Consider the following 288,358-nt stretch of genomic DNA (forward strand, 5'->3'; position numbering starts at 1 on the left):
AAACAATATTCAAAAGGGTTGGTAGATCAAGCATGCGATTACTATTCAAAAGGCAAACCAACTAAAATAGAAAGAGAAGAAAAACCAGACCATTTCATGAGATTCATCACCACCTTCAATTTCAAATACAAAAAAATGGAAAACATTTTAAAGAAACACCGGAACATCCTGCAGGAGGACCCCCTCCTCAAAACCATTCTTCCATCAGTACCTAAAATTACTTACCGTAAAGCTCCCTCTCTTAAAAACAAAATCGCTCCAAGCAAACTCCCTACTGATCAAACCACTACTAACTCCACCACCCTCATACCCTTGGTGGGCATGTACCAATGCAAAAAGACCCGTTGCAAAACCTGTACGTTTGTCCAGCATGGTAAAAAATCCCTATATTCTAAGGGCAAAACATACCCACTAGATCGCTTCTACAACTGCTCATCTGCGTTTGTTGTATATGGCCTTATGTGCCCTTGTGGGTTGATTTATGTTGGGCGAACCATCTGCCCTTTAAGGCAGTGGTTCTCAACTCCTTTCATTGGGACCCACTAATAGGTCAGGTTTGCAAGATAACTGAAATACATCACAGGTGATATCATTTGCTGCTCAGTGATTGCAGTATTCTAGTCTGCATCTCTCCAATGTAATACTTAAATTCTGGCTTGTTAGTGGGTCCTGAGGACCGGAGTTGAGAACCACTGCTTTAAGGCAACGATTCGACCAGCATCGACGACTTATTGAAGGCGCCAAAGATATGCATAGTGTCCCTCGGCACTTAGCCGAGCACCATAATAAATCTACCATTGGTCTTGAAGTTTGGGTCATTGAGCAAATTCCCAAATCAACGACCGAGGCAGAATGTTCCAAAAAACTGTGCGCGAGAGAGACATTTTGGATATATTGTCTTGATGTTCTCTCACCTGGTGGCCTCACTGAAGGGATAGAGATAGCTACAGTACTATACTTTTTTAATGCTCTACAGTATATCTTGTTAATATTATGAACTCTAATGATATCATTATTATTTACCCATTTATATTTACATATACCTTTGTCATTTTTATCACAGGTCTCTTTACTTTTTATCTCTCTTTTTAATATGGGGGTGGCGGGTTTGCTTTTCGTGTTCTCAGTAAGTATTGGTAACCCTGGAGGCAGCGTGACGCCACGACTAGTCCCGAAGATTCTACTGTATTTCCCCTTACCCCTCCCCCCCTCTTGCCTCCCCCCCCTCTCCCTACCCCCCTTCCTCCTTCCCCACCCTGTGTTTCCCCCCCCCTTTGAGATTTTCTGTCCCCCCCCCCCACCACCACCACCCTTCACCCCTGGCTGCCTGATATGTGTGTGTGTGTGTGTGTGTGTATATATATAAATATATATATATATATATATATATATATATATATATATATATACATATCTTTCCAGTAAATCTCATCAGAAATCCACGGTCCTAATTAGCTTATCCCATTTTATTTAATATTGGCTAGTCCCTCTCTCCCCCCTTCTTAACCTATAGTGTTTTTTTCCATCCCTTATATGTTTAAAAATAAACCTAATCTTTTTACATTATATCGGTCCCTTTTACAAAGTTTTTCTTACTTAATCCATGTGCTATTTTTTTATTTATTTTTGATTGTCTAATCTGATTAATTAATTCTAATTTTATTTATTTTCAATGATAATGATCCATTTCCCTCTTTGTTATCTGTAACAGTTGCATAGTGACTTATGTCTGCTAAATTAATTTGCATTGCTTCTTATTGATTAATCGCATTGATTTTATGTGTATCTCTTTTCACTATGTATTAACTCCCCTAGCATTGTGTCTGTCTAACATTGTCTTTCTTTATAGCGCTGCTGGCTCCCTTTTTCCCCCTCCCCAGTTTTTTTTGTACGCCCTGGCCCCTCCCCTTGTCTGCCTATAAAAGTTCTCCCTTGTGCTTGTATACTTTATGCGTGAGAAAGGAATGCGGCTATTTCCTCCACCTATAGCCAGCCAGTTCTGAAACGCGTTGCATGTGAATGACGTCACGGCTTGGCGCCATCCTGTGTTTGCTCCCCAAGCCTCGTTTTCGATTCGGATACACGGCCGCACAGGTGGAACGAACGCTGTGGAGACACAGCGCGGCTCAGCCATCCATCCTGACGTCCATCCTCCCCTCATTTGAACACCTATCTCCATCAGATGGATTTTTTCATTCCACCAGACTGTGATAGGAATTTTAGCTGGGAGCACTAGAGGAGATTGCATTGCGCTGTGCTCAGCCATTTCCACCCCTTCCTGCCTGGATCTGATGGAGTGCCAGCCATACAGAATCTGCTGTGACCTTCAATCCTACACTATCTCCTCAGCCCAGATTATGAACCCGAATGCAACTCCTCTTTCTTTCATGTGAGTGGATACTATTGTTTAAATAAATTGTTTGATGATACATACTCAGAGGCTCCCTTTTTCCTTGTTCTTATCCTAGCTTATTGGAACCCGCTTTTGGTTTCTTGGTGGCTGCCCTAACTGACCGACTGACATCTGCATATACTAGTGTATATATATGTACATATTAGGTAGGGTTGTCCCGATACCACTTTTTTAGGACCGAGTACAAGTACCGATACTTTTTTTCAAGTACTCGCCGATACGGAATACCAATACTTTTTTTTTTATGTCACGTGACAGTGTTTTTTTTTTTTTTTAACAGTGCTTTTTTTTTTGGGGGGGGGGGGGGGGGGTGAACGGTGTATGTGTGTGTGTTTTGTTTTTTTTTAATTTACAATTTTTATTTTTTACAATAATTTTTTTTATTCTTTATTGCAATATGTGTTTTTTTTTTTTTTTTTTTAATCAGCCCTGTTGGGGGGCTTTGGTGAGATATCAGGGGTCTTAACAGACCTCTGATATCTCCCCTTTGAGACAGAGAAAGAGACCGAGGATAGAGATTCCCCAGTCCCTTTCTCTGCAGCCTCAGCTGCACTGAGAATGAATGGAGAGAAGACAGCGGCTCCTCTCCATTCATAAACTTAGACATCGTAATCACAGGAGGTTACAATGTTTCAGTTATGTGAATGGACAGAGTCAGCTGACTCTGTCCATTCACAAAGGAAGGAGGAGGAGGACGGCGGAACGGAGGGGGACAGAGAAGGAGAGGGGAATGGAGGGGACAGCGGAGAGGCACAGCAGAACGGAGGGGACAGCGGAGGGGGACAGAAAAGGAGAGAGTAACGGAGGGGACAGCGGAGAGGCACAGAGAAGGAGAGAGGAACGGAGGGGACAGCGGAGAGGCACAGAAAAGGAGAGAGGAACGGAGGGGACAGCGGAGAGGCACAGAAAAGGAGAGAGGAACGGAGGGGACAGCGGAGGGGGACAGAGAAGGAGAGAGGAACGGAGGGGACAGCGGAGAGGCACAGAAAAGAAGAGAGGAACGGAGGGGACAGCGGAGAGGCACAGAGAAGGAGAAAGGAACGGAGGGGACAGCGGAGGGGGACAGAGAAGGAGAGAGGAACGGAAGGGGACAGCGGAGGGGGACAGAGGAACGGAGGGGGCATGGAGGAGGATGCAGTGACAGTCAGCGGTGACCGATCACTGCTGTATGTCACTAAAGCAGCTGAAAGCCGCTGGGGGAGATTCTTGTAACTCCCCCACGCGCCGATCACAGCTGTCTTCCAGGTATCGGGGGAAGCATTGGGAGCATTTGCCCGAGTACAAGTACTTGGGCAAATGCTCGGTATCGGTGCTGATACCGATACTAGTATCGGTATCGGGACAACCCTAATATTAGGGGGCTGAAATTAATCGTTGCATCGATGCATCGCGATTCGGGTGTCCCCAATGCGGCATCGATGCATAAGGACCGGAAAATCGATGTCTGGTGACGTCATGACTAGCCCCGCCCCTCGCTCGGAGCGTATTTTTTAAATGACTTTCTTTTAATAAATTTGTGCTACTATGGATGATGTGCCCCCGCTGTATGTGCTTTTAAAAAAAACTATGTCACCTAATACCGAATTTCCCCGAAAGCTCTCCGCTTTCCGCTTTCCTCTTCCGTTTCCTGAGTCCCGACGTCAGCGGGGAATTCACAGTCCCGCCCGCCTCTCTTCTGATACAATAACTATAGTCAGCTGGGAGGGACTGAGAATTCCCCGCTGACGTCAGGACTCAGGAGACACGTGAGAGGAGAGCGGAGAGGGGCGGGATGGGACGGGACTCACATGAGTGTATCCTACTACGGGGAAATTTGGTATGAAGTGAAATAGTTTTTTAAAAAGCACGTACAGTGGGGGCACATCATCCATAGTAGCATAACATTTATTAAACGAAAGTAAATTTAAAAACAGTAAAATTACACCTCTGGCTCCATGCTGACAGCTCCCTGGCTATCCTGTGCACATTCCACTGTTAACTCCTAGTGTGCTGGAAGGTGCAAATAGGAATGCCAAGGAACTGTCAGCACCAGTGGTGGCCCATGCATTGTGGTGGTGGTGGGGGGGGGTGGTTAGAAATGGCTGCATTTAATGGGCACAGGTGGCTGCGTTTGACGGGCACAGGTGGCTGCGTTTGATGGGCACAGGTGGCTGCGTTTGACGGGCACAGGTGGCTGCGTTTGATGGGCACAGGTGGCTGCGTTTGACGGGCACAGATGGCTGCATTTGACGGGCACAAAAAAGTGCATCTTCTGACTTTTAATAAAAAGACACTCACCTGTCCCACAATCCAGCGACGTGGCCACCCAAACCCTCCCTTCTCTCCCCCGCCTGTCCACAGCGCTGGCAATACTACTGTGGGCATCCGGCTGTGACAGCTTGCAGCTTCACAGCCAGGTGCGCATGTCTCACTGCGCTGTCCTGCATAGCCGGGCAATCTTTTGGGAACTGTGATGTGTCCCAGAAGATTGCAGGGTGGAAGGGCCGCCTAGGCGGCCCAAGCGGAAGTGGGAGCTCGTCAGTAATCGTAATGCATCGTGATGCATCGCAGAATCGAATCGAATCATTGACTAGATAATCATAATCTAATCGAATCGTGAGACCAGTGAAGATGCGCACCCCTAGTACATATATACATCGCTCTATCTTTGCCCTTGGACCATTGGGCATTACATTCTGAGGTATCTGCACATTGCGCCTTTTTACTTGTTCAATGCCACTGTGTAGAGACTGTGATATCCTACAAAATTCTGTATCTTTAACATAACAAAGAAAACACTGATTTAATTAGGGCGAGTCACATGACTAGGCTCTCCTTCCCATTTTTTTTTAATGTTTACACCCATTCCCTGTAATAGCACTCAAAGTCCCAATTTCACCGCTGTGCTTTATAAATGTCATTTTTATTAAAGTAGCGCTATTGCCACAGTAAAGACAAACTGCTGCTTTCTAAATGCATCCCTTAGAATACATGTTATTATTATTATTATTATTATTATACAATATTTATATAGCGCCAACAGTTTACGTAGCGCTTTACAACTTGAGGGTAGACAGTACAAATACAATACAATTTGATACAGTAGGAATCAGAGGGCCCTGCTCACTTAGAGCTTACAATCTAAGAGGGAAGGTTAAGAGATACAAGAGGTAATAGCTGTGGGTGATGTGCTGATTGAGAAGATAAATGTACAGTTGTTAGGTGGGGGCCAGATAGGCTTCTCTGAAGAGATGAGTTTTCAGGGATCGTCTGAAAGTGGATAAGGTAGGAGAAAATCGGACGGATTGGGGAAGAGCATTCCAGAGGATGGGGGAGGCTCTGGAGAAGTCCTGAAGGCGAGCATGGGATGAGGTGACAAGGGAGTTTGAGAGCAGGAGGTCTTGGGAGGAGCGAAGAGAACGATTAGGTTGGTATTTTGTGACTAGGTTAGAGATGTAGCTAGGGGCCAGGTTGTGGATGGCTTTGTAAGTTATAGTTAGTATCTTGAATTTAATTCGGTGACTGAGTGGCAGCCAATGGAGGGATTGGCAGAGGGGTGTAGCAGACGCTGAGCGGTTTGTGTGGTGGATGAGCCTGGCCGCAGCGTTCATGATGGACTGAAGTGGGGATAGCCTATTTAGAGGTAAACCAATGAGGAGGGAGTTGCAGTAGTCAAGGCGGGAGATGACCAGGGAGTGGATTAGAAGCTTTGTGGTGTCATTGGTTAGGAAGGGGCGTATCTTGGAGATGTTGCGAAGACAGAGGCGGCAAGCTTTGGATAGTGATAGAATGTGGGGTCGAAAGGTTAGTTCAGAGTCCAGGAGTACACCTAGGACCTTGGCGTGGGGAGATGGGTTGATAGTTGAGCCGTTGATCTTGACAGGGAGATCAGGGGAAGTGGCACCTGAGGGAGGAAATATCATGAGCTCGGTTTTGGATAGGTTGAGTTTGAGAAAGTGATGTGACATCCAGGCTGATATGTCTGCTAATAAGTTGGTAATGCGTGAGGAGACAGATGGAGAGAGCTGGGGGGTGGAGAGATAGATTTGGGTGTCATCAGCGTAGAGATGATATTTAAAGCCGTGGGAGGCAATCAAATGTTCAATGAATATATATTATTATTTCCCCTATAAAATGAATGTCAGTTTGTAGGAACTAAGTAACTGATGTCTCTTCTCTGATTGGCAGGTTATAAACGGCGACTTCTACCAGTTTGAACCCGACTGGTTTTCAATGCGCTTTGTGATATACATGATGGCTACAGGCACTGTGCCATTCTGTAACCATACCATGCAGGTATACAGGAAGGCTGTGAGTTTTGAAAATCCTGTTTACTCCCCGGACATGGATCCACACCTAAAAGACTTCATAGAAGGAGTAAGTACAAGACATTTTCTAATTCTGAAGAGGCACAGGGAAGGTTTCTAGGCCTACTGCTGCTGCTTTAGGGGTATAATGTAGGGGTGTTGCCAAGTCTGGTTGTCAGCTGGACTGTTGAGTAATTTGGCTTCCTCATCCCACGGTGAAGATCCAATGGGAATATTTCATCCTGGGGCTGAGGGCTCAGAAGATGATGCCACATGGGGTCAATCACTGATGTGCACATTGTATGAGGTTATTAAAGCAGAACTCCTACCCATTTACTATTGTTTTGAACATAGTGGGGAGGATTAGATCACCTCCCGTCATTTTAATCATGTCTGTGTCCCTGTTGCGGACATTTTGTTTCATATCCTGTCCTGGGGACACGGAAATCTCACGAAGGGGGGGACACAGAAAGCAACCATAACCTAACAGAGAGGTTCTAACCCTTTCCAACTCCATTCATCAAACTGCTTTTATCGCCCTGTGCTGATAAATTATGTTAATGAGAAGAAAAAAAGATCTTTAAAAAAAATCGAATTGCCTCCTTTTTTTTTGTGGCTATAATTCTACTTTAAGTGAACTTACTTGGCAATATATGTGTGTCTTCACATGCTATGATCCTCCAATGGGTAAAAGGACTGCCCAGGAGGAGACGCAGTGTAGTCAAAGTTTTTTTTTCTTTTCTAAAAAGTGCAAAATGAACTCAAAATAACTCTTAATTTCTCTTTTATAGCTGCTATGCAAATGTCCGCACAAGAGGCTTGGAGTCGGCAGAGATATAAGACAGCATTTATTCATGAGGCTCATCAATTGGAAGTCGCTGGAACAAGGAAAAGGACGGCCCCCTTTCTCAGTAGGCCCAGTAAGTACACAAATCTTTATAGGATGAGGATTCAAACAGAAGACTGTTACACACTGTAAGGAGCATTGCTGTGTCCTTACAGCTAATGTAGGGGCACAGACATATCCCAGCCTGCAGGAAAACCTCACAGATTAATCATTCGATATTTCATTTTCCATGGGAGCGGGAAATAAGAATGAAACTTTCTATGCATTAGACACAATGGAGTTGATTTACTAAAACTGGAAAAAGCAAAATCTGGTGCAGCTGTGCATGGCAGCCAATCAGTTTCTAACTTTCAGCTTGTTTGATAAAGCTTTGACAAAAAAAATGGCAGCTGATTGGTTTCCATGCAGAGCTGCACCAGATTTTGCACTCTCCAGATGTAGTGAATAAACCCCAATGGCGCACAGCTGGAGGTGAGGAGCGCAATGTACATAATACAATCTCTGGGAAGTCTAGAACATGTGAATTCAGCCATCATTATGTGGTAGAAGGCATGGGACGAGACATGTAGTTTGCTTCTAGATTTGTATCCTATCTGTTCTCCCACTGCATGGAAAGAGGAAGAAGGTTCTAGGTTGTATTCAAGAAGTTATTTGATGTTAAAGCCCAACTAAAAAAAAAAAAAAATCTTACAGTAGGCAACCACCACCCCCACCCCACTCTGCGCTCTAATGGTTTATTGCTTGTTAACTCGCGGGGCAGAGAAAGATGATGATGAAGAGTTCTCATATTTGGACAATACTTCTTGATGTGACATAATACCTGGATTGGACCTATAGACTGATATATTCATGAGAAATTTGGAGAGGACAGTTCATCTGTAAAGACATTGATATCATCTTCAGAAGATCCAGATGAACAAAGATTCCTCATTTTTTGGACTTTACTTCTTGATATTCATCAAACAAGCAGTTTTAAACTGAAAACCATCAAAAGATATTGTGATGTCCACCCACAGATGTATAATCCAGAGAGTAATCCGATCGCCTTTGGGGGTCAGGAAGGAATTTTTTCCCTGTTGGAGCAAATTACACCATGCTTCATTAGGGTTTTTTTCGCCTTCCTCTACATCAAATGTGGGGTCTGGATAATCATTCAAAAAAAAAAACTGCACTGTACAGAGGAGCCTTGACGAGGCAGTGCAGCTTCCACATACATTTGCAAATGTGTGCAATGTGACTGCCTGCAGGGGGATGTACGGAGCGCCTGTACCAACACGGGGTATGGATTCCTTTGGACCTCACTTTACAGAGGAGCCTTGGCGAAAAAGTGCAACTTCCCCATTTGCAAATGTGTGCAACTAAGACCTCTGTTTTAATGTTAATTTTTAGATTGTGCCATTTTGTTTTATTTGCAGGCTAGCTGGTAAGTGTGTTGGGAAACCTGCAGTAACTGTCCTGTTTTTGTACAAAACTTTAAGGCTTCATTCCCACAAGGCAGATCCGCTGGCCGGCGGATGACAGGTCCCTCTCTGCTCACTGAGGGGCTTGTTGAGCGCCGCTGGTTGCTATGGAGAGATCAGACGAAAACGGATCCAATACGCCAGGGACGGATGTGAATGTAGGGCCATCCATCTGATTTTAGCGGATCGGACCGGGTCGGATGTCAGCAGACATGTCACCGCTAACGTCCGTCGCTCCATGGACTAACATGGAGCGCCCGTTCAGGTCCACCGACAAAACTGATAGGCGGACCTGAACGGTCCGACAGTGTGAAAGGGGCCTAATAAAAACTACAATTATAAAAAAAAAAAACTGGGGTAGTTCTGTTTTGTATACTGTTTTTAGATGACACTTTAAAATAAATACTGTAGCGCTGGTAGATTTTTAATCTACTGCTGATAGGTAGGTTTAGTGGGTTATCTGTTCATACATAGTCAGATTTGCCTATGTTCCAGCTCGGCTGCGTTGTATGTAATTTCACACTGTTCCTGTGGGTGTCGTTGTTACTATGGGCCAGTGTTGGAAAGGCAACACGTTGAAGTGTAAATAAGTGCTCCTTTGTCCCGGAGATAACTCGGTGGAGGTGGTCCTCCGAGTTGCATTCTGGGAGAGGGTATTTATGGGACAGGCGCCATGTTTCAGGGTCTTTTTTCCATCCACCTGCTGGCCCTCCTGGCTGACAGGTATGCGCTAAGAGTACTACCTCGTGGTCCTCCGATCGGAAAGGCCAGCGGCGTGTGGGTGGGCCCAGAGGCTTGTCTGGGGCCTACCACAGTGGCAGAGGAATGGTCCTGAGCTGTCTGTCCTATGTGAAGAAGCTGGACAACTGAGAAGATCCCAGCGGAGGACCCGTCACGGAAGGATCATGCAGAGTGCTGGTCTGGAGAGGGGCCTGGTGACTCAGTTGGAGGACGTATCCTAAAGTAATCCAACCGCATAGCACTGCCGGGTTGGCTTAAAGGTCCTGGTGCTGTGTTCTCTGTTCAACAAGAACCAATACATCCTGTGGCAGAGGATCGTACGGGTTTTGTTTCAATCAAGTCTGTGGCAGAGACTTTTGTTCGTGCTATGTACTGGCTGCTAGGTTAGTGAGAGAAACCTATCCAGGCGGGCAAAGATTCAACTCTACAGAGAGAGAGTATATTCAGCTACAAGTTTCAATCTCTAATGCTACACAAAGAACACTAAGAAAAGGTATTTGAGCTTCCCTGCCACTTTCCTTCTACCTCTTTCCTGCTACTTTTTTCAATTTACGTTTATTAAAGCATTGGAAAAGATACTCAAGTGTCCGGTGCCTACATTGTCTGGTATTAAACTCAACAGGACCCTAGACCCGGTTCCGGTGAAATAGAGGTAACGAAGGTGACAGCAACAGCCCGCTTAAACCAGCAGCTCCACCGTGAGTTATTGCTACACTACAATCATAAAAAAATAACTGGGGTAGTTGTCCTGTTTTGTATACTGTTTTTAGATAAAACATTAATAAAAACTACAAATTATATAAAAAAAAAACCTGGGGTAGTATACTGTTTTTACACAAAACTTTACCAAAAACTACAAATTATAAATTGACACATCCTCAATACCAAAAAATGTGCCTAGATGTTTTACGAATAACCACCTGGTATAAACCCATTAACGATGCATTAATACAGCAATACATTGAAGAATTCTGGAGCCTTTGCATTGGAGCATTCTGGGAGGGCTTGAGACTTTATCAATACAAAAAACCCACAAATGCCTACCTTCTATACACTCCCCAAAACCCATAAAAACATTCAATCTCCACCAGGGAGACTAATAGTTTCGGGAATTGGCGCTGTAACAGAAAATGCCAGCAAATTCCTGATGCCCCATGTTCTTAGCCTACCCTCATACATCCGTGACACAACAGATCTGCTCAAGCACATCGAGGGTGTCCAGATCCCTCTGGGCTATTAGCTCATGGCTATTGACATCAAGGCATTGTACTCTAGCATTCCCCACAAGCAGGGTGTCTGAATGGCTGGTACCTTCTTGATGGAGCAAGACAAGAAAACACTTGGCCTCTAAACATCTTCATTTTGAAATTATTGGAATTCATTTTGACTAAAAATTACTTTATCTATATGAATCAAATGTATCTGCAAACACAGGGTGTAGCTATGGGCACATCATGGGCACATCCTGTGCACCCTCCTATGCCAACCTCTTCTTAGGGGGGTGGGAGAGAACAGTGTTTGTAGATGAATCACTCCAACCCTTCTTGAACCAGGTCCTTTGCTGGCACAGATTCATTGATGACCTGTTCCTAATCTGGACAGGATCAGAAACATCTCTGATTTAATTTATTGAGTTACTGAATATAAATGATTTTAACCTTTGCTTTACCCTCAGTTATGATCACAGCAGTGTCCCATTCCTTGATTTGAAAATTATTAAAGCTCCGAACAGTCAGATTCAAACAGATTTATATAGTAAGCCCACATCCGGGAACACTTTACCCTACGCCCAACACCTTAGACCTTAGGTTGCGTCGTAACTGCACAGAGGACGAGGAGTTCTATACCCAGGCCTCTGCCTTACGTGAACGACTGCTAGTAAGAGGTTATACCCGAACCTCAGAAAAGCTTATAACAAAACCCTAGCATGGACCAGATCCTCGTTCTTATATGGCCCTCCCCGCACTAAACAACCGGAAACAGTAATGCCCCGTACACACGGTCGGACTTTCCGACGTAAAATGTGCGATCAGAGCTTGTTGTTGAAAATTCCGACTGTGTGTAGGCTCCATCGGACAGTTTCCATCGGAATTTCGGTTGCACAAGATTTGAGATCTGGTTCTCAAATTTTCCAACAACAAAATCCATTTGCGCAAATTCCGATTGTGTGTACACATTTCCGACGCACAAAGTGCCACGCATGCTCAGAATTAAGCAGAAGAGCAGCACTGGCTATTAAACTTAATATTTATTTGCTCGTCGTACTTGTTGTACGTCACCGTGTTCTTGACTTTCGGAATTTCTGACCAACTTTGTATGACCGTGTGTATGCAAGACAAGTTTAAGCCAACATCCGTTGGAATTAATCCATGGATTTTGTTGTCGGAATGTCCGATCAATGTCCGATCATGTGTACGGGGCATTAGCGTCATTACTATATTCTCTGCTCATCACAATCAACTATGAACTCTATTATCTAAACACTGCCATTTTCTAACTGATCATTGTGTCCTCAAGAAATACGTCAGACCCACTCTGGAGGTGGTATTTCGTAGGGCAACCTCATTAGAAGATAAACTTCTGGGTAGTCATTATCAGGAGGGACCATCCAGCCCTAGGAATCCTCGTGGTATATTCCACTGTGGTCAATGTACACGATGTCCTTGGATAAATGAGAATTATTTATACCCTCTTTCCACGCTAACTGTAGTACAAAAGGAGTTATATACCTTATTATCTGCACATGTAACGCCTTCTATGTGGGAAAGACCATCAGAGAACTCCAACAGAGAATAGGAGACCATTTATATTATTCCTCTAATGGGAAACTCACAACAGTAGGCCGTCACATAAGCTTGGGGTGCTAGAGGTAATCCCTCAAGATCGGCGGGAAGGCGACAGGGATCGCTTGATCCCTCAATGAGAAACGATATGGATCGAGTGACTTAACGCCAATATACACCCTGGCTTAAATTAAGCACATACAGTATCTCACAAAAGTGAGTACACCCCTCACATTTTTGTAAATATGTTATTGTATCTTTTCATGTGACAACACTGAAGAAATGACACTTTGCTACAATGTAAAGTAGTGAGTGTACAGTTTGTATAACGGTGTAAATTTGCTTTCCCCTCAAAATACCTCAACACACAGCCATTAATGTGTAAACTGTCTGGCAGCAAAAGTGAGTACACCCCTAAGTGAAAATGTCCAAATTGGGCCCAATTAGCCATTTTCCCTCCCTGGTGTCATGTGACTCGTTAGTGTTCGGTTGCTTTGGGTGAAAAACTCTAAATGTATTGACGCTAAAGATAGCCAGACAACTTAAATAATGTAAATTAAGTTACATACTTCAGCCCCCCCCCTTGGGTGCCCCCCCATCCATGCGTCTGGCCCCCTAATTTAAATGCGGGGTGCTGGACGCATGGATTTCTCTCACTTCCTGTTTGGCTATGGGACAGGAAGTGAAGGGAAATCTCCACAATGGGACAAAGATGGCAAAAGTAAAGCTTACAGAGGTTATAACCCTCCCTTACTCTATCCAAAATAAAATGAAACGTTTTGCCTATAGTTCTATTTTAAGGTTAGGGCACACAAACACAATATATGACCCATTTTTTTTAGAAAAAGCTAAAGAATGAGGTTGTGCAGAGTAGATTGATAGCCCACATGTCAAGCCCTAAAATTGGGTGTTCCGTGAAATGGCGACAAACTTTGGTACCCTATATTTTCCATAGGCAACAATTTAATCAATGCTGTATCAATGCTTTTATGCACAGGTGCCTCTGACATGTGTTTATGTTTGTATGTGCATGTATGTGGAGTTGGGGGTGTCAAAAATTTTTGGAGGGCATATTTTAAGTGCTTTAAGTAACTTTATTTTTAAAAACTTTTTTTTCACTGAACACTATTTTTTTATCACAGAGGACAAAAAAATCTCATATGTGTTATTTTTGTGACTGGTCCTCTGTAATGAGACATCAGGGTCTTTTATCCAAACTCCAGGATTAAATCACCTCAATACCAGCATGTTTCTTCATTGCCAAAAAAGTGGCAACAAATTAGATTAGGTTGGGGTGTCTACTTTACAAAAAAAGGTGTCATTTTAGGGGTGTTCGTACAGTCCCGGCATTTTTATTCGATAGGTTTTATAACAGAATGTAAAGCAGTAGTCTCCAAACTGCAGCCCGTAGGCCCAATGTGGCCCTTTGCTTGCCTGTATCCAGCCCTTGGGGCACAATTCTATCCATTGCCAATAATGATGGAGAACCATTCCTCCCACTGACACAAATAACGGAGAACCATTCCTCCCACTGGCACCAATGATGGGGCATTATTCCTCCCACTGACACAAATGATGGAGAACCATTCCTCCCACTGACACCAATGATGGGGCACTATTCTTCCCACTGACATTAATGATGAAGAACCATTCCTCCCGCTGGCACCAATGATGGGGCATTATTCCTCCCACTGACACAAATGATGGAGAACCATTCCTCCCACTGACACCAATGATAGAGAACCATTCCTCCCACTGACAACAATGATGGAGAACCATTCCTCCCACTGGCACCAATGATGGGGCACTATTCCTCCCACTGACACCAGTGATGGAGAACCATTCCTCCCACTGGCACCAATGATGGGGCACTATTCCTCCCACTGACACCAGTGATGGAGAACCATTCCTCCCACTGGCACCAATAATGGGGCACTATTCCTCCCACTGACACCAATGATGGAGAACCATTCCTCCCACTGGCACCAATGACGGGGCACTATTCTTCCCACTGACATTAATGATGAAGAACCATTCCTCCCGCTGGCACCAATTATGGGGCACTATTCTTCCCACCAACACCAATGATGGAAAACCATTCCTCCCACGGAAACCAATGATGGAGAACCATTCCTCCCACTGGCACCAATGACGGGGCGCTATTCTTCCCACCGACACCAATGATGGAGAACCATTCCTCCCACTGACACCAATGATGGAGAACCATTCCTCCCACTGACACCAATGATGGAGTACCATTCCTCTCACTGACACCAATGATGGAAAACCATTCCTCCCTCTGGCACCAATGATGGGGCACTATTCCTCCCACTGACATCAAAAGTGAAAATAAAAGAAAATCCCAAATTTTGGGTTGACACCACAGCAGTAATAGAGGGGAACAGTTCTGGTGACACACCAGGATTCACTAACTTTGAAGGGATTTCTGCTCACTGTTTGGCTATGAGACAGGAAATCTCTGCAATGGGACACAAATGGAAAAAAAATAAACTGATAGGATATAACCCTACTTTACTCTATCCAAAATAAAACTAAAAAGTTTTTTTTTTTTTTTTTTTTTAAATACTTTATTTATTTGAAATTTTTCACATACAAAACCAAACCTCTCAATGCACAGGTAAATACAAATTCCATTAACAATTACCTCATGCTACCCACCGTCCCCCCCTCCCCGGCCCCCCCACCCCTGTTCCCGCAGAAGGATCCCATGGAAACTATTAATGCCTCCATGTGTATCTAACAATTTCCGTCCCGTCCACCCTTTATGTGGTGTTTATTACCTCCTCCACGAAACTCCAAGTCTTTTTGTATTTTTGCCAACCTTCCCATTTGCCCTCCCGTACCACCCCCTCCTCTGGTGAGATGCCCTTGCTATCCAGACTTTCTATATTATATGTCTCATTTATGCAAAGGAGCCAATCCCGTATACTTGGGCTGGCTGGGTCTAACCATCTTATAGCTATCTGCTTCTTAGCTGCCTCCAGCAATATGGGGACAATAGAGGATAGGTAGCTCTTCTTCGTCTTAACTGTACCGTGGAAGAGACACACCCATGGATCTTCGGCGATATCTTCTCCTGATATTTCCCTGGACAATAGTATGATTTTTCCCCAGAAGGGTTTAATACCGGGGCACTCCCACCACATGTGGGCCATGGTACCCAAGCTACCACACCCCCTCCAGCATAGATTAGATTTGGTTTTATCTATTTTGCTTAATTTGTCTGGGGTGGCGTACCATCTAGATAGGCATTTAAAGTGACATTCGACTCTCCTGGTATCAAGTGCTACCGAGTGTACCAAATTTAATATCTTCTCCAACGTGGATTTACTACACTGTGACCCCAGCTCCCCTTCCCACTTTTTGACATATGGGGGCACCTCCAGCTCCAGACTCTCTCCCAAAATCCTATATATCTGTGATATAACACCTTTTGATTGTTCCTTCACACATAGTCGCTCGAGTGGTCTATATTCCTCCTCACTTCTGAGTGGTCTTGGTAATTTGTCTATAAAGTGCGAGAGCTGGAGATACCTCCACTCATCTATAAACCCCAACCCCGGTTCTGACCTTAAATCTGATAATGTGCGTAATCTCCCCTTGTGTAGAAATTTTTTTAATTGGATTCCCTCCCCTTTTACCCAATTCCCTCCCACCTCCCTCCTCCCCGGCTCAAAAAACAGATTATCTTTCATGTAAATCAAAGGTGAATTGTGTGTCCACTTATTCTAAATGTGTAACAAATCCCAGTGTTTTAAGGTGTTAAATGTCAATACCGCTGTGTTTGTACCCAGTGCTCTATACTTGGGGGGGTTCCAAATAATCCTTCCCAAGTCAGTGTTGCTCATATAGTGTTCTACGCTCACCCACCTCTTCTCTGAGTCCCTTCTGGACCATTCAATAACCCTAGATAATATAACTGCTAGATAATACCTCCTAAGGTCGGGTAAGGCTAACCCCCCTGTTTTTTTTCCCCTACTCAAGACTGCGTAGGAGATACGTGGTTTTTTGCCACCCCAGACAAATTTTACTATCAAACTCCTTAGAGCTCTAAGGTAATATTGAGGGAGTGGTATAGGCAGCATCTGAAATATAAATAATATTTTTGGGGTCAGTATCATCTTGACCGCATTCACCCGACCAATCCATGAAAGCGGTCTCGAGGATAATCTTCTAGTTTCTTGCCTGATCACGTCCAGCATCGGTATATAATTCTTAAGGTATAATTCTTTAAGTGTGTTGGAAAGTTTTATCCCCAAGTATTTAATTTCGTTTCTCCAAGGAAATGGAAAAACCTGTGATAAATGGGCTACCTCTTGTTTTCCTACACTAATATTCAGGATCTCCGACTTCTTCAGATTTATTTTGAAGTTTGATATTTCGCCGTATGTTCTAAGGATTCGGAGTAAATTCGGGAGGGTGATTCGAGGATTAGTAATAAAAAAAATTACATCGTCAGCAAATGCTGCTAGCTTATGTTCGTCTATTCCTACCTTCACCCCATTGCAATCTGGATTGTTGCGAATAGTGGCCAGCAGAGGTTCTAGGGACAGTACGAACAAAAGAGGAGATAAGGGGCACCCCTGCCTGGTGCCATTTTCCATCTTAAAAGGTTTTGATAGGACCCCGTTGACCCTGACTGAGGCCATAGGGTTACTGTAAAGGGCCTTAACCCACGAAATATACCTGGGGCCCAACCCCATTACTTCTAACGTTTTCATCATGAACCCCCAGTCTACCCTGTCGAACGCTTTTTCAGCGTCTACCGACAGGAATAGCGCTGGGGGTCCCTCCCGTTTACTTAGTTCCAACAAGAGCGTTGCTCGTACCCCATTATCCCTAGTTTGTCTCCCGGGCACAAACCCTGCCTGGTCTGCATGTACAAGAGATGTCATTTTGTCCTTTAACCTGCTCGCCAACACCTTTGAGTATAGTTTGACATCTGCATTCAGCAGCGAGATGGGCCTATAACTGGAACATAGCTTGTCATTTTTCCCTTCTTTTAATATTAAGGTGATTGACGCTGTCAACGCCTCTTTACCTATTTCACAGTTAGGGCCCAGCTCGTTCCAAAAATGACAGAGTCTAGGCACTAGGATATGTTTCAATTTATCCAGGTAAAGTGTAGTGAACCCATCAGGTCCAGGGCTCTTGCCCTTAGGAGACGCTTTTAGAGCTGTCAGAATTTCTTCCTCTCCTATCGGTCTATCAAGGGCCGTTCTCTCTTCCTCTGTAAGCACTGGAACCCCTGCCCCTCTCAGAAATTCCTCGACCATCTCCAAATGCGATATGTTACCCCTTCCATTTTGCCCAATAGAGTACAGCGCCTCGTAAAACTTTTTAAACTCGTTTGCTATCCCTTTACTAGTCCCAATTACCTCCCCTTTTTTATTATGTATTTTCTCAATATAATTCCTATCTCTTTTCTTTCTTAATATTCTGGCCAGATGTTTACTTGACTTATTTGCCCACAGGTAATTGTCCTTTGTTATCCTATTTAAAGTTCGCTTACAGTCCTGTTCCATAATGTCCTTTAACTCCTCTCTTTTTACTACTAGTTGATGGAATACCTCCTGACTTGCCCCCCTCTGCTTTTTATGGGTCTGTTCCAATACAAAGATTTCCTCTATCATCCTCTCCCTTACTTCCTTTCTCTTCTTTTTAATTCCCGCTCCTATTGAGATGAAAACCCCTCTAATGTATGCCTTGTGCGCTTCCCATAGCGTGGAGGGGGGGACTTCTCCTGTGTCATTGACTTTGAAGTAAAAATCAACCTCCTCCTGTATCTTTTCCATTACTTTTGCATCCTTCAGAAGAAATTCATCCAACTTCCAAGAAATAGTCCTCTCCACCCTATCAGGGAGCCTCATCCTCATAGTAACCGGAGAGTGGTCTGAGATAGTAGCAATTTCTATTCCAGTCTCCTCCACCCATTCCAAGAGACTATGTTCTACAAAGATGTGGTCTAATCTCGAATACGTCCCGTGCACAGGGGAGAAGAAGGTAAAATCTCTGTCTTTGGCATGTTGCAGCCGCCATGCATCAACCAGGCGGCAACTGAAGAGTCGCCGCCCGATTGCACCAGTTGAGACCCTCCCTGCCCCCCCTGCCCGGGACGTACTGTCGAGTACAGGGTCAAAACAAAAATTAAGATCTCCTGCCAACACCACCTCCCCCTCCTTGAATTTCATCAGCTCACTCAGAACTTGCCCAAAAAAAGATGTTGGGTTTTTATTTGGGCAATACACATTCGCCAAAGTAAATGCTCTATTTCCAATATTACCCTTAAGAAATATATACCGTCCCTCTGGATCCGACATTCTGTCTATCAGGGAGAAGTTTAGATTCTTCGAAAAGCCTATTGCCACCCCCTTGGCTCTCCTAATCGGGGAGTCACCATAGTACCATTTCAGCAAACCTGGGGAAAAGAGTCTTATCCTGGACTCCAACACCAGGTGAGTCTCCTGTAAGAAGACAATATCAGCACCGTAGTGTTGGAGCTCCTTCAGTATTTTGTGTCTTTTGGTGGGTGAGTTGAGACCTTTTACATTGTATGTTAGAAACTTAAGGTCGATCATTGCTCAAGATCTAACCCTTCTCACCTTCCCACTGCATTCCCCAGATCCACCCCGCAGGAACCCCCTCCCACACCCCCCCTCCCCCCCCACTCACCCCTCCCCTCCCCCACCCACCACCTCCCCTCCTCTGCCCCCCCCCCCCCCTCCCCCCCCCCCTGGCTGTATCCCAGCCCAAAGCCCGCATGTAGGGGATACTCCTGATCCCATACTGCGCGCTACCATTCCAGGGGTGGAGCTCCAATGGCAGCACTTAAAAGCCCTCTCCGAGGGGAAAAAAAAAAAAAAAGGACCCTCGGAGGAGATATATGAGGGCTAGATACCAGCCGCACCTCGACCAAGGGGACTCCCCCCACCCACCCGCAGCCTCCTCTTTATATAATGTTCCCAATGTCCAGCAGCCAGAGTCGCGCTTTACTGTAAACCCCACGTGTCCCCTGGGAGTGGGGAGGAGAGAGAGAGGGAGAGAGAAAGAGAGAGAAGAGAAAAAAAAAAAAAACAACCCTCTCCCCCCCACCCCCCAGGAGACCAAGGTTCGCCTCACACTCTGACAAAACATATTTTAGAGTTCATTGCCAGTCCCTTCTCTATCCCTCAGGCATTGGAATCCCCAGACCAGCACAAAAGTCCCGCATCTCTTCAGGGAATCTCATCCTGTGAGATCTCCCCTCTTTAACAACTATCAGTGATGCTGGAAACCCCCAACTGTACTTCAGGTTGGCCCCCCGCAGTTGGTCTAGCAGTGGTCTCAACCGTCTTCTCCTTGCCAGTGTGCCCGCTGAAATGTCTGCGAATATCTGTAAGTTTTTATTTTCAAAACAAACTGGGGGTGCCCCCCTAAGATTCCTCCATATTTTTTCTTTATCCGTGTAAGAATGAAACTTAACGATTACATCTCTGGGGATATCATGGTTTAAATTAGGGGGTTTCCTCACCCTATGGACCCGATCTATTCTCAGCTCCTCCTCCTCCCTTCTGCCTAAAATAGGGTTGAATATCTTTCTCATTATGACCCCCAAGTCCTCGTTTAAATGTTCCGGAATGGATCTAATGCGCAAATTTTGTCGCCTGCTCTGGTTCTCCTGCTCTTCTATTTTAAATTCCATCATGCGATTTTCAATTTGCATCTTGCTTATTTGCTCTTTAAGGTCCAAAATCTCTTTAGCATGTTTTTCTGACACTTCCTCCACCTCTTCTACTCTGTGCAGTAACTGGCCCATGTCTATGCGCACGCTCATGATTTCCGATTTTATAACATTTTCGAGTTTTGCGAACATTTCCAGCATTTCCATTCTACTCAAGCCGGGCTCCATATTTCTTAGCTCTTCCGGGGGACAGCCCACTCCAGCTCCTTCCAGGTCTAATTCCTCATTGTTCCTATCCCCCTGTCCCCCCTTCTGTTTCTGCTGATCTTTTTTTTTTTCCTTTGTTCCTGCTTGTTTCATTTCCAGGCCAGGACTTTTTAAATTTGCTTCTTTGAGATACCTTTGAATAGAGCTAGAATTGAGACTATCTCTTGAATTTTTAGTCTCTGTAGTTCTTTGGGACCGCCCTCTCATAGTTCAGCTGCTGCCAGCCGTACCTGCAGACAAGACTTTACGATTATCAGCGCTTCACCTCCGCCTCTGACTATATTGCACGCCCCCACACTCCAATGCGTCCCCGCTGTGTGAATAGTACAACAAAGTCCATACGCATAACCTCCTCACCCTCCTCGTCTCTTAATGCCTTTATTGCCCACCTTTATTCTGTTTCGACTTTAAGCTCTTGTATCTTGTTGTTTTGCACATATACTGCCCAACAGCTAGGGTCACGCTTATTATCTTAATAGTCTCTTGCAGTGCACCTCGTCAGTAGCAGGGGACCAGACCAAGGGGAGAAATAGTCTCGCTAACCCCCCTTTTTTTTTTTTTTTTTTTTGAAGTCTATACACCGGGGCACACTGCCAGTCCTTATACGGCTTTATGTTTATGAAAGGAAATTCTCATACCTTTGCTTCTGCTGACTTTCCATCCTACAGTAATGCATCTCTCATGCTACCTTGTTTTCCATCCTCAATCCATGTCCATGATACCAATGCTGGTGCAGAGAGAGGAGGGTAGAGGACAGACTGGTGGGACCGATGAAAGAAGCGACAAGCCAGGACTGCTCAGCAAGATCAGGGCTGCTAGATGGAACCTTTTCACTGCTCTGGACTCCAACTCCTCACTCCTCACCTCCTCCGTTACTGCGGCTCCACTTTCCTTGGTTTGTCGTCTTGACAACTCTGGTCTCCTGGTCTGCTGGCGTACTGGCTCTACAGCTGACCGAGGGCGGGGCGGTACTTATCTCCGACTGCCGCTTATGGCTGCTTGTGGCTGCAGGGCGCGGGAGGGGGATACCGCCTCACGGGAGATACTATGTCTCGGCTCCAGATCCGACACGCTGCGGTCTCTCACCCCGCTCGTGTCGTTCACCTTCCCGTGGCGGCTCGCATCGTACCCTCACCTCAGCGCTGCCCTCAGGCCCCTCCCCCTATACGGACGTCCTGCGTCACGTCCTCATCACCCCCGCCAAACAGCTTCTAACCTAAAAAGTTTTGCCTTTAGTTACGCTTAACTGGTTTGCTTGTTGATATGCTTTTAACACCTTCCCACCCGCCTTACATTAGATTGACGGTCGGGCGGTGGCTTAAATGTTCTGATTGGACTTTATATGACATCCTTCAGAACAAGCCGCTTGTGTGCGCCCCCGTGGACACTCAGCTTGGCGATCAGTGTTCATCACCGATCATGATAAAGAGCCTATGACACGGCTCTTTACCATGTGATCAGCTGTGCCCAATCACAGCTGATCACAGTGTAAATAGGAAATGCGGGTTATCGGCATCCCTTTCCTTGCGCTGACAGCGCATGAGGAGAGACAATAATCGGCTTTCCTACGTGGGGACATCTGCACTGATTTTCACTGCAATGAGTATCAGTGCAGCCCCATCAGTGATGCCTGTCAGTGCCCACCAGTGATGCCAATCAGTGTCTCCTCAACAGTGTCACCTATCAGTGCCATCTATCAGTGCCCATCAGTGCTGCCTATGAGTGTCCATTAGTGAAGCCTATCAGTGCTGCATATTAGTGCCTCTCCATCAGTGCCACCTCCCAGTACTGCCTCATCAGTGCAGCCTATCAGTGCCCATCAGTGCAGCCTCATTAGCACACATCAGTTGAAGGAGAAACACTACTTATTTACAAAATTTTATAACAGAAAACTTTTTTTTCTTCTAAATTTTTGGTCTTTTTTAGCAAAGGAAAAAAAGACAGTGGTGATTAAATACCATCAAAAGAAAGCTCTATCTGTCTCAAAATGTGGGTACAGTGTTGTATGACCGCGCAATTGTCATTCAAAGTGTGACAGCGATGAAAGCTGAAAATTGGCCTGGGCAAGAATTGTGCCCGGTATTGAAGTGGTTAATTTATTAAAGACGTGGTCTTGTGCTTTACAACACAAGCGGTTATACCCTTTTCAGACCCTTTCTTACCTTTGATGGTACTTTTTGTGTTACTTTTTTTCCTTTGATTCTCAACAGTCACAGGCAATGGCAAATTGCAGCTGTCATTTTGTTCTGTATGAGGGGGACATCTCTTGTTTTTCCCATGTAAACTTACAGTGTCTACACACTGTCAACAGGAATTACAATGTAACTTTAATAAAAACTATGTTTATAAAACAAAAAACAGGTAGTTGTGTGGTTTTGTATACTTTTTAAAATAAAACTTTAATAAAAATGACAAATTATAAAAACTTGTCCTGTTTTGTATACTGTTTTTGGATGAAATTTTAATACAAACTAGAATTATATAAACCATCTTAATGCATTATATCGATATTATACATATACAATCTTTCTATTGTCAATAAACATCAAATAGATGACAAGAAAAAAAAATGATCTTCCCGAGTACTATAGGTTATCTAAAGAGGCCGACAGCACAGCAGGCAAAGCCTGAATTTGGGAAGATTTGTGTGACTGAATCCTCGGAGGAGAGCCACACAATGGAGGAGCAGAAACAGCTGGCCCCGCCCCCCTCTGACGCACGGGGACTTTCCTATGGCTTTCCTGGGGCGTCAGAGGGGGGCGGGGCCACCCGGTTACGTACATTTGTACCCTGTTACCATTTCACACAGGGGGGAGGCCGGGATCTTGGGGTCCCCTTGTTAAAGGGGGCTTTCAGATTCCAATAAGCCCCCCGCCCGCAGACCCCCACAACCACCGAGCAAGGGTTTTGGGGATGAGGCCATTGTCCCCATCAACATGGGGACAAGGTGCTTTGGGGGGCTACCCCAAAGCACCCTCCCCATGTTGAGGGCATGTGGCCTGGTACGGTTCAGGAGGGGGGGCGCTCTCTCATCCCCCCTCTTTTCCTGTGGCCTGCCAGGTTGTGTGATCGGATAAGGGTCTGGTATGGATTTTTGGGGGGACCCGCACGCCATTTTTAAAAAAATTTTGTCGCGGGGTTCCGCTTAATATCCGTACCAGACCTGAAGGGCCTGGTATGGAATTTGGGGGGACTGCCACGCAATTTTTTTTTTTTTATTTTGATTTGGGGTTCCCTTTAATATTCATACCAGACCCAAAGGGACTGGTAATGGGCTGGGGGGATCCCATTCCGTTTTTTTCAATGACTTCTTTAATCTGTAGTGCCGGGACCAACCATTCATTATAGCCGCAAGTAATTTTAAATGACTTTTTTTTCCTTTAGAAATGTCATATTGTGCAAGGACTGTTCTAAACACGGGAAACATGCTCCACTTTACAGGCATACTATAGACACCCCCCAGGTACGAAATTTAAAGGAATATTTCACTTTTATTGTTTCACTTTAAGCATTATTAAAATCACTGCTCCCGAAAAAACGACCGTTTTTAAAACTTTTTTTTGCATGTCCCTTGGGGCAGGACCCAGGTCCACAAACACTTTTTATGACAATAACTTGCATATAAGCCTTTAAAATTAGCACTTTTGATTATTCATATTCGTGTCCCATAGACTTTAATGGTGTTCGCGTGTTCGAACAAATTTTTTGCCTGTTCGCATGTTCTGCTGCGAATCTAACCGGGGGGTGTTCGGCTCATCCCTATTTAGGACACAGATGGAAAAGCTGAGCCTTGTAATCCCCCCCAGTTGCAGAGCATTAGGCCCTGATTTCAAGAGGAGGATTACTGAGACCTGTAGTCCCCCCAGTTGTAGTATAGTGGGTCCTAGTAAGGACAGAAGGGGAATGCTGGGACCTGTAGTCCCGCCAGTTGTAGTGTTGAAAGCCTTGGTTAGGACAGAGGGAATTCTGGGACCTGTAGTCCCACAGTAGCAGTGTAGTAGGCCCTTTTAAGGACAGAGAAGGAATGCTGGGCCTTGTAGTCCCTCCAGTTGCAGTGTAGAAGGCCTTAGTAAGGACAGAAGATGAATGCTGGGACCTGTAGTCCCCCCAGTTGCACTGTGGAAGGCCTTGGTTAGGACAGAGGGGATGAAAAAAAGGGCATCCCCACTGGGTGGTACTGTGAATGCTAAGAGGGTGCCACGTCCTCAATAGTAGACAAAATTCAAGCAAGTAGACTCTAAATTGACTTTTTAGGCACCACAACACATATAATCGTCTAAAAGTAAGTATTTTATTTATGCAAACAGGTTAAAATGACAAGTTAGGTGAAGTTAAAAAAAATTTGTAGCACCATATGCTAATAAAACTACCACAGAAACATCACCATAACTAGACATAGGCCAAACTGTAACTCAGCATGAGATTTATACAGATGCAGTCATCAATGTTGAGGTAGGCCTAGTGTAGGTTGATGTGGAGGGAAGAAACATTCGGAGCTCTACTTGTTTCACACTGATGCGCTTCTTCAGGAAGTTGAAGTAAATATTCTATGTAGGTAGAGTAAAAAGTATACAATGAAATACAAATAATTACATATAGCAAATGTGTTATACTAAAGGTGTGTGACAGGAAAAAGTAGCTCAAGATACCAACTAGAAGCATAAGTCTGGCCAGTATAAGGATAGAAAAGTAATGCTGGACCTTGTAGTCTCCCCAGTTGTAGTGTAGTAGGCCCTAGTAAAGACAGAAGAGGAATGCTGGGACCTGTAGTCCCCCCAGTGGCAGTGTGGAAGGCCTTTGTTAGGACAGAGGAAATGCTGGGACCTGTAGTTCCCCAGTTGCAGTGTAGTAGGCCCTGGTAAGGACAAAAAAGGAATGCTGGGCCTTGTAGTCCCCCAGTTGCAGTGTAGCAGGCCCTAGTCAGGAGAGCAGGATGCTGGAACCTGTGCCCTCCCCCCCAGTTGTAGTTTGGCAGGACCTGGTGAGGACAGAGAGGGATGCTGGGCCTTGTAGTCCCCTCAGTTGTAGTGTAGCAGGACCAGATTAGGACATAGGGAAGGCTAAGCCTTGTAGCCCCCCCCAGTTATAGTGTAGCAGGCCCTGATGAGAAGGAATTCTGGGACCTTTAGTTCCCCCAGATGTAGTGTAGCAGGCCCCGGTGAGTAGAAATGCTGGGCCTTGTAGTGCCCGACTTACCAAGAAGCAGAGCTGCAGCCAGTTGTGGATGAAGTAGGGCTCAGACAGTTCCCGACTCCCGAGTGATGAGCCTCATGATGGCGAGCGTTTAGCACTCGGACTCATCCCGAATGCCATGCATGGTTAAGGCGGAGGGCAGGGCCTCCTCGAGCAGTCCATTGGGGGTGGCGGTACATGGCCCTGTTGGGGGGGCAGTTTTCTTTGCAGGCTCTTGAGTAAGGTGACCAGATTTTTAAAATGAAATCCGGAGACATTTTTTTTTTTTACTTGTAATGGCAGCAATCGATGACTCTTCGCCCGTCTCCGCCGCCGCCGCCCGCCTCACAGCCTGTCAAGTCTAAAGCCCCATACACACTATCAGATTTTCTGCTGATTTTTTCCTTCAGATTTACCAAAACCATATAATATGAGGTCAAACCTTAGGAGTTTCAATTTGTATGCAATCAGGCAGGCCCTTGCACTACATGGTTTTGGTAAATCTGAAGACAAAAATCAGCAGAAAATCTGATAGTGTGTATGGGGCTTTACTCTTCGGGCCCCGGCTACTACTGGGTGGGGAGCAGAGGAAGATCACTCCACCGGGGAAGGCAAGGAGATAAGCAGGCAGGCGGCTGGCCGGGACTTGAGCCAAGGCAGAAGAACATACGAGTGGAGCTGAATGGGCATGCGCCCGAAACTGAAGAAATAGTCCCTCTGCTCCGACCAGCACATGATCATCAGAAAGGGGCACAGATAATGGAAAAAAATAAACCCCCATAAGCTAGTAGGAGCGGCAGAGGAGGGAGGGGGTGCAATTCAGATTTTTTCTTTTTATTCTGCACGGGCTGTCTTTGAAATTGCCCCAGCCCCTGTTCAAATCCAATCAGGGGACAAAACTGGGGACAGACTTGGTCCGGGGACAGTGTCCTCAATCCGGGGACTGTCCCCAGAAACCGGGGATGTCTGGTCACTCTACTCTTGAGGTCAGGCCCAATGAGCTGGTGGTGAGGTCAGTGTGTCATCCTGACCTTCTTTCTCTTTGCCGTTCTCCCCCTCCTGCTCCCCCGGTCGGGCCAGGCCAGCCCTGGGGTAATGAGAGAGCACTCTGGGCCCAGTCAGTCGGCCGTGCCCTTGCAAGATTGTGTCTGCTGCTGGCAGGTGTCCGTTCTGCAGGTACCCTTCCTGTCGCATGGTGTCCAGAGAGGACGGCCAGCCGTGCCCCAAGAGGTAAGAGGCCCTGGCAGCCTGGCGGCCCCTGACAGCATTCTGAGGGCACTAATGTGTCCCGCCTGTCAGGATTTTATTGCTGTTTGTGTCCCCATTAGGTAGATTCACCCTCTCTATTCATCCTGTTTACGAATATCACTGAAAGAAAATCCCAAATTTTGGGCGTGTCACAGGAATAGAAGGGATTTCTTCCAGTGGGGACACTAGCTCTGGTGACAACTAAGGATCCCCTTACTGTTTTGGCTATGGGACAGGAAGTGAAGGGAAATTTCAATGGGACACATATGGTCAAAAATAAAATGGACAGGGGTTATATCCCTCCTTTACTCTATCCAAAATAGGGGGAAAATTTTTTTTGCCTTCTACTTCAAATGTAGTACAACCCTTACTCAAAATTGAACTATATGATCTAGGTGGAGAGGACTTTACCATTTTTGCAATTTATGAAAACAGATAATGTGAAGTCAATGCACAGTTTATTGTCCAACACTTTTATATTCAAATGCAACCTTCCAAAAAGAAAAAGTAGATTTATTTCCCAGCTATATTAATTCCACCCCATAAAAAGTAAATTTATACATATAACGGATAAATATTACTGATAATATTAGCACAGCTGTAATTCTAGCAATAAAATGCTTTGAGAAACAGCTGCTGTATATGGAACTATTGGACTTGTACCAAATCTAATTAAATTACCAATTTATTCTTTTGCCTTTATATAATGAAAATCAGGTAGGGGACAATATTATAAGGGAGTAACACTGTGATATAATGGGGGTTATTTACTAAAGGAAAATCCACTTTGCACTGCAAGTGCACTTGGAAGTAAAGTCGCTGTAGATCCGAGAGGGACATGCAAGAAAAATAAAAAACAGCATTTTAGCTTGCACATGGTTAGATAATAAAATCAGCAGAGCTTCCCCTCATTTCAGATCTACCCCTTAGATTTAGAGCGACTGCACTTTCAAGTGCACTTGCAGTGCAAAGTGGATTTGCCTTTCGTAAATAACCCCCAATGACACCTAGAGATGCCAACAATGTATTTTCAATGAACCTCAGCGGTTTACCTAGTTGCAAATTACAATTCTATCACTCTAGTCTTGCTTACTGCTTTTTCCCAGAAGGCCGCAGCTAGATATCAAATCTAATGCCGCGTACACACGGTCGGACTTTTCGGCTACAAAAGTCCGACAGCCTGTCCAACAGACTTTCGACGGACTTTTGGCGGACTTGCGGCAGACTTTCTAACGAACGGACTTGCCTACATACGATCACACAAAAGTCCGATGGATTCATATGTGATGACGTACACCTGACTAAAATAAGGAAGTTGATAGCCAGTAGCCAATAGCTGCCCTAGCGTGGGTTTTTGTCCGTCAGACTAGCACACAGACGAGCGGATTTCTGGGTCCGGCGTAGTTAAGACGTAAAGATTTGAAGCATGTTTCAAATCTAAAGTCCGTCAGATTTGCGGCTGGAAAAGTCCGCTGAAAGTCCGGGGAAGCCCACACACGATCGGATTGTCAGCCAGCTTTAGTCCGTCGGCGTCCGTCGGACTTTTGTAGACGAAAAGTCCGACCGTGTGTACGCGGCATAAGGCATCCCCTGCAGGAGTTTTATCTACTAGATACTCTCCAAGAGCCCTTTCACACCGAGCCGCGGGGTAGTGTCGGTGGTAAAGCGGAGCTATTTTTACCGCCGTTTTAGCGGCGCTATTCGGCCGCTAGCAGGGAGGCCGAAAAGGGGTTAAATCTGCCCGCAAAACGCAGCCGGAGCGCGTTTTGCCAGTGGTATCGCAGCGCTGCCCCATTGATTTCAATGGGGAGCAGCGGTGGAGGAGATGTGAGTTCACCGCTCCTTCACCGCTCCAAAGAAGCTGCTGGCAGGACTTTTTGTGACGCTCTGCCAGAGCACCGCTCCAGTGTGAAGGCCCTCGGGCTTTCACACTGGAGTGAAAGGAGCCACTTTTTTCAGGCGCTATACAGGCATTATTTTTAACGATGTGGCGCCTGAAAAACTCTGGCAGTGTGAAAGGGGTCTAAGGCTGATCCTTTACGAAAGAGATGCAAATGCTGCAGCTTTTCTCATTACTTCACTGATATTTTCCCAGTCGGTTACAATGTGTCCCATTCAAGATTGTATTAAAAATGACATCGTAAAACAGAAATTTCTTCCAATAAAGAACAGATAAGAATCTACGAACAACTCTGGAAATCCTTACAAAATATTTTCTTTTTTTTTCTTAACAAAATTGGCTGAAATACAGTCAAAACGTGTTACCAGGACAGGAAGAGAGTGGAAATCTTTCCAATGGGTACACGTAAGGTCTTCCTAAAACCATCACACATCCCAAAATGAGAGGATTATTACCCATTTCAGGGCAGTGGGTGGAGCCATGCAAAATATTACTTTGTCCAGCTGGCCAGTTGTACATACAGAACTGCTCTTGCATAGCCTAATATTATAGAGCCATGTTACAGGCTGTTGGGCCATCATCAGTGCAGTGTATGGAAACCATAACTTCTATGAAGTAGGACTTGGTACCCAACAGGACAGTGTAAGCATACATTTTATGGTGAGATCGGTTTTAGGCATTCACAATGCCCTTCAGCCAAATCAGTGTGTTGGCACTGATTTGGCTGAAGGACATTGTCCCAGTTTAGGTTTACCTAAAGCAAAAGGTATTCACATATCTCATTCCGTCACATAGCTCAGCTGACCACCTATTTGAAGGCCTTAAGCTGGCCATACATTTCTCAGTCCATACACACACAAGGTGCATGGAGGAATCCCCCTCGCCAGGACATTGTAGTCTGACTGTAGCTCCTGCCGCTCTCAGAATACAATGATCGGCGGCTGCAGCTGCTAATCGTGAAACATTTTCCAACACGTCCCTTCAACAGAAGTCGATCAAACAATCACCTTCTGTTGAGCAGCGATGACCACACACACACACACTGAATGAAAATTGCCCAGGCCGTGCTTAACCACCTGAATTTCAATCAGTGTATGGCCAGCTTTGGCAAGTTTATGCACAGATTGGAGAGTAAGCTTTTTGGATGCTCAATTGGTACACAGCAATGAAAATCTTAGAGGTTCTACTCCTTCCCCAGGCCCTCCAAAACTAGTTTAAAAAAGTATGTTTTGGCTTTTACCATGTTGTAGGAAAAATGAGTATCTTGCATACCAGAGTACATTAAGGCTGGGTTCACACTGTCTTCGGGCGCGGCTTGGGTCTGGTACATCCCTGTTCTCTGTTTCAGGGACAAATCAGGCCCAAATTTTTGCCTAAATTCGGACCTGAAACAGAGTCAAAGACACACAGGACCCTTGTGCAATCTGCTCCACGGCCGCCCCGGAGTTGTGTGAACTGGCTCCTGTCATGCAAATTGGATGTGGGGAAACCGGCATCCAATTCGCAATAGTGTGAACCCAGCCTCAAGGATAAGTTCACTTTAAAAAAGAGCAAAAACAGGTAGGAATCTGTTACAAAAAGTTTGTTAAAGAGGAGTTCCACCCAGGGGGGCCGTCAAAAAAAAAAAAAAATTAAAAGTCAGCAGCTACAAATACTGCAGCTGCTGACTTTTAATTGGGCACTCACCTGTCCCAGGGTCCAGCGATGCGGGGGATCGAAGCCCCGCTCGTCCCCCCCCTCCGCTCGTTGGCGCCGGCATTTCAACTGTGGGTGCCGGGCTGTGCCTTCACAGCCCGGCACCCACTGCGCATGCGCGTGATTGGCCGCTCAATCACCTGGGACCTGTAATGGGTCCCAGATGATTGACAGGAGGGAGGGAGCAGAGCGGAGCCCTTCCTGTACCTGGGGGGGGAAGTGATGTCACCAGCCCAGGCAAAGGAACAGGCAGACTACGAGGGACCACACTACGAGAACCTGTCGTGGTCGGAGGTAGAGGGGAAGCTGTCGCCACTAAGGGACCATCCACCTTATTACCAGGGATGACGCAAGTACCCGTGCAGTATTCTCACCAGGTTGAATAAAGACAACAGTCCACCCTGAGTGAGTGTGCATGTCTACAATTGTCCCTATCCCTGTAAACTGCGTCTCATTAAGATGCTCATCTATTATATTATTATTTATTTAGGGTACCCATATAGCGCCATCAATTTACACATACATTGCACACTCACATCAGTCCCTACCCTCAAGGAGCCCACAATCCAAGGTCCCCAACTCACATACTAGGGACAATTTTGGACAGAAGCCAATTAACCTACCAGCATGTCTTTGGAGTGTGGGAGGAAACCCACGCAGGCACAGGGAGATCATGCAAACTCCAGGCAGGTAGTGTCATGGTTGGGATTCAAACCAGCGACCCTTTTTACTGCTAGGTGAGAGTGCTATCCACTACACTACTGTGCCACCCAGATTGGGAAACTTCAGCAGGTGTCAAGCCAGGGACCCAGCCAGCGGAGTTGACGCTTGCAGGGCAGCCTTGTGTGTCAAGCCAGGGACCGAGCAGACCAGTGGGGTGAAGCTTGAGAAGTATCTGAAGCCAAGCTAGGGACCCAGCAGAGGAGCGGGGGTGACACTTGAGGAAGATACTAAAGTGAAGATTGGAAGAGCTCAAGAGAACAGTGGCAGTGAATCATCTAGTCTAGTGAGGGAGACTGGAAGCTCAGTGGGTTGGGAACCTGCAAGAAGTGATTGTAGAAAAAGTAAAGGAGTTCATTACAATTTGTGTTAGGAACTGTTCTAAGACTGTTGCCATAGGAGACAGCATTCCTACACATGCAGAAGTGGCGTCTTGCTGGATGCCTTTCCCTGCATGGCTGTCTACCTGTAGAAGTCTCGGAGTCTGCCAATTACGATTGCAACTACTTAAGGGTGTCCTGGCACTAAACCTCTCTCCCACAGTTCTGTTCAAGATAAATAAAATCTCTTTGCATCTGGTGCCCATAAATCTATCTTGCATTACACCCACTATGCCTTACAACCCACTCTATACAGAAGGATGTCAGCAGCTCTTGGCCCTGGAGGTTCTCATTAGGCCAAAGGAGGCCTGGGATTTTGCTACATTAACAAAAGGGAAGTTACTCTTAAAAGTTATTGTAATAAAGGAAGCAGAAAAAGTTTGAATATCACCACATTTATTGGGGAGGTTGCCAAGACCAGGGGCAGAAATGGGAAATGTAAAGAGTGGGTAGGGGAGACAGGAGCTGTAGGGTTGTATTATTAAAGTCCAATACACTCCCTGCAGTAGATTATATGAGAAGTTCACTTGTGATCTGTATAAAAGCACACAACCTGCCATCTTCAGCTTTATACATTCACTGCAATTAGGGTTGCCACCTCATCCCTTTAAACCCGAACACATATGAATTACACAGGTTCCGAGGCTAATTTAATGCAGATAAGGCACCAAGTGAGTTGAATTATAACCTTAAAGCGGAGTTCCACACAAAAATGGAACTTCCGCTTTTCGGAACCCTCCCCCCCTCCGGTGTCACATTTGGCACCTTTCAGGGGGGAGGGGGGTGCAGATACCTGTCTAAGACAGGTATTTGCACCCACTTCCGGCATAGACTCCCATGGGAGTCTATGCCTCTTCCCGTCCCCACCGCGCTGTCTGATGGGAACACACAGCTCCTAGGAGAGAGCGGGGACCACTAGGGACGCGCAGCGCGACTTGAGCATGCGCAGTAGGGAACCGGGAAGTGAAGCCGCAACGCTTCACTTCCTGATTCCCTCACCTAGGATGGCGGCGGCAGCTGCCGAGAACGGAGCGGGTTCTCGGCGTCCCCTGCCGACATCGCTGGACCCTGGGACAGGTAAGTGGCCATGTATTAAAAGTCAGCAGCTGCAGTATTTGTAGCTGCTGGCTTTTAATATTTTTTTTTTTGGCAGTGTGGGTGGACCCCCGCTTTAATCATCCACAGAACCTGTGTAATTCATATGTGTTCGGGTTTAAAGGGATGAGGTGGCAACCCTAGTGCCAAGCAGTTAGCATTTTTTGATCTAAGAGCTAAGAAATGACAGCACACATTCCTCACAAATGTGCTGTAAATAAAACTTATCACAACAAATATAGAGAACACCACTGATCCTCAATTTAAAAACAACACTACTTGCCTTGTCATACTGGTCTTTGAAAGTGGAGCAATGGGCAAAATAAAAGGCCATTAAAAGACCTATGTTTATATACAAAAGGACCCTCACATGTAATCTCTAAACTATATTCCAGTATATGTGTGTGTGTGTTTGTGAGGCCCTGGTTTGTTTTTTGTGCTAATGTAGTGAGGAGTGTGTAGTTGTATATGGCAATGCATGAAATGCTTATAGGAAAAATGTAAAGGTAGGTTGGGATGACAGTGACAGATGTCTCCAAAATGCTGCATATAATTTTTAATAAATGTATTGCTACAGAAAAACTGTCACAGACTGAAGACTTACTATAGGAAATGGTCAGAGATTGTTCTACTGGAGTAGTTGCAGACTGAAGTCATGCTATAGGAGACTGTCAGACTAGAGATATGTTGCATGAAACTGCTGGACTTTACTACAGTCAGTGGCGGCGTGTCCATAAGGGCGCATGGGCGCCGCCCCCTCTCTCCAGCCACCCCCTCTATCACCAATAGATAGATTCATTGCATGAATCTATCCATGGGCACCACTGCCCCCCCATTCAGGCGCCCAGCCCCTTTTCGGGCGCCTGAATTACAGCGGCGGGGGGGGGGGGTGTTTTTGAAGCACCTAATTAGAGCCATAGGCTGTAAAAGGCGTCAAAAAAGGTAAACAGCCAGCACCATGCTATACAGTTCACCCAGCTGTGTTAGAAAAGCGAATTAACATTCGCTTTCCTAACACTGAACCGCCTCTCCGCCAATCAGGTGCTCAGGTCTGTTACCCGTCACCTGATTGGCTGAAACGATAGGCACAGTGAGTGGACACCTATCAGGCATCCAATCATAGGAGAGGACGGGAGAAGAAGACATCGAGAAAATTGCCCGCTGCCCCACTGAGACAAGTAAGTGGCGGGTGGGGGGCACAGTGGCAGCATTTGATGGGCACAGTGGCAGCATTTGATGACACAGTGGGAGCATTTGATGGGGCACAGTGGGAGTGTTTCATGGGCACAGTGGCTGCGTTTGATTGGCACAGTGAGGCTGCAATTGGTGTTTTTTTTTTTTTTAAGAAATTTTTCAGCTTAATTGCGCCCCCCCCCCCCCAACAATTTTGAGCACAAGTCGCCACTGACTACAATTAAGGGACACTTTACAAAGCAATGTTCCCTCTCCTGACTGCTTGAGCATAAGGGCCACACTTCAAACACACTGACTACTGGAGCCCTTGGGCTGCAAGTTGAACAGCAGGGGGTTAGAATATACAGCTTCTAGGAAAGTTCTGTACTAAAATTGCAGGTTTTGATAAATCCAGATAATTCCAAACATAAGGGCCACAATTATTTAAAACATAATCTTTTCTGTGGGCGTGCTTTGGACCATCTATTGGGGGGGGGGTTGGAGGCCGGTAGCCCCCTCTGCATGTGTGCGTTGGACTGGCTATGGAGGGAGGTTGGAGACTGCTAGTCTCTTCTGCATGCATGTGTTGGACTGGCTATGGGGGGAGGTTGGAGGCCGGTAGTCTTTTTTTTGTAGGCGTGCCTTGGCCCGGTTGTGGGGGGAGGTTGGAGGCTCTTATTCTCTTTTGCAGGCATACGCTGGACCGGCTATGAGGGGAGGTTGGAGGTCGGAATTTTTTTCTTGCAAGCATTGATTGGACCGGCTGTTTTTCCAGCTATAAGGGAAGGTGATTTCACATATGATTGCAAATATATGCAACCAAAACCTCTGTATTTTAAATAATTTTTTTAACTAGTTTAGACTTTCAATGTATTTCTTTGGAGACGACATTAGAGTAGAGTTAGGGACTGCACTTTGCAGAGGTCCCTTGACGTGGCAGTGCGGCTTCACATATATTTGCAAATGTATCCAACTGAACAAAAAGGGGGCGATTTACTACAACTGGTGCACGCATCTGGTGCAGCTGTGTATGGTAGCCAATCAGCTTCTAACTTCAGCTTGTTCAATTAGGCTTTGACAATAAAACCTGGAAGCTGATTGGTTTCTGTGCAGAGCTGCACCAGATTTTGCACTCTGGTTTTAGTAAATTTCCCCCAAACTGTTCAAACAATTTAGACATTTTTATTTTGCTGGCTAGCTGGTAAGTGTCCTGGAGGACTCTGTGTATTGTATTGTTCTGTGAACTGCCATGCTTAAAGCGGAGTTCCACACAAAAATGGAACTTCCGCTTTTCAGAATCCTCCCCCCCTCCGGTGTCACATTTGGCACCTTTCAGGGGGGAGGGGGGTGCAGATACCTGTCTAAGATAGGTATTTGCACCCACTTCCGGCATAGACTCCCACGGGAGTCTATGCCTCTTCCTGTCCCTCCGCGCTGTCTCCTGGGAAACACACAGGTCCCAGGAGATAGCGGGGACCAGTTATGACAGGCAGCGCGACTCGCACATGCGCAGTAGGGAACCGGGAAGTGAAGCCGCAACGCTTCACTTCCTGATTCCCTCACCTAGGATGGCGGCGGCAGCTGCCGAGAGTCGAGCGAGTGATCGGCGTCGGCTGCCGACATTGCTGGACCCTGGGACAGGTAAGTGGCCATTTATTAAAAGTCAGCAGCTGCAGTATTTGTAGCTGCTGGCTTTTAATATTTTTTTTTTAGGTGGACTCCCTCTTTAACCCCTTCCCGACCATGCCAATGGTCCCAAAAATGTGTCAAAAGTGTCCGATCTGTCCGTCATAATGTTGCAGTCCCGATTAAAAATTGCTTTTCACCGCCATTACTAGTAAAAAAAAAAAAATAATAATAAAAATGCCATAAATCTTTCCCTTATTTTGTAGACACTATAACTTTTTCACAAACCAATCAATATATGCTTATTGCTATTTTTATTATCAAAAATATGTAGCAGAATACATATCGGCCTAAACTGAGGAAAAAATTAGCTTTTTTTAACAAAAAAAAAAATTGGGGATATTTATTATAGCAAAAATATTGTTTTTTTTTTTAAAAATTGTCTGTCTTTTTTTTGTTTATAGCGCAAAAACTAAAAAGCGCAGAGATGATCAAATACAACCAAAAGAAAGCTCTATTTGTGGGAAAAAAGGACATCAATTTTGTTTGGGTACAGTGTCACACGACCGCGCAATTGTCAGTTAAAGCGTTGCAGTGCCGTATCGTAAAAAAAATGGCCTGGTCATTGAGCAGCCAAATCTTCCAGGGCTGAAGTGGTTAAGCACCGAATCCCACTTTAGCAGTTGCACAATTAATTCCTAAGGCCTTTTTCACTCGAAGGGTCTGATCAGGCTTGCCCATCAATTTTTCAGGCGGACCCTCTATTCTCCCCTATGGATCAGCGGGTGTAAACGGACTTGTGTCTGTTTACACCCGCCTACCTCCAAACCGGTTCACTAAAGTAAATTGGAAGGGGATCCTCCATCTAGGTGGATCAGAAGGCAGTTGGGTGTAAACAGACAGCAAAATCTGTTTATACCCAGCCATCCATAGAGCAGAGTGGGCTCTGTCCACGTCTGCATAAACTGACCTGTCATCCGGACCTGGTATCTGCTCAGTGTGAAAGGGGCCTAATGGATGGCACGTTCACGCATCAGCAGACTGTCCACGTTTTCGTGTGTGCCAAACCCCAATTCTGCGCAGAATGGTTTAAAATAAAAAAAAAACCTGCAACATGAAAGATTTTTCAAGTAAGCTTATATTGGATTTCAATCATAACAGTTGTATGTATTGCTATTACAATGCTGATGGTATAAAATGAAAGTGTATGCTGTAACCATAGATACCCTTTTAGGCTCGATTCACACTAATGCGTTTTTTGATGCATTTTGTATTTTGCAGAAATGCATGGAAATTTTTTAACATGGGTTCCTATGGAACATGTTCACATCAATGCATTTTTGTGCTTCTGCGTTTTTGGAAAGGGTCGGGAACTTTTTTTCATGCAAAATGCAGCGTTTTGCATGTAATAGAATTCAATGGACCCGCATCCAAAACGCAAGTACCGCATTTTTACCACGTTTTTAGCGCGTTTTTGCCGCAATTTGCATTTTTTGTTTTTTATAATCTTTTATTTTTTTACACTGTATATAGCTGGTTGCTAAGCAACCACAGTGTAAAAAAAAACACTAAAAAAAATTAAAAATTGCAGAACGCGGTAAAAAAGCATGTTCAAAAACGCGGCAAGCACCGCAAAAAGCACTGCTGAAACGCTCAAAAGCAACATGCATAGATGTGAAGCGAGCCTTAGGCCTTATTCACACCTATGCATTTTTCCTGCATTTTGCAGATTTGCAATACAGTACGTGTTCCATAGGAAACCATGTTAACTGGACTGTAATGCAAATCTGAAAAATGTGAAAAGCACTAAAAATGCATAGGTGTGAATCAAGCCTAAGAGTAAGTGGTTTGATCACTCCAGAGGTCAGATGCTTAGACCTGGTTCACACCTATGCATTTTTTAGTGCGTTTTCAGTTTTGCAAAAACACACTACAGTCCATTCAATATGGATTAATATGGGTCACGTTCACATCTGTGCATTTTGTGGAAAGGGCCAGGGACCAGCAAGTTGTGTTTTTGGTTCCATAGACTTCAATGGATCAAAAATGTGTGTTTGAAAAACACAAAATGCACCTGGAATATGCATCAACTGCAACCTGCATAGGTGTGAACCAGGCCTTAATAATTACAGCTCACTTGTTTTCAAACTTTTTTTTTTAGTGATGTCAGCTTCAGTGCGAAGGTAATTATCCATTTTGTGGCTCCCAATTACAATCCTTTAAAAGTGATTCTCAATTGTGACCACTAGGTGTCAGCAGCAACATACTAACTAAGCTGACAATCAAGTAATCGTTCATTTTTGAAATCTTCAGTCCAGAGGATAACCATCAGGCTGGCTTCACACTATTGCGAATTGGATACTTGGTTGTCCCACCACCATGCTTGACTGTAGGCGAGACATGCTTGTCTTTGTACTCCTCACCTGGTTGCCGCCACACACGCTTGACACCATCTGAACCAAATAAGTTTATTTTGGTCTCATCAGACCACAGGACATGGTTCCAATAATCCATGTCCTTAGTCTGCTTGTCTTCAGCAAACTGTTTGTGGGCTTTCTTGTGCATCATCTTTAGAAGAGGCTTCCTTCTGGGACGACAGCCATGCAGACCAATTTGATGTAGTGTGCGGCGTATGGTCTGAGCACTGACAGGCTGACCCCCCACCCTATCAACCTCTGCAGCAATGCTGGCAGCACTCATATGTCTATTTCCAAAGACAACCTCTAAATATGATGCTGAGCACGTGCACTCAACTTCTTTGGTTGACCATGGCGAGGCCTGTGCTGAGTGGAACCTGTCCTGTTAAACCGCTGTATGGTCTTGACCCCCGTGCTGCAGCTCAGTTTCAGGGTCTTGGCAATCTTCTTTTAGCCTAGGACATCTTTATGTAGAGCAACATTTCTTTTTTTCAGATCCTCAGAGAGTTCTTTGCCATGAGGTGCCATGTTGAACTTCCAGTGACCAGTATGAGAGAGTGAGAGTGATAACACCAAATTTAAAGCACCTGCTCCCAATTCACACCTGAGACCTTGTAACACTAACGAGTTACATGACACCGGAGAGGGAAAATGGCTAATTAGGCCCAATTTGGACATTTTCACTCACTTTTGTTGCCAGCGGTTTAGACATTAATGGCTGTGTGTTGAGTTATTTATTTTGAGGGGACATGAAATTTACACTGTTATACAAGCTGTACACTCACTACTTTACATTGTAACAAAGTGTAATTTCTTCAGTGTTGTCACATGAAAAGATAGAGTAAAATATTTACAAAAATGTGAGGGGTGTACTCACTTTTGTGAGATACTGTGTGTGTGTGTGTGTGTGTGTATATATATATATATATATATATATATATATATATATATATATCCCCATCCCAGCCAAGCTTTCACAGGCATTGTCGTCCAGCTAGTTTAAAGTGGATGTAAAGTCAAACCCTAACTAACTCTAAACCTGCTCCCAGCAACATTCTAAGCCTAATCTATCTAGCCCAGTGAAACAAAAATCTCTATACTTACCTGTTATGTTGCCGCTATGGTCCGGTCTCCAGTGTTGGTCTTCTATGTGTAGGAGAGAACCGACATGGGCTGGGAAATGCCTGGAAGGGCTTCAGTTGTCAGCTGCCTCTCCTGCACACTCCTCCACAATGAATCCGGCACTGACAGTTGATGCCTGGACCAGACCAGACTATAGCAGCTGCAGAACAGGTACGTATAGCGATTTTTTTTGCTTTACAGTGCTACATAGATTAGGCTTAGAATGTGGCTTAGAGTAGGCTTAGAGTTAGTTAGGTTTTTATCCTACTTCCACTTTAAGTCCACGTTCCTTCAAGACTCTCAGCCCAGCACATGCTGAGGCCTAATAGCTCTTCTGTAACATGCAGGCTGCCTCCCAGGGGCATAGGTCCCAGAGGAACTGCTCTGAACAGACCCTCCCAAACATTTATCTTCTCCCCAGCCATGCCTTCTCCCAGGGGTTAGCTGAGGTCAGATAAGTATTCATAGCCCAAAGATTGATCCTTCTATTCTAGGCAGGAAGGAGTGATCAACGCCCAGGTTTATAGACCTGACCAGACCAACAAAAAAAATAGCTGAAAACTAAATTTATCCAGCCTAGGGCAGGGTGCTACAGGCATTATTTTCAAAATTTTGAAATCTGCAATTTCTAATACCTGAAGCTCCTTGTTCAGCCACCTCCTGGTATAGGGTGACAGAGCTTTGTTGCTGTCTTCCAACTGTGCTCCTGTCACATGGGTTTTGTAATTCAGACTCCTAGTGGTTATTTAAAACATATTAGGCAGGTATGGTCGACTGTTGTTATTGGACGTTATTCAACCTGGAAGAGGACCAGCACTGGACGAGAGACAGGAGAGTCTTCAAGGGATAGTGCTAAGTAGAAGGTTAGTATTGCAGCATAAGCTGCAGTTTTTTATTTATTAAAGTGCTTGGCAAGGTTAAAGTATAACTAAAGGCACAACTTTTTTTTTAGTTTTGAAAAGAGTGGAGAGGGATTATAACACCTGTCAGGTTTTTATTGCCATCTGTGCCCCCCAATTCATACTCTGTATTTGTTCTGTTTCCTGTTATTACCAATAGTGAAAGTGAAAGAAAATCCCAAATTTTGGACTGACACAAAAACAGGGATAAAGGGGAAATAGTCCAAGGGGACACTAGTCCTGGTGACCCTGATCCCTCACTTTGATGAGATCTCTGCTCATTTCCCGTTTTGGGGCAGGAAGTGAGGGAAAATATCCCAAATGGCCTAAGGCGACGGGAACGGAAGTGGAAGCGGGTACTTGTCAAAATCGGGTACCCCTTCTACCTAAAAGCTCAGTTTCATAAACAAGAGCTGGAAAGGAGGCCTTAAAGTGGAACTTCCCCTTTTGGGTGGAGCTTCGCTTTAATACTGGAATGGAACTTTACAGAAGAGGTCTCATCAAAGGTTTTCTTAGTTCTTCCTGTTTCCCAGGGAACAAGGTGCACATAGCCTTTTGTCTAATCTTTCTAGGTGGTCCATATTCTGAGCTAGCGTGGTCCACAGTATGTCCCTGCTCACAAAGAGACAAATATTTAATTACAGTGCCTTGAAAAAGTATTCATACCCCTTGAAATTGTTCACGTTTTGTCATGTTATAACCTAAAACGTAAATGTATTTTATTGTGATTTTATGTGATCGACCAACACAAAGTGGCACATACGGTAATTGTGAAGTGGAAGGTAAATTATAAATGGTTTTCAAATTTTTTTACAAATGAATATCTGAAAAGTGTGGCGTGCATTTGTATTCAGCCCCCTTTACTCTGATGCCCCTAACTAAGATCTAGTGTAACCAATTGCCTTCAGAAGTCGTCTAAGTAGTAAATAGAGTCTACCTGTGTGTAATTTAATCTCAGTATAAATATAGCTGTTATGTGACGCCCTCAAAGGTTTGTTAGAGAACCTTAGTGAACAAAAGGCATCCTGAAGGCCAAGGAACATACCAGACAGGTCAGGGATAAAGTTGTGGAAAAGTTTAAAGCAGGGTTAGGTTATAAAAAGAAACATCCCAAGCTTTGAACATCTCACGGAACACTGTTTAAACCATCATCTGAAAATGGAAAGAATATGGTACAACTGCAAACCTACCAAGATATGGCCGTCCACCTAAACTGACAGGCCGGGCAAGGAGAGCATTAATCAGAGAAGCAGCCAAGAGGCCCATGGTAACTCTGGAGGAGCTGCAGAGATCCGCAGCTCAGGTGGGAGTATCTGTCCACAAGACAACTATTAGTCATGCACTCCACAAATCCGGCCTTTATGGAAGAGTGGCAAGAAGAAAGCCACAAGAAGTCCTGTTTGCAGTTTGCGAGAAGCCATGCGGGGGACACAGCCTACATGTGGAAGAACGTGCTCTGGTCAGATGAGACCAAAATTGAACTTTTTGGCCTAAGAGCAAAATGTTATGTGTGGCGGAAAACGAACACTGCACATCACCCTGAACACACCATCCCCACTGTGAAACATGGTGGTGGCAGCATCATGTTGTGTGGACGCTTTTCTTCAGCAGTGACGGGGAAGCTGGTCAGAGTTGATGGGAAGATGGATGGAGCCAAATACAGGGCAATCTTAGAAGAAAACCTGTTAGAGTCTGCAAAAGACTTGAGACTGGGGTGGAGGTTCACCTTCCAGCAGGACAACGACCCTAAACATACAGCCAGAGCTACAATGGAATGGTTTAGATCAAAGCATATTCATGTGTTAGAATGGCCCGTCAAAGTCCAGACCTAGATCCAATTGAGAATCGGTGGCAAGATTTGAAAATTGCTGTTCACAGACGCTCTCCATCCAATCTGACAGAGCTTAAGCTAGTTTGTAAGGAAGAATGGGCAAATATTTCACTCTCTAGATGGGCAAAGCTGGTAGAGACATCCTCAAAAAGACTTGCAGCAGTAATTGCAGCGAAAGGTGGTTCTAAGTATTGACTCAGGGGGGCTGAATACAAACGCATGCCACACTTTTCACATATTTATCTGTCAAATATTTTGAAAACCATTCATCATTTTCCTTCCACTTCACAATTATGTACCACTTTGTATTGATCTATCACATAACATTCCAATAAAGTACATTTACGTTTTTGGTTGTAATATGACAAAATGTGGACAATTTCAAGAGGTATGAATACTTTTTCAAGGCGCTGTAGCGCTGCGTGGCGGTGCTGGTCTCAGGCAACAGGGGTGCAACCAAAACAAGTGCTGGGAGAATATCAAGGAGAAGGAGTGAAGGGGTATGAGATTGGCAGCAAGAGGTGGGGGGGGGGGGGCTACAAAGTAAAAACTCACTGATTTGAGAGGCGAGGAAGGCACAGGTGAAGCCTACAGCCCGCTGTCAGCAGCCTGTCAAAATCAATGACAGGTTGTAAAACTTGACAGTTGTACCCAGTTGGTTGCATAGTTCTTGCATTTGGGGCATATGTCTCTGAATGCACATGGTCCCGTGGGAATAACATTTGGAACAGCATCCAGCTTTCATGTATTTTAGCCTGTCATTGATTTTGACAGTCTGCTGGCAGTAGGCTGTATGCTGCACTTGTGTCTCTCTTGCACCCAAAAAGGCTGGGTTTTTCATTTGTTGTACGAGCCAAACCACCCATGCGCCTGACCCTTTAAGCTTTACTTAAGCAGAGGATAAATGTAACAGTCATTCCATTGATGAATGGAAATGTTTCCAGTAAAACAAGGTTCACTTAAGGCAAACAATCTCGTACTTTCAGGGTAACTCTGGTGCTCAGTTAGTCCCTTTTGTAGAGAATACTCCTGTCTCCCCCAAGTAAATATTTCTCCCATGTGGAGGACATGTTCTCCTACAAGGTAGCTCATGGAGCATTGCACCATCCCTTTTCCTTGACCATCTTAATGGGGAAACCATCTCCGTTAACTCCACAGGCCAAACATTCTGGCCCTTACTTCACCCACCTGTCTATTTAAAACCTATCCTAAAGGGTCTAAAGTGACAAGCCCGACAACCAAAAGGTGGGACCCCCACTAAAAGGGTCCTACAGGCTTTTTCGAGAGGGCTGCATCCAGTGCATTTGTTGGGTTTGAGCTCTCCTATAAGGATGCTAAAAAATTGGTCCAAGTCCATCCCTGGTGGTGTGGGACAGTGCTGTTGGGGTTGATTTACTAAAGGCAAATAGGTGGTTCACTTTACAAAGGAAGTTGCACTTAAGAATTTTCCTCAGAGCTTAGTGAGTGTGGTGAATATTCTCGTTGCCAAGAACAGCCAATCACATGCAAGGAAAAAAAAAACAGCATTTTTGCTGGCACATAAGTGGATGATGGAAGTAAACAGAGCTTATTCATTCATCTTGACGAAGGTTATCTTGCAAAGTGCAACTTTCCTTGCAAAGTGTACTGGCTATTTGCCTTTAGGAAATCAATCCCCCTGTCTCTTGCAGTGTAGTATTCATGATAAGGGTCCTTGCATGCAGTACTGGTGTAGGAAAAAAACACAATCTCCCCAAGGATTCTGGTTATTTATCACCTCCCAGACCACCTTCTGGGCACACCTCCATAGGGTTTGGCCAGGTCATAGTAAATATTCAGGCCAGTCCTTTGGCTTTCCTGCCCTTAGTTCTGGAAACAATCAAACTCCCAGCCTGTGAAACCATGAGCAGACCAAGGCAAATGATCACTGCTCCTCTAATTGCAGAGCAAGCCGAAAACTTAATATTTCTAGCATCCTATACTGGGAGGGTACTATGTGTGAAATACTGGCCAGAAACACATATTTTTGTTTTTGGTTTATTGATTGAAATGTAACATTATTTTACTGATATTTACATGTCTGTGTGTACAGGTCTATTGAAAGCAATGAGCTGCATTCAGATCAGTAAAAAAGAAATGCCTGAACACCCAAAACATGGTGTTTTTGGCACCCATGTGCTAAAGCCCTAGTCTATGTTATCTTGCTCCACAGACACCCATTGACATGTAAAATCACATTACACTATTTCTTTTATCCAGGGCTTCTTTTCAGCATGAACGCAGTGTCGGGCACCTCCAGTACTGAATGTATATACTAGCAAGGGGTGTGGGTTGTGCTGTGGGATCTACTGTCATTGGTGGAGATCTATTTTTATGTGAGGGTCTATTGTTGCTTGTGGGGGGTTTATTATTGCTGGGGGGGGTCTTATGTTGCTGGGAGAGGTTTATTGTTGCTGGCTGCTTGGAGATCTGTTGTTGCTGCTGGAGGGTCTATTGATGCTGGCTGCTTAGAGATGTTGTTGCTGCTGGGGGTCTAATGTTGCTGGGGTGGGTCCTTTGTTGCTGGGGGTGGTATTTTGTTGGGGGTGGCCCATTGTTGCTGTGTGGGGGGGGCGGGTCTATTATTGTGTGGGGGAACTATGTTGCTGAGTTGGGTCTATTGTTTCTGGGGGCGATCTATTGTTGATGGCTCCAGGAGATCTATTTTACTTCTTTTCTTGTTATTAGAGAAGAACAAATTCCATACAAATTTTTTAGCACCACAAAATAATACTTGGGGCAGTACTGAAGGGTAGGTCGTGGGTGGAACCAAGGTATGGTACTCGGAGGAGGGTAGGGGGTGGAGACAATGGAGGACTCAGAAGGTGGGAGTTCCCGCACCTATTCTCTGTTTTTATCACAGTAAGCGGCAACTCAAGACATTTTAATTTTATTGGGAAATGTACAGCAATTAAAAAAAACAGGATTTCTTAAAAAACATAATAAATATAACATTTCTTGCTATAATACATATACTCAACTTTTTTTTAATTTTATTTCAAACATTCAGAGAGACAACCTCTTTTAGTGCCATAGAGGTTACAACACAAATTCTCATATAAAATAATAGACAATTAGCATAGAACATCTTACCAAATTGTATAAAACCCACTATGGATTCAACATACAGACCTGTCTGTATATTATTATTATTATTTTTTATATATAAATTTTATTAACATTTTATGCCCACCTGCTATCTATCTTTCTTAAGTCGGGGCAAAATATGATTTCATATAGAACTATCTTCAAGGTACAGGTTTGGCACCATTTGAAGAAAATACGGTTTTATTAGGTTGATCATTTTGTCACATTGATGTAACTGTTGTATTTATTTCAAGTGGACCAGAGTTCCAGTCAAAATAAAAAAAAACAGCAAATGTGCATCATGTAATGTTATGAATATTTTGCTGTTTTCTTTTCTTTTTTTTCCCCTGAATAAAGCTTCAGCAGTACCTGCACTGAAGGTCTTATGTCAGTTCCCTGCAGTTGAAGGCAAGTGTCTAATCATGGTGTTTGGCACATTAGAAAAGAGGTTGCTGTTGTATAGAAATATATTGGGATTGCTTTTTCTCATATCTGGCTTTATTCTAGGCATTGCAGCAATGCATGGTAAAACAGCTGTTATCGTAATGCAAGGGTATAGTGTAGCGCATTCTAACTGGCATGCCAATACACATATGTAGATGAAGTTCATGTACCTGTGCTGCTCCCACCACATTGCAATGTGCTGCATTGACAAAATATTGAAAGCATGTTTTTGGCTGTGTTGAGGTGGGTTGCCAGCCCAGTCAAAATGCATTCAATGGGGACAAATTATTGCATTAAAGCACATGCAGAATGAAATGCTCATGTGTGAATGGGCGCTTAAGCAATATACTTATCATTTAGAACAGTACAGTGGAACCTTGGATTACGAGCATAATCCGTTCCAGGAGAATGCTTGTAATCCAAAGCACTCGCATATCAAAGCGAGTTTCCCCATAGAAGTCAAATGAAGATAATTCGTTCCACATTGACTTCTATTGAGTGCAGTACCGCATTTGGCCAGAGGTGGAGGGGCGCCGGAGAGACTTGGAAATACTCGGAGAGGTTCGGGAATGGAATATTTCCGAGTGCATCCGAAAGGCTCCGAGTGTCACCGGCGCCCCCCCCCCCCCCCACTTCTGGCCAAATGCGGTACTGCACACTGCAGAGGCTTGAATCCTGCTTGTTTTGCGAGACAACACTCACAAACTGAGTCAGGATTTTTTTTTAATAGCTCGTATTGCGAAATGCTCGTTAACCGCGTTACTCGCAATCCGAGGTATTACTGTAAACCTGTATTCGCTAATCTAGTCATTGCAAAGAGTATTTATGTATATAGAATTTAGCCACTAGATGGTACTAAATATTATAGGAAATTCCTATAATACTGGAGGCTGGTACACACAGGCCGAATATTGACTGGTATCATCTGGTTCAACAGAAAACAGCCGACATTCGACCTGTGTGTACAGCAGCCTGTCTGACAGAAGCAGTGAGCGCTGATCAGTGTGTACTGGAAGGGAGACAGTCCCGCTTTCAGCATACAATAGCTTAACTGGGGTGATTTCTGCACCAACATGTACTAATTAGTACAATGACCTACCAGTTTTTTGTTTTTTTTCGTTGAATGAAAAAAACCACCCCATATTTACCTAGCATTAGCACCATCAATAGTGGCCAAATCTGTTTAAAATTAAAGAGGTATTAAACCCAAAACCAAAAATGTAATATATTACAGCTTAACAATCATCAGATGTGGTGGCTGTATTTGTTTCCTTTTTTTTAGGCTGTTCCCCCCTCTGTTTTCACCTGGTGATCTGGCCAGTAACACACCTCCTGTATTAGATTGCCTCCACTCTGGATGAAGGAGCACAGGGGGCAGCTTTGGACAGCAGCATTCTCAGTCTGGAGGAAGGAGAGTATTAGTTGTACTAGCAGATTTAAATACACTAACAAATTAAAGGCAAATTCCAGCTAATATCTTATAAGCAGTTACAGCAAACCGTTTCTTCCATCTGGGATAAAGGTTTTACATAAATGAATAAAAGCTGATCATTGTAAACACCCCTGCCAGTGTTAAATGGTTTGTCTCATCTCTGTAACTTATACATCTTGCAAGAGAGCTTGTTCTTTTGTAAGACAACAGACTTACTGGCTGGATCACCAGATGAAAATAGAAGAAAGAAAGCCTAAAAAAAAGAAAATGAATGCAGCCATCACATCTAAGAATTGGTACGCTGCAATTGATTAAATGTTTGCTTTTGGGTTTAATACCGCTTTAATGAAAAACATTTGATGAGTATAGGAAAGAGCCTAAAAACATTCAGTTGTTGTTTTTTTTTTGCACCTTATATGAACAGAACAAATGTACATTTTTTTAGGTATTATATATCAACTACCTGTTGGTCTGTCAGTTCCCTGTTATGTATCTGATTTCCCATGTCAGGCCAGCAAAACTATGCAGCTGCCATTCAAGCCAATAATCCCCCTGGCATGGCCAGCACCTGAAAGCTCTCCCAGCTTCATTATGTATGTACACTGAGTTGGCTCCGCGGACGCTATCTCCACCGCACATGCGCACAGGCTCACATGGGACACACAAGCCCACTGATACCCTCCACCCACCATCTGCAGAAGAAGGCGTATAACAAAGAGGATTAGGGCCACGTGACTTCCAGCAAAAGCATTTAAAAAAATGGTCTTGTGATTAAGTATTTTACTTAATATGCTACTAGGCTGTTCTTCAAGTGCTCTGGGTTCATTCAGTGTACAGTGGAACCTTGGATTACGAGCATAATCTGTTCCAGGAGAATGCTTGTAATCCAAAGCACTCGCATATCAAAGCAAGTTTCCCCATAGAAGTCAATGGAAACGAAGATAATTAGTTCCGCATTGACTTCTATTACATGCAATTCCGCATGTGGCCAGAGGTGGGGGGGCGCCAGAGAGCCTCGGAAATACTCGGGGGCAGGTCGGCTGAACTCGGAAAGCCTCGGAAACACTTGGCTTTCTGAGTTCAGCCGAGCTTTCCCTGAGTATTTCCGGTGAGTCATTTTCGAGTCATTCTGAGTATTTCCGAACAGCTACGAACCGTTCGGAGTGTCCCCGGCGCCCCCGCACCTCTGGTCAAATGTGGTACTGCACCGCCCATTAGCTTGAATTCTGCTCGTTTTGCGAGACAACACTTGCAAACCGAGTCAGAATTAAAAAAAAAAAAAGTTGCTCGTCTTTCAAAAAGCTTGTTAACCGCGTTCCTCGTAAACCAAGGTTCCACTGTATATTGCCTTGCCATATTCTTTAAAAAAAATATGTTATTTTTACTTTAAGATCACACTTGTGATGTGCCTCCAGCATATCTGAATGAAATCCAGAAAGATTTTTGTATTAAGGCAGGCCATAGATGTTGCGATTTTCTTTCCTGTGACCTTGGGCTACAGAAAAGAAAATTGCTGGATTCCCCCATCAACACAGTCAGTATTGATGGGGGAATCCCTCCCACGGAGCTACTGTGTTCCCCCCCCATGAGGAGCTCTCCCTACCAGAACACAGTGATTATTGCTGCTGCCAATAATTGAATGTTAAAATCCAGCCTACTAGTTGTTGTACCCAAGTCAATTGATGGATCAGCCTGCCCATAGATGTTTTGAATCTCGGCCAGTCATTCGAACCATCTATGGCCGGCTTTACAGCTGTACTTCAAGGTGGTGGAATATATTTCAAAGGTTGGATGATACTCAGAAAAAGATTACCGTAGTTAATATTTGCTAAACAGCAATTGTATTAAAGGGACTTTAAATGGCAGCTCAGAAACATATCAGCCACATATGTAAAAACTCTATTTTATTAGTCACAACTTGTATATTCACTTCATCAGGACCAACGGTGAAAGAGGTTATGCAACATCCAAAGAGTTTACAATGGTGGCTGGAGATGAACATCTTTGGTGTGCGGCTCGTTGTTTGATTGGTGAACTACAGTGGAGCAAGGAATGGACTCTAAAGCTTTAAGCTTGGTTGATTGCAGGGAATGAAAGGGGCTATAGGCTGACCTGTGAGCGGTAAAAGGGGTTCATCTAACAGTTTACAATGGTTTACCAATAGTGCTTTCATTGCCTACTGCTACCTGGAGGAGGAGGATGGGGAGAATGCTTCTGTAATTTGCACCTTCTTATGACAGGACACTCGGAAGGCCTGAATTTCTCCACCTTCTCAGTTCCATATAAGCGTAACTACTTTGTTTATTAAGCAGTTGTAGTATCTAATGTCTTATATTAAAGATGAACTACACTGCATTTGAGCATCACAAACCAAAAACACTATTTTAATTCTTTTTAACCACTTCAGCCCCGGAAGGATTTACCCCCTTCCTGACCAGAGCACTTTTTACAAATTGGCACTGCGTCGCTTTAACTGCTAATTGCGCGGTCATGCAATGCTGTAACCAAACGAAATTTGCGTCCTTTTCTTCCCACAAATAGAGCTTTCTTTTGATGGTATTTGATCACCTCTGCCGTTTTTATTTTTTGCGCTATACACGGAAAAAGACCGAAAATTTTGAAAAAAAATGATATTTTCTACTTTTTGTTCTAAAAAAAATCCAATAAACTCAATTTTAGTCATACATTTAGGCCAAAATGTATTTGGCCACATGTCTTTGGTAAAAAAAATGTCAATAAGTGTATATTTATTGGTTTGCGCAAAAGTTATAGCGCCTACAATCTAGGGTACATTTTCTGGAATTTACACAGCCTTTAATTTATGACTGCCTATGTCGTTTCTTGAGGTGCTAAAATGGCAGGGCAGTACAAAACCCCCACAAATGACCCCATTTTGGAAAGTAGACACCCCAAGGAAATTGCTGATAGGCATGTTGAGCCCATTGAATATTCATTTTTTTTGTCCCAAGTGATTGAATAATGACAAAAAAAAAAAAAAAAAAATTACAAAAAGTTGTCACTAAATGATATATTGCTCACACAGGCCATGGGCATATGTGGAATTGCACCCCAAAATACATTTAGCTGCTTCTCCTGAGTATGGGGATACCACATGTGTGGGACTTTTTGGGAGCCTAGCCGCATACGGGGCCCCGAAAACCAATCACCGCCTTCAGGATTTCTAAGGGCGTACATTTTTGATTTTACTCCTCACTACCTATCACAGTTTTGAAGGCCATAAAATGCCCAGATGGCACAAACCCCCCCCAAATGACCCCATTTTGGAAAGTAGACACCCCAAGCTATTTGCTGAGAGGCATGTTGAGTCCATGGAATATTTTATATTTTGACACAAGTTGCGGGAAAGTGACAATTTATTTATTTATTTTTTTTTTTTTGCACAAAGTTGTCACTAAATGATATATTGCTCACACAGGTCATGGGCATATGTGGAATTGCACCCCAAAATACATTCTGCTGCTTCTCCTGAGTATGGGGATACCACATGTGTGGGACTTTTTAGGAGCCTAGCCGCGTACGGGACCCCGAAAACCAATCACCGCCTTCAGGATTTCTAAGGGTGTACATTTTTGATTTCACTCTTCACTGCCTATCACAGTTTCGGAGGTCATGGAATGCCCAGGTGGCACAAACCCCCCCCAAATGACCCCATTTTGGAAAGTAGACACCCCAAGCTATTTGCTGAGAGGCATGGTGAGTATTTTGCAGCTCTCATTTGTTTTTGAAAATGAAGAAAGACAAAAAAAAAAATTTTTTTTTTCTTTTTTTAATTTTCAAAACTTTGTGACAAAAAGTGAGGTCTGCAAAATACTCACTATACCGCTCAGCAAATAGCTTTGGGTGTCTACTTTCCAAAATGGGGTCATTTGGGGGGGGTTTGTGCCACCTGGGCATTCCATGGCCTCCGAGACTGTGATAGGCAGTGAAGAGTGAAATCAAAAATTTACGCCCTTAGAAAGCCTGAAGGCGGTGCTTGGTTTTCGGGGTCCCATACGCGGCTAGGCTCCCAAAAAGTCTCACACATGTGGTATCCCCGTACTCAGGAGAAGCAGCAGAATGTATTTTGGGGTGTAATTTCACATATTCCCATGGCATGTTTGAGCAATATACAATTTAGTGACAACTTTGTGCAAAAAAAAAAAAAAAAAAAAAAATTTGTCTCTTTCCCGCAACTTGTGTCACAATATAAAATATTCCATGGACTCGACATGCCTCTCAGCAAATAGCTTGGGGTGTCTACTTTCCAAAATGGGGTCATTTGGGGGGGGTTTGAACTGTCCTGGCATTTTATGCACAACATTTAGAAGCTTATGTCACACATCACCCACTCTTCTAACCACTTGAAGACAATGCCCTTTCTGACACTTTTTGATTACATGAAAAAATTATTTTTTTTTGCAAGAAAATTACTTTGAACCCCCACACATTATATATTTTTTTAAAGCAAATGCCCTACAGATTAAAATGGTGGGTGTTTAATTTTTTTTTTTCACACAGTATTTGCGCAGCGATTTTTCAAACGCATTTTTTGGGGAAAAAACACACTTTTTTACATTTTAATGCACTAAAACACACTATATTGCCCAAATGTTTGATGAAATAAAAAAGATGATCTTAGGCCGAGTACATGGATACCAAACATGACATGCTTTACAATTGCGCACAAACGTGCAGTGGCAACAAAATAAATACATTTTTAAAAGCCTTTAAAAGCCTTTACAGGTTACCACTTTAGATTTACAGAGGAGGTCTACTGCTAAAATTACTGCCCTCGATCTAACCGTCGCGGTGATACCTCACATGCATGGTGCAATTGCTGTTTACATTTGACGCCAGACCGACGCTTGCGTTCGCCTTAGCGCGAGAGCAGGGGGGACAGGGGTGCTTTTTTTTTTTTTTTTTTTTTTTTTCTTTATTATTTTTTTGCTTTTTTATCTTATTTTAAAACTGTTCCTTTCATTTTTTTTTTTTTTAATCATTTTTACTGTTATCTCAGGGAATGTAAATATCCCCTATGATAGCAATAGGTAGTGACAGGTACTCTTTTTTGAAAAAATTGGGGTCTATTAGACCCTAGATTTCTCCTCTGCCCTCAAAGCATCTGACCACACCAAGATCGGTGTGATAAAATGCTTCCCCAATTTCCCAATGGCGCTATTTACATCCGGCGAAATCTAAGTCATAAAATGCTCGTAGCTTCCGGTTTCTTAGGCCATAGAGATGTTTGGAGCCACTCTGGTCTCTGATCAGCTCTATGGTCAGCTGGCTGAATCACCGGCTGCATTCTCAGGTTCCCTGTTGAGACAGGAGAGCCAGAGAAAAACACGGAAGACGATGGGGGGGGGGGCATTCTCTCCCACTGCTTGTAAAAGCAGTCTAGAGGCTAATTAGCCGCTAGGATTGCTTTTACATGAAAGCCGACCGCTGGCTGAAAAGAATGATACCAAGATGATACCTAAACCTGCAAGCATCATTTTGGTATAACCACTCAAAGTCGTGAATGCTGTACCTGAAGACAAAAATATGGCTAACAATAAAGCACAGTAAATGGTAAAGTATAAAAAATTGCATACCTGAAAAGCAAACATGATAAAACATAATAACAATAAAACATTGCAGAATAGAATACAGTAAAAAAGAGCAGAACAATAGAGAGAATAGAGAGAGAGAGAATAGAGAGAGAACAATAAAACGACAACTATTACTTTTTATTTTATATTTTTGTTTGTGTTTTTTTTTTTTTTTTTTACACTTTTTTTGTAACTGTAACTTTTATAACTGTAACCGGTTCCAGGTTCGGGTCTCTCAAAATGCGATGGCATCTTGGGAGACCCTGTGAAAGTGTGTCCTAGTCTGTGCAATGCTGTACCCTACGCTAATACTCAGCTAGTGAATGGTAGCATTCAAAACATTCACCAATGCAAAGACCAGGATTGTCAGGACAGGAGGGACAATAATAGCGGGTGTCACGCCTATATCCGCGCTTACTGCAGACACGACATCTTTTTTGGGGGAGTTCGTTGGGTAGGGGTACTAGGGGGAGGACATAAAGAAAATGCCTCTCATGCAGCCGACTGCATTTGGTTGGGGATGTGAATGGGGGAAGTACGGGCGCTGCAGAAGCGGTGGGTTCCCAATTAGGATTGGCGAATGCAGCAGGAAGGGCACTATGGGCACGACGGGCCTGTGTTTGTCTTCTTTGTGGCAGCGGGACACTACTTGTGCTTGCCACCTCACCAGCTTGAACTGCACTTATGGGACTCGCCACGTCACCAAGTGTTACTGCAGTGCTGGTTTGACTATGACCGGGGTGTACTAGGCCGCTGGCGCTTGCCAGTTCACCAAAACGCTACCAAAAAAACTGTTAACGATCGCAGGGATCAGGCCTGACTCTGCGAACGCTGCAGTTATGCGTTTAGTGTTTTGTAAGTGACAGTGATCGATCGATACTGCACTTGGGTGGGCTGGGCTGGGCCGGGCGGAGGGGCAAAACGCAGGTGCTAGCAGGTATCTGGGCTGATCCCACTAACACTGCGTTTTTGGGAACCCTAAACTGCTGGGGATGCCAGTATAGATCTGATTGGATCAGATCAGATATTGATCAGTTCAGATACTATACCACTAAGGGAGGTGTACGGTGCGTGCGTGGGTGTTAGCGCTACTGGCACTAACCTGACGCTGCCTGGGGCTGGTGCTTGCCAGTTCACCAAAACGCTACCAAAAAAACTGTTAGCGATCGCAGGGATCAGGCCTGACTCTGCGAACGCTGCAGTTATGCGTTTAGTGTTTTGTAAGTGACAGTGATCGATCGATACTGCACTTGGGTGGGCTGGGCTGGGCCGGGCGGAGGGGCAAAACGCAGGTGCTAGCAGGTATCTGGGCTGATCTCGCTAACACTGCGTTTTTGGGAATCCTAAACTGTTGGGGACGCTAGTATAGATCTGATCGGATCAGATATTGATGCGTTCAGATACTATACCACTAAGGGAGGTGTACGGTGCGTGCGTGGGTGTTAGCGCTACTGGCACTAACCTGACGCTGCCTGGGGCTGGTGCTTGCCATTTCACCAAAACGCTACCAAAAAAACTGTTAGCGATCGCAGGGATCAGGCCTGACTCTGCGAACGCTGCAGTTATGCGTTTAGTGTTTTGTAAGTGACCGTGATCGATCGATACTGCACTTGGGTGGGCTGGGCCGAGCCGGGCGGAGGGGCAAAACGCAGGTGCTAGCGGGTATCTGGGCTGATCCCGCTAACACTGTGTTTTTGGGAACCCTAAACTGCTGGGGACGCTAGTATAGATCTGATCAGATCAGATATTGATCCGTACAGATACTATACCACTAAGGGAGGCGTATGCTGCGTGCGTGGGTGTTAGCGTTACTGGCGCTAATCTGACGCTGCCTGGGGCGACGCATATCACCGCCGGGCGATCAGGGGGCTAAATCTTTATTCGGCGGGTGCCCTGACACTATAAAAAATAAACAAACTAACCAGCGTCACCCGTAACGGTTATACAGTGATCAGTGGTGAAAGGGTTAACTAGGGGGCAATCAAGGGGTTAAAACATTTATTAGGTAGTATATGGGGGTCCCTGTCGCTATAAAACGCTGACGGCGAACCTAAATATTTACCTCACTAACTAGCGTCACCAGCGACACTAATACAGCGATCAGAAAAATGATCGCTTAGCGACACTGGTGACGGGGGGTGATCAAGGGGTTAAAACTTTATTAGGGGGGGTTAGGGGGGTACCCTAGACCTACAGGGGGGTAATACTAACTGTCCTACCACTGCTAACTGTCACAAACTGACACCAATACAGTAATCAGAAAAAAAAAAAAAAAAAAACCTGCTGGTGTCAGTTTGTGACAGGGGGGGGGGGGGTGATTGGGGGGGGATCGGGGTGTTTTGTGTGCCTGGCATGTTCTACTGTATGTGTGTGTGTTGTGCACTCACATTGCAGTCTTCTCTCCTCGGCCCGGAACGGAAAATACCGAGCCGAGGAGAGATGACATCATTTCCTCTGCCTCTGTGTACAATACAGAGGCAGGGAAATGATCCCATTGGCTGAGAGCGATCGCGAGGGGGGGGCCACGAATGGATGGCCTCCCCCTCACCTCCGATCGCCGGGGGAGATTTGCCGACCGCCGCTGGCACCGGGGGGGGGGGTCCAATCGGACCCCCCACCCGCGGGCAGGCAAGGACGTACATGTAAGTCCTTTTGCCTGCCCGTGCCATTCTGCCGACGTATATAGTCGTGCGGCGGTCGGCAAGTGGTTAATATTCAAAGAAAACTCCCCCTATCCATCCATCCATGTCTCCATGCTTTATTTTGTTGAGAAATCACTTTGAAATACACCCCCCCCCCCCCCCCACCTAGCATCTCTGGTCATCTTGAGTTAGGGCAAATTATTCATGAAGCATGACTTTTTTGGAATCCGTCTGCCCTTAGCTCAGGCATGCAGACAGGAGAGGTTGTGCTCAGCTGAGAAAACTCCTCTTGGCGACTCCTGGGATATATGACATCATTTGCCTAGGCCTGGAAACCATTGTTAATTTTGACATCAAATTAGTTGTAATCATAGCCTTTTGACTAATATGCCATTTTAGTTTTTGTCATATTTTAGTCATCTGAATTGTTTTAGCTTTAGTTGACTAAAATCTCCAGTACATTTTAACCGACTAAAATCGAATGGTTTAATTAACCGCTTGCCAACCAGCCGCCGTCATTATACTGCGGCAGGTCGGCACGATCCTGCGAACCGTCGTAGCTATACATCGGTACCTTTAAGTGGGATAGCAGGTGCGCGCCCGCTTCACTGCGGGGGTGCCGATGTGCGATGGCGATGACAGCCGGCCACGCGCGATCACGGGCACGAGAAGCAGAACAGGGACGTGTGTGTGTAAACACACAAATCCCTGTTCTGTTCTGTGAGGAGTGACAGATTGTGAGTTCCTAATAGCTAGGAACCACAATCTGTCATCTCCTATAGTCAGTCCCCTCCCACACAGAACACACACTAGGGAATACAGTTAACCCCTTCCCTGCCGGTGACATTTACACAGTAATCAGGGCATTTTTATAGCACTGATCGCTGTATAATTGTCAATGGTCCCAAAAATGTGTCAAAAGTGTCCGATGTGTGCGCCATAATGTCGCAGTACCGATAAAAATTGCAGATCGCCGCCATTACTAGAAAAAAAAAAAATAATAATAAAAATGCCATAAATCTTTCCCCTATTTTGTAGATGCTATAACTTTTGTGCAAAGCAATCAATATATGCTTATTGTGATTTTTATTAACAAAAATATGTAGAAGAATACATATTGGCCTAAACTGAGGAAAAAAAATTAGCTTTTTTTAAAAAAATTGGGGATATTTATTATTATTTAAGCATTTCTTTAGAATTTCTAAACTCATGAAGTAAAAATCTAATAACATGTTAATATTTATGGCATTAAAGTGAAAAACTTAAGACTAATCTATCTAACCCTGTAAAGTTAAAATACCTTTTTTGAAGGCGATCCAGTCTGGTCTCCAGAGGATGCTGTGTGCAGGAGACAGCCGACAATGGCTGGGAAAACCACCCATAGAATTATTGTGGGGCTCCCGTTGTCGGCTGCCTCTTCTGCACACGCCTACACAGAGAAGCCGCCGCCGACAGCTCAGTTTGGGACCAGAACGGCTGCAGAAAACGTATATATAACGATTTTTGTTTCACAGGGCTAGATAGGTTCGTTTTAGAATGTGGCTGCCAGTAGATTTAGAGTTAGTTAACCTCTTGCTTACAGGGCACTTAAACCCCCCTCCTATCCAGACCAATTTTCAGCTTTCAGCGCTGACGCACTTTGAATGACAATTGCGCGGTCATACAACACTGTACCCAAATGAAATTTTTATCATTTTTTTCACCACAAATAGAGCTTTCTTTTGGTGGTATTTGATCACCTCTGCAGTTTTTACTTTTTGTTAAAAAAATGTAAAAAACTGAATTTTTTTTTTAATTTTTGTGTTTTTTTTTAATATTTTGTCATTTTTCTCCTTCATTGATGTACGCTGATGAGGCAGCAGTGATGGGCACTGATAGGCGGCAGTGATGGGCACTGATGGGTGGCAGTGATGGGCAGCACTGCCAGGTGGCACTGATTGGCACTACAGGTGGGCATTGATAGGTGGCACTTGTGGGCATTGATAGGTGGCACTTGTTGGCATTGATAGGTGGCACTTGTTGGCATTGATAGGTGGCACTTGTGGGCACTGTTAGGTGGCACTGTGGGCACTGTTAGGTGGCACTGTGAGCACTGGTAGGTAGCACTGTGAGCACTGTTATATGGCACTATTAGGTGGCACTGATGAGGCAGATGTGCCTCTTCCACTTGGGGACCGATGTCCCTCACATCCGAGCCGGTGATCGGCTTTTTTTTCTACTCACGCTGTCAGCATAAGTAGAAAAAAAAACGATTACCGATTTTTTGTTTACCTCGTGTGATCAGCTGTCATCGGCTGACAGCTGATCACATGGTAAGGGGCCTGTGCGCGCAGGGAGCGTGCACAGGGGAGGCCGTCGTATGACGGCCTCCCGGGAATTCAGGTCCACGCTGTGGCCGTCATTCGGCCATAGCGCGGATGTATAGTGGTTAATTTTGGGCTGAACCTCTACCTTAAGGTGCCAACATACACTACAGACGCAGATTTAACCGTTGTGATATATAACCAGTGTTTTTTACGTCAAATTTCGATTTATTTTTAATCATAATCACTTTTGACTAAAATGCCATTTTAGCTTTAGTCGTATTTTGTCATCTGAAATATTTGATAATATAAAAATATTATGCTCAACTAAATTAACACTGCTGGAAACCAGGAAGTAACTAAAGAAATAAAGTAAAAAAAATACGTTTGAAACAAGAAAATATGATCTACTTTCCTATCTATTTACCAATGGTAGCAGCATAAGGATTACAAATAGTTGTTGAATGAGAGGGTGAAGGGTGCGGTTGTTATTAACATGTCTATGTTGATCATTATCCTTCCTTACACAAGCTGTTACTAATAAAATATAATTTCTTTTATATATGTGGCTGATTTGTATTGTATTCTAGGAGCTGCCTTTTAAAGTCCCTTTATTATGAAGAGTTGTCAAATAATTCCAGCTGTATAGTTTCTTCTATATTCACCTTTTTATGTGTCTGCAGACAAGCATGGGAACTAATGAAACTTTAAACAGTCCAAATTTGGGGCAAAGCATAATCATCGTACTTATAAGAACCATTAAGGAAGAGTTCCCCTTTAAGTCATTAACCTGGGCATCAATCAAAGCACTGTGATATACAAGAGTAATTCAATGTATTGTTGTGGCTCAAATCCTATACACACAGACCAGCCTACAGTAATAAAAAAAATGTGCTTTTTGATTTGTCTTACATGGTCACTGGAACTCACCGCGGTCTAGAATTAGTGCCGAGTTAAGTAATCAGAGGCTTCAAAGTTACTTTTTTTTGCTGCAACTAAATTGGACCTTAGGTATGTAGGATAACTGGTAGGATTAAATGGAGTTCCATAAATATACTCCTCATTGCCACGCCTCATAAAATTATAGTAGCACGTAGCCATGTCTGAGGCCTGCTGGGTTTGGCAGTAGCATTAGCTTTCTTTATTCCTTTGTAAGGAAATTTAAATAGCCACAATTATTATTATTTTTACACTCATGTCCTATTTTTTACCCTTTCTTCTGAGGCCATGTTAAATTGGTTCTAATTGCCCTCTTCTTTGCCAACACACACCAGTTTGCTGAGATAACGTAACAGCAAAGATGGGACTAGACTGCAGTCTTAAGGGAAACAGAAGGTCTCTATATGTACAATTAAAATGTATCCCTAAACAATTTATTTTGGTTTGGATAGAGCCTAGAAAGGTTGATGCCTCTGTTTTATTTTTTGCTGGCTTTGGCCCTGCTAGGGAGCTTTTCCCTAATAATATTATCATTATATCATCTGCCACCTTTATTACCCTATTGACCCCTCAGCACCATTGAAGTGAGACTATCCTAACATAACATAGGCTAAACATACAGGCAGAGATCTAAGCAGCCATGACCACTTATTACATTGTTTTCTAAAATGTTCATAAGGTAACCTGTAGAGCACATGTGTCAAACACTAGGCCTGTGGGCTGAACCAGGCCCACCAGGCCATTTCATGTGGCCCTTGCTCCTCTCCTGTTGCACCCCTTCAGCAGTTGGCAGCAAAGAGAAGGACAGAACTACTAAGGCAGAACTTCTGCTTCTCCATGCGACCACAGAGAGGCTTGCTTCTGACCCCCCCCCCCCCCTCCCCGTCTCAGAAGTCAGCAGCAGAGAGAAGAACAGGACTCCTCCTACAGATCCTGCTCCTCCCTGTGTGACCACAGCACCCCCTGTCTCTGCCTCCCCTGATCTCAGCATTTAGCTGACTCCAGCCCTCCTCCAGATTCTACACTTTCTGCTTCCCTGCTCTGCCCCCAACTTCTTCCCAGCAGCAGCACAAGGAAGAGGGCTGCACTGTGAGGTAAGGGAGGGTGGGGCACTCTTGACTTCTGATGTAAGGGTGGGGTGCTCTGGACATCTAGTCTTACAGATACAACCGACACTTTGAGGGCAACCATAATGCTGATGCGGCCTGCAATTAAATTAAGTTTGAAACCCCTGCTGTAGAGGATTCATATTTACTAGTCTAAGATAAAACAGAAATCTTGGTTGTATATCTACTGCACATGAGTCTACAAAGCTAGATAGAGCAAAACATTTCTTTCATTACCCACATCTGGGTCTTCAGAACATTATTATTGATATGTTTTTTTACTGCTTGGAGCCCAGCGATAGGATGAAGGTGAACATAACATGTTTCCCCAGTTGCCCTGACACGTAACCTATTTCTAATCCCTAACACGAGGCTAGCATTTGACCTGACAATGAGTTGCAGAAACACATAGTAACTTATTTTACCATGTGTTGTCAGAACCCATAAAAGGAAATGGGCTCTAACCCTTAAAATTAACCTTTAAACACTTACACTAACCCTAACCCCTCAATCTAACCCTAGCACTTAAAAATTCCCTTGACACTTAACATTAACCTTAACCTCTTGTAAAGTTTTCTTGAAACCCTTAATCCAGCGCCTTAGCCATTGACCCTAACACTAACCCTTGTCTGACCCTTAACAAAATCTGCTGTTAGCTTGACCCCACATAAGAACCATATTTACTCAATCAGTTGCCTGAATTAATGATGCAATACGATACCTGTCCTTTGAAAGATCTCACAGTGCCAAGACTTTGGCACCAAAAATAAATCATCCATGTTATGAATAGTCCTATATTGTATCTGTCTGAATTACACTGAAAGATCCAAAGAATAAACAAGCTGCGTGCATTCTGATCCTAGACTGACAGACTGCTGTACCATATGTGATTCAGCTATTTCCACAGAATGCAGAGTCTTCCTGCATAGAAAAGAGTGGAGCTGTGCTGCAACCTAGAAGCCAACGTCAGATGGAAGCAGACAAGCGAGTGCCAGACCCCACAACTGTTGAAACTTGAACCCATACAAATAGATTGGCAACTCCAGAAAGCTGCAGGTAAAATCTGAATTTCTAAGCGTTTCTGCCCAACAGGGCCTTAGTCATTAGTTATGACTAAGGCCCTGTTGGGCAGAAATGCATCAACTTGTCTGTGAGCTTTATTCCTGTGGATGGTTTAATAAAAGTAAGATTCTAACTGCAGATTTCTGGTGTTGCATATCAATGTCTATGAATTCAAGAGTCTTCCTGCAATCTTGCCTTCTTTACTCCATAATTGTGTTGCATTGTGTAATTGCCAACAATGAGGTATGCAAGATATAATCCCAGTGATTGACAAGTATGGTGAGCTGTGGAAATAATGTAAAGTAGGGAACTAAAAATGTTAAACACACATCTCTGGCTACAAGTACAACTTTTAACAATCTCCTAGTCGCAGTTTTATATTTTGCATAAACCTCCAGTTTAAGGTACACCTGCATGAACACATTTTAAAATGGGAAGACAATAAAATGCAAACATCTGTTAGGGCCTGTACACCTTTAAAGGGTCTTCCTGCCCTGGTTCACTCTTATGAAAATTTCAAGACTTTCCTGCATTGTTGAAGATCTACCCGCCCCTTCCTTTTGGTGGGATTTTCAGCATTACTACTAAACAAATGGTCAGAAAGTGATTTATAGGAAATAAATAGAAAATCACCTTACTTTTCCAGCAGTAAGGTGGAAAGCACCATGGATAGATTATGATCATATTAATACTTTACATTGTCCAGGTCAAATAGCATTGACCAACAGTCTCCATGACGTAAGCACCAGAGCAGGACCATTGTTATGATCCGACTTTATAATGATGAGAAACTGTAGTAGAATGCATAAAGCTAGATCCTTAAGTCTAGAATTTAAAGTAACTGAAGATACAATCAATATGAATAACTGAAGGCTAAGTTTTGGTGGATGTTTATAGCTTTAAAAAGTTCACCACTGGGGCCATCCTTTTGGTCCACTGATTAAACGGCCCTCTGTGTACGGACTCATACTGGTCACTTTTATGGCTTGAAATACATATTTGTAGGATATAGTTCACAAGAGTTTCATCTCAGCTCTTGTCCATTCCTTAATAAATATGCACACCTATTCAGTGTTGCATGTGCAGCTATTCTTTCCTTTTTTTACATAATATTTATTTTTCCTACCAGAAGCCTTCCAGTAGTATTCAAGTCTTGGACTGTTGTTTTTTAATCAAAGAAATCCTTTAAAAAGCAGTTTCTCAGTAACAAAATTGAGGTGCACGTTTCCTCTATGAGAAATAATCGGTGGTCATATTTTTCCATTAATGGGGTCCAGATATCATTTCTTAAGGACAGATCCAAAGCTGCAAACACTGTGTCCCATATAATATGGGGCTAAAAAATCCCTGTATTGTTAATGAAAGAGCACCAGTTTAACAGTGTGGTCATGAAGGACCTCCCGTAAGGACATCAACAAAGATGCGCACATTTAACTTCTTGGCATATCGGTTGATGGCAGTTTCGGTTTCATAAAAGCATCTTAGAAAGCAGTTTAATATTCTTGTTGCTTAAAACAATGTTTGCCTCATAAAATGTGTCTGTAAACTCCATGTTGGCAAAAAGGAAGCATCAAATGGACTTTTAAATGCTCTTTCAGTACACAATGTCCTCTTAGCGTACCTTTGGGTGGCCATACTAATAATTCCTAAATCCTAGTAAGTATGCTGTGTAATATCATGCTTCTCATAACTTTTGTGGTAGCAAACTCCATGGTGGAAGACAAAGGAGTACAGAGGGACACAGTCTATTCATGATCACAGTTCTGTATAGACAATAATTAGGCATACATGTCCTCTTGTCGTACTTGTGGTTGGTCAGAATTGATGTTCATCTCCAAATCCATTTTGTAGTATATATACTGCTGCATAGTTTTATATTATTTATGGTTGCATACTCAATACTGAAGAACAGTGGAGCACCAAGTGATATAGTCCACACTAGATGTATCTACTGCTGCAACTTTCCATACTCCTCCATGTAAAAGTAAGTCATTTTATTTCTATCCTGAAGCCACCTTGTGTAATTACTTTGCAGTATGAGTTGAGTTGTTATTATTCATGGAATGCAGCTATGGCTACACTTCAGTCAATTTAAAATCTGATTATCTAGAAGTTCTCGGTGCTTCAGGAGTTCTAGCTGGAGGATCAAACGACAGTTTGCTGATGATTAACTTCTTTCACTTTATGAATTTGTTTCACAAGATTTTATACAAATTTGCCCTTCGTTGGGAGATCAGCCAGTATCACCAAAGTGCTTCTTCCTGGTGCATGACTTACAGCACTGCTTCCCATAGAATTTGTGGTTGCAGACTCCGTGCTGGGGCACTAGGGAGCACCAGCTGAAATAGTCCAAGCAAGATGGATCTTCTGTAAAACAAGACAATGTGCCCAGTTAGTGCAAACATTGCTTTTCACAAGTAAAAAAAAGCTATACAAAATATAGCTATGCAAAGAAAATCACATGTTGCTGTCCTTTCTAGTAGAAGAATAGTGAGGGTGTCACTCCTCTGAATCATTCAGGACTCTGTTTACTATGCTTACTTCTCTGATTTCAGATCCAATGCTGGCTGCAGTGTGCATTATGCAGTAATCACAGGTGTGAATATAATCAAGAAACTATACAATATTCCATTAAAGCTAGCAAAGGACATTAAAGAGCAGCTCAAGCCTCCCCCCCAAAAAATAAAAGCCAGCAGCTACAAATACTGTAACTGCTGACTTTTAATAAAAAGACACTTACCTATCCAGAGATCGAGCGATGTCCTCACCCAAGCAATCAATTGGCTTTGGGAAAAGGCGCCAGCATCTTAGGTAAAGGAAACTGGCAGTGAAGCCTTGTGGCTTCACAGTTTCCTACTGCGCATGCATGAGCCGTGTTACGATTTCTGAATAGTCCTACAGTCTTCTGGCACCTGTGATGTGTTCCAGAAGGCTTCAGGGGGAAAGAGTGGCCAAACTTTCGCACAGATGCGGAGATATAACTGGAAGTGGGAGCGGGTGCTTGTCAAAACCAGGTATCTGTTCCCCCTCAAAAAGTGCCAAATGTGGCAGTGGATGGGGGTATGATGCAAACAAGCAGAACTTCCCCTTCTGGGCGAGGTTTCACTTTAATGGGTACGCCAACATGTAGATATCTGAATGCTTGAAGATTGTTTATTGACCATGTAAGTACATGTAACTAAAGAAAGGAGCAGGAAGCATGCCAGGGCATTTTAGGTGCTCGCTTATTTTGGGGAATATAAAAAAGCAATCAGAAAAAGTTACCTTGTTTATGGCCAACTTTAGGGTCTATGTCGATGGGCTTTTGTTTGCTTCAGAACTGCTTCTTTCAATATACAATGTTATGGGAATACAATACCAGCTTTACTCAGGTCAAATGCCAGTTTATAAGAGGTCAGGTGTAGGTTGAATGCACCTGCTAAATGAGATGTTTGAAATGCCTCAAACGCAAAATTGCAAAAGTAATACTGTGGAAATAGAGAAAGGTTTGGGACTTTATATGAGGCCTGGGTAGGAGCCTCCATCCCTATATCGAATACATTGAGCCCGGTTTCACACATGTGCGGTGCGAATTGAAGCTCAGGTTTCACTGGGGAGATAAAAATCTCCTGTTCAAAGGAATCACTGCGTTTTAGCTCAGGATCAGTGAGCAGGGAGAGGGGGAGGGAGAGGGGGGGGGGGAGAGGGGGAGGTATAGTGAGGAGAAGTAGAAAATCCATGTTCAGAACGCAATGCATCTGCGAAGCAGATGCGTTCCCATAGAAGATAAGGGGCTCGTAATTCGCACCGCAATGCCCAGAAAACGCACAAGTTTTTTGTGCAATGCACAGTGCGAATGCAACGCACATATGTGAACCAGATGCATTCATATGAATGTATTTTAAAATGTCCTGCGAATTAGATGCGGTGTAACTCGCATAGGTGTGAACCCGGGCTAAAGGAGAATTGTTACTTTAAATGAAGCGGTTGAAATGCGGACATGGTGATAGAAAATAGTTTTATTCATATCAAAATAGAGTAATTTCATATATATACATATAAGCACAAGGTATAGACATAGCGGTACAAGGTATATAGAAATAAACAATAAATAAGAATATAATCATAATGATCAATTGATGATATATACAACAGTAATATGGCCTGCAAATGTCAAAAACAGCATGCCCGACACCTGTGTTCGCATGGTACAAGTCTAAGGGTATTATGATCCTAGTACCCTTAGAATTATACCATGCGAACACAGGTGCTGGGCATGCTTTTTTTGACATTTGCAGGCCATATTGCTGTTGTATATATCATCAATTTATCATTATGATTATATTCTTACTCCGCATTTCAACCGCTTCATTTAAAGTCCCAATTCCCCTTTTAATGTAATTGCAAAAGTAAGCTCATTGTCACAGCCCAAAGCCCATCAACATAGACCTTCAGGCTCTCACATTTCCAGCCAATCATTTCAAAGTAACTTCATCTTGGTAGGTGATTGGATAACTACAACTATGCCTGTATTAAAAATAAAGGCTTTGGGCGGATAGGCCAGGTTCTCAGTATACTGTGCATATTAAAGCTGAATGTCAGCTTCTCACAGTGTGCATTGGAAACCAGAACAAATCAGATAGGACCAGCTACATTTCCTGGCTGAAGTGCATCCAGCATTATCTAGAACTTTCCTCCTCAGCCTTACTGTCCCTGGCCCAGTCCTTGGATTTCAGTTCTTTCAATTATGGCCGATCAGCATCACATAGGGGTGTTATTTAGGACAGTCTGCATGTGAATGAAACCTCCCTAGGAGCATCCACTCCACCAGACTGCCATCCACCCATCAATGCATTTTAATATTTGCATAACTCCTCTCAAGAGCCAGCCCATTGCTTGTAACAAGGCTGAGGGCTCTTGAGAGGGGTACCGAGGCAGGGTGCTCTGATGTTTTTAGGGCGCTATGTACAGCACCCCATTGGCAACTCCAAACAGCCATGCCCTGCCTGCATTGCATGGAGAAGCTCAGAGGCCTGCTGAAGAACACCCAGTGAGATATTTAATGAAAAAAAGAAATGTTTTATTTAAACATTTTATTAGCGTGTTCATGGGGGGCAGGGGATCAGGAAAGGCAAAGCACAAGCATATTTAACTTCAGCTTGTGATAAACATCAGATTTGATACCCTGTACCTTCAATGGTTCAAAGAGTCTCCAAAATTATAATAAGGACAGCCAGCCTGTGCATCACACACTGTTGAATACTTACCATGAACTCCTGTAGAAGGGCAGAAGTGCATGTTGCAGGCTTGGGATGTTGGTGGCTTCTGATTAGGTAAACAGCCCACAGCAGGTCTACCTTGATGAAGGCACTGGACATTTCTGATCTGAACTCCTCCACCACAAGTCACAGTACACTATATGGAGACAGGTGACAAAGATTTCATCTACCACTGACAACACTTGGATTGGCATGATGTTGATATTTAAATATATATATATATATATATATATATATATATATATATATATATATATATATATATATATATATATATATATATATTACTAAATAATAAGTTAAAATATAGGCGATTTAAAAAAAGGCATTTAATAAAAATATACATACTCAGCCAGGTAGCTGCAGCACTGATCCCAGCTGCAGCTGTCCCCCGCCGCCTCTATAGGCTGGTACACACTGGCCGAATATCGTCCGGTATCAGCTGGTTCAACAAAAACCAGCCGACATTTGGCCAGCATGTACAGCAGTCTGTCTGGCTTCTGTCGGACGGCATCCTGGAAAACCAGCAGCCGATCATCTTCTGATCGGCGCTTGCAACCAATGGCTGCGAACACTGACCGATGTGTTCTGGTGGGGAGGCGGTCCCCCTGTCAGAACACAATAGCTCTGTGGGTAGATCGCTGTACTAACATTGCATAGTAAATACAACAAGCTCCTCCCAAGCTCTTCCAGTTTGTTTTCGCTCATCCGACTGGGTTGAGTGAAAAAAAAAAACTAATAGTGTGTACCAGGCTTAAGACTGAGAACTGAGCGATCAAAGACTGCTGATCGCTCAGTTTTCAACATGTAGTGAGCTGGTGACTGTCAGTCACCGACTCTCTGCTCTGCCCCTCCAGCGCACACCGGAATGCTGGGCTGTGGAGGGGTCGAGCAGTTGGCTCAGACTCCCATCTTGTAAATAAATTAACTTCCCACCACTAAGATTTTCTAAAATTATCAACACAAAATTAAAATGTCCCTTCTTTGCAATACAGCAAACTGCAGGTGTACATTGTATGTGTACAGAGGTCCACCAGAAGTTTACTGCTTGTCTGATTGGCTCACTGCTTTTTTGGGAAGTCTCCACATAGCTGCAGGGTAAAATACAACTAGGTCCTGCTCCATTGGCCTGATGCACACTGGGGGTTTAGCTGCCAGTAGCTTATAAAAGTCTATGTGAAGCTGGCGATTGCTGCGGATGGCACGGTCTGAACAGTGCATTGAGCATTACTTATATTTCGTGCATTATGTTCCCAGGAACAGCTGCCCAGAATGCAAGCAGTCAGTGCTCTGGCATTTGTCCTTGAGTGCATACTGCACTAAACATGAGTAAAGCTTGGTCCACCATACTGTCCCATCCTACAGAAAATGTAAGCCTCTCATAGACTTCTACAGGCTACCAGCAGTGGGGCTGTATGGTGCGCCTCTACATCCCTCCTGCACCTAAATGCTGGAGTTTACAGTGTGCACAAGGCCAAAGGAGTTTCCAGTTTGTTTAAATGCTGCTCCTTGGCTAAAAAGTCACAGACAGTGCAGCATACAACACTGATGTTGATCAATTGGGGATAACAAAAGGTATCAGAAATCCCACTCAGAAATCAAATTGAGAAAGGACATAGTACAGCAAATATGAGTTACTTCAGAACCAAGAAAAGGTATTAATCTTCAAAAACTTTTGCGAAAAGTTTTCTTTAGCTCATTGGAAATTATTATTTACACTTTAAAGCAGGATTTCCTAGTAAAATATAGGAAAGGCGCACAAACATTTTGAAATTATGACAAGCATACGTTGGTAGGGGGAGATTTACTAAAACTGGTGCACACAGATTCTGGTTTAGCTGCGCATGGTAACCAATCAACTTCCAACTTCGGCTTGTTCAAATATACATTGACAATAAAAGCTAGAAGTTGATTGGTTACTACTAAAGATGGGCTTGGGCGTGTTTGCAACTCGACATGCCTGCGCCCGCCAGGAGGCTTATGCCCCGTACACACGGTTGGATTTTCCGATGGAAAATGTGTGATAGGACCTTGTTGTCGGAAATTCCGACCGTGTGTAGGCTCCATCACACATTTTCCATCGGATTTTCCGACACACAAAGTTTGAGAGCAGGCTATAAAATTTTCCGACCACAAAATCCGACAACTTTGTGTGACCGTGTGTATGCAAGACAAGTTTGAGCCAACATCCGTCAGAAAAAATCCTAGGATTTTGTTGTCGGAATGTCTGATCAATGTCCGACCGTGTGTACGGGGCATTACACTGCACAGCGCTAATCACAGGCAGTGAGATCTGTGCTCGGGCATGTGGAGATGCGAACACGCCTGAGCCCATCCTTAGTTACTATGCACATCTGCACCAGATTCTGTGTGCACCAGTTTTCGTAAATCCACACCATTGTGTACATTATTCTGTATCTACATATTTAATTCCATGGTGGACCCTAGTAACTTGATTTATTAATGACTTCTGTATAACTCAGTATGTTAATATATGAAGTTTCCTCCTAATACCCCAAGTACAAGTAAAGCAAGAACAAAATGGTTGGAGGTAAGACTTTGCATGTGGCGTGTTACTCTGAATATTTACCGGTTGCCACGGAGATGCATGCCACCCATTATAAACAGTGTATGGTGTTTGCACAGGGCATGGCTTGTTATTGCATGGCTGTTCCAGAGGTACGGTGACTTTTCGGACACTTCGACACCTTCTTTGTGGAACAGTCACAATTTTACCATGAATGTCCTTCTCGCCACATTTCAGTTCACGCTTCCTCACACCGGGGCCACAGGTCGTTGAACACTGCACAAAGGGAAACATATTAATTAAATAACAGAAATACATGTATGTGTGCCTGTCACTTACAACTTTCAACACACTAAAGTTCTCAAAACAAAAATAAAGTAAGTCATTTTTAGTTTAAAGGTCAACTTCACCAAAGTGGGATCACATGCTCTCTTTATACATTTCTTAGGAATTATTGTGTCACAACATTGCCAACCAGCTCATTCCCCACCCTTTTGTACCACCTGCCCCACCCTATTAGATTGTAAGCTCTTCTGAGCAGGGTCCTCTTAATCCTATTGTATTGTATTGTATTATAACTGTATTGTCTCCCTTTTATATTGTGAAGCGCTGCGTAAACTGTTGGCGCTATATAAATCCTGTATAATAATAATAATAATAACAGTATCTGTAATAGTGTCGCTACTCTATGACAGTGTGTTGCCCTGCCACTGTGGAAATGTAGGAGAAAATTTACACGGAATTGGCTTCTAATGTGAGGTTTTAGATTGAGCAGAGAAAGTTGTTTTTGGCTTTTTCTGGATTTTGTAAACCTGGATTGGGGCCTGGAGCTTGAAAGTTCCAAAGTGTCTTGGGTGGGACAGAACCTTCAATCCTGTGTCTGAATTTTACTGGATTCCGGCAGTCTGTGTGAGTACACAGGTGTCCAGGGTCATTATATACTTAAGCCTGAGGATAGCTCAGGGCTCCCAGTTTGGAGACAGCTCCCAGGTCCCATTCAGGTGTCAGAGGGGCCCAAGTCAGGACACAGGAGGTCTCAACCAGGGGTCAGAGGTGCCCCACCCAGAAGTGGGCTGCCATGCCCAAAAATACAGTTTGGACTGATGCAACTCATTGGGAAAAAGCATCTACCACATCAGTATAATCACCGCAACACCATACCACTTTTGGATTCTTCATAATGCTGAACTATTGCAAGTGTGCTTATTCATTTAGAGGTACAAAGGTTTATTTATATACTATAAACTTGTTTATAGCACATTTAGATCTTCTACATTTTTCTTACTCAGCACCACTACCACAGTGGTGTCCCTGCAAATAGCACTGCCTCCCTCGATCACCAAGTTAACTGCATTGATCTACCTAACATCCTTGTACCTCCAGCCATGGAGGTGTCAGGGAAGGCTTTGCCATAGTACAGATGGAGTTCTGAGGTGAATACATATGCACATGCGCCAGCCGGGAACTGGCTGAGCAGCTGTGCACAATCATGCACACGCCTGTCACCTCGTGTATGTTCCCGATTCCTGTGCATGACCTCTGATCTTGACCCAGCTTGCTCCTGACTATCCTTGTCTGCTACCTGCCCTGACCTCAGCTCATTCCTAGATTCTGCCTCTGCCTTCTGCTCTTACCTGATCCGTGCACCGTTGCCGATATTGGCCTGTGACCCGACCATTCTCCTGTCTGCTGTCTATGTCAGATCTGCCTGCCCGTTACTGACCCAGCTTGTCTGACCCTGCATCCAGCTCTTCCAGTCTGCTACAGATTCATCAGTCCAGCACATCAGCTTATGGCTCTTGCTTCCTGCTGAACATCTACCACCCGTCTGCTTCCAGCCTGCTCTGCTGTCACATCTGTCACATCTGCCTACTGTCAGCTGTTCCGTCTTCTGGCATCTCTCAGCAAAGTTTGGCAACAACTACTATGCAGACTACTGGACTGATAATAGGCACTCTTACTTTGTTGTGCTCTCACAGTTACTGTTCCACTATCAGTGACTCCCGAGCCGGAGCTGCACAAGAGGCCTTCCTCTGCATTTTAGGCTCTTTAACCAGGTATGTGACAGGAGGTTTCACTGTCTCTGAGCGGTAAAGTGAACTTGGAAATATCATTCCATTTCATCCTCGAACCTTGTAGTTCTTCTGCAAATACCACTGCTACTCCATTACACCTTGCAAGTTCAGTAGTGGAGATACTCTACAAATATTCCCTCTCCATCCTAGTTTGGCTCTCCCAGGGCTTACACCATGGTATAATCTCTAGAGTTTAGCTACAGCTGCAATTTTAATCTCATGCTATTGGCATTTACCTTATTAGGCTACACAGATTTTTTTTTGCAGCTCATTATTTCCACTAAAATTATTTATAAATAGTTGTCAGGAGTAGCGAGTAGCTACCTAAGTAGCATGCAGTAGCATCTTGGAGCATCGTTCATGATTGAAGAACTGTTAGATCATGGGAGACTGATTGCTACTACTGCTACTTGTGAAATTTACTCCATATGGAGCCACTTTTTCCATCTATTTAGCGATCAATCGCTGCTCTTAGCAATTATTCATTAGCGTTTGTAGCAGCACAAATAAAAATGTCATGTGTATCTCCAGCCTAATCGGGTGACTGTGTGCAAGCATTGAAATCTCTCAGTAGCAAGAGATTAAAATTGCCTGTGTGGCTTTCCCTTATGGGACTTTCACTTCCTGCAGAAGGGAGGAACTACCTGATGGGTTTGAAAAAAACTAGAAATTGCAAAGATGGACTTTGTAGGCACACACATAAGATAAAAACTATTTGAAATTTTAATTAAAGTTAAAAAGATTATGTACATACTTTTTTTTAACTTTATCGAATTAAAATTTCAAATAATTTTTTTTTTTTTTTTTTTTTACAAGAAATCAAATAATTTTTACCTTATCTGTGTGCCTACAAAGTCCATCTTTGCAATTTCTATTTTTTTCATATAATACCGGGATGTTGGCATACTTTTATTAGTGCATCCACAGTGTCACTCTGTGAGGATACACGGTAAATTCCGTTTTTTTGACATACCTGATGGGTTTTGTTCAGTAAGGCAGTGCGGAGCAACGATATACGGTAGTAACCTATAGTACTTCAAAAACAAATAGTTTATTGACTGACTTTTAAACCAGTAAATTGGAATCTGGTTGGCTGCTATTTAAACAAAAGTATTGGGACGCCTGCCTTTACACGCACATAAACTTTAATGACATCCCAGTCTTATGCCCCGTACACACGGTCGGACATTGATCGGACATTCCGACAACAAAATCCTAGGATTTTTTCCGAGGGATGTTGGCTCAAACTTGTCTTGCATACACACGGTCACACAATGTTGTCGGAAAATCCGATCATTCTGAACGCGGTGGCGTAAAACACATATGTCGGGACTATAAAAGGGACAGTAGCCAATAGTTTTCATCTCTTTATTTATTCTGAGCATGCGTGGCACTTTGTGCGTCGGATTTAGGTGCACACGATCGGAAATTCCGACAACGGATTTTGTTGTCGGAAAATTTTATAGCAAGCTCTCAAACTTTGTGTGTCGGAAAATCCAATGGAAAATGTGTGATGGAGCCTACATACGGTCGGAATTTCCGACAACAAGGTCCTATCACACATTTTCCGTCGGAAAATCCGACCGTGTGTACGGGGCATTAGTCCATAGGGTTCAATATTGAGTTGGCCCATCCTTTGCAGCTATAACAGCTTCAGCTCTTCTAGGAATTGCTCATCCATGGCTTTATGGACCTTGTTTGTGCACTGGTGCGCAGTCATGTTGGAACAGGAGGAGGTCATCCCCAAACTGTTTCCACAAGGTTGGGAGCATGAAATTGTCTTGGTATGCCAATGTCTTGGTATGCTGACGCCTTAAGTGTTCCTTACACTGGAACTAAGGGGCCAACCCCAACCCCTGAAAAACGCCAAAATCCCCCCTCCACCAAATGATTTGGACCAGTGCACAAAGCAAGGTCCATAAAGATATGGATGAGCGAGTTTGGGGTGGAGAAACTTGACTGGCCTGCACAGAGTCATGATCTCAACCCGATAGAACACCTTTGGGATGAATTAGAGTGGAGACTGCGAGCCAGGCCTTCTCGTCCAACATCAGTGCCTGACCTCACAAATGCGCTTCTAGAAGAATGGTCAAACTTTGCCATAGACACACTCCTAAACCTTGTGGACAGCCTTCCCAGAAGAGTTGAAGCTGTTATAGCTGCAAAGGGTTGGCCAACTCAATATTGAACGCTACAGACTAAGACTCGGGTGCCATTAAAGTTCATGTGCATGTAAAGGCGAGTGTCCAAATACTTTAGGTATTATAGTGTATCTATACATTTGTGCACTAAAATAATCATTTTGGATGCACTAATATTAAAAAATATATATTTTTAACCACCACAAATAATGCTACAGGTGCAGCTTGGTTGGCTGAGTTAGCCCCTGACTTCGTCTATATCTTGAAAGCTACAATAGTAAGATCTCCCTATCATAATTCCCAACTTTATTCCATCTGAGATTCTGGCTAATTGTGGCAAGATCTGATGCATTCCCTATATTATACAATAAATTCCAAACCAGACATAGGGACTTTCCCATAATGGCCTCAACAAACATGCAAACTCAAGAGCCAAGATCTCACCAATAGAGTCTCTGAGGAAATGGTAGGCTGGTTCCAACGCCCAGCACCTTTCAAAAATGTCAATTTTGGTTGGACTGACCCTTTAAAATGAAGGCAATTCCCTTAAGCAGTAAATTTGATTAAAACAGAACAAATCAAAACACATTTTCAGTCTTTCTTTAGATGTGAAGGTTACCTCAGTCCATGCAGATATCACCCACTGCAGTTTGTCATTTTTCTGGCAGCGGGTAAGCATGCAGCTCTCAGTGGACTCTGGCTTGGAGCTTGCTGGACACAGGTCTGCTGGAAGGATTTTATACTTCTCCAAGTTGACACTTCTGCAATAAACCTCTCGTTTCCTAATTCCCTTACCGCAGGATCGGGAGCACTAGACCAGACAAGGAATGCAAGCTGTCAGACAGAGCTCATGTAGAATGCTTATATCAATATGACATGTATAGTGCTCACTTACATATATACATATACCAGAAGAGCTTGCGCTTAGTCCTTTGGGCTAGTAATGGGCCAAGGCTGCATTTTTTTTGGATTAATATTTCTCCTCATTTTGCCTCTCAATCTACAAATTAGACATTTTGGCTGATACATCAGTACTTATTTAGTGACAGACATATGATCTGGCTTGTTACAAGACCAAAGGGACCAGCAATTTTGTTGTCATGTGTATAATATGAATTTAATAGGGTCCATTGTTCCACTGTAATAGGCTGCTGTGGAAATTGTAACTTACAGTATGCTAAGGGAGAACTTTACAGAGACACATAAAACTTTTTTTTTTAAGTGGAACCCCAGGCAAAATGTGTTCTTTGCTTGTTTAAGTTAGAGTGAGGAAGGGTTAATAGAAGTGAAAAACCGAAAAGCCTGGATGGCCGCACTTCCGTGGAAAAAGCACCTTTATTGTAACAAAAATAGGCCACATGAAAGCAGATAACGCAGGACAACTGCTAGCTAACACATTTCACATCAAATGATGCTTACTCATAGCTAAAAATTTTACTTTTTTAGCTATGAGTAAGCATCGTTGGATGAGGCACAGTGAGGCTGCATTTGATGGGGCACAGTGGCTGCATAAGATGGGCACAGTGGCTGTATTTGATGGGGAACAGTGGCAGAATTTGATGGCACAGTGGCAGCGATTGATATGGCACAGTGGCTGCGTTTGATGGGCACAGTGGCGGCAATTGATGGGCACAGTGGCGGCAATTGATAGGCACAGTGGCTGCGTTTGATGGGCACAGTGGCTGCGATTGATGGGGTTTTTTTCAGAACTTTTCAGTTTGTTTGCGCCCCACCAAAAATTTTGAGCACCAGCCGCCACTGGCTCAAAGGGCTGCACTATCAGTGTCAAACAGCCGCGGGTTGGGCACTAGGTTTTACTTCTGTCTCAGTAGGTCCGTATTTGTATCTTACTGAGACAGAAGTAACCCACTCTTCACTATCTCTATCCACTGGCCCAGTTAACATGGAATGTATGTATTTCAAATGTCCAAAAGTGATTTATAGGTCCAGAACAGCAAAAAGAAATGTTGGTATTTCCGGAGCACTCCTCTCTAAAAGATTCAGTTACATATACAATATACATAATTAAAATGAAACTTCACTCCCTCAGTCAACATTGACTATTTTTAATCCTTCTGTTGCTAACAATGTTAAATAGATATAATATACTTTTCTATTTACTATAAAACTTAAACTTAACTTAACTTAAACTTAAACTTAAAACTTAAACTTTTATTATTTTTTTACATTTCTTCAGTCATTTCCTGGTTTCCATGCCTAGGCAATTGGTGTCATACATCCGAGGAGGAAAGGAGGGGTTTTCTCTGCTAAGCACACCCTCCTGGCTGCATGCCTAAGCTGAGGGCAGATGGATTCCAGTTAGTAAATGCTACATTAATCATCTGCCCTTACTTAAGAGAAGTAAAGGATTTTTTTTATCCCCAATTATACTTACCTAGGTGGATGCAGCATCAGTCCGATGCTGCATCTGTCCCCCTCTGGACTTCAGTCCACTCTCTGCTGAAAACGGGTCACAGGAGTGCAAAATGTATTGCACTCCTGTGCTCCATAGGAAAAGTACAAAACGAGCTTTGGCTGAACTTGTCCTTTAAGATGGCCAATGCCAGAAATGCTAGGGGTGGTTTTCAAAGTGATTTCTCAGCAAAATAAAGCATGGAGACATGGATGGGTGGGGGAGTTTGCTTTGAATATTTCAAATGCATTAAATAGTGTTTTTGATTTGTGGTGCTCAGATGCAGTGTAGTTCTGCTTTAATAAAACTGGATTTTTTTTTATGGCGGACTGTTCTGGAAGTACATATGTTTCTTTGGCATTTTACTTAGAGGGAATAGAGAGACAACCAACTATTGCCATACCATTGATGAAGCAGCTGTCCCCAAACAACTACTCAGCCATGCAGTGCAAAATGGATAGGGGAAAGTATACCCCAAAAGGAAGGTAGTTGGATACTAGCTCTCACATTGGGGTTGATTTACTAAAACTGGAGAGTGCAAAATCTGGTGCAGCAGTGCATGGTAGCCAATCAGCTTCTAAATTCAGCTTGTTCAGTTAAGCTTTGACTAAAAACCTGGAAGCAAAGTGGTTTCTGTGCAGAGCTGCACTAGATTTTGCACTCTCCAGTTTTAGTAAATCAACCCCAATGTATCACGAAAGGGGAAGATGAGAGAACACCACGCCTGCAAAGGGATAGGTTATACAGTGGAACCTTGCATTATCTGTTCCAAGAGAATGCTTGTAATCCAAAGCACTCGCATATCAAAGCGAGTTTCCCCATAGAAGTCAATGGAAACGAAGATAATTTGTTCCGCATTGACGTTAATTGCATGCAATACCACATGTGGCCAGAGGTGGGGGGCGTCGGAGAGCCTCAGAAATACTCGGGGACAGCTCGACTGAATTCGAAAACCCTCGGAAAGGCTCTGGAACGGAGTATTTCCGAGTGGTTTAGAGTATTTCCGAATGGCTCCGAACTGTTCCGAGTGTCACCGGCGTCCCCGCCAAATGCGGTACTGCACACCCCATTAGCTTGAATTCTGCTCATTTTGCGAGACAACACTCACAAACTGAGTCAGGATTTTTTTAAAAAGTTGCTCATCTTTTAAAACGCTCATTAACCGCGTTACTTGTTAACCAATGTTCCACTGTACTTCTTCCCTTAAATAAAGAAAAAAGCAGCATTTAGATCAGTCTAGTAGTGTTATCACAGCGCTTCATGCATTTTTAGATTTACTTTATGTAGAACATTGTTTCTAGCTTTTGTTTGCAGAAGGCTTCTTCCACTTTTCCAAAAATAATGGGTGTGCTTTTGACCCTGGCTTGGTATGAAAACGAAATCCAAAAATCAAAGAGATTGACTTATTCCATGGATACATGTTATTATATTCTTTATAACTCTGTTGGCTGTTTGATCTGAATACAAGATATTATTTAAATTGTAAAAGTGTTCCGATATAGTGACAAAGCCAACCTGTAGTTCAGAAGGCCAGTTAATACCTGTGACCAGGGCCCTGTGCTCCATTCAGCTGGACAGTCCTGGATATGGCACTTTTGGACTTGAATGGGAGTGCTTACTGGACAGTGTGAATGCCCCACCAGCTCTTCACCTTGTGCTGTCCTCTGTACACACAGCACTGACCGAGTCTGTTCACCTCCACCGCAAGACGCGCTGCATGCACTCCAATCACTGGCAATCCAACTGTTGGCAGAAAACAACCTTTATAGCATATGAAACGCTTCATGATATAAGACCCTAATAATGAGCATATTCACATATTTACAGCCTTAATAAATCAGAGCAATGATGCACAATGGTCCTTAGCAATCAGATTTATAGGAGAAGCCCATTCAGGATACAAAGCACCCTTAAAGTTCAATTGATGTTACAGAAATAGATTTGCAGCCAGATAGACATTGTACCGGCAGCCTCCATTTTTATCCACTTTCCCATTAAAGCAGTTGTACGAGGTGTCTAAATATGCCTATGCAGTCTTCACCAGAAAATAACTTCCCACAGATACTGTCAGAGAAGCCTCCTCCTTTTCTTTGCAGTACAATGCATTGTAAGGATGCTTGAGCTGAGGGGTGTGGCTGTTACTCAGCTCTGCCAGCACAGACCACTTTAGAGAAAGGCAGGAACCACCAGAGAAAAGAATATTGTAGAACAGGAATCCTCAAACTACGGCCCTCCAGCTGTTGCGGAACTACACATCCCATGAGGCATTGTAAAACTCTGACATTCACAGACATGACTAGGCATGATGGGAATTGTAGTACTTGAACAACTGGAGGGCCATAGTTTGAAGACCCCTGTTGTAGAACATTTCTAAGCAAAAAAAAAAAACAACAGTCATAAATCACAACATGTTGGAGCACAGGACTATAAAGAAAAGGGGGATTAGCGACTTCAACTGAGCTTTAAATGACAGAACATGGATTGTGTACATGTAATGTGTCTCAATCTGACTTAGAGCTGTAGTAGTAACTATTGCAAAGGTCTTGACCACATCTCAAAGCAACATGTAAGAGGAAGAATAAAGAGAAACGTGGATTTATAATGTGTCTAATGGCTGCTAGGCTGTTGGGAAGCCACAGGAGAAGGATAACATTGTCTGAGGCTTCATTTCCTACTACAGGCCCAACAATTTATGGAACTTTTTTTATTTTTTTTTATTTTCACCACTTCATGATATGGTAGATATGTAAATCCACAAATCTAACCTTTCAAAAACCTAAGCAATAAAACTGAGCTTGTGATGAAAGAATGCATAAGCAGACGTCACACCTTGAGTCTCCAGATTGTACCTTTAGTGATCTTTATTATGACTAATAGAGGGTCTCAGAGGTTGAAGGAGACATAGTCAAACTTGTCTTTTTACAACAAAATCGTGATTTATCTAAAAGATTTAATCACCTACTATGTATCTCTGGTTCTACTGATAATTGTGGCATGCAGTTTCTCCTGAAGGTAACCTTCACTTATTCATAGTACTATCATATACTCAGTTTATACACTATATTGTCAAAAGTATTGGGTTGCCTGGCTTTACACACACATGAACTTTAATGGCATCCGAGTCTTATGCCCCGTACACACAGTCGGACATTGATCGGACATTCCGACAACAAAATCCATGGATTTTTTCCGACGGATGTTGGCTCAAACTTGTCTTGCATACACACGGTCACACAAAGTTGTCGGAAAACCCGATCGTTCCGAACGCGGTGATGTAAAACAGGTGCATCGGGACTATAAACGGGCCAGTAGCCAAAAGCTTTGGTCTCTTAATTTATTCTGAGCATGGCACTTTGTGCGTCGGATTTGTGTACACACAATCGGGATTTCCGACAACGGATTTTGTTGTCGGAAAATTTTATAGCCTGCTCTCAAACTTTGTGTGTCAGAAATTCCTATGGAAAATGTGTGATGGAGCCCATACACGGTCGGAATTTCCGACAACAAGGTCCTATCACACATTTTCCATCGGAAAATCCTATCGTGTGTACAGGGCATAAGTCCGTAGGGGTTCACTATTGAGTTGGCCCACTGAACTCTTCGGGGAAGGCTTTCCACAAGGTTTAGGAGTGTGTCTATGGGAATGTTTGAGAGGGATTATTTACTAAAACTGGAGAGTGCAAAATCTGGTTCAACTCTGCATAGCAACCAATCAGCTTCAAGGTTTTATTGCCAAAGCTTATTTGAAAAAGCTGAAGTTAGAAGCCAATTGGATTCTATGCACAGCTGCAACAGATTCTGAGGGCACAAGTTTTAGTAAATCTCCCCCTGTGTTCCTTACATGGAATGTGGATTCATCTACCTGACTGTGCTGTGTTATGAGGCTGTCTAAATCTCATGACTGGATGGACAGTGATTCAAATCCTGTGGCTGGTATAATTGCTCCTTTATGTATTTTATCTGTGTATTTAGCTATGTGCTTGGAGTTCAGCTTTAAATAAGAATGGACTGCAAGACTAAATGTTAACAATAACAGTGGTAAAGTATAAGGCAGTTTATGTTAAAGAGATACTTTTTTAAAGTGTTACTAAATCCAGGACCCTGAATTCACTATACAGTAAAACCCTGGATTGCGAGCATAATTTGTTCCGGAAGCATGCTTGTAATCCAAAGCACTTGTATATCAAAGCAAATTTCCCCAAAGGAAATAATGGAAACTCAGATGATTCGTTCCACAACCATTTATTCATATGTTCTTCAGTTTATAGCCTATATAAAAAGATTATAGTAATGTAATAAGTTGTGTAACAATAAAATGTCCATCCACAAATGGAAGCCTCCACAAGGGGATTAGAAGCAAAATCCAGCAGGAGCTACAGAGTATAAAAGAGAAGAGAGGCGCCTCCAAGTGTAGCAATATGGTTACATTTAATGAAGGTACAACATTTAGCAACTCACATGGTTGATGATTAAAAGAGGCACATCTAAGTATGCAGGCCTCCGGGGTAAAGCTGTCCACATAGACCATCCCCTGTACCGCCGGCTCTCACCACTGTCAGTCTGCAATCATGACCCAGACTACCCTGCAGTAGAGCGATTTGAAAGCGAGGCTTGAAGCGTTCGTGGAAGGGATGACGTCGATGGTGGTGTGGAGGATGGTCTATGTGGACAGCTTTACTCAGGATGCCTGCATACTTAGATGTGCCCCTTTAAATCATCAACCATGTGAGTTGCTAAATGTTGTACCTTCATTAAATGTAACCCTATTGCTACACTTAGAGTTGCCTCTGTTTTGTTTTATACTCAATTGTGACTTGACGCTACTTGTATATCAAGACATCGCTTTTAAACCAAGTTACTCTCAAACCAAGGTTTTACTGTATCTGGTCTCCCATAGTACACAGAACATGGAAATGCAATTATTTTAGTAAATATAAACTGCTAAATACCTTTTCTCATCAGCAGTATATAGCAGTCTTGTGACTATCAATGTCTGGCTGAGCACTGATTAAAGCTTGAAGGAGGAGTTTTCATTCTCCTCTGACTGTCCTATGAGGCTGCATGACCCCTGACTTTCTGTCTAAATAGTACTGATTGGCCATGTGCTGATCACATGCACCCTCCCAAAAACAAAACAAAAAAACTCTATAGCAATACACACCAAAAGGAGCATGTGCAGAGTGCTTCCAAGGCTCTGTTCTATCAGCAGATGGATTGGGGACAGTAAAAGAAGGGGAGGGTCAGAGAAGAGAGGATCAAACAGCCTTCTTACGCAATGCAGAGGATTAACCCCTTAGTTTCCACAGTTGGTATAACAAGCATGCTTTACTGCATATACAGACTGATTTTACTGTTGTAGGTTTAGCTACACTTTAATAACCATACATAAATATGCAAACATATAAGGAGTCCCTCAGAAAGTAATAAAATAAACATGGAGGGGACAATAGTTTATCAAACAAATGACTTCTGGTCCAGTCATCCTACGAATAAATACTGTTAAAGGACAGATGCACCTTTAAAGCTTTGGTACAAAATAAACGGAGAAGCCCGTTGTCTAGTGTTTTCAGTGTCTACCAAGCACCCCCGCTCCAGGTCTTAAAACTACATATAGATGTGTGCCTACCTAACTTTATATGCAATATCAGTTCATACCTAACCATGCCCATAAATAGTCCTCCAGTGTGCACTCTCCGAGGAGAAAGAAAGAAGCGCTGACCCAACAGAGGCTGAAACAACATGGTGCTGGATGTGATGCACCTACCATCCATGTACCCAAGATACCCTAATACATATCACTGGATTTCACCCATCTTGCACTCTGCCAGATGGGTGGAATCCATTTCTAAATTAAATTATAAATTAAACTCTTACTTCTCTGACTCTCTTAAAGACAAGTTTACAATCCCTAGGCTCCCTAGAGTCAATTCAGCATTCCTTTTCTTTGGCACTTTTAGCCTGCTTTGAAATTCAAAGAGGGATCTGGCCATAAGGAGTACTGGCCTCCATCTCTAGCCTGGTGACTGCTCCTGGAGCAACCATTATTTCTAGACCCACCACATGTTTTATTTTTTTAAATTAGACGGAGAGTGCCAGAAGACAGCAGCACTGTGCTGGCTGTGAACAGCGGAGGCAATGTATATTTTACTTTGTGAAAATCACAGATATGTTGTTCGGTTTAAAGGTGGTGCTGAGTGCACTGAGCAGTATGAGCAGGAAAAGTTGGGATTTTCATATAACGGTCTATATCTGCAAATCACTTGTGACATGTGGTTGTCCCAAAAGGTAACCTTTGCTTATGAACTTTTAACTGATACCTTCAGTTTTAGCCTGGGTTCACACTATTGTGAACACAGACATCGCATGTGTTTCGCACCCGCACTTGTGTGCCAATCACATGCGATGTCCGTGCAATGCGAGTTCAGCCATACAGTTGTATGGCTGAATTCGCACTGGATTCGCATAAAAAAAGTGCAGGTGCTTTTTTTTTTCCGCACTGGAATCGGATCGCATGGGTGTATACACCCATGTGATCTGATTCCTGTCTGAATCCACAGTTTGCACTGCAATCTGTGAACCGATCTAGGGGTGTCATTACCATTGTATTGACACCCGCAGCGGTTCGCAGAGGGCAGTGTGACCTTCCTGCGGGAGAGATGCGATGCGGGAACCGGCATTGGAATCGCCCTGGTTCCCGCATTGCTATAGTGTTAACCCAGGCTCACTTGCCAAATATTGTGACAGATTTACTTTAAACCTCATATGTAGACATTTGGGGCCAATCAAACATTTAATCTGGTCATTCAAGTCCCTACCTTCATTGGTAGCCTGAGGATATGCTTCAGTGTATTGTTAGAGAAGCAAAACAATTGGAGATACTTACTAGGCTGGACAAGGTTGGGTATTGCATGGTTTTTGCTCAGGGGAAGGCTTGTTTAATGAACTGCACAAGCTGGAGTTTACTTGAATCTGAAGGTCTTGAAGGCATACAAACTTCACAGTCATAAAACCTAATAGGGAAATCATAAGATTGTTCAAAATGTATATTAAAAAAAATATATATACAATACACATTTATTAAAGAGTAAAACTTGGGAGTGACTAATCCCCCCGAAGACATCATTCTCTGATGAAACGCGCGTCGGGTGTGGCCTATACGTGACGTCATTACACTATCAGCTTCAAAGCAATTTTATCATGGAGAATATGTAAGTGTACTTCTGTTATTAAAGACATGGATTTTGAAACATATTGCGCTATGAGATATTGTTTCTTTGTTTTACATTTCATTGCTGGGTGAGCTTGTAGCAAAGGGATGACAAGTGACAGGAGGATATCCTGATACACTGTTGACTTTTTTATTACGGTCCCCATTGTCTGGTAAGAAGCCAATTTAATCTTTTGCACAGAGAGATATCACATTAGTGATTAGCACTGAATGCACCTTCTTTTGGATTGCTTACACCTACCAAGCTTCTTATGACCTCTATATTTAGACAAGAACTTTTCTCATTTGCACTTGGATGTGGGATTATACACTTTTCATTATGTTGGACATTGCACATGAATTATGAAATTTTATCTGTTCACTTCATGAAGTAGGAATTTTGTTTTTAGCTTGTATTTATTGCACTTCATATGATCTTTGAGGATTGGGTTATTGTTTTTTTATTTACACTAGATATGTGATTATATCATTTCATCATGCTGGAGATTACATATGAATTTTGAACTTTTATCTACTGTAACTTTTTCACTTCATGAATTGAGAATTTTAGTTTCATGCACATTCAGTTTTGTGGATTTTCTATTATGATCTATTGATTTAGCGCCACACTATTTGATTGGTTTAAATACGCATTCATTAGTAACATAACACAGGCCTGTTACGACATCTTGAAAAGCTAAGGGATGTTTAAAGCCCAACAGCAGCCAAACTTTTTATTTCATTTTTAAACAGAATGGGTTAAAACCTCTGTCTGGCTTTCACTGCCACCTGTGTCCTTATTGGGTAAACCCTATTTGGTAAATTTTTCCTCACTTCCTGTCAGGATCAGAAATAATAGGAAATCTTTCCATGTATTTGAGGAGAGCTTAAAGTATAACTAAAGGCAAAACATTTTTTTTTGTTTTGGACAGATTGGAGAGGGATTAGAGCCCCTGTCAATTTTTATTGCTGTCTGTGCCCCCATTAAGGAGGTTCCCCCTCTCTATTTGTCCTGCTTACTATTATAATTGAAAGTGAAAGTAAAACCCAAATTTTGGGTTGTCCCCAGAAAAGTATAAGAGGGGAAATCTTCCAATGGGGACACTAGTTCTGATGGCCTGGGGGTCCCCAACAAATTCCTTTAATTTGCAGGGATTTCCTCTTACTTCTTGTTTGGCTATGGGACAGGAAGTGAAGGGAAATCTATGCAATGGGACAGAGATGGCGAAAAAAAAAATGGACTGGGGTTATAACCCTCCCTTGCTCTATCCAAAATGAAAAAAAAACATTTTGCCCATAGTTCTACTTTTTATTGCTGTCCTTGCCCTTCTATCCCGGTAACAACCTAACGTTGTATGACTCTCACAAAGGCAGTGGGTAAGAGATATCTCTCCAAACAGAAATAAAAACCTGGCAGAAGTTATATTATCCTCTCTATCCAAAACTAAAAAAAAACAAATGGAGTTGGACTTTATCATTATTTCCTTTATAAGTAAATGTGTAACTAAAGCCACTGGGACCTGGAAGCATAGGGAGGAAAAGAGTGTGTGGCTAAATAGTGATTTATGCAGGTAGAAAAAGTGTTTGGAAAATACATCTGGATAAAAGGAATGTATATATAATCTGGTAACCTCTTAATACTCTAAGGAAGCCATTAGTATTCTGTATAAATAGATGAATTCATTTTTGGATAGAAAAAAAAAAAAAGATAGATGGGGGACAAAAAGTGGGCAGGGGGAGAGAAGTACAACAATTCTAGTGTAGCATGTAAAGCAGAATTTTAATAGAAAATATAAAAAAGCACTCACAAAGATAAAATATAGCTCAGCATGACAGTTAGATAGCCTCTGGGACAGAGATCAGACACGCAGCCAGGATGCCTTGCCTTGGCCACTGTCGAGGAAATGGAGATGAAATGGAAGCAGGGAGCCGCTCACTGGAAAGCCAAAGCCATAGATGGAACACAGGGCCCAGGGTATGAAGCCACATTATGTAGTAGGAAAATGCTGGCGCTGGAACCCAAACACGTTTCAAAGCAACCTTGCTTCTTCAGGCGGATTTTCTTACAACATAAGGTGGCATCATACCCTGGGCACTTGGTTTCATCCATGGCTTTGGCTTTCCGGCATCCTGGTTGCGTGTCTGATCAACACACTTCATTCAAGACTTTTGTGCTAGGATGAAAACATACCACTGCTTAAGACTTCTCCTGATCTTTATCCTGACTACTCCAAGCAAAGATGTCTGTTGCAATTGTATGGAAGGCAACAGCATTGATAATTTTCAGGTGGATTGGAATTTATTGTCAGATTTTATGTTCATTTGATTAAACGAGTGAATATTGTACAGCAAGGTCACCTAGCATGTGCTAAATTGTGGATGCATATAAAAGGAAAATAAAGTAGTCTTTGATTTATTCTTTATATTTTTTTAGTCACCTTGTTTATTTATATTAGATTAAAGCTGAACTCTGGATGCAGGTTCACAAGACTCTGTATTAATAAATTGTTAAATTTTTCCAAATGCAACTAGCATATGCACTGCAACAAAATGGTGGCTGTTTGGACACCGACTTCCTGTTGCATAAATGTGAATGAGATCGATAAAAAATGACTTCAGCTCTTGTTCTCTACCTGTAAAAAACTCCCCAGACATGTTTCTCTTTTTGCTTAAACGTAGCCCCAAAAAAGGGTACAGCAGAACCCAGACTGGGAGAGAAAGGAGCAGGACTGGAAGTCAATCAGGTATGCTTTATGCATATGTGTTAACAAGAAACTTACTTTTAGGAGGAGATAGAAGAATGTACAGAGGAATGAACTCATCAGTCTACTACTGCTCGTTTACTGCGTAGTCAACAGGCTGGTAGTATAAACAGAGAACCACTGTATTTCCTAAATGTAAGTAACGTCATCCACCTGGCTGTGCTGTATGGAAGGGCTTTGTAAATCGATTTTGGCGGACAATAATACAAATCCTTTCTGTGTGTTTAGCTGATTGCCTGGAGTTTCACTTTAAAATCTGAATCCATAAACATTTTAAAAGGATTGCTTTACGTTCTTTCATCTCTTTCTGAAAGTTCTTTTTCAGACTGTTGGTCTTCCTGAATTGTGACAATTCCCATTCCTGGCAGTACAATAATTGCAATGGGTGTAGTTTAGTTCATATTCAATGATGGGAGGTCACCGGGGTATTGTAGGTATAGTCAAATTGGCTAAGGTCTGTATATACAGTTAAAGTAAAAAACAAGTCATAAATCAGCCATTTTAATAAAAAAAAAAAAAGAAAAGTGTTCAACTCACCACCGCCACACGTGACAGAGCAATCTGTATAGACAGGAACCCAGGAATAGCTTGTCTTTTTTACAGGGTTCTCGTCAATAAGAGAATATTGCAATGTATACTCCCATGTAAATCCTCCATTCTTTCCTTGATAAAGTATCTGAATAAAGACATATATACAAGTATTACAGACAATCTATCATAATTATTTTATTATTATTAGGATTTTTCCCTGAATAGTTTAGCCTTTTCCAGTTAGAAAAACACACATCTGCCCCCCATGTAGTTTGAGAGATACACATTTCCTACATAGGATACCCAATAGTCACTAGTCACTTTAGACTTAACCTACTTGTAAAAAAAAAACTCAGTTAATATCAGCTCAGAAATCTAATGTGCCGTGCCTATTTAAAGAAGAACTGCAGTTTTGTTTTAAAAATAATATTGTATTGAGCCTAATGCACTTGATAAAATAGCAATACAAATGATAGCATGATAGATTTTGGTGTAAATAAATTAAATCTTTTGCTAAAATCTTCCAAAATGGTGGCCACTTACATCATCACTAACTGACCCCTTGGGCTCTTGTGTAGGAACAAGTACAAAGGAAGTACCCTCCTGTGCTCTGCAAGTTCACTTATTCAATGTACCTAAGGAAACTCTCTCCTGCCCTCTTCCCTCTGTATGGCCCCTTTGGCCTGCCCATCTGTTAGCCTATTTAGTTGGCTCAGTATGAGGTTTTAAAAAGAAAGAGAAAGTCTGAAAGAAAACAGCTCTTTCTCAAGTGCTTTGTGAATGTGGAGTCAAGGGTGAAATACACAAGAATGGCAGCTCTCGATCATCCGGACTATCAGAGCTGGATTACAAAATGCTCGGACTGGGGGAACAGCACACCCAACAGGTGCTAGACTAAGACTTTCTAGCCGAAAGGTGTAAGCCTGCCCTTCAATTGTATTTTATCATGCAGCCAATAAAGTATCTACACTTTTGAATTGTACAGAGTAGCTTATTTATTTCTTTTATATAAAGCCAAGGGTGCATCCTGTAATAAATGTGTATTTGTTAAAAAACAATATTTTATATAAACGTTGAACAAAACTATTCAAGAACAGAGTCTTAAAAACTCTTCAAACCTAGTTTGTTCTAATAGTTTAATAAACAAAATCAAACTATTGTTCAAACACCTGTACTAGAGGACCACCATGAGCCCAATATAACGCATAAAAAATATGTCAAAGCTATACAGTAAGGCTTGGTTCACACGGGGGCAACACAACTCTGGCCGCGACTTTGCGAGGCGACCTGGACACGACCTGAGCGCGCATCACAGCGCGACTTGGGCCAACTTACAAGGTGACTTCAAGGTCGCCTCCAGGACAGGCGACTTTCCAGTGGCCAATCAAACCACAATCAGCTCTGTGGGAGGGAGGGGGGAGGGAGGGGTTTGCCTGAGAAAACAATTTTATCTTCCTGTATTGTTGCTTCAGTTAAGACACAATCCGACTTTGCAGGCGACTTCCATTGAAATCAATGGGTACAAGTCGCCTAGAAGTCGGATTGAAGTAGTACAGTAACCTTTTCTGAAGTCGGAGCGACTTCAGTAGTGTAAATTAAGACGGCTCCTCTCGTTAACTTGAATGCAATTTCTGATGTCAAGCGACTTGGGGCGACTTGAGGTCTGACAAGTCGGATCCCAAGTCGTGGTAGTGTGAACCGAGCCTAAGGGTGTCCAACCGCATGTGGGCCAAGATGGCTATAAATTAGCCACACTAAATTGTAACCTTGCTTAAAGCGGGATTCCGGACAGCTAAAAAAATGTTTTTAAGTCAGCAGCTACAAACACTGTAGCTGCTGACTTTAAATAAGTTGACTTACCTGTCCTGGGTGCCCGTGATGTCGGCCGCCCGAGGCCGACCCGTCCCTCGGCTCTCGGGTCCCGGCACCGCCATCCTAGGTAAGGGAAACAGGCAGCGGCGCGGCAATCTGTGAATGGCCCCGTGGTTTCCTGGGAACACAAACAGTTCCCAGAAGGCAACGGGGCCGCTCAGCTAGGAGCAGAACACACCGCAGAATAGGAACAGGCAGATTAGGAAGACTGCCTAGCAACAAGGGTTCAGGTAAGTATAAAAAAATTTTTTTTTCAAATTTTTATTTTTTTATTTTTTTAGGATTTTTGGTGTAATTTTTTTTCAGGGTGGCCCTCCACTTTAATTTTTTTTTTTTTTAAATGCATTTACACTTAGCGAACACATGGCCAAAGAAAAATCTGACAGTGTCTCTTTACTGGACTTTTATAGGTTTTATGTTCCCAAAGAAAAAAATCTAGCTCTTCACAATCACGTTTTATTCATGTCATCAGTTTTTGGCAGCACCTATATTTGTGAGTAACCATTTTCAAGGATGAAGCACACAAAGGGCAAAATTAGAACCAAATTATCTGATGAGCACCTTGAGAATTGCTACTACATCCATTAAACCAGATACTGAAACGTTAGTTTACCAAAAACAGTGTGAAATATAGCACTACTTTTATGTTGCCCCCTCTCACTTTTATAATAGAAACCATACCATAAAAATGTATTACTCAAATAGGTAAATCATCTATATCAGTGAACGTTAACATGTGATCTGCTCGACTTTTTATGCTCATCAGCTATCCTTATTGTTAATGTATTTTATGTGTGGCCCAAGACAATTCCTCTTCTTCCAATGTGGCCCAGGAAGGTCAAAAGGTTGGACATCCCTGCTATACAGAAAAACTATGCAACTATATATATAGATATCTATATCTATATAGATATCTATATAGATATAGATAGATATATACAGTACGGGATGAAGACAAAGACTGTTTTTACATAAATCTTTCCACAACTCTTTGTATAGCTTTGACATATTTTTATGCACTTTATTAGGTTTGTGGTAATCCTCTAGCACAGGTGAATGAAAAAATTGGAACAAAACAAATATAAAAATAAAATATAATTAACTATCAGAAAAATCATCTGAGACTGTGGACAGTTACTCTGTATTGCTCTTGTTTAGGAAGTAACAGAAATCCCACTGGAGCCCGCTGAGGCAGCCTAAGGCTTCGAACCAGGCCAAAATTGTATGCTTACATCTTTTTATGATTGGGAAAATGAAATAAAACCTGTTTAATTAACCCAAGTGGGATTGCAGGAATGCAAAAATGTGTCTGATGGACAGTAAAAAGCTTTCATATGCACTGCTGCAGGAAAAAAAAAAAAGGATCTTTTAATTCGATGTTTATGTCAAGGTCACTAACGCGGTGTTACAGGAATTACATTTCACAATTTTCTCTTCTAAACATGAACATTGTTTCTTTTTCATGTTTGTATTGATGACAATAGGAAAGTATTTCGGTAGGCACACTCCCAGGTTTAGCATACATTATTTACAATCTTTTGGCATAAGGATGAAAACATTCAATTTTTTGGGAAACTGGCTGCAGACTGAGAGGTGTGTCCTAGCTTAGTGTGTAGATGGAGCATCTCTTGAGGATGAGGTGGAATAACTTGAGAAGTGCACAAGGCCAATTGCCTTAGGCCACAAAAAAAAGGGAGGAAATGTAGATCAGGGGGCTCCTTAGCAATATTTTGGCGGGGGGCCTCCCAGCAACTTCTCTCTGTGGCACTTGACAATGTCAGCTGTGACAATATTGTCAATGAAGATAAAGTAAGATTGAAATAAGGACAGCAGATGGATAGCAGTCAACAAAGTAAATACACTACTAGGGACCAGTATAGGGGATATAATTTGTCATGGAACAGCAGGAAATTCACTTTAAACCTTAATTTTACTCTTTCCTCAGTAGTTCACCAATAATTTTAATATCAGACCTACATCAGGGTTTAAAGTATAAGTTCACATTTTCAGAAAAAAATTAAAAACCGACTGTATGGCTCTGAGGAAGGAAGTATACCCTTTGAAATGCGTAAGCCAGATAGGATCCAGGTGGTAAGCTCCCATGTTAAGGAGCACATGGAGTGGAGCAAGCAATATTGATCTCGATGCTTACTCCTTTGTTTATCACAGTGTTTGCAAGTACCGTATATACTCGAGTATAAGCCGAGTTTTTCAGCAAATTTTTTGTGCTGAAAATGCCCCCCTCGGCTTAAACTCGAGCTTAAACTGAACTTGGGGCCCCGTATCTCGGGGCCACTTGGTGCTAGGAACCCCAAATGTGGTGAGCAAACCCAGTGGAACTAACACTACAACATATCCAAAGCTGGCATTCCTAGCACCAAGTGGCCCAGAGATACGGGGCCCCAAATTCGGTTCTGAAAATGTCATTCTCTGCTGCAGAAAAGTGCTTGACATTTTCTGAACCAACTTTGGGGCCCCGTATCTCGGGGCTACTTAGTGCTAGGAACTCCAAATTTGATGTGCAAACTCAGTGGAACAAGTACTACAACATGTCCAAAGCTAGTGTTCCTAGATCTAAGTGGTCCTGAGAAACGGGGCCACAAAATCAGTTCGGAAAATGTCACTTTCTGCTGCAGAAAAGTGCTCGACATTTTAACAAACCGTATATCGGGGCCACTTGGTTCTAGGAACCCCAGCTTTGGATATGTTGTAGTGCTAGTACCACTGGGTTTGCACACCAAATTTAGGGTTCCTAGCACCAAGTAGCCTCGGGATACGGGGCCCCAAAATCGGTCAACTGTGTCCATCTGCAGCAATGTCATTTCGGGACCCTTTGAGTCCAGAGACCCCAAATTTTGGCTGCAGCCAGGGGGCATCTAGGAACCCTTAACTACCGAGTTTGAAGTTCGGGGGACCTATGTCTGCAAATGGGCACAGTGAGGCTACAAATGGGCATTGTTGACCTTCTTTTCCACTTACAGTAGCTGCGCATTTCTAGGCTTATACTCGAGTCAATACGTTTTCCCAGTTTTTTGTGGTAAAATTAGGTGCCTTGGCTTATATTGGGGTCGGCTTATACTCGAGTATATACGGTATATTTATTTGGGGTTTTCAAGAAATGATCTATTGTGATAATGCGCTAGGCTCGTTCACCCTCTCCCTGTTTTCTGTATCTTATAGCAAAATTTCCAATACTAAATGCCATTTTCGTTCGCAAAGTCCATTCACTCCAAAGTCTAATGTAAAAGCAAACAAAATTTTGAACTACTTTTGACTGACATTCGCCAAACCGTCTTAAATTTTCATACAAATTTTCAGTTGAAAAGTTGTATAGCCAGCTTAAGGAAGACTATTGTAGGTAAACATGGTTAATTCCACTCCTGGGTAAGGATTACAGCGATAAGACAGCTGAACACGTGGTCGTGCGGCGCTGCACCCAAACAAAATTGACGTCCTTTTTTCCCACAAATAGAGCTTTCTTTTGGTGGTATTTGATCATCTCTGCGTTTTTTATATTTTGCGCTATAAACAAAAAAAAAAGCAAAATTTTGAAAAAAAACACAATATTTTGAACTTTTTGCTATAATAAATATCCCCATTTTTTAAAAAAACAAAAAAAAAGCGAATTTTTTCTCAGTTTAGGTCGATATGTATTCTACATATCTTTGGTAATAAAAATCGCAATAAGCGGTATATTGATTAGTTTGCGCAAAAGTTATAGCGTCTACAAAATAGGGGATAGATTTATAGCATTTTTATTTTTTTATTTTTTTTTACTAGTAATGGTAGCGATTTTTATCAGGACTGCGACATTATGGCGGACACATCGGATACTTTTGACACATTTTTGGGACCATTGGCATTTATACAGCGATCAGTGCTATAAAAATGCACTGATTACTGTAAAAATGTCACTGGCAGGGAAGGGGTTAACACTAGGGGCGATCAAGGGGTTAACTGTGTTCCCTGTGTGTGTTTCTAACTGTGGGGGGAGGGGACTGACTTAGAGGAAATGACAGATCGTGATTCCTAGCTATTAGGAACTCACGATCTGTCTCTCCTCACAGAACAGAACAGGGATTTGTGTGTTTACGCACATATGTTCCTGTTCTGCCTCTCGTGCCCGCGATCGCTCATGGCCGGCAGTCATCGCGACCATTGGTCATGAGCATCAGCACCTCCGCAGTGTAGCGGCGCGCATGCGCCTGATATCCCACTTAAAGGAGCCGATGTATAGCTACGATGGCTCGCAGGATTGTGCCGACCTGCCACAGTATAATGGCAGGGGCTGGTCAGCAAGCGGTTAAATAATAAGTCAGAAACACACACAGAAAATATTTTCCTTTAATGACTCATATTCCACTAAAACCCCATACATATTATTTCTGATAATGTAAATGAGCTTTAGTCATGTCATATCTGATTCTGGGTGACCGTTCTGGACCTTTAGGTAGAACTACCATTTCCACAAGAAGAAATGAGACTGGATTGGGACTGGGGTCAATCAATCTGTTAAGGAGTTTTATTATTATTATTATACAGGATTTATATAGCGCCAACAGTTTGCGTAGCACTTTACAACATGGGGCAGACAGTACACTTACAATACAAATCAATACAGAGGGATCAGAGGGCCCTGCTCGTTAGAGCTTACAATCTAGAAGGGAGGGTAGATTAAACTAAACCTACAATTAAAAGACCTTAAAGAAAAAATGGTGAAACTAAGTGCAGCAAGACTATATTTATAGTGTAAGTAAGGATAAAATTACACTCACAAGGATAGTAGTAAACCAAGCTCCTAAATCCAAACCAGTAATGCTGGTATAGGGCTCTCCTGTCTCGGCTCCTCTCTGGACCTTCCTACTGATGACCAGCAGTCAAAAGGGGAGCAGAATTACAGGCAAGATGACCGCTGCACTTTCGTGAACCAGCGCAGAAAGCTGAAATTCTGCCTGTTATCCCAAATTGCAGGCTTTTGAGTGCCATTATTCATTAAATGCATGTTAAAAGTGATGCAATTCTGCTATGATCTTTGCATCACACGAGTTTTAAAAACGTGCCATGCTTGTCACCCAAAAATGAGCAGGAGCTCCACGCATAGGACAGCCCATGAAGTGAATGAGCTGCCCTATGTATGACCCGTGAATTGCGTGCAAATTACCCAACAGAATTGCAAGTGAGGACGCTTGTTCCCTCTACACGAAAGTGTGAATGCAGCCTAAATCACATATGAAATGCAATTAACTTTTGACTTTACAATCTAAGCAATCTGTAGTTTGCTACAACTAAACACATATTCAAGAAGAGTGGTGCAATTTGCCATCAGAAACTACTGAAACGATTCTATTTTTAAGGCTGAAATGGAATATTTCCAGCAGCAATTTTAACATTTCCTAAATAATAAATGAAGCTATTTTCTAACAACTCCACATTAAAAGCCTGGATGCAGAGCAAGTAATTTAAACCCTTCAAGTTGGAAGGACCTCCAGGGCTACAGCCTACTTATCTGGCTTGGATCCAGGACCTATTCAGCCAAGTGGAAATAAGTTTTAGATTTAAAGTTGGTAAAGGAGCTCAAAGAACGCCCAGGCTCAGAATAGAGTTTTTAGGTCTACCGCGTACAAATACGCCACCTGACTTTAAAGACACTGCTCTCGGCAAGCCTGACCACAGGGCAAAGACTCATAAAATTTACAGTTAGTTCATTTCAAAACCACAGACTCCAAGCCTAGGATTTGCCAGAGTCACTAAAATTAACCATAAAGTTTGGTTATTCAAGCAGTGGCAAACCTAATTCTCTCTATTGTGTAAACTATTGTCACTGTGGCCTCTAAAATAAATGCTGAATTGTTGATGAGGGCATAAAGTAGCAGCAAACTGAAATAGATACACTATGTTTGTTAAAAAAGAATGCAAACGTATGTTAAATATGTAAAGAAATAAGCCTGGTCTAAATAATCCTATCAATATTCAGCAATGTTTATTAACCCCTAAGAGTAAAACAAATGTCAATGCCTAAACACAATTTTGCAACTTTGACGTGTTAGTTAAACTGTACATATCTTCACAACTACTTTGTGTATCCAGGTGGATTATAGATTTTTTTTTTTCAGGAACATTTTTGCTTTCTTTTTGTGGTAAATTGTTAGGTTTTTCTTGATTTTTTTTTTTTTTTAGTATCAAAAGAAAACTTTATTCATTGCTAATACCATAATTTACCAACGAAAAAGAACAACCCAAAATAAATTCTCCTGCTCCTGACGATCTCAGCGATATCACATATGTGTATGTTAGTTGTTTGTATCCGTAGGGCCCAGAAACAATGGTGCACATTTAGCATTTTTTTTTATTCTGTCTAAAACACACTGAACTAACTGACATTGATACTACTTTAAAAACAAAAATACCCAAAATATTTTGACCCTGACCTTTGACCCACACCTACCCTGGCAAACTTTGATCTTGTTATTGTTCCTTTTTTTTTCTCTTTATTTTTATTCTTCATATCAATTTTAAAAGTATTTATTTTTTACACACACTTGTCTGTGTATATCATGGGTGCTCAACCTGTGGCCCTCCAGCTGTTGCTGAACTACAATTCCCATCATGCCTTTGCTTTTGGGAATCAAGATTGTATCTGTCATCAGTTTGCAATGCCTCGTGGGACTTATAGTTCTGCAACAGCTGGAGGGCCACAGGTTGAGCACCCATGGTGTATATCTTCCTCTCCTGCAAGAAGAGAAAGATATAATATAATATATCTTCCTCTTCATTCAGAAGAGGAAGTAAACACAGAGGCGGGCTCACAGTGACTAATCACTGTGATAGCCAATCAGAGGCTATCAAAGCGATCAGGTGACCCGGAACTGGGAGTCCTGGATCCCAATCGTTAGTGTGAGGCCCAGGGCTCCCGGGGAGAGCCTGGTCTTTGTGGTGCGCTCCAAGTACAAGGAGAGATACACATATATGCAGCCCACAGAAAAAAAGGCTGCCTACATGTGCACAGTAGGCAGGAAGAGGTTAAAAAAGTGTGAAAGTGAAGAGATAACTCCTGCGCTGTTAGAGAAACCCTATACTAAAGGACACTGCTGCAACACCTGTGTGACTGATCCAAAACAGACAAAATTAGCATAAATAAAAATAGGTGGTGGTTGTGCTGTGACAAAGGGAAAAAGGAGGGGGTGGAAGTGGAAGGGACTAAATAAAGTGCATAGAGAGGTGAAAAAAATGGCCGAGATAAATAAGCAAAGCACACATAAACCTCATAAAAACTAGATGAATGAAAGTGCTAACATAGATGACAGAGACTGCAAAAATTTAACAAAATAAACATATATAACAATAAAAATCAATTAATAAGTCCAAGTGGGTGTGGGCTAGTATTACACTAGCACTTATTTTATATTTATTATTTTGCACTATCTTGTGTATGTTATTTCCAGCACATCCATACCTATGGCAATATGCTTTAGTGGGTTATTTCAATCATGTCACTGTTTTAGGGATTACGTTTTTTGTTTGCTCTATGCTGACTTTATTTATGGCCACCAATACCCCTTTTAATGTTGATCTGTCTGTGAGACTCTGGTAAAAGGCCAACAGTCTTGCGCGGTATTTGAGTGACTTATCTTAGGGGCGGGCTTCGGGGAAATGGCCGCCGGGCGCCCATCACTACAATGGTGGGCTTCGGGAAAATGGCCACTGAGGGCCCATTACATAGGGACTATATAAAAGCATTGGCTCTTCACCCCGTGTTATCCTCTGAAGAAGTCACGTGACGTGACGATACGCGTTAGGATTGGAGCACGGGACACTGTCACAGACTAATAGTAGGAGACGAGCTTGGCGCTCGTGGATGTTTCATACTATAGCCGTTTTTTAAATGTGAGTTTATTATATTGTTTTACTTAATAAATTTACTTTTTATATGGGATCACGCTATGTGCGCTTTCTCCTTACACATCTTATATACTTACTCCACCTGACGAGCATTGATGCGCTGGGAGCGGGGACAGATTGAAGATACCTATTGAGGCATACGAGCTCGGCGCTCGTGGATTGATGCCCACACTCGTTTTCAAAAAGTGAGTGCTTCCCCCTTCTGTGTCTTGTTCCCTTCCCACTTTGGCCATCACGGAGTCGCACTATATATTGTCTATTTTTGTCTTTTTTATATTTCGCCCTGCATATCTACTACCACCATTACCTGTGTAACTGGATGGGATTTCCATGCCTGCTAGCTACTTGCAACACAAGCTGTATGCCTTACAGCAGTAAGGTAAGCGGCTTGCGAACACGGAGGTGTCCCTAATGAAGATCGCCCCCCTATCATTGGAACTGTTTTTTATCTGGGAGTTTTTTATTATTTGGTGGTGGGGCTGACAGCTACTCACCCCTGTGGATTTGTCACTTACAGCTCGTTTGAGTTGCCACTTATGTGCTAGTGTGATACTAGCTTACACCCACTTGGACTTATTAATTGATTTTTATTGTTATATATGTTTATTTTGTTACATTTTTGCAGTCTCTGTCACCTATGTTAGCACTTTCATTCATCTGGTTTTTATGAGGTTTATGTGTGCTTGGCTTATTTATCTCGGCCATTTTTTTCACCTCTCTATGCACTTTATTTAGTTCCTTCCACTCCCACCCCCTCCTTTTTCCCTTTGTCACAGAACAACCACCACCTATTTTTATTTAGAAAAGTGTGTTTTGTAATTATATAGTTACATAGGGGCAGACATACTTAAATATTATACATACAGTTTCTGCTTCATGCTTTGCAGTGCTACATGGTGGTTTTGCTTTACTGCTCTTATTTTCACAATGAAAACCTGGAGGGCATATATAGATACTCGGGACACTAAAGCACACCCCTAGGAGGTACCATTTTATTAGAGTGCGGGAGTATGGAACCCTTCTTTATACTTCAATTGCACAAAGGACCAAAAGACATCAACATTACTAATACTAACTGCTGTATTAAATTGAACCTGCTATATGTGATACATATATTATGTAGACCACTGAGATCGTTATGTTTTAACTTACCTCTTTTGACAATTATACCTACATGCAATGTAACATGTGCTTTTCTATTAATAAAGTTGGTTTTTCCAAGTTAAAAAAAAAAAACCTGTAGGAGATCTTGCGGCTTCACAGCCAGCTTTTCACTGCGCATACGTGAGCAGTGCTGCGCTTTGCAAATGGTTCCTCAGCCTTCTGGGACCTGTGACATGTTCCAAAAAGCTGTGGGCAAAGAGAGAAGGGCCAAACGCCCCCCGACCCCTAAAAAAAGTATCCAAAAGTGGGAGCAGCAGGGTGGTTTTGGGTGACGTTCCGCCTTAAGTACCTATGTAAGTTATTTAGCACAGGGCTACTGGCATTGCCTGCAAAATTCCATTGCATTACATTTAATCATATGGGCTCTTTTGTCGCCACTGAGTTTTGCGCAAAGGAGAAGATTAAACACATCAGAGTTCTATTGAAAGTTTGCATACATCAGTGAGAAGCTGTTAACAACACAACTCATTCATTAAACATTTCCCTAGTGGGACTCGGTCAGTCCAGATTATAATTAAGTGTTTATATAAGGTCAGATCCTTCTGGCTTGTTGTGCTTGGAACTTTGATCAAAATCAAACCACACATCGTCCTAACCAGATGGATTAAAGATATCTTGTACTTGACGCAGTGACTCACATTTTCAACATGTACAGCTCGCCCTTCAAGGATCCCGAGACCAATGTGTTCTGAACCTCAAATTAATAGCATGGCTAACTGTATTTTTAGTCATGAACATGCTGATTATGACCCTTAGAGAATGGCTTATCTCAGACAAGCATGGACTTCGGAAAGTCCCCCATTGGTTAGATAGTCTTGCTGCGTTATATGTATATATTACACCCCTTCATACAGGCACCACCATTATCCTTCAAGCATGTTATGCAATTACTACAAGTGCAAACAGAGCAATTCAATTTCCACTGGAAAATTATACATGCTATCAGTTTCGCTAAAGGAAGCTAACATGGAGCACACCGTGCTGAGCAACAATTGCCCTATTTCTACTCTGCCGTTCTTGGCAAAAATCATGGAGCGAGCTGCGGTATAGCAATTTCAACCTTACTTGGAGTCTAATAAAATCTTTGATGACTTCCAGTCAGAATTTCGTCCTGGGAGGTGTTTGGAAACAGCCCTGGTAAAAGTCCAGGACGACCTACTCTGGGCCTTGGATGAGAATGAAGCTTCGGCCTTGGTACTTCTGGATCTGCTGGCAGCTTTTGATATCATCAACCACTCTATACCTGTGGATAGGTTGAAGATGGTGACGGGAATGGATGGTATGGCTCTGGCATGGGTAGCCTCGTTCCTGCGAGACAGGGTTCAGAGGGTAAAGTTGGGACCATTTTATTCCTTTGATAGTTCCCTGTCTTACTGGGTCCCACAAGGATTGGCTTTATCTCCGATCTTTTTTAACATCTATATGAGGCCGCTGCTGTACATCATTCGCCGTCACAATCTCCCGTTCCATGTCTGTGCTGACGACACCCAAATCTACTTCAAATTATCCAAGAAAGGGGAGGATCAGGTCATGCTGGCCACCTGTCTGGAGAAAATCCAATACTGGATGGGTGCCAATTATCTCAAACTGAATGGTACCAAAACGGAATGTATCATCTTCAGTAACCTGGTGTATTCCAACCTGTTTCCGTCCTGGCCGGAATCTTTCAAACCTTTTCCGATTCCGGCCACTCAGGTCAGGGACCTGGGCGTCATCTTTGACTCTAGGTTGAACCTGCGCCCTCAGGTAAATCAGGTGGTGAGTTCATGCCACTTCTACCTGAGACTCCTGAGGTCGACTTTTCGCTATATCGCAGACTCTGACAAGATCGCCATGGTCAATGCCATTATCACCATTCGATTGGACTACTGTAATGCCCTGTATTTGGGTCTGCCTGCTTGTACCATCTACCATCTACAAGCTCCAGTTGATTCAGAATGTCGCAGCAAGGTTACTGACAGGTGTTGGTCGTCATTACCACATCACTCCATCCCTTAGAGCCCTGCATTGGCTGCCCGTGAAAGAATGAGTTCTGTTCAAAACTGGATGTCTTGTTCATATGGCATTGCATGGACGTGGCCCAGAGTAAAGGAAAAATTTGTCAAGTATGTGCCTACCCAATCCTTGAGATCGGCGAATTTGGCCATTCCGAAGATTCCAAAATTTAAAACGAAAACATGCGGAGGGAGAACGAGTGAAGTACAGTGAGCTGAATTTTGGAACTTCTTGCTTCTGAAACTGAGACTTGAGAATGACGTTTTCAAATTCCGAAAGAGAAAAGAGAAACTGTACTTTTTATATAAGCTTTTGGAGTCACCTAATTTTAATTGGGGTATGACGGACAGACTCCCTGGCTTTTAATTTGTATGTTGTCATGCTGGTATGTTGGTTCTCTTAAGGTTTTTTAATGTCAATGTCTTTCTGTTTTGCGCATGGATGGGTAAAACTGCGTAGGTTAAGCATTTTAATAAATAAATAAAGTTTTACCTGCCAAATTATTTAAAATTCTGGTCAGCAGCTCTTGTTATTTACACATACACTGTATTGTCAAAAGTATTTGGACACCTGCCTTTACACACAGATGAACTTTAATGGCATCCCAGTCTTAGTCTGTATGGTTCAATATTGAGTTGGCCCACTCTTTGTAGCTACAACTCTTCTGGGAAGGTTGTCCACAAGGTTTCGGAGTGTGTCTATGGGATTGTTCGACCATTCTTCCAAGAAGTGCATTTGTGAGGTCAGGTACTGATGTGGACAAGAAGGCCTGGCTCGCAGTCTCTGCTCTAATTCATCCCAAAGGTGTTCTAACTGGTTGAGGGGAGGACTCTGAGCAGGCCAGTCAAATTCCTCCACCCCGAACTCGCTCACCCATGTCTTTATGGACTTTTTTTTGTGCACTGGTCCAAATCATCTGGTGGAGGGGGGATTATGGTGTGGGGTTGTTTTCCTGGGGTTGGGCTTGGCCCTTTAATTCCAGTGAAGATCTAAGGGGGTCGCATACCAAGACATTTTGGACAATTTCATGCTCCCAACTTTGTGAGAACAGTTTGGGGATGGCCCCTTCCTGTTCCAACATGACTGCCCACCAGTGCACAAAGCAAGGTCCATAAAGACATGGATGAGTGAGTTTGGTATAGGCAAGTAAAGGCGCAAAATTGCTAGGCATTCCTATGTACCCATTATGTGAATAACAGGAGGTGATGATTGATAAAATCCGTAAAAAGTCTGTATGGGAAAAAAGAAGGGGACTCAATACAACGTTCTGAAAAGTTTTCAAAGTCCACACAAATGGCTGCCTTCCTGGAAGAGCTGAACCTAAGCCCCAACAATCTGCAGAAAGAACACAAGGAGAGGAGGCGCCTCTAAGTGCAGTATTAAAACCAGATTTATTAAAAAAACTCTGTGCAAAACACTCACATTTTGTAGAATAACATTAGGCATGTAATGTGGCTAAAAGTCCAGGAGGAGAGGGGTCCGTCAGATCCGTCACAACTAGCGCTGGGTCCTGCTGTGCGTGCGGCTGTGCCTGAACACCGCTGAAGCCGGCCGCGGTGATGGAGTTCCAGAGCGAGGCCTGGGACGCTGATGGAAGGCAGGCGCGGAGCTGTGACGTCACTGGAATGCGACGCGTTTCGTGAGCGTGCGGGCTACGATGGCACGGTAGCCGCGCTCCTTCATCAAAGCTCAGCTTTGATGAAGGAGCGCGGCTACCGTGCCATCGTAGCCCGCACGCTCACGAAACGCGTCGCATTCCAGTGACGTCACAGCTCCGCGCCTGCCTTCCATCAGCGTCCCAGGCCTGCTCTGGAACTCCATCACCGCGGCCGGCTTCAGCGGTGTTCAGGCACAGCCGCACGCACAGCAGGACCCAGCGCTAGTTGTGACGGATCTGACGGACCCCTCTCCTCCTGGACTTTTAGCCACATTACATGCCTAATGTTATTCTACAAAATGTGAGTGTTTTGCACAGAGTTTTTTTAATAAATCTGGTTTTAATACTGCACTTAGAGGCGCCTCCTCTCCTTGTGTTCTTTCTGCATGAGTGAGTTTGGGGTGGAGGAACTTAACTGACCTGCAGAGAGTTCTGACCTCAACCCAACAGAACACCTTTGGGATAAATTAGAGCGGAGACTGCGACCCAGGCCTTCTTGTCCAACCTCACAAATGTGCTTCTGGCAGAATGGTCAAACATTCACATAGATACACTCCCAAACCTTGTGGACAGCCTTCCCAGAAGAGATGAAGCTTTTATAGCTACAAAGAGTGGACCAATTCAATAGTTAACCCTACGGACTGAGTAGGATGCCATTAAAGTTCATGTGCATGTAAAGGCAGATGTCACAATACCTTTGACAATATAGTGTACCTGACACATGTTTTAGCTAGAAAGTGATACCACTACCATTAAGTGATACCAGGGCCTGGTTTTCCAATAGGCATGTGCTTACAAGCGCCCTTCCTAGAGAGGCACCTGTCTGTATGAGTTTTCTTTTCTTTTTCTTTTTTTTGCTGCCAGATCCGTAAGCCAGCAGGATTGTGTGTAAAACTGACAGGCAGACTCCTGCCTGCCAGGTGGAAGCATTCAGGCGTATGGGATGAACAAAAAATTAAGCAAAAAATTACATATATATATTTTTTGGGAAAAAATTGTAGTTGCACCCAAGCACATAAATCCCCCCCCCCCCAATATTTTTTTTTGGAGACCCCCCCCCCCATATACGCACGTATGAATGTGAATGCAAGTGTCAGGGCGCCTACAAGTGAACAGGTTGATTGCGATACACATGGTACATACCGCCGCATACGCTAGAGTGAGAGCAATAATTCTAGCACAAGACCTTCTCTGTAACACTAAACTGATGACCTAAAGTGAAGTGTCGCCTAAAGAAAATATAGGGTACTGAAGTATATCTCAGAGTGGCGGCTGGTGGTTTTTGCTGGGGGGGGGGCCGCAAGCAACCCCCCCCCCCCACGGCACCTTAAACCCCCCTTACCCGATCGGCAGGCACGTCGGGGATCATTGGCGGGCACATTGGGCAGGGGGACAGGCATCTTGCAGCATCTTTCATGTCCTTCTGAGATCGTGGTGGCTTCCGACGTGCGTCTCCTCCCCTCCCCCTAGGCGTCCAATAGGATCGCCTAACCTTTCAGCCAATCGGGAAACGGGTAACAGACCTGCTCTTCCTGATTGGCAGAGAGGCAATTCAATGTTAAAAAGCAAATATTAATTTGCTTTTCTAACACATCTGGGTGGACTCTGAGCACAATGCTCTGCGCTCCGAGTCCGCCCTGTTTTGAAGCCTATTAGAACCTATGGCTCTAATCAAGTGCTTCATAAAAACACCCCTGCCACTGTAATTCAGGCGCCGTCGTCCGAAAAGGGGCCGGATGCCTGAATAGGGTGTGGCCGCGACAGCCATGGAAAGATTCATGCAATGCATGAATCTAGCCATTATGCATATAGCGGAGTGGCGAGGATATAGGGGGCAGCACCCCGTGTGCCCTTAATGCACGGGCCGCCCCTGATGTTACCATTTCACAGGTGCACACATATTTAGGGTTTGACATGTTGGATATATATTTACTCGGTGCAACCTTGTCATTTCTTCAGAATTCTCCGTCTATAGGCTCCAGAGATGAAAATCCAGGCCCTGTTTGGAGTCTGTAGCCTTTCAACTTCTGCTGCACTTCCATGTAGGCATCCTACTTGGACTATGCATAAACATCAGCAGATTTTTGAGTTTGTTCCTATTCTATCCCCTCCTGCAAGCTTCCGGCTCCCTGCATCCTCTGGAACCTGAAACGTGTTAGGATACCAGCATTCTATAGTTCAACATGGCCTGTTTAGCTTGGGGCCTATTCAGACGTGTGCATTATAGCAACACACATTGCAAAGACACATTATAATGTGCACTATTGCAATGCACATCAACGCATCTGTTTAAGTGTGGTATGTTGATGTGGCATTTATTGTGAATAGCACCCCAACACACTGTATGATAGCAACCAGCACTCATGCCACGCATTGTGGTATACAGGTTTGTAAAAAAGAATGGTCATGTGCATTGTTGCGTCTGTTGCCGTGCATCATTAAGAATGGGCTACTTTAACACAATGTTACCATGCATGTATTAATGCACCGCAATGGCACTGCAATGGACTGCTTAGGTGTGAACAAGCTATAAATGTTTGGCTCTTCACACTTGAGTGTGAACATCATGCAATTTCTGGTGCAGGGGATTATGTGGAGGTAATACACCATGATTCAGGTGACTGCACTTGCAGTTTGAAACACAAAAATACATTTAATAATTTATGCTTTGTTCCATTAAGGTATTTTGTATGACTTATGTACCTGTAAAGGCATTTCAGGGTTCCACCATAATTTCAAGGAAGTGCAGGCACTAGGAGCAGTCATTCCCCCTGATTTTGTCTTCTACGACGAAATGCGCTGGGCAGGGCTCGTGTGATGTCATCATGCATGCTTTACCAGAAGTAAGAAGGAATTGGTACCAATCAGATGCATGTACTTGCAGTATTGCTGAATTCTATCTCATGTAATGCAAGTGCACACTTTTACTATTTTAATGAACTTGGGGTTTTAACTGTACTACCCTATGAGAGCTGCTTTCTCTTTTATATGTTACATATGGTATATGGGTATACAAGTTAAATGGTGGATGCCTCAGAGGATATGCTGAAATTGTCATTTTGAAGTATGAGGATATAGGGTTACTATATGCACGGTTTTAACCATCGATGACATAGTCGTCTAATCTTTTTGGTACGGATCCTGTGTGAACACTATGGGGAGCACCAACTTACTGGGTGTTTTCTTATGTTCCTGCACTTTCACTGTGGAGTGAATTGTTTGTAATGATATTTGATCCTTTGAGTATTGTAGATATTGGATACTTTTAGATTTGAGACACTATTATATGCATTTGGACATTATTATTTATTTGTGGAGTGACACGTTGTTTTGATATTTATTGCATTTTATTGTATGATATAACTTCATTTTGTTTTAGTATAGCGCTGCACTTTATTTATCATTATTGGCTTAAAATTTTGGTACCACAAATTTTTGTTGCCAACAGCTTACAGGCTCATTCATTCATTAAAGGCCCGTCATTTCATGAATGTCTTACAGGACAACTTCATGTCTCAGTTGGAGGATTTCCCGACTAGAAAGAATGCCCTGCTAGATCTATTAATTACGAACAATCCAAGTCTGATCTCATGTGGCAATACGGGACAACTTGGGATCTAGTGATCACATTTAGCGTAAATCATAGGTAAATGAGGCACGAGGGTAGCACAAGGACACTAAATTTCAAACAAGCAAACTTTTCGGAACTGTGCTCAATACTACATGACATCAACTGGGACCAAATTCTAGAAATATTGGACACGGAAGAAAAAACGGCAATGCTTTAGAAACATAAAAATGCAAGGTATCACACGGTGCATTCCAATGGACAATAAATATAGAAGAGCAAAGGTTAAGCCTGGGTGGCTAAACTGTAAAGTAAAACATCTTAAAGAGAAAAAAGGACCTTTAAAAAAATATAAAGAGGAGGGGTCATTGTCAGCATTCCAACACTACAATGAATGCAATAAGAGGTGTAAGAACAAAATCAGGACAGCTAAAAAAGACTACGAGAGACACATAGCAGAGGAGAGTAAAAAAAATCCCAAGGAATTTTTTAGATATATTAATAGTAAAAAAGCAGGAAGAGACTACATTGCCAGATAAAAGACGATGGGAGGGTGGTTACAGATGACACAGAGAATGAAATTGGTTATAGGTGCAAAGACAAACACACAAACTAAAGTCCAAAATAATCTGGGTCCATACACGTGTGTCAGTTTGGATTCCAGAGCGTAGCTCACTCTGTATATAACAGACAAAGAGGAAAGAAGAAAGTGCCACTAAGTGTAGTAGAATATAAACAGTTTAATGATGACACAGAGAAGGCTCCTGTACTAAATGCTTTCTTCTCCCCAGCTTTTACACAGGAAAAGGAGGGGTATACCAACCACGATAGTATTGTTAGTAGCACATCACAGGACGTACCCTTGTGGCTAACAGAGGCCAGAGTCAAGAAAAGACTAGATAAGCTTAACACAAATTAATCAACAGGTCCAGATGGCGTACACCCGAGAGTCCTCAAATAACTTAGTCAGGTTAATGCCAGACTGCTATTCCTAATCTTTTTGGACTGCATACTGAAAGGAATTGTACCAACTGATTGGAGAAAAGCCAATGTGGTACCAATATTCAAAAAAGGTCGGAGACATTCCTAGAAACTACAGGCCAGTCAGCCTAACATTAATAGCAGGTAAATTATTGGAGGGGATGATATGGGACTATATTCAAGAATTTATGGTGGATTGTTCCTGCCAGACCAATCTGCTAACATTCTATGAGGAAGTGAGCTGCCACCTAGATAGGGGGAGGCCTATGGATGTGGTGTATCTGAATTTTGCAAAAGCATTTGATACCGTTCCCCATAAAATGCTTAATCTACAAGCTGAGGTCTGCAGGCATGGACCTTAAGGTTTGTTCTTTGATAGAAAACTGGTTTTCATGGGCATCTCCAATGGGTGGTGATAAATAATGTGTACTCAGACTGGTCTGGAGTGGTAAGTGGGGTACCCCAAGGCTCTGTATTGGGACCAATTCTGTTTAATTTATTCATAAATGATATAAAAGAATAGCTCAACCTCAGTTTTTGCGGATGAGACAAAAATAAGCAGGGCAATAACTTCACATCAGGATATAGAAATTTTACAGGAAGACCTGAACAAAATAATGGAGTGGGCAACTACATGGCAAATGAGGTTTAATGTGGAGAAATGTAGGGTAATGCACTTGGGGCTAAAAACAAACGCAAACTACTCACTAGGGGGAGAACCTCTGGGGGAATCAAGTATGGCGAAAGATCTGGGGGTCCTAGTAGATGACATACTGATAAATAGCATGCAATGTCAAGCTGCAGCTACCAAGGCTGGCAGAATTTTAGCATGCAAGAAAAGGGAACATACTCAAGAGATAAAACTATAACCCTGGCACTTTTTAAAACTCTGGTCAGGCCACATCTGGAGTATTCCATCCAGTTCTGGTCACCAGTCCTCAGAAAGGATGTGCTGGAGCTGGAGAGAGCCCAAAGAAGGGCAACAAAATTGATAAAGGGACTGGAGGACCTTAATTACGAGGAACAATTGCAAACACTAAATGTATTCTCGCTGGAGAAAAGACGCATGAGAGGGGACATGATAGCGATTTACAAATACCTCAATGGTGATTCCAGCATAGGAAAAAAAATATTCCGTCCCAGATAGTGTAAGAGGACACGGGGCCACACAATGAGATTGGAGTAGAAGCAGCAAATACTGTAGCTGCTGAATTTTAATATTAGGACACTTACCTGTCCAGGGAGCCCGCGATGTCGGCACCCCAGCCTATCTTCGGATTGGCTGTCGGGTGCTGCCGCCGCCATCTTCACTAAGGGAAACCATCAGTGAAGCCTTTCGGCTTCACTGACGGTTCCCTACTGCGCATTCGCGAAGCGCACTGCACTTTCTAATTGGCCCGGTGGTGGAGGAAGGAGGAGGGGGGCTGAACCTTCCGAGGTATGGCGCCGCAACGCCGTTTTCCTGGAAGTGAGGACAGGGACCTGTCAAAAACAGGTACCGTGTCCCACCTCCCCCTGAAAGGTGCCAAATGTGGCACCAGTGTTGGGAGGAAGCAAATAAGCGGAAGTTCCACTTTTATGTGGAACTCTGCTTTAAGCTGCGCAGGGGGTTTTTCATTGTCAGGGCGATAAGGATGTGGAACAATTGGTGGTGTCAGCGGGGAGTATTGATATTTTTAAAAGACTCTTGGATGTGCATCCTAAAGGACACAACATACAGGGATATGGGAAATAATTATAGACACTGACACATGTACACCTACACATGTTGAACTGGGTGGACTATTGTCTTTATTCAACCTTACTTACTATGGAACACAAGTTTACTTACTCGGCTGCAGTTCCTTATCTAGGTATTGCTGTGGAGCACCAATCCACCCAATTTTGTCAGCAAAGCACTCTTTTCCTCACCTGTTAATTAATACGGAGAGGTACTCCAAAACACACATACTATAGTTTCCTTTCCTTCTTACAAGCCTCAAATTTACATAGAAAATTTGTACCTGATTGGTGATGCATTATTCTAAATAGAATGTGGAAGCACAGATTTAGAAAATAGTCCTACTGCACAAGTGGGGAGTTCTATGAAATTTTATCACAATGGATTACATTGAAACCCTATGAAAGTAAATCTGATAAAATTGTAACGTTACCACAGTCGTAGAGTTTAGAGCAGCCTTTCCCAACCTTTTCAACACAAAGGAACCCTTGAAATCACCTTTCAGTTTCAGGAAACCCCTGATAAAAATTACTATTTATACAATTCATGATACATTAGAGTGATGGTCAGTGGGAAGAATGCTCCTTATGCTTGTGGTCATTGGGAAGAATTACCCCCTTACAGAAAGATCAGTGGTGTCAATGGGGACATATCTGAGAGGCAGAAATTGCTCATTGCTAAAGGAACCCCTAGCAACCTCTGGAGGAACCCTGATTGAGAAACCCTGTTTTAGAGAATAGCATTAACAGATCACTGTTAGGTTTCACTTGTCTTCTAAATGTTGCTGATCTAATTCTAAGTAATAACTGTTAGATGAGATACCTGGTGAGATCTAAGAAACCTAATTGCATGTTTCAGATGTTATTTAAAATGAAAATTGATATTAAATATAAACTCTTACTTCCAAAACCAGTGTTTCATTTGTTGGTCCAGGTGCATAAAGGCTTTCAGTCTGCTGAAAAGGTCTTTGGTAGTTGAAAACAGTCCCAGCAAATGAAAACTTCCCAGGCCAGTCGATGGTCCAGTCTCCAGTTAAATAATACTTCTTGTTTAGGTTTTTTACGGCGAGGTAGCTGGTTGAGACTTCCATCTCTTGAAAATGTATACTTCTGGCACCTGCCGGTATGGTCACCACTGTGTAATAATCTGAACAATAATGAGGACTGATGAGTATATGCTAAGTTCATTTCTTGAACACATGTGCTAAATCAAGAGGATAAGAGTCAAAATGTATATGCTTCATATCTGGACAGGCCAGTGCTAAACAGTACAGATAGACTGTCTACATATTAAACCAATTGTTTGATAAGATCATTTTGATAACCTAAGTAAATTAACTAATATTGAATCCAAGTGTTGTCATCAGCACACAGAAGGTACATTTGGTCCTTCACCCTTCAATCCTAGAGCTACACATATGATGTACATGCTTCATCTATGGAAAGACCAGTGGTAGGCAGTACACATAGGTTGGCTATAAACCTTTTCAACCAATCATTTGATACTAAGATAATTTTGATAATCCAACTGCATCTATCTATTATTGAAACAAAGATTAAATAATCTGGGTGACTTCAAAAATTTTTGTAATGTAGGAAGCAATCAACTGATTCTCAAGAGATTGCCTTCGGACTGTGCCTATTTTTTCCTACAAACCATTCACTTTGAACGTGACTAGATTGAAGCAGGCCAAAATACAATTTTTGTTGCCCTAGTAAGTTCCTTTAGATACTCATTTAATCAACAAAATAAGTATCAAAGGGTCATTTATATGAAAAATCAATGTGTGTATCCCTAGGATTGTCTGGGATTAATGAGCTGTTTCCCACCTGCTGTGTAAGGAAAGGCCTTCTGTGCACAGACTAAAACATGGTCCCTTTTGTGCTTGCAAGAATTGGGCACTGGCTAATGCATATGCACATGTGCATGTGCATACTCGCGCGCACACACAAGCCATCGCACATTCTCGTGTGCGTCGGCACTTGCGTGCACCTGTGACAGATGCTGGTACCAAATGGGCTATTTGAACTCGACCAGTGCTCAGGATCAGTGCTGCTTTGTCTTGAGCCTCCTGTGTAACCTGTGACTCTGTGAATCTGTATCCTGCTTCCACTTGCTGATCCAGCTTGTCTTGACCATTTTCTGAACTCCACCTGCATCGACCTTCGCTTGTCCCCTGACCTCCGCTTCTGTCTGCTCCTTTGGCTCTTGCTTTACTGAGAGGTTCCAGACCTGGCTTGTTTCCTGACCACGCTCCTGCCTGTGCCCTGTACCCGATTCATCCTGTGTGTGTATGACCCGGCCTGCCTGACTCTGCTACTCTGCCTGCTGTCACCAGTACCAGCTACCCGCCTGCTTGCTGGGGCCATCTGAAGACTTCTCCTGCCCAAAGTGGACATCTGCCCTGCTGCTAGCAAGTCATACAGGCACTTGTGCCGCTCTGTACTCCTGCCTACACTATCAGGGTCCCCTGTAAGAGAAGCCTTCCTCATCATATCAGGCTCTGCTACCAGGTACATGATAAGCTATGTGGAAAGGTGAAGGGCCAAAGCTACCTCATTTGTGCTTCTTTGAGCATTGGGTAGAGACTGCTCTTGATCTATTTTTAGCATTCTTCCTTTTCTGCATTTTGTAAATCCTTCTTTGTCCTTTTTATGTTTGGAGGTCAACAAGAATGGACTAGGGATCTACTCGTTGCAAAAAACTACACAATGTAAATGTTATAAGGGGTCCAAAGGAACTCAGTGGGTAAGTGACCCTACAAAGCAAATTGCGGGTTTCGATTGGTCAGCGTGCCAGAGGAGGGACTCACATTTTGACAACTTGGCTCAGCTTCTGAAGTTGAAGGTCTGCTTAAGGCTCCATTAACACCTGAGCGTAGCAATTTACTGGCATTTTTTAAAAGTGTTTTTGCAGCTTTTTACAAGCGTTTTATAAGAATGTTACAGGCGTTATACAGCTTCAGGCATTTTTGTTTAGCCAACAGAAAGCACTAGAGGGAGGAGAGGCAGAGGGCATTAGGGGTGGAGAGCTGCTTTTTAACTGAAAGATTTTAGTTTGTTGTCCAACTGTGTTGTACAGTTTATAGGTCACATCAAATGTGGAAAAAGTTCTGAAATGTATCTTTGTCTCATTTTTTTATATCACAGAAACCTGAGATTTTAACAGGGGTGTGTAGACTTTTTATATCCACTGTGTGTATATATATATATATATATATATATATAAGTTATTCTGTGCCAATGCCAGCCTCTGTCATTGGCATCCATGTCTTGTTGAAGAAGAAGGCCATGCTCAAATAGTTTTAAAATAATTTACAGAGAGAAATATGTTAGCATCCATCTTCTTTACAGCTTAAAGTGTATGTATAGCCCAAACTCTTTTTTGGATAGATTAAAGGAGAATCAGACCACTGCCATTTTTTTAGTTTTTGCTCTGCCCTTGGTAGCAAGATTCACCCTGTTTATTTGTCTTGTGATCTCTGAAATTAATTGGAAGTACAAAATTGTAGAGTTGTCACCAGATGAGGTGAGGGAAAATCTTGCAATGGAGACATCTGTTTCTGTGACAACAAACACATGGACAGCCCTTACACACCCACTCAATATTTGCCCCTCACGTCTGCCATAGGGGAATATTGGCATCATTGCTGTCTTGGCCCTGGTCCTTGTGTTCAGCCTTATTGATTTTATTAATTACTGTTCCTCCTGAAGAAGCAGAAGATTTCTGCGAAACATGTAGAGGATGGACACTCGCTGAGGACTTACTATATCTCCTATGTTCCATTGTGGATTATATCTAGCATCAGTGTAACATGTATAGTCACACCATATGTTTTTGTTTATATTTTTAAAATGCATGTCTTAGTTTGTATTTGGATTGCCTGCTTTTTAGTCTATTTTTCTTCCTGAATAAAAATATATATTTTTTAAGCAACTTGTGATCTGTCCGGGGTATTGAAATAGTCCATTCTTTTCTTTTTTATCTTGGAGACTCTTAAGGGGAATTGTCTCCTTGTATCTATATCTTTATTAACAGACAAGTGGAATTCCCCTCACATTTATCAGAGATTTGCTCTCACTTCCTACTCAATCTTTGGGACAGGAGATGAAGAGAAGCCTCCCCAGGAAGACAAAGACAGCAAAAAATAAACTCACAGGGGTTTGAACACGTCCCTACTTTATTATTTAAAAAAAATGATTCAGCTATACATACACTTTACCTCCAGACAAATACCTATATACACAACTGAAATGCATATATGTGAACTCTTATTTGCTGAAGGATATGTAATTCAATGTAACCACTTTTGTTATTCAAAAAGCTCTGGCAGGCAGCACAACCAGAGAACACAGTCAAATAAAGTAAAGAAATAAATAGTCATCTTCCCATCCACAGACTTCTTATTGGAGCAGAAAAATACCAATAGGTTGTCAACTCTGCAAACTCTGCTATGTATCTATAGCCTGTTAGCGTGTTGCCTCTGATCACATGTGTATGCAGCAAAGTGCAATTGGCCCCTAGTGCTGCTTCTCCCTTTTCCAGACTGAGTGCTACTATGGCAGGAAACAGATATTAGAAAGATATAGGTACTTACACAAATTGTATTTAATAGCACACTATTTTAAAAGTAATACACAATAGCAAAAAATTTCATTTTTCTACATATGTCTAGAGTTTGACTTTAAGTTTACTACATTGCATTGGGTCTACCATAAATGGAGTTTCCACAGGAACGGCTGTGTGTTTGCTGAAATTACAATGAGGTTAGGTTATGTAGATAGCTTAGATGTAAATGATGCTTAGCGGAGAACAATTAGGTACATTTTCTAACACCGGTTTGGTGGCAACGTTCCCCCAAAGCATTGATTCTACTTGCTGTCTGGAAGCTGTTAAACTATTTCTGCATAGAAGGATCATTTGATATGCTAGACTGATTTATAATGTTCTGCCATATGTCATAATGGATCTAAAATGCCCCTGATAACAGAAAATCTATGGTGAGCTAAGGGAAACATTACACAGAACAAATCCATGTTCCACTTCATTGACATCTCCTTACCGTTAGTTTTGTGATGGCTCAGATACTGTCCACGGTAAAACTTGCATGTTGAATTATCACCTTTACAAACCCCGCAGGCATCCAGAGCTGCTTTTGATCCAAGAACATAATCACAGCCTACAAGCTGGCACCGGAATTACAGAAATGAAATATGCATTAGAGGAGTGTGACTGTCGGAAGGTATCACATCACAGGATGCTGACTCTAAGCCAAGCTGAAATGAAAATCCTCTTTCTCACTTTTATTGTACATTCAAGAAGATATTTTACACCTGGGAGATAATAGAATTTTGAATGCGACCAATTAATTAAGGAGTTGGTTAAGAAATGTTCTAAGGTTAGCATGAATTAGCGGTAATTGTTTTCTGATGGATTACAATGGTTTTGTGTTTTCCTGCTGGATAAACTTCACTGTGAACTTTGGTGGAAGTTATGACAAGGCTGAGAAACTTCTATACACAGTTGGCTTATTTGATAAGGCAGTGCAAAGAGCAATCATAAAAATTAGTGTAGCGCTAAATAATGTGACCATATAAGTAAAACATTTAAACATGTGACTAAAAGAAAAAAAAAACATGAAAAGAAAAACTGGTGACTGAAAGCAACCAGTACACATAAATAATAATAGATAAGTGTAGGCACAGTCAAACACATAGATTGAATGTGTACAATTTTGAAAAATGTAACACAGCTTGTATCGGTGAAACACGATGTGATATCACAAATAATATACTTAAAAGTCCAACCAGTATATGAAGATAGAAGAAGTTTTTTTCTCTCCCCAGTTTCCAGACAGAATTTTAACATATGATCCGGATAGACTGGTATAGATGCCTGTGGATATTTCAATGGGATTCACAGATAAGAAGTTGGGTACCCTTACCAGATATGATGGACACACATGCCATATGGCAGTGAGTCAAACGAGCTTAAAATCCTAGGATCCTGGTGATGCGAAGATGTCCCGCTGAGTGCGATGGTCAATTTGTGACTCCAGACCGCATAGCCAGAGAGCAATGGACACCCCACAGCCAAGCAAATCCAAGGAATGATGGTATAGCAGAATAGTCACCAGTGCCCAGATATAGGGTGAAAAAGAAAAAATGGGCTCCATATGGTGCAGGTCAACCAAAAAAAGGTTTATTAAATTAAAATAACCATACAACGAAATGCAGGATATCAATAAAAGTGATCACAAAAATAGAAATATAAAAGCAATGTGGGAAGCAAAGAGGTGCTGGTCCGACGCATTTTGACTCAATAGGTCTTCCACTATATTATTTGTGATATCACATTGTGTTTCACCGATACAGGCTGTGTTACATTTTTCACAATTGTACACATTCAATCTATGTGTTTGACTGTGCCTACACTTATCTATTATTATTTATGTGTACTGGTTGCTTTCAGTCATCAGCTTTTCTTTTCATGTGTTTTTTTCTTTTAGTCACATGTTTAGATGTTTTACTTATATGGTCACATTATTTAGCGCTACACTAATTTTTATATACTGTTTTGGACTTTGAGTGTTAGCAGCTACTATCTTTTCACTTTTTGGTTTAGCGTAGTATTTTCCCTCCTTTGCCAAAGAGCAATCATGATCAGCAAATTGAGGCATCTCATATGATTTTATGTTACTTAGTCTGGGAAAGATGAGTTTGAGTTACATATTTACATTTTATTCTTTACGTTATTCAGTGGTCAGGCCACCAAAAGCAGATACATTAGTTATCAGTGGCTGCTAGTGAACTAAGCGACTCACTGGCTTTCTGTATCTTGCAAGAACTTACTGCTGGAGTTTTCAATTATGTCCTCCTTTGCCGTTAAGGATCACTCTATTAAAACCTCATCTAGAATATGCAGTTCAGTTTCGGACACCAGTTCAAAAAAGGATATTAAGGAACTGGAGAGTGTGCAGAGAAATGCAACCAAACTGATAAGAGGCATGGAGATAGAAAGATTAGCTGAACGAAATTTTTTTCTCTCTTGAGACGAGGAGATTAAGGGGGGATATGATCAACATGTATAAATACATACAGTTGTGCTCATAAGTTTACATACCCTGGCAGAATTTATGATTTCTTGGCCATTTTTCAGAGAACATGAATGATAACACAAAAACTTTTCCTTTCACTCATGGTTAGTGTTTGACTGAAGCCATTTATTATCAATCAACTGTGTTTACTCTTTTTAAAACATAATCACAACATAAACTACCCAAATTACCTTGATCAAAAGTTTACATACCCTTGTGATTTTGGCCTGATAACATGCACACAAGTTGACACAAAGGGGTTTGAATGGCTATTAAAGGTAATCATCCTCACCTGTGATCTGTTTTCTTGTAATTAGTGTGTGTATATAAAAGGTTAATGAGTTTCTGGACTCCTAACAGACCTTTGAATCTTTTATCCAGTGCTGCACTGACGTTTCTAGATTCTGAGTCATATAGAAAGCAAAAGAATTGTCAAAGGATCTGCGGGAAAAGGTAGTTGAACTGTATAAAACAGGAAAGGGATATAAAAAGATATCCAAAGAATTGAGAATGCCAATCATCAGTGTTCAAACTCTAATCAAGAAGTAGAAAATTAGGGGTTCTGTTAAAACCAAACCATGGTCAGGTAGACCAACTAAAATTTCAGCCACAACTGCCAGGAAAATTGTTCGGGATGCAAAGAAAAACCCACAAATAAATTCAGATGAAATACAGGACTCTATGAAAACATGTGGTGTGGCCGTCTCAAGATGCACAATAAGGAGGCACTGGAAGAAAGATGGGCTGCATGGTTGAGTCGCCAGAAGAAAGCCATTACTACACAAATGCCACAAAGTATCCCGCTTACAATACGCCAAACAACACAGAGACAAGCCTCAAACATTCTGGCACAAAGTCATTTGGAGTGATGAAACCAAAATTGAGCTTTTTGGCCACAACTATAAATGCTTCATTTGGAGAGGAGTCAACAAGGCCTATGATGAAAGGTGAACCATTCCTACTGTGAAACACGGAGGTGGATCGCTGATGTTTTGGGGATGTGTGAGCTACAAAGGCACAGGAAATTTGGTCAAAATTGATGAAAAGATGAAAGCAGTATGTTATCAAAAAATACTGGAGGAACATTTGCATTCATCAGACAGGAAACTGCGCATGGGACGTACTTGGACATTCCAACATGACAATGATCCAAAACACAAGGCCAAGTTGACCTGTCATTGGCTACAGCAGAATAAAATGAAGGTTCTGGAGTGGCCATCTCAGTCTCCTGACCTCAATATCATTGAGCCACTCTGGGAAGATCTCAAATGTGCAGTTCATGCAAGACAGCCCAAGAATTTACAGGAACTGGAGGCTTTTTGCCAAGAGGAATGGGCAGCTTTACCATCTAAGAAGAGAAAGAGCCTCATCCACAAATACCACAAAAGACTTCAAGCTGTCATTGATGTTAAAGGGGGGCAATACACGGTATTAAAAAAATGGGGTATGTAAACTTTTGATCGGGGTCATTTGGGTAGTTTCTGTTGCGATTATGATTTAAAAAGAGTAAACACAGTTGATTGATAATAAATTGGCTTCAGCCAAACACTAACCATGAGTGCAAAAAAAGTTTTTGTGTTATCATTCATCTCTGAAAAATGGGCAAGAAATCATTCTGCCAGGGTATGTAAACTTATGAGCACAATTGTAAGTGAGCCATATAGTGAACTTGGTGTAGAGTTTATCCACTGTAAGGTCATCACAGAGGACAAGAGGGCACTCTTTACATCTGGAGGAAAAGCGATTTAATCTCCAAATATGGGAAGGCTTCTTCACAAAAGGAGCTGTGAAAATGTGGAATAGACTCCCTCAATAGCTGGTTCTGCCCAGCTCAGTAGATTGTTTTAAAAAAGGCCTGGAAAGATTCTTTCCTAAATACACATAATGTAAAAGGATACTAATATTTTCAAGTAAAGGTGATCCAGGAAATATCCGATTGCCTCTTGGGGGGTCAGGAAAGAATTTTGTTCCCCAACTGGATCATGCTATATTGTTTTTTTTCTTGATCTGGATCAACTGTGAATATAGGATAGGATAGTGTATATGGAGGTTTTCTATTTGCGTGTGTCTGCGTTTTTGTTTTTTTTTTGGATTGAACTGGATGGACTTGTGTCTTTTTTTATCCAGATTTGCTATGTAACTATAGTGGGACCTACACTGCAGTGCATGGACAGTCTACTCCAAAAGAATAGACTGCCTTAACGCAACTCAAGCTAATGGACCACAACAATGTGAATCCATCCTAAGGAATTATTCAAATTAAAATTGATATTTCAGTTTTTGGTAGATGCTGTAGAGATAAACCACTGTGGAGAGGCGACCCCAGGTCACGGTGTGTATTAGCACCTTCAGCCTGGTTTTTGCAAAGACAGGCATCATGATTGTACACCTGTGGGCTGGGTTTATATTCCCCTCAAGAAGAGAGCTCAGGGCTCACACTTGGGAACAGCTCCACCCTACAGGCAGGTGGCCTGGTGTAGAAGTCAGGAGGGCTTTCAGGTGGAGACGGCTCCACGAAAGAGAAACAGGCGGTCTCTAGGAGTCTGAGCGTGTATGTCTGCAGGAGGCAGATGTGGCCCGCGACCAAGCAGCACGCAGCTGAGCAAGTAAGCTCCAGGAGGGATGTGAGTGATGTGAGTATGTGTGAGTGAGCCAGGAGGCTGAAGTTTTTCTGTTATACAATGATGGTGGAACCCCCATGCGAGGGAAGACTTTCTGTGAAGTTTGTTTTGTTTAAATTTAATTGGCCTGCCACGCCCTTAAAAAATACAGTCTAAACTGACCGGTGTTCCTGAAAAGGCATACACCATTTGAGCATAATCACCCCAGATCGTTACACCTCCTAATATTTCATTTTTTCTCTTCAAGATTCTATTGGTGGATCTTGAGCTCAAAAAGGTGGGCAGAACACCTAAAACTCCCAGGTAGACAGAAGCAGATTATGGAATTATGGAAAGGAGGTCTTACTGTTGGAGTTTCCGAGACATACAAGAAGCCTACTGGGCACTGCCAATAACTAAAGTATAACTTCTGTGGGAAATTGACCCTTAATATGAATTAATCTCATATTCATCATAGCAGTTATTACCTCACAGCTTCCATCAATACAAACATCGTATCCACTAGCAGAACATGGTGTTCCATCTTTCACTTTGTTGGACAGTGCAAAGAAAAAATCAAAATCCTCAGCAGTGCAGTATAACTTGCATATATTCTCCTCTGAAACACAAACATGAAAATCAATACATAGTTAACAGCTAGTCTCTGTATTAATATAAACTGAAAGTAATGACAATTTACTGTATATATAAAAAAAAAAAATAGACAAAATTAAAGTAATCAACAGTCACCAGAACAAATAGAAAGGGTCAATCACCACAGGAAAGAAAGACGGCAACAAAAACTTCAGAACTAGGTTGGTGGAGCCAAACAACTTTACTGAGTGAGCTTCAAACTACACTCTATATAGAAATCCAGGCTTAACCAACTGTCCAGATTACTCTCACACTATAATTTCAAGTCCTGATGAAGTGGAATAATAATCCCCAAAATGCGTTGGCTGTCATCTCTTAACGGACCCTTTTATTGTGACAATTTAAAATTTAATTCCAAGGTTTGGTGCTTTCATCCTTTCTCCCCATACATGCAAAAAATTTGACAAAGGGTCTATCTATCCCCACTTTATGAAATAGCAGAAAAATAAGATTTTTATTCAGATCATAAAATCCGTATCTTGGAGTGCAGTGAGGGACACAAAATGTCTAAAACCTTCAGGTTATACTGCCACCTACAAGAGGCTTATACACTGACAAATGTAAAACTGTAGGCAATCCAAGTACCTGTCACCAGCCTATCAGAGTACCCGAGTACCCGAGTACATGTCACCAGCCCACTGAAAAAAATGAACAGTTCAAAAGACTCAGTATGCCTCCTAGATTATACGTTGGGGTGTTTGCTTTCCAAAATGGGGTCATGGTGCTCCAGGGCCTTCAAAAGTGTAATAGGTGGTTGAGAAATGAGATGTGTCATTTATGCTCGTAGAACGCCTGAAGGTGCTACTTCAATGTTGGGCCTCTGTATGTGGCCAGGCTGTGTAAACGTCTCACACATGTGGTATCGCCATACTCGGGAAGAGTAGCAGAATGTATTTTGGGGTGCAATTTGTTGTATGCATATGCTGTGTGTGAGAAATAACCTGATAATATGACAATTTTGTAAAATAAATAAATAAATAAAAAATCTTCATTTTGCAAAGAATTGTGGGAAAAAATTACAACTTAAAAAAACTCACCATGCTACTTACTTAATACCTTGGAATGTCTACTTTCTAAAAAGGGGTCATTTGGGGAGTATTTGTACAGGCAGCTCAGGTTTGGATGGACAGAGGTGACCTAAGTCACTGTAGGTGGGCAGTAGGAACAGGTCAAAGACCAAAGCTCTATGTAGCACCTATTATACAAAAGCAGAAGGTGGTGGATGCTTCCTCAACACTCTGCACGGGAAAGAGTGCGGAGAGCAACCTAAGTAAGTGAAGTAGCTCCCAATGCTTGACCTGACCAGCCTACTCACTATGTGAGTCCTCAGAGACAGGGCATGTGCTGAGGTAATGCCAGTGGCTTTGTACCTGAAAAGAATGGAGTCTGGATAGCACTCTACGAAGAACACAGTGACAGAACTCACTTTCAGGCTGTCCCGGCACATCCAGCCCACTGGGGTCCAGATTTATCACTCCAAAATCCAGGTTGAAAATGACCACACTGTGAAGCTGCAAATGAAGAGAATAAGCTCCAGCAGCATGTAGAGAAGAATCTTGATTGAAGAAAATAAATAAAAGCAGAAAAAAGGGTACTAGCAAAAAAATTGTACTAACACAGGAAAGCTGTAGAGAAGACATCCACTAACAAAAAATGGAAGCAAGCTAATAGTGGGAAGGGTTACCCTGGACTGGCCTATATATTTTTTTGTTTTCTCTTGTAGTCGGCAGTAAAAAAAAGGTTTAAGACTCCCTGCATACCTCAATAGATGATAAAGAAAAGGTGTAATCTTTACAGTAGACTTTAATATTGAAGTTAGCAGAGTATGATAGTAGGTTTGATGTGAACAAACATCTGTCGACTGACAGTCTGTTCATTTGCAAGATGATTTGTTTTTCAAATGCATAATGATTTAAGTGAAGTTGACAACCTAAAATGCTGTTATACAAGCATTCCAGAATAAACTGGAGACAGCTGCATTTAGACAACATGGCTTCTGGTAATAATGCCAGCATATCCATCTGAACACAATGTCTAGCTGGGTAGCATATAATGGCATTATTGAACAAGCCATATCATGATGAATGCTATTTGTAAAAGTTGATAATCTCACTCACATCATAATTTTGGACAAAGGCAGAACAGCACCTGAAATAATGAAAGTGAGTTATATTCTATCTCTGGATATTGCCTAGATTGATTGGCAGTGGTTTCAGGACATTGTATCCCATATCCCTCTCACCTTCCACTGTAGTGTAGGGTTTCCACTTGTAATACCATCCTCTGAATGGTTTGCTGTTGTACTCTGCGCATTGCTGGGCACGGAAGTCCGGAGTGTTGGAAGGACAAGTCTGGGCATTGCAAATCTGATAAATACGGTTGGATCCCTGGCAATATTTCCCTCCATACTGAGGTCTAAACAACAAGAACAGCAGAAATGGGTATTAACACCTTGGCAATGCTAGACATGTTTTATTAAAGGGTCAGTAAACCAAAAATGAAAGTTTTCTTCATGCAAAATGGATTAAATTAAAAAATTTACAAAATGGCCTGAACTAAGTAAAGCTAACAGTAGAGTTAAAACACAGGTCATTTGTGCTAGTTTGTCTGCCTACAGACTATTTTGGGATTGTTCCTTCCATCTTTGAAACACTTCTATTTGTCCAGGAGAAAAAAAGGTTTAACCTCCACCTACAGAAAGGGCTGTAAAAATGTGACGCCTTCCACAGGAGCAAGCTGTGGTCAACTCTGTAGATTTCTTCAAAGAAAGGGCTTGATGTGTTTCTAAATAAGCAAACTAAATGTGTTTAATAATATGTATAACAAACAATATTGTAGGTTGTTGATCGAGGAAGTATCTGATTGCCTTTGGGGATCAAGAATTAATTTTAAAATGTTCCCTTTTAGAGTAAATTGTGCCATGCTTTTAAAAGGTTATTTTGCCTTCTTCCAGATCAGTTTTGGGTTCTAAAGATGCAAAAGCTTATTTTTTTTGTATGTTTTTGTGTTTGACCCTTGATTAGACTCAATAAATGTGTGTCTTTTTACGTGTAACAATGTAACGTGGCATCACTGGTTTAGCTACTACAGTAAGTATACAGCCATCACAGAGGGCAAAGGTGGAAAGATAATTTTTTAAGCTCTACTGGTGCCCAATGGTTGAAACAGAGGGCCTCTTCTTTGTGCTAAGGCATCAGATGACCCTCAAAGTCAAAAGTTAGGTCAATGATATAGTAATATCATAATAAAGTTGAAGTCATAGCTGTATTTAGGCCCATGTCCTATTCTGCCACCTATTGAGTCTTTGGCCAGCACCACTGCCTCTGCATGCTGGTAATCATGCAATACAAGTTGTTGATCCTTTCACATTATAATGTATTTGGGGGGGGGGGGGGGGGATCACATTACTTCTGATACAGGACTGAGCATCCCGCATAAATGTACATTCATTGGATAAAAATTTTAAAAAAAGCACACTGAATTTTCAATGATGTTACTTTCTCTTGTAGGTAAGAACTCATTAGATCCATCAGTTTGACAATGTATTTATATTTACGGTACTATGAAGTTCCGAGAGCCTCAAAACATGAGATGACAGTTAGATGATCGGACCATTTTAGGGTGACAATCTCCTGTCTATGGTGACAGTGATGGTAAGTGATGTACACCGACTGAGATGTCAGAGAGCATTATCTATGTTATCAGCTGACTTAGGATAAAGAATATTTGTCAGAGGTTGCCTGCAGTGTCCCTTCCTGGGAACAAGAACTATGCATAACAAATGCACCTCCCCATGGCAAGAACTAAACCAGTTTCTGTCCTGATAAACTATTAAAACGCCTTTATACTTTGTAAGGAGGAAAGGCTTAATTGGTATTGGCAGTGGTAAGCCATGCTTGAAACAGGGACACTCAGGAACAGTCCAAGCAGGTTTGTCCTGCACTTCTATTCAGCAAAAAAGTGTGTTAGTGCAGGAAGGATTTGTATAGCAAATCTATAGCATAAAACAAACAAAACATTTGGTTGCCCAAGCCACCACCTAAATTCAGGTGTGTTTCTGACTACAGTGGAACCTCGGATTACGAGCATAATCCGTTCCAGGAGAAAGCTCGTAATCCAAAATACTTGCATATCAAAGCGAGTTTCCCCATTAAAATCAATGGAAACGAAAATAATTTGTTCCACATTGACTTCAATGGCATGCAATACCGCATGCGGCCCAAGGTGGGGGGCGCTGGAGAGAGAGCCTCAGAAACGTCCGGAAAGGCCCAAGGACACCTCGGCTGACCTCAGCAAACCTCGGAAAGACTCCGTTCCCAAGGTTTGCCGAGGTCAGCCGAGCTGTCCTCGGGCCTTTCCGTGCATTTCCGATCGGTGCCGACGCCCCCCCACCTGAGGCCAAACACGGTACTGCACGCGCTTTGGCCTGAATTGTGCTCGTTTTGCAAACTGAGTTACGATTTTTTTAAATACAGTGCTCGTATTGCGAAACGCTCGTTAACCGCGTTACTCGCAATCCGAGGTTCCACTGTAACAGGGTGTACCAAAGCAAACAGACAGCTAATGTACCTTTTTAGTGTTCTGTCAGCACTCAGTCTCTTCACCCAGCAGCAGGTTTCCACAGCAAGAGAAAGAGCCCTGAGCCTCAATCAGTATATATATATATTTATTGCATACAGTGCATCCGGAAAGTATTCACAGCGCTTCACTTTTTCCACATTTTTTATGTCACAACCTTATTCCAAAATGGATTACATTCATTATATATACAGAGTATACTGTACATAAATACCTGTGCACAGCTGAGGCTAACAAATAGGGGTAACTACCAGATAAGCTGTTATTTTATGTACTGGCCTTTTTTATTAACACAAAAATAATAAACTTTCCACACTGAAGGAACAAATTTAGACCTTACACTGGGTTGTTGCAGAACCGTTCTTGATACATCACTCCACCTCCACAGGTTCTGGAACATTCTGACCAGTCCGTCCAATCAGACCACCCTCCAACAACTGATTTTGGTCCATGGTCTCCAAACCTGACGCACTGCCCTCTTCGACACCACTATTTAAACACAAGGACAGGTTCTAAGTTTAGTATGCTCTTTTTTTATCAGAATTATACCAGCAGCTTGTGTAGGTATTTGTAAGGTGGCTGCACAAACCCCAATTAGTGCAAGCAATGTGTCCAATCTGTGCACTGCTGATGCAATCAGAGGGAGGATTTGATCCAATAGCAGTTCTATAGGCTAAAGAAAAAATTGCTATTGACTGTTGGAGGCTGTTGTTTTTACAAAGATTTGCAAGCTTGTTGGAAAATATAAGCAAACAGGCACCAATAACCATTTTTTTTTTCTTGTTTTCTTTCTTGCAAAAAAATTAATGAAGCTTTCATTAAGTCAAGAATACCTTGATGAATTCTATTCTACCAATGCAATACAATAATGCTCGTTTTCATTGTAAGGTATTTATTTTTCTATAGTCAGTCTTACGCTTGATGGACTATTGATTAGAGTTAAAAACTGGCTATATTCCTTAAAGGAGACCTCTACAGAGAAACAGATCTGCAGTTAATTTGCTAACTGGATAACAAGAATGAATGACAGAACAGTCCCACTCTTTTCATTACACTTCTTCATTGTTACCATATTCATGAATATACACTATATTACCAAAAATATTGGGACGCCTGCCTTTACAAACACATGAACTTTAATGGCATCCCGGTCTTAGTCTGTAGATTTCAATATTGAGTTGGCCCACCCTTTGCCGCTATAACAGCTTCAACTCTTCTGGGAAGGCCGTCCACAAGGTTTAGGAGTGTGTCTATGGGAATGTCTGACCATTCTTCCAGAAGCGCATTTGTGAGGTCAGGCACTGATGTGGACGAGAAGGCCTAGCTCGCAGCATCTACTTTAATTCATCCCAAAGGTGTTCTATTGAGTTGTGGTCAGGAGTCTGTGCAGGCCAGTTGAGTTCCTCCACCCCAAACACGCTCATCCATGTCTTTATGGACCTTGCTTTGTGCACTGGTATAAATCATTTAGTGAAGGAGGGATTATGGTGTGGGGTGGTTTTTCAGGGGTTGGGCTTGGCCCCTTAGTTTCAGTGAAGGGAACTCTTAAGGCATCAGCATAATCAGACATTTTGGCCAATTTCATGTTCCCAACTTTGTGGGAACAGTTTGGGGATGGCCCCTTCTTGACTGCACACCAGTGCACAAAGCAAATGATCAAACTTATTAGGTGAAAAAAAACGTGTATGAAGAAATCACACCAAATGTGTAAATACGTGTCCATATAGAAGGGCTAAAAAGGGGAAAAAAAAAAAAAATATATATATATATATATATATATATATATATATATATGGCTTTTTTTCAGGGGGAACTTGGTGGAACTCACCACCTCTGGCTCAGACCCTTTGGTGCCTGCTGACCACAATCACTTGTAAACACAGAAGTCTGGTTTCTGTGTTTACAAGTGACAGCTCTGCACTCTGTGTGTAACCCCTATGAACTCTGCACTCTGTATGTAATGCAATCCTGATATCCCCCTTTAAGTCCCTTCTACTGTTTGTGAAATATGACCACACCCACTATTTGATGTGATTTGGAGGGTGTGTGTGGGGGGAGGGGTTTTGGGGGGGTCGTGGTTGAGTTCCAGCACCTATTGTTTGAGAAAAAAAGCTATATATATATATATATATATATATATATATATATATATATATATATATATATATTTATGTGAAACAAGAAAGTCCAGAGGAAACAAATCATCCACAATTCACTTGCTCCACCAGTGTCTCCGCAATCATAATTCATAGAGCTTCTACCACCAGGGGACACCAAGTATTAAAGCCTCTTACCGGATCCTGTAGACCAGTGGTCATCAACCCTGTCCTCAGGGCCCACTAACATGCTAGGCTTGCAAGATAACTGAAATACATCACAGATGATATCATTTGCTGCTCAGTGATTGCAGTATTCTAGTCTGCATCTCCCCAAGGTAATACATAAAACCTGGCCTGTTAGTGGGCCCTGAGGACAGGGTTGAAGACCACTGCTGTAGACCATCATACGAACTGTGATTGCGAGGACACTGGCAAGTGAATCGTGAATGATTTGTTTCCTTTGGACTTTCTTGTTTCACATACACAGTGCCTTGAAAAAGTATTCATACTCCTTTAATCAAAACGAATCTGTAGATATATCTAGTTTATCCAAGTTTGTGAAACTGAAATAATATGTCTGAAGACAAGGCTCTACTTTTTCCATGGCACATATAGAATCAATTTCATACGACCATTTTTTACCGAGGGGTTTGAACTTGGTTTACAATGTAAAGGAATCAATATTTTGGCCGAATTGGGAAGGCTAATGAATTTTTATAGCGATGTAGTGGTATATCAGAAATATGTAATAAACAATGTTCTAGTAAGATCTAGATTTGTTTTAGAGATTGGGGGAATCAATTCTTTCACACAACATGCTCCAACATGGTACAATCACAAGGCAAGTCCACCAAATATAGTATTATATAGTAAGGAGCCACGTTCTTGCTTCAGCATAAATCTGATGCCAGTGGATACCATTTTTTTAATACAACTTTAAGTAATTTTACTGATTTATAGGTAATCGAGTCCCACTTTTTCCATGTCCCTGTTTTTTCTGTCCTGCATTTTTAAGGTACAGCCACAAATTGTGAGATTAATTCAGGTAGGACATCCCTGAAGGTCTAGGTGTAAAATGCATGGCCTGGCACTGGAAAATAGACTATCAGTATATGAGATTAAATGCGTAAAATTAGTTCCTTGAACACAGATATTTTTAAACCCACTGAGACTCCTAAAGAAATCATGTATATTTTGATGATTATTGATAAATTGATTGTAGCCGTATTAGTGCAATCACATAAAATAGGTATATTGCCTCCTTATATACCTTGGACTGGACTGGATGGACTTGTGTCTTTTTTCAACCTGACTAACTATGTACTATGTACTATGTACCTTCTTCAAGTCCTGTCTTAGTTTTAAATTAGCTTATATTAATACAATCCAAGGCCAATATAGGATTATCATTTGATTTGAAAGGGAATTATATGTTATTAATGGCATTGATTTATAATTATTTTAGAATTTATTATCATAATGACAAATCAAAGTGTTGGTAGAGCACTGGAAATAGTTTAATGAGTTACTTTCAAGGTTGACAAGAACAGTTATCAAAGTAATAGGGGAAGGCAGCTCTTTAGATGGTGCTGTGCTAAGATGGGTCCACAGGATGCAATCAGTAAGCAAAGTGAAGAGGCAAGAATGCCCCCAAGGTTTGCCAAACAGGTATGAATTAATATCAGCAGAAAAGGTATGTCCACTGCGGTGTGCTTACTGGTCTCCCTTCACAAGGTTTTTAAGATAGTAGAGGATCTTAATATTTTTGGTATACCTGACTCCAATTGGCTGGCTAAGGGCATTGGGAACATTATATTAAGGGCTTGTTCCATATATACACTATATTACAAAAAGTATTGGGACGCCTGCCTTTACACGCACATGAACTTTAATGGCATCCCAGTCTTAGTCCATAGGGTTCAATATTGATTTGGCCCAACCTTTGCAGCTATAACACCTTTAACTCTTCTGGGAAGGCTGTCCACAAGATTTAGGAGTGTGTCTATGGGAATGTTTGACCATTCTTCCAGAAGCGCATTTGTGAGGTCAGGCATTGATGTTGGACAAGAAGGCCTGACTCGCAGTCTCCACTCTAATTCATCCCAAAGCTGCTCTATCGAGTTGAGGTTAGGACTCTGTTCAGGCCAGTCAAGTTCCTCTACCCCAAACTTGCTTATCCATGTCTTTATGGAACTTGCTTTGTGCACTGGTGTGCAGTCATGTTGGAACAGGAAGGGGCTATCCCCAAACTGTTCCCACAAAGTTGGGTGCATGAAATTGTCCAAAATGTCTTGGTATGTTGATGCCTTAAGAGTTTCCATCACTGGAAATAAGGGGCCAAGCCCAATCCCTGAAAAACTACCCAACACCATAATCCCCCTCCACCAAAAATTTGGACCAGTGCACAAAGCAAGGTCTCTAAAGACATGGATAAGCGAGTTTGGGGTGGAGAAACTTGACTGGCCTGCACACACAGAGTCCTAACTTCAACCCGATAGAACACCTTTGGGATGAATTAGAGCGGAGACTGAGAGCCATGCCTTCTCGTCCACATCAGTGCCTGACCTCACAAATGCACTTCTGGAAAAATGGTCAAACATTCCCATAGACACACTCCTAAACCTTGTGGACAGCCTTCCCAGAAGAGTTGAAGCTGCTATATCTGCAAAGGGTGGGCCAACTCAATATTGAACCCTACGGACTAATGCCCTGTACACACGGTCAGACATTGATCGGACATTCCGACAACAAAATCCTAAACACAAAGTTGATCCAATCGTTCTGAACGCGGTGACGTAAAACACGTACGTCAGGACTATAAACGGGGCAGTAGCCAATAGCTTTCGGCTCTTAATTTATTCTGAGCATGCGTGGCACTTTGTGCGTCGGATTTGTGTACACACGATCAGAATTTTCGACAACGGATTTTGTTGTCGGAAAATTTTATAGCAAGCTCTCAAACTTTGTGTGTCGGAAATTCCTATGGAAAATGTGTGATGGAGCCCACACATGGTTGGAATTTCCGACAACAAGGTCCTATCACACATTTTCCATTGGAAAATCCTATCGTGTGTACAGGGCATTAGACTGGGATACCATTAAAGTTCATGTGCGTGTAAAGGCAGGCATCCCAATACTTTTAGTAATATAGTGTATATAGATATCTATATACAGTAAAACCTTGGATTGCAAGCATAATTCCTTCCGGAAACATGCTTGTAATCCAAAGCACTCAAATATCAAATGGGGAATTTCCCCATAGGAAGTATTGGAAACTCAAATGATTTGTTCCACAATCATTTATTCATAGGTCCATCAGTTTATAGTCCATATAAAAAGATTATAGCAATGTAATAGGTCGTGTAACAATAAAATGTCCATTAACAAATGGAAGCCTCCACTAGGGGATTAGAAGCAAAATCCATCAGGAGCTACAGAGTATAAAAGAGAGGCGCCTCTAAGTGTAGCAATATGGTTACATTTAATGAAGGTACAACATTTAGCAACTCACATGGCTGATGATTAAAACATGCACATCTAAGTATGCAGGCACCCGGGGTAAAGCTGTCCACATAGACCATCCTCCGCATCGCCTGCTCTCATCGCTGTCAGTCTGCAATCGTGACCGGGAAGACTACACTGCAGTTCAGCGATCTGAAGTCGAGGCTTGATGTGGACAGCTTTACCCCGGATGCCTGCACACTTAGATGTGCCTCTTTTAACCATCAACCACGTGAGTTGCTAAATGCTGTACCTTAATCAAATGTAACTATATTGCTACATTTCAAGGCCCCTCTCTTTTCTTTTATACTCAGTTGTGATGTAGCTACTTGTATATTAAGACATCGCTTGTTTATAAAGTAAAAATGTAAAAAAAAAAAAAAAAAATGTGCTTGTCTTGCAAAACGCTCTCAAATCAAGTTACTCTCAAACCAAGGTTTCACTGTGTGTATATAGATATAGATATAGATATGTCTATATCTATATATACCTGTAGATATATGATTTATATGAAATAAATACATGAAACACATATCTATATAATCTCACCATATTCAAACCACAGACAGTACCCTCTGCTGCTGGCATGAATTTCGTCTCACATCTGTGGCCGGATTTTTGACACCAGAGTGACTTACATATGTCCTGCAAAGAACACAGAGCAAAGTAAATCCCGCAAAATGGTCACATTAAACACACAGAAATTCTTTACAAAAATTATTTTTTTTAAATTGTTTTATTGATACTTGTGCAGTAATGGACTCCTCCCCAGCAACACATGCCCACCTTTCCTTCAACCCCCCCCCCACCTCCTCCTCTATCTGACAGCCCCGGTGACTGGCCCAGAGCTGTCACATGCGGGTGTCTCTTTCACTGTAACAATTAGAAAGCATCACTTTTAAAAAAAGAAACGCCTTGTAAAAATGTTGTTTTTTTTTTTACAATATGAAAAAAGTTTTTATTTCTGTCTGTGACTCCACTGGGGAGATCTTTCTTCACTTCCTATCTAGTCTTGAGTTTAAGAAAAGTTCCCCATTATGGATCCAGACAGAAATACAAACCTGACAAAGATTCTAACTTTTTCTGCTCTATTCCGTACAAATTAAAATGTTTTCTCTGGAATTAGCCTTTATATTAATCTATACTGAGGTATATTGGCTAGTATGAAGACCCTACAACATTCATTGACAATTTTTATGTCATTTTCATAGTCTCTTGCCTATTACAGTCCTCAGAACACAGCACATACCTTCACAAAGCTGCATTGCTTTGCCTTTGGTCCAAACTGCCATTTACACTGAGTGTCTGCATCATAGATCTGTCCAGGCAACTTCTCGGGATACTGAAAGTGGCCTAATTGTTTTGGCTCGTCAATGAGACAGGAGGATTGAGCTGTGCTGTGATAGAACTCAGTGTCAATCATTCTCATAGACAACTGGCTTACATAAAGGCATGCTTTATCATTACACTTTATGAAGGAGGGATGTAATTGAGAGCAATAATACAATAGATATTGGTCAATTTGAATAAACTAATAATTTAGAGCTATTTAATAAGTGTATAAAATGTTTCTTTTACAAACATTTAATAAAGGATGCAGTCATGATACTGAATCATCATGCTGGGCTAAACATTTTTGAGTCTGTAGTAAATTGCTGATCTGATTGAAGCTCACCTCCTTTTGGATAAAAATAGTAAAAAGTAAATATACATAAGCAAAATTTTATTTTACCCAATAAAAAGAAATAATAAAAGAATAAAAATAAATAACATTTTCACTATATATATATATATAAATACAAACTGCAAGGCTCAGCATAACTTAAAAAAACTAAAACAAAAAAAACCTAAATATTCATTATTTAAAGTGGTTGATTGAAGTGATATTTACTTGCTCTGTGGAATAGGAAAATGAAAATGGAATTGTAAAAGTGGCCCCTCCTCTTCTCAAGCCAAGTGCCCCTATAACAAGCTACTGGGGCACTCGTGCAGTCACGATCCCAAGCTGGGCTGCATGCATCTACAGACACACACAGCGTGGCGCGCACCTCCCCCCCAGCAGCTCAGGATTTGATTGATAACAAAGCCCGTGAGACCTTTTAGAGAGGAGAGAGACGCTACAGATGGGCACAGCACTGGATTAAGTGCGGACTCGGGCAAGTATCGGGGGGGGGGAATGGGGGTCAAGGGGCTATACTAGCACTTGGCCATTTTTTACCTTAATGCAGAGAATGCATTGAGGTACAATATCCTTTCATGCCCATTTCTGCCATTTATTGCTTACAAGTTAAAATCTGTATTTTTTTGCTAGAAAATTACTTAGAACCCCCAAACATTATATATATATATATTTATTTTAGCAGATAATAAAATGGAAATCGTTGTAATATTTTATGTCACACTGTATTTGCGCAGCGGTCTTTCAAACGCAATTTTTTAGGAAAAAATACATTTTCATTAATTAGAAAAAAAATTAAACAGTAAAGTTAGCCAAATAGTTTTATATAATGTGAAAGATGTTGTTATGCCAAGTAAATAGATACCTAACATGTCACGCTTTGAAATTGCGCACACTTGTGGAATGGCGACAAACGACGGTACCTAAAAATCTCCATAGGGGACCCTTTGAATAAAATTAATGGTTACCAGGTTAGAGTTACAGAGGAGGTCTAGTGCTAGAATTAGTGCTCTCACTCTGACAATTGCGGTGATACCTCACATGTGTGATTTGAACATCGTTTACACATGTGGGCGCGTCTTACATGTACGTTTTCTTTGCTGCACGAACTCGCGGGGACGCTGCATATCACCCCAGTATAACCCCTTCATGCCAAGGCTGCATATGTGCGTACGGTCAGCACTAAGGGGTTAAGCTTTACAATCACTTTAAGTAATATTTATTTTATATTTTTAGACCTTTACAAAGTTTTGCCTAATGAATGATGAATTTCTGACCAGGTAAATGAAATGCACGGATAGATTTTCAGTGGAGCTAATTTTCACAAAAAAAAAAAAACCTGTGAGAACATTTACGGTTGCAATCAATTTTTTTTCTATACAGTACAGAAAATATTTCCTTCCTATTTTTAATAGGTGCAGAGGTCTTGAAAGGTATAAGAAGTGTGATCAAATCTCTTGGATCTACCCAAAATTAAAATATAAGTTTTATGGTGGCTTGGCCCTGTAAATGCAGCAAGAAATGCAATAAGTTACTTGGAACATGACAATAAAAGAACACATAGGGCAGTAGGGGTCAGGGAGAATGTTTCAGGTTCATGACTGCAGTCTTTTACAAATGCACACAGTCCAGTCGTGTGCAGTGTTTCAACACGCTCAGAAATGTATAACCAAGTCACTAACAGGAAGCAGAAGCAGAGACAAAGGTGTTGGTTAACACCAACACCTGGAGACTGAAACAAAAAGGTCAGTTTTGGAAATGCTACAGCTTTACAAAACAAGAGGAACATCTGGTTCTCTCTACTACGAAGGGTAACGTAACGCTGGCTTGGGAGCTTGTTAGACAGAAGCGACACTTATAAAAACCAATAAACCTGCCAGTAAACGTCCTGAAAGGATTCTTGGAAGCATTATTATCATGCAGGAAGGGAAAGCAGCGGAATAATTACATTCCAGAATTGTACTGTCTACGGGACATTTCTGATGGCAGATGTCCACCTTGGCTCTCACCTGAGAAATTCTTTCAGATATTGTCTACTACAGGCTGACCAGGAAAACACCCCATTGTTTCCAGATAAGGTGGGAGACATGATGTTCCCTTCAGTCTTCCTGCAAGGATTCCCTTCTCCATCGTGGACCATTCCAAAGCTGTCACAAGAGTATACATTCAATTGTTTTCAGTATGATACATTAAGAGATATCAAAGCCAAATGATTAGCTTGACCCAAATATTATAGTTTTAGGTAAGGAGTGAATAGGGATAATTAATAATTAGCTAATATTTTCCAACAATAACAGCAATATGATCTCTTAAACAAAGTTCCAATAATAAAACAAGGGGAGGGGATACTTTTCACCACCAGATCATTTCCCTTTCTCATAAGAAGATATATTGAGGAGAAATGGTGGATACTGAAGTCTCATCTAGCGAAGCAGATGCTTCACCATCCATTGGTCTCTCAGGCCAACTTAACATCTTCTATAACAATAATGGTGAACCTTGACACCCCAGATGTTTTGGAACTACATTTCCCCATGATGCTCAACTACACTGCAGAGTGCATGAGCATCATGGGAAATGTAGTTACAAAACATCTAGGATGCCAAGGTTCGTCATCACTGTTCTAGAATACTAATGTTTACCAGAACTTAAAGTGATACTAAACACACACTGTTTATTTACATTATCCCTTCTCTTTCTGTATATGCACTGTAATTATTTTAATAAGAAAACATCTACAGGTAAGTACCTTTTTCCTAATCAATATACAGCTGTCACATGACCCAGCTTTTTCCCAGCCTATCTGCAGGGAAACAAAAGCAGGAGGAACTTCTAGTCCTCTGCTGCAGGTCGCATTTTCAAAAAAAAAGAAAAAAAAACAGCCTTGGGAATACACAATAAAAATAAAAAATGATTATCAATTACCGGTTTCAAATATATATTTTAAATGGACTGTCATTTACCTCTTATATACACCCACATGTGTGACTCTATCATGGGTTTAGTGACATTTTAAAAGATGAACATTTGTTATTTTGAAGGAAACATCTAGAAATGATAATTTTATTTTAGCAGTACCCTGAAATTTTTAACTTTTGTCTTGAATTCCTCATCAAAAATAGTTCAGCGCACTTTCCGGCATGTGACTTTGCTTAGGCACTCCTTTTCTGTAGCCTAATTCTGAAGTGTAAGATAATCTAAGGCACTCATGCCTCTGACTGTCTTACAAGGTTTGGAGTGAAATCTGTTGCTGTCACTATAATGTGGCTCACTTTTGTTCTTGTTGGAGGGGAACCTATACTTAAGAATTTCCAGTGCAAGGATCTCCCTGATTCTGCTTCTTTCATTCTATGGATTTGTGCTTTCCCCAACTCTCCATCTTTTTCTTAATCGTTGATCCACTCATCGGGTGAGCAGTTCTCATGTGAGAAAGTGCTGCCAAGATGGCTGCCTCCATAGGCACAGTGCAGAATCGGGCATGGTAAGTAAAAGGGAAAACATCAGCTGCAGGGAGCCTATAGGCAAAACTAATCAATAAATCTTAATCCTCTGCTTGCCTTGTTTACCACAACTTTTATAGTACATCTAAAAAGAATACTAAATTTGTCAAATTCACTATGGATTAAGCTGATTCATCCACAGCCCTTCAATATCACTTAAGAAAGCTTTTTGAGTATCTATGTGATGGAGTAGCAAAGATCTGCAACCCAACCATGACTATAACACACCAAGGTATCACCTTGGTTCAATGTAATATAAAATAAATAAATATATTCAGTATACAGGGCAACGTTCATATTAGGTTTAGGGAATGGAGATGGGAACCTCACCACTGGGATCTTGTCACTGAAGTTCCTATGACATACAGGAACCCACTTACTGATTTTACTAGATGGCATCTTCCCAAGCTTTTTTCCTCTCCACCCTAAACTGTTAATAGTATTACACTTTATTATTTTCAGTGATTATATTTACTTACTTGTGACCCGATTCATGAGCGATAGTAAAAGCCAACCCAAGACCAGTGTCTTCATTTATGGTACAACTGCGGAATTTGCTGCACATGCCATTTATTGGTGCAAAACCTACAGATGAAATGACAATTCCAGTAAACAATGCAAAATTCTCCGGATCTATGTTATTTCTTGGGTCTGTCAATGGTAATATCAAACTGTGTTTACTGATTTCAACGGCTCCTTCTTCTAAAATCATATTCTGCTTTTTAAAAAGAATACATTCTTTTTCAAGTGCATTGTTTTATAGTGTTTTTACTTATATTGTAAAGTACTTACCTAAGGTGTCACAAGGTTCATTTTTCCATGAGCAAATGTCCAATCCTGTTAGAAGAATGGCATGATCGTGTCTTTTTCCATTCTTACCCACATAGGATGACTGCCACTGGCAGAAATTATTCAAGGATTGATCAGCATGATGAGTGATCTTAAGGCCAGACTGTGGAAGAAAAATGATAATAATATTTGTATATGTAATTAGCAAAAAAGAATGGATTTACAAATATGGCCAAGTTTGTGGATGCATGACACCTATACTATGGCCAAAAATATGTGGATTCTCTGTCCATTATTGAATTTGAGTTTAGAGGGTTTCAAGTCAATGGTACGGATACTGCTACCTAATACAAAGACATTTTAGACAATTGTGCGCCGTTCTCTGATAATGTTGCAGGAAGTTGAGGACCCAGGCTTATATTATGATCCTGGTAATTAGAGATGAGTGAGTAATCTAATAGCATGTTTGGAGCCCAACAATTTAACCCAAGATTAAAACAAGCCACCATTTTTAAACTATTTTTAAATACTCTCTTGAACAGTTTATATAAGATATAATCATTTTAGGGTCTACTTGTCTTCTGTTTCTGCACAGGTACCCTAAAGCTGCAAGGCACAGGAGTATTTAATTACTCCCATTTACACTGGATCTTTCTGCATAGAACTGGCAGAGGCATAACAAAATGAAAAATGCCTCCTTAAAAGTTTGCTTTTTCTGCCTGTGTGCAAGAGAGGTTAGGGTTAAAGAAACAGTCAACCTAAAAGTTATACAGTATTTAAGTTATCAGTTTAATCTGATGGGCTGCATCTGACAATGGCTATTATTATGTCTTGGATACTCCAACAGTGAGATCTTCCTGCCATAATTCTGACTCTGCTGCTATTAAACTGGGATTTTTGGGTGTTCCCACCCAACTTTGTGTGTTCAAGCCCCTCCTGTTGCATTTTTGAAAGTAAAATAAATGCCTTTACTTTAGTGAAAGCAGAATTTCCTTGTAATTAAACTGCAACTGTCAAGCTGCAATTGCATTACTCTCAGAAGAGAATCAATACAGTATTACCTGGACTGTAGGATAATTGATCAAAGTATGACTAAAGGATCCAATACGATAGTCTAAACTGGGGTTTCTGAACTAGGGTTCCTGCTAGTGGCAGCTGGTAAAGCTGTAGGATGGGGGGGGGCGCCAGACCCTGCCTTTCCTTTTTGACCCCTCCCACTTTTCATTAGCCCCACCCCTTATAGAATCCACCCACTCTGTCCCCTGTATTCCACTTGCTTCCACCCATAGAGTCGGGAGTATACAGCTCAGCATCACAGGACAGAGTATATAGATCAGCCTCACAGATCAGGGTATATAGCCCAGCCATACAGGTAGTGTATATAGCCCAGCAATACAGATAGTGTACAGTATATAGCCCAGCAATACCGATAGAGTATATAGCCAAGCAATACAGATAGTGTGTATACCCAGCAATACAGATAGTGTATATAGCCCAGCAATACTGAAAGAGTAGATAGCCCAGCAATGCAGATAGTGCAGCACTGACTGCACACAACCCCCCCCCCCTCGGGGCTAGTGGCACCACTGACAGCACCCCCCAGGTCCGGCATTTACCAGGCTGTGGAGAGGATCCTCCTGTGTCTCCACTCTCCTCCATTCCTCCACAGTGTGGGCAGCAGCGGCGGCAGAGGTATCCACTCCTCATGCTTCCTCTGCTTGCCAAAGTGCCGCTAGGCATCCAATAGGATCACCTGGCGCTTTGGCCAATTGGCAAACAGGTCTCACCCACCTGTCTCCTGATTGGCAGGGAGGCACTGTAGTGTGAAAATAGCGAAAATTAATTCGCTATGGTCACACAATTGGGTGGGATAAGGGTGCACTCTCTGCGCCACGAGCCCACCCTTTTTTGAAGCCTATTAAAGCCTCTGGCACTTAGCCACTGCCATAGAAATCCATGCACCCTGGCGTCCTGAAAGGGGCTGGGTGCATGGATAGGGAGGCGTTGGCAAGAATGCGGGGGGGGACGCCCATACGCCCACAATGCACGGGCCACCACTGGTTCCTGCAGAGGTTGCTAGGGGTTCCTTGAGCAATGAGAGATTTCTGACTCTCAGATAAGTTCCCATTGATACTATTGATCTTTTTAGCTATTTGTAAGGGGTAAATTCTTCCCAATGATCACAAATGTAAGGAGCATTCTTCCCACTGACCTTTACACCAATGTATCATGAGTTGAAGAAATAGTAACTTTTAGCAGGGGTTCCCTGAGACCAGAAAGTTATTTCAAGGGTTCCTCCATGTTGAAAAGGTTGGGAAAGGCTGATCTAAACCAATACCAAATCCAGTTGTGAACAAGCCTCATAAAAGTAGACAAAAACTTCCTGGTTGAGATAAACCCATCTTCATTTGTGTCTCCTTTATAGAAAACTTTAAAGCCCACCCCTTTGCTGTTGACTTCCATAGCAGTGCTCGGAGATTAGGTTTGGGAGAATTCGAACCCAATGTTGTCTGTAACATTGACATATTACTCACCCAAAAATAATCTTCTAGCACCATTATGGCCAGCAAAAAATGGGTAAGGCTTTAAAGTATCTATAAAGGAGACACAAATGAAAGAGGATTTGGTTTAGAGTCAATTTGTGTTGTTCCAGCTACATAGCAGGACTGGGTACAAGTGTAAGTAGAATGGCTGTTACTTACTGGTTCATCTTCCAAAAGCAAAAGACTCACAACAACAATGTTTATGTCACTTCCAATTGTTCCATCCTTAAAGAGACTGGAAACCTGCAGAGAGATATAAAGTATTTACAATAGTTCAACTGCATTGTACCCACAGTAGGGTCTGTCCCTTCTTCTATGTGTGCAAGCAATAATTTACTAAAGGAATTTTTTTCTCTTAGCCAAGTGAACCGGTGTTTACTTTGAACAGCCAACCATTTGCAGAGGACGTAAATAGATAGAACTTTCTACGTACATGATTGAATAATTGTAGTGAAAATATTTTCATGTAGCTAAGTAAAAAAAATTTACCCCTTTAATAAATCAGTGTGTGCGATTTGTCAAAAGTGATAATGCAAAAATATTTCAGTTTTAAATCTGTATAAAAAGTATTGAGTTCCTTCCTCCCAGTATAACTTCACCTAAAAAATAGTATATCTGCAGAACACACAGTGATGGCCCGTTTGTAGTGGTAGGTAAAGGTCCCCTAAAGGCTCCTCCTTCTAGTGGGGAGTTTTTTCAATATCCTTATATGAGGTATGTGGAGCTTGGGCTCAGGGCCCATTTCAGCCAGAAGAGGAAGGCCTGCTGAGGATGTTTAAGCTCTCCCCTGGGGGGCTGGGGAAGGAACCCCTTGTAGTTGTCTGGGAGAGAAACTGGAAATAAACGTTCAAAGAGGAGGCTTTTTTTTTTTTTTTACATTAATGAACAGCCGGCCAGTGAGTCCCACCTTAAGAAAAAAAAAGAAAAAAGGGAAAAACATTCACCCTGTTTTTTTTTTCTTCTCTTTTTAGATTTATATAAACACTTCTTAAATTTTACTGGGGACTCTGATATGCCTAAGCAGACATACCTTTTTTTGGTTTACGAAATATTACCTATTGGTTATTGCTTTTTTCTTGTCTTTTTGTTATGGCCTGGACTTGAACCTGGGACCACTGCTGTGTCTAGCAATGACTCTTCTCACTAAGCTATCTGAGATGCTGGACAGCACCCTGTCTGGTCCATTGGACAGCCCTGCCTTGTGCCTTGACTTCTGCTGAACCTTGAACTTTTTGCTACTCCCATGAACGTCCTAATTTAAAGTGGTTGTATAGTCTATTTGTTAACTTTTACCTACAGGTAAGCCTATAATAAGGCTTACCTGTAGGTAAAAAAAATATCTCCTAAACCTGTATGGTTTAGGAGATATTCCCCTTGCTATGAGCCGCTGACTGCAGCGGCGCATGCGCACAGGGGATTCTCGGCTGAAGGCCCAGCAGCTGCCGGACCTTGCCGGGGAAGAAATCTCCCGCGCGCATGCGCGGAAGTGACGACATCGCGGTTTCAGCCACTCACAGCGCTGGAGCAGCGATACCCGGAAGACACGCCGAGGCAACATGACAGCTCCCTCGGCGTGGACCAGGTAAGATACCGACGCCTTGTTCTAAGGTAAATATTTCATAATGAGCTAGTATGCGGCATACTAGCTCATTATGCCTTTTGCCTTACAGGGGTAAAAAAAAAAAAAAAATGTCAGCGGGTATACAACCGCTTTAAGCTATGTCTCTGCACTTCTTGCTTGCCAGGTTATTGTGCTCTCTCAGCCAATATCTTGCTCTTGTCTTCCCTGCTGCTGTCCATATTTTGCTACACTCGTTACTGACCTTTGGCTTGCTCCTCAACAATGCTTCTGCCTGATCCCAACCTGCAACCACTTGTCGGACCCATGGCTTGTTTACTGACTACACTTCTGTCTGATCCTTACCTGCTATATCCGCTACTGGACCCTGGCTTGCTCACCTCCTGGTGGGGCAATCCTGAGGACCTGTGACCTGGCAATAACATGCAGCAAAACCCATCTTCACCATCAGGATCTCTGGTGAACACCGGTTAGTACTTAGACTTTGCACCTCAGATGAGCCGGTGTCATTCCCCAGGGTGACCTGCTTGTATACTTATCCTGCTGGTCAGTGGGAGTCCCCCTACTGTTATAGCTACTGGTCTCTGAGCCTGACCCCTGATCATGACAATTTCTCTTAATCTGCTTATATTAGCTGTACACTATTTCTGTTTTGCGTATCACAGCCCAAACAAACTTTTTTGTTGTTATATACTGTGAAAGAACCTGTTATGTTTATTATCTGTATAACTGTAATTGGTACACCTCTTGAGATTTCCACCTGATTAGTAATGTTATTCAATGCGATAAGACGCGTTATCTCCTCCCCGCCTATATGATCTTTTCTTATGCACTGATTCTTCAACTTTTTTATAGTTTGTGTAACTTTTGATATAATCTAATAAAAATCTATTGATATAATATATTTAATAAGAGGAGGCTGTTTCCCGTTGTTTCCTCCCTTTGGAAGATCTGTAGGAGTGTGCAACCAGAGGATGGAGAATAGATAGGATAACATCTGGGTGAAGCCACAAGAGATACAATGCTTAAACATCTTTATTTTAAGGCATTATTTGGGAAATGCCAATGCCAGTGCCAGTATTTTCACTGTTATTTGTAATTCATTGAACTGTTCCAGCAAAGTTTGGCTGCGTCAAGAAGCCTCTGTTTGAAAATCTAATGGAGTGAAGTGTTTATCACAGCCAAGTCCCAGGAAGTGGAGTGAGAGCTGTGCTTACTGGTGCAAGCCTGACATCTGGGTCCTGGAAGCTGACGCGTGGACCAGGCGTGTGAGTACTCCCAGGGAACAATGTGTTAACTTTGTAGGGGCCAGGAGCATGAGAAGTCTAGGCCTCAGGTCATCATCCGTGCATGTAACGTATTGGGTTGGGCTGAACAACCTGTGACACCCTGCAACCTTCACATAGAGGCGGACATGCAGCTGCATGTGAAGGTCACATGAAGCTGAGATGCCTACTACAGGATTCAGTCAGGATGAGGGGACATAAAACAAAAATTAGAAATGAAACATACTGTTTTAAATATTTTCTCCTTGTAATTACAAAACCTTTGGGCATGTTCTGTAAGATAATCTTGTACAGAACATCACTGGTTGATTGACTCACTGCATTTCCCATCAGGTTTTCTCCTATTACAATCCATGGATTGATCACCAGTCTGCTAAAATTCGGACAATGTATATAACTGGAGAAGATTGGGGTCTTTTCTCAACAAAAAGTATAGCTTGACTGCAACTTATAAAAGACTTGTGCTGAGAGAAACATATAGACTGTCCTTTCTGATCTCCCCTGAAGATGCTTTTTGCCTGGCTATGTTTGGCATAATTTATAGAGCTGAAACCCAGCACGAGTCAACAGCAAAGTCCATATCTATGACTCAGGAAGTGTGGATTAGCAAATGTGCCTAGCAACATGTACCTTCACCTTAGGCTTGGCAGCCTATGACATTACCTCAGCACAGGTTTTGTTTAACCAGATAGAACAACTTCATATTTCTAAGTTCCAGGTATACCAGATTGTGGCCTGATATGCAAATCCAATTTACCGATAAGTCTACAAAGTAAAGGATAAACAGATAGTACCTTACCATGTTCATCACAGTGAGTATGTATGTGGTGACACTTTCTTTGCCATGTTTTTCCACCATTTTCTTATCAGCCACCACAAGGGTCTCAACAACCAAACTGTTGGACTGCTGGAATTTTGCAGCAGAACGCTTCAATCTCAGTGGGTGGGAATGTTCATCAGATCTTATACGGGTGTCTTTTGAAGTAAAGCCAGATGAATCTAGAAATAAAGATACAACATTTACTTCAAGTACAATTTACTTTGTAGAAATACATTCAACTATTTAGGAAAATAAAGAAGAAAGCAGGGTTCATATACAGTATAGTTGGGTCCAAGTTGTAGCTACATCTTTCACACAAGCCCCAGCATACAGTTGTTCTCATAGGTTTACATACCCTGACTGAATTTATGGTTTCTTGGCCATTTTTCAGAGAATATGAATGATAACACAAAAACTTTTCTTTCACTCATGGTTAGTGTTTGGCTGGAGCCATTTATTATCAATCAACTGTATTTACTCTTTTTAAATCATAATGACAACATAAACAAACCAAATAACCCTGATCAAAAGTTTACATACCCCAGTTCTTAATACTGTGTATTGCCCCCTTTAACATCAATGACAGCTTGAAGTCTTTTGTGGTATTTGTGGATGAGGCTATTTATCTTCTCAGATGGTAAAGCTGCCCATTCCTCTTGGCAAAAAGCCTCCAGTTCCTGTAAATTCTTGGGCTGTCTTGCAATTACACGTTCGAGATCTCCCCAGAGTGGCTCAATGATATTGAGGTCAGGAGACGGCCACTCAAGAACCTTCACTTTATTCTGCTATAGCACATGACAGGTCAACTTGGCGTTGTGTTTTGGATCATTGTCATGTTAGAATGTCCAAGTACGTCCCATGCATAGCTTCCTGTCTGATGAATGCAAATGTTCCTCCAGTATTTTTTGATAACATACTGCATTCATCTTGCCATCAATTTTGACCAAATTTCCTGTGCCTTTGTAGCTCACACATGCCCAAAACATCTGCGATCCACCTCAGTGTTTCACAGTAGGAATGGTGTACCTTTCATCATAGGCCTTGTTGACTTCTCTCCAAATGTAGCTGTAACGACACCCCGAGTATGAAAGGGGTTAAAGTCGTTTAAGACATTCCATTTCCAAACACAAAGGCAGCTACTGAACACTTCAATCAGTCGAACAAGGAACCCATACAAATAATCCCCCCCCCCCCCAAATACGAGACAAGGCTCTGTCTTGAGGTTCAAGCAGGAATGAATCTTTACTCAAGCACATGTTATACAGATGCCACTTCAAAACACTACCCCCCACCCTTGGAAAACAGGGTGGGTTAAACTGTCCAATGACAATGGACACACAGGTCAGGTGTGTTTAACTTCTCATCAGTAAACAGTCTTAGCAGGGGGGCTGCTGGAAGAATCCCCCCTCCCTCCATAGAGATAAACATCCCATAATCCAAGGCAGACAGACACAATAAAACATTGGAATACAGCCACACCCCAAACTAGCACAGCAAATAGTACACAACACAATGAGACAGCACACATTATATATACACATATATACAGCATTGAGTCTGACTAGCACAGATCGTAGCGGGGTTCTCATTCACCATGTGCCCCTATTATTGACTCCCGTCACAATGACATATCCTGGGTCCCCAGAGTCTGTATGCCTTGGGAGACATGGACTTGCATCTAAACTAACACCACCTCAAGGGTCCCCAGGCATACAGCTCACAAAGAGCACCGTTCCCCCAAATGCCAGGGCCCATAATCGGTCGGCAAGAGGGTAGCATTAAGTCCCCTTCAAAAGCCTCTGTCCCGGCTAGGTCTGTCATAGTAGCGTTTATGGTTGTGGCCAAAAAGCTACATTTTGGTCTCACTCCAAATGACTTTGTGCCAGAAGGTTTGAGGCTTGTCTCTATGCTGTTTGGTGTATTGTAAGCAGGATAGTTTGTGACATTTGCATAGTAATAGCTTTCTTCTGGTGACTCGACCATGCACCCCATCTTTCTTCAAGTGCCTCCTTATTGTGTATTTTGGAACAGCCACACTACATGTTTTCAGAGAGTCCTGTATTTCACCTGAAGTTATTTGTGGGTTTTTCTTTGCATCCCGAAAAATTTTCCTGACAGTTGTGGCTGAAATTTTAGTTGGTCTACCTGACCGTGGTTTGGTTTCAACAGAACCCCTCATTTACCACTTCTTGATTAGCGTTTGAACACTGCTGATTGGCATTCTCAATTCCTTGGATATCTTTTTATATCCTTTTCCTGTTTTATACAGTTCCTGCAGATCCTTTGACAATTCTTTTGCTTTCCTCATGACTCAGAATCCAGAAATGTCAGTGCAGCACTGGATGAAAGATGCAAGGGTCTGTCAGGAGTCCAGAAACTCGTTGAACTTTTATAAACACACACACAAATTACAGGCAAACTGATTACAGGTGAGGATGGTTACCTTTAATAGCCATTCAAACCCCTTTGTGTCAACTTGTGTGCATGTTATCAGGCCAATATCGCCAGGGTATGTAAACTTTTGATTAGGGTCATTTGGGTAGTTTATGTTGTGATTATGTTTTAAAAAGAGTAAACACAGTTGATTGCTAATAAATGGCTTCAGCCAAACACTAAACATGAGTGAAAGAAATGTTGTTGTGTTATCATTCACATTCTCTGAAAAATGGCCAAGAAATCATAAATTCTGCCAGGGTATGTAAACTTATGAGCACAACTGTAAATACAGTGTGATGTCAAAGCATTCCCAATGATATCCCCAAAGGTTTCTGCATTGTGGACTTTGGGGAGGGCACTTCTTAAAGTTTAAATCTGGCCAAATTTTTTTTTTTTTAGTTTTAGTGGGGGTTTTATCTGTGGTCTGTATCCCCTTTGGAGAGATTTTCCCTCTCTTCCTGTTGCATAGGAACCCTTTCAAGTTGGGACAAAAACTGCAGCAACATTCTTTTTTCAGTATTATTGCAAGAAATTCTTAATACTGTCTACATCCTCCTATCCTGGCACAAACCCCTTCCCTTGTTTCTTGTTCTGCTGTCACAGTGACAGGAACTGAGAAGAAATCTCTCCAACGTTGTCATGAACAGCAATAAAACCAGTCCAAAGTATCTCCTGTTCACGAGTCTATGCAAAACTAAGATATATGTTCTGAATGGACTTAGGTAGGTGGTAAAGAGGGTCACCCAAAACTGCAGCCAATAAGGTCAGCCAATAAAGTAATTTATGATGTATTGGGCATTACAAGGAACATCTCCCCCTGAAGATACCAACCTTGCTATACCATATAACCACACAGTCAACCCGGAGGGGAATGAGAGGAGGGATAAAAAGTGGTACCAATTAAGGATTGTGCATACTGAAAGTATGATAAACCCCAAATGTATTCCAAAAGTAAAAAAAAAACAATATGTATAACTATATGGTGACCATCAATTGGTGATTGAGACAGAACAATATAAATCCACAGACTATATTTTTGTGATATTGTGTCTTTGGGTTGACATGTTTCTCGGTCAGTTCACTTCCTCAGGATCTATGCTACCTTTTAGGTCTATGATAGTAATGGTCCACCATCTCAAAAAGCACCAAGCAAAATCCCCAAACCACCAACATCTGGAATCTTAGAAAATAATCTCATATTCACAAACCACAAGAGAGAGATGAGGCCACCTCCCCATAAATGTGTGTGTAGGAGATATTCAGTATAGTGATACTGTTAAATCTCCTGTATAGGGAATATCCAAAGCCCCACCCCTTCTCCCAGCCACTATTTCAAAAAGTGTTTACTAAGGAGGAAAATGGGGCAAGAAAAATAAATAACCACTGTCTACCCCTTTGTGGAATGATGACGTTCCAGCCTTGCTATCCCAATTTGATACACAACTTAATAAGTTAAGCTGACCGCGGAAGTTAAGATGACTGCGCAATTGTCATTCAAAGTGCGACAGCACTGAAAGCTGAAAAGTGGCCTGGGCAAGAGGGGGTAAAAGTGCCCATTATTAAAGTGGTTAAATTTAATGTAGATTGCCTTTCCTTTTCAATCTACAGCTACTGTCATTTTCTGCAAAATGCAACACAATCTGGCAAACTGGGGCATTCTGTACACAGTTGGTGTACAAAACGCCCCCAGAAATGTCAATTCCTACTTCTGTTATCGACTCACTGACTTTTCCACAGGTATGCACTAAGATACACATTTTAGGCAAGAGGAATTTTTGACCATGTTTCTAGATACTGGGTAAATTCATATATTATTTTATTTATTAGAAGATTTTTTTTGTAAGATTTACTGTAGGAATGTTGCCCTTACAGCTTACAAACAAGGATAAAACTTGGCTTAACAGCTCTGGGTGTTGTACTAGAATAAGCGAGGTCCCTATAGTGCAGACACCCTACTATACAACCCTCTCCCTCCTATTTGCCTGAAACACACCACAGATGATTCCACCTTTAACTTACTTTTCCTGGGTTTTCCACAGAAATGCTGCTTTTGCGAACTTTGAGGTGCTTGGTGAATGGAGCTTGGATGAGAGGTTTCCCTGTCCAGAGTAATTGTACTCTCTGCTGACCGCTTATATAATACATGAGGGTGATGTCCACCTGGAGCCGTGACGTTGTGCTTTTCTGCAAGGTGCTCCGGCAATGGTGATATGAAATATTCACTTGTGAGCGTCCTTAAGAAACCTGACTGGAAAGAAGATATTTAGTTAGCTCAGTTTATTAAAAGGTTCTTACGAAGTAAATTCCCCAGTTCCTTCTGAGCTGTATCTGAAATATAATCAGCCTTATGGCAATTTCAAAAATGCTCTATTTGTTTAAAATGGCTTTTGTTCTTACTTTTTAATTATAAATGTATATCTATCTAATTTTTTTCATTATTGTGCTGCTGCTTAGGCCTCATGCACACGAGACGCTGTTAAACTCGCGTTCAGAGGCAGTTGGACACTTTTTTCAACTGCCCCTGAACCCATTCAATGTATTGTCCATGTACACAGTCTCGTTTTTTGGCGTTTTTAGGCAGTTGCGTTTAACCTCGTTTTTCCAGAAGCAAAAAAATGGGTTCAGACGCAAAAGTTTTCCCCGTTTCAGACACCAAACGCGGCTAAACGCCGGTACCACGTTTAGCCGCGTTTGCGTTTATAAGTGTTTTTTACAACCCGACTTTGGGGCCACATATCTCGGGGCCACTTAAAGCTAGGAACCCCAAATTTGGTGTGGACTAACACTATAACATATCCAAATTTGGGGTTCCTAGCACCAAGTGGCCCCGAGATATGGGGCCCCAAAGTCGGGTCACAAAATGTCATTCTATGCTGCAGAAAAGTGCTTGACATTTTGCGACCCGACTTAAGGGCCCCATATTTCGGGGCCACTTGGTGCTAGGAACCCCAAATGTGGTGTGCTAACACAGTTGGACTAACACTATAAAATATCTAAATTGGGGGTTCCTAGCACTAAGTGGCCCTGAGATATGGGGCCCCAAAGTCAGGTCACAAAATGTCATTCTCTGCTGCAGAAGTGCTTGACATTTTGCAACCCGAATTTGGGGCCCCGTATCTCGGGGCCACTTAGTGCTAGGAACCCCACGTTTGGATATGTTATAGTGCTAGGTCTACTGTGTTAGCACACCAAATTGGGTTTCTAGCACCAAGTGGCCCCGAGATATGGGTCCCCAAAGTTGGGTCGCAAAATGTTATTTTCTGCTCTGCAGACGCTTCTAGACGCAAACGCGGCTAAACGCGGGTAAACGCGGCATGCAAACGCGGCATGCAAACGCGGCATGCAAACGTGGCAAAACGGGCATTTCTAAATGCCGGTTTCAGTTTTTAAAAACATGTGTTCAGCAGAGTTTGCACTGGCGTCTCGTGTGCATGAGGCAAAAAAGCCTGCAGTTATGAAATAAGAGATGGACAGGACAGAAAAATTAGTTTTGTTTCAAAGTTAATCATTTCGTTTGGTTGTATTTATTATGTTAGAATGTAAAAAAGTTGGGTGGGGAGCTTGTGCAAATAGAACAGGTTGGCACAATCCCCAAAGGTCAATATTTAATGAGCATAGGGTATCCCTGAGTTTCCCACGAGAGGAGACACATGAGTATAGGGGATTTTTAAACGTGCCACAGCCAATAGTAAACAAGATATGTAAAAAAAAACTAAAATTTATTAATCCATAGAAAAAGTGTAAGAAGACATTCTAAAAACATGTACAGTGCTGCCAAATTTGCCATACAATCGACAGAACCCAGGATAGTTGTGGGATAGACGAGTTTCACCCAAATTGGGCTTCTTTAGGATCCACTTGACGTTCACATAACATATTAACTGGTAAGTAAACAATACATAATTATTGCACAATATACCTGCAGAATATTCACCACATATAATAAACGACAATAAGAACAAAAATAAACATCAGCACCAGCAAGCAGGAGTGGAAACAAAAAAACAACAAAAAAAAGGAAAATGAGGAAAGGCATGGGTGACTCCGGGGGTGGCAGGAAAGATGGACAAGGAGTGTGGGGAATAGGACGCTCTGGATAACAAGGAGACTTTAACAAACAGTACATGACCGGCTCTTAAAATGTGAATAATGCACCACAGCAGCACTTCAGAAGAGGGAAGAACAGTCTATAGGAAAAACAAAGCAGAGAAGAAGGCGCTTCTAAAGTGCAGTAATAAAACACTTTAATGACAAGGAAGGGTTAAAAACACTTACAAGATGGAAGTAAAAAACAGGCATATCAATGAATCCATAAAAGCAAGCAGGATGCCTCCAGGGAGTAAAGACAGCTGCAGGTGGAAGTTCCAGGCGACCAGCGGTGGGAACCATCTCTGATCCAAGATGGAGAGCCGTGCTGTCAGGACCAGCATGGAATATAGACAACTGGAAGTAATGTCAGAGTGGGCGGGGCATGTTTTGGAGCATGCCCAGTCCTTCCTTCTTCAAACCAATGGACTTTGAGTCTATTGGTTTGAAGAAGGAGCGACTGGACAAAGTCCATTGGTTTGAAGAAGGAGCGACTGAGCATGCTCCAAAACATGTCCTGCCCACTCTGATGTCATTTCTGGTTGCCTGTCAATGCTGGCCCTGACAGCAGAACGGCACTCCATCTTGGATCAGTGACACAGTGTTTCCCACTGCTGGTCGGCTGGAACTTCCACCTGCGGCTGTCTTTACTCCCAGGAGGCATCCCGCTGGATGTTAAGGATTCATTGATATGCCTGTTTTTCACTTCCATATTGTAAGTGTTTTTAACCCTTCCTTGTCATTAAAGTGTTTTATTACTGCACTTAGAAGCGCCTTCTTCTCTGCTTTGTTTTTCCTATAGACAGGATGGACAAACTGGGGGGGGGGGGGGGTTGGGGAACAAAGACTAAATCATAAGAGCACAAAAACTACCTGGACACTAACCCAGAGATGCGTACACAGCTAAAGATGCATACAAAGGCTGATTTACCACAAATGTACCCCAAAAATGGTATCGTGCGTTAGTGAACCACCTCATTTAAAGCACCGACCCTTTCCCCCTTTTCATATAAATAGGGATGGAGGCACATGGTGTCATGTACCTCTTTTAAAGTCCCAAACCCTTCTCTCTATTGCAAATTTTAAGGGTAGATGAATCAAACATGTATGTGCATTACTTTACAAATCTTTTGGCATGTAAAATATTTCCTATGTATTCCGCTGCTTATCTGGAGCTGCCCTTTAAGGCATACATTTTAAAGAACAAAAACTTTATGGCACTAAATCATAGTGTAATACTACACCTCATGTCATCTTCTGGAGCTACATAACTATTTGCTCAGGGATGAATGGTTGTCAGCGCTTTGCTATTCCACGTGAAACTACACTGCTGTCTTTTAAACATTCAGCAAGTAATTTATTGCAAACGTTAAATATATGTAGCGGTCACCTACTTTCAAGTAGGTGAGCTTTCTGTGTATAAATGACAAGGTACAGTGTCAGGTAAATTTAGGCAGGCTTCCATTGTTATTCCAGGCCTGGTTGTTTGTTTTGAGAACTGGGAGTGTCAGTGTAGTATGGGGTGTGGCCACCTGTGCTTGGACCTAGAGATGCCTCCTCTTGCTTTCAGTGGAAATGGTTCTGGAAGAGAGGTTGGACTTGGGATCTGAGTGACAGGCAGCTCATGTGTGGAGTTCTGGCCAATCATTAATTTGTTTTGGCAGGAGGCGGGACTCCCATATAAGCTGGGGTCACATGCCAAGAGGGAGTTGTGTCCTGACTATTGGAGAGGAGAGAGCCCCCCTGCGGGGAGGAGGAAGGTGAGCCCCCCCCCGCCCGCGGGGAGGGGGGGACCGGGCCACACGGAGGAAAGGAGTTAGAGACACCGCACAGCATGTAGTCGCTGGTGTCACTGGACGCCCTCTGCGGGGAGGGGAGCATGCCAGACTGGAGAGGAGGGATGGAGGAGCCATCCAGAAGAAGTAGCAACTAAGCGGAAGAAGACTGGGCGATCAATTGTTTTTGAGTGGCACATGGACAGTAGCCCAGGGGAACGGTACTACCAGAGGCTGAGGGATGTTGGTACGCAAGTCAGTGAGATAGGTGGTGATGGCCTGTGACTTTAGGTTCAACAATACCCCGGGATTCCAATCAGTCAGGCGGGAGGAATTATTCAGAATAATCTCTTCCTTAGCTCAACTTGGAAGTGCTATACAGACGGGAAGTAGTGGTCAAAAGGCGGCGGTAGAGCTCCGAGCACAAATAGAGATACAGATTGTTCTAAAAAGGTCTACAGGTGAAGAGGTTATTCAGAGTGACTCTTTACTACAACAGCCTATGTATCCTCTAGTAAATCTACCAAAGTCCATATGCAAAAAGTTATTCAGAGTGGCTTTTTGCTATTCACTTTCATTTTTCTCAAAGACCAGACTACTCCAGTCTTCCCAAAGAGAAGTTATTTAGAGTAACTTCCATTATCCGCATTGTTCTAAGTCTTTGCATAAGAAAGCAAAGGAAAGATTATGAAGCAGCAAAAGAGCATCTCAGAAAACCCCTTTTCCTATCCCAGTTCATGTTATACAAATAAAAGCAAGAGAAAAGTACAATATGGACTGTTTCTATTTCTATGGGTTGCGATGGGCTATGTGGTGAATGTGAATTACGAGTAGAACACACAAATTGCAGCTCCTACGGGGGTCGTGCGCTACATATAGAAGGGTGTTTCAAATTTAACCTGCTTTGCTTTAAAGAGTTATTTTATTTAACTCACTAAACAGCTACTGAATTTGTCTCCTGTAAATAGTAGCACAACGTGTTGATACAACCAATTAACAATAATGTTGTGAAGAATGCGCTGCACACAGCAAGTATCCCTCCTAGACATTTGGATGATGGGGGACCATCTGAGGATACCTCAGAAGATCTTGGCCCTCAGACTTCAACTTTTTCCTAGTTCAGCCCTATGTCCAGTCTGTCAAGCCAGCTATAGGCTGGGAGAAAGCCAACACTACATCTGAGCAATCAAAAGATGTACTTCCCATTTCTAAAGAAACAGGCTTCCTTCTTTCGGCTCGGTTTCCACTAATGCTTGTCATGCGACCTGGGACTGCAAAGTCGCATGACAAGTCGTACCCCAATGAGTACTGTTTATCTGTGCGATTTCAAGTTGCAGCAACTTCAGAGTAGTCCCTGCACCGCTTGGTCCCACTTTAAAGCGACTTGAGGACCTCAAGAACACACAGGCATTGTTTCAAGTCGCATCAAAATCGTGGCAAATCGTGCGACTTTCAGGTCACAATAGTGTAAACATTGGCTTACTCTGATGGATGATATCAGAGACATTGTTGAAGAGGAAAAAAAAAATAATAATGTTTTTTCCTCTCAATTGCCCAGGAAAACTTTATCCACGTTTGGAACAAGATTCTGCAATGCCAGACGGTCCGCCGGAGGTAGACGCGGCAGTGGTTCGTATAAAAAATAATTTCATCTCACCAATCGATAATTCAGCCTCAATTGAGGATCCTTTAGACAGATGAATAGACCCCAACTTAAAGGAGCTTACCAAATGGTGAGTAATCGCCTGGAAGTCAGCAATTGCCTTATCTGTATCCAAAGCCCTGTGGGCATAGACCAAAAACATGCAAACAGTGATTCATCAAAATGTTTTTAGGGAAAATATAGTCAAGGCTTTGGACGAATTATGGCTCTCAGCAGAATTCACTGGTAAGACGGCGATGCATACAATTTGTTACTTCAAAAAATCAATGTCACTACTTGTGATAGCCATATGGGTATTGCGGTCTACACAGAACTACACAGCTGACACTGTGTCAAAACAAAATCAGTATAAATACCCTTTTTTTGATGGTAAATCACTCTTTGCAGAAAGGTTACAGAAAGCCATTTCCCGCGTCACAGTAGGAAAGTCAGACTTGATTCCCCAGAACTGCAGAATTAGATGTACCCGGGGATTTAGGGATGCTTACTTGCACACACCCATACTACAACTGTTACAGAAGTATCTGAGATTTTCGGTCGACCAGGCCCATCTACAATTCCAGAGTCTCCCCTTTGGGCCCTGCACTTCCCTCAGAGCCCTCACGAGGGCTTGGATCACTACCCAAGCTTCTTTATGAGAACTGGGTCTCAGTTCTTATCACTAACCAGACAATATCCTCCTTTTATTAAATGATTCAGCCCAGCTAGTGGAACGCAGGTGGATGCTGCGACCTACTGTACACTATCAAGATACGGTTGGATGGTAAATCATCAAACAAATCATCTTTTCTCCAGTTTAGGCGCCTTATTCAACACCGCAGAAGGGACGGTGTCCCTGCCATCTCAGAAAGTGTGGGCAATCATTCAGAAAGCAAGGAGAGTGAAGACATAGTCCTACATAACAGCCTCGAGCTAACTCAACTTAATAGTCATTTTTGTCTTTTTGTATCCAGAGGGTCCTATGGACACATGGATACCTCAGGTACCTTTTAGCTAGAATTCCTGAAGCAATCAAGCAAACCATCTATCCCAGTCCATATATCAAACAAGTTTGATGCACAGGGGTCTGCACTAGTGGACAAAGAGGGAGATGCCTGTAAAGCCACGTCCATTAAGGCATGTCTTCTGGACCACAGTTACCACAGATGCCAATGCAATAGGCTAGGAGGCACATTGAAAGCAGATGTTGGTTCAAGAGAGATGGGTGTTCAATGCGGCAGACATCATCCATATATCCTGGAAATTCAGGCGGCTTATCTCGTATCGACAGCATTTGCTCTCTCAGATCAAGGACAAATCAGTTATGATTCGGATAGACAATAGAGCTGCAATATCATACATACATCACCAAGGCAGAACCAGCAACAGTTCCTTACTAAGGGAAGCGGAACCCATCTTCATTTGGCCAGAGGGGAATCTGAAGAATAGTCTATCTTCCAGCCCACTTAAACACAAATGCCGATCACCTATTCCAAGGATTCCTGGATCCCAACAAATGGTCCCTACAACCGAAGTTATTTAGTTGGATTGTGGGCCAGTGGACCTTTCCTGAACTGTATCCTTTTGCTGCAGCAAGCAATACCAAGCTGCGGAGGTTTATTTCACATCGACTGACTATAATGACCGTCATTTTCAGCAATGAGAGTTCACAGTTGCACGGCCAAAAGTAACAGTCGTTATGGCAAATTACAAATAATTGGATGTAACAGTGGTAATTACATTCTTGACATCTGACCTTACACAGGCCATACATTTAAATGATTCGATTGTTCAGAGGTTTCAATGAAAGGATTGTAACAGACTTTGCAAAATGAGTTTAAACCTGCTGTTTTCTCCAAAAACTGACCAACTGTCCTATAGAAAAGTTCAAACTCTTTTTTGTTTTAAGATTGCAATTATTAGATTGGGAAAGAGAAAAAAAAACAAGCCCACAAACTTGAAAACATATTGGTTTGTGGTGTGCTGTGGTCCACAGGTATATGGACAGGCTAGGGTTGTACTGTATATGGACAGGCTAGGGTAGTATATGGACAGGCTAGGGTAGTATAGGGGCAGGCTAGGGTAGTATAGGGGCAGGCTAGGGTAGTATAGGGGCAGGCTAGGGCAGTATAGGGGCAGGCTAGGGCAGTATGGGGGCAGGCTAGGGTAGTATATAGACTGGCTAGGGTAGTATATGGATAGGCTAGGGTAGTATACAGACAGGTTAGGGTAATATATAGACAGGCTAAGATAGTATACTGACAGGCTATGGTAGTATATAGACAGGCTAGGGTAGTATATGGACAGGTTAGGGTAGTATATGGACAGGTTAGGGTAGTAAACAAACAGGCTAGGGTAGTATACGGACAGGCTAGGGTAGTATACGGACAGGCTAGGGTAGTATATGCTCAGGCTAGGGTAGTATACGAATGGGCTTGGGTAGTATACGGATGACCTAGGATAGTATACGGATGGGCTAGGGTAGTATACAGATGAGCTAGGGAAGTATACGGATGAGCTAGGGAATTATACGGATGACCAGGGGTAGTATATGGATGGGTTAGGGTAGTATACAGAAAGGCTAGGGTAGTATATGAACAGGTTAGGGTAATATATAGACAGGCTAGGGTAGTATACGGACATGCTATGGTAGTATATAGACAGGCTAGGGTAGTATACAGACAGGCTAGAATAGTATACAGACAGGGTAGTATATGGACAGGTTAGGGTAGTATACGAACAGGCTAGGGTCATATATAGACAAGCTAGGTAGCATACGGACAGGCTAGGGTAGTATATAGATAGGTGTGGGTAGTATACGGACGGGCAAGGGTAGTATACGGACAGGCTAGGCTAGTTTATGGACGGGATAGGGTAGTATGGCTACCCTGTTTCCCTGAAAATAAGATCTAGCGTGATTGTTGGTGATGGCTACAATATAAGTCCTACCCCCCAAATAAGCCCTAGTTAAAGTCCTTGTAGGTCTTATTTTCAGGGTAGGGCTTATTTTTGGGGAAACTGGGTAGGGCTTATTTGGAGGGTAGGGCTTATATTGCAGCCATCACTGACAATCACGCTAGGTCTTATTTTTGGGGAAACAGGGTAGCATACAGATGAGCTAGGGAAATATATGGATGGGCTAGGGTAGTATACGGATGACCAAGGGTAGTATACTGATGGGCTAGGGTAGTATACAGATGAGCTAGGGTAGTATATGGGTGGGCTAGGCTAGTAAACTAATGGGCTAGGGTAGTATACGCATAGGCTAGGCTAGTATATGGATAGTCTGAGTGTGTTGGGGGTCCTGCTGGTTGGGGGAGGTCCTCCTCCGATGAGCAGAGATGTGGAGCGAACAGAGAGCGGGGAACTCCTTCTGCAGAGCAGGACTGGCTGTGAGAGGCAGTCAGGCAGTCCGGGACAGACATACAGCAGACTGCTACTTCCAAGTGGCGGAGGAAGAGCCCAGACTGCACCGCGACTACTTCCGCCCCGAGTCTGCCCGTCACTAGGGGGAGGCAGGAACCGCCGGCACCATTTTGTTGGAGGCTACAGAGACATTCTACATCTGGCGGCAGAAGAGTGGGAAGCCACATCTGGTGACTGGCGATAGGTGGCAAGTGACACGTTGCATCTGGTGACAGGCGATGGTGGCAAGTGACACGCTGCATCTGGTGACAGGCGATGGTGGCAAGTGACACGCTGCATCTGGTGACAGGCATCGGTGGCAAGTGACACGCTGCATCTGGTGACAGGCATCGGTGGCAAGTGACACGCTGCATCTGGTGACAGGCATCGGTGGCAAGTGACACGCTGCATCTGGTGACAGGCGACGGTGGCAAGTGACACACTCAGGGATCCCACAGAATCTGCATTATGCATTGCTGATCGTTTTACTGAGAGCCTGCATTTTGATGTGAGTCCCTGGAGAAGTTTATTAAGTGAGATTGTTATCTGGACACTGCTGTTCCAAGCCTTGAGGGTGTATGGTGGAGGCCGATATGCTGGATGAGCCGTGGATTAAATTACATGCCTAGCCTTTTTTGCCTTCTGGTAAGCAAATTACTTTACCACGTGGTGCTGAGTGCTTCCACATCTATGCACTTTAACTGGTGACTGGAACATTCCTCCCTTTACCTCGGACTCACTAATTTAACATCATCTATTTTAGCGCCGCTTTCATAGACTTTGGAGGAAGAGCCTGGTCTGGTCAGTTGGGCTGTGTGCTGGGGCTCAGGATCCGTAGCCAGGATCATTGCTGGGATTATCAGTCAGGTCACGTGCACATGCCAGCCCACTACATCAATCCAGATACCCCGCTGTACCTGCTGTGCCAGTGATGATGAGGATGGAGCCTTCCGAAGCCTTCTGGTGCAGGTCAGGATGGAGCGCAGGGGCCCAGGGGGCCCTGGGAGGCTGAGAAGGAGCGTGAAGAGCAGCCCTCAGTTCCAGCTTCACTGAACTGCAGGCTTCAGTGCCCAAGAACAAACCAGCCGGACCCACGTGACCAGGTCCTGAAGGAGGCGGGCCAGCTGGAGAACTTCATGGAGGCTTTCTTTGACAGCCACTTCTACTGGTGGGGAACATCAGTAGACCAGTGGCTGTAGCTGCGCCCTAGTGGCAGTGCACCCTAGGTGGCTGCCTAGTTTGCATAGTGGTGGCACTGGCCCTGGGTGAAGGAGGGCTCTGGAGTCAGTGTAGCTCCACTAAAGGTGGATGGCACCCTCAAAAGCTAAAAGCCTGGGAAGCATTAAAAAAAACAAAAAAAAACACCAACTGTAGAATTTTGAAGCAATGCTTTATTAATGACTAGCAATTTGAGAACCTAAAAATGAATTGAACAAATAAAAGTTCTTGTATGATTATCATGAATCACATCATCAACTACCCCCCACACATTTTTGGGTCGTAAAACCCAACTACGTTAAAATAGAACTTGGACAATTCTGGTTGCAGCACACTTTGATGCTTTGACAGAGCTGTCTACCTAACTTATATCATCATACCTGAATATTTTACCTTGGGTTTAAATTCCAGCTCTATTAACAACAACCACATTTTTAATTATAAGTATTTTTTTATATCTTTCAGTTTAGCAGCTGCAGTCACACCCTTAGGACCCAGTCAGAGAAATGTTGTGCATGCAACCATACTTCACTGTACTTTACTGACCTATTAGTTAAAAAAAAGTTGACCAAACAGATCTTTCTTTTTGTTGTGTCCAATGGTCATTTAATATGCAAGATTTTTTTTCATGGAAAAATTAGATAAACTGCACCATGCATACAAATCTATACGCAGTGTGAATGAATCTGACACCACCTGGTCTCTCAAGTCCTTTGAACAAGTTGAGACAACGGTCTACACGCTCATCCTCAAGATTACTCTTTCACTTGCATTCACTAGAACTTCCTTATGCTGATATTTAAGCAATGAAAATGCTTCATACTTTTAGTACTAACCAGAGATGCAGATCTGCTTGGCGCAAGAGAAGTCATTTTGTGTTAACTGTCTATGGTGTCCAAACAGCATCGACCCTAGTTCAAAATATGCGTGTTTGAAGTTGATGCAGTATTTTTTTTTTTTTTTTATAAGTTAGCTGCTAAGTATTTACTAATAATTTACACAAATAAAACCCCAATGGAGCTAGTAATGCAAGGATGGTAAATAATGTATATGAGTGCATTCATGTATAAGTATTTACCATTACTTATATACACACACACACTATATTGTCAAAAGGCATGGATGAGCGCGATTAGGGTGGTGGAACTTGACTGGCCTGCACGGAGTCCTGACCTCAAGGAGATAGAACACATTTGGGGTGAATTAGAGCAGAGACTGCAAGCCAGGCCTTCTAGTCCAACATCAATGCCTGACCTCACAAATGCACTTCTGGAAGAAGGGCCAATCGTTCCCACAGACACACTCCTAAACCTTGTGGACAGCCTTCCCAGAAGAGTTGAAGCTGTTATAGCTGCAAAGGTTGGGCTAGCTCAATATTGAACCCTACGGACTAAGACTGGGATGCCATTAAAGTTCATGTGCATCTAAAGGCAGGTGTACTAATACTTTTGAGAATATAGTGTATATATATATATATATATATATATATATATATATATATATATATATATATATATATATATATATATATATATATATATATATATAGACACATATATATACACACACACACACATATACATATATATATATATATACACATACATATATATACACACACATACATACATACATATATATATACATACATACATACACAAATAAATTTAAAATTAATAAACTTGTGCAAGACATGTGAGGACAATAATTCTCGGGCCATAATTCATGGTTAACTCTGAACAGATAACCTATAAATTGCCTATTAGCAATTTTGGGTACATCGTTTTCTTGTAATTGCACACAATTTTAAAGCTTGACATGTTTGGTATCGATTTACTCGGTGCAATCCCAAAAATTGGATACTATATTGTGTTTGTTGGCACCAAAATTTATTTTAGTGTTTTCTCCAGAAAATATTAAATTGAAAACAGGTGCACATACATTGTTGGACAAAAAATTGCAACTACAGGGCCTATGCCTTCATGTAAATATAAAATTGTTTAGGGATTTAAAATCATTTTGCAGCAAAAAAAAAAAAAAAAAAAAAGCTTTATTTTAGCATGTGTGCCAAAAAATAAAAAAATGTCCTGGAAGAAAAAAAGTGTTTAAAATAGATCTAAATGAATGACATATCATTTGCTTATGTATCACAAACAATTGCCCTTTTTTTGATCATAAAATTGTTTTCACCTTTCTTTGTTCTTTTTTTTTGCATCTCGGTGCTCCTCCAGCATCTTTCAGCAACTCCTGTACAGTACTCACTCTAGAATTGACTGCACATCTTGTTCGGATCAGCTTTCTAATAGTGACAATGATGGAACATGCCTGCAGAGCCGTTTGTCTTCTCCACCAAGGGCGCATGTGACAGTGGGGTCAATTCACTAAGAATTAATTACCACATGCACTTTTTGCCTAAAAATAACTTGCGGTATTTATTTTAAAAGTGGTCAATTCATCAAAAAAACTTGTGTTACCTAATGAATACATTAACCACTTGACCTCCGGAAGATTTACCCCCTTAATGACCAGACCATTTTATGTGATACGTCACTGCGTTACTTTAACTGACAATCGCACAGTCGTGCAACGATGTACCCAAATAAAATTTATGCCCTTTTTTCCACAAATAGAGCTTTCTTTTGGTGGTATTTTATCACCTCTGCAGTTTTTATTTTTTGTGCTATAAACAAAAAAAAATCAACAATTTTGAAAAAAAAACAAACTATTTTTTTTTTACTTTCTGCTCTAAAACATATCTTATAAAAAAATGTAAAAAATCAAATTTTTTCATAAATTTAGGCCAATATGTTATCTGTTCCATATTTTTGGTAAAAATAAATCCCAATAAGTGTATATTGATTGGTTTGCACAAAAGTTACAGTGTCTGCATACTATGGGATATTTTTTTATTTTATTTTTTTACTAATAATGGCGGCGATCAGCGACTTATAGCAGGACAGCAATATTGTGGCAGACAAATCGCAAAGTAACTGACACTTTTTACACTTTTTGGGGACCAGTGACACTAATACAGTGATCAGTGCTAAAAAATATGCACTGTCACTGTACTAATGACACTGGCAGGGAAGGGGTTAACATCAGGGGTGATCAAAGGGTTAAATCTGTGCCTAGCTAGTGTTTCAGTGTAGTGGGGGAAGTGATTTTACTATGGAAGGCATGGATCAGTGTTTCCGCTTTACAGAAACACAGGATCCATGACTTCCGTACTGACAGAATGGCAATCTGCCTTGTTTACATAGGCAGATCGCTGTTCTGCCTCTGTACTGAAGCATTGACGGGTGCTGAAGGATAGTGAGCCCGCTGTACCCGCTCGATCAGCTCCTGCTGTACATAATCACAGCGGGAGCAGGTTGCCGGTGTCACGCCCGCAAGCCCCCTGACCTGTAAGTGCAGGATCATGTACTAGGCATGTGATCCTGCGCGGCAGAGTCGCTTTGCCGCCATATATGTAAGTTATACGGTTGGCAAACGGTTAAATATATTTTGCGATGTTTAGCAATAAAATTTTGTGTTATTTTTCATGTTGTTTAATTTCAATTTTGTTTTTTCACAGACTAATGCCCCGTACACACGGTCGGATTTTCCGACGGAAAATGTGTGATAGGACCTTGTTGTCGGAAATTCCGACCGTGTGTGGGCTCCATCACACATTTTCCATCGGATTTTCCGACACACAAAGTTTGAGAGCAGGATATAAAATTTTCCGACAACAAAATCCGTTGTCGGAAATTCCGATCGTGTGTACACAAATCCGACGGACAAAGTGCCACGCATGCTCAGAATAAATAAAGAGATGAAAGCTATTGGCCACTGCCCCGTTTATAGTCCCGACGTACGTGTTTTACGTCACCGCGTTTAGAACGATCGGATTTTCCGACAACTTTGTTTGACCGTGTGTATGCAAGACAAGTTTGAGCCAACATCCGTCGGAAAAAATCCTAGGATTTTGTTGTCAGAATGTCCAAACAAAGTCCGACCGTGTGTACGGGGCATAACACCTCACTACAGGGAGATTTTCTATGAATGAAGACGCAAAGCAATATTGTGATACTCTGAAAACATTCTTAGGCCACATTCACACAGCTGGGTACATGTGGCCAGTGGATTCTTTGGCTGGAATGACTAGGGGATTCGATCATTAGCCACTCAGCCTATTTAAACTAATGGTGAGCTGACAGCGGCCACTGCTTCGGATAGCTTTGGTTATTAATGGATGTCTTATGCCGTGTACACACGGGTGGACTTTTCGGCATCAAAGGTCCGATGGTCTTTCCGACGGACTTTTGACGGACTTTCGAACGAACGGACTTGCCTACACACGATCACACCAGAGTCCGACAGATTCGTACGTGATGACGTACGACTGGACTAAAATAAGGAAGTTGATAGCCAGTAGCCAATAGCTGCCCTAGCGTTGGTTTTCGTCCGTCGGACTAGCATACAGACAAGTGAATTTTTTGACTGGACTCGAGTCCGTCAGAAAGATTTGAAACATGTTCCAAATCTAAAGTCCATCTGATTTTCGACCGAAAAAGTCAGCTGCGGGTCCAATGAAGCCCACACACGTTCGGATTGTCCGACAGATTCGTCCCGTCGGACCAGTCCAGTCGAAAAGTCCGCCCGTGTGTACACGGCATAAGACTGGACACTGTGAGCTGTGTCCAGTCTTGGACACCTACCCCGGTCCTTCTAGCGGCAGGAATCTGCTGATTCTTGCCGCTGAAATCTGGTGGCCACATGTAACTGGCCACGTGAAAGAGTGTGCCTTGATTCACAGAATGATTTCCCCCTAGTGCCCTGGTGCCCAACCTGTTGCTTGAAACTGCATGAGACCCTTTGGTTTGATGTGTGACCCTTGGACCTCAGCAGACTGTAGTGGGAACATTGGTAATTGCACTAATTTTTATTAGCCTCATGTTTCCAGTTTTGTATTGTCTTGTATTTCGTATTGTCTTCTGCAGCATGTCCCCAGTCAAAAATGTGACATGTCCACATTCTGAACCTCATTTCCTTTATTAAGTCTGCAGTTTCTGACAGTCTTGTCAAGCATATATTGAACCTTAGGTGCGGCCCTTCGGTGATGCCTTGGGGCACATTTGAGGCCCTCCTTAGCTCATAAGTTGACCACCACTGCTCTAGTGTAATGTTACAAATTATTTACATTCCTGAGCTAAGGTCATAACATTACCACACTGATACATTGTATTCTTATGATTGACTTCTTTCGAACAGGCTTGTTGGAAAAATTTTCTTCAACGTTCGTTTCATGCACATGTTCAGTTAACATGCCAAAAACTCAGCAAAGAAAAAAATGGCATAGGGTCCCCCCAAGATTCATTCCAGACCCTTCAAGGTGAGAGTCCCTTTGGGTATCTTATGAATTTTTTGGAGACCACCACGAAATCTGTACCACACCCTTATCCAAGCGTACACCCTGAGTTGTCTCATTTGTTGGGGGGCAGATATCTGGGGGCCTCCTTATTTTAAAGAGGGCTTTCACACTCTGATAAGTCCCCACAGCAGATCCACATAACTACCCAGTAAGGGATGTGGTGTAGAGGTATTTCCCCATGTTGGGGGCTTGTGGCCTGGTATGGTTAAAAAGGGGGGGGCAAATACTTGCTGCCCCCCTTTCTAGCCAACAAGGTTGCATGCTCAGATAAGAGTGCGGTGTGAATGCCTATAGGGGCCTACAGACTTAACTACTGGACTCTACGCTGTCGGTGAATCACCATAGGAGCAGGTTTTTCATTACAGGGGGATCATTACGCTAAAATGTAATCCAAAAAATTAAAAATAATTTGTCTCAAAACAATTTGTGATGCTAAGCAATAACGAAAAAGTAACACATTAACTTACACACACGTTTGCTGTTCACTGTACACTTTGCTTTTTACAGCAGCTCAGATGCCTGGGGCTGTACCCCTCTGTGCTCTGGGGTCCCATGCACCTGCCTCTACATCACAAGACACAGTAAATCAGGAGAATAGTGACAGGACTATAATGCCGCATACACAGTCGGATTTTCCGACGGGAAATGTTCGATGGGAGCTTGTTGTCGGAAATTCCGACCGTGTGTAGGCTCCATCGGACATTTTCTGTCGGAATTTCCGACAAACAAAAATTGAGATCTGGATCTCAAATTTTCCGACAACAAATTCCGTTGTCGTAAATTCCGATCGTGTGTACACAATTCCGACACACAAAGTTCCACGCATGCTTGGAATCAAGCAGAAGAGCCGCACTGGCTATTGAACTTCATTTTTCTCTGCTAGTTGTACGTCACCGCGTTCTTGACGATCGGAATTTCCGACAAGATTTGTGTGACCATGTGTATGCAAGACAAGTTTGAGCCAACATCCAACGGAAAAAAAACATGGATTTTGTTGTCGGAATGTGCGATCGTGTGTATGCGGCATTAGAGTGTTGACGAGAAGAGCAAGAAGAAGCAGCAAATTCTGACACTACTTGGATTTTTCTGATTTAGGCCCATTAGAATGGAAGACAAGCTATAAAGTAAATGATTTTCTGTCCCAGGCCACGCCTCTATAGTATCCTTCCTTTACTCTCCTGGCATTATACTGACACTCATCAGTAGCACAAAATCAGAAGCTAAGATTATGTATACAAGCTGTCACAGACCTTTTAATTACTTATAAAAGGAAATAAAATGGAATTCCTTAGGCGGGGATAAAGAAAGTCACTCGACATAAGATCAAAGTTGATATTTTTGTGAATTAGATTGCACAGATTGCACACAGAGCTTGTTTTAAGTTCCCGACATCTGGCTAAGTAAGCTATGAAGTCCTAAATGGATTTTAATAGGGTTATTTATGGAGACTGGCAGTGAGGTGCACCTGGGTGAGAAAGGCAATAGGTTCAAAGGATTGTCAAACTGCAGGGAAGATTTAGGAGAAGAAAAGATAAGCCATTCCAAAAAAAAAAAAAGGCATATGAAGATCAGAGGTATTAAAAATTAAGAGAGTAAAAAATATGAGTTGAAAGAGACCAGCAACCTAAATGAGGAAAACCTAGGACCTTGCATGTTCAATGTAATTGAATTACTCAGTTGTATAACAGAGTGATAATTCGACCAACTCATAGTAAATAAACAGACCATATTATCCTGCATTTAGGAGACCTCAACTTAGCAATTTGCTGTAGGCAGTGCAAATCAGTAAACGCATATTTAGCACAATCAAGTTTTGATTGGAAACTGTGAGATTTGATCTATGACTTACTCTCCGATAGGTGGCATTATTTTTTTGGACAGGGGCTATATCATACATATTAATTTACAATTGGAAGCAAAAAAGTTTGTGACGTCTTTTGAACTTCAAGGATTTCTGCAGGAATGGCCCCTAAAATGTGGTCAGATCTAAGTCATGATAATAAATAATGACAATCTTTGGTAAACATGTTCATCTTTTAATAAATAAAGAAAATCATCCTAGCCTTCTAAATACACCATCCTTTGACACCCCCCCCCCTTACTTACCACCAATGACTGTGGCATCCTGCGCTGCCTGCTACCCTGGCGGTAAACATGTAGTGCCAGGCTGCCCATGCCTGCATCCTAACCTTCCATAGGGGGTTGATTTATTAAAACTGCAGAGTGCAAAATATGGTGCAACTGTGCATAGAAACCAATCAGCTTTCAGGTTGATTTTGTCAAAGCCTGTTTGAACAAGATGAAGTTAGAAGCTGATTGCCGACCATGCACAGCTGCACCAGATTTTGCACCAGCTCCAGTTTTATTAAATCAACCCCATAGACTTGATTGGGATGTTGCACCTGCATTACAGGTATGACCTTTTCAAGTCCAGGAGAAAATTTTATAAAATTTTGCCAAAATTTTGGAAAAGCAAAATTCTCCCAAGTTTGATTGTCTCTAATTGTATCTAGAATTTTTCTCTTTTTGCGAACATCCATATCCTGTGAATATCTCCTTATGTATCTACTTTATAAAAATCCCTTTTCTCTCCATTTGACCAAGTTTGATGCACTTATAACTATTTTATAGATCGGTGGGCAAGATAGAATTTGTTATACAATGTATTTGGATTTCAGTTTGAATCAGACTAACTGTCATTCTTCTTCTGGTGGTCCTGTCAGTTTCCTGGCAAGCTGGAACTTTGTGTATACAATTTACACCCATGACATAACTGAGATGAGTAATAGAGTGTTAAAGTGTTCAGCCATTTAGTATGTCAGTCTGGCAGATAATGAAATCATAGCTCTTCTGTATTTTGTTTGGCATGCTCTTTGCAGAGATGTGACCTACATCTAAACATCAAAGTGAGACATATCAATTCATATGAAAGCACTCTATTTAACCACAAGCTAATAGTTAGACTTTGAAATGTGTTTTAAACATCACAGATATCACCAGGATCACACCAGGTGCAGTTTTTGCAGCCATTTGTATTTATCAGAGATGTTGTGCAGCGTGATAGCAACTAAGATTAGAACGCATGTGTAGGCCCAGCTGTAAAGATTCAGGCTTGAGACTGTGTGATCTAGTTAGTGAAACATGTTTAACTCCCAGGCCCTTCAACAGCACATATATCCCATTTCTCAACTGTTAAGCCCCTGGAAGTAAAATACCTGGTACTTTCAGGTATAGCGAAGCAGGTGATTCAATGCTCTTCCTCACGTGTGAGTGGTATAGTGCTGTTAGGAGGACTAGAAGGCAGTCCCCAGCCCTGGTTAAGCTCTCACTAGAGCAGGGGTCCCCAAACTTTATAAACAATGAGCCAGTGTACTGTTCTTCAGACCTTGATTCCAGACTGTGGCCAGTGCCAGTTGAAAATATCCTGGTGTCAATGGGAGTAAAGAATGCCCCATCATTGGTATTACCGGGAGGAATATGGCCCTATTGTTGGTATTAGGGGAAGACATTGTGTCCCATTATTTGTGTCATTAGGAGAAATAGGGCTCCATTGTTGGTATCAAGAGGAAGGAATAGTGCCCCTGTCACGTACCTGGTGGAGCTCAAGCTCTAGAGGGGGCTTCTCTTGCACCTCTTGTCCAACACCCCTAGTAGTGAAGACAGGAGATGTGGGGACATGGAGTGGCACGAGGGCTGGTATAGCAAGCAGCGCCAGCTAAAGTTTGCAGGAAACAAATGACTGTGGATCACCAGGCAGGAACCAGGAACTGGAATACCGTGAAGCTTGATCAGTGGCCAGGAGCGTAGCTGGGACACAAGCCAAAAGGTCATCAACAGCCGGGCAGCGAAGGTACAGGAACATAAGACAGAAGCGGAGTCAGGATACAGGTGGGACTCGGTACACAGTCAGGCAGCAGGGCACAGAAGCACAAGACAGGAGCAGAATCAGAGTACAAGCCAAGGTCACAATAGGCAGGCGGGAATCCAGGGATAGATCAAGGGAAAGCTGGGTAAGGCACGGGTAGGCAGATATAGCAGATCAAGGCACAGGTAAATGGGAACTAGCTGAAGACCACTCAGCAATCTGTTCATGCCACAGTTCAGCTTAAATAGGCTGTTTGGCTCCAGTGCATAATTCTTCTTGGGCACACGCTAATATATTGCACACGCCAATGCCCAGTCTGTATTGAGCACTTTCTCATAATTATGAGCATGAACATGTAATGGCCTTCTAGTACCAACTGAGCTTGTCTTACAGCACCATCATTGGTGCCAGTGAGAAGAATAGGGCCCTGCAGTTGATGCCAGTGGGAGGAATAGCGTCCCATCATTGGGGTCAATGGTAGGAATAGTGCCCTATTGTTGATATCAGTGACAGGAATTATGCCTAATTGTTGGTGTAGAACAAACAGTGCCTTGTAGTAGTGGGAGGAATAGTGTCCCAAGGGCCTAATAAAGGCAAGCAAAGAGCCACACTAGAGCAACTTGGAGCTTATCCAGGGCTTTCTTGCCTTGCTAGTGGTGTTTAAATGGAGCATCAGGGTGGCAAAGTATATTATGCCTTACATGTTGTGGTTGGAGAAATCTCCTGTGCTGGCTTTGTATATTGACAGCCACTGCCACTTAGAAAACCAAAACAATGACTTCATCTGTTTGGTTGCAGGGCCTTCTTGTCCGAGAGTTTTCTGCTCAGCGTCTTCGATTTTCAAATCAAAGTTTGTAGTGCTGGGTGGTGCCGTCAGGGCAACCCACAGCTCAGATTCTGTAAGAATCATCAAAAAGTTCAGTCGTGTATGGCTAGCTTAAAGCAATCATGTTAACTCACATTAAAACAATGGGCCAAAACATTGAGAAGACTAAATTGTAATGGGGGCCAATAATGTCCTCTGTGGGAAGCATTATGTCTACTGTGGGTTTCATCTACATAGTTCCAAAAAAGTTTATGGCATTTTTGACCTTAGCAATATAATGAAAATGGCAATTTATATATAATCCCAGAGAAGTCAGTCATCAAACAGTTCCTGAAGTATTTAGCTGCTAATTTATGCAAGGATTTGGAACTTAGCAATTGGAGGACAGTTGGGAGTGCCTTTTTTTCTACCAGTAGCAAGAAGGCTGCATGTGGACCAGTTTCACATGCCTGGTCTAACTCAAACCTGTACAATGCAGTGCTCACTGGCTGAGTGGCCAATCACCAAATGCAAGCAATGTCAAACTGGAGAAATGTAGCATAGAGTTTGCAAAATTGGAGACAAAGCAAAAATTCATTTGTGCACATGCCTTACCTCCTACAGGGTGCTTTTCTATTCTAAATCTTGGTACTATAGGGTGTCCATCTTTTAATTCTCAGGAACCTTGAAAGTATTTAGCTGTGGCATAGGGAACTAAGCAGAATGCACCTTTGTCCTCACAAGCAATAAAAGCAGCATATGGAAAAATGCAGCGCATGTACAAATGAATATAGGTCTTTAAAATGGTGAAATAGTCAAGAAATAACTAATTGACCACAGGTGCCTTGAAACACAAACGTCCATAGATGGATGTGAATGTCCAACCGCACAGGAGGTATAAGTACTCCAAGGGGTGGTGATAGTCTGATGGTTGTCAGAAAACAACCCCTGTTGAAGACCCCTAGGTCGAAACGCGTCGGGTACATACACCACTCTCTTTGTTGCCCATTTGTTTTTATCCACCGTGATCACGCTTTTATTTGTGTATGGTCGTTTTTGTCAATAAAAACACCCCTTTTTTATCTGCACCATGTGGAGGCACATTCTTTTTGTTTCCACATTTACCGCATGAGATCCAGTCCCTCCAACTGCTCCTTTCGGGGGACCGTTTGTGAAACTTCTGATGCACGCTGGGACGGTTCGGTGTGAGGACGGTTCGTTGTGAGGACCCATCCGGTTGCCGGCCGAGATCCATACAGACCACCATCCAAGAGATTGGCGATTCCTGAGCTCCCATTCCACGTCATTTGTGACAAACTGCGCATGCGATTCCCTGTCGCTGACATGGGAATCCACAGGATCTGGTAAGAGGCTTTTTTGCACTTTCTCTGAATGACCCATTGGGACCCGGTTTCTCGGTTGGGAAGTCGCTGTATGATGCCAGGTGTTTTCTGACAACCATCAGACTATCACCACCCCTTGGAGTACTTATACCTCCTGTGCGGTTGGACATTCACATCCATCTATGGACGTTTGTGTTTCAAGGCACCTGTGGTCAATTAGTTATTTCTTGACTGTTTCACCATTTTAAAGACCTATATTCATTTGTACATGCGCTGCATTTTTCCATATGCCTATTTTGTTGTTTTTGTCAAACTGTATGCAGCAGCTTTCATTCATTTTACTGGTTAGCGCGGTGTTTTCTATTTACCTCTAATAAAAGCAGCAGGCCAATAGTAAATGTATTGGTGTGATTAGAATGTACCTGCTGTGAGGGGTATGTTTAAGGCCTATACAGTAGAGCTGCACAATTCATTGTTAAAAAATCATGATCTCGATTCAACCTACCTGACTATCTCTATTGCAGAGTTTGCCGATTCTTTCATATAACAAGTGGAGAGACTTATCTGCTCACTCAGCTGTCAAAAGAAAACATCAGGGCAGTCTGCCAAGTTTTTAACATGAAACATTGTAACTAACTCTTTCTTCTTAGATCAAAGGGATAAACTTCTGTGTGTATAGAAAAAATCCAGGCAGTGTGCCAAGTTTTTAACAACTGTGTAAATGCAGGAAGTTTAACCACTTAAAGTCTAAAATCTTTTTCTAACACTTGTTTCTTAAGTTAAAATCAATATTTTTTGCTAGAAAATTACTTGGAACCCCCAAACATTATATATATTTTAGCAGAGACCCTAGGGAATAAAATGTCAATTGCTGCAATATTTTATGTCACACTGTATTTGCCCAGCGGTCTTTCAAACGCAATTTTTTGGGAAAAAATACACTTCAATGAATAAAAAAAAAAAATTTAAACAGTAAAATTAACCCAATTTTTTTTTGTTTTAATGTGAAAGATGATGTTACGCTGCGAGAATTGTGAGAAAATCGTGATCTGTCTTCTAAGCAAAAAAATCTTGATTCTCATTTTAGCCAGAATTGTGCAGCTCTACTATACTGTAATCCTGTCTAACATAGCATACCCTTTATGTTACTTTGATTATTATCCTAATCAAATATGCAGTTAAGGAATGTTTGCTTTTATCTGATTAAGAAGAGGAGCACCGGTCTTTCAAACGCATTTTTTGGGGGAAAAAATACACTTCAATGAATAAAAAAAAAAAAAAATGAAACAGTAAAATTAGCCCAATTTTTTTTGTTTTAATGTGAAAGATGATGTTACGCCGCGAGAATTATGAGAAAATCGTGATCTGTCTTCTAAGCAAAAAAATCTTAATTCTCATTTTAGCCACAATCGTGCAGCTCTACTATACTGTAATCCTGCCTAACATAGCATACCCTTTATGTTACTTTGATAATTATCCTAATCAAATAAGCAGTTAAGGAATGTTTGCTTTTATCTGATTAAGAAGAGGAGCAAGAAGTTAATGTCCAGCTTAGTTAACAATTGAAAAGCATTCATGCAAGACAATGGAGAAAATTACCCCATAACAGTTTACGAGAATGCATACTGGTTTTGCCAATATTTTATCTATTTATTTCAGGACTAAGAAATACAATTTTAGACATTTTTTTATCAAGTCAGGTAAATATGAAATACGCACAGCTCCCAACTGTCCCTGATTTCGAGGGACAGTCCCTGATTTGGAGCAAAGTCCCTCTGTCACTCTTTCCCCCTCATTTTGGTCTGATCTATATGGTTGTATATAAGTGTTTCCCTGTGCTAAACCTTTCATCCAAATTCTAAATTGCTGCATTTGTAAATTTCAAAACCCAATATAAAGAAATAGTAGTAGTAAGTAGTAAAAAAAAAAGCACTTGTGGGTTTAACTAATATTTTTTAAAATAATTCTCCTTCAAGGGGGCGTGGCAGGGGGTGTGTTCCTTTGCCTACATACTTTTGCAAATAGGTGTCCCCCGTTCCCATCCCAAAATGTTGGGGAGTATGAATATGCTTTGGGCTTACTTTCACATGACTTAAGACTCTCCTGGCTAATTTGATTTAAAAAAAAGACCCCTTGTTGCAGGCAAATGCTGTTCGCATGTTGCATTTACACAGAAACAACTGAAGCAAATAGCTGGACCTGACCGTGAAAGTGACAGCGGGTCCTGGTGATTTTGCCATGCAGTGCACTTGTGGTGGGGCATGCATGGGCCCCAGGCCTCTGTCTGCATCACTCCAATCCACCATTGACAGCCACCACCAGCTGTACAATCTCTCATACTTTGATGGCACCGTGAACTAATGGTGATGGTATAAGGCCCTATTCACACCGGCATTAGAAGCAGGAGTTTGAAGCATGTTTTTAACGCTCCTCAAGCTCCTACTAGAACAGTTTGCAATTGATACAATGGGGATAAGAGGATGAAGAGCACCTCTGGATAAAAGCATCTAACCAGAGACGGTGTCCCCAATTACAGTGGAACCTCGGATTACCAGCATAATCCGTTCCAGGAGAATGCTCGTAATCCAGTGTACTCGCATATCAAAGCGAGTTTTCCCATTGAAGTCAATAGAAACGAATATAATTTGTTCCGCATTGACTTCAATGGGATGCAATACTGCATGCGGCCAGAGGCTAGGGGCACCGGAGAGCCTCGACGGCAGAAAAGGCCCGAGGGACACTTCGGCGGACCTCGGCAAATCTCGGAAAGACTCAGTTCACGAGCCTTTCCAAGGTTTGCCGAGGTCAGCCGAACTGTCCTCGTGCATTTCCGAATGGCGTCGATGGGCGACTTTTGGCTCTGCTTGGGTCCGGCGCCCCCCACCTCCAGCCAAAAGCGGTGCTGCACACCGCTGTTAAGCCTAAATCTTGTTCGTTTTGCGAGACAGCACTTGCAAACCAAGTTAGGTATTTTAGAAATACAGTGCTTGGTTTGCGAAACGCTCGTTTACCGCGTTACTCGCAAACCGAGGTTCCACTGTGGATGGATGTGAATCTGGCTGATAAAAGTCAATAGCAAGCACTAGGGCAGCACTCCAAGAGGGAAGCAACAACTCTGAGGAAGATAAAACAAAAAGAAGGCACCTCTAAGTGCAGAAACGCCATGACTTATTTATTACCAAAGGATTAAAAACACTTACTAGAAGTCTGAAGTAAAAAAAGCTCATCATATTCAAAAGGGAGTCTTCCAGGACTACCATTATTGCTGGACTGACTTTTAAATATGATGAGCCTTTTTTACTTCAGACTTCTAGTAAGCATTTTTAATCCTTTGGCAATAAATAAGTCGTGGTGTTTCTGCACTTAGAGGCACCTTCTTTTTGTTTTTGTTTTTTTGTTGTTTCTTTTTTTTTTTTTTTTTTTTCAATTGATAATATGGACAGCACTGCATTGCTGCAATTCAATAATTAAGCCTCATGTGGAGTTTGGAAAGAGCTGAAGCATCTCAACTCCTTCTATTCAAGTCAATGGTAACGCACCATAATGCGCAGGCATGCATTTGCAGCATGTTTGCAATGGCCTTGCAGCACGTTAGACCTTGTTTATAACAGCCCAAAGAAATAAGCATCTGTATTGAGTTTTTAACATGTGTAAAACTAATGTCAAACACACATAGGGCATTTAGGTAGCATTTCTAACTCAACGAACAACTTGCGTTAACATTATAGGTGCGTTTGTTAAGCCAGTATTATTATTACGTCAATATTTTGAGCAAGTGTTAACAAGGTCTAATGGAGTAACACAATCAATAAAGGCACATGTGCAGTATCGCCTAAGGTAAGAAGAAGAGCATAGGCCTTGACCCCTGCATCTAATTTAAAGAAGTATGGATTTTTTGGCCATACTTCTCCTAAGGATCACATGAGTGCAGTTCGTTCTTCACTCCTGTGAAAAGCCCCATCCACTCAGCCGGTCCAGGCTTGGGAAATGGTCTGGATCCACCCAGATGCCTGGATCAGCACCTGGCTCAGCCTCTCAGTGGTCTGCTGAGAGGCTGAACCAGCCCATCCCACCCCCTCCACAGTCCAGCACTCCAGTGAGCGCTGGAGGGGACAGCAGAGAGCTGCTGACTGACAGGCATGGCTCTCTGCTCAGAGCAGAGGGGAGAACTGAGCGATCAGCGGTGTTTGATGCTCAGTTCTCATTGCAGAGCTGGCAGCGGACAGATGAAGCATCGGATCGATGCTGCATCCACCTAGTTGAGTATAAATGTTTGTTTTTTTTTAAATCGTGAACTTCTATTTCAAATTAAAGGGGGTATAGTTATAATGAAGGGGTTCATATAGTATTCAGTTTTTAATTATTGGCATTTTTTACTTGTTGTAGAATGCTGTGAACTTCACCCGTTCAACCAGTTTTTATTAACTCGGTATAAATGAATCTTGCCATCAAACATGACATTTGTGGTGAATCTTCTGACCTTGGCCTCAATCTCTGCCAAGTTTGAAAATATGACCTTTGGAGTACATGGTTGTGCAAATAAAGTAAGTGGATTGTACAACACTGGTAGCCCTATTAGCTGTGATATGCTTAAACACATCTTGCTATCGGTGACAAAGATCTTAAGAGATAAGTGATGCATTAGCCTTGAAGATTCAATCTGTGCAAAGCCATTACTGTGAAACTTTGCATTTAACAGAATGATGTAACTTGTGATTTCATTGTCCCCTGTCAGCTTTGTACATTGAGTACAGGGGGGGCAAACTCAAGACGTGAAGAGACAAGTGTCAGAGACGGTCGGAAGTACTGTGTATATGAAAGGAGCCAAAGAGTAAAAACATTGGATGAAGCCATCCGTTAGTTAATCTGTAATAAGCCTCCCACTGATACAATCTTTGCTTCTGTGTTACACATCATCTTTAGGAAACAGACAAAACTTGTTTCTATTAGCCTTAAAGCTGAACTCCAGGCAAACCGTTAAAGCGGAGCTCCGCCGATTTTTTATTCTTTTTAAAAGTCAGCAGCTACAAATACTGCAGCTGCTGACTTTTAAAATCTGGACACTTACCTGTCCAGGGCGCCCGTGATGTTGGCACACAAAGCTGATCTGTCCCTCGGCTCTCGGGTGCTGCCGCCATCTTCGGTAAGGGAATCAGGAAGAGAAGCCTTGTGGCTTCACTTCCTGGTTCCCTACTGCGCATGCGCGACTCTCGCTGCGCGTTTCCACTGGTCCCTGCCTTCTTCTAGGATCTGTGTGTCTCCCAGAAGACAGCGGGGGGGGGGGGGCTGGGGCGGAGAAGGCGCTGGAAGTGGCGTAGATACCCACGGGTGGCTCGGGTATTAATGCCCGGAAGTGGGAGCAAAATACCTGTATTAGACAGGTATCTGCTCTCCCTTCCCCCTTGAAACTTGCCAAATGTGACACCGGAGGGGGGGAGGAATCCTAAAAGCGGAAATTCCATTTTTGGGTGGAACTCCGCTTTAAATATACCCTTTACATATGTATATGGAGACTATTAAAGTGGTTGTAAACCCTCACATATACCCAAGTGAAGTGACTAGCCTCAGGTGATACACAGATATGAAACAAATCCTCCTACATAAGTTGTACCTGTTTATCTGTGGCACCTCTCTTGTCTACAGCCTTTTATAACACACAATTCAGAGACTATTTCTTAGCTCCAGCAGGCAGGAGGTGGGGTTTTGATGTCACACACATAACAGCATCGAGCACAGAGCTGAGTGTAACCTGAGACTTGAGTGGAAGGAAAGGACACCCCCCCACACACAGTCTTATAGGGAAACATCAACAGCTGAGACTGTCACCTTCTGTTTGCTGAGGGGGGGGTCTCTCTCTGGAGAATCTGTGGTGTTGGGATAACCTGTCAGAAGTGACTAATGCAGATAGCAGAGGGAAGGGAGAGAGACAAAAATCTGGCCAACAAACAGGGTGGCTGTAGGACTAGGACCAAGCTCAATTTTTTGCATTTATAAAATACAGTTGTGTATACAGGTGCATATCTACCACAAGACAAACAAGGCATTTGCCTAGGGTGGCATTTTTCAGGGGGGCGGCACCTGTACCGAGATGATGCCTCCAGCTGCAGGCATCACCCCGGTATCTTTTTTTTACTCTTGTAATAGCAATCGAAGCAGCTTACTACTCGATTGCTATTACAAGCAGCCATAGGTGTGCGCAGCCTCTTGCATTAGGGTGTGCACCCCAAAGCTCAAATACATATCCATGTGTATATGTACAGATGGTGTCAGTAGGGCAGTGGACAGTGTCAGTAGTTTTATTAGATTATTTTCTTTTAATTTTATTTTGTAACATTTTTTTTGGGGATGAAATATCAGTGGTCTAAACAGGGGGGAATATGCACCACACAAGGCGATTAGGGTGTGCCCAGGCACACCTGGCACACCCTGTGCGCACGCCTATGCAAGCAGCGGGAGGGGACGTCCCCCTCTTCTGCCACCTTCTGCGGCTCTCTCGTGCTCTCCTGAGGTATCACCGCGAACATAAGATCATGGGCAGCAATTCCAGCACCAGACCTCCTCTGTAAATCTAAAGTGGTAACCTATAAAGGCTGGGATGGGACAAATTTACCCATTTACCCATTACCCGATTTTAGTCTTGCCTAGGGCAGCACAAAACCAAAATACACCACTGTGTGTATATATGTTAAAGCGGTCTTAAACCCAAAAGCAAACATTTATTATATTGCAGCTTACCAATTCTTAGATGTGATGACCGCAATTGTTTTTCTTTTTTAGGCTTTCTTTCTTTTTTTTTCACCAGGTAATCTGGCCAGTAAGGCTGCTGTTTTTTAAAAGAACAAGCTCTCCAGCATAATTTGGTAAATCTAAAGGAAAACTGTACAAGAAAATTGCATAATGTATGGCCAGCCTTACAATGATCAGCCTTTTTTTATTTATTTATGTAAAACCTTTATCCCAAAAGGAAAAAAAAAACTGTTTGCTGTAGCTGCTTATAAAGTATTAGCTGGAGTTTGGCTTCAATTTGTTTGTGTGTCTAAATCTGCTAGTACATGGTAAATGGTGGAGAAGGATCTGGGGGTTTTGGTAGATTATAAGCTTAATAATAGCATGCAATGCCACGCTGCGGTTTCCAAAGCCAGCAAAGTCCTTTCTTGTATTAAGAGAGGTATGGACTCCAGAGAGAGAGATATCATTTTGCCTCTGTACAAACCATTAGGCCCCTTTCACACTGGGGCGGGGGAGGCGTCAGTGGTAAAGCGCCGCTATTGTAAGCGGCGCTTTACCCTCGGTATTTGCCCGATAGCGGGCGGTTTTACCCCCCGCTAGTGGTCGAGAAAGGGTTCAAAACCACCGCAAAGCGCCTCTGCGGAGGCGCTTTGTCAGCGGTATAGCTGCGCTGTCCCATTGATTTCAATGGGCAGGAGCGGTGAAGGAGCGGTGTATCACCGCTCCTTCACCGCTCCGAAGATGCTGCTAGCAGGACTTTTTTTCCCGTCCTGCTAGCGCACCGCTCCCTCGGGGCTTTCACATTGGAGAGACAGCAGCAGCTGTTTCGGGTCAGTTTGCAGGCGCTATTATTAGCACAATAGCGGCTGTAAACCGCCCCAGTGTGAAAGGGGCCTTAGACCTCATCTGGAATATACAGTTCAGTTTTGGGCACCAGTTCTCAAAAAGGATATCGGGGAACTGGAGAAAGTGCAGAGAAGGGCAACCAAACTGATAAGAGGCATGGAGGAGCTCAGCTATGAGGAAGGATTAGAGGAACTTAATTTATTCACTCTTGAGAAGAGGAGATTAAGGGGGGATATGATCAACATGTACAAATACATAAGAGGTCCATTAAAGCTACACGATTCAGGCTAAAATGAGAATCACAATTTTTTTGCTTAGAGAATAGATCACGATTCTCACGATTCTCGCGGCGTAACATCATCTTTCACATTAAAACAAAAAAAAAAATTGGGCTAGCTTTACTGTTTCATTTTTTTTTTTATTCATTGAAGTGTTTTTTTTCCCCAAAAATTGCATTTGAAAGACCGCTGGGCAAATACGTTGTGACATAGAATATTGCCGCAATTGCCATTTTATTCCCTAGGGTCTCTGCTAAAATATATATAATGTTTGGGGGTTCCAAGTAATTTTCTAGCAAAAAATATTGATTTTAACTTAAGAAAGAAGTGTCAGAAAACGATTTAGAAGTGGTTAAACTTCCTGCATTTACACGTTGTTGAAAACTTGGCAGACTGCCCAGATTGTTTACACAAAAGTTCTATCCCTTCAATCTAAGAAGGAAGCTTAGTTACAATGTTTCAAGTTAAAGACTTGGCAGGCTGCCCGGATGCTTTCTTTTGACAGCAGAGTGAGCAGATAAAGGATCTCCACTTGTTATATGAAAGAATCGGCAAAATCTACAGGAGAGATGGGGGGGGGGGGGGGGGGGAATCGAGATCATGATTTTTTAACGATTAATTGTGCAGGTCAAGGGCCCATATAGTGAACTTGGTGTTGAGTTATTCACCTTAAGGTCATCACAGAGGACAAGGGGGCTCTCTTTGTGTCTAGAAAAAAAAAAAGATTTCATCTCCAAATATGGAAAGGTTTCTTCACAGTAAGAGCTGTGAAAATGTGGAATAGACTCCCCCCAGAGGTGGTTCTGGCCAGTTCAGTAGATTGCTTTAAAAAAAGGCCTGGATTTTTTCCCAAATGTACAGAATATAATTGGGTACTAACATTTATAGGTAAAGTTAATTCAGGGAAAATCCAATTGACTCTCGGGGGATCAGGAAGGAATGCTTTCTACTGCTGTAGCAAAATGGAGAAGCTTTGCTGGGGTTTATTTTGCCTTCATCTGGATCAACAGTGGGTGAAGGATTGTGTACAGTGGAACCTTGGTTAACGAGTAACGCGGTTAATGAGCGTTTTGAAAGACGAGCAACTTTTTTTTTAAATTGAAACTCAGTTTGCAAGTGTTCAAGCTAATGGGGTGTGCAGTACCGCATTTGGCCAGAGGTGCGGGAGGAACCGGTGACACTCGGAATGGTTCGGAGCCGTTAGGAAATACTCGGAATCACTCGGAAATACTCAATTCCCAAGTGTTTCCGAGCCTTTCCGAGTTCAGCCGAGCTGTCCCCGAGTATTTCTGAGGCTCTCCGCCCCCCCTCCAACCTCTGGCCACATGCGGTATTGCATACAATAGAAGTCAATGCAGAACAAATTATCTTTGTTTCCATTGACTTCTATGGGGAAACTCGCTTTGATATGTGAGTGCTTTGGATTACAAGCATTCTCCTGGAATGGATTATGCTCGTAATCCAAGGTTCCACTGTACATGGGTTAGTATTATTACTATTATTTTTATTATTTTTAATTTTTAGGTTGAGCTAGAACTTTTTTCAACCTGACTATGTAACTACAGTCAGGTCTATAAATATTGGGACATTGACACAATTCTAATCTTTTTGGCTCTGTACACCACCACAATGGATTTGAAATGAAACAAACAAGATGTGCTTTAACTGCAGACTTTCAGCTTTAATTTGAGGGCATTTACATCCAAATCATGTGAATGGTGTAGGAATTACAACAATTTGTATATGTGTCTCCCACTTTTTAAGGGACCAAAAGTAAAGGGACATTTGGCTGCTCAGCTGTTCCATGGCCAGGTGTGTGTTATTCCCTCATTATCCCATTTACAAGGAGCAGATAAAAGGTCAAGGGTTCATTTCAAGTGTGCTATTTGCATTTGGAATCTGTTGCTGTCAACTCTCAATATGAGATCCAAAGAGCTGCCACTATCAGTGAAGCAAGCCATCATTAGGCTGAAAAAACAAAACAAACCCATCAGAGAGATAGAAAAAAACATTAGGTGTGGCCAAATCAACTGTTTGGAACATCCTTAAAAAGAAAGAATGTAACGGTGAGCTCAGCAACACCGAAAAAACCTGGAAGACCACGGAAAACAACTGTGGTGGATGACCGAAGAATTCTTTCCCTGGTGAAGAAAACACCCTTCACAACAGTTGACCAGATCAAGAACACTCTCCAGGAGGTAGGTGTATGTGTGTCAAAGTCAACAATCAAGAGAAGACTTCACCAGAGTGAATACAGAGGGTTCACCACAAAATGTAAACCATTGGTGAGCCTCAAAAACAGGAAGGCCAGATTAGAGTTTGCCAAACAACATCTAAAAAAGCCTTCACAGTTCTGGAACAACATCCTATGGACAGATGAGACCAAGATCAACTTGTACCAGGAGTGATGGGAAGAGAAGAGTATGGAGAAGGAAAGGAACTGCTCATGATCCAAAGCATACCACCTCATCAGTGAAGCATGGTGGTGGTAGTGTCATGGCGTGGGCATGTATGGCTGCCAATGGAACTGGTTCTCTTGTATTTATTGATAATGTGACTGCTGACAAAAGCAGCAGGATGAATTTTGAAGTGTTTCCGGCAATATTATCTGCTCATATTCAGCAAAATGCTTCAGAACTCATTGGACGGCGCTTCACAGTGCAGATGGACAATGACCCGAAGCATACTGCGAAAGCAACCAAAGAGTTTTTTAAGGGAAAGAAGTGGAATGTTATGCAATGGCCAAGTCAATTACCTGACCTGAATCCAATTGAGCATGCATTTCACTTGCTGAAGACAAAACTGAAGGGAAAATGCCCCAAGAACAAGCAGGAAGTGAAGACAGTGTCAGTAGAGGCTGGCAGAGCATCACCAGGGATGAAACCCAGCGTCTGGTGATGTCTATGCTTTCCAGACTTCAGGGTGTAATTGACTGCAAAGGATTTGCAACCAAGTATTAAAAAGTGAAAGTTTGATGGATGATTGTTAATCTGTCCCATTACTTTTGGTCCCTTAAAAAGTGGGAGGCACGTATACAAGCTGTTGTAATTCCTACACCGTTCACCTGATTTGGATGTAAATACCCTCAAATTAAAGGTGAAAGTCTGCAGTTAAATCACATCTTGTTAGTTTAATTTCAAATCCATTGTGGTGGTGTATAGAGCCAAAAAGATTAGAATAGTGTCAATGTCCCAATATTTATGGACCTGACTGTATATGTACATCTAACACTTCCCTCCCCTCAGACCTGACAATGCTGCTGTCCAAAGGTGCCCCCTCTGTGACCCTTCATCCAGAGTAAGGGCACTCTAATAAAAGAGGTAAGCTATTGGCCAGATCACCAGGAAAAACTGAGGGGAATAAACCAGAAAACAAAACAAATGCAGCCATCACATCTGATGATTGGTAAACTGAAATATATTACATTTTTTATTTAGGGTATATTAAACTGTCTATAGTGTACATCTGAATCCACTGATTGTGCGCCATATGAACTGTTCAAACTTGTGACAGGTTCACCTTAACTAACTATACAGCCAGCCTATTAGAATGTATAACTCCTGACCACATCATGGCTGTAATGAGGATATTGTCAGAATACTCCTCCGCCTATAAAGGCACTGAGGCCCCCCCAAAAAATTCCTTTTTTTTTCTGTCTATGGTTTTAGCTAAATACAAAAAAAGCTGACAGCGAAGATTAGAAGATAACAGTTTTAATCCCCTCTTGGGAAATGGATTGTCACTTAATTGTCAGCAGTCCCAGTAAATGGTTGCTAATTTATGCCTCTAGGCTGTATCTCTTGCCATTCAAAGGGTATCATCTTTTGTCATTGCCAGTGACTGATGTCATTTGTCAAAAATCAGTGTGTTTAAACTGGTGTTATTTTACACTTCTTTTTGTTGCCAAGAGCACTTGATAGGAATCTGTGATTGTGCTAGTTAACCCCCTATATTGCTGTGCCTTTAGCACAATGTCCGCATTTAAAGGTGTATTCCACTGTGCTGGAGCTGTTACACCTGCTAGATAAATTGGAATGGAGCCTGGCTGGGAAACCCCGAACTAGAGGAAGCACAATGATGACAAACTAATGTATGGTGCCATTTCTTATTTTGAAAATGCTGGTCACCTGGCTCTCTCTATATTAAATGCGATTTTGGGTCACTGAACCAAAAACTCAGCCCAAATCAAAGAGAACTTATATAAACACTGTGCACACAAATGGGTTGATTTACTAAGGGAAATAGACTGTGCACTTTGCAAGTGCAGTTGCTTAGCAAATTAGGTAAAGTTTCACTTTGCAAAGAATACCCAATCACAAGCAAGGAAAATAAGAAAAACAGCATTTTTGCTTGTACATGATTGGATGATGGAACTCAGCAGAGCTTTTGCTCATTTACTAAGTTCTGGAGCAACTGCTCTTGCAGGGTGCAACTTTGCAAAGTGCATAGTCTATTTTCCTTCAGTAAATCAACCCCAAAGCTCCTAGAATGGACAGAATCAAAGCTTGCGGTGCTTCAGGGCTACAAATCTCAAAGATGGATGAAGAGTCATTAACTTTAATTATTTCTACAGGTGCAAGTCATTTAAAAAAAATACAGCGGGTCCGTAATTTAAAGTGATTGTAAAGTCTAATATTTTTATTTAATAAAATAATAAACAGGTCTGTTCTTATCTAGTTGGTGCAGAATGGCCCCATACCTCCTCTTCCACTTTTCATGAAGTTGGGAACGCCATTCACTAAATGGCAATATATTGCAAGTCTTTGAGTGGATATAGATGAGCAGATCTTTTCATTAGAAGTGACTGGTGTCTGCCATCCTTGCTGAAATCATTGCCCCCCTCAGCCAAAACCTGTTGTGATTCCCAACATTTGACCAGCACTGAAGCACTTACAATAAAAGAATAATGGAGTCCCAGGGTTTAACTGTAAACATGGTCGTCCCCTGCTCTTCTTTGCAAGTTCTTTAGGAGCCAATTACAAAAAGTTAAAGCTTTACAAAACCTGAGTACAGATTGCCCCTACTGAAAATCAGCAAACTGCAACTGCAGCCCAATTGGCAACAGACATGTGGCACAAAGAAAAAGGCCCAATCAATCAAATGTCTACAGTAAAAAAACAGCCTGCATCAACAGGTTTTTATTCATGCCAGAATGGCTTCCTCCCCCATAAAAGTCAACGGGAAAGCAAACACAGCTTAAAACAGATTGATGGAGCTAAGAATGAGGGCATGTGCAGTTTAACTGCACCTGTCATGAACTATGACAGCAAGTTTCATTTGCCCATCATCACAAGCCCAATGCCCCTTGACAAAGCCCCTTAAGGCAACAGATCTTAGAAGTTAGTGTTCAAGTAAGAACTGAAACAGAAATACTGGTGATGTGATCCCCAACTCCATTTACAGTATGCTAATAACATGGGTGGGTTGATTGTGGTTTAGTGAGCCTACTACCAGGATATCAGCAGACACCGCCCTCACCCATCTGGTTGGTCTTTCCAAAAGACTCCCGAAAAAGCACCATTAGCTCAAATAAGTTTCATGCCCCTGTGTTTACGCTATTCTAAGGTCTCTGTTTGCTCCATCCACCACTCTTCCCCTTCAACAATTCTGCTTCCTCAGAAGACCTATGTATAGAAGAGCACCTCCCACACAAACTTAGCTACCCAAGGAAACCACCAATGGTGGATAAAGTAAGCAATAAGCTCCTGTACAGAAATTATGTTTGCTCCCTCACCCCCAACTAAGCTATAACAATCAATATTTTTAGCAATAAAGGTCAATGAGGGCTGAACACCAATATAGTTACACGAAACACATAGTTTAAAATACCCTTAGTAATGGCAAGTAACACATGCTAATATAGCTAATATAGGTGTTAAAAATGGTGATTAGGTTGTATAGTCCAATACAAAAGAAAGTCCAACAATCATAAGTGAGTGATGTGAAAAATCCTCAATACTTCATCTGTTGAAGGATGATAATTCAAATATAACACATCTATGTGGTGAAATGCTTACCAGAGAGTAAGCCAAAATCAGACGAGTGGCTTAAAACCCAGCCTGGGCCTTTAGAAAACGATCCCACTGGGACAGGATGAATCACACTCGTGCCGCGTATTCAGGTCCACAAAGGGTTACCCTGGTCTGTGTATCAGCCTAGGCCAAGACTGATACACAGACCAGGGTAACCCTTTGTGGACCTGAATACGCGGCACGAGTGTGATTCATCCTGTCCCAGTGGGATCGTTTTCTAAAGGCCCAGGCTGGGTTTTAAGCCACTCGTCTGATTTTGGCTTACTCTCTGGTAAGCATTTCACCACATAGATGTGTTATATTTGAATTATCATCCTTCAACAGATGAAGTATTGAGGATTTTTCATGTCACTCACTTATGATTGTTGGACTTTCTTTTGTATTGGACTATACAACCTAATCACCATTTTTAACACTTTATAGCGCGTTTTTTTTTGTTTTTATATTTATATTGGTGTGCCTCACTTATAACCGCAGCTGTTATTTATTTTATTACTTATAATTTTCCAAGCGCAGTTTTTTTCTTTATTTTTATAGCTAATATAGGCCTTTAGGAGGGAAAAAATGGCCCTATTACATTGGTGATGAGTGAGTTGTTCCAAATGTGTTGCGTTTTGTGAGAAAAGGCTCCATAACAGTATATTGGTGCCATTGGATGAGGGGCCCCTTTTAATTGGTGCCAGTATGAAAAGGACCCCATTCATTGTTGATCAGTGGTTACTTTTCTTGAAACAGGAACTCCTCTGGGTATGCAGATTCCTTAACCTCTATAAGGTATACTACAGACCCAGAGCCTGGCCAGGGTACTTTTTTCACTGAAAGTTCCCTGGATATTATCTGGCCACAGAAATTCTGGGACCCAATAGAGGCAGTGGCAGCATCTACCTATAAAGGGACCTGGGACCTCAGTGGCACCTATGCACCTGCACAGGATTCACAGGCCATATGTCAATGCCGAACTAACATATGCTCAAATACACACCTCCCACCATCATTAAAAGCTATCCTTTCCACCGGCACTACAGGGGGATAGTTTTGGACCTTGGAGTAAGGAGGACCAAAGACAACTTGCCCAAGTCCTTTGTTCAGACTTTTCTCTAAAGAAAGATGGTCCCTCCGGCCCATCTCCCCATGCCTCGATGCATTGGCTGCAGAGGCAACAAGTGATGTCCTACATTCGTACTTTCCCATCCTTGCCTGATATACTTACTGATTTAACAGAATTGGAGAACATGCTGCTTCAGGCCGAACCCCCACACATGTGGTCTCCAAACTCTACTCTCTCGTACATATGGTTTCTAATCCCGACCTCCCCCCACACACACAGGCCTGGAAGGAAGACTTGGGCCATTCTATTACACCTGTTGGCTGGCAAAAGTGCTTCATTCTGACTCACAAAATATCCTTATGGGGCGTACACACGGTCGGACTTTTCAGCTACAAAAGTCCGACAAGCGCCGACTGACCAAATCCAATCGTGTGCGGGCTTCCCCAGACTTTCAGCGGACTTTTCCAGTTGCAAATCTGACGGACTTTAGATTTGGAACATGCTTCAAATCAGAGGCGGCTCTAGGCTTTGTGAGGCCTTAGGCAAATCTTAGACATAAGGCCCTACTTACTCCCATAATGGGAAAAATAACTCAAGCGATAGACCCCTAGCAATTTTGCTCTCCACCCCAATATCCCAAAAAACAAACATGCACATAGGCTTTTCTAAAAAAACACTTTAATAATGTACACATAAAAGTCTGGTTCACACTCACTGATTGCTCCAAGCTCACTGATTGGTTGTTAGAGGTTAGTGCACATCATTACTGCTCACTGATTGGTTGCTAGAGGTTACTGCACAATATTACCACTCAATGATTGGTGCTAGAGGTAACGCACATCATTACTGCCCACCCATTGGTTGCTAGAGGTTATTGCACATCATTACTGCACATTGATTGGTTGATAGAGGTTACTGTGCATTATTACTGCTCACTGATTGGTTGCTATAGGTTACTGCTTATCATTATCACTCACTGATTGGTTGCTAATGATTACTCACTGATTATTTGCCAGAGGTTACAGTACATCATTACCTCTCGCTGGGTGGCAGGGCAGTATTGTGGTGTGTAATGCAACAGTTGGTTGGATGACAGGATGCAGTTTGGGACGATGGTGGCAGCATTGGGGTAAGAGGCTGAGATCATATCTTCCCTATAAGGATAAAGGGTAGGGTGATAGGATGCCAGAGGTGGGGTACAGGAGGGATGAGGATGATAATGACAGGAGGTAGGGTGGTAGGATGCCAGAGGTGTGGTACAGGGGGATGATGGGGATGATAAAGATGGGGGTGGGGTGGTAGGATGCCAGAGGTGGGGTAGAGAGGGAAGATGGGCATGTTGATGAAAAAGGGGAAGGAGGTCAGCAAAGGGGCATAATGATGACAGTGGGTGGGTAGGAAGCTGGCAGTGGGGTACAGGGGGGATGATGATGGGGGTAGGATGGTTGGATGCTAGAGGTGGGGTACAGGGGGGATGATGATGGGGGTTGGATGCTAGAGGTGGGGTACAGGGGGATGATGAGGATGTTGATGACAGGGGGCAGGGTGGTAGGATATCAGAGGTGGGGTATGAGGATGATGATGATGATGATGACAGTGGGTGGGGTGGTAGGGAGCTGGCAGTAGGGTAAAGGGGGATGAAGATTACAGGGGGTGGGGTGGTAGGAAACTGGCAATGGGATACAGGTGGAATGATGACAGGGGTGGGGTGGTAAGAAGCTGGCAGTGGGGTACAGGGGGATGAAGATTACAGAGGGTGGGGTGGTAGGACACCAGGCACAGGGGGATTATGATAAGGATGGAGATAATGATGACAGGATGTAGGTTGGTAGGTGGCTGACAGTGGGGTAAAGGGGGGAAGATAAGGATGATGATAACGGGTAGGGTGGTGTATGCTAGAGATGGGGTACATGGGGAAGATGGGGATTTTGATGACAGAAGGCAGGACGGTAGGATGTCAGAGGTGGGGTATGGGGGGGGGGGGGGTGATGATGACAGGGGGTGGGGTGGTAGGAAGCTGGAAGTGGAGTACCAGAAGGGATTAAGATGATGATGACAGGGGATGGGGTGGTAGGATGCCAGAAGTGGGATACAGAGGAATGATGGGGATGCTGATCACAATGGATGAGGTGGTAGGATGTCAGCAGTAGGGTACAAGGGGATGAAGATGACAGAGGGGTGGGGGGTAGGAAACTGGCAGAGGGGTACAGGGGGGATGAAGATGATGGGGGTGGGCTGGTAGGAAGCTGGCAGTGGGGTACAGGGGGGATAAAGATGATGGGGGTGGGGTGGTAGGAAGCTGGCAGTGGGGATGAAGATGATGGAGGTAAGGTGGTAGGAAGCTGTCAGTGGGGTGCAGGGGGGATGATGGGGGTGGGGAGGTAGAAAGCTGGCAGTGGGGTGCAGGAGGGATGACGGGGGTGAGGTGGTAGGAAGCTGGCAGTGGGGTGCAGGGAGCATGAAGATGACAAGGGCGAGGTGGTAGGAAGCTGGCAGTGAGGTGCAGGGAGGATGAAGATGACGGGGGTGGGGTGGTAGGAAGCTGGCAGTGGGGTGCAGGGAGGATGGAGATGATGGGGGTGGAGTGGTAGGAAGCTGGCAGTGGGGTGCAGGGAGGATGAAGATGACAGGGGTGGGGTGGTAGGAAGCTGGCAGTGGGGTGCAGGGAGGATGGAGATGATGGGGGTGGGGTGGTAGGAAGCTGGCAGTGGGGTGCAGGGAGGATGGAGATGATGGGGGTGGGGTGGTAGGAAGCTGGCAGTGAGGTGCAGGGAGGATGAAGATGACGGGGGGTGGTAGGAAGCTGGAAGTGGGGTGCAGGGAGGATGAAGATGACGGGGTGGGGTGGTAGGAAGCTGGCAGTGGGGTGCAGGGAGGATGAAGATGACGGGGGTGGGGTGGTAGGAAGCTGGCAGTGGGGTGCAGGGAGGATGGGGATGATGGGGGTGGGGTGGTAGGAAGCTGGCAGTGGGGTGCAGGGAGGATGAAGATGACAGGGGTGAGGTGGTAGGAAGCTGGCAGTGGGGTGCAGGGAGGATGAAGATGACAGGGGTGGGGTGGTAGGAAGCTGGCAGTGGGGTGCAGGGAGGATGAAGATGACACGGGGTGGGGTAGTAGGATGCCAGGCACAGGGGGACTATGGTGAGGATAGAAATGATGACAGGGGGGATGATAAGAAGTATGATGACAGGAGATAGGGATGTGGGATGCCAGGAACAGGGGGATGATGAGGAGGATTATGATTATGGCAGGGGTCAGTAGGTGGCATCATGGCATACATAACGTCACTCAGGGCTGTGAGGTCACGGGCCGCTGTCAGCCTTGATTTTCGCGGTGCTCTCAGTCAGGACTCAGGAGGTGACATCATGGGATGCTGTCAGCCTGTCAGTGTCGGGTAGTACCTTAAGGCAGTGACAGACTGGCTCCTCGATGACGCGGCAGCTCTGGCAAGTCCTCCATTGCAGGCCGATCCATTCTGGAGAGTAGAGCAGGGAGCTGCTCAGCCGCTGCATGCAGGAGATTCGACGAGCGCAACAGAAGGGGGAGGGGCCGAGGGAGGGAAATACATACAGCCACCCACTGACCCAGGACATTGAGCAGTTCTCAAGTGGTCAGTCCGCCCACTCGCCCTCGGCTGGGAAAGGTAGTTGCGGACACCGCGTTCCCCCGTGTTAAAGACGGTTACGGGACACTGACCGGGGAACATTCCCTCTCATTTCCACACACAACTTAGGCATAATAGGCGGCGGCCGCGAGGCCCCTGGGAGCGCGGGGCCTTAGGCTGCCGCCTAATTTGCCTAATTAGAGAGCCGCCTCTGCTTCAAATCCTTACGGACCCAGAAATCCGCTCGTCTGTATGCTAGTCCGACGGACAAAAACCCACGCTAGGGCAGCTATTGGCTACTGGCTATCAACTTCCTTATTTTAGTCCGGTGTACGTCATCACGTACGAATCCATCGGACTTTTGTGTGATTGTATGTAGGCAAGTCCGCCGCAAGTCCGCCAAAAGTCCGTTGAAAGTTTGTCGGATGGACTGTCGGACTTTTGTAGCTGAAAAGTCCGACCGTGTGCACGCCCCATTAGCCTCCAAAGTTTAAGAAAAAGGTTTCAAGTTGTTGACCCGCTGGTACAGATGCCCCTCGACTTTACACTGGATAAACCTGGTGCTCCCGGATACCTGCTGGCATTGCATGTCAGCCAAGGGAACTTTACTCCACATTTTGTGGGAATGCCCCCCTGTGCGGAGGTTCTGGCAAAAGATCCTCGACCTGTACTGCAGACTCATGGCGACCTCGCCTACACCCTCTCCTGAGGTAGTTCTGCTATCTATGCTCCCTGGACCGCTCAAATCGGTCAAAAAAGATGTTCTGCGCCACTTTCTGGCAGCAGCTAGAACGGTTCTGCCCAGACACTGGAGGTTGACGGACATGCCTTCCCTGGGGGAATGGGCAATTGAAGTGGACCGAATCAATAGCTTGGAACGAATGTTGGCGCAGGAATCGGGTAAAGAGGAGCAATTCCCTAAGACCTGGACCTCATGGTCTATGTTTCGATACTCCCTGGAATTTATCCCATGGGCAACAGAGGGCCCCAACATCACATCTGTCTGACCTAAGTGGAATATCTCCTTCTCAATATCCACTTACTCTACTGCATTGACCCCTGTATTTTCTCCATCATTCCCCCTCCTCTATTTAACATGATGCAATGATACATGAACACCCAAACCATAACCTCTAGTCTCGACAGACGGGAACTCTGTGACCCACATAGAGTTCCCCCCTACAAGAAATTGCGTTTAGCACAATAACAAAAGCCCTAGCATGTTTACAATAGGTGAACACCGCTCGTTGAGTGGATAGTGGTGCTCACCGACCCTCAATATGTCATAATAGATGTTATGGCTACACAGGCTTATATACTAAATCAATTCCGTTGAAGCTAACAAATTCTCTATACAATGTGACATTATGGTAGCAAAACTGAAATGTATGTTTCTATATACGTGTTAATGTACGATATATACTCGCGTATTGTATACCTCTCCTTTCTTAATAAAATAAGATTGAACTAAAAAGCTATCCTTCCATCTTATCATACAAAAGAGAATAATCAATGTTAAGTCACAAAGAGATTTAATGATTTTTAAAACAGTATTTATTGGGTAGCATAAAAGTAAGCATGGGAGGATAGATATATGGGAGTTGCCAGTGTCTGCTCTGTTTTTAAAGGTGCAGACCCTGGAGCCAGAGACTTTTTCATCCTTGTTTCATTTCCTAGTTAGTCATCGACCTGGAACAAGTAGACAGCCAGGTCTAAAAAAAAAAAAATGGGACTACTTGTTCCAGGTCAGTGACTCTCTAGATTTTGATGGAAGGATGACAATGATAGCACCTGAATCTGCACATTAAAATGCCATCTCTCCTAATTCTGTCATCACTGGTTCTCTTCAATGTGTGCCTCCAAATAGCTATACAGACTGATATCATATACGAGGGCTGTACTGAAAATAATGTAAAAGTGGGCATAACTTTTTTAATAACTTCCACCAGCTGTTCAAATTTCACATGTTGGTGGAGGAACTCCTCTTCTTCCTTTTCATGCAGGTTAATAGTGGATAATAAGGAATATTTTTTCAAAGAGGATTGGAGCGTTAAGCCTAGTACACACGGGCTGAATGTTGGGCGGCATTGGCCGGTTCAATAGAAAACGTGTGTACTGCAGTAGGGTTGCACTGATACCACTTTTCCAAGACAGAGTAGAAGTACCGATAATTTATTTCAAGTACTCGCCGATACCGATACTTTTTTTTAATGTCATGTGACAGTGGCACTAATATGCAGCACTGATAGGTGCCACTGATGAGCACTGATGAGGTGTGGACTGTGTCAGTATTTCCTTATTTTTATTTTATTTTTTTTGCAATTTTATTTTTACAATGCTTTCTTTTGTGTGTGTGTGTGTGTGGGGGTGTCAGTGTTTTTTTTTAATTATTATTTTTACAACTTAACCATTATTTATTATTCTCTTTTTTTATTTTATTTTTTATTTATCAGCCCTATTGGCTTTGGTGAGATATCAAGGGTTTAAACAGATCCCTGACATCTCCCCTTTGAGAGAAGAAAAGAGACTAAGGACATATTCCCCAGTCCCTTTCTCTGCAGCCTCAGCTGCACTGAAAATGAATGGCTGACAGAGGCTCCTGTCCATTCATAAACTAAAGCATCGTAAACACAGTTTACGATGCTCAGATTATGAATGGGCAGAGTCCGTGATCACGGACTCTGCTCATTCAGAAAAGGAAGAAGACAGTAAATTACATATTTACCGGCTCCTTCCTCTGCTCTCCATCCTTACAGATCCGGGAGAGAGGGACCAGAGGTGGACACGGGGAGCCGGGGAGCGAGAGGAGGACACCACAGAGAGGTAGGAGGACCCGGGAATCGGGATGGCACCGCAGAGGGGGAGGAGGACCCGGGAAGCCGGGGAGCGGGAGGACACCGCAGATAGGGAGGAGGACATTGGAAGCCAGAGGAAGACCTGGGGAGCCAGAGGAGGACAAAAGGGACAGTCGGGGGTGATCGGTACAGCGGCTGGGGCAGTTACAAGCACCACTCACCCTGTATAGCCTTTCAATAAAGCAGCTGACAGCCGCAGGAGGGAGAGGAGGAGAAGCGGCTGTCAGCTGGTTTATTGAAAGGCTATATAGGGAGAACGGTGCTTGTAACTCCCCCCCACCGCCGCACCGATCATCTGTGAGGCTGCCCAGCCTCCCCGCTACACTGAGGATGCCTGGCCCGATACAACAGGCATTTGCAAATGCTTGGTATCGGCACCAATACCGATACTAGTATTGGTATTGGTGCAACCCTATACTGCAGCCAGTCCAATAGAAGCCAGCTTTTGTCGAAGGGGCATGACCAAAAAAGGTCTGCTGATTGGCTCCCGGAATGTTCTGGTGGGGGGGAGGGCGTCCCCCCTGTCAGAGCACCATAGCACAGCAGGGGAGATCGCTCTGCTAACATCGCATAGTTAGTACAGCGGCCCTGACCTGAGTGGTCAGTTTTTTGGGTTTTTTTTGTTCAGCCCAATGGTTTAATGAAAAAAAAACTAGTAGTGTGTACCCGGCTTTAGATTTAAGAATGGAGTAAATGCATTGCTTCTGATGAGACTACATTGATTAGATTAGTCATTTTTTTTCGTGCAACCAGTGGGTTGAACAAAAAAAAAAATTACTCGATTCCCCTATCCACACACTGGATGTGGATCAGAGAATCCTACCCGCTGAGATAATGTGTTCTGATGGGAGGATACTTCCTCACCATCAGAATACACTGATCAGCACTGCCGGCTATAGCTGCCGGCACTGATCGAGCGGGAAAATCCAACAGGCTGGTTGTACAGAAGTCAATCGGTAGGCCGTGCTGGACTGGCTAAACTTTATCCTAAGTTTACTCTACCAAGATGTGACATTTGAATGACCTATGACCTATGTCCTATGACCTATGTAAGTTAATAAAAAAAAGTTATGCCCACTTTAGATACAGCCTTCGTAAAACACTGCAAGGCTTCACCGTCGGCAGTATTCTTAAAATTAGTTAAATCACATGCAGTGTTTTGATTTAATATGACTGTTCTGGCCTGACCATACACAGACATAGAAATAACAACAGAATGTTATAGCTCTTTTTCATGCCTGTCTCCAGCAACAGAAATTCATATTTACAGTTTAGGTGTATTCAAGCCGAATTTATCACAAGCATCTTCATGCTCATTTAAGATGCTGACGTTACAGAGGCAAAAGTTTTTATAGCTTAGGAAATGATCCACTATGTTAACACAAACCAGGCACTTAAGATAGGCAGATATTCAGATTTTTCTGATTTCAGAGATTGACAATTAACTTTATGTCCCGCAGACCGAGCTGTAAAACGTTATGGGCTTTGGTCTTGCAGACACTTGATTGATTTTATAGTATCGATGTGCATTGAACCATTGTGTAGACCTAAACAGAACATGAATGAAAAACTTTTTTCACGTGTTGTATCAGAGTAAAAATCAGCAGGAAACCAACAGATTCATAGTATTATGCCACGTACACACGATCGGAAATTCGACCAGCAAAAGACCGATGAAAGCTTTTGGCCGGAAAATGCGACAGTGTGTATGCTCCATCGGACTTTTGCTGGCCGAATTCCAGCCAGCAAAAGATTGAGAGCATCTTCTTCATTTTTCGGTTGGAAAAAGTTCCTATGCGAAAATGTGATCGTCTGTATCAATTCCGACGCGCAAAATTCCTACGCATGCTCGTAAACAATTCAATGCATGCTCTGAAGCATTGAACTTCATTTTCTCGGCTCGTCGCAGTGTTGTACGTCACCGCGTTCTTAACAGTCGAAAGTTCAGCGAACTTTTGTGTGACTGTGTGTATGCAAGGCAAGCTTGAGCGGAATCCCGTCGGAAAAGCCATATCTTTTTCCGACCAAAATTCAGATTGTGTGTACGCGGCATTACTGATGATTTTATATGCAGTGTAATGTTTTTTTCATGGAGGAAAAGTAGTGAGAACTTCCTATGCAGATGGTGTTTGGAGAGCCTGAGGTCTTGCGTACACAGCAGAATTAGAAGTTAAAGCGTATCTAAATCCAAAAACAAAAAATGTAATATAACTGCTGCTTACTAGTCCTTAGATTTGGAAACTGCATTTATTTTCTTTTTTTCTTTCATGTTAACCTGGTGATTCTGCCAGTAAGCTGGCTTTACACTGATCGCAATTTGGCCCATTCAGCAGGGACTGGCCAAATTCCATTCAGCGGTGTGACTATGCTTGCTCAACACAAGTTGAACATTTAATCGACTTCTGCTGAAGTAATATATTGCCGCTGATCAATATATTCTGGGGGTAGCCGGTCCCGCTGTCAGAACACATTGTCCCTGCAGGGGGGAGGAATTCCTCCAATGACCTCGCTTTGTGTATGGAGGAACCCGCACTAGTAAAATCAGTCTGTATATGCAGTAAAGCATGATTGTTATAATCAATCTGAAACTCCCCTTCTTTTACCATCCCCAATCCATCTGCTGATACAACAGAGCCCTAGGAGTCACTCTGCACATGATCAGTTTGGTGTGTATTGCTAGAAAGTTTTAATTTTTTTCTTGATTAGTACAGGGCCCATCAGCACTGTCCAGACAGAGGGTCAGGGGTCATGCAGCCTCATAGGACAGTCAGAGGAGAATGAAAACTCCTTCTACAAGCTTTAACCAGACACTGACAGAAGTCACAAGACTGCTATATACTGCTGGTGATAAAAGGTATTTAGCATTTTATATTTACTAAAATAATTGCATTTGCATGTTCTGTGTACTGTGTGAGACAAGATATAGTGAATGCAGGGTCCTGGGTTTAGTAACACTTTAACAGTTTATGGCCAGCTTAACACAATTCCTGTCCAAGGGCAGCAATACACACTCACTGTACTATATTAGGACAACAGAAACAAGACAACACTACTGAAACCTTCCTATTTCTTCTTCTCCATACCATAGATGGTTCTGTAGTCCTGTATCAGGTAACTGGTAAGAATACAGCAGCGGCAGAGAGCATAGGAAGCTATCTGGCAAGATCAACAGGTATATTTTTGCACCTATCGGACAGATACAACAGAACAGAAGAAAATATAGGAAATGCGTTAGTAGGGTTTGCATACCCTTTAAGCTGCCCATAGAGGGTGGATTATATGATTTACATGCTGCTGCTTAGTGCCTTCTTTGTACAATTTTGTCCAGTAGACAATAGATGACAGCCTACATTGAGTGATGATGCAATGTATATGGTGCCACACCACGAAATGGTTGGAAATTTTGCCCAATCTCCTTTGTGAGAGAATTGTCTGCACATGGTTCCCACTCTTTCCTCCTTTGTCCTTAACTGAAGCACGTACGCAACTATGGCCTTCCTCTGCATGCACATTCAACCATTCTCTATGCCAGTTAAACAACCCTGTTGCTAAGGCAGGCCGTAGATCGTGCCATTTTCTTTCCTGCAAACACGGGGTTGCCGGGAAAAAAAAATGCTTGATTCCCCTATAAACACAGTCAGTGTTGATGGAGAAATTACACCCACAACGCTATTGAACTGTCCCGGCGGGGGTGTGGGGGTGCCATCCCTGCCAGGAAAACAGTGATTATTGCTAGTGGCTATAACTGTTGGCAGTAATCGCATGCCAAAAATCCAACATGCTGGTTGTACCCAACTTGATCGATGGGTCGATTTGGGTACATTCAGCCAGCCCAAGTTCAAATCTCTGCCAGTCCTTGCTGATCCCACCAAGATTTAAACTATCTATGGCCAGCTTAATCAAAAAAAGTAAAACTAAAGCCACCCAAGAAAGGAAGAAAAGTCAATCCTTCCATTTCTGGCAGGTGGTATGGGAAATCTTAGCTGTCTTTACACACTGGCACAGCAGTTGTATCAGATATTGTGTTCGAACAATGAACCTTGTAAATCCTTCCCTCAACACCTACGTTACTACTGTAGTGCATTGATGGTTTAAGTTAACTACAGTCTTGATTGTGAATGCGTTTAGGTTTTTGGTTTGCTTTTGAAATGCATTTACCATGCATTCATGCTGCATTACTTTTGCCTTGTTAAGAGAAAGAAAAAAGGCAGTTCAAAGGCAGTAGACTAGGACAGAAAAACAACATAAAAGCTTGGCAACCGCAACAATAAATATATGTCAATACAGCTCGATACGATGCAGTTCTAAATTCAAGCTCCAATTAACAGTGCTGCTTGGGGCGGGAGAGCACTACTGATTAGAGCAGTGTTAAGGGGCGTGTTGGACAGCTGGAGAGCCATGCCTCTGCATTGTGTAATAGAGCCGTGGTCCGACTTTCCTATATGCTGGCAGCACAAGGTATTTTAACTCTGTAGCACCTATCGGTGTAAAAAAGTAAAATAATCTCATATTAATATCTCTCTGCCTGCACGTTTTTTTTTTTTTTTTGTATAAAAGGAAACTCCGCTTTACAATTTCTTAAAATATACTTTCCTATCTATTTACTAATGTTATCAGCATAAGGATTAAAAATAGATGTAGCACCCTGGTGTTTAGGCAGGGTTGCTCCTAAATTTACCTGCCAGGTATAGCTACCTTGGCTAATTGTTGAGGATCAATTGATTTCACTCATATGCCCTGTACACACGATAGGATTTTCCGATGGAAAATGTGTGATAGGACCTTGTTGTCGGAAATTCCGACCGTGTGTAGGCTCCATCACACATTTTCCATAGGAATTTCCGACACACAAAGTTTGAGAGCTTGCTATAAAATTTTCCGACAACAAAATCCGTTGCCGGAAATTCCGATCGTGTGTACACAAATCCGACGCACAAAGTGCCACGCATGCTCAGAATAAATTAAGAGATGAAAGCTATTGGCTACTGCCCCGTTTATAGTCCCGACGTACGCGTTTTACGTCACCGCGTTCCGAACGATCGGATTTTCCGACAACTTTGTGTGACCTTGTGTATGCAAGACAAGTTTGAGCCAACATCCGTCGGAAAAAAATCCATGGATTTTGATGTCGGAATGTCTGATCAATGTCCGACCGTGTGTACAGGGCATAAGTCTGTAATTGCTGCACTTCTCTCTTTTGCCGATACGTGGCTGGGTACTTGGTGGTACTAGATATGAGAAGGGCACTGCAAGGTCAGATTATGGGTATATGGGGTATCTCAGCCAATGGGCAGGGGTTTTCTTAAATCTCTTGGCCTGCTAGGAGAACCTATATATTTGGGTGGAGTCAGGTGATCTGTGTTCTGTGCCACCTGGACGGCTGTGTGGGTGGACATGTGTTGTACTGCCTGGGCTGCTAGGCCAGAGATTAGGCCTATCCAGGGCACATCTGGCTGCTAGGCAGTCTGAGCGCCTATCCAGAAGCAAGAGAGCAGCGCAGGGTTGGGATTGCGGCTGGCAATCCAACCAGAAGTGACGGTTCTGCTGGCCGGTGAACCTGTCTTGGTCGGAGGTAGAGGGGAACCTGTCGCCACTAAGGGACCAACCACCTTATTACCAGGGACCACAGTGAGTAACTAAAGCAAGTACCGAAGCAACATTCTCACCAACTGGTGACGGTGAAGAATCGGGAAACTTCAGTGGTTATCAAGCCAGGGACCCAGCCACCAGAGGTGACGCTTGCAGAGCAGCCTTGTGTGTCAAGCCAGGGACCAAGCAGGCCAGTGGGGTGAAGCTTGAGAGGTATCTTGAGTGCCATGCTAGGGCCGCAGCAAAGAGGCGGGGTTGACGCTTGAGGAAGATACCACCGCGAAGATTGGAGGAGCTCAAGGGATTCAGTGTCAGTGAATCATCTAGTCTAGTGAGAGACTGGGAGCTCAGTGGGCTGAAGAACTACAAGAAGTGATTGTAGTGGAAGTGAAAGAACTGGTACACTGTTTGGTAGGAACTGTTAAAGTCTGTCAATTAATCTTGCAACTACCTAAGGGTGTCCTGGTCCTAACGCTCTCTCCCAAAAGTTCTGTTAACTGAAATAAAAAAAGTGTTTGGCGCCCAATAACTAACTAGCTTGCACACACAATGCCTCACAACCCACCATATTCAGAAGGATGTCAGCTATCTCTGGCCCTGGAGGTTCTCATCAGACCAAAGGAGGCCTGGGACCTTGCTACATAGTCGATGTTGATTAAGAGAGTTAATTTCTGCTTTAAATAAATGTAGCTGAGTAGCTGTGTTTACATCCTTCTTTGATGGCCAGATTCCTTTGGTAATCACATAAAAAAAACTATACCGTGCAAAATGGAGACATTAAAAAGTGATGGGAATGTCCTTTCATTGGTCAGATGAAAGTACCGTCGTCTGATCGGAGATCAGTAAGTATTTGGTGAAATTAGCAGAGAGGAAAAGATTCAATAATTTACAGCTTGTGAATTGGGCTATCGAGGAAAAGAGAAAAAGTAACATTTCAGTGGGACTAAAGACACAAAGCTTTTCTTTGATGGCACAAATCGTAAATCTGTGCTGTTCACAAGACCTTTTATATCACACGGCTCGTAAAATGACTGTAGAAGATCTGTTAGCGCTTCTTAGAGTCCTTTTCCCATATTCGCAACACTTATGACACCAGCTTGTTACTTGTCATATGACCCATAAAGTGTTACTACAGGTGCACAGCCACCAACACACATTTGATAAAACACCCAGAAAATAACTTTATATGCAGCTGGGCTTTGGAAAGTCAGACCGATTCTCATGTGTTCATATATCTTGTTTAAATATATGCCTTATAAACAGGGACAGTCTTTCTTTTTTATACCCTATAAAAAAAATATACTTTGGGGTTGGGGCGTCACCATTTTTGCAGTAATGTAATATACTTGAACACAATTTTATACACAAACATATTAATTTGATAATTCAAGGTTGTAAATTTGAGCATGTGCTCACAAAAAAATCTGGGATGTATCTTTCTGTGGCAGGAAATGATAGTGGCCAACAAAGGGACAACATGGCATGTAATAGGCATAACCATAGGTAGTTTTATTGCTAAAGTGTATTGAAGCCCAAAGACTTAAAGCATATATAACTCAGAAGCGTTCCTTGATTAAGGCTAGAGTGAATCCATCTATTATTCATTCTAAGTCATTTCTCTGCAGTGTGGGACGTACACTCAAAGCTAACAAGAGGTGCAATAAAAAATGAGCACATGGTCCTTCTCCAATGGGAAAGAGCCCTGACCCTGGTCCCCCAGGCTGCAATATTCCCGATGGAGACTGGATACTCCTGGTCCACCAGGCTGAAACCAGGTGGATCCCATTCTTCAGGGGACCTAGTGAGGCAAAAATAAGCTGGGGTTGGTCAGTGTTGAACCCCTAATTATGCACACCATAAAGCAACACCCTATCCATTGTGCCATGGCACAGTTCCTATAGTATGCTGCACTTCACACAAACCACAGGCTGACAATGACGCCATCCTGTACTGCAGATGCAGGAGAGTGTACATGAGGATGACAAGACCTACCACAACATTGTTTAGCGTTGTCACCCTTTCAGACTTCAGGAAGAAGAAATTGACAGGATCACTAGGCATTTATTAAACATTTTGCAACAGTAATAAAAAACCTTTTACTCATATACTTAACAGCGCATTGCACCTTTTTCAAAAAAAGTTTATTAAATGCACCAATTTTGATTAAAAAAAGTGCATTTGTTATTTTTGTAGTGGAGCCTGCAAAGCACTGCAGCCGTGATCACTGGATCACATGTGCATTGCACAGGCTCCTGTTGACCATTCCTCCAGCCGCAAGTCCATTCCTCTGTACAAATCTTCAGCTGTAGGGCTTGAAGAAGTATCCATGGTCTACAAGCATTGTTACCTCACTCCACTGAGTTCTACGAGTCCCTTGGCTGCAGATACAGATGGAATTTGCAGTCTCTCTATTCACAGATCTCTGTATAAATGGGAAGACTACATAGCCTCACCAAATTTAAATGATAGGAGCCCACGGGAGAAAAATCCCTGGATTCAGTAGACATAGCCTTTCAAAATGCAAAACAGGTACTGTTTAGAACCAGCTATTTTTGCGATCTAGGTACACTTTTTACAGCAAATCTACCAATAGGTAAGAGTGTTGGGACCCTATTCTTTGTTACCCCTCTTTCCGCTCTATTAATTACTATATCTATGGTAAATTTACATTCTATTACAGGTATACCCAGGTTACATCTGCTCCTGATGAGTGGAAGCTAGCCACGAAACGCAACAAGATTTTTATTGATGTTATGTCACAGCAACTATGCGTTGATTTTTACCTTCGAGAATCATGAATCAATTTTACAGTACTTTGGCCTTACGTTATCATGTTAACCATGTTTGTAGTCAACTGGGTCTATTACAATTTTATTATTTCTACATTTGGGTACAGTGATGCATATTATTTAACCATTATAGTTATTATTACTTTATTATTTAGTAATTTTTATCATATGATTTATTTACCAATCATGTTTATATTATATATTGTATTATGATGAAATTTTCATCACCCAATATGCTCATTTGTATTCAATAAATGTCAGTTAAATTTATTAATTGATTCATCATATTCCAGTGGTGTGTTTCATATAAAGTCCCAAAAACCCACCCTTTTTTCCCCTATTCCCTTCCTTCTTTACAAGTAACAGGGATGGAGACAACGGTATTTTTATAGCCGTTGCCTCACTTAAAGTCCCCACATTTCGTTTTTCTTTTAGGTACACGTTAAGTCAAATACGCTGCTTCACATCATTCTCTAATGTAGGGAAAGATTAATCCTTTTTTAAAAATATTTTCGATTAAATCGTTTCTGATAAGCCTAGCAGCAAGGTGTATGCACAGGTACTTTCTTTTCTTAGGTGGCAACGCACATTTAATTCAGCTGCAGTGTTGTCACCCTTTTCTGTGCAGCCCCAAGGCTATAAGCAGCCATGTCAATTAGTAGTGGGCTGGTCATTCCATTGAAATCACGGCAATAAAACTGCAACATTCAGTATGTGCACACATACATTGCAAGTTCATAAAAATAATTTACAGGTTGTGCACCGTACAGGGAGAGAAAACATGAACAAAGTACAGAGAAAACTTCTTTATCCCAGAAAACAAAATTTAATAATAATGCTAATAATTATAATACAAGCCTGTTTTACTTAGAGTGCTTTAAAAGGCTAGAGGGTTGATTTAATAAAGGCAAATAGACTGTGCACTTTGCAAAGGGCAGTTGCTCCAGAGCTTAGTAAATGAGCAGAAGCTCAGCTGACTTCCATCATCCAATCACGTGCAAGCAAATATGTTGTTTTTTTTTCATTTTCTTTGCATGTGATTGGGTATTCTTTGCAAAATAAAGCTTTACCTCATTTACTAAGCTTTGGAGCAACTGCATTTGCAGAGTGCACAGTCTATGTGCCTTTAGTAAATCAGCCCCCTATTATTCTCTTATGGGAAGTTCTGCTTTATGGCGTATGCTTTATTATGCCAGAATAAGCCCCAGTCTGCAGTGCCTTTAGGCCTGCGAACACCTGCCATTTTGGTACCCACAGAAATTTTCAGCTGCTCTTTTTCCCATTTTTGTTTTCTCCAATTTTATAAACTTAAAATGTAAGTAAATTGAGCAATATGGAAAGCCCTTCTTTATCATGTTGTGTCACGGGGACAAGAAATGAGGAGAATCTCTCCAACAGGAATAGAAAAAGCAATAAAAGTGCTTTATTAATAGGATGGGGACCACTTCTGTCAAGCTTTCATTGCTGACTGTTTGCATTTAAAAATACATTTTCAAACACATACTGTACATTACTACATTAAATTTGTGTATTCCTATGAAATATTAAATGTATTTTTGTGTGCAGAAAAATGTATGTACCCAAGTCTGTCTTTATATCAGCCTCAGACTGGGATAGGGAGGTCCGGTCCTAGCAGCCAATCAGGCTCTGCTGCAATGTGCACATGCTATTGGTGAACATCCTGATAGGAGAAGAGATCAATGTCAGCTGACTGATGACTTCATCTTTTCTCTTCTGCTTATTAATTGTCCAATCAGTAGACCAGGAGTGTATACTTGACCAACCAATGGCGGTGAAGGATTTGGCAATGCTGTCTGGCAGGTGACTGCCTACACAAAACTGCAAATCCTTTGAAAAGTAAAAAAAAAAGTTCCCATGTATGTATCTAAAACTGTGTATTTAGCTTCTTGAGTGAACTGAGTTTTGTTGCTAAGCTTGAACATCACAGGTCCATGTTGAAAATGTGTCAATAGTATAAAAAAAAAAAACAAACAACAACAAGCAAGCCTTTATTTAGCAAACCGTTGATTAACAGTTAGATATATGTGTGAGTATGTACTTGTGTGTGGTTCCTCTGTCAGTTCAAAATCACTCAACCTAGCAACTCCTTCTAAATGAGTTCTTTCACCACCCAAGCCTCAATACAAGTATTGGCAGGCAAAGGAGAACTGAACGACTGAATCATTTGGGTCATCCAAAAATTAGATCAAAGAGACCCTTGCAGTCTATTGAAATGCAATTTCTTCCAAGTCCCCATTGTGAAGACTGGAGTCTTGAAAGACTAGGGTCGTCGCTGTTTTATTGTTGTGAAGCTACTGCTAATGAAAGCCACAATGGAAAGATAAGAGCTGCCAACTGTAGAGAAAGAATCACCACTTCCACTTTAATTGCACCGAACAAAGCGAGCTGGAAAGAGGTGCATCCAAGTGACAAAAGTAATTGGTGTAAAAAGGATATGGAGGTTATTCAGTCCCGGAGATATTGTTCGGCCTGACAGTGTGATGGGTAAACTTGGCCTCTGATGGTATAGGCTGATGTACTGATCATTCACCAAGTGCTAAAAAGACGCTTTTAACCCTTGCTTCCCTTATCCCGTCTGGAGTTAAGCCATAGGCAGGGTTTGGATAGTGGAAAAAAGTAACTCACTACAAGGTGACAATACCGGATGCTTTTAATTACTTTTCTTCATCAGCATCCAAATTAGCAAGGACAATCAGATACAGCAGATTATTAAGTAATTAGCAGATCTGCACTGGGCACCCTGGGGAGAAGATTAGTGGAATTATGTCATAAATAGACTGAGACACGTCAGATTAAAATACATACTCAAGATACTCAGAGGAAGGGTGAATGTGCCCTCATGGTACAAGCATTGATTAGTATTGTGACACATGAGTAAGTGTTTCTATGAGGTCACAAACAGGAACAGGAGCAGGAATTATCTTAAATAGCCTGCTTTGTGTAAATTTTTTCCTTGGCATGCGTATTTTCTTTTGGCCCTCCTAAAGATACATAGTTAAGTCCGGTTGAAAAAAGACACAAGTCCATCTAATTCAACCAATAAAGGGAATATATATACATCTCTATCTACCTACCTACCTATCTATATATAATTATATAATCTAATATATATATATATATATATATATATATATATATATATATATATATATTCATATCTCTCTCTCTCTCTATATATATATATTTATATCTATATATATACCGTATATATTTATAAAGGGAATATATATACATCTCTATCTACCTATCTATATAAATATAATTATATAATCTATATATACTATATATATATATATATATATATATATATATATATATATATTTATATCTATAGATATATATCTATATATACCGTATATATTTATATCTATAGATATATATATATATATATATATATATATATATATATATATATATATCTCGTATTTATTGGCGTATAACACACACCCCAAGTTTAGGAGGGAATTTTAAGGAAAAAAAACTTTTAGGAGGGAAGTTTAAGGAAAAAAACTTACATTAAAATGCCCATCAATGCAGCCTTATCGTGTCCATCTGCAGCCTTTTCAGTGTCAGTGCAGCTTTGCCCCAGTGTCCAGTGCAGCTTTGCCCCAGTGCAGCCTTGTCAGTGCAGCTTTGTCAGTGCAGCTTTGCCCCAGTGCAGCCTTGTCAGTGCAGCTTTGTCAGTGCAGCTTTGTCAGCTTTGCCCCAGTGCAGCTTTGTCAGTGCAGGTTTACCCCAGTGCAGCCTTGTCAGTGCAGCTTTGTGCACTCGCCGCCGACATACACAGCCGTGTGTAGATTCAAATATGGCGCCGAGACTGCAGGGATTCGTCGGAGCCGAGATACACATACCCGAGGGTTCTCTGTTTTTTTCGGCGCCGCTCACAGTCCCGCCCTATGATGGACATAACACAGGTCCAATGGCGGGACTGGGCGTGACTGTGAGCGGCGCCGAAAAAGCCGAGAACACTCGGGTATGTGTATCTCGGCTCCAACGAATCCCTGCAGTCTTGGCGCCATATTTGAATCTACAACACAGCTGTGTATGTCAGCGGCTCCGATCACGCAAACCAGTGGGGATCGGCCTATAACACGCACCCACGATTCTCCCCTGATTTTAAGGGGAAAAAAGTGCGTGTTATATGCCGATAAATACGGTATATCTATATATATCTCTCTCTCTATAGATATATATATATCTATCTATCTATATCTCTATATCTCTCTCTATCTCCATATCTATATAGATAGCTATAGATATATACACACACATACATACATACAATCCTATACCCACAGTTGATCCAAAAGATTCAAAGTCCAATAATAAGGCCAAATGTCCAAAGTGGCCATACAAGTCTTCAATGCATGTAGGCCAGGCCTTTTTTAAAGCAATCTATGGAGCTGGCTAGAACCACTTTTGGAGGGAGTCTATTCCACATTTTCACAGCTCTTACTGTGAAGAAACCTTTCCGTATTTGGAGATGAAATCTCTTTTCCTCTAGCTGTAAAGAGTGCCCCATTGTCCTCTGTGATGACCTAAAGTGAATAACTCAACACCAAGTTCACTATATGTGATTTGTAAGTGATTTGTACATGTGTCAGCCCTGCCTACTTAACTTCTGATAGATTATAAAAAATGGCCTCGCCTCACATCCTCCTCCCTCCTCATCGCCGTAACCTCTTTGTATCTTCTTCTCCCTCCTTATCACGCCCTCCCATCCTCGTACACAGGCAGAGAGCCCAGGAAATAATCCGTTTACAAGACTTCTGGCAAGATCTGTGGATTTTTTTCACTCTCACAACAGATGTAACAAAACTCATTTGATGATATATTTAGCAGACCAAAAGAAAGCAAATGAGAGACATTTTTTTAATTTAGATTTAGATCAGGAGTGTCCAACCTGCAGCATACGGGCCGCATGTGGCCCAAGACAGCTATGAATGTGGACCAACACAAAATTGTAAACTAAAAAATGTTTTTTTGGGGAATTTTTTGTAAAAATATGTTTACACTTAGAGAACACATGTGGCTGAAGAATTTTTTTTTTTACTGGGCTTATCTTCCCAAAGAAAAATATCCCACTCTTCACAATCACGCCTTATTCATGTCATCAGTTTTTGGCAGCACCTATTTTTATGAGCATCTATTTTCAAGGATGAAGCACACAAAGGACAAAATTAGAACCAAAATATCTGATGAACACTTTGAGAATTCATTGAGATAATACATCCAGATATTGATGTGTTCCTTTTGTCCTTTTTTATATTTATAATAAAAAATATGACCACAAAAATGAAGTTTTATTACTCAGACAGGTACTGTACATTATCTACAGTGTATCAGTGATCGTTAACTTGTGATCTGCCTGACTTTTTCTGCTCATCAGCTATCCTTGTTGATAGTGTATTTTATATGTGGCCCAAGACTTCCAATGCGGCCCAGGAAAGTCAAATGGTTGGACAACCCTGGCTTAGATACTCTTTAAATGCAAGATATATTTGGATGTATACATATTTATTATTAAATCTGTTAATGCTGGTTTGTTCATGGCTAAGTCTATTCATCTTTAGTCTCTAGAACTAAGCCCTATCATGGGGGAAAAGCGCCAGTAGCAATGGCTACAGGCGGAGACTGTCAGTGTACATGCCATGAAGAAGCTTATAAGCTTATTAGAGCATTGACATCATTAATGTGTGGCTTTTTCTTGTACAGACCTCCTGATCTGTTTATAGTTGGCCCAAGATCGATCTTTGTATGTATGGTCAAGTGGTCCAAACTGGCCAGGCAAGAAAAAATCAAGAGCATATGGAAAACATGGACTGTAAAAGCTTTACTTCTATGCTACATTCTTATATTGCAAGTGCAACTCTTGGCAATTTAGGCAACACACTCTTTAGTTCTGTTGACTGAAGGCTCAGATGGGTCTGCTGAAGTACTTAGGTGCTCATAGCAGCACTTTTGTCACCTGATTCTGACAAAGCTGGACAAAAAGTGGAACCTCCGCTTATCTGCTTCCTCCCCTACTCTGGTGCCCCATTTGGCACCTTTCAGGGGGAGGGGGGGGGGGGACGGGTTTTTGACAGGTACCCTTCCCCACTTCTGAGAACTCCCTCAGAAATTTGGCCCCCCTCCTCCTTCCTCGGCCACTAAGCCAGTTAGTTCGCACATGCAAAGTAAGGAATCGGCTGTGAAGCTGAAAGCCTTCACTGACAGTTTCCCTTACCATGAATGGTAAGCACCCGAGAGCCGATCCGAAAATCGGCTGAGGTGTTGACATTGCGGGAACCCTGGACAGTTAAGTGCCCTAATATTATAAGTCAGCAGTTACAGTATTCGTAGCTGTTGACTTTGCATTTTTTCATGGGGTGGGGACATGGAACTCCCCTTTAAGCTTATTGTACATCTAAAAAAGCAGCATAATTTTAGTTATACCAAATTATTTACACCAATTTGGGGGTGTAAAATACTGATATTAATCCATTTGTTACTTTAAAAGCCATACAACATGGGTTATTATTTGCAATAGCTTGAACTGCTACAAAGCCCTCTGCTTGTGGAAATAAGGACCTGTATGTATCTATGGGGCTGCTCTGACTAACTAGAGGTGCCTGTCCTCAAGTTGAGAGAAAGCAAGTAACTTGGACACTGATGTCTTGGGACCCATACTACCTGGCCTAGTGTATACTTCTTGGGTTGTGAAGGTAACCTCAGTTTTTTTTTTATGATGGACCAATACCTTCATATCTCTTGAGGAAGGGAATGCAAGGTCCATGAAACGCGTTGACAAAGTGCACCCCACCGCTGTTTATGTATCCTTATCATCTCATGTTGATATGTCTAAATACTTGCATGGCATAGGATGATATTCAGTGCCTAATTATTGTTTAATGCAAAATAAAAAATTTGAAGACGGCACTCACATACATAAATAACATGTGCAAAACAACACCTAACAATAAACAAATAATAGTGGATGATGCTCACATACATGCCCTGTAAACTTATGAATAACATAAATGAAAAAAGCAATGTGGTTAGGCAATATATCATATAAATATAAAAAATGAGAAAAAAAAGATAAAAGATAAAGTCCAGTGTGACTGCCCCAACACCAATGGTTGCTTCAATAAATAGATACTCTTAATCTTCACTGCTAGTGCTCAAATGGTGGATGTACACTCACCAGAAGTGTTTGACCCCTTTTTACAGGTAGGTCAAAATATTCTCAGGAAACCACAAAATAGCTGGGATCCCTCTGATGAGAAGCTCCACTTCATTCCTCCATTAGAGTAGAAAACTCAGAGAAAATGACTCCCCAGGAAGCTAAATTAAAAAGTAACATAGTCTAGTATTTTATTTGTAATTGGTGTTAAAAACATAACAAATAGGAATTGCACTCACATGTATTAGTGCCCATGCACCGGTACTAGTGTGTACAGCTTGTGCAGATATCAAATTGGCTTCTTCAGGGCTGGTGTGCGGTCCAAGGCTCGTTCTGACTAACCACCCCGGAAATGATGTCACAGGACCCGGAAATGATGGATCCCTACTCCGAGGTATGTTTTCACCTTTATGGCTCCTCCTCCTTCCTTCCATCTACTTTCTCCACTGTAGGTGGCGTACAACCACAGTGACATTGCAAGGGGAGAGGAAGTCAGGAGGAACATGGTTCTTCTATGGTTTACAGCGGGGTTATGCAATTAGCGGACCTCCAGCTATTGCAAAACTACTAGTCCCATCATGCCTCTGCCTCTGGGTTACATGCTTGTGGCTGTCAGAGTCTTGCTATGCCGCATGGGACTTGTAGTTCTGCAACAGCTGGAGGTTCACTAATTACATATCCCTGGTTTACAGGGTCACTGCGGAGGCTATCTGATTGGATACTGCTGCCCCACGTGATTCTAGCAGCCATCTTGGGTCAGGTAGAGCTTATTTAAGACCCTGGCTCCCAGGCTTGGCGCATTTCACGTCTGGGCAGTGTAGGTCACCTGGACAGGTCACCCGTCAGGGACAGTGATTAGCGGCAGGGAGAGGTTCCAGACAAGTAGGAAAAGGATAAGGACACACCATCTTTCTGGAGACCTTCCCATTTGGGCTCGTACCAGCCAGGCCGCATTCTGTCCCTCAAGACAGAAGCTGAGACCTGCTCTGCTACACATTACTGTTTTATGCCGTGAGTGTTCCCAGTCAGGTGTCTTCCCACCGTGTTTGTTGTGAATTCCTGGATTCTGCATTAATACAATTTTAGTTCTCGGCCTCACCAGGCTGTACCTCCCCACACCTACCCAGCCATTCAGTGGCTATAACCTAATACAGACCCTTTTGAGATATTTTGCCTCTGTGTCTGACGTGGGGACAAAGTTGTCACTGAGACAGGAAATAAGAGGAAGTAAACAATATGGATTAATGTTCTAGCTCATCCACAGCCTATGAAAAACTGAAAAAAAAAAAAGGCTGCAAATAAACCATAACTCACTGGGCCTTCTAATAATTATATTACCATTTAAAACCTCAATCAAACCATACACACAAACAATTCCCTCGTTAAGTCTATGGACTAAATAATGACTGCATCTGATTAAAAGTCAACTTTTTTTGATCCAGGAAGTACTAACAGAAATTTAGTTGGTTCAGCATGAATCACCCAAAATTTAAGCTATATGTGATAGGTTCAATGCACATCTACTGCACAATGTATACTATATTGCCAAAAGTATTAGGACGCCTGCCTTTACACACACATGAACTTTAATGGCATCCCAGTCTTAGTGCGTAGGGTTCAAAATTGAGTTGGCCCACCCTTTGCAGCTATCACAGCTTCAACTCTTCTGGGAAGTCTATCCACAAGGCTTAGGAGTGTGTCTATGGGAATGTTTGACCATTCTTCCAAAAGCGCATTTGAGAGGTCAGACACTGATGTTCAAATGAGAAGGTCTGGCTCACAGCCTCCGCTCTAATTCATCCCAAAGGTGTTCTATCGGGTTGAGGTCAGGAGCAAGTTTAGGGTGGAGGAACTTGACTGGCCTGCACAGAGTCCTGACCTCAACCCAATAGAACACCTTTGGGATGGATTAGAGTGGAGACTGCAAGCCAGGCCTGCCCTTCTGGAGAAATGGTCGAACATTCCCATAGACACACTCCTAAACCTTGTGGACAGCCTGCCCAGAAGAGTTGAAGCTGTTATAGCTATAAAGACTGGGATGCCATTAAAGTTCATGTGCGTGTAAAGACAGGCGTCCCAATACTTTGGGCAATGCAGTGTACGTTGAATAACCTCTGCATAGTCCCATAAAAATCACTGCACATTTTTCCAGACAAGCCTGTCCAGCTCATTGGTGCTCTTTTGCTGCAATTATTTTGTGTCCATACAGGCAGATTGCTGCATGACTGCATCAGAAATAGTGTGTAACTTACGAAAATGTGTGCCCGCTTGAAAGTAACTTTGTTTTTACATTTCAGTACCCCTTGCTGCTGTTTAATGACAATAGTCTGCTCTCAACAAAAGAATGTACCATCACACATATGCTTTCAGGATGTGCAGTGACAATTTGAATGCCTATACATGTGCTTCAAAGCAACAGGATCAGCTGAATTGGTTTAAAATCAAAGCATTTCAAGTGATATTTGCCATAGGAGCTCCAGTCTGGAGGGAATTAGCCTGGATTTGAAGATACAAAAGAATCAATCACCCTTTGTAAATGTGCTATAGGTGGGCTCCTCAATGTCTCCATTCTTCCCATCTGCATTCCATTGTCTTGTTTTCGCCACCTGTAACTGGATACGATTACCAGTCCTTTATGTCACTCTCCAATGTTAAGCAGGTCATAGAAATATTGTATGTATTTACAGATGAACTCCAGACAAACAAGATAATACACATTTGAACGACATACATGGGAACTGTCTTAACTGCTGAAGGAGTCTCTACGGCCAGTATGGTTATCCAAACAACCCTACCAAACAGCACAGACAGGCCCTGTACTTTCTGGGACACCCTGGGTATAGTCTTGGTCTAGGACCAATCACAACCTATGACTGGACAGTAAAGGATCAGCAGCATACTGGTGAGGTCAGTAATCTGCTCCTTCCTTCTTTCATGAAGCTTGGTCTGCTTCATATGTTAGATAAACAGCACTGTGCAAAGAACGCGCTCAGAGTGCTGTCCCACCTCTCCCATTCTAAAAAGCTGCTTTGCAGGGGATTACAGGAGGTTGATAACAAGACAAAGTGAAGTACTTTTGTTAACAGTATGTAGATATATACTTTTATTTTATCCATACTTGGAATGACTGGAGATCAAGTAAAAGGAATGATCAAAGGAAAGATAGAAAAAATAAATAAATAGCAAACATGTTATATTTACCTGCTCTGTGCAGTGGTTTTGCACAGAGCAGCCCCGATCCTCTTCTTTTTGGGTCCCTCAGCAGCAGTTCTGGCTCTCCCCCTGATGAGTGCCCCCAAGAACAAGTCTCTTGCTATGGGGGCACTCAAACAGGCTTGCTCCCGAGCCCCGTTCTGTGCATCCATTCACAGCCCCACCCCCTGCTCTCCCAAGATTGGCTCACTGGCTGTGACTGACAGCAGCAGGAACCAATGGCTCCAACTGCTGTGTGAGCCAATGAGGAGAGAGAGACCCCGGAGAGGCGGTGCTCTCATACACATCACTGGATCGAGATGGGGCTCAGGTGAGAATAAAGGTGGCTGGGGAGAGCTGCACCCAGAAGGTTTTTTACCTTAATGCATAGAATGCAAGATTGGATAGTCTACCAGCTACCAAGACTGCAGACTTCACCACTTCAGAGTACCAAACACCAAACACCAGACTTCAGAGTACCAAACATTTAGAGGGCCAGTTCCAAGGTGTATTTTTAATGCTGCCCCTAAAACTGAACCTGTGCTAGGACTAAGCCCAGAAGAGGGTGAGATGTATAAGAGGGTTGTGATCTGGGTGGAGGAAAAGCTGAAGCTTGTTTTGAAGTCTTAAGCCCCATACACACTATCAGATTTTCTGCTGTGTTTTTCCATCAGATTTACCAAAAACATATAATACGAGGTCAAACCTTAGGAGTTTCAATGTGTATGCAATCAGGCAGGCCCTTACACTACATGGTTTTGGTAAATCTGAAGGAAAAACTCTGCAGAAAATCTGATAGTGTGTATGGGGCTTTAGAATCGAGTGGCTTCAGTGGGCACCCCTATCTTCTGCTTGTTGGCTATCCATTTGGACGAGATGGGCCCCATTGGCGCTGCACCGGTCATTGTGTGGAATCACCGGACTGAAAACATTGGGGCTTCAAGCGATGCTCTTATTTTTATATTGGTTTCTGAACCTGTGTTTTGCTGTAAATCTTTTCCTTGCTTAGGACTCTTTCAACTATGACATATGACAGTGCTGGACCAACTACCAAGAACCATCAATGTTATGTGGAAACAAAGAAGTAAGTCACATGCTCATCAATACCCAAAAGAACTTCCCTTCTCTCTTAAGATTGGAAAAGAACAGAAGTGCTGGGGAAGGGGGAGGTAAAAGCTAATGCCACGTAAACACGAGCGGACTTTACGGCAGACTTTGCCCGGCGGACGTGATTTCGTCGGACAGTTCGATCGTGTGTGGGCTCCAGCGGACTTTGTTTTCTCAAAAGTTGGACGGACTTAGATTTGAAACATGTTTCAAATCTATCCGACGGACTCGAGTCCGGACAAAAAGTCAGCTCGTCTGTATGCTAGTTCGATGGACAAAAAGCCACGCTAGGGCAGCTATTGGCTACTGGCTATGAACTTCCCTATTTTAGTCCGGTCGTACGTCATCACGTACGAATTCGACGGACTTTGGTTGATTGTGTGTAGGCAAGTCCGTTCATTCAGAAAGTCCGTTGAAAAGTCCGCGGGGCAAAGTCTGCCGTAAAGTCCGCTCGTGTGTACGCGGCATAAGTCCATTTTGCTGACCATGTTCTGATCACATTTAGATAATAGCATGAAACGTGCTAAGATTCCACGTGCAACATGGCAAGAGTCCACATGAAACATGGAAGAGCCACATGAAACATGGTAAAAGCCACATGAAACATGGTAAGAGCCACATGAAACATGGTAAGAGCCACATGAAACATGGTAAGAGCCACATGAAACATGGTAAGAGCCACATGAAACATGTCCAGATTCTAATGAATGACTGTGGGGATAATGAAGAGCCCATCCTTACCTATGCTTTGCAGGAATACGCTCTTGTTACTGCAACACATAATAAAGCATGGCTCTATTTGCGGTGTGCTGCAGTGTTATTCATATTGCCAACACACTGTACAGTATTTTCTAATGCCCATGCACCGTGATGCATTTGCATGTTTAATAATGGGTGTATTGAGGTGCCTTGGCAACCGCAATGGACCATATAGGTAAAAAAGGGCCCACATAGGCAGGGAAAGATGCTTTAAAGCTGACTCAGTACCTCTCCTCTTCATTAGTAAGCCTCTAATGCGCCTAAAGCCTAGAGGGATATAACGGAAGTAGAGTCTTGTGTTAGGTCTTATGTTAGCGATTGATTACTGCAGAAATATATGCACTTATTTAATACTTTGTATTGGCTAAGCTATAGTGAACTCATTTTTTTTTTTTTTATTTGAGCAGACAGCTTTTTATTGCAGCAGATACATGGTACATCTCTTTGGCAATAGAACAAACTTACATGCCTGTTCGCAGTCTTTTATAGAATCTACACTGAGTCCTTCATCCTGGTGCCAGTGTGCGAGAATAAATGACTCTGGTATGCATGCATGGGAGTCAAGTCATCCCCACTTGCCACTCATGAGGCTGAAAACCCAGCACCCGGAAGAAGCCCTGGGAAAATATGTCAACGGCCAACGACGGATGCAGCAGTCGCATCGCTGAAACGGAGTTGAGTATTCTGCGGGTTGCCGTTCTGCTTTAGTTTATTGAAGATGCAAGTTTTCGGTAACCATTCGACTTTCTCTTCAGCCATTGCATAGTGCTGTTTAATGCCTGTAATAGCTTAAATTTGTTTGATGGCTGGGAGACACTTTTAATTTTTTTAACATCAGGATTTTTGTATAAGAGAGATTTTGAAGAAACTACATTGGGTGTGTTTAGGAATGCTCCTGCAGTATCACAAGCAGGGGTTCTCAGACTACAGGGTTACCAACAACAATAAGTGTTCTGGTGCACTACAGCAATAACTGGTGGAAAAATTGAGGTACTGTGCAATAAGGCTGTTTAATCCTGTATGCACAGATCCTCCCCTTCTTGTATTGTCTCCAAAACATGTCCGGATAAGACAGAGCTACTGGAGTCAGGCTGCACATGCTCAGTTTGGTGTATATTGCTATAGAGTTTTTCTTTTCTTGGGAGCGTGCATGTGATCAGCAGAGGGACAATCAGTAGTGTCCAGACAGAGGGTCAGGGGTCCTGCATCCTGATAGGACAGCCAGTGCAGTATGAAAACTCCTCCTACAAGCTTTAACCAGACACTGATAGAAGTCACAAGACTGCTATATACTGCTGATGGGAAAAGGTTTTTAACAGTTTATATTCACTAAAATGATTGCATTTCCATGTTCTGTGTACTGTGGTAGACCAGATAGAGTGAATGCAGGGTCCTGGGTTTAGTAACACTTTAAGTTTTAATGTTTAAGTTTGCTTGACATGTACCTCTAAATGCAAGAATATACAGACTAAAATAAAGCAATGCATGGTCAAAAGAATCTTCAAATGAACCCTTTCTAACAACTGGTCATGTAGTTGAAATTAGTCCTCCTTGACAGGAGAAAAGCTACAGGTGTTTAAAATGACTTACCATGCCCACACATGTCGATATAGCAACGGAAGAGTTCTCATAATCCCTGATAAATCCCTGATAGAAACATGGCTCTACGCTGTGTTCCACATCTGTTAGGTATCCATCTTTACCCAGAACTTGTACAGCAAACTCCCTAGACAGCAGAGAAGAAGGCTGCAGCTCCAAGTGTAGTTCCTGTCCAAATGCTGAAATTCTGTAATGCATGGAAGAAGCCTTTGAACTTCGCGTAGATCTCTTCTTCCTAGTGCTGTGCAAAATATCGTGTGAGATGTAAGCTCCGCTGGAGTCCACTTCCACAGGGGTGACAAACACATAATCTGATGAAAAAACAGAGACTTGTTATCCTCATTGGGATATTTAGCATTTATATTGTGTATACCACACAATCTAATATACATATATCATAGTGCCAACCCGAACAGAAGTCAGTCAACCGAATATGTTCCTTTTCGGTGCCTAGAACCTAGAAAGGGGCTTCCAGTGCTTGAAACAAGTTAAGAAAAACTGAGATCCCTAGCTATAACCTTAACTGAAGCTTTAAATCTACAGTATCTCACAAAAGTGAGTACACCCCTGACATTTTTGTAAATATTTTATTATATCTTTTCATGTGACAACACTAAAGAAATGACAATGTAAAGTAGTGAGTGTATAGCTTGTTGAACAGTGTAAATTTGCTGTCCCCTCAAAACAAACACAGTCATTAATGTCTAAACCCTGGCAACAAAAGCGAGTACAGCCCTAAGTGAAAAGGTCCAAATTAGACCCAAAGTGTCAATATTTTGTGTGGCCACCATTATTTTCCAGCATTGCCTTAACCCTCTTAGGCATGGAGTTCACCAGAGCTTCACAGGTTGCCACTGGAGTCCTCTTCCACTCCTCCATGATGACATCATGGAGCTGCTGGATGTTAGAGACCTTGCACTCCTCCACCTTCTGTTTGAGGATGCCCCACAGATGCTCAATAGGGTTTGGGTCTAAAGACATGCTTGGCCAGTCCATCACCTTTACCCACAGCTTCTTTAGCAAGGAAGTGGTCATCTTGGAGGTGTGTTTGGGGTCGTTACCATGTTGGAATACTGCCCTGCGGCCCAGTCTCCGAATGGAGGGGATCATGCTCTGCTTCAGTATATCACAGTACATGCTGGCATTCATGGTTCCCTCAATGAACTGTAGCTCCCCAGTGCTGGCAACACTCATGCAGCCCCAGACCATAACACAATCCCTCCACCATACTTGACTGTAGGCAAGACACACTTGTTTTGTACTCCTCCCCTGGTTGCCGCCACACACGCTTGACACCATCTGAACCAAATAAGTTTATTTTGGTTTCATCAGACCACAGGACATGGTTCCAGTAATCCATGTCCTCAGTCTGCTTGTTTTCAGCAAACTGTTTTCTGCAAACTGCTTTCTTGTGCATCATCTTAAAAAAGAGGCTTTGCAAACCAATTTGATGCAGTGTGCAGCGTATGGTCTGAGCACTGACAGGCTGACCCCCCACCCTTTCAACCTCTGCAGCAATGCTGGCAGCACTCATACGTCTATTTCCCAAAGACAACCTCTGGATATGGCTCTGAGCATGTGCACTCAACTTCCTTGGTCAACCATGGCGAGGCCTGTTCTGAGTGGAACCTGTCCTATTAAACCGCTGTATGGTCTTGACCACTGTGATGCAGCTCAGTTTCAGGGTCTTGGCAATCTTCTTATAGCCTAGGCCATCTTTATGTAGAGCAACAATTCTTTTTTTCAGATCCTCAGAGTTCTTTGCCATGAGGTTCCATGTTGAAATTCCAGTGACCAGTATGAGAGAGTGAGAGAGATAACACCAAATTTAACACACCTGCTCCCCTTTCACACCCCTTTCACCTTGTAACACTAACGAGTCACATGACACAGAGGAGAAAAAATGTCTAATGGGGCCCAATTTGGACATTTTCCCTTGGGCCTTATTCACGCGAGACGGATCCACTCAGCAGAGTCCACCAGCTCAGTAGGAGATCTCTCCGTTGATCTCCGCTAAGCCGGCAGATGACAGGTCCGTCTCTGCTCACTGAGCAGGCAGGGGCCTGTCTAAGCACTGCTGATTCCTATGGAGGGATCGGATGAAAAAAAAAACCAGTATGTCCGTTTTCATCAGATCTCATCTGCTCTGCCCAGACGGATGGCGAACGTATTGCCATACGTCTGATTTTAGCGAATTGGATGGCAGATAGGTGTCAGCGGACACATCTCCGCTGACATCCATCTCCCTATAGGAGTCAATGGATGGCCCGCTCGGATCCAACTGAAAAACGGACAGGAAGATCCGAGCGGGCTTGCCGTGTGAAAGGGGCCTTAGGGGTGTACTCACTTTTGTTGCCAGCGGTTTAGGCATTAATGGCTGTGTGCTGAGTTATTTTGAGGGGAGAGCAAATTTACACTGTTATACAAGCTGTACACTCACTACTTTACATTGTAGAAAAGTGTAATTTCTTCAGTGTTGTCACATGAAAAGATAGAATAAAATATTTTCAAAAATGTGAGGGTTGTACTCACTTTTGTGAGATACTGTATCTTAAAACCTAACCTTAACCACAATTAAGCCCTAAAATGCAAGCTAACACTTAAATTGTATTCTTGAAATGTCGCTCTTATCCTGACCTTAACACCTAAAGCAAGGGTTTTCCTAAAGTGGAAGGCAAGTCAAAACCTAACTAAGCTTAAATCTACTCCTACTCCCATTTGAATCCTATTCTATCAACTCTGTATGAGGAATGATGCCTATACTTACCTATTCTGAAGTCACTCCAGTCCAATCACATGACAGAGGCCCAGCACCGGCTTCAGTGTAGAGGAGAGTTAGCCAACAACCCAATGTCCCATAGTAAGCCTATTAGTGATGTCATCACCCAGGCTCTGCAGCCATTGTTGGTGATCTCTCCTTTTTACCGAAGCCGGATGCTAAAAAAATCATATGACAGGACCAGAGCAAATTCAGAAAAGGTGTGTATAGGCATCTCTCCTTTTACAGGGCAAAAAGAATAGGCTCATGATGGGGGGTGGGAGTAGATTTACGCTTAGTTAGGTTTTGGGGTCCATGGACAGCTAAGTGATCAATGACTGGGTTTCAAGGGGTCCATGAGTGTCAGAAAAAGAATAACATTTACATTCACTATACAGCCCTCCCTCACTTGTCCCAATCAATGGTTTCCGATTGAAAGAAATTGAAGAAAATGCACTCTGCCACTGATTATAGCGTGACCGCTAAGTGTTTCTGGACTCTTATTGTCCCAGGTTTACCATTACAATTTGTATCATCATTCTCTGTACAACTGCCATCTTGTTCCACTTCATATTAGCAAGTGCTTATTCTCACTTTCTAGTAGTAGTAGTAGTAGTGTAGCCATTGGTGGTTGGTGCTCAAAATTTTTGGAGGGCGCAAGCAAACAGAAAAATTCTGAAAAATAGTGAAAGAAATCCCATCAATTGCAGCCTCACTGTGCCCATCAATAGCAGCCACTGTGCCATTAATTGCAGAAACTATGCACGTCAAATGCAGCCACTGTGCCCATCAAATACAGCCACTGTGCCCATCAATTGCAGCCACTGTGCCCATCAAATGCAGCCACTGTGCCATTAATTGCAGAAACCATGCCCGTCAAATGCAGCCACTGTGCCCATCAAATACAGCCACTGTGCCCATCAAATGCAGCCACTATGTCATTGATTGCAGCCACTGTGCCCAACAAATGCAGCCACCGTGCCCATGAAATGCTGCTACTGTGCCCATGAAATGCTGCCACTGTGCCCATCAAATCCTGCCACTGAGAAGTGCAGAGTGTATGGAGGTGGGTAGAATGTGCAGGGAGAGGAGTTTGAAGTGTACATATGGAGGTAAGTAGTATGAGCAGGAGAGGAATTCTAAGTGAATGTAGGTGGGTAGAATGTGCAGGTGAGGAGTGTGGAGTGTACAGCGGTGGGTATTATGTGCAGGATTGTGTCAGTAGGGCAGTGGACGGTGTCAGTAGTTCTTTATTTTTATTTTTATTAATTTTTTTTTAGTATTTTTTAGTATTTTATTATTATTATTAAATTTTTTAGTATTTTTTTTTTTCATTTTTTCAAAATGCTTTTTGGTGGCCAGTGGATGGTGTCACCAGCACAGCTGATCATGATGTAAACACACTTGCCGGTTATCGGCATTCCTTTCCTCATGCTGTCACAGGGTGAGCAGAGGAGAGAGCCAATAACTGGCTAGTGAGTATGAGCTCAGGCGCTAATCACAGGCATTGAGACATTTCCCGGTCTCTGCAGCCGCGGATCGGGAAAACATCTCAATACGTGTGATAAGCACTTCGCGGTGCCGACTTCATGGCGGGATCTGCATGTGCGGTTGCAAACACAATAAAGGAAACAATACCACGCTATGAGCACAAAGTAATAAGTGAAATGTGCAGCTGCAACAAAAAACACAAATATCAGTGTAGTAAACATAAAGAAATAAATATAAAAAGTGCGCTCGCAATAGAATGACTATCCTATATAGATAAATCATATGTGAACAAAATTATCAAAAAGCGATTGTGAAAGTTCATATAATGCTTGGAAAATAAAGTCCATTCATAGAGAAAGTTCAGTGAAGGAAGACAGGTGAGTCCAATAGACGGGGATCCCACATCTAAAATTCAACCACCTCAGCCCGCATGAGAGGGAAGGGGAAGAGCAGGATGTGAAGGAAACGTCCAAAATTGTGCGCTTACCAGAACTGATGGACCTCCTCTGTGGCAAGGTCATGCACACAGGCAGATATAGCCCTCTGCAGGGACCAATGAACTCCACCGTCAGGATCCCAGGGTATCTTGTAATGTACCTAAGGCAGGCAGGTCAATCTGAAAAAACCTCACCAGTTGTTGAATCAATCGGTGATAACACAGAGAGTGTAGCATGTCTCTGATCCCACCAAACGGAAGGAGACAACAGGAAGTGAGATGAAATCTACCCCTAGGGGTAGATTGGTCCCTGCAGAGGGCTATATCTGCCTGTGTGTATGACCTTGCCACAGAGGAGGTCCATCATTTCTGGTAAGCGCACAATTTCGTTCGGTTGCAAACACGTCTGAGCTCATCCTTAGTGACTAATGTGAAAGGGGACATCTGTACTGATAATCAGGGCACTGATCATCAGTGTCCTGATTGTCAGTGCAGCCCCAACAGTGCCCATCAGTGTTGCCTATCAGTGCTAATCAGTTCCAATCAGCACCCATCAGTGTTGCCAATCAGTGCCACATATCAGTGCCCATTAGTGCCACCTATCAGTGCCCATCAGTGCTGCCTATCGCTGCCCAGTGCTGCCTATCAGTGCCCATCAGTGCCGCCTATCAGTGGCCATCAGTGCCACCTATCAGTGACCATCTGTGCCGCCTATCAGTACTGCCTATCAGTGCCCATCAGTGCTGCCTATTAGTGCCCATCAGTGCTGCCTATTAGTGCCCATCAGCACTGCCTATCAGTGCCCATCAATGCTGCCTCATAATCGCCCATCAGTGCTGGCTCTTTAGCGCACATCAGTGAAGGAGAAAAATTACCTGAGTGCTCAATTTTATAACAGAAACAAACAAAAATGTTTTTTTCAAAATTTTGATTAGCAAAGAAAAAAAAATTCAAGGGTGATTAAATACCACCAAAAGAAAGCCCTATTTTTGTGAAAAAAAAATGATAAAAATTGTGTTTGGGTACAGTGTTGCATGACCGCGCAATTGTCATTCAAAGTGCGATACGCTGAAAGCTGAAAATTGGTCTGGGCAGGAAGGGGGTAAAAGTGCCCAGTAGGCAAGTGGTTAACGCGCATCAACTGAGCATACGGCCAAACACGCCAAACAAACACACATTAACACTATAGGCGCGTTTGTTCAGCATCAATATTTTGACCAAGTGTGAACAAGACCTTAGTGCGTTGAGGTGCAATTGAATGATACCACAATGCGCCAATGCATGCACAATGTTTTGGATAACGTGCATAACCACAATGCATTAATGTGAATGGCTCTAAAGGGTTAACTAATTTCTAAGGGTCCGGTTAATATGCCTTATATCACAGACTTTTTTTTAATTCCCTTCTTGTTTATTAAAAGATGAAGGTTCAGAGATTTCATAATATCACTCCCTGCCCAAAAAAGTTCTTTGGTAGGTGGGCAGCTTTAGTGTTTGTTCTTAAAATGTACCAGGAACCAGACCTCATTCACAATGTTGTTATCTCTCACTCACCAGCAATACATTTGTATTACGGGTCATGGTTTAGCTTAACAGCTTAAAACACTTCACACTGCAGGGCAGAGGTTGATGGCTTCAAAGACGTAGACAACAATATAAGGATCTGGTATTTAATTTATCTTTTATCTCCTTACAGTTCCACGCACTTACCAACATAATCATTTTAAAGCAGTCATTCTGTATTGTTTTAATGGTATCTCTGAAATTCCCTTTTAATACATATCTACCAAAAAAATGAAAAGATTCTAGAGGATACAGCCATAAAATGGACTATATGGAATCCCTTGCACATCTTGCAGCTGTATTGAACCATTATAAGTCTTCTGACTCCCATCTAAACAATTAAAGGGCTTTTTATGCTAATGTCTCTTTAAATGCACACTCTGCTTTCTGACAACTCAATCAAAACAATAGAGGTCAAGAAGGGATCCTGTCATTATGTTTTGGTATAAAAAGAGGATTAGTCAAACTAAACTGCGAGTGATTACAATAAAGTCCTTCAGACAAACATTTGTCACCACCAGGGGTTCAGCTGATTATCCAGTCAGTACAATAAGAGTCAGCAAATAAATGATTTAAGGCCGAGTTTAAAGGTTTTGCTCTGTTCATGCTCTGCCTATCAAACATATTAGGCCCTTACACAGTAATCCTGGGAAGCTCTTACAGTTTAAAGAATGCTGAGTCTGCATTTTTTTTTCTCCAGCAGTCAACCACCCAACTCAACATCCAATATCCACTCGATATTTTGTTGCTGTAGACGTTAATGTGAACAGTCTTTTTACATATCTATTTTATAATGTAGACCAGCCATTCTCAACCAGGGTTCCATGGAACCCTAGGGTTCCTCCAGAGGTTGCTAGGAGTTCCTTGAGTGTTGGCTGATGAACCCCCTATTTGATGATGCCAACAGAGTTCAAGGTTCAGCACCACTTAGTAAAGCCAGCAGCATGACACCAAATATCTTTTTAGCTGTCTTTAGGGGGGATTCTGAATACCACTTTAAGGGGCACATTCTTCCTATTGACCACCAATAGATGGAGCATTGTTCCTATCTAGCCCTGATGATTTGGTTTTAGTAAGGGTTCCTAGAGACATGAAAATTATTTTTGGGGTTCTCTAGGATTAAACGCTTGAGAAATCCTGATGTAGACAAAAGGTATCTATATCTATTTTTCTATCTTAAAGCTGAAATGCAGCCAGATATTAACAAAACACACAATTTTAGGGCTCTTGCATACAGGCGTAAAAAAAAAAAAAAAAAAAAAGCTGAGTTCAGATCTATACAGCATATAGCTTTTACAGATCTGAATGGAGCCATTTTGCATAGCTCCCAACTGTCCCTTATTTTGAGGGACTGTCCCTGATTTGGAAAAAAGTCCCTCTGTCCTCCTCATTTGTCCCTCATTTTGGTCTGATTTATTTAGTTGTATATACAATGCACTATTTATCTTTCAAAAAGTGTTTCCCAGTGCTAAACATTTCATCCAATTTCTAAATTGTTGCATCTGTAAATGTCAAGAGCCAGTATAAAGGAAAAAGCACTTGTGGGTTTAACTAATCGTTTTTTTATATATATTTCTCCTTTAAGGGGGTGTGGCAGGGGATGTGTCCTATCCCTGCAAACATTTGCTAATAGGTGTCCCTCATTCTCATCTCAAAAAGATGGGAGATATGGTATTGTATATTATGGGCCCATGCTCACAGCTGCATTGTGCTCGATAATCTTGCACTGCATTCAGTAGCAAAAAATAAAAGTAGAAAATTCTGTAGAAATTAAAATGTTTATGCCTGTAGATCAGGGGTGCTCAACCTTTTGAAGAACAAGAGTGAACTATGCATAGGTGTGCGCATACTATTGCATTAGGGTGTGCACCCTTAAGCTCAAACACACATGCATGTGCAGGTGTCTACATATATATGACCCCGGCACATTGATCTCCCTGCCGGCTCAGTGAAAGAGAAGAGCATAAACACTTCTCTTATGGCAGAGCCAGTAGGAGGGAGATCTTTCCCCTGTTTCCACTGCTACACAGAGCGATAACACTAATGTGCACGGGGTGATTAGGGTGTGCCTGGGCACACCCGGCACACCCTGTGCGCACGCCTATGGAACTATGGGGTTTTACTATCCCCCAAATCAGAACAGTAAACAAGCCCTTACTGTCCTGAGCTCTCCATAAGGCTGCTATTTCACTGATGCGCTGAGGTTTACCCGCACCACGGGTGCAGCGCAGTGCTCCTGGGGCTTTCCTGCGGGTTAGCTGCACTGAGCTATAGACATCCATTACATCTTGCGAGTGTGGAGCACTTTCTAAAAGTGCCAGTGTGAAAGCAGCCAAATAACGCTTTTTTCTATATACATGCCAATATGCCCCTTGCAAAGGTGCAGTGTACGTGATGTTTAATACACAGACTTCTTCTTCCAGCTTCTGCTGGCATCGCTCTCCAGGCTGCTAGAAAGGTCCCAGGCGAAGTGCACTTCACAACAGAGGAAACATTGGCTGATGCAGCTCCTGCTCCCTCCCCGGCCACCTGCTTCCTCTAATGCCAGTGCCGCCTCTATGCACTCTGATGCTCTAGGATGGCGGGTCGCAATCCGTTGATCATGATCTGGGCTGGCCGACCCGCCATCCCAGAGCATGGGCTTCCCTTGGTTTGATGTCTTGGGCCACATCAGAGGGCCCCTGCTGTAGATGTATGTTTATGTGTACATGCTAGGATTGAAAGCTGAGCTAAAATGGAAGAATAATTTTTATGGATGTGGAAGTTTTACTAAAGTTCATGCATCTCAATGTGGGTAAATGAAAGCATTTTATAGACAATTACATGCGTTTTTAGGCAGGAGCTTTCTATCAGCAGGATCCTTCGGAGATATCACTATTTTATTATATCCATATGCATGAGCCCTATGGCCTCGTTCACACAGGAGTACTTAAGTGTGTACCTGTGCGAGGGAAATTTTTGCCTGCACGGGATGCCCAGGTGTTGCATGTATCCTTTTTCAGGCCATCCCATCCATGTCAATTAGGATGCAGCAGCTGCACAGACACAGCCACTACTCCCAATCTGACATGGATGCGGGTGCATTGGGCTGCATGTCCCCGAACTCACACTGTCTGCATTTGGGGTACACACCCATCTGGATGTCAAACACAGAAACAGAAAAGTGACAGAATACCAAAGACCAAGTCTGCCCATTTAAAATTGGAGTAGAGGCTGCGAAACAAATGAATGGGACTGCCTGCACGCGGTTGTATGTAACACCTGTGCATCCTATGGGGCAAAGATGGCCCTCGCATGGGTGTGCACTTAGGAGTCCCCATGAGGAGGAGGCCTAAGACTCCATGCACATATGGCGTTTCTAGAACTCACAGAAAATGTGTGTTTTGCCATGTGTTTTGGAAATGCGTTGCTAGCACGTGTTAGCCCTCACAGATTGTTTTAACATGTGACTAGTGAAAATGGGCCAGTTCAGCTCCTTTGCCCCTCCCCTCATCTGTTTGCAAAACATTTTTTTATAGCTATCATGGTGGTGGTGGTGGTGGTGGGGGGGGGGTGAAGAGGAATACTATAGGTTCCGCAAGAAGTTGCTTCCGCTCTGGCTGACTGACCTCCCATTTGATGATGCCCACATTGTTCTAGGCCCAACACCATTTGGCATAGCATGTCTGTAAGGGTGGCATTTTAACCACCACTGTAAGTGGGAACATTCCCAGTGACCAGCAATGTAAGGGGGAGAATTCCTCCCAGTGACCACCACTGTAAGGGGGAACCTTCTTCCCAGTGACCACCACTGTAAGGGGAAACCTTCTTCCCAGTGACCACCACTGTAAAGGGGAACCTTCTTCCCAGTGACCACCACTGTAAGGGGGAGCCTTTTTCCCAGTGACCACCACTGTAAGGGGGAGCCTTCTTCCCAGTGACCACCACTGTAAGGGGGAACCTTCTTCCCAGTGACCACCACTGTAAGGGGGAACCTTCTTCCCAGTGACCACCACTGTAAGGGGGAACCTTCTTCCCAGTGACCACCACTGTAAGGGGGAACCTTCTTCCCAGTGACCACCACTGTAAGGGGAAACCTTCTTCCCAGTGACCACCACTGTAATGCCCCGTACACACGGTCAGACATTGATCAGACATTCCGACAACAAAATCCATGGATTTTCTCCGACGGATGTTGGCTCAAACTTGTCTTGTATACACACGGTCACACAAAGTTGTCGGAAAATCCGATCGTTCTGAACGCAGTGACGTAAAACACGTACGCCGGGACTATAAAGGGGGCAGTAGCCAAAAGCTTTCGTCTCTTAATTTATTCTGAGCATGCGTGGCACTTTGTGCGTCAGATTTGTGTACACACGAATTTAAATGATCGGATTTTGTTGTTGGAAAATTTTATATCCTGCTCTCAAACTTTGTGTGTCGGAAATTCCGAAGTAAAAAGTCCGATGGAGCCCACACACGATCTGAATTTCCGACAACACAATCCGATCGCAATTTTTCCATCGGAAAATCCGACCGTGTGTACAGGGCATAAGTGGGAGCTTTCTTACAGTTTACCACCACTGTAAGGGGGAGCATTCTTCCAGGTGACCACCACTGTAAAGGGGGAGCATTCTTCCAGGTGACCACCACTGTTAGACCCCTTTCACACTGGGGCAGTTTGCAGGCGTTATTGCGCTAAAAATACCGCCTGCAAACCGACCCAAAACAGCCGCTGCTGTTTGTTCAGTGTGAAAGCCCGAGGGCTTTCACACTGAAGGGGTGCGCTGGCAGGAGAAGAAAAAAACTCCTGCAAGCCGCATCTTTGGAGTGGTGAAGGAGCGGTGAAATCAATGGGGCAGCGCGGCTATACCGCAGTAATACCGCGGCTGTAGCCGCGCTATGCGAGCGGTTTTAACCCTTTTTCGGCCGCCAGCGGGGGGTTAAAACCGCACCGCTAGCGACCGAATACAGCCGCAAAAACGACGGTAAAACAGCACTAAAAATAGCGCTGTTTTACCGCTGACGCCCCCAACGCCCCAGTGTGAAAGGGGCCTAAGTGGGAGCCTTCTTCCCGGTGGCCATCAATGTAGGAGGCATGTTCCCCACTGACTAACAATGAACTTGTTTTAGCAAGGTTCCCCAAGACTTGAAACATAAGGGTTCCTTTAAAGAAAAAAGATTATCAAAGACTGCTACAGAGTGACTTAAATGACAGCCCTGAGTCTTCTGGCGCAGCTGACATCACATCCAAGATGGCAATGCCTAGCAGCAGTCTCATGGCTTTTGGATGTCTACAAGAGAATGTTTTTTTTTCCGGTGGCTAAAATACATGAAATGCCAATATAATCTTTTGGAAAGGTGTTTGGTTGCAAGGAATGGTCCTCTCTTTGAGATTCCAGTGGTCTTGGAATGACACAATGAAATGCTACTGGAAGACTTGTAGGGACGAGCCTGTAATCACTGTTTTCCTGACTGTGACCTTCTCTTGCTTTTTCTATGACGAGTCATCTGCGAGTAATAAGAGCAGCAGATGTGACAGTACACATAGCTCGGGAGGCACATGTGGCCATTATGTATGTAGCATCTTAGGACATGGATATGTGTCTAGTGATCAGTTCTTCACACTAAATCAAGGCTCGGGTGAATTCATGAAGAGCAAAGCTCCCCAAACCGGCTCTGCAGGAAACAACATCTGCAAAGGAGAATTCCTCCGCAACACCGCTGTGTGCTGTGCATAGCATGCAGGAAACCTGTCATTAATTCATTATTTCACAGGGAGAGCAGGCCTTTACAGCCCCACCGTGAGGCCCAGTCATTAAACCTGGCAGTAAATTATTTCTGACAGTGTAGGGATGACTAGGCAAGCCAGGAACGGGTTACAGGTGTAACATGTTCTCTCTAGCCGGTGGAATCGCCTATGGCTTAAATTTCACTTTTGTATTGATTATCTAAATTACATTTAACGAGAACCTGTTATGACAGAAGCATGGAAGTTGATAAATCTAAGCATACACCAGTAGAATTTTGTTTGAACGTTTGTATGGAAATTCTGAAAAATCATTAGTCCAAGCATTCCATCTTGCCATCATTAAAGAAGAATTCCAGGTATGGGATTTTTTTACATAGTTACATTGATCCAGGTAGACCAATATTACTATGTACAGGGATACCATACTTGCAGTAGCAGCCCGTAATGCAGAGCGCAGGGGCGCTGCGCCCCTAATACGTGCCCTAATAGGCTTAAGAAAATGGTTGGCCCACCCAGTTGTGTGACAATAGCGAATATTAATTGTTTTCCTGATTCTCCTCCAAGCCAATCAGGAAGCGGGTCCTGAGACTTGTCACCCAATTGGCCGTGAGGAGAAGTGATCCTATTGGCTGCCGAGGAGAAAGGAGGAGACGCAGGGGAAGCCGCTGTGAAGCACCAGGAGGAGAAGACGGGTGCATTTGGATGACGATGGGTGGATTGTTTGCCCCCCCCTCAAAAGAAAATATACCACCAGTAGCCACTGCATACCTGTGGCATCCCTCTAGAACACATGTGCCAAACACAAGGCCTGTGGGCTGAAACCAGCCCACCAGGCTATTTTATGTGGCCCTCTCACCACTCCTGCAGCCACAGAGAGGCTTGTCTCTGCCCCCTCCTCATCTCAGCAGTCAGCAGCAGAGAGGACAGAACTCCTCCTACAGATTCTGTACCTCTCTGTGCAGCCCCACCAACCCCTTGCCTCCACCTCCCCTGGTCTCAGCATTCAGCAGACACCAGAAGCTGACTTCAGCCCTCCTCTGGTCCTCCTCCAGACCCTGCACTTTCTGCTTACCAGCACTGCCCCCAGCTTCTTCCCAGGAGCAGTGCAAGGCAAGGGGGTGCACTGTGATGTAAAGGGGGGGGGCTTTTGACATCTGATGTAAGGGGGGTGGGTTGCTCTGGACATCTAGTCTTACAGATACAACCGGCCCTTTCAGGGTGACCATAATGCTGATGCAGCCTGCAATGAAATTCAGTTTGTCATCCCTGCTCTATAAACTGGAAATCAGTGAAGTGGACACTGCTACTTCAGTAATCTCCACTAACTTCTGGGTCCTGTGCTGGGTGGCTGCCCTTTTGCATTGTGAATGTACGAGGTCGGCTGCTAGGCACAAACGCCATTCAGAGATTGTATTCATTGAGAAAATCAAAAGTAAAGCATTCTCTGACTGGATGAGGTGGAGAGGCAAGGCGGTGACGTCACGCTCTTCACCTCAACCAGAGAATGCTTTGCATTCATGGAGAAAATGCCAAGCATTCTCTGCTTGTTGGGGGGACTCACCCTATCTTTGTGTCTGGTGATACCGGAAGCAGAGGTAAATCTTGCAATGGGACAAAAAAAAGAAAAACAGACAGGTTCATTGCTACTCCAGTTATCTCCGCTTGCTTCTGGATCCCTTGCTGACAAGGTGGAGAGGTGGAGCAGTGTGACGTTACGATCACCACCTTGTCCAATCAGACAACAGTTTGCATTCATTCAGAAAATATAAAACATTCTCTGAATGGTGCCCATGCTGAACACCTAACCTCCTGTGTTCAGAATGCATCAGGCCAGCTGCTCTCCTCTGGCACCTGAAGCAAGTGGAGATCACTGCAGTAGCTCAATCCACTATAATCTCCAGGGTCCAGGGGTATCGGCCAGGCATGGTACAGGGGCTTGACAAGAATATGGAAACACTACATGATTTGCAGGTGTGAAAGTGATGACATGTTTCGCATTGAAAGCGGAAATGATGTAACATTCTTTTGCTTCCGCTGTATGATGAGACACCTAACAGGTGGGAAGCCTCACTTTCATCATTTACTGCAAGTAATACAGAGTCGTGTCAGAGCTTACCGAGTTTTAAAGAGGGCAACTTTTTGGTGCCTCTCTGACTGCAGTTGCCAATTTATTTGCAGCGTCGCGAGGTAAAGAAATCAAAGGTTATGGCGGCATATACAGTCGACACGGTCAACTGACCGAAAGAGACAAAAGGACATTGCGCAGGATTGTGACCCAGATTTTTGCATAGAGTGGTATCAGATTCCATTATCCACCATCCAAGACTTATATTTCTCAATTTACAGGAGAATTCAGGCCGTCTTGGATGCCAAAGGCGGTCCAACTCCATATTAGATAATGATTTCGTTTTTTTACCATACTTGTTCCCATTATTTTGTCCAACCCCTGTACATCCCCCAACATGCAAACAAGCTAATTGGTCTAATGCAGAAAAATGCCTGTATGATGTGGGGGGGAGGGGTTTGCTTTTGAGTAAACAGAGTGTGTAAGGCTGGCAATAGATTATGTCATTTTCTTTCCTTCAACCACGGGTTAAAGGAACGAAAATCACTTGATTCCCCCATCAACACAATCAGTGTTGATGGGGAAATCCCTTCCACAGTGCTATTGTGTTCTGTCAGCGGGAAACCTTCCCTACCGGCAGAACACGATGATTACTGCTAGTGCCTATAGCCACCAGCTGGACTCAGGTGCAAAAAATCCAACAGGACGGTTGTACTGAAGACTATCGATGGATTGACTTCAGTACAACCAGCCTGCCCATAGATGGATAAAATCTCGGCCAGTCCTTGCTAAACCGGCCGAGATACAATCCACCTATAGCCAGCTTTAAACCTTAGTAAGTTTATTGTTCCCAGATTTGGGCTTTAGCAGGAAGTGAGTGCAAGTATACAGTGGCTTAGTGGTTAGCACTTCTACCTGGTTGCACTAGGGTTGGTGGTTTGAATCCCAACCATGACTCTATGCAGCTAGAGTTTGGAAGTTCTCCCAGTGCTCAGTTGGGTTTCCTCCAGGCATTCTGGTTTCCTTCCACACCCCAAAGACATGCTTCTAGGTGCATTGGCTGCAGTCTAAATTGGCCCTTGTATTGTGAGTTAGGGCCACTAAATTTTAAGCACCTCGACAGCAGGGATTGATGTGAATGCACAATAAATAGCTAAAGTGCTGTGTACATTGTTGGTGCTATATAAATACCTGTAATGAGTAATAGAGAGTCTCCAGTGCTGATGGAGGTTCTAGTCGTTTGCTATGCTATTAAAAAGTATTTTGCTGACCGTGTCCTTGTTGGAGATTTCCTCTCATTTCCTGTGCTGGTGACATGGTTGTCACAGGAATGGGAAGTTTCTCCAATGGTGTCCCAAACAGCAATAACACTCTGATAGAGGTTCTAACCTCTCTTCACTTTATCCAAAACTAGAAAAAAAGTTTTTGGCATGAGATTCTTATTAAAGAATTCTGATCTAGTACAAAAGTGGGGTATTGCTCTAGAATAAGGACTACTGAAATCACTTCCAGATAGCAAGGGTAACTTGCCACAAATTTGTGGCAGTGTTGAATTGTAACTCTTGTTAACTTGCTGCACGTTTTCACTGGCCACTTGTAGACTTGCAGAGTACTTGAAGCACAAGTTCTAGCTTACACTTTTCCAATTTGTAGCAAACTTGCTTGGCAAGTCTCAAGTAAGAGCAAAGTTGCAGTGGTGAGTCTACAGTAGGGATGAGCTCCGGCGTGTTCGCATGGCGCACGTGCCGAGCCCGCCAGGAAGTCGGCACGGCGCAGCGCTAATCACAGGCAGGGAGACATTTCCCGATGTGCGGCTGCAGAGATCGGGAAATGTCTCCCTGCCTGTGATTAGCGCTGCGCCGTGCCGACTTCCTGGCGGGCTCGGCACGTGCGCCATGCGAACACGCCGGAGCTCATCCTTAGTCTACAGTAAGAGCTCTGCAAGGCTACAGCATGAAAATTCAGCCACAGTGACACCTGTGGTGGGATGACTATGGCACAACATATCTGAACCAGGATTTGCAGCAGACTTTCAGAATGTTTGCAAAGAAAGTTGAGTCATGCAATGGGGACTTGCTGCAATTGTGCAACAAACTTGGGAAGCCTAGTCTTAGCAAGTCATTTTCAAACTTGCAGCACAATTATTGCTTGCTATCTGGGCTGGATCGAACTTTCTTTGCACTAGGAGAGCAGATAAGATGCCATTCAGGAACTGATATCCAGAAAATTCTGTCTCTCTGCCCACCATTACATTTAAAGGAGAAATATGGGGTTATAAAAAAATACAAAAAAACAAACACGCATACTCACTTCCATGCTGCAGTGTGATGCCAGCTATAAGCAAGAGAACTGAGTGATTACATAACCATCGATCGCTCAGATCTTGGTCATTTCTGAGCAGAGAGAGGTGACTGTCAGTGCCCCTCCAAGACTCATTAGAGTGCCAGGCAGAAGAAGCTGGATTTGGATCTCAGCCAAGCCCTGAGAGCCGGAGCCAGCTGTGAATCAGGCAGCTGGGTGGATCCCAACAATATGGTTTAGGATCCTTCCGAAGCCTGGACCAGCCTTGTGATTCCAGGCAACAGCAGGCTTTAGCTTTAGGCCAGGTAGTGCTGGACCCTGGGGTTGTCCTATTGGTGTTACTATCTAATAGTATAATAATGGTGTTAATATAAGTTGCCTGGGTACTGAGGTTGGCAGATTCCTTGGTTTGTAGTACAAAAAGCAGGTACAATTTTATTACAGTATAGGGTCACAGAGAAAATGAAACAGACGAAGCTATTGTCTTCCAGGGGTACAAAGATGCCCCCTTTCTCAGGGCTTTTAATAGGAAACAATGTATATGGACTGAATTGAGGGTAAAGGGTAATGTGAGCTGCTGACAAAACCTTTGCCTGCTATCTCACTACCTAAAAATTAACATGAACCCTTAATTCAGGTCATAAACACTAAAACCTCTTACACGCCCGATGAAGGGAGTTTCTTGGGACCCCTGAAATGTGTTGGATTGTGCTTTTTTATTTATAAACAGGCCCTATACGGGGGTAAAATTGTGTCTGGACTATTAATCAGTGATGTGACATTTCAATCTTACATTTGATGTTCAGTTACAGTAAATGATTGTAAGCTCTAAAGGAACAGGGCTCTCTGATTTCTACTGTATTCAATTGTATTTTAATTGTACTGTCTGCCCTTATGTTGAAAAAAGCAAACTGTTGGCGCTATATAAATCCTGTATAACAATAATAATAATAAAAATGAGGAAGAGGATATAGCACAGATAAGAAGCATACATAAAAGTTCACAGTTTAGTTAAACCTATTTGCTTATTCCCTCTAGCATTCTCTACAATGGTAACAGCACATCTCTTGTTTCCAAAGACAGATTTATTTTATATGCTTCTCAGCTCCATCTAGTGGTCATAATGCATCATTTTAATTACTGCCCATATTAAAAGAACATTTAGAGGAGAAAATAGCCTACAGAACATTTGTTCTTGCCCAATTTGTGCTTATTTTATACATAAACCCCCAAGTGTGAATTTGCACATTCGCTCCACCCAAAGGGGCTTATGCATGAAAAGTATGCAAAGAACAATTCTTGTTACCCAACCAATCAGCTTCCAGATGTCATTCCGAAAGTCTATGGTTTGAAGCAGTGACTCATGAATTGCTACAAGCGACAAGAAATTCTTCTGTTAGCGCCCTCATACAAAAGCCCCCAAAACAGGTTACATGCAAAACATTGGGAATTTAGTCTGTACTTAGTAAAACTTGCCAGCTACAAATGCCAGAGGAACCCAATGTTTTTTGTGTTGCATTTTGCATTGGTTGCCCTTAGGAGTACACTTAGGGCTTATTTACATTGTGTGGTGCGTTAATGCACGTGGGTCAATGGCTGGTAAGTCATGCGTTAACGTGTGTTACAATAAGGTAGCCTATTGAATTCAATGGGCTTTCGAAGCACCGATTATCCCAGAAATTGACCATATCACTAAACTTTGCAACAACGAACTATGGTGCACTGCCATGCGTTGCAGCAGGTTGTGATGCATGTGCGTCACCTTACTGTTTTGAGGTGCTATTCAAAATGAATGGCACAGCAAAACATCAATGCATGTAATGTATGTTGCTGTTTGTTGGGGTAACGTGCGCGTTAAGGCGTGCATTCCCACAACGAATAAATGTAAATCGGTCTGAGCGTTTAGCAGATTTTTCTATAAAAATAATTTGTATGCAAAAGTTAGTAACAGTAACAATGTGCAATGTGCAGTTATTACCAACAACTAATTATAAATCATCTCATAACTTCTCTGGCTACAGGAAGCTCACAGTTGATTGGTTACTGCAGTCTACTGTACATTGCAAAGGATGAATACTCTGACCTTGGCTCACCACACATGTTACAATCTGATTGTACAATTTTTATTAAACCAGCCATACATGGATCATCTTTTCTACATTTTTTGTTAAGCCCGCCATACATGGACCATCTTTTCTACAACTTCTGTTAAGTCGCCATTCACGGATCATCTTTTGTGCAACTTTTGTAAAGTCAACCATACATGGACCACCTTTTGTACAATTTTTCTTAAGCCGGCCATACATGGATCATCTTTTATACAATTATAGTTAAGCCGGCCATACATGGACCATCTTTTGTACCATTTTTGTTAGGCGTGCCATACATGGATCATCTTTTATACAATTATAGTTAAGCCGGCCATACATGGACCATCTTTTGTACCATTTTTGTTAGGCTTGTCATACATGGATCATCTTTTTTTGTACAATTTTTGATAAATTGGTCATACATGGATCATCTTTTGTACAACTTTTGTTAAGTCAACCATACATGGAGCACCTTATGTACAATTTTTCTTAAGCCGGCCATACATGGATCATCTTTTCTACATTTTTTGTTAAGCTAGCCATACATGGACCATCTTTTGTACCATTTTTGTTAGGCTTGTCATACATGGATCATCTTTTGTACAACTTTTATTAAGTTGGCCATACATGGATCATCTTGTGTACAATTTTTGTTAAGACGGCCATACATGGACCATCTTTTGTACAATTATAGCAATTATAGTTAAGCCAGCCATACATGGACCATCTTTTGTACCATTTTTGTTAGGCTTGCCATACATGGACCATCTTTTGTACCATTTTTGTTAGGCTTGCCATACATGGACCATCTTTTGTACCATTTTTGTTAGGCTTGCCATACATGGACCATCTTTTTTTCTTTCTTTTTTTTTGAATCAGCCAGAGGGCTGAAAACAAACTTATTCATCCATCCACAAAAATGAGGTAGATGGAGGAATCCTCCTTGCTGTGCTATTGTATTCTGACAGCTGGGACTCCTCCACTGCCAGGATACATTGATCAGAGTTACAGCCAATTGGTTGAAGGCACTGATCAAACAAAGATTTACCATGAGGGCTGATTCACACCGTGTTCAAACATGCACGTTTCCGGTATGTTCCTTTGCAGTTCGGTTCTGCAGAACATTCATTTGAATGAGTGGCAAAGTGCACTGGGATGCGGAAAAAGTGGTAAAAGCAGTACTTTTTTGGGAACGCACTGTGCGAAACCGCAATGCACTGCGTTTGGGGTGCCTTTAACAATTCATTGGCACCCACATGCAGATTGCAAAGGAAGCATGTTCAACTGTGGTGCCGCGCTTTGGTGTGAACCAGCCCATAGCCCCGTTCAGGAGGAGTCAATCATTAGGGCATTGATCGAAATTCAGCCAGTTCAGCAGGGAACAGCCAAAAGGTGGACTGAAATCTGGCTGAATTTCGATCTATCTATCTATGGCCAGCTTTAAATCTACCAACAAGTACGTTATACAAGAGCCTGCCTAAATATATAGAGATCAATTAGATAAATTAGGTAGGTCTCTATATTACGTAGTTTTGATACATCTAAACTTGATTGTATAGACAGATTGTAACGTGTGTGATGGGTCTTACGGAGTAAGCTAAAAGCATTATATACTGACAAAGTATAGGCTACAGCAAATGAATGGAAATGGATTGCACTCACCTTGATTGAACGCTCCCATCCCACTGCTACCAGTTAACGTGGCTGCAAATGACACACAGCATAGGCAGTAGAGTTGAAGCGTCTGAAAGACAAGAAGAGATGAGGTCAGTGATGGATCAGAATAGGACAATTTGGTCGGTGACCTGTACAAAAGAGGACCTGCCTTATCTAAGCTTCCAATCCATAGGATTGTCAGGAATGGCATAGAGGTGCATTTGAGTATAGTGACAGGTAAGGTCCACATGATCAGGACAAAGTAATCCATCTTCTGCAAAGCATGCAAACCTGACTCCGCTCCTAGGGGCATGCAGAGCAATAGGCAGGGTATCCTTTTCATGATGGGGCGGGTGGCATCTCTGCATGCAGTGGATGGAAGGTGCCCGGTGCTGGCTGATGCTGGCAGGTAGTGGAAGTGGGACTCAGTGCTGGGGGCTCACACTGATCATCCCAGCAACATGCAGCAGCATTCTCCAACAATACAATGCACATTAAAGGCAGCATTGGATTTCACTGACTGCCCCCTCCCTTGTGCACGCCTCCCTGCTATCACTCCTGTGCTCTCTGGGTTCAGCTGCTCGGGTAACTTTTAATTCCAGAGATCCTAAAAGTTGTTTAGAGAACCAAAAATAATTTGTGCAACGAAGGACGTTGCTGGAGAGCGACTGATGTCAGCGATTTTGTGTTATACTACGGGAACAGAGGATTTTCAGGAATATCATTAAAGTATAACTCAAGAAAAAACTTTTTTTTTTTTTTTTAGCGTTGGTTAGATTAGGGCAGGGGTGTCCAAATGTTTTAGTACAAGAGCCACATCGTGTGTTTTACAAATATTTGCAGGTTGAAGAAACAGATTTAAAAATAAGTGAACAAAATTTAAATGAATGAATCCAAGAAATAATGTCACATTAGAAGCCCCCTCATTACATCAGAAGTCCCCCATTTCACATCGTCTCTCTCCGTCATATCAGAAGCCCCCCGTCATATCAGAGCCCCCATTTCACATCTGAAAACCTGCTATCACATCAGAACCCCCCCATCCATCCGAAACCCCCAATTCCATCAGAGAACTCTTCTTTCACATTATAGTATCTCCTTCATATAAGAAGCCCCCTGTCATATCAGAGCCCCTCTTCACATCAAAGCCCCCATTTCACATCCGCAACCCCCCTTCACATCAGAAGCCCCCCCCCTATCAGAAACCCCCAATTCCATCAGATTTCCCCCTTTCACATCATATTCTCTCCTTCATATAAGAAGCCCCCCATCGTATCTGAAATTCCTCTTCACATCAGAGCTCCTATTTCACATCCGAAACCCCCCGTCATATTAGAAGCCCCCCCCATCAGAAACCCTGATTACATCAGAAGTCCGTCACTTTACATCATAGTCTCTCCTTCACATCAGAGCCCCCATTTCACATCTGAAAACCTGCCATCACATCAGAACCCCCCCCCAATCCTTCCGAAACCCCCAATTCCATCAGAGAACCCCCATTTTATAGTCTCTCCTTCATCTAAGAAGCCCCCCCATTATATCAGAGCCCCTCTTCTTCACATCAAAGCCCCTATTTCACATCTGCAACCCCCCTTCACATCAGAAGCCCCCCCCCCCCCATCAGAAACACCCAATTCCATCAGATTCCCCCTTTTCACATTTTTTCCTTCATATAAGAAGCCCCCCATCATATCAGAAATTCCTCTTCACATCAGAGCCCCTATTTCACATTTGAAACCCCCCGTCACATCAGAAGCCCCCCCTCCATCAGAAACCCTGATTACATCAGAAGTCCCTCACTTTACATCATAGTCTCTCCTTCATATCAGAAGCCCCCCATTATAGCAGAGTCCCTCTTCACATCAGAGCCCCCATTTCACATCCGAACCCCATCCCCAATTACATCAGAAGCTCCCCTATCTGAAACCCCAGATTCCATCAGGAGTCCCTCCTTTCACATCATAGGCTCTCCTTCATATCAAACCCCCCCCTCATCAATTTAGACATCCTCCATCACATCAGAAGTCCCCCATTCACAACATAGTCTCTCTTATAAACAGCCCCCCCATTATATTAGATTATATCTTTACATCAGAGCTCCATTTTGTATCATAGTTCCCCCTTTACATCATAAGCTCCCTATCACACCAGAACCTACCCCCCTACACATCAGAGTTCACTCTCACGTCAGAAGCCCCCTTTTACACCAGAGCCCCTCCATTCACAACAGAGCCATTCTTTCACATCAAATTTACCCCTTTACACCAGAGCCCACCCCCCCTAACATCAGAGCACCCCATTCACATCAGAGCCCATCCCCAACATCAGAGCCCAACCCCCCCAACATCAGAGTCCCCTTCACATCAGAACCCAACCCCCCAACATCAGAGTCCCCTTCACATCAGAGCCCAACCCCCCAACATCAGAGTCCCCTTCACATCAGAACCCAACCCCCCAACATCAGAGTCCCCTTCACATCAGAGCCCAATCCCTCAACATCAGAGTCCCCTTCACATCAGAGCCCAACCCCCCAACATCAGAGTCCCCTTCACATCAGAGCCCAACCCCCCAACATCAGAGTCCCCTTCACATCAGAGCCCAACCCCCCCAACATCAGAGGCCCCTTCACATCAGAGCCTAACCCCCCAACATCAGAGTCCCCTTCACATCAGAGCCCAACCCCCCAACATCAGAGCCCCCTTTTCACATCAAAGCCCAACCCCCCAACATCAGAGTCCCCTTCACATCAGAGCCCAATCCCTCAACATCAGAGTCCCCTTCACATCAGAGCCCAATCCCTCAACATCAGAGTCCCCTTCACATCAGAGCCCAACCCCCCAACATCAGAGCCCCCCTTTCACATCAAAGCCCCCTCCACAATAGAGCCCCCTCACATCAGAATCCTCAGTCCCCCATCCTACCTTACAAATACAATCCTCACCTAACAGGCAGCATGCTATATGGTGGGAGGTGGAGCAGGTCGGCTGGTTCTTCTGAATGCTGCCACCCTGGATCAATGTAAATCATTTCCATGATGCTGTTGGGACGGCGCCTAGTACCACAGCAACAAATGAAGCTATGGGGATTCATTTAGTAAAGGCAAATGCAATTGCTCCAGAGCTTAGTAAATGAAGGGAAGCTCTGCTGACTTCCATCACCCAATCATATGCAAGCAAATATGCTGTTTTATTATTTTCCTTGCATGTGATTGGGAATTCTTCGTTCTGCACTTGCAAAGTGCACAGTCTATTTATTTGCCTTTAGTATATTAAGCCCATTGTGTCCTGGCTGCTCGGCATCATTGGTCAGATTAAGGAAAGGTTAATAATGTATCAGATTTTTCATTTAGTTTGCTGTCTCTATACCATTAAGGTGATTACCCTTTATTTCCCGCCTAGAGATACAACAGACAATTGGAGGAAATATCTATAAGGGCTTGTTCACACCAAAAGCTGAACCACACAGAACGACCGATCACTGGTATGCACTGGGAGGAAATGGTGCCAGTGCACTGATCCCTGCACATTGCACTGTTCACTTTTTCTTTTTTAACACTTTATTTAACCACTTGTTGACAGTATCACTTAGATATATGGCAGAAAGGCGGTCCTGCTGCACCAGATCATGTACTAGGTATGTGATCCAGCACTTCTGGGTAGGAGGCGTGCGCTGCCAGCGACCCAGACTTGCTGTGTTTAAACACAATAGATGCCGATCAACGGGTGACAGTGTTCTATCAATTTGTGTCCTCTGTCGAAAAGTCCCCACGCATGAACAGGACGGAGCCGTACTCCAGCTGATTTCCCGATCAGCTGGAGTGACATGACCACGGCGCATGCGCACATCACAGGAGGCAGTTTAAATTTCACAGACAATTGAAAGCTGTTCACAGAGCGGAGGGGGACACCGTAGTTGTTACATTATGCCTCGCTGTTGCAGGGCGGCTTGTGGCTGCGTTGAAGGGCGGGTTTTGTCTGTGTTGCAACCCGCCCTTAGATACAGGCAACAAGCGCTGATCAACACACTAAAGCCGCCGTGCAACACTGACAAAAGGCGACCTTGAGCAGACTGAAACCCCGCCCCTCAACAGCGAGGCACAATATGAGCACTGCAGTGTCCCCCTCCGCTCTGTGAATAGCTTTTAATAGTGTCTGTGACACTCTCTCTCAAAAAATGCCTCTTCTGATCTGCGCATGCGCCATGGTCACGCCACTCCAGCTGATCGCCAAATCAGCTGGAGTGCGGCTCCGTCCTGCGCATGCGTGGGCACTATTCGACGGAGGGCACATATCGATAGAACACCGGCCAATAGATCACCGCTGGCACCTGCTGATCGTCTGGAAAAAAAAGTGACAGTGTATATTATTATTTGCTTATTTTAAGCACTGATCACTGTATTGGTGTCACTGGTTCCCACAAAGTGTCAAAAGTGGAAGCTAGTGTCAGATTGTCCACCGCAATATCGCAGTCCCGCTATAAGTCACTGATCAACGCCATTACTAGTATAGAAAAAAAAAAATTCCAGTATACAGTATATCCCGAAGTTTTTAGACGCTATAACTTTTGCGGCAACCAATCAATATACGCTTATTGGGATTTTTTTTACCAAAAATATGTAGCAGAATACATATTGGCATACATTTATGAAGAAATTAGATTTTTTACATTTTTTATTGGATGTGTTTTATAGCAGAAAGTAAAAAATATTGTTTTTATTTTTAAAATTGTCGTTTTTTTTTTTTTTTTTATGCAAAAAATTAAAAACCCAGTGGTGATCAAATATCACCCCAAAAAAATCTCTATTTATGGGGAAAAAAGGACCGCACAATTGTCAGGTAAAGTATAGCAAAACATGGCCTGGTCATGAAAGGGGGGGTAAATCTTCCGGTGGTCAAGTGGTTAAGATTTCACACGATAATCCTTAATTTATGTCTCTGCAGTGCATAAGAGTGAAGACATGCACTGCATTACAAATCACAGTTCAGAGTCCAGGGTTATACCTAGCACCCTGGCATGTGGGGTAGACTGATAGTTGTGCCATCAATCTCAACAGAGAAGTCAGGGGAAGGGGCACATTGGGGGAGAAATATTATGAGCTCAATTCTGGATAGATTGAGTTTGAGGAAGTGGTGTGACATCCATATTGATATGCCTATAAGCAGGGGCGTTGCTAGGTCTACAAAAGATCTCGGGCTAGAGTCCATAGCAGCATAGTAAAGAAAGTCATACGCTTGGGCGGGCATACACATGCATGTACAGTCATATATGTGTGTTTGTATATCCCCAGAGAGCCCTCCACTTACACCAGGGTCCCCAGAGAGCCTCCCCCTTGCATCAGGGTCCCCAGAGAGCCTCCACCTTAAAATCAGGGTCCCCAGAGAGCCTCCTCCTTAAAATCAGGGTCCCCAGAGAGCCTCCTCCTTAAAATCAGGGTCCCCAGAGAGCCTTTCCCTTGCATCAGGGTCCCCAGAGAGCTCCCCACTTACATCAGGGTCCCCAGAGAGCCCCCCACTTACATCAGGGTCCCCAGAGAACCTCCCCTCTCCTTGGGGACCCATGCAGAGACTTGGGGCTATGGGCCCCAGATTCAGGCAGACCTGATACAGTTCAATTTCATTTCGTTTCGTTTCATTTCTTTTTTTTTTTTTTTATTCTTTATCAAGATCTATTATACACAAAAAAGTAAAACATTTTCCCTACTCAATAGGGATATACATTAACAAATTTTGTTTCTAAACCTTTATCTACCCCCCCCCCCTCCACCCCCTTCTCAGACCCTTCTTTCTTCTCTTCTCTAGATAATCTTAATCTCACTGTATTTCTTTATTAGTTTAAACTTTTTCCACTTTTCCCATCTCTTAATGAATCCCTCTCTAGTATCCTCGTGGCTCTGTCTTAGAAATTCCATGTTATATATTTCTTCTATTTTATCAAACCACTCTCTGATTTTTGGACCCTCTACTTCCTTCCATTGAGTTTCTATATTCTTTTGTCAGGATATCTACTCCATGAAATAGACATGTCCATGGTTCCTCAGGTATAACTATATCAGTAATTTCCTTGATATAACTCAGTATTTCCTTCCAGTACATTCTAATTTTAGGACACCCCCACCATATATGGGCCATGGTTCCCATTTGTTTACAGCCCCGCCAACACTCCGTTGTTTGTGCCTAGTTGATATTTCCCTAGTATTTCTGGGGTTCTATACCATCGAGTTACGCACTTTTAATTCATTTCCACCATCCCATTATTTACTGATGATCCATGTACTAGTTTCAGAATTTTTCCTACTTCTTGGTTCTTTCCTCGTTTCCCCAATTCCCTCTCCCAATTTTTTATAAATGTTGGAATTTCATGATCTTCCCCTTCTATCAAGGTTTTATATATGCTAGATATATTGCCACTTGTTTTTTCGATGATACATATTCACTCTATCAATGTAAGTGCTTCTCCTTCTCTTATTGAGTGAGGAAGTGCTGCTATGAAGTGTTTGAGATGAAAATACCTCCATTCATTAATCTCCAGTATATCTTTTTTTATTTTTAATTCTTGTAAAGTGCAAATTTTTCCCCCTTGTGTTATATCACTTAGTTGTGCGTTTTCTTTTTTAATCCAGTCCCCCCCTATCAAACTTTTCCCCGGTGCAAATAAATTATTTTCCTTTAGTGCCATCAATGGTGAATTATATTTCCATTTATTTTTCTTGTGTAGTGCATCCCAAATTTTAAATACCAACCCTGTCAATGTGTGTGTATTTTCTCAATGTCCTATTATGTGGTGGTATCCATATATTTCTTCCTAATTGTGTATTAGCCATTATGTGTTCTATATTAACCCACCTTTTCTCATTGTTTGATTTAGCCCATTCCACCACTCGTGTTAACAAAACCGCCTCGTAATATTTTTGAAAGTCAGGTACCTTCAATCCCCCTTGGCTTTTTACTGTCTTCAGAATTGCCATAGAAATTCTAGGTTTCTTATTGTGCCATATTAATTTAGTGATTAAAATTCTTAAAGTTCTAAAATATGCTGGGGGTATATATATGGGGAGCATCTGAAACTTGTACATGATCTTCGGAAGTATTATCATCTTTAGGGTGTTAATCTGGCCCATCCCTGATAGGGGGCATGCTGCTATCCTTTTTATTTCTATTTTTATCTTCTCTAATAATGGGATATAGTTTGTTTGATATATTTCTTCTGGCGATGCCGTTAAGTTAATCCCTATATATTTTATTTCTGTCCTCCTCCAAGTGAATGGAAACTCTTGTTGTAAACTCTGTTCCTCTTTCAATTTCATATTTATATTTATTATTTTGGATTTACTCGGGTTGATCTTAAAATTAGATAGATCTCCATATTCCTTTAGTGCTTTCATAAGATTGGGCATTGTAAATGCAGCTAATTTATGCTCCTCTTCTCCGACTTTGAAGGCCCCTATGTCTGCATCCTCCCGCACTGTCATCCCTGTCTCGTCCCGTTATTTATTCTAAAGAGGGATGACAATGTTCCATTTACTTTCACCATGGCTGTAGGACCTTTATACAATGCTTGTATCCACTGCATCATCCTTGGGCCTATCCCCATGCTCTCTAGGGTGCTTATCATGAATCCCCAGTCTACTCTGCCGAATGCCTTTTTGACATCTATCGACAGGAGTAGACCGGGGACCCCCCTTTCTTTTATTTTTTGAAGTAACAGAAGTGTTCTTACACCGTTGTCCCTCCCCTCTCTTCCTAGTACAAAGCCCACTTGATCGGGATGGACCAGCTCCGTCATTAAATCTTTCATCCTTGTTGCTAATATTTTCGTGAACAATTTTGTGTCCGCATTTAACAATGATATAGGTCTATAGTTTGAACACTTAGTACTATCTTTGTCTTCTTTTGCTATAATGGTAATTGATGCCAATAGGGCCTCTTTACTCATCTCATACCTCCTTCCCAATCCATTCATATATGTGCACAGTTTTTGGGTCAGGATTTCTTTAAACCTTTTTAGGTATAAGGTTGTATACCCATCTGGCCCTGGATTTTTTCCTGGTGCTGATTCTTTTAACGCCCGATTAATCTCCTCTACCGTTATTGGTATTTCTAAGGATATTGCTCTTTCCTCTATTATCTGGGGGATCCTAGCTTTTTTTAGATATTCTTTTATTCTCTCTTTTTTTCCCCTCATCCCGTTGTCCTTTCTGGTTTACTGAGTATAGTTGTTCACAAAAATCTCGGAAAACCATCGCTATGTCCTTTGTATCATAGATCATTTCCCCTTTTTTATTTTGTATTTTTTCTATGAAGTTCATTGATTTTTTTTCCCTTAACATCCTTGCTAGACACTATTTTTATTCCCCCATTGATATCTTTAATTTAAGATTTTATTGAAGGTTTTCCTTATTTCCTGTTCTAATAGTTCTTTTAATTCATCTCTTTTTATTACTAGTTCTTGTGACAGTTCCTGATCTTGCCCTCTCCCTTTTTTGTGTCTTTGCTCCAATAAGTATATTTCTTCTATCAATTTTGCCCTCTTTTTTATTATTTACTTCTTTCTCCTAGTTCCCATTGAGATCAGGATTCCCCTTATGTAGGCTTTATGAGCCTCCCACAGGGTATCGTCCGCAATCTCACTGGTTCCATTTAAGCTAAAATATTGCTCCAATTCTTTTTTTATTATCTCCTCCCCTTGTTTATCTAGAAGATATTCATTTAGCCTCCATAAATACGCTTGTATCTGAGTTTCTTTATTTTCATGGTCATTGGCGCATGGTCAGATAGTGTAGTTATTTCTATATTGGTGGATACTACTAAGTCTAGCATTCTATGTTCTATCAGCCAATAATTGATCCTAGTGTATGTCTCGTGTACAGGGGAGTAGAACGTATAATCTTGTGTCCTAGGATGTTTTATTCTCCATATATCTACTAACTGGTAATGGTGTAATTTCTGTTTTATCGCCTTCAATTAGACGTTCCTCATCCCCTGTACATGTGACATACTATCTTGTTTTGGATCCAAACATGAATTCAGGTCCCCCGCCATAAACACTTTCCCTTTTTTAAATTCCGATAATTTTTCAAGGGCTCCCCCAAATATACGGTTGGACTTTTATTAGGGCAATAAATATTAGCCAATGTGCATTCCATTCCCAACAGCTTCCCCCTTAAGAAGAGAAATCTTCCCTCTTGGTCAGTTAATCTGTCCTCCAAGGAGAACCGAACTCCCCTACCTATTCCAATTGCAACCCCTTTTGCCTTATTTGTCATTGAGTCGCCATAGTATCAAGTTGGGAGCTGATGAGAATACAACCTCACATTAGTTTCATGGGACAGGTGTGTCTCCTGTAGGAAGACCACCCCGGCCCCATGATGCTCGATCTATCAAGATTTTATGCCTTTTTGTTGGTGTATTCAGCCCTGATACAGTTCAAGGCTGTAGTTTCATTTCTAAACCACAGCGCCAAGTGTATATAATTTCTGGGCAGAGTCTTTTCCAGACTCTGTCCATGTCTGTCCATGTCCACGTCACAATCCATGTATTGCCCTTACTCATTGTGGAAATGATGGTCCTGTTCCTTTCAGATTCTTCACATGTTGATGTCAACGTGTCAAATGGTGGGCCACCTGGCGGTCGGCCGCTAGAGACAAATTACCAGGGAGTGGCTCCAGTAGAATGGCTAGGAGGCTGCCTATCGGCCGTCTGTGTCTGTCCTGTCCCTGGATGCCCCCCTCACCCAAAGAATGCCCGGGGTCATCGCACCCTTGACCTCAATTCTTGCACTGCACTAGGTTGTAGTCAGATCCAGTGAACAATGGTAAAGAGGATTAGGTCCCAAATGGAACCAGTGTGTGGTCAGCAGAGACGCCCCAAGTGTATAAGTGTATACAGCGGTTCATGGCGCTGCGATTTTGAAAAAAGTTCAGGGACTTCTTTTGCACATTTCTCACACATAGGGCAGCCCATTGAAATTACCAGGCTGCCCTACACATGACGCGCAGAAAGAGTGTTCACTCCATTACGCATGCGTGGTGTGAACAGAGATTTAAGGTCCATACACATTTTAAAAGCTGCACTGCGATACTTGATTTTACCAGCAGGTGGCAGCAGTGAAAACATATTTCAGATCTCTGACCCCTGGCAAAACCCTGGAGCTCTGGGTATTAGTACTTTACCTGGAGAGATCCCAACCATATTAAATATTTTCACTTTACCTGGACATTCCTAAACCAGTACGGAACATAGAATGTTCTTCATACATCCTAGAATTTTGTTTCCCAGTGTACCCACTTCCACAGGTGTACAGTAAGTTCTGAGACACTTTGTCAGTTTGACAGCTGAGGTCATGGTATAGTAGATCTGCTGTCAGTTGTTTTTTGTTTGTTTTTTCACACTGACCGTTATAAATGCGGTGTCAGTGCTGGTTAAAATGTAATAAGAAATGTTACATTGGAGTTAGATGCAGCTGAATAAATGTAAGATAACTATTTTTATACACAGGAGTTGCTTAAAGCAAACCTGACTTTTGGGGAACCTGTTACTTTTCCCTGGGAAAATTATAAGTTCACTTTAAGATATTTGGTAAAAGATTAGATAGCAACAGATGAGGTAACTGTGAGATTAAACTAAAGCAGCACATAGATTATTTGATTTTTTTTTCCCCTTCAAAACGCTCGATTCCCCCATCAACACAGTCAGTGTTGATGGGGGATTGACTCCTGCTGTTGTATTTTGTTCCCACTATTGTATTCTGGGCGGAGTATTCCCAGCCAGAAGAATACAATGGTTACTGCTAGCGGCTATAGCTGCCAGTAGTAATCGTATGTAAAAAATACAACAAGCTGGTTGTACCCAAGTTGATCGATGGATCGACTTGAGTATAATCTATCTGTCCATACTCTACCTGTCCATACAAATCTTGACCACTCCCTGCTAAACTGGACTGATTTCAATCCATGTATGGCCAGCTCAACAGGCAGGTTTGGTTTCTGTCCCTGGAAGGACTTCAGGGAAGAAAACAATTGTAAATATGGAATCTTCAAACATCAGCTAGAGTCGCTGACTAGAATATGTATAGTACTCTCTATTAGCCAGTACATGGGCCTTGCCGGAGTTCTGGGTCATGGAGAATGTAGAGCTGATGAAATGGTTATTAAAAGTGGATGAGCTACCAAAAGTCTATCCCAGCTTTTCTCAACTTTTTTTACCCCAGAGGAACTCTGGAAATAATTTCTCAGGAAACTCCTACTAAAACTAATCAGGGTCAATGGAAAGAATGTCCCTCATATTGGTGGTCAGTGGAAAGAATGTCCCTTAAATTGGTGGTCACTGGAAAGAATGTCCCTTACATTGTTGGTCAGTTGGAAGCACATCCCTTAAATTGGTGGTTGGTCCATGAGAAGAATGTCCCCTACATTGGTGGTCAGTGGGAAGAATGCCCATTAAATAGGTGGTCAGTAGGGATGAGCTTCGTGTTCGAGTCGAACCCATGTTCGACTCGAACATCGGCTGTTCGATCGTTCGCCGAATTGCGAACGTTATGGGCCGTTCGCGCTAAATTCGTGTGGCGCGTCACGGCCCATAATTCACTGCGGCATCGCAGTGCATTGCTGGCTGATGATTGGCCAAGCATGCACTATGACCCGCATGCTTGGCCAATCACAGCGCTGTCAGTAGAGAGAGCTGTAATTGGCCAAAGCCAGGGTGGCTTTGGCCAATTATGGCTCAGGGGATTTAGTACACACCCCACACTATATAAGGCCGCCTGCACGGCGGCCCTGTGTAGTGTGTGTTCCGGTGTGCTGAGAGATAGAGAGAGAGAGAGACAGTGTCATTTGATTTGAGTTAGATAGATTAGGCAGAACAGTCAGTCAGTTAGCTGCACTTACAGTGTATTGTGTATATATATGCATCCCAGGTGTTGCATATATATATATACACTGTATTCAGTTTAGCTAGATCCGTTCCTGTTATCTTCTATCTAGACTATTTACATTTAATGCAGTGCGTCCTGCTCACAGTGTTCAGCTAGATCCGTTCCTGCTATTTACATTTAGTGCAGTGCGTCCTGCTCACAGTGTTCAGCTAGATCCGTTCCTGTTATCTTCTAGACTATTTACATTTAGTGCAGTGCGTCCTGCTCACAGTGTTCAGCTAGATCCGTTCCTGCAATTTACATTTAGTGCAGTGCGTCCTGCTCACAGTGTTCAGCTAGATCCGTTCCTGCTATTTACATTTAGTGCAGTGCGTCCTGCTCACAGTGTTCAGCTAGATCCGTTCCTGCTATTTACATTTAGTGCAGTGCGTCCTGCTCACAGTGTTCAGCTAGATCCGTTCCTGCTATTTACATTTAGTGCAGTGCGTCCTGCTCACAGTGTTCAGCTAGATCCGTTTCTGTTATCTTCTAGACTATTTACATTTAGTGCAGTGCGTCCTGCTCACAGTGTTCAGCTAGATCCGTTCCTGCAATTTACATTTAGTGCAGTGCGTCCTGCTCACAGTGTTCAGCTAGATCCGTTCCTGCTATTTACATTTAGTGCAGTGCGTCCTGCTCACAGTGTTCAGCTAGATCCGTTCCTGCTATTTACATTTAGTGCAGTGCGTCCTGCTCACAGTGTTCAGCTAGATCCGTTCCTGCTATTTACATTTAGTGCAGTGCGTCCTGCTCACAGTGTTCAGCTAGATCCGTTCCTGCTATTTACATTTAGTGCAGTGCGTCCTGCTCACAGTGTTCAGCTAGATCCGTTCCTGTTATCTTCTAGACTATTTACATTTAGTGCAGTGCGTCCTGCTCACAGTGTTCAGCTAGATCCGTTCCTGTTATCTTCTAGACTATTTACATTTAGTGCAGTGCGTCCTGCTCACAGTGTTCAGCTAGATCCGTTCCTGCTATTTACATTTAGTGCAGTGCGTCCTGCTCACAGTGTTCAGCTAGATCCGTTCCTGTTAAATTCCTACTGACCGGCAGGCTTGTCTGGTTACAGTATATAAAGCTACCTGAAGAAAATTACAGGTGTTCTATTTGATCCTATTAGTACCACGGTCAGGCAGCTAGACTATTTACATTTAGTACAGTGCGTCCTGCTCACAGTGTTCAGCTAGATCCGTTCCTGTTATCTTCCTACTGACAGGTAGGCTTGTCTGGTTACAGTATATAAAGCTACCTGAAGAAAATTACAGGTGTTCTATTTGATCCTATTAGTACCACGGTCAGGCAGCTAGACTATTTACATTTAGTACAGTGCGTCCTGCTCACAGTGTACAGCTAGATCCGTTCCTGTTATCTTCCTACTGACAGGCAGGCTTGTCTGGTTACAGTATATAAAGCTACCTGAAGAAAATTACAGGTGTTCTATTTGATCCTATTAGTACCACGGTCAGGCAGCTAGACTATTTACATTTAGTACAGTGCGTCCTGCTCACAGTGTACAGCTAGATCCGTTCCTGTTATCTTCCTACTGACAGGCAGGCTTGTCTGGTTACAGTATATAAAGCTACCTGAAGAAAATTACAGGTGTTCTATTTGATCCTATTAGTACCACGGTCAGGCAGCTAGACTATTTACATTTAGTACAGTGCGTCCTGCTCACAGTGTTCAGCTAGATCCGTTCCTGTTATCTTCCTACTGACAGGCAGGCTTGTCTGGTTACAGTATATAAAGCTACTTGAAGAAAATTACAGGTGTTCTATCCCAGCTTAGTGCAGCTACAGGCCATTAGTATGTCTGGAAGGCCAAGAAGGAGAGGCAGACAGTCACAAGCCAATAAGAGAGGGCAAGCAGGCTCTGTGTCTAGTGCTGGTCGTGGAGACGGTGCATCCTCATCAGCACGTGGCCATGGGACACGCTTGGCCTTTTTTTCGGCAGCTGGCCATGTTGAGCCGCAACATGCGGAAGACTTGGTCGAGTGGATGACCAAGCCGTCCTCATCCTCCTCATCCTCTCTCACCCATGCCCAGGGTGCTTTGTCTGGCAAAGCAGCGGCCTCTTCCCTCAGCTCAATGTCATCAGTGACTCCTTCCCTAGCTCCACCATGTCCTCATGAGGATTCCCTCGAACTGTTTGACCACAGTGTTGGGTACATGCTCCAGGAGGATGCCCAGCGTTTGGAAGGCTCTGATGACGATACTGAGCTCGATGAAGGCAGTAACATGAGCGCGGACAGAGGGGGTGCCCAAGAAGGACAGCAATCTGGCAGTCATGCTCCCCCTGCTGCAGCATACTGCCAGGTTTGCTCCAGTGATGAGGAGGGAGGGGATGATGAGGTCACTGACTCAACGTGGGTGCCTGATAGGAGAGAGGAGGAGGAGGAGGAGGAGGAGGAGGAGGAGGCGGCAGCACATCACCAACGAGGCAGGATGCCCTCCAGGGGCCAGCCTAAGGGCAGCACATTGACTGCATCACACCCCAAAGCTCCACATGTGCAGGGCGCTGCAGTCTCTGCGCGTTATTCAAAAAGTTCTTTGGTGTGGGCCTTTTTTGAGACGAGTGCATCAGATCGCACCGCTGCTATTTGCAACATATGTCTCAAGCGTATCTCGCGTGGCCAAAATATCTCCCGCTTGGGTACCACATGCTTGACCAGACATATGTTGACCTGCCATGCAGTTCGTTGGCAAGCGTATCTAAAAGACCCACACCAAAGAACAAAGAGGATCTCTCCTTGCTCCTCATCAGCTGAGATTTCCAACCCCACTAGACCTTCAGTCCTCTCTGAGACCTGCAGTGAGAGGAATGAAGGTGTAGAATTAGGTGTGTCACAGCCAAGTACTTGTGGGCAATCTGCTTTTGGTACACCGACGTCAGATTGTACCAGGCAAATTTCCCTGCCCCAGCTGCTGCACCGCCGAAAGAAGTTTGCTCCCAGCCATCCACATGCCCAGCGGTTGAATGCTAGCTTGGCAAAATTGCTAGCACTTCAACTGCTGCCTTTTCAGTTGGTAGACTCTGCCCCCTTCCGTGAGTTTGTGGAATGTGCGGTTCCTCAGTGGCAGGTACCCAAACGCCACTTTTTCTCACGGAAGGCGATTCCGGCTCTCTACCGGCATGTGGAAGGCAATGTCCATGCCTCGCTGGACAGGGCGGTCAGCGGTAAGGTGCATATTACCGCTGACTCATGGTCCAGCAGGCATGGACAGGGACGTTACCTAAGTTTCACGGCGCATTGGGTGACTCTGCTGGCAGCTGGGAAGGATGCAGGACAAGGTGCAGTAGTGTTGGAGGTTGTTCCGCCACCACGCCTCCAAAATGCTGATTGTGACACACCTCTCTCCTCCACCCCCTCCTCTTCTTCTTCCTCCATGGCCTCTTCCTCGGAACCAGCGGTGCTCCGTAGGCGTTCAAGGGGCTACGCAAGTACGCAGGCCAAAAGATGCCATGCGGTGCTTGAGCTGGTGTGCTTGGGGAACAGGAGCCACACTGGGGCAGAGGTTCTGTCAGCTCTGCAGGGGCAGGTTCAGAGGTGGTTGACGCCACGCCAACTTAAGGCAGGAATGGTGGTTTGCGACAATGGCACCAACCTCCTCTCTGCCCTCCGACAGGGACAAATGACCCATGTGCCCTGTTTGGCTCACGTCCTTAACTTGGTGGTGCAGCGGTTCTTGGGCAGGTACCCGGGCTTACAGGATGTCCTGAGGCAGGCCAGGAAAGTCTGTGTGCATTTCCGCCGGTCATATAATGCCAGTGCTCGGCTGACGGACCTCCAAAAGGAGTTTAACCTGCCCAAGAACCGCCTAATCTGTGACATGCCCACCAGGTGGAACTCAACGTTGGCCATGCTGCAGCGGCTGCACACGCAGCAGAGGGCCATAAATGAGTACCTGTGCGACTATGGCACCAGGACAGGGTCAGGGGAGCTTGTTTTTTTTTCCCCACGCCAGTGGGCCATGATCAGGGATGCATGCACTGTCCTGTCACCATTCGAGGAGGCCACGAGGATGGTGAGCAGTGACAGTGCATGCATCAGTGACACTGTCCCCCTTGTCCACCTGTTGGAGCACACGCTGCGTGGAATAATGGACAGGGCACTTGAGGCAGAACAGAGGCAGGAAGAGGAGGACTTCCTTAGCTCTCAAGGCCCCCTTTATCCAGACAGTGTTCCTGCGTGCCCGCCGATCACACAGGAAGAGGACGAGGAGGAAGAGGAGGAGGAGGAAGATTGTGTCAGTATGGAGGTGCAGCCTGGCACTCAGCATCAGCAGCAGTCTTTAAGGGATCAGTCCCAAGAAACACATGGACTTGTACGTGGCTGGGAGGAGGTGGCTGCGGACCATGTCGTTCTTAGTGACCCAGAGGACTCCGGACCGAATGCCTCAGCAAACCTACGCTGCATGGCCTCCCTGATCCTGCAAAGCCTGCGTAAGGATCCTCGTATTCGTGGTATCAAGGAGAAGGACCAATACTGGCTGGCAACCCTCCTTGATCCACGTTACAAGGGTAAGGTTGCGGACCTTATCTTGCCATCGCAGAGGGAGCAGAGGATGAAACATCTTCGGGAGGCCTTGCAGAAAGGTCTGTGCAACGCGTTCCCAGAGACTGGGAGGTTACAAACTCCTGTTTCTGGACAACGTGTTGCTGAGGCTTCGGTCAGTCAAAGAAGGAGCGGTGGAGAAGGTGGCCGTCTGACCGATGCGTTCAGACAATTTTTTGGTCCGCAGCCCCAAGGTATGATCGGTTCCAGCAACCATCGCCAGCGTCTGTTTTACATGGTGCAGGAATACCTAGGGGCAAGATCAGACTTGGACACCTTTCCCACCGAAAATCCTCTGGGTTACTGGGTCTTGAGGATGGATCACTGGCCAGAGCTTGCACAGTATGCAATTGAGCTACTGGCCTGTCCTGCATCCAGCGTTCTTTCGGAACGCACATTCAGTGCTGCTGGAGGCGTGGTAACCGATCACAGGGTGCGTCTGTCCACCGACTCGGTCGATCGGCTGACCTTCATAAAAATGAATGAGTCTTGGATCACCACCAGCTACCAAGCACCTGATGCTGATGTAACCGAATAATTTTTTTTGAAATCTCAGATCCCTTCAAAGACTGCCTATGCTGATGCTGAGTGACTATCCCTGAGTAATTATCCTCTTCCTCCTCAATCATCACGCTGATAGCTTGTAAGAACATTTTTGGTTCTGGGCGCCACCACCAGTGCCTAAGGCACAATTTTTCAGCCCCTGTTTAACAGGGGCGTGTAATTACAATTTTTGATGTAATACTTTGCAGCAGGGCTCGTTCCTGCATTCCAACTAGAGTGTCTGTGAGGGGTTGCAGTGTTGTGGCACCAGCACCAGTGCCTAGGGCCCAATTTTTCTGCCCCTGTCTAACAGGGGCGTGTAATTACAATTTTTGATGCAATACTTTGCAGCAGGGCTCGTTCCTGCGTTCCAACTAGAGTGTCTGTGAGGGGTTGCAGTGTTGTGGCACCAGCACCAGTGCCTAAGGCCCAATTTTTCTGCCCCTGTCTAACAGGGGCGTGTAATTACAATTTTTGATGCAATACTTTGCAGCAGGGCTCGTTCCTGCGTTCCAACTAGAGTGTCTGTGAGGGGTTGCAGTGTTGTGGCACCAGCACCAGTGCCTAAGGCCCAATTTTTCTGCCCCTGTCTAACAGGGGCGTGTAATTACAATTTTTGAAGCAATAATTTGCAGCAGGGCTCGTTCCTGCGTTCCAACTAGAGTGTCTGTGAGGGGTTGCAGTGTTGTGGCACCAGCACCAGTGCCTAAGGCCTAATTTTTCAGCTCCTGTTCAACAGGGGCATGTAATTACAATTCTTGATCTAATATTTCACAGCAGGGCCCTGTGAGGGCTTACAGTGTTGTGGCCACAGCAACACCTAAGGCCCAAATTTCTGCTGAGTATATAGGGCAGGACCCTACTTTCAAACATCTAACTTACAAACGACTCCTACTTGCAAACGGAAGGAGACAACAGGAAGTGAGATGAAATCTACCCCTAGGAAGGGAAATTCTCTCCTGTAAGAGTTAATATGGGAAAACAAGTTCTCCTTTCCACTGATGCTTTCCAATCCTTGTTCCACAAAAAAACCCAAATTTTCAAAAAACATTTTTCATTGGGACAAAAAAGTGAGGTGAAATCTTCTGAAGAGGAGGAAAGACAGCAAAACAAATGTCACAGGGGTGATAACCCTTCCCTATGTTTTCCAAAAAGCTTAGAAAAGATTTTTTGGCTGGAGCTAAACACGTTAAAAATGTTCAAAATTACAAACAGATTCTACTTAACAACAAACCTACAGTCCCTGTCTTGTTTGCACCGCCTGTATACTGCTGTTCAGAGTACAGAGCCTGTATACTGTTGTTTCCTTTTTTAATTTGGGTGCGGGGTTCCCCTTAATATCCATACAAGACCCAAAGGGACTGGTAATGGACTGGGGGGTACCCATGCCGTTTGTCTCACTGATTTTCATCCATATTGCCATGACCCGACATGACATTAAACCCGCAAGCAGTTTTAAATGAGATTTTTTCCTTTAAAAATGACATTTGGTGCAGGGACTGTTCTAAACATGGGAAACACGCGTCACTTTACAGGCATACTATAGACACCCCCCAGGTACGATATTTAAAGGAATATTTCACTTTTTTTTTTTTACTTTAAGCATCATTAAAATCACTGCTCCCGAAAAAACGGCCGTTTTTAAAAGTTTTTTTTGCATTGATACATGTCCCCTGGGGTAGGACCCGGGTCCCCAAACCCTTTTTAGGACAATACCATGCAAATTAGCCTTTAAAATGAGCACTTTTGATTTCGAACGTTCGAGTCCCATAGACGTCAATGGGGTTCTAACGTTCGTGCGAACTTTCGGTCCGTTCGCGGGTTCTGGTGCGAACCGAACCGGGGGGTGTTCGGCTCATCCCTAGTGGTCAGTGGGATAAATGTCCCTTGCGTTTGTGATCAATGGGAGGAATGTTCTTTACATTGGTGGTCAGTGGGATTAATGTAGACAATGAGGGAACAAACCAACTCTGCCTTGCCAATTCGCTCTAAATTAACAGGAGTCACCTGACTTTTCAGCCCTCTCACCTGGACTCCATGCATAATGTACAAAGCCCTTTTAATTCCTCTCATTCACCGGAGACTTGACCCAGCCCTCCTTCCTGCATAGTGTTCTGCTTTTTTGCAAGACAGTTCTGGTGTTTTCATATGTATAGCGAGTTATTTTATCTTTTGGTTACCAATTCTAAAAGGCTAACAATATACAGTGAACATATAGTTCATATGTAGTACTACTTCTTTGGTAAGGCATGCACATTATATTTCTCTTTTTATGTAAAATGTCACAGTATCACTCTATAGCCCCAGCATGCTGGGAAGCTGGCCATACATCATCTGCCAGAGCATTAGTACTACTGTACCTGGAGAGATCTCAACTATATTAAAGATTTTCATATTACCTGTACGTTTCTATAACCAGTAAAGAACTGGTAATACCAATGTAACGAACATATCAATGTGTGATCAAAGTATGAGCGATCGCAAACAAGCATTTTATCTTTGATTAAAATATCAATCTAAACAACATGTACAGTATTCTTCCACACTTTGTAAACAACTGTGAATATTGATTAAAATAAGATTACTTAGTCATAAATGTAAATGGTTGACAAAAATGATTGATTGATCTGTAATAAAATCAGCTCTTGGGCAAACATGCTGGATTTTTTTTTTTGCGCAATCTAAAGCGATTAATACACTCCGCCACAGCTAATCAACATTGCAGAGTCAAAACAGATTGAATACTTTCTTAATTGAAATTGAGTGAAGGATTTTTGGTTTGCAATTTTTGTTTGATTTGATCAGATAAGTCGTATTAAATGATCGATTAAATGATCATATCAATTATTTTGGGATCCATCATAACAGTTAAAGAAAAGAATACAATTTAATACGGCAATGCCCAGTAACAAACACCAAACGATCGGATTGCTTAAGGATTATAGCAATTTGCCATTTTAAATGCACTCAATAGGATGCTCTAGTGGAACGGTCTCCAATCTGTGGCCTATGGGCCTTTGCTTGGCTTTATTCAGCCATTGGCACACTATTCCTTCCATTGACACACACAATGGGGTACTATTCCTCCCACTGACACCAACGATCGGGCATAATTTCTCTAACTGGCACCAATGATGGGGTACTATACCTTCCAAGGAACACAAACGATGGGGCACTATTCCACTGGCACCAGAGATGGGGCATAAATTCACCAACTGACACCAATGATGGGGCACTATTCCTTCCTCCAACACCAACAATGGGGTACTATTCCTCCCACTGACAACAACGGAGCATAATTTCTCCAACCAACACCTGTGATGGGGCACTATTCCTCTCACTGACACCAATGATTGGGCACTATTCCTCCCATGGAAACCAGTAATGGAGCATAAATTCTCCAACTGACACCAATGATCAAACACTATTCCCCCCACTGACACCAACAATGGGGCGCTATTTCTCCCACTGACATCAGTGATGGAGCATAAATTCTCCAACTGACACCAATGATCAAACACTTTTCCCCCCCATTGGCACCAACAATGGGGCACTATTCCTCCAAATTACACCAACAATGGTGCATTATTCCTCTAAATGACACCAACAATGGGGCTCTGGTCCCTGTCCAGCCCACCTAAAGTCTAAAGGACAGTAAACTAGTTCTTTGTTTAGATGGTTTGGAGACTCCGGCTCTAATGCAAGAAAAGTCTTGTCACCTCCTCCAAAGTCTGGCACCCCTTTAAAGAGAACGGTCACAACTGGGTTTATGCAAAAATCTGAATATCCCTCTCTTATCTATTTAAAAGTATACAAAAAAGTCCTGTAGTTGGTTCCTTTTTATCTATGTTTGCTTATACCATTATTCAGTGTCGTCAGTGGTCACAGAGTTTTGGGCAAGGGTATTGAATGAGGGTGTCGGAAAACAGCAGAATGCCCTTCCAGTCAATACTTATCTAATGGGACACAGAGAACTGAAAACAGTTGGAAAGAAAGTCTGACCAATCCCGACTAATTTTCCATTTGTTTGACTGCAGCAGCATGGAATCTGATTGGGTGATATGGTGGTTACAATAGATGCAATGCTCTGTACAATGACTTTGCTTCCCCATGCAGCCCCCAAAGCCATCCATTGCTAGTTTAGGCTATTAGATTTAATTAATTGGCTTTACTTATAGTTGACAATTCTCTAAATCTTACTTTCCATGCCAACCAAAAGTGACACTACTAGTCACATCCACACCAACATATGAATCTATATTTAAAAAGAAGTGACGGTTATTTTCAGCCATGTCCAATAAGATCTACAGGACGAAGTCCCTCGGAAATCATGCAACAGCAGATTCTGGAATGTTTTTATGGGTTTCTGAGAGTTTGTTTTTTAAATATTTGAACAGATTAGCTAGATGTGGGGAGGAGGAAATAGCCTACAAATTATTATTATTTATACAAAGCAAGATAAGAAAATGAGAAACTCAACAGCACATATAAATACAAAGAAATTGAGAACTTTATTAACAGACCATCAATTTTCCCATAGTTAAATATAGCAACATTGTCATTAAGCCAAGAAAGGATTATTGCCCACATGTAGTGTGTAAGACAAGGGATCAGCAGTCCGCTGAATGCTATTTCCACCACTCAACAAATGTGTGCCAGAAATGTCAGTAAACAAACTTTACTTGCAGATAAAGAGGCCATTCTTAACCTTTTATCCTGGAGGAACCTTAAAACCATGTCCAGGTCTCAGGAAGCCCATATTAAAATGTTTCTCTAGAGCTCTCAGCTCACAGGTACAATAGAGTGATCATTAGATAATAATGAACAGAAGAACAAGAACCCTTGCACACGGGGCCATCCAGCTGCAGTTCATCCCTTCCAGTGTTGTAGTGCAGGTGGAACATCCAGGCCTGCTGCAGGCAGCCTGGTAAAGTCTATGGAAGGCTACAGCTGGACTGGGCTGAATGCTGTGTCTAGTGGTCCTGACCAGTGCATTCAGGGGTGAGGGTACCACTTGGTATAGTGTTCACCGGGTCACTTTAATCAGCCACAGAACCTGTGTAATTCATATGTGTTCGGGTTTAAAGGGATGAGGTGGCAACCATAGACGGGGTAAACTTCACCTGCATTTGTTGCCTTATCTGCATTTAATTAGCCTCAGAACCTGTGTAATTCATATGTGTTTGGGTTTAAAGGGATGAGATGGCAACTCTAACCCCGTCCCTGACCCTCCTTGGTGCACAAAATCCCCAGGAGGAAGGCACTGCTCCTAGATGGCCCCATGTGCAAAGAGTCTAAAGAATAACTCCTAGAGTATTAGACTTCCAAGGCTTATCAATTTGACCTCCCCCTCGATCCTAATTTATAAGACAAAATGGTTTACAGTAATAATCATAAAATAAAATGAAACAAATATTAAGCAGAAAGGAAATACAGATGTGTAGTGTCCCCTCACATTGTTGCTTAGTGGAGAAATGCCCCTATACATTGGTGGCCAATGCAGGGCCCCCTTATATTGATAGTCAGTGGAGATATACTCACCTACATTCATGGTCAGTGTAGGGCCCCCTCATATTGGTGGTTAGTATATGTGCCCCTTTATATTGATGGCCCTTGGAAAATGATCCCTTTATATTGGTGGTCAGTATAGTGCCTCCTTGTATTGGTGGTCATTGAAGAAATACCCTCTTGCCTTGGTGGTGAGTGTGGGGCTCTCTTATTTTGGTAGTAAGTATAGTGGCCCCTCACATTGGTGGTCATGACTTTTTTAATGGGGCACAAAGAATTGAGCACAGTTGAAAAAAAAAAATCTGACCAATCCAGACTAATTTTTCATTAGTTTGACCTCAGCAGCATGGAATCTGATTGGTAGATATGGACCAAGTGATTACATTTGTTACCAAGCTTCATAGAATGCCTTGTTTCCCTGTTATGGTTGCCACCTCATCCCTTTAAACCCGAACACATATTAATTACACAGGCTCTGTGGCCGATTAAGGTGGTAATTAAACTCACTTGGTGCCTTATCTGCATTAAATTGGTCTCAGAACCTGTGTAATTCAAAGGTGTTCGGATTTAAAGGGATGAGGTGGCAACTCTATTCCCTGTGCAACTCCCAAAGGTCATTCATTGCTAGTTTAGGGGGCCCGACACTGACCACCCAGGCAAGAGGGTATTTCTTCAATGACCACCAATACAAGAGGGCACTGTACTGACCACAAATATAAAGGGGTCGTTTTCCAATGAGAGTCAATATAAGTGGGCACATGTTCTAACCACAAATATAAGGGGGCCTTACACTGATTATGAATGCAAGGGGGTATATCTTCACTGACCATCAATATAAGGGGCTCAACATTGACCACCATTGAAAAAATATCCTCTTACCTTGCTGGTCAGTGTAGTGTCCCTTTATATTGGTAGTCAGTGTAGGGCACCTTATGTTAGTAGTCAATAAAAAAAATACCCCCTTACATTCATGATCAGTGGAAAAGTAAACTCTTAGGCTCTATTCACACTAGTGCAGTTTCAGATGCGACTTGAGTCGCACAGAATCCCATGACAATGGAAATCACATTGTTTTCAATGGTGTGAGTTCACATCACAGCACAATTTTGGAAAAGATTCTTGTACTACTTTAGTGTGATTCCAGTGCAATTTTGGACCCACGGAATATGCAAACCACTTCAAAGTAGCATTCAAGTTGCACTACTTAATCGCACTGAAAGTCGGATCAAAATCAGATTGCAGCAGTGTGAACCTAGCCTCACATTGGTGGTCAGTGGGAAGAAGAATTCCATTACAATAGGTGGTCAATAGGTAGAATGCCACGTACACTTATCAATAGAAGAAGGTTTTTCTAACTTTAACTTCAGTATCTCACAAAAGTTTCTTTTCATGTGACAACACTGAAGAAATGACACTTTGCTACAATGTAAAGTAGTGAGTGTACAGCTTGTATAACAATGTAAATTTGCTGTACCCTCAAAATAACTCAACACACAGCCATTAACCACTTGCCGACCAGCCGCCATCATTATACTGCGGCAGGTCGGCACGATCCCGCGAGCTGACGTAGCTGTACATCAGCTCCTTTAAGCGGGATAGCAGGCGCTATATATATATATATATATATATATATATATATATATATATATATATATATATGAAAAATCAGAAGGGTGAGGTGCACTACAGTCTCAGATGGTGGTGCTTAGCAATCAAGCCCTCCTACAGGCTTCGACATAGAAAAAATCCAAAAACAGGGGATTGCTGCACAAACCGTATTTATTTTGATATTTTCAAAAGGACATCAGCATGACATCCATAAAATCAGGCATATATGATATAAAACGTTTTCGGGCTATTATAGATAACGCCCTTCCTCAGTAAATCATGCCTATCTAATGAACCTACATATGGTAATATATATTCAAAATGAACAATCAATTAGTAAGCTAATCATCTGGAATCAATCAAGCAATCATTTATGTTTAACCAAATCTGTTGTCAAATACATATGCAATTTTCATCATCAAATGCGAATACAATTTTATTAGAGCCCTTTCACACTGGGGCGGGCGTCGGCGGTAAAACGCCGCTATTATTAGCGGCATTTACCGTCGGTATGCGGCCGCTAGCGGGGCAGTTATACCCCCCCCGCTAGCGGCCGAGAAAGGGTTAAATACCACCGCAAAGCGCCTCTGCAGAGGCGCTTTGCCGGCGGTATAGCCGCGCCGTCCCATTGATTTCAATGGGCAGGAGCGGTAAAGGAGCGGTATACACACCGCTCCGAAGATGCTGCTAGCAGGACTTTTTTTACCGTCCTGCCAGCGCATCGCTCCAGTGTAAAAGCCCTCGGGGCTTTCACACTGGAATGAAAGTAGCGGCACTTTCGGGTCGGTTTGCAGGCGCTATTATTAGCGCAATAGCGCCTGCAAACCGCCCCAGTGTGAAAGGGCTCTTATAATTTAGGAATCTAATGCTGGCCATACACTATACGAAAAATCGGCCGAAAAATCGTTCGTATGGACACTTCGTTCGTTTTTCGGCAAGTTAGTGGGTACAAATCGATAATCGTTTGTGACGTTTTTGTGGAAAAAAAACGAACGGCATGTTTGGAAAATTTCTGCCGAACGTACGATAAATTGCAAGGTTAATGTGTTTCCCGTCCGAACTGCCTGCACTAGGTATATGTAAAAAAACGAACACAAAATTATTTATTCATGTCCACTGAACAGATTATCGGACATTATATGATGGCACGATCGTTTGCGGTCACGGTCGAACGTTCGTTTTTCGAAAATGGGTTCGGCCGATTTTCTGTATAGTGTATGGCCAGCATAAGTCACAGGTGGGAGGAAGATTTCACACTTTATGGAATATGGACACAGGACTCCTGAAATTAAACGGACAAAAAATAAAAAAAATAAAAATATGTATTTAAATGTGCAGATTTAACTTTTTATTGTATGATCTTTAGTGGATACCTATGTCTTATATGTAAACCTGTGCACAATCTCTATACTTCTTCACCAGACAGTGCACATTCAATCCCTGTACTAGACCATACACACCACAACTAGCACCAATCTGATTGCACGGAATACCGATAAATGTGAAAAAAAATAAAAAATTATAATTGTAATAATATAAAAAACGCCAATAACATTAATGACATTGACAGCCTCTTCAAAAACTATTTCAAATAACTCTAGAATTTAAACAAAAAATGAAAAATATATATATGATAGATGGTGTCACCATAAATAGACGTGGTGGAGACAGAGAAAAGTCTCTAAAAAAGAAAGAAGTTGGTTGGATCCATCGGCTGGATACGCTCCAGCCGAAAGGGTTAAACTCTGATTTTGATTTGTATTTATTTTGATAGCATATATCTATTTTTAATTTTTTGTTTAAATTCTAGAGTTATTTGAAATAGTTTTTGGAGAGGCTGTTAATGTCATGAATGTTATTGGCGTTATTTATATTATTACAATTATCATTTTTTATTTTTTTCACATTTATCGGTATTCCGTGCAATCATATTGGTGCTAGTTGTGGTGTGTATGGTCTAGTACAGGGATTGAATGTGCACTGTCTGGTGAAGAAGTATAGAGATTGTGCACAGGTTTACATATAAGACATAGGTATCCACTGAAGATCATACAATAAAAGTTAAATCTGCACATTTAACTGCTTGCCGACCGCCGGCCGTCAATTGACGGCCAGGCGGCGCAGCTCTCGTGGCGGGCGGGCGTCATATGATGTCCTCGCTTTCCTAGGCCACCAGGGGGCGCGCACCGTGTCACTAGGCACCCGGTGCTCGTGCCCGGCGGCTGCGATGTCTGCCGGGCACCCGCGATTACCGGTAACACAGCAGGACCGTGGATCTGTGTGTGTAAACACACAGATCCACGGTCCTGTCAGAGGATAGGAGACCGATGGTGTGTTCCCAGTACAGAGGAACACCGATCGGTCTCCTTCCCTAGTGAGTCCCCGCCCCCTACAGTTAGAATCACTCCTTAGCAACACAGTTAACCCCTCGATCACCACCTAGTGTTAACCCCTTCCCTGCCTGTCACATTTATACAGTAATCAATGCATTTTTATAGCACGGATCGCTGTATAAATGTGAATGGTCCCAAATATGTGTCAAAAGTGTCCGATGTGTCCGCCGCAATATCGCAGTCACGATAAAAATCGCAGATCGCCGCCATTACTGGTAAAAAAATTAAAAAAAATAAAAATGTTATAAATCTATCCCCTATTATGTAGACACTATACCTTTTGCGCAAACCAATCTATATACGCTTATTGCAATTTTTTTTACCAAAAATTTGTACAAGAATACATATCGGCCTAAACTGAGAAAAAATTTGTTTTAAAGAAAAGAAAATTGGATATTTATTATCGCAAAAGGTAAAAATTATTGCTTTTTTTAAAAACTTGTCACTCTTCTTTTGTTTATAGCGCAAAAAATAAAAACCGCAGAGGTGATCAAATACCACTAAAAGAAAGCTCTATTTGTGGGGAAAAAATGATAACAATTTCATTTGGATACAGTGTTGTATGACCGCGCAATTGTCATTCAAAGTGCGACAGCGCTGAAAGCTGAAAAATGGCCTGGGCAGGAAATGCACTGTATTGAGGTGGTTAAATACATATTTTCATAGATGTGATATTTCAATTTTTCTATTTTTTTATTTTTTTGTCTGTTTAATTTCAGGAGTCCTGTGTCCATATTCCATAAAGTGTGAAATTTTCCTCCCACCTGTGACTTAGTTTCCTAAATTGTAATAAAATTGTATTCGCATTTGATGATGAAAATTGCATATGTATTTGACAACAGATTTGGTTAAACATAAATGATTGCTTGATTGATTCCAGATGATTAGCTTACTAATTGATTGTTCATTGTGAATATATATTACCATATGTAGGTTCATTAGATAGGCATGCTCTACTGAGGAAGGGCGTTATCTATAATAGCCCGAAAACGTTTTTAATTTCAAAATAAATTTTTGTGCAGCAATCCCCTGTTTTTGGATTTTATATATATATATATATATATATATATATATATATATATATACACACTATATTACCAATAGTATTGGGACGCCTGCCTTTACATGCACATGAACTTTAATGACATCTAAAGCCTCTTACGCACGATCTGATTGTTGGCAGGGGATTGTGTGATGACAGACTGTTTGCCTAAAATCCGACCGTTAGTACGCTCCTTCAGACAATTGTTGTCCAACTTTTGGCCAACAAATGTTGGATGGCATGCTAGTAAGTTTTCAGCGGACACCGGTCTGTTGTCAGATTTTCATATCACACAATCCCCTGCCAACAATCAGATTGTGTGTACGAGGCTTTAGTCTGTAGGGTTCAATATTGAGTTGGCCCACCCTTTGCCGCTATAACAGCTTCAACTCTTCTGGGAAGGCTGTCCACAAGGTTTAGGAGTGTGTCTATGGGAATGTTTGACCATTCTTCCAGAAGTGCATTTGTGAGGTCAGGCACTGATGAGGACGAGAAGGCCTGGCTCGCAGTCTCTGCTCTAATTCATCCTAAAGATGTTCTATCAGGTTGAGGTCAGGACTCTGTGCAGGCCAGTCAAGTCCCTCCACCCCAAACTCACTCATCCATGTCTTTATGGACCTTGCTTTGTGCAGTGGTGTGCAGTCATGTTGGAACAGGAAGGGGCCATCCCCAAACTGTTCCCACAAAGTTGGGAGCATAAAATTGACCAAAATGTCTTGGTATGCTGACGCCTTAATGCCGCGTACACACGAGCGGACTTTTCGACGGACTAGGTCTGTCGGACAATTCGACCGTGTGTGGGCTCCAGCTGACTTTCTTTCCCCAAAAGTCAGACGGACCTAGAAATAAAACAGGTTTCAAATCTTTCCAACGGACTCGAGTCCGGTCCAAAAGTCCACTCGTCTGTATGCTAGTCCGACGGACAAAAACCGACGCTAGGGCAGCTTTTGGCTACTGGCTATGAACTTCCTTGTTTTAGTCCGGTCGTACGTCATCACGTACGAATCCGTCGGACTTTGATCGTGTGTAGGTAAGTCCGTCAAAAAGTCCGCCCATGTTTACGCGGCATAAGAGTTCCTGTCAGTGGTACTAAGGGGCCAAGCCCAATCCCTGAAAAACAACCCCACACCATAATCCCCCTTCCACCAAATGATTTGAACCAGTGCACAAAGCAAGGTCCACAAAGGCATGGATGAGTGAGTTTGAGTTGGAGGAATTTGACTGGCCTGTACAGAGTCCTGACCTCAACCACTTTTGGGATGAATAAGAATTGAGACTGTGAGCCAGGCCTTCTCATCCACATCAGTGCCTGACCTTACAAATACACTTCTGGAAGAATGGTCAAACATTCCCATAGACACACTCCTAAACCTTGTGGACAGCCTTCCCAGAAGAGTTGAAGCTGTTATAGCTGCAAAGGGTGGACCAACTCAATATTGAACCCTACAGACTAAGACTGGGATGCCATTAAAGTTCATGTGCGTGTAAAGGCAGGTGTCCCAATACTTTTGGTAATATACGACAGGCGGTCCCTGGGTTACAAACACGATAGGGTCTGTAGGTTTGTTCTTAAGTAGAATTTGTTTGTAAGTCGGAACAGGCATATATTTTAAGTGTAGCTCCAGCCAAAAAAAATATTTTTACGTTTTTTTGGATAACATAGGGAAGGGTTGTCACCCCTGTAACATTTATTTTGCTGTCTGTGCCCCTGTTCAGACGATTTCACCTCACTTTCTGTTCCAATGATAATTGGATTTAGAACATTTTGAATTGTTGTGGAAAGAAGGATTGGTGATTGCAGCATCTGTGGAGACACCTTTTTCCCATGAGAACTCTTAAGCCCCATACACACTATCAGATTTTCTGCTGATTTTTTTCCTTCAGATTTACCAAAACCATATAATATGAGGTCAAATCTTAGGAGTTTCAATTTGTATGCAATCAGGCAGGCCCTTGCACTACATGGTTTTGGTAAATCTGAAGACAAAAATCTGCAGAAAATCTGATAGTGTGTATGGGGCTTTACAGGAGAGAATTTCCCTTCCTAGGGGTAGATTTCCTCTCACTTCCTGTTGTCTCCCTCCATTTGTAAGTAGGAGCCGTTTGTAAGTTGGATGTTTGTAACTCGGGTATTAATGTAATATAGTGTGTGTACAGTATCTCACAAAAGTGAGTACACCCCTCACATTTTTGTAAATATTTTATTATATCTTTTCATGTGACAACACTGAAGAAATGACACTTTATTACAATGTAAAGTATAGAGTGTACAGCTTGTATAACAGTGTAAATTTGCTGTCCCCTCAAAATAACTCAACACACAGCCATTAATGTCTAAACCGCTGGCAACAAAAGTGAGTACCCCCCTAAGTGAAAATGTCCAAATTGGGCCCAATTAGCCATTTTCCCTCCCCGGTGTCATGTGACTCGTTAGTGTTACAAGGTCTCAGGTGTGAATTGGGAGCAGGTGTGTTAAATTTGGTGTTATCGCTCTCACTCTCTCATACTGGGCACTGGAAGTTCTGGAAGTTATCACATAAAAAGATATAATAAAATATTTACAAAAATGTGAGGGGTGTACTTACTTTTGTGAGATACTGTGTGTATATATACACACACAGTATAAATACTTTTACCTAGCATTTCATAAACAACCATTTTTGCATGCTTTTTTTGGTGCATCCTCATGCTACAAGGATAGGGCAGCTCATTTATTTCGATGGGCTGCACTATGTGCGACAAACACAACAAAGAAATTCACGTACCTCCCTGGGGGTTACCGTGCGGGCATGCTCCCGAGTCCAGCATTTGTGTCTATAGACACAGAATGGCGGAATCGGCCCTGCTCCCCCCCCCCCCGAACACCCACATCTTTGGATTTGATTGAGCGAGCCATTGGCTGCGCTGCTATCAATCTATCCAATCAAGAGCTGAGAACCCCGGGCAGAGAGGAAGAACGCGTCTCTGGCGGGGGAACAAATGGGCTCAGGGGGGCTAGGGGGCTGCTCAGTGACAAAAGTTTTTTTACCTTAATGCATAGGATGCATTATGCCGCGTACACACGATCGGAAATGCTGCCAGCAAAACTCCGATGAGAGCTTTATGTCGGAAAATGCGACCGTGTGTATGCTCCATCGGTCTTTTGCTGGCAGAATTCCAGCAGGTAAGTATAACCTCTTTTTTTTATTGTAAGAAAAAAATAACCTTTAGCATCACTTTTAGCTGCCCATACAGTGATCGAAATTCGTCTGGCTCAGCAGGGACCGGCCGAACCCCGATCCGTATGTAACCATCCCTGCTTAACAGAAGTTGATTGTTTACCAACTTCCCACCCGCCATATAGCAATATGACGTCGGGAAAGTGGTTCTGTTATTCTGACCGGACGTCATATGACGTGATCAGGATAACAAGCCAGCACGCGGGGGCGCGCAGTGCGGCGATCGGTGGTGCGGCATGTCAGTTGGACACACGGCAACACTGATCTCGGTAAAGAGTCTCTGATAGAGACTCTTTACCACGTGATCAGCTGTGTCCAATCACAGCTGATCACGATGCAAACAGGAAGAGCCGTCTATCGGCTTTTCCTCACTCGCATCTGACTGACGCGAGTAGAGGAGAGCCGTTTGGCTGCTCTCCTGACAGGGGGGTCTGCGCTGATTGATTATCAGTAAAGGCCCCCGAGGATGCCCACCCTGGACCACCAGGAATGCCACCAGGACCACCAGGGATGCCCACCACTGATGCCCACCAGTTATGCCACCAATGGCCACCAGGGATGCCAATTAGTGCCCACAAATAATGCCAATCAGTGCCCCCATATGATAGCAATCAGTGCCTAACAGCAATGCCTGCCAGTGCCTCCTTACCAGTGATGCCAATCAGTGCCATCTATCAGTGTCCATCAGTGCCACCCATCAGTGTCCATCAGTGCTCATCCATGCCCATCAGTGCCTACCAATCAGTGCCGCCTAACAGTGCCCATCAGTGCCACCCATAAGTACCCATCAGTGCAGCCTTTCAGTGCCCATCAGTGTCGCCTATCAGTGCCCATCTGTGCCGCCTATGAGTGCCCATCTGTTCCGCCTATGAGTGCCCATCAGTGCTGCATATCAGTGCCCATCATCAGTGCCACCTTATCAATGCCCATCAGTGCCGCCTTATCAGTGCCCATGAGTGCAGCCTCATCAATGCCCATCAGTGAAGAAGAAAACGTACTTAATCACAAAATTTTATAACAGAAAAAAAGAAAAACTTTTTTTTTCAAAATTTTTGGTCTTTTTTAATTTTGTTTAGCAAAAAATAATTACCCCAGAGGTAATCAAATACCACCAAAAGAAGGCTCTATATGTGGGGAAAAAAAATTATAAAAATGTTGTTTGGGTACAGTGTTGCATGACCACGCAATTGTCATTTAAACAGCGACAGCACTGAAAGCTGAAAATTGGCTTGGGCAGTGTCAGAAACCATGAATCAGATTGAGACAGAAGTACAGTTAAATCACACTTGTTTAATAATAATAATAATAAAAAGGTAAACAAAGTAAACGTAGCCAAAACAAGCCAGAGTTCAGGCACCGGAACGGATAGTCAGACAAGCCAAAACGTCAGGGAACCAGAGAACAGCGTAGTAAAACAGCAAGCAGGATCTGGAGCCAGAAGGAATGTCAGCCAAGCAAGTCTTTAACAGGAACACAGGAGAGCGTCTTCAGAGATGTGACTAAGGCGAAGGCAGAGATCATCTGGGATGGACGGCTTAAGTAGGCAGGACTGACGAGCAGGATATCATCAACAGGTGAGTCACTGTGGAGAGAAAAGAGCTAGCAATTAGCCGACAGCTGAGCGGCCAGCTTTGAGAAGGAAGGGCTGAGCCCAGCCCTGACAGGCAGGAAGGAGGGAAAGTGTCTGGTATTGAAGTAGTTAATCAAGTTCTGTCTAAACAAAATGTTGGAAAACTTTGCTTGATCAATGGCTGTAGCCAAAAAAATAAAATCCGGATCTTGGCCAGTGCCTGCTAGCTTGATCCATCTATGGGCAGGCTGGTTGTACTGAAGTCAATACATCAATCAACTGCAGTACAACCAGCCTGTCAGTTTTTTTCTTTCGATCACTGCTGGCGGCTATGGCTATGGAAAGCTCCCCCCCAGCAGAACACAATAGCACTGCAGGAGGGATTCTCCCATCAACACTGACTGTGTTGATGGGGGGAATCAAGCTATTTTCGTGGCTGCAGGAAAGCATACTGTATAATTTATGGCCTGCTTTAGTCAGGACCAGCTTACTGATAGTGACAACAGTGAACCATGCCTGCACAATGTGTATCAGCACAACACCTCATTGTAGACTCCACCAAGGGCAGGTCCAATAGGTTGACAAAGCACAATTTGGAGACCGTTGTCACCCCTTAATAGGAAATGCCTAAACATTGACCTTCACAGCAGGATCACCAGTTATTATTATAATGAAAGCTGCAGATAGAAAAAGACTATAAACAATTGGAATTATGTTAACAAGTTAAAACGTATATGATATTTTAGAAATTGCTTTTAGTTCTACTTTAAGCCAATCACCTGCAAGCTAGAGAGTACATAGCGCAGATCAGAGAGGCAGACTCCATGGATGACACTGGAAATATTACATTTATTCATTCCAGAGCAGCTGACTCACTATTGGATGACTGGCATGGTCCAAGAGCTGGCACAAGTAACTAAGACGTTGACTGGTTATGTTGGTGGTGAAGCCTCTTATTTGTCCAAATCTGTTCTACCCACGTCTAGCCTGTGGTGAGAAGACAGCCGTTTATGTGTTCCTAAATTCTATGTATGCAAAATACATGCCCGCAGCAAAGGGAAATACACTTGTATGAATTTGCCAGGAGATAATTATACATTTATTTGCATAACTGGGACCACTGGCTCTGTACGCTGAACCTCTCCCAGCCAAGGCTAAGCACCTTGTGCAAATTGTGACGGGTACAAAAAACTCTTCTTCTTCCAGAAAGGACACATGTCCGTGTATGTGTCACACCCTGGCCACGTCTACAGGGGTTTTACAATTCAAATTTAGAATTGATTTACTGACTTATGACATTGACTGTTTGTTTTTTTTTTTTCTGGTTTAAAAATATTAAAGGAAACCCATAAGGTTAGAAGCTTCTGTCAATGGTGGACCTCTGGTTCTCGGGCTGTTATGTTGCTTCGATGGGCTTCGGTTGTTTCTGAGTTACTGATTCAGAACAAGTACCAAGATTAAGATTAGCTGAGCTTCCGACTTTACTAATCTGCATCACTACTAACGATCAGTAACTCAGAAACCAATGAAGCCAGACACAGCCAGTCAGCTAGCATTTTCAGAAAGATATATTCAGTGGCAGCCTATATTAATAGTGCGTGTGGGTTGGGTGCAGTGTTAGGTGGGGGGGGTGCAGATTTTGGCAGGAATAGTGTATTGTAGAACAGTTCATCAAGAATAACAGGCCCAGTGGGGAGCACATCCACTTACAACTGAGACAGCGGTGGACCCACCAGATTCAGAATGGAAGATGCCAACAGTGTGTGCCATGGAGGAGCATTATGCAGCCTGGCCAGTCCACACCCAAAAGGGAATGCTTTCCTAAAAGGTAGCCATAGTCGCTGCACTGTCCCTACTCCTCTGGAACCTGTCCCTATCTCTAGTACTGTCCCTGAAAGGCAGGGTTCCTTTCCCTATGCTAGCCACTCACAAGAAGCATGCCAATCCCAGGAGCTGGAGTCTTAAATAGACTCTGCCTGCCCAAGATGGCTACCAGAGTCAGATGGGGCATCAGCATCGAATCTGATTGTTGCCTCTCTGTGACAGAGGAAATCATAGAGGAACCAAGTTCCTCTTAATGTCCTCTCCACACCCGTATTGCCGCTATGGTTGAGCACCACCTGCAATGTACAATACAGACTGCACCTGCCTACATGCGGGTATTTGAATGTCTGATCAGTGAACCAGCCTGCTGCCGGAACCATGTGATCGCTGTGACCAATCACAGCAGATCCAATGACAATTGTAAACAATGGATGGCTTCCTTTCATGCCATCCACTGTGTACAATTGTGTTGCTAGCTGTGATTAGTCACAGTGATCACATGGTACAGATAGTCAATCACAGTCCATCTCTACTAAGTGATTAGCTGTGGCCAATCATAGATAATTACAAAAAAAAACCCACATTCAATCAATCAGTTTCATTCAGTACACTGAAATACACTGGTATAAACATTCATAATGTGAAAAAAAAAAAAATTCTGATCACTTCACCAGGGTAGTACAGTGTTACTATGGTAACACTGTATTGCTCTGGTCACAGTGTGTTAAAAAAGAATCCTAAAAAAATGTAATAAAGTAGAAACAAAAGAAAAAAAAGAAAAAAAAATTATTAACATTTTTTTCTTAAAAACTGTCACCAGTCAGTGTCCCTGATCACTGCCACACCCGTTATATGATAACACTGTACTGCACTGATGACAGTATGTTAAAAAAAATGATTTCTTAATGTTCCAAAAAATTGTGACAAAAAAATTACAACTTCCAATCAGGATTGATCTATTTTCATATCTATCTATCTATCTATCTATCTATCTATCTATCTATCTATCTATCTATCTATCTATCTATCTATCTATCTATCTATCTATCTATCTATCTATCTATCTATCTATCTATCGATAGATGAATATATATATCTATATATATCTATATATAGATATATATCTATATATAGATATATCTATCTATATAATAGATATATCTATATATAGATAGATATATCTATCTATATATAGATATATCTATATATAGATAGATATATCAATATATATATATATATATATATATATATATATATATATATATATATATATATATATACCATAGTTTGTGGACTCTATATCTTTCCTGCAGACTAAATAAAAAACACAGATTTAGGTTATTTTCACCAAAAAAATTTTAGCAAAATACATTTTGGCCTAAATTTATGAAGAAAGATCATTTCTTAGCAAAATCTTATAACAGAAACAAAGAAAAATGCATTTTTTTTTCTAAATTTTCTGTCTTTTTTTTGTTTGTTTAGCAAAAAATTAAAAACCCAGTGGTGACTAAATACCGCCAAAAGAAAGCTCAATTTGTGTGAAAAAAATGATAAATACCTCATATGGGTACAGTCAGTGTTATCATTTATTCAATTGAAAGTTGGCCTAGGCAGGAAGGGGATAAAAGTACCCGGTATTGAAGTGGGTAAAGGACACAAGCACCAGACCAATTAGTAATACAAACTGAAAGAATATGTAAACCCAACATTTCATATTCCTGATATGTGCCTGCTGTACCATGTACTTGTATGAAAAAGTCTCCTGTTCGCTTTGTGTGAAATCCCTGGTGATCCTGTCAGTCCCTCTGCTTTCCTATTAAAAACTGACCACACTAAGCAGGAGAACGCACAGACAATATTAAAAGGTGAAATGAATACCAATGGTAGTGATACACTTAAAATGCAGTGTACACTTATTATAGGCTTACCTGTAGGTAAAAATAACAAAGGCTTTACTACTGCTTTAGGGGGTTTTGCTGTGGTACGGTAATGCACGCAGTAACCAGCATTATGGCACACTGCAATAAAATATGTGAACCCTCACCTTGTAAAACAACCCATTCAGTTTAAAATAGAAATAAAAGGCAGGACATGTGTGTAATGACCACATAATCTCTTTTCTCAGCTGCATAAAGGGCTTAGAGAGCTGGGTGTGGAGAAACAACTGTACACTGATCTTCCCAGTGAATGGCGGTGCAGGGGGTGCGTGTAAGCACAAGTCTGATCATTGCAGGATAGAAAGGCTGTTCTTCCAGCACAGCCAGAAAACTGACCATGCTGTGAAGCAGGGGCGGCCCATCCATGAAGGGCACACAGGCACCGCCTCCCCTATCCAAGCCGCCGCTACCCTCTATCCATGCGTCTGGCCCCTTTCAGGATGCCAGGTGCATGTATTACAGGGGCGGGGGAGTTTTCTTAAAGCACCGATTGGAGCCAGAGGCTCTAATAGGCTTCAAAATAGGGTGGATTCCGGGCGCAGAGCTTTGCGCTCTGAGCCCACCCAGGTGTGTTGGAATAGCAAATGAATATTCACTATTCTCACACTGAATCGCCTCTCCGCCAATCAGGAAGCATGGGTCTGAGACACGTTTCCCAATTGGCCGAAAGGTGAAGCATTCTGATTGATCGCTGAGGAGGAGGGAGGAGACAGAAGCCACCAAGCAGGGGAAGGAGAAGCTGCTCGTGATGCCCGCGGAGGAGAACCGGGGAAGCTACCCGTGATTGCCTGCCATGGATGGGGTAAGTGTACCGACTGACAAACCCGACCCGTCCTGACCGTGGGGGGGGGTGGCGGGTACACTGTTTGCTGCCCCCCCCAAAAAAAAATGACCACCAGCCGCCACTGCTGTGAAGGATGTTCTATTATGCCTAGCGTGGTCAGTTTGAAATAGGAAAGCAGTGGGACTGGCAAGATCACCAGGGATTTCACACTAAGGAAGCAATACAAAGAGAACAGGATACTTTTTAACATGAGTACATGGTACAGCAGGCACATATCAGGAATATGAAATGTTGGGGTAACATATTCTTTAAGGTAGCCTAGTCATTATGAACTGGATACCAAAGCACCACAATGATGAAATAATGTACAGTACATGAACCTTTTTTTGAAAGTGTAGCACACCACAACACATGGTATACTGTACTTGTTGTAGTGTGCTGCGGTGTATGGTGGGCTCTACTGTACAATGTGTTGGGGTGCCATCCACAATGAATGGTACTGCAATACAGTACCCATAGCAGGTGTGTTGCCATGTACTGTGGCAGTACCACAATGCACAACTGTAAGCAGGCCCCAACCCTTTCCTGCTATTTCTAAAATACAGTTTTGGCTGGAGTTTGGCTTTAAGCCTGGCTGCAGGTTTGTCTGCTACTTGAATAAACATGCAAGCTCAGCTGAAACATTAGTGTAAGTTTATTCATTTGTCACCCTACACAGCATTGTTCAACATGGACAGTTCCTCCAAATGCCATCTAAGCCCTGGTTGACACTAGAACACAGCATGGGAAACCCATGACCCATGCTCGTTTCTCACATTGCATTCAAAACAAACTGCCCTTGCGGTCTGCAGCTGGTCGAAAACATAGTGTGTTTGCCTGCACCAGATCGCATGGTAAAAAAGTGCCATGTGGTCCGGTTGCAGTGCATTTCCAAAAGTAGTGCATGCACTACTTTGGCAAAATGCAGTGCAATTTGAGCCTATTCAAAATGATTGGGCTCAAATTGCACCGCACTGAATCGCATGTAGGAATGTGCTGCATATTCCTGAGCGATACATAGTGTGCACCTAGTCTTAGGGACGTTCCTGTGTGATTTACATGCAGTTCTGTGCAGTGCGCATTCAACCCATTTATTTTGAATGGGACAAAATCATACCACATCGCATGCACTACATTTGGAAACTCACTAAAGCTGGATTGCACGGTACTCCTGTACCATGGGATCGAGTGTGGGCAAGCACACTGCATTTGTGGTGTCATCAGGGCTTTTTTTTCAGCGGGAACGCAGGGGGACGCAGTTTCAGCACCTCCTATACTGAATGTATTATATGGCAAGGTGTGCTGGAGGGTCTATTGATGCTGGCTGCTGGGGGATCTATTGTTGCTGGTGGGGATATATTATTTGGGGGGGGTCTATTGTTGCTGTGTTGGTCTATTGTTGTTGGCTGGGGGGGGGGGTCTTATGCTGCTAGGGGGTCAATTGTTGCTGGGAGGTATCTACTGTTGAGGGAGAGGTGTACTGTTAGCTGCTGTAGGATATATTGATTCTGGCTGCTGGAGGATCTATTGATTCTGGCTGCTGGGGGATCTATTGTTGCTGGTGGGGATATATTATTTGTGGGGGTTTATTGTTGCTGGGTAGGTCTATTGTTGTTGGCTGGGGGGGGGGTCTTATGCTGCTAGGGGGTCAATTGTTGCTGGGAGGTATCTACTGTTGAGGGAGAGGTGTACTGTTGCTGGCTGCTGGGAGATCTGCTGGGGGTCTATTGTTTCTGGGGTGGTATTTTGTTGCGGGGGGTCCATTGTTGCTGGGGGGCGGTCTGTTGTTGGGTGGGGGATCTATTGTTGCTGTGGTGGGGTCTGTTGCTGGGGGGCGGGGTCTATTGTTGCTGGGGTGGGGTCTATCAAATTCCATACAAATTACTAGTAGTATAAAATGATACTTGGTTCTGTACTCGGTGGGTAGAGGGTGGAGCCAAGAGACAGTGCTCAGAGGTGGGTAGGGGCAGATTCGAAAGGGGTCTTATAAGGGAGGAGTTCCTGTACCTATTCTCCAAGAAAAAAAGCCCTGGGTGTCATTAACTTAACATTGACACTCGCTGCAGATTGCAGCTCCAGTGTAGGAAATACATACAGAATGTAGGTTTCCCGCACCACTTTCTGGTGTGGATGGGCCCTTACTCTATGACTAGCCTTAGTATCCCATAAGCAAAAACAATATCAGAAGTATAATGACCAGGAACCTGATGCCTCCCTGGCAGTCCTGCTGCTCTAGACCATAATGCGTTTGCAATGTAGAAATCCAGCCCTGCACGCTGTACACTGCATTGCCGATACAAGGTAGTGGATACATGGAAAAATAAAAGCAGAGATTAACAATTTTATTTTGCCAAGGGCAAAAAGCACCATAAGCTGGCATTCCTCACTTTAAAGATGTGATCAATCAATCAATGCATTTCAGTAAGGATTATGTGTACCTTCTATCAGACCACAGTGACTCTGCAGTGATCAAAGTGTAAAGTGACTTCTGACAGCCTGAGCCGTGTTCTCACTGACCTCAGGGCAGGCTCAGAAGAAAGCCACAATTACTGCCCAATATGTTCTGTTTTCCTGCTGGGTTGGATGCCGGGATGGCTCTACACGTAGCTAGGTCTAAGTACAAAGTGTATGTAAGGGCTGCATCCAGCTCTGTTCCAAGGGCTGTATTATGAAGGGGTTGTAAAAGGCAGGCCATAGTGTTGACCAACGTTAGGGTATATACAGTGCATTTAAAAAGTATTCATACCCATTGAAATTTTACACATTTTGTCATGTTACAACCAAAAACGTAAATGTAATTTATTGGGATTTTATGTGATAGACTAACACAGACTGGTACATAATTGTGAAGTGGAAGGAAAATGATAAATGGTTTTCCAAATTTTTTACAAATAAATATGTGAAAAGTGTGGCACCCATTTGTATTCAGCCCCCCGAGTCAATACTTTGTAGAACCACCTTTCACTGGAATTACAGCTGCAAGTCTTTTTGGGGATGTCTCTACCAGCTATGCACATCGAGAGAGTGACATTTTTGCCCATTCTTCTTTGCACAATAGCAGATTGGATGGAGAGTGTCTGTGAACAGCAATTTTCAAGTCTTGCCACAGATTCTCAATTGGATTTAGGTCTTGACTCGGACTGGGCCATTCTAACACATGAATATGCTTTGATCTTAACCATTCCATTGTAGTTCTGGCTGTATGTTTAGGGTCGTTGTCCTGCTGGAAGGTGAACCTCCTCCCCAGTCTCAAGTCTTTTGCAGACTCTAACAGGTTTTCTTCTATGATTGCCCTGTATTTGGCTCCATCCATCTTCCCATCAACTCTGACCAACTTCCCTGTCCCTGCTGATTAAAAGTATCCCCACAACATGATGCTGCCACCACCACATTTCACGGTGGGGATGGTGTGTTCACGGTGATTTGCAGTGTTAGTTTTCCACCACACATAGCGTTTTGCTTTTAGGCCAAAAAATTCAATTTTGGTCTCATCTGACCTGAGCACCTTCTTCCACATGTTTGCTGTGTCCCCCACATGGCTTCTCCCAAACTGTAAACTGACTTCTTCTGGGTTTCTTTCAACAATGGCTTTCTTCTTGCCACTCTTCCACTCATGTACACTGGATGTTTTTACAGCTGCTGCTAGGGGTGTTTAAGTTTTTTTTCCTGCCTCTAAATGCCTCTCCATGTTAGCCTATGTGTTCATGCTGGACCAATGTAACTATACAATGAAATGCTTATATCAAAAAGGGGGGGGGGGGGACTTTAAATGAGGCACATTATGTACCTCCATCACGAGTACGTAACCAAAAAAGGAGGGATGTGGGACTTTAAATGAAGCAATTGACTTGTGGAGGTAGAGTGGTTGGTAAACATTATTTATTTGTAACAATAAAATACTTACCTAGAATTAAGCTTCAATTAATGGGGGAACAATGAGCACATAAAGGCGAATGCATTTGGATATGCGCTGGAGACTACACATTGATCTCTATGGGATATGGTAGTGCAAGTCCAAGACTAATGACTGCCTAATGCGAAGTTTGCTTTGCCAGTGACTTCATACATTGGAGACTATTATTTACTCTACTAGCATATATTTGATTCACTTGGTGGTAAAATATAGAAGGACCAGTTCACTAAGTACACAGCATGCGGTAAGCCCCCTATAAAGGAAGATTTTTCAGCAAGCCTTGCTTGTGACATCACTTACCTAACAAGGAAGTATTGTATACTACTCATTACATTACCCCTGCAAAGTTGGGGTTTCCAAAGGCCATTTAGACGGCAGAGAGCCAACACTACCCTGAGATGAATGAGCTTCCTGGTTGGGAACTGAAACAAGACAATAAACCTCATGCTCCAAAATATCCTTTCCTAGACACCATTCAATCACAATCAATATGCTTCGCACTGTTTCAGGGTCACTCTGGGTCCCATTCATCCGGCAAATGTAACCAAAGCCTTGAAACCTCACATAGCATATTGATAGTGATTGCATAAAGTCTTCAAAGCAATACATCGGCACATGGAGGAGGAATTGTTTCTGAGGAGCAACGCCATCCACTCTGGTCATTCAGCACCCAGAAGACGAATCACCGCATGGCTTGGTTTTGTGTATACCTAGATGTAGCACCCTGATGTTTAGGCAGGGTTGCTAGTAAATGTATTTGTCAAGTGATAGTTGCCTTGGCCAATTGATAGGAGGTCAATTGATTTCACCATAATTCTGGAATTGCTGCGCTTCTCTCTTCTGTCACTAGATGGTTGGGTATCTGGTGGCATTAGATAAGACAAGGGCAAGTACCAGAGCAGTATTCTCACCAACCGAGGAATTGTGAAACTTCAGAAGATGTCAAGCCAGGGACCCAGCCAGTGGAGGTGACGCTTGCAGACCAATATTGTGTGCCAAGGCAAGGACCAAGCAGGCTAATGGGGTGACGCTTGAGGAGTATCTGTGAGTGCCAAGCTAGGGACCCAGCAGAGATGCGCGGGTGATGCTTGAGGAAGATACTGATTTAGAAATTGTAACAGCTCAGGGGATCCAGTGGCAGTGGATCAGCAAGTCTAGTGAGACTGGGAGCTCAGTTGAGTGAAGATCTACAATAGGAGATTGTAGAAGAAGTGAATAAGTTCATTATAACCTTTGTTAGAAACTGTTTCAAGATTGTTACCATGGGAGACAGCGGTCCTACTCATGCAGATGTGGTGTCTTGCTGGATACCTTTCCCTGCATGGCTGTCTACCTCTAGAAGTCTCAGAATCTGCTAAATTAACATTGCAACTACTAAAGGGTGTCCTGGCCCTAAATCTCTCTCCCATAGTTCTGTTTAAGAGACAATAAATCTCTTTGCATTCAAGAAGTGTCTGGCGCCCATGAATCTACTATGTATCGCACCCATACATTGAAATAAATTTTAGTGTGAAATTTTCTTTCATTGATTTCACAAGCAAAAAAAAGAAACCTGTTTAACACATCTGGGAATTCATTCAAGTAGCAGGTAAAAACATAATTTGTGGGGCCTTCAAACAAACTTAGTTGATTCAATGATGGCATCATCAAATGCTCTGACAAATGATTTTTCCAAATTTCATACAAATGTTCGAACGAAAATCTATGTATGGCCAGCTTAGGCCGGGGAAGACTGGGAACATTTGGTCTGAGGATCAACTAAAATCGCCCTTTTATGGTAGACGCCTATGTGCTTAAGAAAGTGTAACATGTAAAGTGTACCATGGTGGCTATGGTGAAAGGTTGATGTTCTTAAAGGGCATGATTTATTAAAACACGCCTTTCCAGATCTTCCAACATTAGCTTCTTTAGCAGCACACGACATTCGATTATCTAAAATATCAGAGCAGCAAAGTAAGTCTGTGCTGGAAGAATTCCCTCTGCTAGATGCTGTGATTACAAGTGAACGGGGAACATAATGCCACGCGTGTGTCACTGATTGTGGGTCCCGATCTGACCCTCAAAGTTATCCACTTGCGGATCCAATACATAGATATACAGTATCTCACAAAAGTGAGTACACCCCTCACATTTTTGTTAATATTTTATAATGTCTTTTCATGTGACAACACTGAAGAAATGATACTTTGCTACAATGTAAAGTAGTGAGTGTACAGCTTTTATAACAGCCATTATTGTATAAACCGCTGGCAACAAAGTGAGTACACCCTTAAGTGAAAATGTCCAAATTGGGCCTCAAGTGTCAATATTTTGTGTAGCCACTATTATTTTCCAGCACTGCCTTAACCCTCTTGGGCATGGAGATCACCAGAGCTTCACAGGTTGCCACTGGAGTCCTCTTCTACTCCTCCATGACGACATCACAGAGCTGGGGGATGTTAGACACCTTGCTCTCCTCCATCTTCCATTTGAGGATGCCCCACAGATGCTCAATAGGGATTAGGTCTGGAGACATGCTTTGCCAGTCCATCACCTTTACCCTCAGCTTCTTCTTTTTTTTTTTTTTTTAATTATTTATTTATTTAAATTTTCAAATACAAAAAATAAATAACCCTCATCCAACAGAGAGTCTACATAAACGCTCCTTACAGAATCATATCATTACATACCCACTTACATTTTTACATTTCCACCCCCCTCCTCCCCCCTCGATCCCTCCCCATCCCCCCGCTTGCAGATGGTCATAGTAATGCTAATAATACCCTCAGCTTCTTTAGCAAGGCAGTGGTCATCTTGGAGGTGTGTTTGGGGTCGTTATCATGTTGAAATACTGCCCTGCTTCCCAGTCTCCAAAGGGAGGGGATCATGCTCTCATGCTCTGCTTCAGTATGTCACAGTACATGTTGGCATTCATGGTTCCCTCAATGAACTGTAGCTCCCCAGTGCCGGCAGCACTCATACAGCCCCAGACCATGACACTCCCACCACCATGCTTGACTGTAGGCAAGACACACTTGTCTTTGTACTCCTCACCTGGTTGCCGCCACACACGCTTGACACCATCTGAACCAAATAAGTTTATCTTGGTCTCATCAGACCACAGGACATGGTTCCATTAGTCCATGTCCTTAAGTCTGCTTGTCTTCAGCAAACTGTTTGCGGGCTTTCTTGTGCATCATCTTTAGAAGAGGTTTCCTTCTGGGACAACAGCCATGCAGACCAATTTGAGGCAGTGTGTGTCGTATGGTCTGAGCACTGACAGGCTGACCCCCCAACCCTTCAACCTCTGCAGCAATGAAGGCAGCACTCATACGTTTAGTTCCCAAAGACAACCTCTGGATACGACGCTGAGCACATGCACCTAACTTCTTTGGTCGACCATGTCGAGGCCTGCTCTGAGTGGAATCTGTCCTGTTAAACTGCTGTATGGTCTTGGCCACCGTGCTGCAGCTCAGTTTCAGGGTCTTGGCTAGGGATGAGCTTCGAGTTCGAGTCGAACTCATGTTCTACTCGAACATTGGCTGTTCGCAAGTTCGCCGAACAGCGAACAATTTGGGGTGTTCGCGGCAAATTCGAATGCCGCGGAACACCCTTTAAAAGTCTATGGGAGAAATCAAAAGTGCTAATTTTAAAGGCTTATATGCAAGTTATTGTCATAAAAAGTGTTTGGGGACCTGGGTCCTGCCCCAGGGGACATGGATCAATGCAAAAAAAAGTTTTAAAAACGGACGTTTTTTCAGGAGCAGTGATTTTATTAATGCTTAAAGTCAAACAATAAAAGTGTAATATCCCTTTAAATTTCGTACCTGGGGGGTGTCTATAGTATGCCTGTAAAGGGGCGCATGTTTCCCGTGTTTAGAACAGTCTGACAGCAAAATGACATTTTGAAGGAAAAAACTCATTTAAAACTACCGCGGCTATTGCATTGCCGACAATACACATAGAAGTTCATTGATAAAAACGGCATGGGAATTCCCCACAGGGCAACCCCGAACCAAAATTAAAAAAAAAAAATGATGTGGGGGTCCCCCTAAATTCCATACAAGGCCCTTCGGGTCTGGTATGGATATTAAGGGGAACCCCAGCCAAAATTTTAAAAAAAAATTGACGTGGGGTTCCCCCTAAATTCCATACCAGACCCTTCAGGTCTGGTATGGATTTTAAGGGGAACCCCGCGCCAAAAAAAAAAAAAAAAAAACGGCGTGGGGTCCCCCTAAAAATCCATACCAGACCCTTATCCGAGCACGCAACCTGGCAGGCCGCAGGAAAAGAGGGGGGGACGAGAGTGCGGCCCCCCCCCCCCTCCTGAACCGTACCAGGCCACATGCCCTCAACATTGGGAGGGTGCTTTGGGGTAGCCCCCCAAAGCACCTTGTCCCCATGTTGATGAAGACAAGGGCCTCATCCCCACAACCGTGGCCGGTGGTTGTGGGGGTCTGCGGGCGGGGGGCTTATCGGAATCTGGAAGCCCCCTTTACCAAGGGGACCCCCAGATCCCGGCCCCCCCCCTGTGTGAAATGGTAAGGGGTTACTTACCCCTACCATTTCACTAAAAAACTGTCAAAAATGTTAAAAATGACAAGAGACAGTTTTTGACAATTCCTTTATTTAAATGCTTCTTCTTTCTTCCTTCATCTTCTTCTTCTTCTGGTTCTTCTGGCTCTTCTGGTTCTTCCTCCGGCGTTCTCGTCCAGCATCTCCTCCGCGGCGTCTTCTATCTTCTTCTCCTCGGGCCGCTCCGCACCCATGGCATGAGGGGGGAGGCTCCCGCTCTTCTCTTCATCTTCTTCTTCATCTTCATCTTCTTCTTCATCTTCTTCTTCTTCTTCTTCTCTTCTTCATCTCTTCTTCCTTCTTCATTTCTTCTGCGGGCCGCTCCGCATCCATGCATGGAGGGAGGCTCCCGCTGTGTGACGGCGTCTCTTCGTCTGACGGTTCTTAAATAACGGGGGGCGGGGCCATCCGGTGACCCCGCCCCCCCTCTGACGCACGGTGAATTGACGGGACTTCCCTGTGACGTCACGGGGAATGCCACAGGGAAGTCCCGTCATGTCCCGTGCGTCAGAGGGGGGCGGGGTCACCGGGTGGCCCCGCCCCCCGTTATTTAAGAACCGTCAGACGAAGAGACGCCGTCACACAGCGGGAGCCTCCCTCCATGCATGGATGCGGAGCGGCCCGCAGAAGAAATGAAGAAGGAAGAAGAGATGAAGAAGAGAAGAAGAAGAAGAAGAAGAAGATGAAGAAGAAGATGAAGATGAAGAAGAAGATGAAGAGAAGAGCGGGAGCCTCCCCCCTCATGCCATGGGTGCGGAGCGGCCCGAGGAGAAGAAGATAGAAGACGCCGCGGAGGAGATGCTGGACGAGAACGCCGGAGGAAGAACCAGAAGAGCCAGAAGAACCAGAAGAAGAAGAAGATGAAGGAAGAAAGAAGAAGCATTTAAATAAAGGAATTGTCAAAAACTGTCTCTTGTCATTTTTAACATTTTTGACAGTTTTTTAGTGAAATGGTAGGGGTAAGTAACCCCTTACCATTTCACACAGGGGGGGGGCCGGGATCTGGGGGTCCCCTTGGTAAAGGGGGCTTCCAGATTCCGATAAGCCCCCCGCCCGCAGACCCCCACAACCACCGGCCACGGTTGTGAGGATGAGGCCCTTGTCTTCATCAACATGGGGACAAGGTGCTTTGGGGGGCTACCCCAAAGCACCCTCCCAATGTTGAGGGCATGTGGCCTGGTACGGTTCAGGAGGGGGGGGGGGCCGCACTCTCGTCCCCCCCTCTTTTCCTGCGGCCTGCCAGGTTGCGTGCTCGGATAAGGGTCTGGTATGGATTTTTAGGGGGACCCCACGCCGTTTTTTTTTTTTTTTTTTGGCGCGGGGTTCCCCTTAAAATCCATACCAGACCTGAAGGGTCTGGTATGGAATTTAGGGGGAACCCCACGTCAATTTTTTTTTTAAATTTTGGCTGGGGTTCCCCTTAATATCCATACCAGACCTGAAGGGCCTTGTATGGAATTTAGGGGGACCCCCACATCATTTTTTTTTTTTAATTTTGGTTCGGGGTTGCCCTGTGGGGAATTCCCATGCCGTTTTTATCAATGAACTTCTATGTGTATTGTCGGCAATGCAATAGCCGCGGTAGTTTTAAATGAGTTTTTTCCTTCAAAATGTCATTTTGCTGTCAGACTGTTCTAAACACGGGAAACATGCGCCCCTTTACAGGCATACTATAGACACCCCCCAGGTATGAAATTTAAAGGGATATTACACTTTTATTGTTTGACTTTAAGCATTTTTAAAATCACTGCTCCTGAAAAAACGGCCGTTTTTAAAACTTTTTTTTGCATTGATCCATGTCCCCTGGGGCAGGACCCAGGTCCCCAAACACTTTTATTGACAATAACTTGCATATTAGCCTTTAAAATTAGCACTTTTGATTATTCATGTTCGTGTCCCATAGACTTTAACGGTGTTCGCGTGTTCGAACGAATTTTTTTCCTGTTCGCATGTTCTGGTGCGAACCGAACAGGGGGGTGTTCGGCTCATCCCTAGTCTTGGCAATCTTCTTATAGCCTAGGCCATGTTTATGTAGAGCAACAATTCTTTTTTTCAGATCCTCAGAGAGTTCTTTGCCATGAGGTGACATGTTGAACTTCCAGTGATAACACCAAATTGAACACACCTGCTCCCCATTCACACCTGAGACCTTGTAACACTAACGAGTCACATGACACCGGGGAGGGAAAATGGCTAATTGGGCCCAATTTGGACATTTTCACTTGAGGGTGTACTCATTTTTGTTGCCAGCGGTTTAGACATTAATGGCTGTGTGTTGAGTTTTTTTGAGGGGACAGCAAATTTACACTGTTATACAAGCTGTACACTCATTACTTTATATTGTAGCAAAGTGTAATTTCTTCAGTGTTGTAACATGAAAAGATATAATAAAATATTTACAAAAATGTGAGGGGTGTATTCAGTTTTGTGAGATACTGTACATTGTGGTTTGCAAGCGGTTTACCGGGGTTATGGCTGAAGCTATCAGCCATAACCCCAGTATCCTTGTTTTCAGCCGACGGCTGGCTTTCTCATGAAAGTGATCCGAGCGGCTCATTAGCCACTGCATCACTTTCCGAGTGGGAAGACGCGGGGTGTTCACTTCCTGCCACTGGTCTGTGTTTCTCTGGCTTACCGTTTCCACCGGCTTGCCCAAGAAACAATCCGATGGTGATCTATTGCTTTTAAAGGTAAAGGAGAGATTTTTTTATTTTTTTACCCCAGATCTCTCCATAAAGAGGACCTGTCATCCTTATTTCTATTACAAGGGATGTTTACATTACTTGTAATAGGAATAAAAGTGATAAAAACATAAAAATAAAGGGACAGTGTAAAAATGTAAAATAAAAAATAAAATAAATAAGTAAAAAAATGTATGGTGCCCCCAACCTTCTGTGCTCGCGTGCAGAAGCGAACGCATATGTAAGCGGCGTTTGCACCACACATGTGAGGTATCGCTGTGAACATTAGAGTGAGAGTAAATATTTTAGTGCTAGACCTCCTCTGTAACTCTAAACATGTAACCTGTAAAGGTGTTTAAAGCATCGCCTATTGAGATTTTTAGGTACCATAGTTTGTCACCATTCCACGAGCGTGCGCAATTTTAAAGCGTGACATGTTAGGCATCTTTTTACTTGGCGTAGCATCATCTTTTGTAGATATACAAAATAACTGGAGTATATATATTGTGTTTTGTTTTTTAAAAAAGTGTATTTTTTCCCATATAGAAAAAAAAAAAATAAATAATATATATATATATATATATATATATATATACCGGTATATTGAAATATATAAATATATTGAAAAATCGCTGCACAAATACCGTGTCACGTAAAAACATGAAACGATCGCCAATTTATTCCATAGGGTCTCTGCTAAAAAAATATATATAATGTTTGGGGGTTCTAAGTAATTTTCTAGCAAAAAATACTGATTTAAACTTGTAAACAAAAAGTGCCGAAAAGGCCTGGCCTTCAAATGGATACCAACATATCCTCTTGGTACTTGCTCAGGGGGGTAATTGCCCCTCTACTCAGTCCTTTCTTTATCTGTAAGCACAAGGTAAGCATGCATTTGTATGAGGACGGTGTCTGTAATGCCGTGTACACACGGGCGGACTTTTCGGCATCAAAGGTTCGACGGTCTTTCCGACGGACTTTCGACGGACTTTTGATGGACTTACGACAGACTTTCGAACAAACGGACTTACCTACACATGATCACACCAAAGTCTGACGGATTCGTACGTGATGACGTACGACCGGACTAAAATAAGGAAGTTGATAGCCAGTGGCCAATAGCTGCCCTAGCGTTGGTTTTCGTCCGTCGGACTAGCATACAGACGAGCGGATTTTTCGACCGGACTTGAGTCCGTCTGATTTTCGCCTGAAAAAGTCGGCTGCAGGTCCGATGAATTCCACGCACGGTCCGATTGTCTGACGGATTTGTCCCGTCGGACCAGTCCGGTCGAAAAGTCCGCCCGTGTGTACACGGCATAAGAGGATTGTGAGTATTGGGAGACATGTAGCACATAGAAGGCAATGTACTGTATGTGCACTGGAGTCTACACATTGATTTCTATGGGATATGGCGGTACGGGAAAATCTGCTCTGCTAGTGATTTCATGCATTGGCGATAGAATAACCAACCATTTCATGGGGAGAAAATGTATGTACAGTGCCACATCCCAGTATAACTATCCAAACACATTAACAATGTTAATGATGGGTTTTTTTGCCTTTGGTATGGAGCCTTAAAAGTCTCTTAGTGTTGAAACCTATTGGTTCCTTAACGTGTTTTCATTCAGTGCAGAATATTACTGTAAAATGACTCTCCCTGCAAATATTTGATTCATCCATTGTATTAGTAAACTGGTACTGTATATCATTGACAAAGGACCAGTTATCAGCTCACTAAGTGCACTGCATGCAATAAGCCCCCTATAAAGGAAGCACTCAATGCTAACCCCTAGTTGACCATTTTTAATCAAACTATTGGTGTATTACACTGTACGTGCAAATAGTATTGTATTGTGCATAGGTTACGTACAGTGACCATATAGTCTAACATTTCTACAAAAGTAAAGCCGCACTTTAATTTTTCAGGGTGGAAAATGTACAGTTGGCTTAGGAAGCCAGAATAAACATTTGAAGATAATAAGAATCATCTCATACAAGCTACATCCTTTTTTTCTAATTGAAACTTGGGTGTTAGAATTTAGCATTTGCTTTTAATTATAAGACGCATATAAGAACTCACTGTACTTTGTATAATCAGCTCACTGACTGCTATTATCGCTTCATAATTAAGAGCAGGTGCTAGAATACTGAACACAGCATACTGTAAATGTGTGAATAGACTTGTGGGTGGGAGCCGTTATTTTAACTGCCACAATAACACAGTTTGGAAGTGTATTAATAAATGCAAATAAGTCAGGGCAGACAAAAGCTAACACGCTAAAGGCTGTACCCATTTAAAATAAATGGAGGCTGCTGTCACTGACCTCTTTCTGAAGATGCTACTTGCCTTTGCTGTTTCTGGCTACAAAACTTTCAGCATCACTATAGCTTGCCATACACCAGTAGAATTTAGTTAACCACTTCAGCCTGGTTTTACCCCCTTAATAACCACTGCGTTATTTTAACAAACAATTGCCCGATTGTGAGACGTTGTAACCAAACAAAATTGATGTCCTTTTTCCCCACAAATAGAGCTTTCTTTTGGTGGTATTTGAGCACCTCTGCGGTTTTTATTTTTTGCGCTATAAACAAAAAAAAAGCGACAATTTTGAAAAGGAATCAATATTTTTTACTTTCTGCTATAAAACATGCCCATTAAAAATATGTAAAAAATTGAATTTCTTCATCATTTTAGGCCAAAATGTATTCTGCTACATGTTTATGGTAAAAAAAAAATCGCCTCAGTTACTAGTAAAAATAAAAATGCCATAAATCTATCCCATAGTTTGTAGACGCGATAATTTTTGCGCAAACCAATCAATATACACTAAAAATGCACTGTCACTGTATAAATGACACTGGCAGGGAAGGGGTTAACATCAGGGGCAATCAAAGGGTTAAGTATAGAATGAGAGGATTGTCCCCCATGAGGGGTTTTCTAGGCAGCAAAAAAAGTTGAGAGGTACTATAGGAAGTAACATTAATGGGATTTTTTATTTATAACAAAGTATCAAAAATTCTTTAGACAAAAGTAGTCAAAACATGAGCTGTGGTACAAAAGATAAAAACAATGTCACTGACATGGCAGTACACAATAATATACAGTGCTCAAATACTATGGAGAAAAATAGTACATGAATCTTGTATATGAACACTGACGCGTTTCGACCCCACCGGGGCTTCTTCAGAGGATTTTTGTAAGCTGTAGGAATGTTAACATGTGTTGGAATTCATAATTCAGAAGTAAACAGCAATGGACATTTTCTTATATAGTTACCAATCACATTGTGTTAAGCCATGTTTAATAGCCTCTAAAGGGGGGAACCCCCTTGCTTGACCCAGCGTCCCCGGACGGCCAGCACAGTCACAAAGGGAGCCAACTGCTGTTATGAATTCCAAAATATGTTAACATTCCTACAGCTTACAAAAATCCTCTGAAGAAGACCCGGTGGGGTCTAAACGCGTCAGTATTCATATACAAGATTCATGTACCATTTTTCTCCATAGTATTTGAGCACTGTATATTATTGTGTACTGCCATGTCAGTGACGATGTTTTTATCTTTTGTACCACAGCTCATGTTTTGACTACTTATGTCTAAAGAATTTTTGATACTTTGTTATAAATAAAAAATCCCATTAACGTTACTTCCTATAGTACCTCTCAACTTTTTTTGCTGCCTAGAAAACCCCTAATGGGGGACAATCCTCTCATTCTATACTATTACCCGGGGTGTTCAGCTATTCTGTCTTCCCTCATATGAGTGTCTTTCTATTTTAATCAAAGAGTTAAGTGTGCTCTTAGGGAATGCTTTCTAACTGTGGTTGGGGGGATGGACTGACTAGAGGAAGAGAGAGATCGGTGTTCCTGATTAAAAGGAATCACAGATCTCTCCCTTTCTCTGTGACAGAACGATGGTCTGCCTTGTTTACATAGGCAGACCGCCTTTATATCATTCCTTTGAACGATCACAAGTGGCCGGTGGCCACCGCAGCCGCTGGACACGCTGATTGGCTCCCACTGTGATTGGACGCAGCGGGAACCAATCAGCGGGTCCGGCGGCTGCACACGCCACAGACCCGGAAGTCACAAACAATGTACAGGTAAATGTGCAGTGGGTGGTCCGAAACTGGTTAAAGTATAATTCCAGGAATGATATATTTTTACATAGTTACATTGATCCTGGCTGGACTAATGTAAATGCCATATTTGGCCAATGCCAATGGAAGCTGGAAATCACTGAAGTAGACGCCGCTACTTCAGTAATCCCCACTTGCTTCCAGGTCCATTGCCGCGCAGCTAGTCTGATGCATTATGACCATGGGAGTTTGGCCGCTCAGCATGGGTACCATTCAGCAGATTAGTTGCTTTTTTTGAAAGAATGTAAAGCATCCTCTGAGGTGGAGAGGTGGAGAGGTTGAGAGGTGGAGAACGTGACGTCACTATCCAACCTCTCCACCTTGTCCAATATTATTGATTGTGTTAGTGCACACAGTACCTAAAAAGCCCCCAAATATATGAGGTTTTCGTGTTTGGCTCATATAATAGATACTCAGTAAACCACACACATACATACAGTGAGAGCCATGATTTCTTGTGATCTGCTCTCCAACTCATCCAATCATTTCAAAGATTAAAATGTAATACAATACCTACCTTCCAAACTACTGAGTCTGTATGCAAATTTAAACGCGTGCATGCCTCCTGTATCCCAGAATGCAGGGATCTCTCATTGAATTATGTGTAGTGATACTCCCAAAGAAGCTGCTGAACTTTGGGCCTATTTCCCCCTCACATCACCCACAGCCAGGCAAAAGGAATTTTCTGCACTCTCTCTCCAATGGCTCAAGAGTTTTGTTTTTTAGTGTTTATTTTGGATAGAGTTGAACTTGGATGGGGTTTGGGGTACTTGGGATGCCCAGAACTGAAGAAATTATGAACCCCCAAACAAACAGTTGAGGACCTGTTAAAGTCTCTGGCTGCTATAATCCAAACTGAACTTTGCTGCACAACAATGGGAGTAATGGTGCAGCTGAAGCAGGGGATAAAAATCCCAAGAAGTAATGTTGAAAACACAGCGCCTGGCTGTATTGCATGGCACCTGGCTCCTTTATGCCCAAAGTTAGAGATGTTGGGGTGCTCCTGGCTGTCTTGCTCCCGGTCCCAGACATGTGAGGTGTTGCGCTTCATTGTCCTCTTCTTCCTTTGGGTGTGATGGCTGGTTTGTATTCACTCAGTCCCTTTAAGTAGCTTCTAGAATCCAGCAGATTGCTGTACTGGCCATCTGCTGAACAGGCTGCTTCCGGCTTGGCTAGGCCTAGCTGAGGCTGTAGCTGAGTAATGTCTTGGAGGTTTCTCTCTCTTCCCTCTGCTCTTGCTACTTCTGTTCTGCCCAAGGAGTAGAGTCCCTAGCACAGGAGTCACCTCCTGATGACTGGACTCTGGGCTCTGCTCCCAGACTGCCAGGCTTCAAGATATTTATGGGCTGTTTTCCCACCTTCTAGGCCTTCAAGGCCCACCTTCCCAGGCATTGATGGATGCTTCATGAATATTCAGGCTGCAACCTCTGTCCCCCAAAAAGTTCCAGAAGGCGGGGAAGGTAACAAAGTCACAGCCTTTGAAGCACTGTCCAGTCTCCTAAATACAAATTATCCCTGCTCCTCTGCCTGCAGAGGAGCCAACTAAAGTTACCTAACAACTAGCAAAACTAGGAGGGTGCTACATCATTAATACAGTGGAAGTGTGTGTAAGTCCTGGCTTGTCCAGAAGATTGAGGCTTAGTTTGTAGTTTCAAGCTACTTCAGGTACAGGTAAATATCTGTTTTTCGTGTTAACATTTATTGTGTTTTTTCATGCAATAGGTGAATTCTAACTGTAGTAGAGGCCCAGGACCTGGTTATGCTGTCTAACAGGGGTGCCAGGATGACAAGACTAGCTGAACAGAATTACAAATCTTTTATCAGGCAAGATAGTTCACAAATATATGCTTTATATTTAGTTGTTTTCCTAAAGCTCAGCCTTAACAGTAATGCCCCGTACACAAGGTCGGACATTGATCGGACATTCCGACAACAAAATCCTAGGATTTTTTCCGACGGATGTTGGCTCAAACTTGTCTTGCATACACATGGTCACTCAAAGTTGTCGGAAAATCCGATCATTCTGAACGCGGTGACGTAAAACACGTACGTCGGGACTATAAACGAGGCAGTGGCCAATAGCTTTCATCTCTTTATTTATTCTGAGCATGCGTGGCACTTTGTGCTTCGGATTTGTGTACACACGATCGGAATTTCCGACAACGGATTTTGTTGTCGGAAAATTTTATATCCTGCTCTCAAACTTTGTGTGTCGGAAAATCCGATGGAAAATGTGTGATGGAGCCTACACACGGTCGGAATTTCCGACAACAAGGTCCTATCACACATTTTCCGTCGGAAAATCCGACTGTGTGTACGGGGCAAAGGATACTGAATTTAACCAGCATGGTAATATGAGTGTGAAGTGAAAGAGTTTGGGCCAGGGGCTCCCTCCCCCAAAAGCTCCTTGTCCCCATGTTGTTTGAGACAAGGGCCTCTTCCCCACAACCCTGGCCCGGTGATTTAACAAGGGGGCCCCCAAGATCCCCGCCATGTGAATCAGTATGGGGTAGTTAAGTTAAAAACACAACACCAATCCGAACGAAAAACATCACCCGCTGAAATACAACTGCTCCTGTCTAGGGACACAGCCAAATGACAGATGAACATAGGGGCAAGGGTTATCCGGTTATGTAACCAGGTGACCCTGCCTACATGTCTACCTCTCCATGTTGAGGGCATGTGGCCTGGTATGGTTCAGGAGGAAGGGGCACTTGCCCCCCCCCCCCCCATTTTTTGGCCTGACCTGTTCGGATAAGGGTCTTGTATGGATTTTGGGGGGACCTCATGCCATTTTTTTTAAATTTTGATGTGGGGTTTCCTTTAAAACCCATAACAGACCAAAAGGGCCTGGTATAGATAGGGGGGGACCCCCACGCTGTTATATTTCTGCATTTTTCATTGCCAGCATTCTTATGTTTGCATTTCAGCTGTCAGCGAGGAAACCTGCTCACAGTTGATGTGTCATCTGCTGCTAAGGACTTCCTGGCCCGCTTCTGAACCAGAAGCTATTCTTCACACAGAATTTGGATCGGTGGATCATTTGAAAATTTGTAATTTGTTGACAATGAATAAATCAAGCAAAACTTAACGAATTTCAATGATATTCATTACTATTGTCATTTGGAGATTCAGATACATCTGAATCACCGAATTATCAAAAATTTGTCTGAATTTAGATTCGGACTGAGACAAATTGCACATGTCTAATGTTCACTTTTGCAGTCGAATTTAAGAAACCCCCACTACATGTTTGTTATGTGTTCCAATTCACACAGCATACTTTAAAAAAAAAATACTTTTTACTTTTTTCCGCTCAGGGTAGGTGTGACTGACTGCAAGGTTTTTTGAACAATGTTAGAGTGTCTCAAGACTGTCCTCATTAACATACAATGCAAGAAGCCCAGCCTCTACACCTTTCAACCTCTTTAGGACAGTGTTTCACCCGATTACTATGATAATGAAGATCTGCCTGCATAGTACAGACAGGGTTAATTATGGCAAACACAACTGCCCCGTCCCATTATAAACAAAGAGAACCACCTAGAATTGTTTCCCTTCTGGAAGGTCCAAAATAGAGCATCTAAAAGGTAATCTGCCTTTTTTTTTTTTTTAAGTTATGCTATGTTAATGGGTACATGTAACAAATTAAAAGTAGGTGTTATCCCAATTTTGCTTCAAAAGTAAAAATACAGTTTGACCACTTGCCACCCCACCACAGTACATTTACTGTGGCAGGGTGGCAGCTGCAGGCTCAGCCATGTATATATACGTGATTCCGCCTCTTCCGGGTTAGGAGCGTGCAATAATGGACACAGCGGATTACTGTTACCGGTGATAGATAACCGGGTATCATGTGATCGCCATGATTGGACATAGGGATCACATGATAACAATGTAAACAACTTTTCAAGAATGGCTTTCTATTCATGAACAGCTTGTATACTGTTGTGATCTGGGATTGGCACAGAGCAATCACATGGTACCTGGCTACCTATATAATGTGATTAGCTGTAGCTAATCACAGATCACAACCATAAGCATGTTGTTCATCAATGGGAAACCCATTCATGACCACTAAAACTATCATCACTGTGTAAGCAATAACAGTGCAAAATAAAAAATCCCTGATCACTTCCTTCAGAGTAGTACAGTGTCACAATAACACTGAGCTACTCTGATGACAGAATGTAAAAAAAAAATTGTAAAAAAATGTTAAAAAAGAAAAAAGTTTAAAAAAATTAAATAGATTTATTTATTTATTTTTGTTTACATATTGTCTTCAGTCGGTATCCCTGTTTATTGCCACACCAGTCATATGTTGATGCTGTACTGCACTGGTGACAGTATGTAAATGTCTTCATTTTCCAAAATATTGTGACAAAAAAACTACAACTTCAAAAAACTTACCATGCCTCTTACTAAATACCTTGGAGTGTCTTCTTTCCAAAAAGGTCATTTGGCGAGTATGTGTACTATCCTGGTATTTTAAGGACCTCAAGAAATGAGATAGGATGTCAGTACATTAGGATTGATCAATTCTCAAATATATATATGTATACCATAGCTTGAAGACGCTATAACTTTCATACAAACCACTAAATTTACACTTATTGGAATTTTTTACATGTAGCAGAAAACATTTTGGCCTAAATTCACAAGGAAATTTGATTTTATTATATATGTTTTATAAAATGTTTTATAAAATATATATATATTTTTTTTAAATTTTAGTCTTTTTTCGTTTATATAATAAAAAATAAAAACCCAGCAGTGATCAAAGAAAGCTCTATTTGTGTGAAAAATAATTATATGAATTTAATTTGCATACAGTGTTGCATGACCATGCAATTGCCAGTTAAATTAGCACAGTGCTGAATGGCAAAAAAAAATGCCCTGGTTATGAAGGGGTAAAACCTTCCGGAGGGCAATTGGTTAACAATTATGGGAGCGTAAGCTTCATATCTCCCTTCTAAAATATTTCAAATACATGATGAAAAAAAATCAAGGAACCTGCCTACCTGCCATCTTTATCTCCAATGGTAGAGAGGTCCACTAAAGTGTGCATGCCCACCCTAATTTAAGATGACTAGGAGTTCCACTTTCAAAGTCACTTGACCAATTTTGTAGTCTCACGTCTCACGGTCACTTCCTAGCACTAAATACCTTGATGTACAAATAATATCAGACAGTCATGGTTTGTTGTGCCAGTTCCATGTCATATCTTTCAAACAAACCTCCCATTAGGGGAATGAAGAGATGCAATGTAATATTATCTGCGGAAGCACCAGCCATCTGGAAATGCTTCACAGGTAGCTGAAATTCATCTACACAGCGGCATATTGAGGTGAACAGAATCCAGATTCTACATGAAGTCTCTGTAGGTGGCCTAAGGCTACTCAAATTTAATCTCACAAAGGCACCTGGCCCCCTGGAATGCAGCCAAGGCTGAAGCGCTAAAATATTCCGAATATCACAAAAATTGCAAAGTGTCTATAGATCACAAGCACGTCAAAGAGTTTGAGGAAACAGAAGTTCTCTGGTTAATCACTGGTTTGCTATCTATTATTCTTGTACAAAGGGTTTTATTAATATTCATTCCAACATAACAGCTCATCACATTGATGGTCACATTGCGAAAAAAACATATAATAATACAAAAAGAGAAAACAAAATAAAGTGAGTAGATATGCTCAAGTCCTAGAGATTCCAAGAATGGTCATACATAACATTTAGAAGATTGAGATCACAGTCCAGAACCTCAGTAGTCTGGGACACACTGCACCAAATATAGGTAAAAACATTACAGAGTTTTGAGTGCAGCTTGCTATCAAATGCCATCTATTATTCTATCTATCATTTCTATCTATCTACCATATTTATGAATCTATCAGTCTTTCTACTGTAACATTTTTTCTTTCTTTTCTTTCTGTTTACAGTGTCTTTCTAGATTCACCTGTATATTTCACTTAAAGGATTTCAAGTACTGCCTTCTATTATTTCTTGCCCTATAGTTGACATTTACTATTTACTACTATTTTACTACTATTAGTAAATTTGTCTTTCACCACCTCCATCCATCTTTCGTATTCAGCACAAAGCCCTGAAGTTATAACTTTGATCAGAGCAGGGGTTACCTTCAACAGGAAGTCATTCTACTACACAGGTCCTCAGAAAAATGATTTGAATTATTAATTATTCATGCACAGAAGTTTTGTTCTTCTGAAAAAAACAAAACAAAACAGACATAAAGGTACTGGAAAAATGTTACTTATCAATTTGTCTTTTTGATCATTTTTTTTACATCTAGGGGTTGATTTACTAAAGGCAAATAGACATTTTGCAAAGTTGCACTCTGCAAGTGCAGTTGCTTCAGAGCTTAGTAAATGAGGTAAAGATTCACTTTGCAAAGAATACCCAATCACATGCAAGAAAAATAAAAAACAGCATTTTTGCTTGCACATCATTGGATGATGGAAGTTAATACATCTATAGATAAAATGCCGCGCTATAAATACAAAGGGAATGAATATATAAATATGAGTATACAATAATAAGTGTACATAGAAGAACAAAAAAATCGAATCACATTATATTGCAGAAATGCAGAGTCCATGCATGAATAAAAGTCTAACACCAATATATCCTCCAAGATCTCCGAGTTCATGGTTAAACTTCTTAGAAACACCACCACATGTCCTCGCCACCTGGTATACAAAAAGAATAAAAAGAGAGGAAAAGTGGGACTATATGAAGCACGAGATGTCTACCTATTATAGATTTAACACTATGGTCATAGCTATCTTTAATGCTGGACATTGTCCCCCCTGGATGTGGCCCCTGTTGGTTCCACGGGCCGTTCTCTCCACCTCAGCTCCAGGTAGAGATGCCCTTTGGGTGATTCCGGTTTCTAGTGCCACATTCAACATACAGCTTTGTTTGTAAGTATCTCAGAGAGTGGGGCTTTATTAGTTTCCAATTTTTACCTTATTTTTAATTTTTTTAATGTATTATTTTTTTTCCCCTTCCTTTTTTCGATATGGTTAGACCATATAGCAATTTCTTTATTCTATTACAGATGCAAGTCACATGCATGCTCCGAAACGCGTAGAGCTGACATATGCTGTGTTTCAATTTATCATGGGCTGTATTAGATTTTTATTATTATTTATGATTTATATTATTATTATTTATGATTTATATTATTAAAATTATCATTGAATACACTACTTTTTCATCCAATAAATCTGACTTTTTTGCATGCTTCATATAAAGTCCCACTTTTTCTCTCTTTTTATTAATATATGGGGATGGTGGTAGATGGCCCTACCATTGTATTGCCTCGTATAAAGTCCCAACCCGTTCTCTCTCTTCTTGGTATACAAAAAGGCCTACCAGAGCATGTGTGACTCTCTATTAATGAGAAGTCAGAAAGCACTTATGCATATAAGATGTCACTTCCGTGATCCACCATCAGACTTCCAGTCACAGGTTCTCCACTGCTCTAGATCTCCGGAAATGTAAAAAAAACAGAGCAACAGGCTCCCATAGTGTAAAATCCTTAGTAAGGTCCTTTATTTG

The 288,358-nt window shown here is 42.8% G+C and overlaps 1 protein-coding gene across 1 annotated transcript; it reads right to left on the reverse strand.

The window, feature by feature from the left end:
- Positions 1 to 62,613: 62,613 nt before the first annotated feature.
- Positions 62,614 to 229,055, reverse strand: ADAMTS18 (ADAM metallopeptidase with thrombospondin type 1 motif 18). The gene is made up of 23 exons (XM_073603886.1): positions 228,735 to 229,055; positions 228,572 to 228,653; positions 208,466 to 208,785; positions 143,329 to 143,557; positions 138,853 to 139,052; positions 135,348 to 135,431; positions 132,649 to 132,808; positions 132,336 to 132,441; positions 130,366 to 130,503; positions 127,928 to 128,075; positions 127,228 to 127,323; positions 121,419 to 121,567; positions 118,743 to 118,915; positions 116,335 to 116,465; positions 111,213 to 111,336; positions 107,052 to 107,296; positions 85,301 to 85,439; positions 81,678 to 81,804; positions 76,336 to 76,537; positions 73,001 to 73,192; positions 68,229 to 68,441; positions 65,627 to 65,774; positions 62,614 to 62,747 (listed from the first exon to the last, which is right to left on the reverse strand). Exons 1-23 carry the CDS (start codon positions 228,906 to 228,908, stop codon positions 62,614 to 62,616), a joined length of 3,714 nt encoding a protein of 1,237 aa, XP_073459987.1. The 5' UTR covers positions 228,909 to 229,055.
- Positions 229,056 to 288,358: the final 59,303 nt, after the last annotated feature.

This window comes from Aquarana catesbeiana, linkage group LG11 (genome assembly GCF_042186555.1).
Source record: "Aquarana catesbeiana isolate 2022-GZ linkage group LG11, ASM4218655v1, whole genome shotgun sequence".
In the NCBI taxonomy this organism is placed as follows: domain Eukaryota; kingdom Metazoa; phylum Chordata; class Amphibia; order Anura; family Ranidae; genus Aquarana; species Aquarana catesbeiana.

Bases quoted from the DNA above. Each gene is read 5' to 3' on its own strand.
- ADAMTS18 (XM_073603886.1), bottom strand. From the start codon at position 228,908: ATGAAAAGGATACCCTGCCTATTGCTCTGCATGCCCCTAGGAGCGGAG. The intron at 132,442-132,648 runs GTAAGTACTTTA...TTTCATCTGTAG, and splicing joins TGAACCTTGTGACACCTTAG to GTTTTGCACCAATAAATGGC. The intron at 62,748-65,626 runs GTAAGTATTCAA...CTTGTTTTACAG, and splicing joins CCCTTCTACAGGAGTTCATG to AAGATCCATCTTGCTTGGAC.